The sequence below is a fragment of the Apus apus genome, chromosome 9 (assembly GCF_020740795.1).
Source record: "Apus apus isolate bApuApu2 chromosome 9, bApuApu2.pri.cur, whole genome shotgun sequence".
NCBI classification, from domain to species: Eukaryota; Metazoa; Chordata; class Aves; order Apodiformes; family Apodidae; genus Apus; species Apus apus.
Window position 1 is genome coordinate 8128504 of NC_067290.1, and position 285829 is coordinate 8414332.

At 42.3% G+C, this 285829-nt stretch overlaps 9 protein-coding genes and 1 long non-coding RNA gene across 16 annotated transcripts; 6 read left to right on the plus strand and 4 right to left on the minus strand.

Moving 5' to 3' along the window:
* Nucleotides 1-555: 555 nt before the first annotated feature.
* Nucleotides 556-3428, minus strand: LSM3 (LSM3 homolog, U6 small nuclear RNA and mRNA degradation associated). Its single transcript, XM_051627913.1, has 4 exons — nucleotides 3380-3428; nucleotides 2281-2391; nucleotides 1312-1407; nucleotides 556-957 (listed from the first exon to the last, which is right to left on the minus strand). Exons 1-4 carry the CDS (start codon nucleotides 3398-3400, stop codon nucleotides 877-879), a joined length of 309 nt encoding a protein of 102 aa, XP_051483873.1. The 5' UTR covers nucleotides 3401-3428; the 3' UTR covers nucleotides 556-876.
* A 45-nt stretch (nucleotides 3429-3473) lies between these two features.
* Nucleotides 3474-15948, plus strand: XPC (XPC complex subunit, DNA damage recognition and repair factor). Of its 4 annotated transcripts, XM_051627624.1 has the most exons (17): nucleotides 3474-3595; nucleotides 3795-3993; nucleotides 4895-4920; nucleotides 4975-5064; nucleotides 5880-6003; nucleotides 6967-7051; nucleotides 7537-7694; nucleotides 7903-8023; nucleotides 9334-9423; nucleotides 9867-10802; nucleotides 11220-11380; nucleotides 11638-11719; nucleotides 12184-12318; nucleotides 12818-12987; nucleotides 13216-13309; nucleotides 13859-13948; nucleotides 14616-15948. In XM_051627624.1, exons 1-17 carry the CDS (start codon nucleotides 3490-3492, stop codon nucleotides 14823-14825), a joined length of 2877 nt encoding a protein of 958 aa, XP_051483584.1. In that variant the 5' UTR covers nucleotides 3474-3489; the 3' UTR covers nucleotides 14826-15948. The 4 variants fall into 4 exon arrangements, with proteins under 4 accessions (XP_051483584.1, XP_051483583.1, XP_051483585.1 ...); XM_051627623.1 differs by having other exon boundaries at nucleotides 4895-5064; XM_051627625.1 differs by lacking the exon at nucleotides 6967-7051 and having other exon boundaries at nucleotides 4895-5064; nucleotides 7575-7694.
* Nucleotides 15949-17181: 1233 nt separating this feature from the next.
* TMEM43 (transmembrane protein 43) lies at nucleotides 17182-31498 on the minus strand. Its single transcript, XM_051627691.1, has 12 exons — nucleotides 31379-31498; nucleotides 30463-30612; nucleotides 29683-29817; nucleotides 28334-28428; nucleotides 26938-26987; nucleotides 25147-25216; nucleotides 22849-22919; nucleotides 22562-22683; nucleotides 21883-21957; nucleotides 21699-21800; nucleotides 20033-20150; nucleotides 17182-19061 (listed from the first exon to the last, which is right to left on the minus strand). The coding sequence occupies exons 1-12, from the start codon at nucleotides 31388-31390 to the stop codon at nucleotides 18859-18861; spliced, it is 1203 nt and encodes a 400-aa protein (XP_051483651.1). The 5' UTR covers nucleotides 31391-31498; the 3' UTR covers nucleotides 17182-18858.
* Nucleotides 31499-31707: 209 nt separating this feature from the next.
* CHCHD4 (coiled-coil-helix-coiled-coil-helix domain containing 4) lies at nucleotides 31708-39970 on the plus strand. The gene is made up of 3 exons (XM_051627933.1): nucleotides 31708-31834; nucleotides 33785-33883; nucleotides 38805-39970. The coding sequence occupies exons 1-3, from the start codon at nucleotides 31813-31815 to the stop codon at nucleotides 39098-39100; spliced, it is 417 nt and encodes a 138-aa protein (XP_051483893.1). The 5' UTR covers nucleotides 31708-31812; the 3' UTR covers nucleotides 39101-39970.
* Nucleotides 39971-44242: 4272 nt separating this feature from the next.
* LOC127388441 (netrin-4-like) lies at nucleotides 44243-97530 on the minus strand. Its single transcript, XM_051627932.1, has 10 exons — nucleotides 96029-97530; nucleotides 88557-89098; nucleotides 77219-77482; nucleotides 62731-62857; nucleotides 61988-62176; nucleotides 53543-53756; nucleotides 52633-52769; nucleotides 51546-51614; nucleotides 50244-50414; nucleotides 44243-47766 (listed from the first exon to the last, which is right to left on the minus strand). Exons 1-10 carry the CDS (start codon nucleotides 96093-96095, stop codon nucleotides 47630-47632), a joined length of 1917 nt encoding a protein of 638 aa, XP_051483892.1. The 5' UTR covers nucleotides 96096-97530; the 3' UTR covers nucleotides 44243-47629.
* A 2505-nt stretch (nucleotides 97531-100035) lies between these two features.
* UROC1 (urocanate hydratase 1) lies at nucleotides 100036-142853 on the plus strand. Its single transcript, XM_051627931.1, has 20 exons — nucleotides 100036-100304; nucleotides 107506-107636; nucleotides 110312-110405; nucleotides 111490-111549; nucleotides 114627-114755; nucleotides 115436-115497; nucleotides 116460-116526; nucleotides 117128-117271; nucleotides 120949-121037; nucleotides 121510-121572; nucleotides 122242-122421; nucleotides 123866-123963; nucleotides 124219-124291; nucleotides 125528-125649; nucleotides 129978-130048; nucleotides 131006-131104; nucleotides 132834-132933; nucleotides 135380-135461; nucleotides 140333-140432; nucleotides 142415-142853. Exons 1-20 carry the CDS (start codon nucleotides 100179-100181, stop codon nucleotides 142553-142555), a joined length of 2031 nt encoding a protein of 676 aa, XP_051483891.1. The 5' UTR covers nucleotides 100036-100178; the 3' UTR covers nucleotides 142556-142853.
* A 3865-nt stretch (nucleotides 142854-146718) lies between these two features.
* Nucleotides 146719-159839, plus strand: ZXDC (ZXD family zinc finger C). The gene is made up of 10 exons (XM_051627592.1): nucleotides 146719-147832; nucleotides 148684-148836; nucleotides 149795-149873; nucleotides 149983-150113; nucleotides 151071-151241; nucleotides 151791-152476; nucleotides 153181-153265; nucleotides 155075-155247; nucleotides 156511-156612; nucleotides 157637-159839. Exons 1-10 carry the CDS (start codon nucleotides 146719-146721, stop codon nucleotides 157721-157723), a joined length of 2781 nt encoding a protein of 926 aa, XP_051483552.1. The 3' UTR covers nucleotides 157724-159839.
* A 296-nt stretch (nucleotides 159840-160135) lies between these two features.
* Nucleotides 160136-173264, minus strand: CFAP100 (cilia and flagella associated protein 100). Its single transcript, XM_051627862.1, has 14 exons — nucleotides 173243-173264; nucleotides 172173-172270; nucleotides 170613-170799; nucleotides 169881-169948; nucleotides 169055-169218; nucleotides 168360-168440; nucleotides 167108-167289; nucleotides 166882-167029; nucleotides 165333-165381; nucleotides 164613-164764; nucleotides 163674-163806; nucleotides 163018-163220; nucleotides 161448-161562; nucleotides 160136-160489 (listed from the first exon to the last, which is right to left on the minus strand). The coding sequence occupies exons 1-14, from the start codon at nucleotides 173262-173264 to the stop codon at nucleotides 160430-160432; spliced, it is 1662 nt and encodes a 553-aa protein (XP_051483822.1). The 3' UTR covers nucleotides 160136-160429.
* Nucleotides 173265-184905: 11641 nt separating this feature from the next.
* LOC127388423 (uncharacterized) lies at nucleotides 184906-195645 on the plus strand. The gene is made up of 2 exons (XR_007890373.1): nucleotides 184906-193656; nucleotides 193817-195645. It is a non-coding gene; the product is annotated as an uncharacterized LOC127388423 (long non-coding RNA).
* Nucleotides 195646-196203: 558 nt separating this feature from the next.
* KLF15 (KLF transcription factor 15) lies at nucleotides 196204-210134 on the plus strand. Of its 4 annotated transcripts, none has more exons than XM_051627407.1 (3): nucleotides 196204-196553; nucleotides 201029-202136; nucleotides 208120-210134. In XM_051627407.1, exons 2-3 carry the CDS (start codon nucleotides 201094-201096, stop codon nucleotides 208286-208288), a joined length of 1212 nt encoding a protein of 403 aa, XP_051483367.1. In that variant the 5' UTR covers nucleotides 196204-196553; nucleotides 201029-201093; the 3' UTR covers nucleotides 208289-210134. The 4 variants fall into 4 exon arrangements, with proteins under 4 accessions (XP_051483367.1, XP_051483368.1, XP_051483369.1 ...); XM_051627408.1 differs by lacking the exon at nucleotides 196204-196553 and adding an exon at nucleotides 199119-199876; XM_051627409.1 differs by lacking the exon at nucleotides 196204-196553 and adding an exon at nucleotides 199119-199837.
* Nucleotides 210135-285829: the final 75695 nt, after the last annotated feature.

Genomic DNA, 285829 nt, shown 5'->3' on the forward strand with positions numbered 1-285829 from the left:
AGCTTTGTTCAGGGTTCTAGTGTACCTTCACTACAGATACCTAATGAGCATCTTAAGCATTCAGCAGAATTTAATGAACTGAAACAGGCACCAGACAGTGGGAAATGGAGGCACGCAGCAGGCAACTTAACAGAATGCAAGGCAACAAACTTGGTCTCTACTTCTGCCTTGCAAGTCACAGCTCTGTTAACAAAGCCACAAGAAAGGCATCTGAAAACATTGTAAAGAAGCCCATCTTCTTTACTTATCCTAAGTAGAAGATGGGTGTGTAAACATACACTATTTAGCTGCTACAAGGATGTGCATCAAGAATTTGAACACAGAAAAGCCATAAATTATAGCATAGTAGATTCATGTAGTATTGCTCTCCCAAACATCTATCTGCCAAACATGGGTATTAGTAAGGACAGAATTAACACAACATACACAAAAGTTACTATTGCCTCAGAAAGTGAGGGTACATACTGCAACTTAATATAGCACTGGCTCTATACAAGATCAAGCTCTATACAAGATCATAAGAATGTGTTCAACAAAAACATGACAAGTCAAATCTGAAAGATAAACCAAATTTATTTGAAACAAAAAATTAAGACAGCACTATTGTCAGGATGAAGATTCTTTTACTGATGTGACAAGACAGCCAATTTACAAGAGTTACATCAATTCTGAGAAAATCAGGTTGAGTTTACACTGCTTCAATTGACTACATGTACCTTCTGCAAGACAAACCGGTTCTCCTTCCCTCCCCTTCCCAAAAGAGTTGACAAAAACACCCTATAAAAAACACGTCCAGAATTTTGAGACACATGATTGAAATGTGAACCAATGTCCAAAAGCCTGAAACTTTCCAACAGGGTTAAATCCTTCACTGCTTCAACCAACCCTCAATGGGGGAGCTACAAGCACAACGCCGTCACCTCTGACAAACAGCATCGGAATATTCCTTTTGGTAGACTATGGAGAAGGAAAAAAAGTTTACATTTACAAAAGCATAGTTTACAAAACATGCCTGCTAAGCATATGAGCAAATTCAAGCATAACAAAGCACCAGAAACAACTCAAGAAATACCAAAACACTCAGAAAACAACAACAACATAAGCTCAGACATACAACCTTCTGGCTTGCTGAAGAGATCGACACAACTAACACCACATTTTTGGAGATCCCTTGTACTTTCCTAACACTTGGCCCAAAACTTTTTTTGGATCTTGGTTCAAAAAGTAGCCAGCAATAAACTACTTTAACAACACAATACAGTTTAGGTTTTAAAAAGTTTTCTATGGGGATAAACACACTGAAGTCCTTACTTTATAAATTTCTTCATAGGTTTCTTCATCAATCTCTATTGTAGTTACAGTTTCTTCCACATCACCCAAAATCATATTTAAGTGCTGATCATATGCCTGTAAGAATGAACTTAGTTTATTACTTCTTTAAAAATTTAAACACAAGCTCACTAAAATGAAAATTATAGCAAGACTTTCAGACATATAGTTTAACATGATTTTGACCAAAAATCTGCCACTAGTATCAGTTATAGTTATGATTTCAAACACAAATGCCAACAAATCAGTAGCCTGCAGCATTAAGAAAAAAAGGGAAGCCATTTTCATTCACTGAAATGCTCTTCCAGGAAATAACTCTGAAGCTTTCAGTAAGGACAGATGCAAGAACTCAGAGATAGAGACATTTCATTAACACAAAACCAGCTACACGTTGTCTGCTGCCAGTCCAGCCTCCTGGAATTGACTGCCTGAAGTTAACTTAATAATATGAAAAGCTATAATTCATACAATGCAACCAAAACTCAGTATTTTAGAAGTCTCATTCTTAATTCAGCCTTAAAGACACCTCAGGCTACATCACAAGAGGAGGCCTGCAGAATTACTGCTTATTTCACAGACACAGAAATAGAAAAAACCAGTAGAATTAATTGCTTGATATCATCCAGGAGACAGAAAAAACTAAATACACCTCTTAAATCTCTAGAGAGGCATTTAATAGCAAACAGAGTACTGAACAAATTAGATTTTTCCAGTGATCACATTACACTTCTGATAAGAGAAAGGGTTCTGCCCTTGTTACAAAGATGACTTTTAACCTACCTTGTCAACCATTTGCACACTTTTAACTGTGAGATACAACAACTTGTGTTTTTAAGCTAATTTTTTAAACAATTTATGGCATATTACAGGTAAGTCTGTGTAATACACTATTGTAAATGAAAAAAGGCTGCCCAGGGCTTAGCATGGTAGTGTTCTGAAAGTTTTACTTACATGTAGCCTGCCTCTAAGCTCTCTGTCATTCCTCATTTTGACATAGATTCGCTCATCTAGACTGAGTCTGATGAGATCGAGTGGCTCCTCTACAGTATTTGTTGTTTGTTGCTAAAAAATAAAATTTAAAAAGTTATTTGTACAGAAGCAGCATGTGAACTTCTCCATTCCTCAGTATTCGTGAGACACAGAAAACAGGTAAGAACATAGATGCTAATACACAAATAATTCCTTCACATCCTGCTGAACCCGAGTGCAGCTCATATTACCACTCTACAGATAATTCACCAACCTTAGCAAAATTCACTAAAAGCCTTCAGTTTAGTTTGCTGCAAATCACACCTCATGCATACTGTTACATAAATGGCACTCCTTACCAGCAGCCATTGTCTGTACTGCAGCAGAAAGCCTCATCTGCACAAACCAGCCAGGAGATGGACCAGCTCCACACCTGTGCCTTTAAATCACGGCCAGAAAAAAACCACACGCCGACACTTTTAGCAGCACACTCAGCTGGGTCACACACTGCCCCAAAGGCCCACCACTCCTTGAGGCCTCGCCCAACAACACAGCAGGCGCGCCAGGCCCCAGTGCAGCTTAGAAAACTGAATGCACATCGGGCTAAGATCTATTTTTTTGGGGTGATAACGCTAAGATACAGCTAAGATGTGCGAGCATCTCTGTGCACATCCCGCAGCGCGCTACTTCAGTGAGGCAGAGCTAAGAGAACCTTCCTCAGCAGCTTTCCTCTGGTTTCCCCCTCCGGCGGTTCCGGAGGGAAACGGGCCTGAAGCGAGCCCTGCCCACGCTCCCGACACACTCAGCGGCAGCACAGGGACCGAGGCCCTCGGTGGGGTTTCTTCATCTCACACAGAAACCGGCCCCTCGCGGGGGCTGCGCCTCAGGAACGCTGCCCAAGCGGGGGGCTCTGCCCGGCCTCAGCAGCCAAAAGCCGCCTCTACCCTGAGGCCCTCCAGCCGCGGAGCTTTCCTCAGGCCCGCGGAGGGAAAGCGGGAAGCGCCGGCAGGAGGGGAGGGGAAGCAGGGGAAGAAGCTTGGGCGCTGCCTCCCTCCCCTGAAAGAAGCGAAGAGGCACTCACCTGGTCAACCTCATCCGCCATCTTTCAAACCGCCTCCCGCGCTCTCCCGCGAGACTTTATGGCCCTTCCCCGGGGCGGGGCGGGGCCGGGCCCGTCCGCCGGGCAGCGCCATGGCCAGAAAGCGGAGGGGAGCGGCCCGGCCCGCGGCGGCCACGAAGAGGCGGTCCGGGGGGCTGGGGACACCGCGGGGCGAGCTGGAAGGGGAGCCGGAGGAGGGTGAGTGCGGGAGGCAGGGAGGCCGGCGTGGGCCGGGTGCTGCGCCATCGCCGGGGCTTGCGAGCGCTGCAGGCCGCCCGCGTGTGGCGGGAGGCGGCGGGGAGCGGCGGTGTCGGCTCACCCCGAGGTGGTGTTCCTGACCGTCGTGCGGGTGGAACGTCATCCTTCAGCATCTCTTCCCCTCTTCTGTCCCGCGCAGGTGATTTTGAAGAGGAAAAGGTCAGTGTAAAGAAAAATGGCTCGAAAGTTCCGACTAGAGAGGAGGAAGAGGATGGTGTTACTGGGGTTTCCGACCCAGCAAATGAGCCTTCAAAACAGAAAGGGGCAAAATCACTAATAAAAGAAAATAAAAAAAATACTAGAAATAAAAGGAATCGTAACAACGAAGAAATGTGCAGGTAAGCTTACTTACCATTCAAGCCTGTATGACCTTTCTCTTCATGTTTCTTCAAATTTTTGTTTAGGGCTCGGTGCTGCAGGTGTGCGTGTCAGCAGTTTAGTTTTGGTTGTCAGTTCAATGTAGTACATTGTGTCACACAGCTGAACAGAAGTACTGCCTTACTCATTGCAGAGTCACTTCTGAGAGAGATTGTCTGTATGGGAAACAAATATGTGAGCCTTTTCAAATTCGATGTTTTAAATATAACATTTTATTTCATTTGTCAATTTTTAAGTGAAACTAGGAAGACATTACAGAATCCAGCATTAATAGAAACTTTGGCCTGAGATTTGGGTTTAAAATGATGAGCAGAAATCTTTATAAACATATCATTCTCTGTTGGTTTTTGGAATATAATATCAGCACGGTTGACCATTGCTATAACAAATTAATACAAAGAAATTAAACTGACTGATCTCATTTTACTGGCCAGCCAGAGCCTTGGGTATTAGTGTAGTGAAACGGAAACAGTGTCAATTTCAGTACACTTTGAAGGTTCATTAAGAACAAATGATTCAGCAAACCAATACTCCAAGGAGTCATTCATACAAGCTCTTCTAAAGAATGGAGCCTTTTGTAATTTCAAGCATCTTCCTTCCTAGACATCCTTGCAGAACCAGACCCTAAGGAGGCACTGAAGAAGTGTTGTTCAAGTGAGCCCATGGTTATTTAGGGCAAAGACAGTTGGCTTTACAGAGGAGGTATCTGTGGTTTAACTGTCAAATACTTAATCTGCTCTTACTGATGCAGAGGTCATGCTTCATTTATTTCCCTATTTTATTTTGTTCTTTCTCTATTTTCCTTAACTAAACAAGCACCTACACTTCCTGATACTAAAGACATTTTGATAATTTGAACAGTGACCCGCTGATGCCCCCTCAGAAGGAGTTGAAGAAAGAATCTCCTGTTAAAAAAGAATCTCTCCCTCAGAAGGAGATAAAGTTGAAGAAAGAATCTCCTGTTAAAAAAGAGATGGATGAAGACAACGATGATGATAATGAAAGTGAAGATGAATGGGAGGATGTAGAAGGTAACGATTGCACGCGTATTTGTTTTAAGGAGTAAATATTCTTAACATTTTTTTTTGCAATTTGATTTTTGAACCATTACTCATTTAGATTCAGTTAAATGTATATACTCTCTATCCCTGAAATATGTTCCATGTCCAAATCTGTATCTTTCAAAGCTCCTATCTTAAAAGGCTTTTAGAATGGTTCCAAAGTAGAAAAATAAACAGACAACTACTGAACTGACAGTAGTGCCTTGAATTTGACTCTTTGTTGGCTTACATTAATATTATGCTGCCACATCTCAGCTGTTTGTGTTGTCTAATGGTGAACAGCTGAGAATGCGTCAGTTTGAAGGTTCAGGACTGTGACTTCCTAGTACAGGAGAGTGGAGATGAAAACAACTGAGCTGTTTGATTAGGTGGCCATCAATAAACTGTGATAAGAATCATGATTATCATAATCTTAATATTTTGCTGCTACAGATGCATGCCTTCTGTAGTGAGCAGTTGCCAGTTTCTTTCTTTGCTACTCTACAAATACTCTTCAAGTCACATCTGCTTCATTAACCTTTCTTCTGATGGAGTTTGCCTGTGACAGTCACTTTTCATTAGACTGTGCTGAGCTGATTACTCAACAGCAGGTGACTGATATCTCACAGTTACTGGAAATAACTTGAGCACACACAGTGATATGGAAGATCCAGGAGCTGGTAGTTACTGAGGTTGTTCTCTTTGTAGGTTTTTTGAACACTTGAGAAAGATTAGGTAGGTTCTTATCCCATTGAGGTATCTATTCCATGTCTACTTGCCATTTAGTCGTATTTTATTTTTTCCAGAACTCCAGGAACCTGCCACAGTTAAGTTAGAAGAAACTGCTTCTCTTCAAGCAGTGGTGCTGCCAAGCAATCCTGTTGAGATAGAGATTGAAACCCCAGAACAGCTGAAGAAAAGAGAAAGGAGGTAAGAACAGGAAAGGCAGTGGAGGGCTGTTAAAGGGTGAAGTTAAAAATACACTATGTCTTGACTCTCACTAACTTGTTGTGTTCTGGATAGAAATTCCCACTTTGTGCAGGCTGTTGAGTTGGAATGATGCAAAGTTATGGGATGGAGAACAGTTTACACACTGACAGTTTTACCAGAAATCTGCTGTGGATGTTGGTGGCAATGGAAGCTTTTGAGCTTCTGTGAAAATCAAGTGTGTAACTTCATTGTGCTTTAATATCTACATTTCCAAACCAAGAGCAGTAGTAGCTCTCTTCAAGGAGAGTTGTGAGTGAATGACATTGTTGTACTGTAAACATCTGAAGAGCTCAGGTGGAAGCCTCTGTGTGCCCATACCTGAGGTGTGCATAGGTGGAACAAATGAATGTCCTTGGCAGCTGGGGGCATTATACATTATACCAAGGAGAGCTTTCTTTGTGTGGCAGCTGGAAGGCTGATGATATCTCAGGCTGCTATGGGGTGGGCACAGTTCTGGGCCAGCCCTTAATAACAAAGCAACCAGGATATCTGTTGTCTCTAAGTTGGAAGACTACATCAATGAAGAGAAAATCATTTTTCAGGAATCTGAATGGAATGTTAGCAGTAATCTCGAAGTCAAACAATTCAGACAGTAAATTGTAAGATTAGTATGGAGCTGTCCAAAGATGTCTGGTAGGAAAACTGTAGGCACATAAAGTTAGGCAGAATTAAGGCTGTCTGAATACAGTCCAGCTTTCTGAACTTCAGTGCGTGGAGTTCACAGTTTATTAGTCATCTACAGCCTGCATGCCTGTTCACATAGCCACAAACTAAACCTTTGTTAAGTGTGCGCAGAAGATTCCCTGGGATGGATTGTCTTTTTGAGCTGATCCAGTTCAGGAATCTATAAAAACAGGTCCATACAAAATCTACAACATCCATTTCTTTTGTAATCTTACACAGAGAAAAAAGGAAGGCTGAGTTTGAGATCTATCTCCGGAGAATGATGAAACGTTTTAGCAAGGAGGTTCGTGAGGACACACATAAGGTATTAGTCACAGAGAAACTTGGCAGAGAAAAAATTGGGCATAAAGATGTCTGAACTGATTCTTAATGAAGAATAAACTCATTTTGATAAAATAATTTGGGGCATGTCTAGAAGTGGAAAAATCAAAAGGCTGTAGTCCAAATGCTCATGAAACGTCTCTTGAACTGTAAGTTAGAAACATCAGTGACTGCATTAGTAAAATTCTAATTCAAAGCAGATATGACTAGGTTGTATATTTCTCTCTTGAGTATGTATCTGCTCATTCTGGTGGGGTTAAACTTTCAGTCACGTAGAGCAGGAGATGCTGACAGGGCCTTCAAGGCTTTACTGTCTTCTGATGGTGATCTGAAGATAGCCCTGTATCCACCCTGCATATGCCTGAGAGGCTTAATTGTTGCCTGTCTCTGTTAAAGGGAGAAGTAAAGACAATAGTTCAAGCAAAGAAAATCTCTTGTGAACTCATAGTAGAAACTTTCTTCTCTTAGGTTCACCTCTTGTGTTTATTAGCAAATGGTTTCTATAGGAACAGGATCTGCAGCCAGCCAGAACTTCATGCCATTGGTCTATCTGTCATCCCCACCCACTTCACTAAAGTGCCTGCTGACCACGTGGACCTTCTCTACCTTTCCAACTTGGTGAAATGGTAAAACTCTCAAAATCATTCTCTCACATAGAATGTTAGAGCCAGGGTTCAGGGAGAGGGGTAAATGTAATTACCAATTTTCAGTGATTATTCTGGTTTTAAATACAGGGTTGGGAGACTGTCCTTTTTACAGAAGGAAAGGATAAACTATGAAGTTCAAGGATACAGTCACAAACAGTGGACAATAAGTCAGTGTCTCCTGTTTCAGGTTTGTGGGAACCTTCACTGTCAATGATGAGCTTTCCACTGAAAAAGGAGAGTCCCTTCAGTCGACCTTGGAGAGGCGCTTTGCCATCTATGCTGCACGAGATGATGAGGAGTTAGTTCATGTAAGTGACTGGGAAGTACAGGGTTGGTTGCCAAGCTAGGATGCTAGACCAGTGCTGCAGTGCTGTCAGCTCATACACAAAGTGGTGTTTGAGAGATGGATTTGGAGAAAAATTGGTGACTTAGATGATTCTTTGGCTTTTTGTTGTATTTTTATCTGGAGTCTGTGATTAAATTACTGAGTTTGAACTGTGCCTAACTGGAGCCTCTAGTTGTGGTTGGTGTTGCTGTGCACTCCATGTTCTGCTGTGGATAACTCTATGTACAGCTTTGGCTTCTTTAGGTTGCTTTAGCAGTGTAGATCAAAGAAAACCAGCTTAATAGGTTTCTTCTGAAATACTAATTGAAGTGAGGAAGTGATTTGGCTTACTTGCAGCCAGGGAAACTCTTTACAGATCTTTAGTTAGAAGGTTGGTTTGTTACTATGAGTCACCACCAAAGGCCAAAGGAGTTGAGCCTTGACTTAGAGCAGCCCGAGGCAAAGGCTTAAAAAGGACTTCAACTCTTCAGTCATTTTTTGGTGGAGTTGGATTAAGGGAACAAGTGGAGTCAGTTGCTTCAAGTCACAGATTTTGTAAAACAGCTGAGGTTGGGGAAACACAGGAGATCAAAGTGACACAGGGCATTTGAAAGAGCAGAAACCAGCTGCTGCTTTGCAGGTGCATGGCTTGCAGCTCTGCCCTTTTGCTAATAAAGTGGGATGCTGCTGCTTCTCTGCTGCAAAGCAGGACGCGGTTGTTGTGGTGGCTTTGCAACCGTGCAGAGATTTCACCTCCTGGGACAGGAGGAAAAGACGAAGCAAGCCATGCTTGCACAGCTTCAGTCAAGTTCCATGCAGGAAGGCAGTTGCCATTCAGCCACTAGCCACTTGTTTGTGACTGTCATGATATACTTTGGATGGTTGGTGTTTCTGCTGGGTTCAGCTGATGTGGTTGGCTTTGGCCACCTTTGGGAAGTAGGATTTAGGTCATCTTACTCAGTTTTCCTCAAGAATGAGAGAATGATTGGGTAGATGGGATTCTGCTCCAGCAGAATGGTTCATTTAGCCTCTTTAGGAGTTGGCTCTTCATCTGTGAGTAACAGCAGTACCCCTGTCACAGCAGTAACATAAATAAAAGCCAGAGAAGACTGAGGTGCTTTAATACTATAGTAACCAGTTTATCTACACATCTGTGTCAGTGTGTACAGCACTAGGTAAATGTAGGAATGAAAATTATTTGTAACAGGCCTGACCATGAAAGAGTTCCAATAGGGTTTTTTATATTATATACCATGGAAAAAGATTAAACATGCTTTACTTTTTCTTTTGCAGATATTTTTAATTATTCTGCGAGCATTACAGCTGCTGTGTCGCCTCGTGCTGTCTTTTCAGCCTCTTCCTCTCAAGGAAACAGGAGCAAAGGTAGTTTTTGTTGAGTGTGGGAAGGAATAGATCACTGGATTAGAGAGCAAGATTGAAAAAAAAATTCTAGCTGCTGCAGCTTAAAGTTAATAACTTACTGCATGAACTATGGTGATAGAATGTTCTGTCAGTAGTGCAGAAGACACAAACCCTTCATTTTTAGGTTTTCCTTTAAAAAGAACCCACACATTTTGTGTTTTTCAACAAAAAAGTCTAATGCTTCAGGGGCTTTAAATGTCTTTAAAATTTAGACAGCAAACACTTGCTGCTTGAGTACACTTCTCTTCTGCCATTTGCCTGAAGTTTTCAAGTGCCTAAGACATGCAGATTGACCATGCCTGCCAACCTTTGATCTGCATGCACCTCGTGCTGATTGCAGTCTTTTTTTTTTTTTAACATATTCTTAGCCACGGTGATAAGTGACCTCATCTGTTCCTTTGCAGGGAAAAAGCTCATCCAAGAGGCAGTCTCTCAGTGCTGCTTCCGAGGGGCAGGAGAGCTCAGCTGTAATGCCCAAAGCTGAGGCAAAAAAATGCCCCTGCAAAAAAGCCAAGCAGGATGAGAAATCCTCAGAGAGAGAAAAAGACAACAAGGAGCCAAAGAAACCCAAAACTGCTCAGACCAAAAGGTTGTGCAAGTCAAAGTTAACTACAGGCAGCCAAGAACAAAAAGAATCGGGTAATGAGGAGAGCAGTTTAGCAGAAAAAGATGTTCTGGTCAGACCCAAGAATGATCGCCGGCGGCGAGTGGCCTCCAAAGTGTCTTATAAAGAAGAGAGTGAAAGTGATGAGGGCAGTGCCTCGGACTTTGAGATTTCAGAGGAGGAGAGTGATCTCTCTGATGAGGATTTTGTACCTGTCTCTAAAAGGCGGAAGAGCTCACTGGACTCCCAGAATTCAAAGGTAACAGCTACAAAAAGCCCCAGAATTGAGGCTTCGGAATCAAGGCTGTCTAAAAATTCATATGGAGCTGAGCCTAGGCCAGCAAAAAGTGCAGCTTCAGCCTTGCCTCATGCACAGAGAAAGAGAAACAAAATAATTTCTAGTGATGAAGATGATGGACAGCAGGAGGTAAGGAAAGCGATGGGCACAGACCAGTGGCTGGAAGTTTTCCTTGAACATGAGGAAAATTGGGTGTGTGTAGACTGTGTTCATGGCAGCGTTGGCCAGCCCCAGCTGTGCTTCAGGAATGCCACGAAGCCACTTTCCTACATTGTGGGATTTGACAATGATGGGAGTGTCAGGGATGTGACACAAAGATATGACCCAGTGTGGATGACTGCAACAAGGAAGAGCCGCGTGGACCGTGAGTGGTGGGAAGACACACTTCAGCCATATAAAAGTCCCTATGTGGAAAGAGACATGAAAGAGGAAAATGAGGTAAATGGAAACAGGTTATTCAGGACAATTAGTCCAAGAGTCCAGTCCTTTGGTTCTCATTCAGGCAAAAATCATTAGGAATCTGCATGAGGAAGGAAGTTTGGATTTGAGCTTGAAATGATCATATTGAGCATGTTTTAAAATCTGGATAGCAAAAATACTGGACAGTCCAGGCTGGCAACTGACTGTGGTTTCTGTACAGTGTAGCATTACTCTGCTTGGAGAGAGTCTTCAAAATACATAGATCTGGGTACACATCTAAGTACCTATCTCCAACAAGAATGCTTTGTTGGCTCATCTGATTAAGTTTCTGGTGTTTTTTTTTTCCTCTGATCCATACTACAGTAATTCTTACTTTCTTACAAAGGGTAGTGCAAGAGAGTAGGGATAACACTCTTCTTTGTATAATTCCTACAGTTTCAGGTCAAGCTTCAAGATCAACCTCTACCAACAGCAATTGGGGAGTACAAAAACCACCCTCTTTATGCACTGAAGAGACACCTCTTGAAATATCAGGCCATTTATCCTGAGTCAGCTGCTATCCTAGGGTACTGCAGGGGGGAGGCTGTCTACTCCAGGTGAGTGGTGCACCTTGTTATGTGAGAGTGTGATCTTTGTAACAAATTGAAGAACTAATTTGTGTGAAGAGCATGGTGGTATCAGCAGTAGTCTCAGACCATGTGCATAGATAGAGTGAGGCATTTAGCTGCTCAGACAGCATTTGCTTATCACTTAGATACAGCTTTTTTACCATTCCTAACATGAATAATAGTTTGGAATTCTCTTATGGAGACACCTCAGAACTCTTACGGTTGCTTCTTTCTGGCCTTTTTAGAGACTGTGTACACACACTGCACTCTAAGGACACTTGGCTGAAGCAAGCTCGGGTGGTGAGGATTGGAGAAGTGCCTTACAAAGTAAGAGGGTTTGATTTCATCCTGTGCAACCTGTCTGCTCTGAAGTTCAAGCTCAGTTCTGTTTTGTTTTTTGCCTTCTCTCTGGCAGCAGGTGTAGATTTCTCCCTTGCTTGCATGGCTTGTGACAGCTGCATCATGAATCTGTTCCCCTACTATGCCTATAGTTCCTATATATTCTACCCCAAACCCAATTATTTCTTTATCCCACATGAACAGTATTTAGCAGAACTGCACCCTTTTCATCTTTTTCAAATGCATCCTAGTGTTTTATATGATCTGCAGGCTCTGGCTCCCTGTTGCACACCAGTGCTGTGGATTATCATTTATAACCAACAGGTACTGAAGCTAGGAAGTACGACATTTCTTGTCTTCCAGAGCCTTCTCTTTTGATGTCCTAGGAAAGTCTGAAATGACTGGCATCTTCTTACTGTGGTATTATAGGCTTGGTTGTTGTATTTGCACAGATGGTGAAAGGCTTTTCCAACCAGGCCAGGAAGGCACGCCTTGCAGAGCCCGCAAACCGGGACAAGGAGGACCTGGCTCTGTATGGTCGCTGGCAGACAGAGGAGTATCAGCCACCTGTAGCAGTGGATGGAAAGGTAACTAGGGAGGCAGAGGACTGGTGTTAAAGGATGTGTTTTGTATGGAGCTGAGGACTTTGTTTTTCCAGAAGTTGCATGTTTCAGAGGTGACATCAGTAATAACATCTGGATTCAGGATTAAAAGTTCTGAGGTAACTGTACCCAGGAGGAAATGGTCAAAACTTCACTGAGGACTTGGTTTCCTGTGTACAAGTAATGGGTGCTAGCAATGCAGACTGCTAACTATGATTTTGTTAATGTCATTTTCCCAGTCCATGTTTGTTTTGCTAATTCTCTGCATTACAGCCTAAGTAACAAGGCTTGGGCAGAGAACATAGCTAGGAGATAACCATGCAGCTAAAATGTAGGATTGTGCCTTGTAATGTGGATATTAATTCAATACTGGAGTGGAATGTAGCAGGTCAGGAGGAAGGCAAGAGTCCCTGACTTGCAGTAGGGATTTTCACCTCTTCAGAGAGCAGGAGGGCCACCATTTCTCTATTTTTTGCAATAACAGGTTCCTCGGAACGAATATGGAAACGTCTATCTCTTCCTGCCATCCATGTTACCCATTGGCTGTGTGCAGCTGAGACTCCCAAATCTGAACAGATTGGCACGGAAGCTGGACATTGACTGTGCTCAAGCCATCACTGGCTTTGATTTTCATGGTGGCTACTCACACCCAGTGTATGTGAAACTTTCTTGTAGCTTACAGATTTTGATGTCCTGCAGAAGCTGTTAAGAAGTTGTATACCCTGTGTTAAGGAGTACATGTGATGAGTTACCCACTTAGATCCTATGAAACAGACAGTTCTGTCAAGATTCAGTAGTTTTTGGTGTGGCTGGGTCAGCAGGCATTTGCTCCCTTTCTTTTTTCTTCTAGTAGATGACAGAGGATTATGTTCTCCTTCCTAGTACTGATGGCTACGTTGTCTGTGAGGAGTACAAAGAGATCCTCATTGCTGCCTGGGAGAATGAGCAAGCAGAAATAGAAAAGAAGGAGAAGGAGGTGAGAATTATTTTTGCAGCTTCCTTATTGTTACATTCATTAAGTAAATTTCTTTGGAACTGTGGACAGTCAAACAAGGGTAGGATGCGTAAGCAACAAAGATGGAGCTCCATGATTGTGAGGAGGTAGTTGCATCTCCCAAATGCTCCATTTTGGGCTTGCTGTACAGACTGCAGTGAGATGTGATACAAGTGTGTGGTGGTGTCTGACAGAGTGCATACTCTAGAATAGTTTTCCGTGGCTGCCAGGAAACAAAATGAGGAATACACATATGAGGCTGAAGTTTTGGAGGTGGTTCTGGTGTAATTTACGCAGTAATGGTGCACATTAGAAAGTGACAGTAATTCATGTATTTAGCAGATAATTGGACACGAGTACATTTTACTCTTGAGAGAGTAAAATGGCCTATAATCTTTGAATGAGACATACTGAAGTTGGTGTGGTTTTTAATGGCAGTTCAGCATCTTCAAACTTCCATTTTCTGAGGGTAGAAATACATTGAAACTGACAATATAACATTTTTCTCTTTTCAATAACAATCCCACACAGAAGCGTGAGAAAAGAGCTCAGGGGAATTGGAAGCTGCTGACAAAAGGACTTCTCATCAGAGAGAGACTGAAGCAACGCTACTCCATCAAAGTATTCTGCATTTCTATAAGTCATTTCTTTTTCAGGATGGTATTTTTCTGCTAAGATACTTTTTTCCATAATTTCCAAGGTGTTATGTGTTATGTCTAGCAATAGAGTGTAGAATTTCCAAAGTGTAGCTGCTCAGAAATCTTTCTCTTTCCTGTTGTTAGCATGTGACTAGCAACTAGTTAAAAAAACACCACCAGAAATTCATTGTGGTCATGTCCAGGAAAGATTCATTATTGTTTAACAAGAGATAGTTTTTCTCAAAGCATCACTTTTTTGGTATTATTTTCTGGTTTGACATACCCTATCCTAGATTTATTCCTCCAAGACACGCAAGGAGCTAACAGGGTGAGAGGGGGCTGCTTTTTTGTTACGAGGTCAGATATTTTCATTCTTAATCTTTCCCCATTGAGACAGGTGAAAGGCATGATCTATTTAAAGCATGTTTATTTTCATTCTTCCACAGCCAAAAATGTTTTGCTTGTGTTGAAAGAATGCTTGACATCCAGGAATAGAAACACAGTACTTTGGGTGAGAAGCTCAGACCAGAGCAGGCAATTTTTGTAGTGTCATTAAGTGTCACTGTGGCAGAAGACAAGCCCTTTCAGAAAGGGGTAGTTACCAGCGATTTCTACAGCAACTTTCTGATTTTCACACCTGTTTTTTCCAGACTGAGCCGTCAGCACCTGAGTCAGAGAAAGGAGCTGGATTCTCTTCTGATGAAGGAGGTCCAAGTTCAGAGACTGCAGTGGGGAACATGGCCATTTTTTGGCCCCAAAATCGCCAGTTAGAGAAAAAAAAAGAAGAGAAGACAACCAGAAAGAGCAAGCGAGAAAAGAAAGAAGAAGCAGCACAGTTGTTCCCTTTTGAGAAACTGTGATGGGAACAAGTGTTTCTTTGTCATTTTCCAGATGCAAGAACCCTAGTGACACCAGAAGTATCACTTGCCAGTTAAGGACGTAGTCTCCCTGTGCACTGGTGTTTCTGAGCTATCAAGGACCAGCCTAATTCAGTATCGAGTTTCTTTTGCTGTCACAGGTAATTAGGTTCATGCTTTTCTCCTTGGGCTTAGGAGAAGCAGATGTGCAGTTGTACCTTCTGAGAAGATCACTTTGAGCTGTTGAGATTTTTTGCTCTCTTTTGCATCATTCAGCATTAGAAATTCTGTTTTCTGAGGCATTCCTTTCATTAGCACTGTATTTTCCCATTTTCATCCTTTCCATTTTTTCTGCATGCCCAGAACTAAAGCATGAGGCTGCTATTTCACAGTCTGTGGTGAGCTGGCCAAGGTACTACTGACACCTTTGATTCATACTTTATCCAAATCAGTAAGACTTAGAACTTGACCTCACCACTATCTCATCATCACAGAAGGGAAAACACTTCCTCTAAGGTGTAAAGAACACAATCAAGCTGGGGAGGAATCTGAAAATGCACTTTAAAGAATACCTGCCTTTTTGAAAACTTAAATTTTGGCTTTTCAGCCTATAACCTTCCTTTACTTTCAGAAATCCTGTGCATTAGAAGGGAGAAGCCGTGTCCTCATTTCAAACTTAAGTTTAAATATGTCTTCTTAAGTCATTTGAACGTATTTCTATTTGTTTTGTTTTACTCAAGACCATGTGGATATGTTCTGGAGCAAAAACATGTAAAACTGTCTGTCAGAAGCAAAACTCATTGCAACCAGAGAGCTCTTGTAAATGTTATCCTGTAGCTAAACAATTTAAAAGCTGTTAAGAGAGGAATGTTAAATCTACACAAGCTTTTCATGCAGTTCTGTTATAGAAATGCTGATCTGTCTTTTGCAGTGTTTTTATAACTAAATTACACTGACGCTGTCTCTTCAAAAATAAAGGGGAATACAGTCTAGTCATTGCTGGACATTGTTACAGAGGAAAGACTGAAATGCTAGAAAGTGGCTTATGTTTAATCCTGGTCAGATTAAAAAAATATATCTATTTTTGTACTGCATTTATAGAACAAAATAAAGTATGAAAGAATAATGTTCTGTGTTAAACCTCCCCTCCTTCTGGCACATTCCTCTGTAAGCAGCTCTGGAAGAGCTCTCATGCAAGGATAAGGACACATCATGGTATTTCCAGAAGTCACAAATTGGATCCCAGGATGTCCTCTTGTTTTAAAGTTAATGGTATTCATGTTGAGTTTTTAGCTTTTGTCACCAAATTCTACATTTTTCAAAAAGCAACCTAAGTTAGATGTTTGAAGAACAGACATGGCCTGTATATAAGGCTTCAAGAAAAATTCTCCATCTTAGATGAACTTGTAACACTGTAGTGGGAACAGCAGCTGCAGTTCCTCCTGTGTTAGTCACTGTGCAGATAGGCAGGATACGCCCTCAGATGAGCATTTTGAATGTGAGGGCCCATGTCCAGCTCCTGCTGGGACTGGGAATTTTCTGTCTTCTTAAAATGGGAGCTGGTACCAGCTGTACCAAAGCAACTCAGTACTTCCTAATTTGGGACACTCAACACATACACAAAGTTGAGTCTAGGCACTATTTATAGTCGGTGGGAAAAAGAGACAATAACATCTTCAGAGAGCAGGATCCTATTCTGCTCTGTAGGGAACCAGCTCTAACCTAAGCATGCAAAAGATGAAAGAGTAAATATGCTTTAGTGGAGACAAAAGCAGAAGGGAAGATGAACAGATCAGGTACATATTCTGTCAAGATTTCAGTATGGAAGCAAGAGAAATACAGCTTCAGTCCTTCCTATGGAAAAGTTTGTGTACCTGCAATGAAAGCAAGCCTTGGCTCCACCAGCACGCCTGGCCTGGGAAACACGAAGCTCCTGTCTGGGAGAAGAGCCTTACTTTATTGTGCACCATTCCTGTGCACACTAGTGTGTCTGACAAAAGTATTTTAAGCTGTTGAATGCAAAAGTCAAACTTTCCATCTCATCCAGTCAGATTGAACCATCTTATTTTTCAAATAATCTTAAAGAGGCAAGGACATTAACTATTACTTCAGTAACGGAGTAAAACCACAGCAGGCTGGAATCGCCCTTTCATCCCATAACAAGTATATAGACCAGATAGCAGCTATGCTGGTATTAGGAATTTGCTTCCCAAAATGGGGAAGTATTTGCATGCTAAACAAACCCCAACTGCACCTTTATCTCAACCAGCAATAGAAAACTATTTCACGTGGAACTACAAACTGAACATGAAACATGCACTCAATGCTTAAAGGTAATAAAAAAGCCCACAGACCAACCTTTTGAAAACTGTACTTTATTAAATATACAAAAGCTCAGCACTTCTGTAGAAAATTGTATTTTCATCTCTAATACAGTAATGCTGGTTAGTTTCCTGCAGTACTGGTAAAATAGCAGTCCAACACTTTTTCTCAGTGGGGTGCAATTCTTAATGGATGCAGCAAAAGCTGGTGTTGGGGGCAGCAGGAAGATCACCCAGCATTGCCAACACACGTCGGCTGCGCACGCGAGACCACGAGCACTTCCTATAACCTCTGGCTCACTGCTGCCTTTACCAGCAGAAACGAGCCAGGAGACTGAATTCACAATGTTCAAATACTAGAAGAATTACGGCTAATTCTAATAAAGTAATTACCACTTCTTAAAAAATGTATTCATTATAACTCAGTTCTCTCTTTCAGTACCAAGTGTAGCTAACGTTTGCTCGTACGTACATTCAAGTGAAGTTCCTTTGTTACAAGGGAACACATTTCTCCTGATGGTCCTAACTGGATTTCACAAAGACATTATTTTTTAACTGAATCATGAATACTTACAGGAAAAACAACATATTGTAGTGTAGGGGCACATCTGGAAGCCAGACTAGCTAGGTGGAGAGAGACTTAAAAACAGAGCAAGCTAGTCTCTAATCTCAAGTACTGGTTACAGCATAAATATGTAAACATGAGCCATCACAACACTACAAGAAGACATTCCTCTAACAAAGCTCAAAATTTAGGCTACTAAAATATATGAAATCTATCAGGCAAAACTGGTTTCATTACTTGAACTTCATTGAGTGCGTTCATTGTCCTCACAGAGTGAAACTCAAAGTGACAGTATACACAGAAAAAAAAAATCCCAAATATTTCCAAGAATACATATTCAATTATAGAAGTTGATTTTGTTTCAAGGCAACAGGTTTCATTTTAAACCTCCCAGTTTCCCCCTAAACGCAATTTGAGGTTAAATTTCTGAAATTGTACAGTCCACGCTACCATTTTGGATGCTTAACCAAGAACAACTTCAGAGCCTTCCAAAAAGCTGAGGGAAATCCATGCTTTCTAAAAAATCTGTCCTACCTCAGAGCACTGCTAACCTGGCCACTCATTATTTCAAGTTACTTTGAAAATCCTCAGTCCAAAAGCATATATTTATAAAGGTTTTGTATGAAATTTGACTAAGGTGTGTTTTCCCTTTTGAACACATACACTTCCAAATGCCAAAGAAGTGTATACGATAGATGCCTGTGCATGTAAGAAAAGGCAGCAGAGACAGGATTTGTCAGACACATATTTCCTATGGATACCTAATCACTGCCCATATGCTGAAGGTGGCACTTATTCCATATTACACAAGGTGTCCCAGCTGGCACTGAGGACTTGCCAGTTTTTGAACTGGGGAATTAATAACTGGTAAGAGGTACAAATCTGCTTGTTCACTCAATTACAAGGACTACAGACACTCCAAAATGCTTCTTTCCCCAATGTCAATGCCACTGACTTCCCACAAACAGCATCCTATAGTCATATTTTCCATAGATAACATGTATCAACAACCACATCCAGATGCCCTCTCCAACTCGTGGTGCACATTGCTGAACTGTGATAGGCTGGAAGCATGCCGCAGTGCCTGGGACAGAAATGCACTTGAGAAGTTTCTGACAAGGACTCAACACAAAACCTCACCACCTCCTTCTCACTGCTGCTTCTTTGGTGGAACACGAGATCTTGCAACCACAATGGGAACGACAGAGAGCAACCCGATGAGCAAAGCCCAGAGAGGGCGGTAGAAGAGCCAGCCAATGGAGATGGTCAGCAGGGACAGTGAGCTGGCTACACAGAAGGCAAATGCTTTTAATCCAATGTTAACCAGGTCTCTGACCACAGGAAACCAGTCCACTGCAGAAAGAATGAAACAAGGAATAAAGTAGTTGACAAGATGACTGTTTAAAAAGAAGTCTTATTCACACCTAGGATTTGCACACTAAATATTGCAATCCAAAGGCAGACTCAAATTATTTATCAAGAGCACTGGATGAGGCATTTCAGCAAAGTATCCTCAAGGCTTTTGATAATTAAGCGACAACTAAATATAAGGCAATGGTATCCTGATCTCTTTAGACAGGAAGTAATCAAAAATTAAGTCTAAAGTCTTGTCCAAGGCTTAAGAGGCAGAGATAGCCTTGCAGCTATGGAATAAATCTAGGGCAACTGATACAATATGCTAGCACAAAAACTAATTTCTGGCAACAATACATCTTGCAGCAACATGTATGTAGATAAATATATATAAAAAAATGTTCACAGCTACAAAGCAGATGACAGCTTTGATGTCTGAAGTTCATACAAGTTTGAGGCACTGTCCTGCTTTTCTGTAAGTTTTTATTCCAGCATTTTTCTACTTTAAAAGGATAAATGAAAGGTTTCCTTGCTGTTTGTTCACTGCAATGTACAACAACCAAACACAAAGGCATGTTACTATCCAACTACTAATTAAGACCTGTTGGGGGGAAGACTGGTGGTGTAGAAAGCAGCACCTTGAGTTAGACTTGAAAGAATCAGCCCGTGTGCTTCAGCTTCCGAGTTTAGTAATAAGCACTGGGCTGGGATCTTCTGAGACTGGCAATAGATATTTGCATATTTTCTTTTAATGTTCACAAAGCAGCTATCCAGTTCTGGGATCCTGTTCACCTGCAATTGCCTACAGTAACTTTCAGATCAAATTCAATCCGAGTTCAAACCAAATTCCTCATGACCTCAACATTAATTAAATGCATATGGGAGCAAGAAAAGATCTCTCTAGGGATTATGATCCTATTTCTAAGTACTTTTTACACTTCCGTAAAAAAAAACAAACAACAAAAACTTACCCAAAGTGTGAAAGATTCGGGTCATTAGGCTGATGCCCACAAACATGGACAGCCAGCCTGCTGCACGGAGGGCCCAGGTCTTCATGGTGTTACTCTCATGCTCTTTCTGAAACACCTCCTGAAAGCAAACACCATTACATGCAGCCTGTTTCCCAGTTTCTTTTGGGATCCTCTTGATTCCAGTGTATTATGAGCAAATGAGACCCAAAAGCAGTTTAGGAGTACAAGTTCTCTTCTATAAGACACACTGCAGCTCATTCTGCAGGGCCTTTTATGCAGTACTGCAGCACACGACATGAGATTCCAAAGTGCAGCACAAGGGAAACCAGCATTTCTCTAAACTAAGACAGCCAGCCAAGCACCATTCAACACACTGTAGCAACTGGCAGAAAGCACACAGGTTTTTGCTGCAAATGGATACATTCAACATTACTGTGGAAAACAAGACATAATTAAGTAAATGTAATTAAAGGAGGAATGATCTGACTTCACTATGTTTGGAGGAAGAGGAAAAGGCAACACTACACACTGATGGCCGAAGAACAGGTACATGAAAGAAAGTGAGCAGCATTCAGGGGAAAAAAAAGATTAAAGCTATGTGTAGATTTTGCAAAGTAAAGCATCTATTTGCAAGAATTCTGAGTGAGAGTTTTTTCAGAATGGGTTGTGTCCCCCTCTGGCTCCATAAAACAGACACATGAAGAGGGCTAAGAGATAACAAAGCACTTAATGGGAAAAGATGTGTATGACTGATTGATTACTTGTACATACAAGTACTCTACAAATTACTCATTTGTAGTGAGTTAATTTCCAATGAACTGAAATTCAATCTAATGAAGATTCAGAGCTCACAGCAGAGAGCTAATTCTACTGCTACTCTGTTTCAACTCAAAACAAAGGCCTTTTTAACTGCTTTTAGGAGCTCCTTTAAATTCTAGACACCTGGGATTTTTGCAGCAGGGCATGAAAAAATCATTAATGAAAATAAACTTACTAAAAGGAATAAATGAATCATCAAATTGCTGGAGCATGTAGGATTTATTGGAGTATAATGCTCTGCCTGAAGGTTCTTTCCCAGCCAGAAGAGCAATAAACATTTCAAACAAGCCTAAACTCCTGTTCTTAGAAGCTGAAGAAAGGACTACTCTTACAGTTTAATTAAAGCCTAATTTTTACAATTTTTATATACAACCTTTCCAAAAGTGTGTGCTTGCTTATGTAAATGGAAAACTACCAAAGAGCAAATAAAAACAAAATGAGAAGGTACAGAAACAGCCTCTAAAGCAAGGGGTGTTCAGCAGTCACAAGCCACACAAGGGGATTTTAAAATAAAAATAATAATAAAAAAAATATATATACACACACACACTTAGCTTCTTTTTAAAAATAAACCAAAACCCATCAGGAATAACTCTAGCCAAATTGTGTCCTGCTATTGGGTGAAGGACAGAATTTTGCTGCAACACAAAGAACATGCAGAAACCTGGAAGGCAAACACAGGATATCACACATGGTCCCAGAAAAAGGAGAGAGAACAGCCAAAGCTTACCATCCACTACCTCCTCCTCCACAGCAGATCTGAAGGAGAATGACAGCTTATTTCCCTGCTGCTTCTGCACTACCATCTCCAGTTTTAACCCTCCACTAGTACAGTGTGATCTCTCACCTCCACAGAGAGATCTCCAAGGTAGAGAATCTGCAGGACATCTCCAGATTTGGTGTGATATGGAACCAGTTGATCACCTCGCTGACGAGCAATCACAGTCACCTTGGAAGAAAGGGAAAAAGGATTTACTGGTTACTGAGTTGGGAACAGAGTCTGCAAAACAAAGAAACAGCTAAAGACTCACCTTATCAGCAGAGCCCAAATGGGGGTCATCTCCACTCAGACCTGCATAGAAGAATGAGACACGAAGGTCGCCTACCTACAAACAAGAGAATACTGGAAGTCAAGAAATATTTATTTACTAAGGAAAAACAACTCTGCATGGGAACACCTTTTATGTATCAACACTTTCTGAATGTTTATGTCAAGCAAAAGGATATCCAGAAAGATTTCCAAGCTGTTCCTGTACTTCCTTCAGGCCGGATAGCCAAAATAGGGTAACTCAAATGCTGTTCTGCAGTACCCACTCTGATTTAGCTGAAGGAGCACATGAACACCAATGAGCTCCTACGTTCATCCCTTGTCATTTCAATCTTTTGGCAGATGAGGGCAGGCAGCACAAGCTGACAACAAGCTATTTCAATGTACTCTGTTCAGTAGAGCAAGACACAGGTAGAACCCAGCACTATCCCATGTCTTTCCATTTAAAAGCACAGCAGACTCAAGAAAATGGAAGACAAAGCTTGCAGGATCAGAAGCTCCCTGCAAGTGAAGCACTCTTGCTGAAGGACTGTATTAAGGTTCTCATCCTAAGTGATGGTCTGCACTCTAATTTCTACATATTTAAATAAAAATGGGACACACCCCAACTTTCTTTTTCACATAACAGTAATCACTGCCTGGGTTTATCTTTCTCATCTTACTTCTGGACGCCTGGGGTTATCGCTGTGGTAAAAGTAATCTCCTCCTCGGGTGACATCAGCATGTGGATCCTCCAGGTTTGACAAACTCAACTGCTTGAAGTCATCAATTTTCTCCACAAGACCTAAGCAGAATAAAGAATCAAGCTCAGGTCCAGTGTCTAACTTGGAACAGTCGATTTGCTGGCTGGCTTCCTGATCAACACCTGAAATGACTGCCATTGTGGAAAGCACCAAAGTCTGCTGCTGCTGCACCAGCAGGCACAGAGCCAGTACAAAACAGTCCTTACCCTTGGAGAGAACAAAGCTGCCAACCTGGACGACAGGTGAAACTGCAGTGAAAGACTCCACAGCCATGGCACTGGGGAACAGAGAGAGTTCCCAGTTAGTCTCAGAATTACAACCAAACTCTTGGAACTACATAACGTACAGGAAAATAACGGAAGGTGGACAGGATTATAAACATGCTCAAGTGACCTGCAGATGAGTTGTAGAAAACCACATATATCACACTAATTGCTGTTTAGCTTTGTGTGTTACACAAGTAGAACATCTGTGTTTAGATAAAACATAGGCCTGTAATAGAGTTAGAGACACTCTATCAAACATACTGGAGATTGTTGTCCTGCCATGAGTTAGATCAAAGCACCGTGGTAAACTCAATCCTGGAAATACAGATGGAAACAGCAGGTTCAATGATCCTCTAGCAAGGACTGAACTCATCTGTGTCCCCACCTGTGTGCCTCTTCCCGGGTGCTGCTTTGGGGATCCCCAGGCTGATGAGGTAACAAAAATAAATTTCCTCCTGGCATTTCATCTGTGGTTTTGTGGTTGTTCCTGCATCCTGCCTGTGCCAGCTCACACAAGCACATAAAAGGTGCTGTGTCAAACCTCAGGAGAAACTCGGGGCTAAATGGCTGTCATGCTGTGAAAACAAATCTATCAAGAAACTGTGTCCAGACTTCACAGTGCTGGAGCCATTAAAATAAATTAAGACAAGATATGACTGTCTGATCCCCTGGCCTGACCTTCCATTCACTAGAATTTCACTAGTTTTTTCTGTACCAAACTTATAATGGGTTGAAACAAAGTTCAACCCTTTGGAAGCTGTTCAGTGGTGATACAGAGGTTCTAGTGACAATGAATCAACTACGTTCCTAGATTAATTCCTGCAACATTTAACTATGCTCATAAGTGCACTTTATTTCTCACCTGAATTGATTTAGCGTCCGCTGTCAACTGCTACAACTTATCTGCCAAATTAAGAAACCTAGATCATAAACCTTCTCCATATAAAGGTACTTCTATATCATGTCCAAGTTAATTAAATCCCAAACTCAAGAATGCTTACAGACTTCATTCTCATAAGTAGTAGTCCTGGAATCTCCTTGGCACTAAAGAACAGATTCTGTTTTCACAAATGCCTAAGTTGCACGAAAAGGTAAGATGGATGGAGGGAGGAAGGCATATTGTACACACTTAAAATAGAGTCTCATCAATGCTAGGAATGAATTCTAAAGTTCAGCATGTCTGTATACACTGTGTTGTCTCAGGAAAGGATCCACCACAGTATGCTCAGTCTCCATGGTTTGTACCAACGCAACTCAGATGAAAAGTTCTCAGCCACAGCACTTTTTAAGTTATGTACTACAATAGCACTAAATCAAACATGTTTCTTGCTCTCAAGTGGAGATTTGCATTTACTGGAGAAGGCTTGGAGAATTTTCATTAACAAAATTTGCATGGAGAGGAGATAAAGCAGGTATGTTATCTGTGCATCCTTTTGTCTATTATCTCTCATCTAAACTAGTCTGCTAGCTGAGACTTATAATAAAAAAACACATAGATCCTTGCTCTCCCTCCTGAAGCAGTACTTCCAAATAAAGGACACTGTATTTGCATAGGCTCACAAAACCAAAACAAAGTTCTGGAGATTTTGCAAATTTCAAAGTTTTGTTGAAATCCTGTTCCTACTATCTCTCTGGCTCTACTTTTCACTCACACATTGTGGTTTTTGCCAGATGGCATCCTGCATCCTAAGGAACCCAGCAGGTGCTGTGAGAATGACACAAAAGCTAAAACTTAGCATTAAAAATGGCATGCTGTTGTGTAACTACAATGCTGCAGATGAGAGATACAAGAAACAAATTATTTCTGGGTGATTGCCACAAATAAGCCTGTGAGCTCATCCATGCTAGCTTAGAAAGCAGCAAGTGGTATGACAAGCTCATGGGATGGCTGCTATGCTAGCCCTGTACTTGGAATAGAGAAACGAATTAGTAATAGACTGCACTAACAGACAACAGAAGTCAGAAAGGAACCCATTCAAGTTCTCCTACATGAAGACCACATGGTCCAGAGATAATATAATAACAGCCTGACATCCAGCCATTACTAATGCATAACTTAATTCTAGTTCCACCAGGCAGCTTTGGACTGATCTTCAGTTTCTCTGTGCCTTAGTTCTCCCAAATACCAAAGACCAAGGTTCCATCTACTTCACTGCATCACAAAGATGAGTCCATTAGCCTCCCTCTTTGCTCATGTTCGGTCAGAATCTAGAGTGACTGTGCTAGATGGTAAATTACCTGGGGTTTTTGTGTCCAATTTCTCGATCAAAGTTTCTGCTGTTCACAATTTCTGATTTCCATTCCGTATCTAAAGAAAAGCATATGAAGGTTGAGAAGAAAACATGAAAAACTGCACCTCAGATTTTAGTTACAAAAGACACGTCTCAATCAATTAATCAGTTCTAAGTTACACTTCTAGCAATACTGTTTACATCAAGGTATGTATGTGATAGTCTGTACTGATACTTCAATTCATCCTTCTGGCATATTAATAAGGAATGGCAGGATTTAGGAAAAAAAAAATGGATTTCAAGGATAAAATTGTATCTGAACTTTGCACAGTGGGGGATTTGCTGTTGGCATCTTCCATGACCAGGCTTTGATTCCTCACTCCACTCTTTGGGAATAATCTGGTTTTGTGAGGAAAGGCTGCAAGCTTTGCTGGAACTAGCAGATTTCATTGCACTCAGGGAACAGATAGAAATGGTATCTGTATGTACCACTGTCAAAAACGCATAATGCTGCCTTTGTTCTGGCCACAGCAGCCTTCTTGAATCTCCAGAACAGACTCCAGTAGATTCCTTGTAACTCCTACAAAACTAGAGTCCCTTTTTTGAGCAGCTTCTATATTAAATATAGCTTGCTCTACTTCCATGAAGGAGAGGATCTGGAGTGAAGTTGTGCTTGGGAAAGGGTGAGAGCAAATATGTTTACTCAACACCTGAATCAGTAATCAAATATCTATTTTAATTGACAATAAATGAAGTTAATTTTCCCCGAGTCTGGTTAGCCCACAATGGTAAAATTGGTAAGCAATCTCTATCTTTATTTCAACCTACAGGTGCTCTCATTCCTCTTCTTCCAAATCTCTTCATTAGTCCCACCGAGGGAGAGTAAGCAAGCACCTGTGAGGGCCCTTGGCTGCCAGTCAAAGCTCACCCACCACATCCAGTGATAGACACTTTCACTGGACAGAATCCATCAGTCTTGAGAGGTCAGTTGTTTTTTGTTGGTGTTTTAAATGGCACTGTGTTTTGTTCCCTGCTACTATAAGTCTGTTTTTCACAGCTCACAACCATCAGCTTCACTCCTTATGCATCTGCCTGCTGCAGATGCTTCATGGAGCTGGGGTGCTTTTATGATCACACCCAGAAACTGCTGCACACCCACGTTTCACATCCATGTGCTTTAATCAGAGATAAATAACACACAGAGACTAATCTCCAGATATATACGATGACTCACAGTATTTTTCTGCCAGAATAATGCTCCTGCCAAAATAGCATTTGGCAAAAGCCACAGAGCACATCAGAAGGTGTTGGTGGTTTTCATTAGCTGGTATCAACACGTAAACAGACTCTCAACTGGCTGTCTTACAGACTGGAGCTACACTGTTCTTCCTTGTCTATTTTCTTCTGCTCATACCTGACAATGTCCAGTTATTCCAATTCTGAAAAGTAATCTCAGGTGTAGCTTTTAACACACTGCCACCTCTGCCCATCTCCTGAGGACCTTATCTCTGGAGCATCCTATCCTTGGATGCTGCTCTGAACCTTTGGCAGTTCTAAGACAAGACTTAGATTCTTCTGTAGTAGTTGTTAACAGCAAACCTGCTTTCACCTCAGTTATGCCAAGAAAAGGAGGCCCTGACATTTGTTTAGGAAACAGAATTTTTGCTTATTTCTTCACATTCCTTTGCTTCCTTTACCAACAAGAAAATACAGGATTTACAACAAAAATCAAAACACACACATGAAAGCCCAAAGTCACATGCATAAAAGAAAAGGGACTTTCTGTTGATCAACTTACTGTATGAATACTTTGTCTCTTTCTTAATCTCACCATTCTCTTCATATTCCCTGCAGAGAAAAGAGGTGGGATGAGAACCAAAACAGTACACGCACACCCTTGCTCAGGGCAGAATACACTTAACAAATGAAATGCACAGACAGCTCACTGGCAACACAAACATATCTTTACAAGTCAACTAACTCTTCTCTGAAGTACCTCTTCTGAAGACACAGATTCTCTGTAAAAGGAGAAAACTACACATGATGCTAAAAAGCCACAACCCTTTTATTCCCATGTTGCCAACAAGGTGTTGGCTAGATTGATGTAGAACATCAAGTATTAAAGATAGTGACACAAGCTGAGCTAAATCAGCAAGTCTCTTACAGATGCTGTACCACAAGCATGTTAAAACTGAGAAGTTATTTTTCACACCTTCACAATCTCTGACTTTTTTTTTTTCAGACACAAAAGACATTTGGAATGTCAGACTTACATAACAGCTAATAACTTTTATACTACTGTCAGGGGAATTATTATGATTAACAGAAACATTTTCCCTCTTGTGTTTGCAACTATTAGCAGAGTAGCTAACATCTCATTACAGTTTTGTAAATTCCCTTGAAAAGATACCTAGACTACAATATTGCCTATTATAAAGTATTCTGAGTGTCTCTCAAGCAACTAAAATTTGCACTTTACTTTGGCAGTTACAGATTAATGTTGGCTTTTGATTATTAAGGATAAGGGTAGCAGAGTCTATTAAAAATAAAGAAATTGTGTCTTGGTTTAATGAAGTGCTTTAATTCACACACCTATGAAGTACCAAAGAAATTAAGAGATTTAAGAGATTGCCAAAAGTCTCAAGTGTCCACAAGTCTGAGCAAATAATCTGCTTTCTACATTAAATTGGATATAACTGGTTTTTTTCAGTTGCTTTGAAATATTCTAATGTATGTCAGGCTGTAGGTATCAACAAACTAGTTTTTGGGTCAATGGGCTTATGAGAATTTACTCTATAATTCCTAATAGAAATTGTTGGGTTCACCTACTTTTCTAACAAAAGTCAAAACCCCTTTGGGAAATCTAAAAAAACCCCAACCAAGCTGCAGCAGGGAGGCCAAAAAACATTATATGAAGTTATACAAAATGAGGAAGTGGAAGCACTTGATAAAAGGCCTTGGCTGTTATTCAAATGTTGTCAGATGCAAATTCTGCAGCAGTGACCATCTACAAGACCTGACATCTCCAAGGAAATTAAAATGACTCTAAAAAAACCCAAGAGCTCTAGAATTCTCCTACCTTAAGGAGCTGGTTTTTTTTCTTTGGGGGTAGTGATAGGAAAGAAAAATTGGGCTCTTGTCAATGCAACAGCTTTATGAATAAATTACTTTATGAATAGATTACTTTCACTTACTTGGACTCTTCATATTCTACCCACTGATACATTTCCACATTACGTTTAAGTTTGACAGCGTGGATGGAGAGCCCATAGCTGGGATCAAACAAAGGCTATTTAAAAAATAAGGAAAACACAAGTCAGTATAAAAGCTATACCTCACAGACTCTAACACTATACTTTTGGTATCAAACCCATGTACACACTTGACCGTACATAGCTAGCATTATGTCACACACAGTTGACTATAGTATAAAAGTTACAAAAGATAAAAAAGAGCATCTCTTTGTATCTTTGATCAACCTGACCTAAAGAATCTCCATCAAAAATGATTGTCACAGTGAAGAATAAACCAGAACTGCTAGGTAATGGCACACAGGCTTAAGTGTTTGTCCTGGTTTAATCCAGCTGGCAACTAAGTACCACACAGCCACTCGCTCACTGTCCCCCTGCCTCAGTGGGATGGGGAAGAAAACTGGGCAAGAAAAAAAAAAAATAGTAAAACTCTTGGGTTGAGGTAAAGACAATTTAAAAGGACAGAAAATGAAATGAAAATAATAATTATTATAAAAGAGTATATGAAAAAAGTGATGCACAATGCAACTGCTCACCAGCAACTGACCAATGCCCAGCCAGTCCCTGAGCAGCTGGCTTCCCCCTTGGCCAGATCCCCCAGTTTAACTGCTCAGCATGTTGTTCTATGGTATGGAATATCCCTCTGGCACCCTGGGTCAGTTGTCCAGGCTGTGGCCCCTCCCAGCTTCTTGTGTGCCCCCATCTCCTCACTGGCAGGGTAATATGAGAAGCTGAAGTCATTGACTTGGTGTAATTCTAAATGTTATTCTAAATCCAAAAGACACTATTGTATCAGCTAGTAGGAGGAAAGTTAACTCTATCCCAGATGAAACTAGGAGTGTTTAAACCAGGGGAGATTTTATTTTGCTGGAAGGTACTGTGCTGTCTGTGCTGTGTACGTGCTTCTGCAATGCACAGGAAATGTCATCACTACTGAAAAGTCAGAACATGCAGAGCCTCTGTACTGCAAGAGCCTGAAGACTTTACAGTATCATGAACACACAACAGGTTCCCTCTACAAAGGGGAACTAAAATTATCCACCAAAGGCAGAGGAAAGGTAAACACAGCCAGAAGCAGCATATTGCCTGGGAGTAGGGAGACCAAAGCTGTACAGTATTTCCCGGATTCCAGGCCAAGAACAAAAATTTGGGTGGTAGCTGGCAATGCTTACAGAAAAGGAGAAAAGCTACAGGTCCTCTCCCTGGATATCAAACATAATTTCAACTGACAAAACCTTTTCCTTCCCTCTAAGCTTGAAATAGTCATATCTTCAATATACTATTTAATTTACCTTATGTGTACTCAGAGCACCAGCTAAGTGCACCAATCTCCCTTCATTCTGCTGAGACACACTGTGGATACTATCAAGAGGGATGACAAGAGAAAGTCCCTCATCAAGAGACTGGGCTGTTCTTAGAGCTCGTCCCTGCAATCAAGAAATGCAAAATTAAGTTGTGGAGAATCAATGGCACAGCAGTATTTTGTGAAAAAGGTTAGCAGACAAGTGATTTGAAGACCTCAAGGAATGCTTGTGTATTCAGCCTCAAGGCATATTCTCTTGAACAACCATGTACTTCTGCACTCCCTCCCCCTGTGTTTGACACAGTTTGGGCAGTACTTCTTACTCATGCAGCAGGACCATTAACGTTGAGTAAGCTCCTCAAATACACATAGATTATTCCTGCAAGGGTCCAAAGATATTGCTCTTCATCTCATCTTGTACATTGCTCAGGAATAGCTGAAAAAATTATGCCAGTTATGGTCCTTTTCCACAGACCTATAAAACTACTTGGCAGAAGTTTTCCCTACTTTACCATCATGTTATGGTGTGCTTCAACTCTCATCACACATTGCCACTATCTATACCACACTCAGTTCTACAGAAAGACTATCTATGGCTCAGTGATTTTACTCTGCTGGTAGAACACAAAGATAAGGTCTTCTTCTCATGCATGAAATAATACAGCTTTAACATGATCATTTTAGTAAGCCTATAAATGCAAATTAGTTGAATGTCACCTCAGCTGTGACTTTTTAAAACTGTGTGTAACACTGGTAGTATTTCACTTACTTCATTGGTAAAAAGAAGATAGAAAGACAGAAGAAATGTCACAAGTCCCATCAGCATGCCTCCAGAAGTCTCACTGAGCCTCTCCAGGAACCCTGGCTTGGACTCGCTTGTGATTTTAACATGTTCTCTTCTGCTGCCAGTTTCAGAGAACTGTTGGAGATAAACCAAAAATGCAATATTGGTGTGAAAGGGGAAGGCAGTCTGCTTAAAAATAAGCATTTTAGCTTTGTTAATACTGCTGCTCTACAGAGCAGCACCTCTTGCCTTGCACCAAAACTTTCTCACGCGTATTAAATGCCTCATCACACTTTTGACACCAGAAATAAGTCAGGAAATAAAACTCAAGCCTAATGGAAAAGAACAATTTCTATTACAGCGGTTTCACACGCTCCCTCACGCCTTCTTCAGCCCGTCTCTAGGTTCCCTCCTTGCTGTCCACACCCTGTATTCAGGCCACGGCAAATTGAGTAACACCAGAATTCCAGACCAGCTAAAACACAGCTATAAATAACGCGCTGCGTTTTACCTCACCGCGGAAAAGTGCCTGCATACTTCCAAATCATTGCAACAAGAAGAGACAGTTTACAACAAAATTGCTATTGCTGCCCTAGCCCACGCCACATTAAAGCACAAAAGCCCAAGGGCTTATCTACACCAGCACTCCTGGGGGGGGGAATAGGCAAGAAGTAACTTCAGATTCGCACACGCAGCCAAGGGAGGAGGTGAGGCTCCTCTGGCTCATCTAGAGATGCCGGGCGGGATGTGGCAGCGGCCCCTCCGCCGCACCGGGCGCTGCCCAGGGCCTCCCGCCTCGGACAGGCCGCCGTGCCGAGCGGCCGGAGCGGGAAAGGACCGGCCCGAGGGACCGCCACAAGCAGCGCGGAGCAACAGCAGCACCGGCCGGAACAGCACTTACGTTCCTCGACATCTTGAGCTTCCTGCCCTCCCCGGGTAGCACCGCGGAGAAGCCGCAGAAGAAGCCGGAGCCGCCCCGCACCGGGACCGGCCGCGCCCGCCTCCTCAGGGCTCCCCGGGCCGTCCCGCCCGGGGCTCCGCAATGCCTGCCGGGACATGTAGTCCGCTCGGGGCGCGGGGCATGCTGGGAGATGTAGTCTTAGCGCCGGGGCCGGCGGGGCTGGCGGCTCCTTCCCTGCGCCAGCTCCGACCGCCTCCGGCAGGAGGCGCGTCAGCGGCGCCGGCGGGCAGGGAAGGTGCTTCCGGAGGCTGGAGGTCACCGCGTGCAGCAGCGCCCGCTGCCCCTTGCTGCGGCGGGGACGGAGGAGGAGCGGAGAGGGCGGGGGGGTCACGTCTGCACGCGTGCTGCAGGGAAAGGCACCGGAGGGCTCCGCCATGTCCTACTGCAGGCAAGAAGGTGCGCCCGCGTGTCCTCGCAGTGTCACACCGCCGCGGGCTGAGCGGGCTGGTCCTGAGGGCGAGGCGGGCCGGCTGCCTGCTCGCCCCTGCCCGCGGAGGGAGGGCGCGGCCTGAGGGGAGGAGAGGCGGGAAGATCGCCCGCGGGCCGCGCCGTGAGGGCTGCCTCGCCTGCCGCTCCCGCCCGGCTCCTGGCCCTGGGCGGCAGCCGCCGCGGGCCGGCTGGCCGTGAGGCGGGACGGGCCGGCCTGGGCTGTGCGGGACGCGCGTCCCGGCAGCGGGAGGCGGAGGGTGCGGTGAGGAAATGCCGCCCTGCAGCGGGTTCTGCTGCCGTCCCCGCGGAGCGGCCGGCGCTCGCTGTGGAGGGGCTGCAGCGTGCGGGCCCAGCGCTGCCCTCCCTTAGGGCTTTCGGTTCTGTCAGCTCCGCGTAAGCGGCCAGGGCTGTAGGGTTTTGTCCTTTTTTCTTAAGGGAGACACCGTAGATGGGCGAGCTTTGTGTTTCTGTGTCTGTACAAGGTGTTAGGTTGCATGGGTTGTATCGATACGGCTCGAGCCCTTCATACTCCAGGGTTAATCTTTCCCCCCACACACACACTCCCTATAACTAATGTAAAGCGACTAAATGTGAAGCTTCAAGCTGGAAAGAAAGCGTGACGTTCTGTAGTTCTCGATGCCATTTAGAAGTTACAAAATCTTCGGCACACTGGACGCTGATCTTCAGCCGAGATGAGGTAGTCGTAACCTACGGACCTCATTGCTTTATGTTTTTAATTCATTTATTTTAAAAACATCGTGGATCTTTGCAAGATCTGCAAGTTGTCTCACGGCATCCTACCAAATAACAGGTACAGAGGTTAGAGTTTGTGTGTTTCTCTTATGTAAGAAATGACTGGGTATGCTACCATGTAAAGTTTGCTGGACTACAGTGCTGAGTTGACAGAAAACTTTCCCGTTGTTAAAAGGTTTGGATTTGTCAGTTTCTCAGCGATGTTTAAATTCATAGTGGTTACTGAGTGAAGTAAGGGAAGTTACTGAACGTCTGCTGCTTGAGGTCACACTAGGGGCAAGAAGATACTAATTTCTAATATGCTGAGTCACTATGGTGGCCTTTATGAATTTGGAGATTAAAAGGAAGTTCTTGGGGAACTTAAATTATTTTTTTTTCCACGCAAAGAGTACTCATTTGTGTGTTCAGAAGAGTTTGAGCTAGCTGTTCTTTTATGCATGTGTCTTCTTCTTGGAGTGTTTTTTTTATAGTTTTAGAAAACTTAAGAACTTTAGAACCACTATAGAAAAGCTGTTAGAAAACTCTATTCAGATTTCCAGCCAAGGCTCCCCCCACCCCGCTAGAGAACTTCTTTGTTAAATCAAGAGTAGCACAGGAGCAGGAGATATGTACGGTCTGTTGTTTTCTGTCCTCGGCCATGTTCACAGCACCTTTCAGTATAGTTGATTCTGCACTGTTAAGGTGCTCTTTAGTATTTAATTCAGGTAATTACTGTGTAACATATTACACCACTGTTTAATGAAGAGTACTGTTATTAATAAGTATCCTATTGAACTTTCCTGTAACCTAGTTTTTCGTTCACTTTTCCTTTTTTTGTCTAACCCCATCATCTGGTATAGTCCTTGTAATGGAGTTCGAGCTTGTTTTGAAACAGCTTTTCAGCTTCACAGTTCAATGAACTGTACTGTGATCTGCAGCCATTACAGTAGGTTGCTGTGAAAATTGGAACTGTAGAAGAGCAGAATTTCAGTTGTGTATGTGTTCCTCTGAACTAACAACTGTTTAAATTGAAGATGATTGATAAGTACAACAGAATTCATTTGCTATTAGCATTAATGCATCGTGTTGAATATCTCATTACCTTGTGGTGTTCATCAGCTTTGTAAGCAAGTCCTTAAGTCTCAGTTTTCTCTGAACTGATTCTTTTTGTCTCCTGTATGGTAGGAAAAGACAGAATTATATTTGCGACCAAGGAGGACCATGAGACACCAAGCAGTGCTGAGCTGGTTGCAGATGACCCAGATGACCCTTACGAAGAACACGGTCAGTAGTAAGCAGAAGAATGGAAGTAAGGAGTGACAGATCACATACATTGTATTCTAGTAATCTTAAAAAAAAAACAACAACACAAGAACAGCAGAAAATGAACCTTATATAAAGTAGGAACAAATAATTAATTCATTTGTAAAGACTAAGAATAGTAGTTATTCAGTATATAAGCACCCAAATTCTTAGCAGTTTTAACTCCCAAATAAGGAGCTCGCAAATGACACACTTTCCTTGTAGTGTTGTTTTTTTTTTCCTCCACATTTTTTGGTGATCTTTTAAAGTGGCCTGTTCAAAAACAAATCTCAGCTGAGATTGAAGTAAATGCTTCACCCTTTTTTGAAATTTTGTTTGAAAGTTATGCAAGTGGCTTCGTGGCCTTTAGAGGGCAGTGTTTAAGCACATTTTAGCAGCTGGAGGAAGCAGGTTGCTTTGTTAGCTGGGATGGTATGGAGTTTAATTTGAACCATATCTTCCTATATCATTAAAATAACTTTTATCATACATAGATTTGTGTTTAAGTTGTTTTCCATTTAGCTGCCAATCTTGGCTTCTTTACAACTGTCTGCAGTCAGAAGATGGATCTAAATGTTTTGCTTGCCAGCAGTGATGGGTCCCTTCAGTTTTGTAATGACCCAAATGAGAATAATGAGAGAATATACAAACTGCATAGGGCACAGCTTCAGTGTCATGTGCAGTGATCAGTGGATGTGTTTTTTTTTTCTTTCTGTAAGAACTTGTGCACACTGGCTATTTTGGTTCTGCCCTGGCTTTTTGAGTATAAGACAGAGTTTGTGATTGAGGTTAATCTTAAAACCTTCAAACTAGGATGAAAAGAAAAAAGTTTTTTCGCCCTGCTCTCCCTCAGGCCTTTGGTGTCTTATTTCAGAAAAGTGTTTAAGCTGCAGTTTAGTATCTGTCAGGAATTCTTCTACATATTATTTTCAGGTAGGTTGTTTTGCTGGATAAGACCCAATGGCCAAACTGCCTGTTTGGTAGAACAAATCTATGCTTTGGGATTTATCATCATCTTCACCATGGGAATGATGTTTCAGCCCCTGAAGATTTCAAACAGAAACACCTACAGGAAATAAAATATGTGGCAGTTAACAGGATAGAAGATGGAACCTACAAATGATCCATGTAAAGTAGTTCATCCTTAGATGGAAAACAGTGCCTGAGAAGGGCTGTTTTTAAGAGTATTTACTCCTGTCACTATGTTATGTGAAACTGAAACACAATCAGTATTTAACTCCTGTCTCAGGCAAATTTAAAATCCATTATTGGTCTGTTAAGTGAATAGTTAATAGTCTTTAGTGATCACATAGTGGAGTTAAGTTCCCTATTCCTTTCCTGTGGCCTATGGCTTTCTGTTGCTTTGAAAAGCTGGAGACTGCTTGCAAAATAAAGCAAAGAAACACACTTTTTTCTAGATATTGCATCTGAAGAACACACAACCCCTTGGAGATTTTAACATCTGCTGAACTGTTAGGTCACCCTGTCTGGTATACAGCTACACAAAGTGGCTTGCTGTTTAGCTAAGTAAATCCGTGCATGCAGTCTATGGTGATGTTACATGTGATTGCTTAAAGTTCACCTGTCTTTCCCCTTATAGTTCATAGTCTTTGGTGATAATGGAATATTCTTTTAGTAAAAGGGGTCCATCTAGCAACAGCATATGAATGCTTATTGATCCTATAACTAAGGATCTGTTTTTGACACTGGATTTTAAGAGGAAATGGAAGGTTGCCCATCTTAGATCTAGCATAATAGAGAAACAAACTACAAAGACTTGGAATGGGAACACTTAAAGCAACTCTCTTGGTATTTCTAGAGAAGAGGTTTTCTTCCTTCTGTCTCACACCTCATACCTCTGTCCCAAATTCTTCTTCTTCTGGTTGTACATGTACCACAAGTACATAGTCTTGTGCTAGAAATTTGAGTAATAAACTAGCCAAATGTAAGAGCCACTTGCTCCTTGCTTAAATGCCGTGTCTGTTGATTCCTCTTATATGTATTTTACTGGATATGGAAAAGCCATGCTGAGGAGGAGAGGTGGTGGGTTTTTTTTCCCTAGGAATCCTGTATTGACAGCATATTAGATTACCTGCTTCCTAAACTATAGAAAAGGGAAGAAAACAGCCAGAAGCTGGGTATGCCAGGGACACCCTACAGTGGAAATGTTTGTCTGTGTGATTCAAAATGAGAAACTGTTTAAATTCTGTTAATAACTTTGGGTTGAGTGATTTTTTTTTTGTTTTGATTTGGGTTTTGGGGTTTTTTTTGTGTGGATTTTTTTTTTGTTTGTTGATTTTTATTATTTTTCCTTAGCACATGGTAAGTTACTGCCATGTTTTAAGGCTTCTCTGAAAACTTCTCACTTCAACGATCTTGGGCTACAGTCCATCAGATCAAAACAGAAACAATTGACATCACAGAATGTAGCTGCATCTAATGGGAGTGAAATTTGTGGGCAGGAAGATGTATGGGCAAAATATTTTGAATATGTTGAAGTGCAGAAGCTCTGGCTTGTGTGGTTTTTATTTAAAAGAAAATTGGAAAGGGCTTTGTACATAAAGTTATATGCAGGCTTTTCTAATTTAGCTTCTGCTTTGAATAGAAGATTTGGTTTCCAGTGTTCATCTCTGTGGCATAATTAACTATAATGCCTCTTTTCATCTTTTCTGCTACGCTATACACAGACCAGTCATATCTGGGAAAGAATAGATTTTTTTTTTTAATATAGGTATGCCATAATCTGTATTGTTTTCTAATGCAGCTGAAACTTGTCTTTGAATGTTTTTGTAGGGACCATCTTCAAACTTAAGATGAACATGTAGTTTGGTATTTTTTGATAATTCTTTTTTTGCTTCAGATATTAACAGACGTTAATTTTTGAGAAGTCTGCTTTATTCAGTAGATCACTTGGGGAAGACTTATGCTCAATTTGTCTTGGGAGAAAATAAATGTGTATAGTATTTTTTATTTCTATCAATTATAAGGTTTTGGTAGGTGAAATGTTAATGGTTCACTTCAAGCCAAAACACTGAAAGGAATGAAGCCATGTGAAGTGCGAAGGCAGACAAATCAGGGTAGGTTCAAGCTAGCATTTCATATTACAGCATATCTCAGAGTTAGCTGTGTGTGCCTTTTAACAGCTGTGACTGATGGAAACAAATTACAAATTCACTTGCACCAGTTTTGAAATAGTATTCCCACAGTAAAGCTTATTTCTGGTCTTATGTGTTACAGATGGAATGATTTAAATGGGAAAGATCTCTAGTTTTCATTGAGATCTTTGCTCCCATCAGTTAGAATAATTTCTTATTAGGCTTAGATGAAAAAGGCAATGGTGAGTGTTATGTATGAAAAGTCATTTTTGCACTACAGCTGCAATAGGAGAGTTTGCTCAAAGTACTTATGAAGTTGCACCTCAGAAAGTGTTTGTTGCTGTCCTGTTCCTTCTCTGTTTCTCCAGACTTGTTCCTGTCATCTTATTTTAGAGACAGTGTTGAAATGCTTTCCACAAAGGACAGATGAAGAAAAAAACCCAGTTCTTTTAAGAAAGAACTTGATGAATGATCAGATATACAGAACTGTTTTTGTGGATGATGATGTCCCTTTCAATGCTGCTTCCAAGGTGTCTGTCATCTTGCATTATGAATCACTGGCAGATAAACTTGTCCTTGGAATATTTGTTGTACAACAAGGAAAAAACTTTTATCAGAACAACAGTAGGACTTCATCACAGCAAGTACAAAGACAAGGGCTGACATAAATACAAGATGAGCCTCAAGTAGATTATCAAGTAGATTATCACCCACTGGATCCATGAGGTTCAGGCTGCGTTAGAAAGAAGTTTAAATACAATTAATTAAAATTAGTAATCCTGTCTATTGCAGACTTGCAATTCAGGGAGAGTGATGGATGAAGTCTGTTTCCGTTTTAATTGTGTTCTAAGCCAGCTGATACATTTACTCATTGAGTTGTGCATCCTGCAGTAATTATCAGCAAGAAAATGCCCTCTTCATCTGTTTTGTTTGGGTTTTTTTAAAGCCTGTTTTCTGTTCAAATAACATCTAAAACTGATGCTATTTCAGTGATTGAATAGGTCAAGTTAATGCTCATGTGATAGCATTAAGTTAAAATGTATTGTTTGTGAGCTAACTCCTACATTGATGTTAAAATTTGCATACTTACAAGGCAGTTCTGGATCTAAAAGGAACAATTCAAGATAATTATTTTGCAGGTAATTTTGTAGCTGTAGTGTCTTCAGGGGTATTCCAGAACTCTTAATATATTTTTTCTTTTTGAAATATCAGAAAAATGACTGTTTAAAATGACCAGTTGATGTTAGTGAGAAGGAATATAAGACTTCAGAACCTAGCTTACAAAAGCAAGCCATATTTTTTCTGCGCTGTATGATCAACACCTTTCTGCTTTATGTCATCCTTGGCAATAAGGAATTTGGCATCAGCCATCCATTTCCTTGTCCCAGGAGTTCTGCTTTTCCTCCAGGCAGCTAGAGATGCACTGTATGATGCACTGTACTAGATATATCTTCATAGTACAGTGATTTTTGCAATAGTTGAGGCAACTTTCTTGCTGAATAAAGCATGATCGGTGAAAAAGGAGAGGATTACTGTAGTTGACTAAATCATGCTAAGGAGACATTTTCTGTAAAGGAAAGGAAACTGATCAACACTGAGATTTGACTGGATCAGTGTAATTTTCTGCTGCATTGACTGACAGCACATCATTGATGAATTGCAAATCAGGGTAAATTTCTCCTTTCATTCCTTTCAATATAGCAAGAAACATGATAGAAACATATTCATCGTATGGGCCTGTTGTCCAAGGAGTGGGAGTGAAACGTACATCTGGAACACTTACCTTTTCTTCTCTTTTGTTTGTTCAGGCTTGATATTGCCCAATGGAGATATCAATTGGAATTGCCCATGTCTGGGTGGAATGGCTAGTGGTCCCTGTGGGGAACAGTTCAAGTCAGCTTTTTCTTGTTTCCACTATAGTACAGAAGAAATAAAGGGATCAGACTGTGTGGACCAATTCCGTGCCATGCAGGAATGCATGCAGAAATACCCAGATCTTTACCCTCAAGAGGATGAAAATGAAGAAAAAGAGAAGTCAAGCAAAGATTTGGAAGCTACTCCTATGGAGGCTCCTGTTGCCAAAGAGGAGAATGGATCTAGCTAATGAAGATGCAAGGAGGCTGTTGTCTCCATTTCTCATTTTCAGAGACATGGACGTGTGTCTGTCTTTTGAGTCTCAACAAATGTTTCACCATTGTTCTATACACTGTATCATAGTAAATAATTTATTGCTGAAGGAGAAATCTCGTTGCAACCGCTTTGCAAATAAGTACTACAAAAGGAATGAGTATATGTATGTACTGTGCAACCTGTCAGACACAGTTAATACTTTAACAGCTGTTTTTTACCCTCAAGTTCTCCTTGAGTTTTGACTTGAATAATGCCTTTAAATGTCTATCTCTTTCAACTAAAATTCCAGTAGCACACCAGGTCTGTCTTCATTTCAGTGTGTTCTGATCAATAGTTGCTCTTCTTTAATGTATTCTGTTCTATTAATAGATTTTGCATTAAATGTTTGTTTTTCCTTAAAGATTTTTTTGTCAGAGTGAATGCAGGACATTGAAAATGGCCTAAATCTAGAATCTGTAAAATAATTTCAAATTGTCTGATTTGATTATGGCTGAATTGTAATACCAGCATCAGGTAAGGAGTGCCAGGAGAGTGTTGAGATAGGTATCTCCTTTGATGTCACTTGCTTGTTGTGATGGCTTTTGCATTTTTAAAAATGGTTAAAAATGTGTGCAACCATTGATTGAGGTGAATGCAAAGAACGTTGATCACTGGCTTTATTTTTGCTCTGAAACCACGGTTTTTGGATTACTTTTATTTAGTGCCTGCTCCTTCAGTATATAGACAGGCTCTTGTGAAATGCTTTGAGAGTACAATGAAAATGTTACCTGGTGTCATGATGTCAAAACAGATACTGTGACTTAACTGTGTATTAAAAAGCAAATACTTTTTACCTTAAATATAAGCTTCTGGTTCTGTGTCGTGTTTTCTTGTTAACACTGATTACCTTGAGACACTCCACTGCTTTGAATCAGTTTGTGGATTATGAAGATCAGTTTCTCCAGCTTGTCAGATTTTTATTCTTGTCTGGTTCCCTTCTCCCCAGCCCTAGGCAGGAAGGCATAAAAACTTATGGCATTTTCAGAAGCTGTAGTAGACTTTGGATCATGAACAAGCACTACAAAGACCTGAACAGCTATTAAAATATTTGAAAATTATAAGTGCAAATAATTTAATAAGCAATTCACTATAGTTTAATACCTGTAGATAAGGGAATGCTACATTTATCTTTACTAGCCAAATGTAGGCAGTGAGAGTCATATTGCAAAACCAATTGTACCTGTGACTGCAGAAACTACTGATTGCAGGGTTGTGGGTGTTTGTTTTTTTAGCTCTGCTTATGTGTTTGGTAACTTAACCAAAGCATAAAAAGTTGTAGTGGCAATAATGCAGCCCAGTAAGTCTAGTAATGTTTAAACACTTGCTTGTCTCTGTGTGTAGCAATCTTGCATGCGCAGCAACATTGTTTCCATGTAATGTTTTGCTGTCTTGTTGTTTGTGTTATTTCAGTGTTAGTGATGATGCTCTGAATGTTTGAGAGGAACTTCTGTTAAATCTTAGTGTGTTTGAACTGTTTGTATTTCAGAACAGGCAATGAAGTGGCCAAGAACAACTCAATTCTGAGGGCCTGGATAGCAGCTGCTCTCAGCATCTCTGTGCATTTAAAAGAAAAAGTGACAGAGCTTCTCAATGTGACTCTTTCACAGTAGGAAGACAAATGCCAAGTTAACCTGAGTAAATGGGCACAAAAGCAGCAGTGATAAACCTTGGCACTTAGACATTTGGACCATGAAAATGAAATCTTAGGTAATCAGATAAACACTGGGCCCAAATAAATTAAAAAAAAAAAAAAAATCACAGGCACCCAAGCTTTTGGTTGTTCAAATGGAAATCCAGTGCATTATTTGTGAAGAAGCAAGAGCTGTTTGTGAAGGGGTGCTCTGTTCTAAGAACACTTTGCCTCCTATTTTTTTTCTGCTGTGCTTTTCTTTCCCACATTGCCTTGATATTCTGCAGGTTTTGGATTTATCTTCTGTACCAGTTTTTACAGCATCTGTGTACAAAAACATGCAAGAATCCTGGTCCTACAGTAGCTAGGGACCTGAACCCAATACTAACAGAGGGAACTTGCAGCATATAATCTAACAGATCTCAAGGTGTGTTTAGGATGGAGTTGTTTCTTTCTAACTCTGCTGTGGCTTGGTAACCTGTTGTGCTAAATTCAATATAAATATGGAATATATGTAAGGGCCTTACCTCAGAAGCTGAAAACCACTATGTAAAGTATTTTGAAAAAGGAAGTCGTGACTCTAATCCTAATAGGTTTTTTTTGAAATTATCACTTTCTTTTCTTCCTGTCCTTTTCAGATTAGAAACTAGCTTAACTGTCATCACTTCACTGCATTTGTATTCTGGATGATCCCTTAAAAATGGAAGTAATGTAAGTGGAAGTAACTCAGACTAAAAAAAAAAAAAATCTGGAAGAAATTCTTTACCATGAGGTTAGTAAGGTGCTGGAATAGGTTGCCCAGGGAGTTTGTTGATGCCCTCTCCCTGGAGGCCAGGTTTGATGAGGCTTTGTGCAACCTGGTCTAGTGTGAGGTGTCCCTGCAGGAGGGGTTGGAACCTGATGATCTTTAAGGTCCCTTCCAAACTTAACCATTCTATGATTCTATTGTTTCCTGCTAAGGAATTTGTGTTTTGGCACATTAGGAGAAGCAAAATGCATTCAGACTTCCTTCTGGATTTTAAGTTTGTGACAACCATGTCGTGTAGGTTGCACTTCAGAGAGGTTAAGAATTAGAAGATAGATAAACAATAAATATTTATTGCCAGTTTCTTGGATCCATGGAAGTAAAGAAGCTTTTCAGTGTAGACTGAGCAGCTGATTTTGATGATGCAATTTTAGGGTCAAGTTGTCTTTCTTGATCTTTATATATCCCTTGAAAGTATTACAGAATCTACATGGAGACTTCCATCTTTAGTAACAGACTTGTTTTTAATTCCAGATAAATGGGGAAAAATAATTGTCTGGAATTATTTTTTTTTTTTTCTATGAAAATCAATGCAGTTGTCTATGTCTAGATAAAGTAACTCCTTTTTTCTGTTACATTTCCCAGCATTGTTTTGTTTACATGATTTTCCTATTATATCTGCATGTTCCCATTTGAAATAAAAAGAGGTTGTGTTAGTGTAAAATGATGATAAAATCATCCCTGGCAATATGTGGCAAGCTTGTGAAATGAGTTGCATTTTCATTGTCTGTATGTTGCTGTCTTGATCTAATGTATTTCTTGTTTTCTGCATAAATAATGTCTTGGTTCTCTTTCTGCCACCATGAGCTGCTGATTCTGGGGGGGCAGTAGTAGACTCAAATATTTTATGGAGTAATTTTGTAATTATTTTATTCATGGCGTATCTGATGCTTTTGTATGTCAAGTCAAAAGAAGCCATTAGTGGGAAGCAGGAAAGCCTTCATTATGAAATAATTGCTCTTTTTTATATGCCTTTTAGTTGGTCTCTGTCATGTAAAAAGGGACTTGCTGAGTATGACTGAATGTTTATTAAGAGTTTATCTAAAAGGAACTCTTCACAAGGCATGAAGCACTTCTAGATGTAATAGAATGTTTTTAACACAAATTGCTTACCCTGAACAGTTATGTGTGGCTATAACAGCATTTGAATTTTATCCACTTTATTTTTAGAAGAAAGAGGGGTGGGTTTAGTTGTATTTTTCTTACAGACTTTTATCATTGCTCCTAAAATGCTGCCTTGTACAATATCACTATGTAATACTTCAGCTTTCCAGTTTTAATCATTCTTCAGTTGTTGCACACCCTTGTATTACTCAGGTTCCTGCAGTGGTGAAACAAGCCATAGTTTGAAGGTGGGACTGGACTGTTACAAATTTGCTGGAACCCCTGCATGATGCAGGCCACAAATTCGTATGTAACTTGTGATAACTTGCTTGTTAGACTGGGGTTGTTCTTGCAATCAACTTAAAATTATTCAGTGGAGCAAGTATCATCTCCTGATGATGATAAAGATAGCCAATAAAACTTGTCTCTTACAGGTGAATGTTTAATATAAAATATAGTTGACTACTGAAAAGTTGTTACAATCAGGTAAAAATGCATTTTCAGGATGTGTTTAAAATTACTCAGGGTTTTTTTCTGCTTTTCTCTGCAGCACTGCCTCCCTGCATTTCAAAGACCTAACTTCAACTTCTGTTTAGTAACTTTCCTAGAAATGACCTTGCTTCGGGTGCAAAAATGACCTTTTTTTCTTTCTTCCCTGCAACAGGAATGATGTAAGCAGCAGTGTCTAGAGGGAGATGTTTATCTTAGATTTTATTCTAAGGATCATTAGGTCTGGGGATCTGGCAGGGCTGTGTTGGAAGCAAGATCTATATCCTATGCAGTTCTTGCTGAGAATGTCCTTGTTAAACCCTACAGCAATGTCTCTTGTTAATCTAGTTCACTTAATCTGATCACAAGTCAATGGATCTCTTTGAGGAAAGTTGTTACTTAAATAGGCAGAACCTACTTTCTCATTCCTAGGGAAGAAAATAGGATATTAGATGCTTTTTAGACTCTTGTTTTATTTCTCATTAAAATTTGAACAGTATTATCTTCCATGTACCTGTCATGCATTTCTGTTTTCATGCCTTGCATCAACTCTTTGTAAAGGAGCAGTTTTATGGCCTGTTAAATATTGGTAAAACTTCATGTGTATATTTCTTAGGAGAATTAAGCACCTGCAAGTGCCTACATGGAAGATTTTGCAGGATTGGGTTTTGATCAGTTGTTGAATTAACATGCATTTTACACAAGTTAACTGTACCTGGTTTATGTTTCTAATTTGTGAATGTTCTTATACCATATGTACTTCCTTTGTAGGCTGCTTAGTGGGAAAATAACGTTTCATGCTTGTCTTATTAGCCAAATGCTTTTCTCTAATTGCCTGACTCTGCTAACACCCTTGAAGCAAGAGCCTGATGCCTGAAATGTTTGTGGTTTATTAAATAAAAAGAAATTAATGTGCATATGGTTTGAGAATTGCATGGTTTAAAATTTTAAAAATAGATCCCAAACCTCACATCAGTATAAATGTCTGAGTATTTTTACTTGAAGTTTTAAGTACAAAAAAAAAAAAACAACAACACATAACACACTTAACTTTTCCAGGTCTGTGGGACTTGAGGGAGCACATCGTGTCAACTGTAGCAATTCAAGGAAAGCTTACATCAAGCAGCATGGAAAAATTATGAGAGGGGGTAAATGCTAGAGAAAACACTCCTTCTAGCAGTAAGCCACTCTCAGGAGAGCAGTGCTCAAAGCTTTGAGTATGGGTGCCTTTTCTTTCATAGCTGCTTGCCAAGCATAGGAGCTGGAAAAGCATGAGTAGCATTATCTCAGTACATTGGAGTTAGGGCTCAGCACTCTCAATGGCCATCTAATGAACTACTTTGATGCTTTAAGGGTCCATGTTGCCAGAATGATCCTGTATTCATGGATAAATGTGCTGCACAGCTGTTACAGAGTTTGCTGCTATCTGTGTAAAGTTATTTGTGCTTCTCCAAACTATCACCTGCCTGTCAAAAATTTTCCACAGCTTTCCAGACTTCATGTGGGTAAAGGCTTTTATTTCATCCTTCTTCAGGATTTCCAAGTGATACATAATTGCTACTGTTTTGGTATGTGGTTGGTGCTGCTTGTGAGGCATTTTGTCTGTTTGGGTGCTGTAGTGTTGTTCATGTGGCCATTTTAAAGACAGGTCCCATGTTAGACATACTAAAAAGCTGTCCAGCCATTTCTGTATTGGGCAAGTGCAGCCCTTTTTCCATGTTAATATTTGTATTACTGTGCCACCTGAGACACACTCGAGAGGATGACAAGGTATGTGATATTGTACACAAACCTACAAAACAACTCTTTCAGTACAGGAATACCATACCTTCTATGGCAGTTCTCTTGATTTACTGTGTATGACCTTGTTTGCTTGTTCTGAGGAATATGTAACAGCTTCTACTAGGAAGACAGTTGTCATCTTGTACTGTCTGATGCTCATTGTCATTTCAGGTATTGGTACAGAAGAAAATAACTTTTCCTTTCCAAAGACTCATAGTGATCCATTTAAACTTTCTCATCTCTTTAATCAAAAGCTGTTTCAACTTCATCTGTACCATTCACTTCTATTAGATAATTCTTTTCAGACAGGCTACCTGGCTTATAGCACTGCAGAACAGTGAGATTGCACATGGCAGCCCTGTGTGAGTGGAACTTGATTTTATTTTTCTACTCTGTGAACTCGGATACCTGATTAGCAGAATTGGTGACACCAATAAAGACAGCTTGCAGTATTAACTCATGCTAAAGTGGAATGTGAGAGTTTGCTTTAACACTGTTCTGCGTATGAACCAAAATGGAATATGATCATAATTAAATATGATCCCCTGAAGGTTAAATGGCCTGTGTTGAAAAGTGTGTTCCTTAACTTAATTCTAAACCTACACTTGATGTTCATTTATTCTGAGAGGCCCTTTGAGAACAGACTAAATTCATGTACACGTCTTTATTTACATTGATACTTGAAAGAGAACTAGTCAGTTTCTTTGTTGTGAGACATTTCTGGAGACAGTAAGGAAAGCAGTTTCCATGCTCTTTGATTTCTGTAAGCTGACATTTCAAATTAAGCCAAATTCCTTGATTAAAAGGTGTTTTATTGCATTAATTAAATGGCCTGTTGGGGATGCCACATTGTTGGATACCACTTTAGGTGACAACAAATAAATAATGCAGTGAAAGAGGGAAAGCAATGGCAATGGAGGAGGGGAGACTTTCTGAAAAGGGAGGAGGAGGAAACACTGTTTATGCACTGTTAGGAGAAAAGTAGGGCTTTTATTTTGTAAATATCTTGCCTGTCATCCATTTCCAAATGAGCTGAGGATTTTTCTGCTGTTGAACCAATGTGAAGTTAAATGGAAAACAGCAACAAATAGAATGAAAGAAGCTGGTTTTTCAGGTTCCCAGTGATACAGAGAGCAAATCAATGGCCTAAGTTCTAGACTGGGACTTCCATCCTTCTGTGTTAGCATTAGGTTTCTCTAAATAGTCCATATGCAAGTCAGACATTACGAAATGAAGATATCTGCTCCTTCCTGAGACCATTAAAAGTGTATAGACATGGACTAGAAGTAGCCTGTGTGCCTGCTTTTTTCTCTGTAACCCCCTGAAAGAATAGACTGACTAATTGCAATTTCTCCTTTATTCGATGAGGGTATGTGCTCCAACCAGCTTCATTTGATCTTGAGTCCTTAAACAGGAGACACAGTTCTGAAACTACTATTTCCTCAAAATACTGTGTTAGGCAGTGATTTAAATTGCTACCTCTTAATTACTATAGGGTAGGGTAAAATTGATTTAGAAAGACTGCTTTGCAGAATGGAACTATTTTTACATAGTGTGCAGATGTTACCACTCCTGTGCTTCTGTGGAGGGAAAAATAATGCCCAGGCACAATGGGAGGGAATCCTTGCTTCAGTATCTTGACCTGAAGTGTGACCAAGAGAAATGAAGCAGAATGAGAATGCTAAGTGCAGTCAAATGCCAGTGGTCTTGAACACAGTTTGAATAGCCAGGTTGTTCTCACAGTAACTATAGTTACCCCGTTTAACACACAGTCCAGCCAATCCATTTGCTTACTCCTGCTTCTGCCTTGTAGCTTTTGTGGTCTTACAATCTCAACATTAAAGCAGCTACTAATTCCTCACATGTTTGGGCTCTTTCCTAGCATAAGGCTTTTGAGTGGTAATCACTGTGAAACCTTTGTGCTGTTACAGACTGAACTACTACAGCAAAGACAAAATTACCTTGGAGAGCAGGGTTTGGATTTAGAATCAAGTTTGAGCCAAGGTTCTTTCTGCAGCAGACCTCAGCACTGATGCTAGCAACCTATGGCTATAAAGAACCTTATCCCAAGATGTCATATATTAGTTTTTTTTCTGTTCAGCAGTGGGATAATGTGGCCTTCTTGAAAGCAGCTCCCTGTATTGGCATAATTGCAGTCTGATGTTATATCAATATGAGCTCTTTTAAATCAGTGTTGACATGCTTGTTTAGTATTATGCTGCTTGTAAAGCTGGAAGAACCTGCTGCCTGTTAGTGGTCACTTATAAAGAAAACTACACATGCATGAATGCATGATGTAAGCAGCTTACATATTAATACCAGGATCTCACCTGAAGTATGGAAAAACTAATCCATATCTTTAGTTTTGCCTTGTAAAATTATTTTCTGGCTGCATGGCATCAGGCTCAAAACTGACTTGAAACCTACATATGATGCACCAGTTAATTTTGTATGATAAGGCAGTGCATTTTTTTTTTTTTTAAAGTAGTCATGTCCCAAGTTTCCTGTCTAAGCACATGGAAGGAGAAAGGATGGTAAGTCCGCTTTCATCGCTTCAGCAAGGAGCATGTTGAATGGGAATGCATGAACTAACTACACCTTCACTTCAGTATTACTAAAGGCAAAGTTCAGTACTGTAACTTCTGAAGCAGAAATTATTTGCACCCAGTTCGAAGAATGTCTGAAACTTGTTTTCCCAAATATGCTTTCCAGGGTTTCACCAGGCTGTTCATATTCACAAGGAGTCTGCTGGTCCTAGAGTCCTCCTGGCCTGCTATAAGATAGTCAGTACCTAGTTAAAAACAAAGAGAACAAAACAAACAAACAGAAAAAAAAAAAAAAAGATAAAAACTTCAGTCAACAAGTTGATGAAAACAGAACTAAAAAACTAAATGCAAATTTTCTGTATTTCATAAGCATCTGACATGTACCATCTTAGCCAGCTTCATCCTCTTTATGCATGTGCCATCTTATATATAAACATACTTTCATGTGCCTATTGTCAGTGCTGACTCCTGGACACATGGGTTCAGTGTTCTCAGATGATTATGCTCAGGAACTGCAACTACACATTGATTTAGCTCCAGGAGCCTTCCAGTTTACACATTCAACTCCTTGTGCAGACAGCCAGGTTTGAGTCTGATCTTCAGCTATTCTGACTCCATGTGTGTCAGTTGCCTTACCCCTGGCTTGTATGGGAGAGTAGCAGAATTTGATCTGAACAGATGTGGAAGGTGGTATTATATATGAAAACAGTAAGCTAGACTTTCTAGATGATAACCTTAAGGCACATCCATAGCAAGTTATGTGTGAGGTTTTGCACACAGATCTGTAGGGGTCTGGTGGCAGCTACTTATGCCTTTGTCCCCTCCTGCCACTATTGCCCTCCTTCTTGATAGTTGTGTGCTGGAAAGCAACTGCTAATGCAGTGATGGGCACCTGTCCATAGGTATGATTTATAACAATAGATAATGGCAAAACACATGTATTTCTAGCGTCTACATTTCTGAGCTATATGTCTTTAGTCCTGTGTTTGTAAAGAGGTCAAAAGTAGAGTTAGAGAGGTGCAAAGGAGAAGGAGGTCCTGCAATATTTTCCCTCATTTATTATCCACGTGGGATCAGATACACTCTCATTGTATTTAAGCAACATGCTTTATTCATAGCTGATTCAGAGCTCCCACAGTTTCACAGGTAGCACTGACAAATACTTAATTATGCATGACTGTGCCAGTGGAGTTTGAGGAAAACATCTTATTCATTTGGACTACATTAAGCCAAAAATGTTATGTGCAAATTCAAGAAGTACCCCCCCAAAAGAGAGTTCTGAGTCCAAATTACACTTCAGTGCACACTGAGATGCAGCCTTTCACTTGTTACAGATAACAGAAGACAAAATGTGTTTCTGAGACAGCACCACTCATTTTGTCATAACAGGAAAAATTCGTAGAGAGTTTGATTTGACACAGTCTTTCCAAAAACAGCTGTCTCATTTATGTGGCTAATCTCAGCTGCAAACTTGTCTGAAATGTTAGATCAAATCTTACATTTGAAGTGAAGCACAAGGAATTCCTTTCCTTTTGTCTATCAGGTGCTGCTTTTAGAGTGATGGCAAGTCAGCACTTTCTGTGCTGTAAGGCTGAATAGTGAATATAGTTTAGTGAAGGAATTGGAAGTGTTAGATTTACAGTTGGACTCTATGGTCTTAAAGGTCTTTTCCAACCTAAATGATTCTCTGATTCTACCTGAAAAAAAATAGAGTCCAGGCTCAAATTTGTAAATTCCAAGATTTACATAGAGATTTCAGCTGTTGTTCAAGTAAACATATTCATCTCTATGGTCCACTAAGTTGGAAAAACAGCAATAGGGAATGTTGAATTGAGGAATGTATCTGCTCAGCCACTGGCAACATTACTCAGCACTAGTGTGGAGCTTTGCAGTCTACAGTGTGATGTTTCTGCCTGCAGCAGAGCTGGGGTTGCTGCTTTCCACTACCCTGCTTCTCCACTGCACTGCTGCATGGAGATGTCTGTAATTAAAAATTAACAAACATGGCTCATTCTGATAGAATGTGATTAGGAGGCAAACCTAGAGACCTATCCTAAATTGGTTTAAAAAAGAGGAGCTTTTTTTTTTTTTTTCCTTAAAAAATATTTTTAATGATTTAACATTTTCTTGTCTTAGTTTGAAATTAAATTAATTTGGTTTTATGCTTTCACCCGTGACTGGTTTCCAATGGGCTGCAATTGACAGCTTGAGGCTCTGATGGAACAAACCATTACATTCACTAGAATTTACAGTAGAAGAAAGAAGGAGAATTTAATTTCATTATTTGAAACCATTACAAAGAGAAGTTCAGTTCCTCCCAATTTCCAAAATTTTCTGAAAAATTTCTAGTTTTTTTTCAAAAAAGAAGTACAGGGTGATGTGAGAATACAGAGTGAGAAAGAAAACTCTTTGAACATAAAAATACAGGGATTTTTCTTACAAACTTGCTTCTAGTCACAAATATTCTGGAAGATCAAATAAAGTCACAGAAAATAAAACATTTCCAGGATGTTTGGGCTTTTTGGTAAAACCTTGTTCTCTGGTAAGCAAATGCTTTTTACTGCAGCTGTCTATTGACTCCCTCTTTGGTGTGGATGAACCAAAGGACTCTGTCCTGAAAAAACTGATGGGAAGTGTTGAGTAGCCACAGCTAATGTTCATAATGAATTGTCACCGCTGTTTACAGGGGAACAAAAATACCCAGTAAGCATTTTGTCCTTACCTGGATTGAGAATGGGACAAGTACATCCCCTGTTGGTCCAAGATTCTGGGTAAATGCTTCTGTTGCTTCGAGCAATTTTCACTTTGCCTGCTTTCAGAACCTTCTTCACCTTCACAACAACTTCTGCGTGGGTCCCTTTGTCATGAGCTGATAGGATTCTTGCTTTTATCACTGCCAGAAAACATATCAAAATAGACAACTACAATTAATTTTGGTTGATGTTGCTAAAAGTTAGAATATTAACACCTTGAAAGAAGATATGAAAAAAACGCTGCAGTTGTACAGAAGGTGCATACCAGTGCTTATCCACTTCAGTCAGTTCTAAATATGGAGAAGAAAAACTAGATTTTTCTATTGAAGTAGTTAACTGATCTTTTCACCCTGTTGTTTAGCAACTCTTTTTAATGGCATGATGTCAAATGCTTGGAAATCATAGGAAAGCACTTGTACGTATACATGAGAAGGGTGGAAAAAACAGATCATCAGCTAACAGTCTGGTTTTAAGTGTACTAGTTCTAGGCTTTATATTTTACAGTTTGAAAACTTCTGTTTAGCTTTTACACTGGCCTCTCAACATTTTTGTCCTGTGGGAAGGGACTGTCTGCTCTACAGGAAGGAAGTCAGGAAGTTTCCCACCAGACTGCAGCCATGTCACACGGCTAAAATTCCATGATTGCAAAACAAACCAAAAAAGGCATTTTTGTTTTGTGGCCCAACATCTGGTTGCCATGATAAATTTCTGTTCCTTTAATTTAAAAAGATCCCATAACTTTTTGGCAGAGTAGTCTCATCTGGATTGGCTCCACATGCAGGCTTTGTTGTGTCATGACACAAGCACATCAAACCTTTGGATCCCAGAACTTTCCTTTCTTCCTTCAAGTAATGGCATGAACCAGGTGTTCATTAACTACATTATTAAATACATTCTTGGTAAACAAACATGGCCATTTGAACCTGCATAATGAGGGCAAAAACAATGACAGTTTAGATGCAAGGTTTATATCATTTGTTCTTGATGTAGAAGCCAGCCATTCTACTGAGTTACAATTCCAGCCTTCCTGCTGCTGTAAAGAGGGAAACTGACTGGGTGGAAAAGAGAACCACAGAGCCTTGCATGAAAAATGCTATTAAATTCTGACCAGAAGTTGGACATGTCATGAGACAAAAAAAGGCAGAAGAAATCTTATCTCTTATTTAATGACTTAGCCATTCCTGTCATTTTTCATAGCTATCAGCTAATAGAGTGCATAGAGAGAACATTGTGAAATGATGTCATACCTTGAGGGCACGTCACCCACTTACCATAAGCATATTTCATTTGGCAGAAGTCAGTGACACTTCCAAGCACCTTTTCTTTGCACACACACTTTTCTAGCAGGGGAACCGCAGAATACAAAGGGTTGAAGAAGGGCCAGGACATGAGAGAGAAAAGAAAAGCAAGTTAGATTCAGTTATAAAGTTATATATATACATAGTTTCCATAATCTGGATGGATCTAAAGAGTAAGTTTGAGAGTGAGCTCAGTTATTTGCAAACCTGTTTCTTGTTAGATGATACAATAATTGTTTTTAAGTCTGATCAGTACTGTCAAGCGAAATGCAGCCCTCATGTGGCCTGTTGTGCAGTTAATAAACTGATACCAATAAAGTGATTTGTAAGAATCAGATCCAGGTGTAAAACTTGTAAATGATAATATCTTCGTTTGATCCCATAAGCTAAGAAATGTTGATCCTTGCTGCTATTAAGGTAATATCCCTCTCAGAAAAGTAAAAATATGCAATAGGTTCCACTGTAATCTCTAGGTCTTACAAAACCATTGATGCTGATAGGTGCTGACCTTCATACGTGGCAAGCAGAACTGAGGCCTGTTTAAATATTAAAGGCTCCACCTCATTCTATAAGCCTGTTTTGTAACTTTAGCTAGATACAGTATACTTAACTTTCTCTCCTGAGCTGTTACATAGTGAGGACTATTTTACTCTTAAAATCACTTGCGTTCCACCCAGAGGTGACATATTTCAATGACATCTGAAGTGACATTTTTACAAATAGCATTTGAAATACTGAACATCAGCTGAGTGCTTGAGAAGGAGCTGTGTAAAATCACAAGCATCATGACTATAATTACAGCAACAAAAGGAGAGTGTTTTTTCCACACAATCTTATTGATGAATTACCAGTTTTCAAACCCGAAGTTGGATAGTACAATTGGTTTGGAAAACAACAGTGTGAGTGGAATGATAACCTATATAGTTCAGATTAGCAAATGTTGCCAGCAGGTGGGGGACAGACAAGCTAGAGATGAGTGGGGGGAATCAAGTCAGGGTGGAGAAAAGAAAGAATTGGCACTCAGTGAAGTTTCTGAATGTTCCCAGACTCTACATGGTACCTGGGTGCCTCAGTGCAGAAAATCCCTGCTCATGGTCATTCCATTTCCACTCCTCCTCACTCTCGTTGGTTGGCAGTTGCACAAGGTCAGGGATTCGTCCCCCAATGGGGATGTTAAAGAATGGCTCATTGTCATAGCTGGAGGGACACACAAAACAGAAGACTTGGTTAGGACACGAGATGGCTGGGAAGCAGGTGATTGTAGCATGTAACAAAAGAGCTTGCTTTCTTCAGTCTGGGAGTGCCTATAAGAGCAAGACTTCATGCTATATAGAGAGATCACAGGATCTAGATTTTTACTTAGGCCTTACTACTTTTAACCATTTTTTTGAAAGTAAATAGCTATTGGGCCTTTTTTGCTTTGTTTGTTTGTTTTTACTGAATTAAGTAACTTTAAGTTAGTGACCACTTGCTGAAAACACTAGGAGCTGAAGACACCTGCAGGACCCATAAAACTGCAGTCATGCAGCATACCTCAGAGTTTCTGTGCTGATGAATGCATGTTTGGGGTACAGACAGATGCCTGCCCTCTAGAAACAAGAGGGAAACCTTATAATTCATTTTACCCTGGGCACAGATGAGAAGCAAGCTCCCCAGCCTCTTCCATCTATTTCCAAGGCAGACAGATGTATTTAAAGATGCTGTACATGTTTCTATGGGTTTGTGGAGCTGCTTATTATCACTGCAAAAAGTCATCATTTCAAGATTGCCTTGAATAATACAATGCACTTGTGTGCCAGCCACCAAATGGTATCCAAGAAACATTTTATGATGTACAGCCGCCTCTTCAAATGATTGTGCACCCGCCAGCATCCTCCAATTACTGTAACTGCTGCAGTATATCAGTTAAAGTCCATTTCATTTCACAGCATCCCATCTCAAAGTGTACCCAAAAAGGAGGGCTTCTTTACCCAGTGAAACAGATTCCAGTATGCTGGTCGCAGTCTCTGGCACAGTCACAAGGGCGACAGCCGTTTTCTCCAAAACCCCAGTAGCCCATGAGACATCTGTCACAGCTGGGACCTGCCACACCTGGCTTGCAGTAGCAGAATCCAGTCTTGGGGTGGCATCGCCAGCTTCTGCTGAAAGTTGCATTGGCTGAACCCATCGGCTGGCAGGAGCAAGCTATGGAGATACATGAAGAGGTGACAGATTATGTGCCCAGGGTTCATGTGGTTAAGTAACACTTTTGCGAGGCTGATAAACTTATACCCTCTGCCTTATGCTTAGTAGTTTTAAGTCAGAACTGGTAAGCAATGCATGGTTAGCCTACATTTGCCATGTTGGTTTATGTTTCATGTTAACTCATTAAGCAGGGCAAAACAAGTACAACTGGGAGCCACGTATGCATGAAAGTCAGTTCTTCCCTACTAGCCAATTCTTGACGATGCAGGGGTTTGAAGTGGTGGCAGGAAGCCTGCATTATGTATTTATTTTTAAAAGGGCTTCCAGGTGATTTAAACCGTTTTGTAAAAAGATTTAGGAGCATGGATGAGGTAAAAAAATGATAGTTGCTGCCTGTGTTGTCTTCTTTGTGAACATAGAGATCACAAAACTACCATTTTCTCTGGGTCAGATGTGGCTTATACAGGTAGTTCAGGTGACCTGAAACATCTTTTCAATTTTTGTCTCCATAGAGTCCACAAATTTCCATCAGTGCCAGTTCTAAGGAGCACATGTCACCATGCAGTACTGTCTATGAGTAAGGAAGCTGAGTGAGCCAGCATCATGCCCAGGTGGCCAAGAAAGCCAACAGCATCCTTGCTTGTATCAGAAATAGTGTGGCCAGCAGGACTAGGGCAGTGATTGTCCCCCTATACTTGGCACTGGTGAGGCTGCACCTCAAATGCTGTGTTCAGTTTTGGGCCCCTCATGACAAAAAGGACATTGAGGGGCTGGAGCATGTCCAGAGAAGGACAACTAAACTGTTGAAGGTTCTAGAGCACAAGTCTTACAAGGAGTGGCTGAGGGAGCTGGGGTTGTTTAGCCTGGAGAAAAAGAGGCTAAGGGGAGACCTTCTCGCTCTCTACAACTGCCTGAAAGGAGGTTGGAGTTGCTGGTCTCTTCTTCCAAGTAACAAGTGACAGGAAAAGAAGGAATGGCCTTGAGTTGCACCAGGGGAAATTTAGATTGGATATTGGGAGAAATTTTTTCACTGAAAGAGTTTCAGACATTGGAACAGGCTGCCCATGGAGGTGATGGAGGCACTGCCCCTGGAGCTGTTTAAATGGTGTGTAGATGTGGTGCTAAGGGACATGGTTTAATGGTGAAATTGGCAGTTCTGGGTTAATGGTTGGACTTGATGATCTTACAGGTCTTTTGCAACCAAAATGATTCTATGATGAATTATTTTTTTTTTTTTGGTACAAATACATGAACAGATTTGTTATAAGGAAGACAAACAGAACGAGAGAAGAGCTCACCAGATGTATTTTACATGTAGCTGGAAACGAGCAAATAGAAGAAACTCAGATCTTTCTAATGCTATTACCAGTTTGGCAGCAGCCTGGCAACTCAAGGCAACTTGACAGTAAAACAGATAGTTACAGCTCCTGTGGGCAACTCTCTCTTCACAGACAGTAACTTGTCATAATCCTACACCACCAGTTAATTCCCAAGGTGACAGCATCAGGGAGTGAGGTGGAAAGTAATATACAGTGGTGCAAAACCAACACAGTTGACTCCTCTCCATCAGGGCAGAGGCTAGCTGAGATGGTCAAGCCTTCTGCCAACAGCTCTGCAGAAGTAAATTGTAACCAATAAACATACCCACTCTTTTCTGCTATTTAAACAATTTTGATTAAAATGAGAACTGAGCTGAACTCCAGGCCTTCATATTTCAGCTCCTTTTTACTATTAACAAAGCAGTGTGCCCTGGATTTTGCTTGTAGCAGGGACTGAAAAGGAAATGCATCACTATTTCATCCCTCTGGAAGAGAGCAGAAATAAAAATCTTGTGGCTAAGACTGGCTTTAACAAAGATTTTCAGTTAAATGTTGGACACCCAAGGTGTTTAGATAGCTTGGATCAGGGGCCAGCCTTTTGGATGCTTATCTGAACCAAACACTATCTCCAAGCTTTTGAAGTTTGCCCATCATTGCTTCTAATCAAACTACTTTTCTTCATGAGCTCACAGATAAGAGACCAAATGAACACACTGACTCCACACATCATTTTCCAAGGGGAAGGAGCCAGTATATGACTATAAAGAGTGTTAAGTGCAGCAGGGACAGATTCACTTTCATCTGCAACCTCGTATTTGATAGTCAAGATAAGAAAATATCTTTTGAAAACGCAAGATAAAGGGTGAGAAATTTTCTTTAAAGGGAATTTCTCTTATGATCTGCTTACTACATAGTTATTTTTTCACCATGCTCTGTGTTCTTTATGCCAATATTTTTAATAATATTATTACACTCTGCTGTAGACAGATCTTAGTCAGTTGTTTTCAAGGGACACTAGCACAATAGCCTAAGGACAGAAAATAAGCGTGCTGTCATGGGCAATGTACCCAACACAATAAGCTGGTTGGCGGATGGCAGCAGGCTTGCCTGTTTGCCACAAAGCAGTCTTGACTTTGGGAGCAAACCCAGGGATTTTGCTGTCAGTTCTGGAGAGCAGGTGTAACAATGACATGTTCATTAGCACAGACTGTTTCGAGGATAGTTACTGATTTATTGCTGCTCAACCTGACTGATTTTTGCCTAGATTTTTACAGAGCTAACTACAGCACTCTAAAAGAGGGAACATCTTAGTTCCATCCATCATAGAGAAAAATGGATGTCTCAGATTGGGGAATAAGGAGGGGAAATGTATGCTACCTTTATGGCAGCCACAAGAAGAGGTTGCCAACATCTGGGTTGGCTTGAATCCAGATTTATGATTTTATGGTAATATTTCTGTATGTAGAAATATTTCTGTATGTAGTATGTGGAGTTTTAGATAAAAAATTCCTTAAATTTCTGCAACTTCTGGGTCCATTTTTATTCCCATATTAGTTCCAGTTTTCAAGTTTCATCAGTTAGGGTCATACAACCATTAGACTACCAACTGAGACTAGACCCAATGCAAGAAGATCAAACCTTCTCCCATCCTATCCCTAAGGGAAAGTAGTACAGATCAGTGACTGGCAGCATTGGCAGAAGCTGATGAGGAAACAGGGGAAAAAAAAGTGATTTGTGGGTTTGTTGTTTTTTTTGTTTGTTTGTTTTTTTCCATTTTGGGGTGTTCAGGAAAACTGATGTTCCCAAATGAACTGTGGGGCATATTCCCCAATTAGAAACTGGGACAGCTTCTAGTGGGTCAGAAAGCAAGCTGTATCAATAAATGCTCAACACTCTCAGATGAGTTATACAAGTGGCTTGCAAACACTTTACTCAGTCTGTGTTTATTTAGCATTTCAGCTTGGGTGTGTACATTGTCTGGCTTCCAGAGTATTATGGCCAAAATCCCAGTTGTGCATCTAAGGTAACTCCCAAAATAAGAGCCCACTTGTCACATGCTGAAGGGGCAGCTGTTGATGACTGGGTTTGATCTGTTTAATAGTACCACAGATTTGCAGATAAACCTCACCATTAAGGAAAGATAAAGCAAGTTTCCAAAACCTCACCCTTCTACATTTCCCAATACTTGACAACACAGCATCTTTCCCTGCTGATTTTTACTTCTTTTCTCCTGGCAAACCCTAGTTTTCTCTCCATCCGCCTCCCTAACTAACAAAACACCAGCCAACATGACAATGGCCTTGTTTGTTAAAGGCATCATCAATTATGTTGGGGACAGTGTGCAGACAGTTCTGGTTAAGAGATGGCTGGTTTATTTGTGTTCTCTCTTGACAGAAGTGTAATGAAAAATTTCATCATTGTACTTTAGGATTGGCTATCAGTTACAAAGTGCCACAAAGCATCCTCTTGCCTTTTAGTCTCACTCTTATGCTCAGTTTATTTTGTCAGAAACTACTGTAAAAAGGAGGAGACAAGGAATAATGAAAATGAATAATTCATACAGCAGACTCCACTCAAGTCCTCAATACATTTATCTGCCCTCAGCACAGCTGTCTTTCCTGTGTAATTAGACACAGATGTAAAATGTAATATTGGCTCTAACAATATGGTTCAAACTTAAAGAAAAATAGCAACTGCTCCAAGTAATTCAGTGGACTTTGAGGTATCTTGCCTTCAATTTCTGTCTAATAATACAACATAAGATATGGCTATGAGCAGACTGGCTATTTGATGAAAAACAGGCAAAATGAAAAAAGGAAACAAGGCCTTTTGAATCTGAAATATATACATGTGCATCTTTGGAGCATATGACCAAATCAGGGCAATTTTTAAAGCATATCAGATGTTGGGATTGACTCAGGCAATCATGTTTCTTAAATGAAGGAAATAAGATAGACAGCTGTGTGTGTGGTCAGGGCTGATTAAGTCAGACTTTGAACCAAGATGTGATCAGGCTTTTGTGATACTACAATTAAAAAGTTCACTCCCTCTGCTCAGAAGTAAAAGGATGAGAAGCAGAGCTTTTCTGTGTGTGTGTGTGCATGTGCATCTGGGCACATTTTAATTTTCAACCCTTGTGCTTAGAGCAAAAAGGCTTGTTTTCCTGGAGACCTTTTTTAATGGGTCTACGTGCCTGCTTTATTTTTTAAGCTAAGCAAGGGTGAGTACAAAAGATGGTGCCATTTCAGAAGGATCCCTTAAGCCTCTGAATAAGCCACAGGAAAGAGCCAAGGATACAGGAGCTTTTCTAACCATTGGTTAGGAAACGATTAGGCTTCCGAGTCAAAGCTCCCATACAAGTCTATATCCAAACTACTTAATCCTGTGTTGTCACCCCCAATAACAGGCAGGTGTGTGCCTTGCTCTGGGGCTCTTTTAATGCCTTCCTTTTTTAATGTAGATCTAAGCAGTGTCAAAACAAGCACATGACCTGGCTCTCATTCATCCCCAGCTGCTAGGAACAGGAGAAACAAAGATTCAGGACACAGGCAAAAAGACACAAATTCACACTTGCATGTCAAATTTCAACTTTTTTTTTTTAAGGGAATGTCTTTACAGTCTCACATTAGAGGGTCAGCAAAGGGTGGTTTGGGTAGTGCCAGGATATCCAATTGTTATCCAACTTTTGGGGTTTTTTTCTTAGCAGTGATTAAGAGAGAATGCTGCTTATTATTATGACTAATGTTTTAAGACTCTCTCTGGGCCTGGGCAATGTCCTGTTAACTTTCTGGCAGCCTGAGGGGGATGTCACAGCTGAACCTAGACTTTGCTCTGGATGGCAGAACACTCTTCAAGCGTGCTTTCTCAAAGGGATTAGCACAGCATTTCATTCAGCTTTTTCATCAGATTTCCTTTCCCAGCTCAGTATCTACTGTACACAAGGGGCAAGTTTTGATCTCCCATTGAGGTGTTTGTTTTTTTTTTTCTCTGAGTTGAAAATAGGAAGCTGAGGACTAGGTTACTCTCACCAAAATCATCCATTCAGTCCACTGCTTGCAGATTATTACAACTTTTCAGCACTTGCCCAGTGGGTGGGTTTTTCGTTTAGTGTTGTCAGTTTTGCACTGCTTTCTTGGTTATCTCAAAGTGAGATGATGCCTTGGAATTTAAATCCTCACAAGCATGCTAATCTGGAAGTGGCTGCTCTTCAATTTACGATCAGCAGGCTGAGGTATGAGAGAAATGTACCTGGTAGTCTAATTGTCTTATTTCTTACGTATTAGCAATGCTCAAAAGAGTAACTTTTTCTTGTCTTTAGGGTCACAAAATCTGAATAATTTATTCAGACCAAACCAGATTCATGTTAATAGCAATACAAATTAAACAAACTGAAAGGATGGACTAGAAGAGGGCCTCTGTCTTGCGTCCAGCATGAGGCCTTTCAGTTTAATATCAGCTCTAGGCAAAAGGAGCTGAAGATGGTTCTGGAGGTGAAATCTTCCCTCTATCAGACAGTCTGTTCTAACCAAAACAGCTATGCCTGTCTGTGCTGGTGCTGCTGACACTGATAATAACCAAAGTAGTGAAATATTCCCTGAAAATTCTCTGCAGAGGTGCAGCATAACATGAAATTCACACACACTGCCTGCAAAGCACATGGCTAAGTGTTTGGGAAATCAGTTCTTTCACCATAAAAACCCACTAATCTATTAAAGTAATTTGTCAAATGTAGTTGTGATCAGTCTTCTCACCTTAAATAAAAGGCACAGACTAACCACCCCCTCTCAGGCTTCTCTTAACTCTGTAGCTATTTCTGCAGCATCCCTTCTGTTTCCATGTGGCTACAAACATCATGCACACACCAATCTGCTCTCAAAGCTGAGGCTCTCTAGAGTGAGCTGCAATAGCTTTATATCTTGGTATGGCAAGCATTCCTGCGTGCCTTCACATGCCTGGGAAACATCCCATTGACTTGAATCATGCACAGACAGGGTCTGTTTGCAATAATGCCAAATCAAACCCGTTAGATATATCTCACCCAACAGAAACTCTAGGTGATCCGGAATACTACAAGTCAAGGAAAAGAAATAGATATCATCTATAGGGCAATTCAGCTCATCTATCTCAGACATCTATGTTAGACTGCAATAAATTATCCCCACTGTTTCTGCACTGACTGTTCAGGGAGCCCTGAGAAAACTAGCCATCTGGATGTTGTATAAGCAGGATGGCAGCTATCTGGGCCTGAGCGTGCAAGTCAGTGTGGAAACAATTGCATTTGGGGGCCTTCTTGCTGGCAGCAGCATGTTCCCAGGTGAAAAGAACATTGTTGTGCTTGATTGGCAGGATAGGAATAAAGCTCTTTCAACAAGGTAAATTTCTGAACAGCTACTCTTTTGGTATGCAGAGTATTGGCAGGAGGTACTGAGAGGCCTGTAACCCAACCAGACAAAAGAGGCAGAGGTAGAGTCAAGGTTTGATTTCATACAGGCAGACTGTTCTAGGGTTTCCACACAGATAGGCTGTATTTTCAAACAATGTTTTCCCCCTTTGCTGCTCTCCAGTGCTCCTTGACCTGGGCGGTTATCTAGTATTACACATGATGTTGGTTACTGCACCATCACCCTGCTGTTTAATACAAGAGTTCATACATAGATTCTTTCAGGTACTGTGAGATCAAAAACTATCTCCTGGCACAATTAATTATCTTAACAATATTTCACTGTAGCAAACCTGCTCAGAGTAGAAGCAGGAATAGAAAGAGGTCACCAGGGAACACAGGGTGAGTTAGATAAGCTCACCCTCAGCCCAGCCTGCTGGTAGTGTTCTCTGATGAAGGTTATGAAACTGAAAATGGGGGGTGAAAGCTGTCTGTGCTGGCACTAAGATCCAGTGGAAAGAATACAAAAGAGCAGAACTGTAGGTTGTGTTGCAAACAAAGTTTAAACAATATCACAGGCCATACAGCTCTAGAGAGAGGACTGTTTGTAACCCAAGTTTTTAAGAGGAATCTTGAAGACCAAAGGATGAGGAAAGCTTCAAAAGCACATGATACCAAAGAGATGACAGACGGTGAAGTTCTCTGTGCTGGGATCTGATCTCTGAGCTATGGGGAAGGAAAACTGTCGAAAGGGGAAAATGAAATTATGTATATTGTTGGAAATAGCAACCTCCCAGATAGATGCCAGATGGAATCAGATGTGTGAAGCCTGGCAGGATACTTAGGAAATGTTTACACTAAGGGAAATTTGGGCTATATTCCAGACTGGATGGGTGCAAACTACCTTGTTCCAGAGGCTGTACACCCACATTAGTGCCTCTGTGACTGAATTTCTTCCTGACACATCCTGCTGAAGTGTTAATGAGCTATTGGGCAGAGCACCCCATAATACAGCTGTATAATCCAGAGATAACTCTGAGTGAGCTCTGATGTATTTGTTCCCAAGTGGATATGCATGTTCTCATGCTTCCTACACCTCCTACAGCCATTATTATATACATTTATGTGCACAGATGTTGCACAATCAAATGGAATTTAACACTAGTGTACACATAGGTGCAGTCTTGAGAAATGCAGAAAAAACCCAGCTAATTAAAATGTGCCTCAAGAAAAAACGAACTATGTTATTTTGAATGCAAACACAAGAAAATGTATCTTTCCTCAGAATGCAGAGCATTTGGAGAACTGAAGCAGCTATAGCAGAACAACCGTGTGATACCGGGGGAGAAATAGACACAGAAAATCAGGAAGGTGACCTTTGATCATGAAACTGTAGTTTAGGAACAGGATGCAAAGAAAGGATACTAATACTCATTAGCTACTTTTATAGGAGCCACTTATTCCTTTCATTTAATAATTATTTTAATGATTATTCTACCATTTGTCTTCACCTGATGTAACAAGTCACTTACGTTTGCAGACCTCAGGAGAAGACATGGGCTTCCCTTGGTCTCGGTAATACCCCGGTTTGCACCTCTGACACCGATGTCCCTCCGTGTTGTGCTTGCAGTTGTCACAGACTCCACCACTGCTCTTTCCTGATGCCAGCCAGACACTCAGGTCAAAATGGCAGCTGTCAGCATGGTTGTGACAGCGACACTCTGGTGGGAAATGGGAGAATGCATTTCAGGCTTATGTAATAGACACAACAGTGTTACTCAAATGGTCTCGTTTTCCTACCACAAACCATAGAGGAAACATCTGAAACACATTTTGTCTGCCCGAAATCCCTGGTTTTCATAAGAAACTAGAAATTGCAACAGAGTGAGAGTCCAAACAGGGTCTGGTAAGCTTGGGTGGCTGTGAGCTGTGTGGTGTCCTTACAGGGAGCCAAACCAACCTGACAGTATCATAAGCCTTGCACAAAACTGAAGGATACTAGAACACCTAAGGGGATGTAGGTGCATGAAGAACAGATTTCTGCCTTGTAAAGTCCACTTTCCAATAGCCCAAATGGGTCAGCTGCAGTGAAACAACACACATGCTGAAGTTTTCCATCAATGACCAGCAACTTTTCCTCAGTTTCTATAAATCAGTGCAATTAGTTTCTGTAAATTAGTGTAAATCCACAAAATTCTTTGTTAGGGAACTTTGCCTGCTGGCAGGGTTGGTGTTCATCCGGAAAGCCTGGATCAGTAAACTCCCTCTCACTTACTTCTGCATTCATTTGGTGCCCCTGTTTTCCCATCTCCTGGCTTCCAAGGCTGATCATTGTATAGGGGTGCACATTTTTCACAGTGGTCCCCTGCTGTGTTGTGTCTACATACACACTTCCCATAGACCTGTCAGGAAAAAGAGAACACATTCAAATAGCTACAAGCAAGAACATAGTGGAGCACCCACCAGCCTCACAAGAAGGTGGGACTTCTGCACAGCTCCCACGTAGCTGCCTGGCACTTTTAGGAAACCCACAGAGCTTGGAGCTGAAATAGATGGTTTCACCTCTTCACAGAGTCACTAGTGATGTAGATTGTCCCTCTATCTTCCAGTTTAAACATATGTGGCAAAAAATTATTTTTAACTCTCCAACTGGCTATTTTACTACTACATTGATGAACAGCCTCTAGACTATTTAAATTGGGTAAGCTACCACAGCTTCTTTTGATTTACAAGTTTAGGGCAAGAGCATGCAATGAGCCTGAGCAGGTAGTCACCTCCAGGCAACACCAAATTGCCTAGCAGAGTTGTGCCACAGGAGAACATGGCCTAGCAGAGGGTGTTGTACCCTGTCTTATCTGACATTAACAGTGCTCCAGAAATGTGATTAACTATAGGTCAATAAAATCACCAGTAATTACTAAATTATAAATTGTTAGAAGAATGACAAAGTAATCCTGGACCTCCTAGCACAGTTATAAATGTGGCACCAATATTAAACCTGAAAAAAATACCCCAAATATACCTGCAGAAAACCAACCCAAACCACATATTCCCTGAGGAATGCACTGATGTTTGAAGAGACACAGGTTCAGTGGGCACCAACCTACATAGGAATGTTCAAGGGATAGGTTAGCAAAAAAGTCCAGTAAATTTTTGGCTGCATAACTAAGAGCACTGTTACTCCAGGTGGATAGGAAATTGTACCTGAAGTACTGTAGTCAGTTTTGGACATCTTTTTACCAGATAAATGAGAAACTGGAAGATGTTCAACAAAAATGAATGAGAGCTGGCATGACTGAAGAATGGGGCTGATCTACAAGCATTAAGCATATAAACCCATCTAAGCTAGGAAACAACAGTTCACAAAATATTTGAAGGGGAAAAAAAAAAGGCACAAAAAGTCTCAACTAAAACTAGCTGAATAGTAGAATTATCTCTGTGGCTATTTGCTTGGAAAATTACTTGAAAATAGAGCTTGCTTCCTCTGTACTTAGCTGTCTTCACTGGAACACAAAAACGAATGTCAATAACAGGAATATTCTAATATATGTCAGTTTTGGAATCAAGTGTTCACACCAGAAAACTGAACTTGGAAACTGAGCTGGTCCAGCCTTCAAATGGAAAATTACTAATGAAACTGGTTTGTTGTCAAGTCACCTCATACACCAAGAATAATAGTCAGTTCCATTATGGATTATAATTCACTGCACTAGATTCTGTAGTATTGAGCTACATCAAATAAGTGCTTTAAAGGAGGCTTTTTGTTGCCTTTGGTTTTTTTGGGGGTTGGGTTTCTTTCTTTGAAATTAAGAAAAGGAATTCCAGTACCTGTTTGGAGTGTCTCACAGAAAGGATGCCCTGAGAAATCCTTTGAGAAAATATCCAGCTATGGAGTAGGAGAAAGGGAAAGGCTGGACCATAGGTCCCATTGTACACCCATCACAAGAGAAGCTGCTCATTAGTGATATTTCATATGCAAGATGACCCTTGTAGTAGAGGAGGAAATGTACAGAAGTGAGGGACTGGACCCCTCTCCCTCCGTGCACTGTTGAGGATGCCAAGATCTGTAACATCACTGTCACAGCTCTAGCCCACTGCACGTTCCACAGAAAGCAGAGGCTGAGATTTCATTTTGACTGGGGTGTGAATTGAATCTAATCCTTTAATCTCACCACTAATGTGAGTTTTGTTTCTCCACAGTCTTTCCTGAAAGTCAGGCTCTCCCTTTGCAGTCCCTCCTCCCCCATCTCATGTAGCAGGTAGCTTGGGATCAAGAGACCAACGTTCAAAAGAGCAGTTGCATGAATGCTCTCCCCTGCCCCCAAACCCAGCTCCCTGCAGCAATTTGCTCTCCGCTCCCCTGGTTTCTAATCCTCCCAGACCAGATATGTCATGTAGCTCACGGAGGGGACAGGCTGCAGCTGATGCCGTTGCCCCTCTCTGGCCAGCTGGCAGATTTGCTGCTGCACAGAGCGGTTGGCTGCCTCCTCATGGAAGACTGAGCACAGACTTCAGGGTATGCATTTCTGTCAGAGCTCAGCACCAGTAAACCTCAGGAGGATACAGCATGTGGCACCTTATGTGATGCTTCTCCAGACCTTTGTACAAGAAAGGCATCCATGTTCAAAGCCCTAAAGCAGATGACAAATTACAGAGGCAAAGATCACAATAAGCAACAGCGTCAAGCTTCTCCCTGTTTGGGTCGGGCTCTTCAGCTTTATAAATTCCCCCTGTGGACACACTGACTGCTTTTCAGAAGCCATAGAACAGAGAAAATAACCAGGAGAGAGGAAGATAACAAACTTGACCAAGAACCATAGATTTTGATGTCCCCAAACTTTAGGCTGTCTGAATTTTACAGCTCATTCCAAAATGGAGCCAATACAAAACCTTGGATTCAGTAACTTCCTAAGAAAATGCTGCTGTATTTCAATGTGCAATTTGTAAGTTGGCCCAGGGGGTTTTTTAGACAAATATATAAAAAACTGTGCATTCATTATATATATATAAATAAATATACATTAAAGAAATGCTATGATTGTACAGTTGAGAAAGAGCAGAATTAAACCATGCAACCTTGTTTCAACCTTGAATGACATGATCAAATATTCATTATTCCACAGGACCCTGTGCTTACAGTACACAGCACAGATGGTGTGAACACTCGTGAACAATTATTCAGAAAGTAAATAGGAAAATTCAGTGAGAAAAGGAGAGTCCAGTTCTTTGGAGATAAGTAGATGTGTTAGCTTGCTCACTGGTTTGTTGCAAACTGCAGTTTGTGGAGGCTACCTAGGAATGGCATGTTGTGAGTAGGATAGAGGCATAAAGGAAGCTTCCTGCCTGCCATCTCTGCTACTGAACAGTTTACCAAATATATGTGGAAAGATGACTGGCTTAGACAAAAGGGTTGGAAAGCCAAGCAGCCAACAGGCAGGAGAGCCACCAAGCAGGCAGAAATAAACAGTGGAGCTGACATTAAACTTCTTAGAAAGTGTTATGTCTGAGAACTAACTTATTTTTATAGAGATTTAAGAACAAAGAAAAGAGAATTGAAGGCTATTGGGACAAAGGTAAAAGATAAAGTAAGTCTACCATGTGTTGTCTGTGGATGGGTAGCTCATGGAAGATTTTTTCATGGAAAGTAATCTCAGACAGTATTCATAAGTGAAAAGAGCTAAGGAGGAGAGTGCATCATGAAGTACAGAAAGGAGTTAGGTAGGAGAAGAGAGCAGAGAAAAACAGATAAAGTAGGACACAGTCAAGGTGATTCATGGATATAAGTGGCCATTGCAGGAGCACTGGTTAGAGCAGGAGAAATTGAGCTGGGGGAGAGACCTGTTACACTTAAGTATGAGGTGAATAAAGGTAAGGGAGCTGGCTGCAAGTAACAAGACAATTTTTTTCTGTTAGAGAGGAAGAGATAGCAGAGGCAGGCAGAGACCAAAGTACAGGAAGGAAAAAGAAAGAAATACTGGAAGCTGTCAGATAAAATAGGAAATGGGATATCTACTTAGGGAAGAGAGAACATGAGAGTTGCACTCAACACCAACACAAAGAAAGCAAGCATGTCCCTGACCTGTCATTCACTGCTGAAGTCTACTCTCTCCCAAAAGTGGGTCCAAAAAACTGGAAAATTGTGCTCTCTACCAAATGCAAAACCTGAGGACACACTGGAACACAATTATCCTGTGAAGGCAGAGAACACAGTCAGAGAAGTAAAGATTATGGGGAACTACACTGATATTTTTCTATGCATTAGAAATCAGGGGCAGAGTTATGAGGAGATAATGGTAACTGTCAGGGAGCAGCAAGGAGCAGTTGCTCTTCAAGGGTTGAAGAACTATAAGCTGAGTATTACCTCAGCCCAGACTGTGCCCTTACTGAGACAGGCACCACCCTGAGCACAGTGGGCAGACCAAGGAGGGTACCACAGTCCTTTGACAGCTTGAAACAACAGGAGGATGGACCAGGGACAATTCAGGAGCCACAATAGACAGGCCCAGAAACAAACTCACAACATGCATTCAAATTCCATCCAGGAGGCAGGACGAGAAATAAGCTACAGCACATATGAGGGAGCCCACCAGCAGGGAAGCCACATACAGCAGAAGCCTAAAGTCCATCCAAGAGGCAGGCAGGCACATCTACAGCACAGCTCAAACAGGGCTGAGCTTAAATGGAGGCCTCTGGCCAATGGTCAGAGAGCATGGGTAGGAGTCCCAGGTGGGGCTGGTCAGAGCTGTTAAAGTCCTTTTATTGCTTTCTGGACCCTCATAATAGTACTTTGATTGCCACTAGATTGGTGTCATTGGAAGCTTTAAGATATCTGACTACTAGGAGGGATCTGAAGGAAAAAAACCAACAATAAATCTTCTTTCTAGATTTGGAGCTGGCAATACAGGTGGAGGGAGATTGAAAGCAAGGTGTGAGGAGCAGAGGCTTATATGAGAGTCATGCCATCAATTAGGAATCCTAGCCAGCTTTCAGCTAAAGCCCAATTAGTTTATGACACAGATTAATAGGAATACATATAAATGCACTGGTACAGCAGGAGAAAGATTGAGACCCAGGAGATTTCTGTCTCACATCTCTTGTATTTCACTTTATCCTCTATGTCCAACCTGTGACACTGCATCACTTTACGTGTACTGATCCTTAGATACAAAAGCATTTAGGCCTGTATGGGCCTTTCCACAGTGCTCTTGCTGCAGTAAGTGCTTCAGAAACATGATGGAATTTATTTCTATGACACCTCCCTTCATCTTCTCCTCATTACTGTGATAACTTTAATTGTCTCCAAGGACCTTTCCTGTCTATTGGACCATCATTGTATTGAGAGTTCAGTTGCTCTGACAAAATATTTTGAAACTGGATGGTACCTTCCAAAGTTGTTGTGGGAAATGGATCAGGGAAATAGATGCACTGGCAGACAGGCAAACTGTGTGATCATATAAACCTCCCTGTTTCATAAAACTAGTCTAAAGCACTGTGTGCATAACCTGTAATAGTTTGTATTCTTGCAGTTCTGCTTTCTGACTGTGTTCTGCCAGGGTTCCTGATGTCACTAATGCATGCTACGAGCCTTGAAAGATGAAAACTGCTGCTTTAAATACTGATATTCTGGCTACATCAAGCTTCCAGTTTGCTAATAAACTTTTGCAAAGTGTAGAAGTTTATATGCTGGCATATTTGCAGTTACAGGATATTATTAGTCCAGGAAAGGAACAAAAATATGATGCTATACTCTCAATCACCGTCATATTGGCTTTAATGGCCACTTGAAAGCCGGGTCTGTGTTTATGTTTCAGTATAGCAGCTGTGTTCTCAGGCTGTGCTTTCATGAGGTAAAGTCTTTGGGGGCAATCTCAATTTGAGACATTTCTGCTTTCCTTACTACTTCTTTCTATGCTATCACATTCTGCATCCTGCCCTGAGATGTGTAAATTGGGCTTTGAAACAAACCACGTTAAAAAAAAAATTAAAACTGCTTTTTTTTTCTCCTTGGCACTAGTATATTTAATCTGGATTAATTCCCTCATCTGCCTCACAGTACAGTCATGCTGCTACAAGTCTCATATGGCTGCCAAAGGCTTTGATTTGTGTATCTACCACCTGAGCAGCTTTGAATCAAGACATAGAGGAGGTTATTGCTTCATGGATTTCAGTACCAGGATGATCAGCTCCAGTCATTTAGCTTGATCTACTATACTGAGACGTGAGTTTAATCCAGTAGTTCCTGATGATTTATGGCAGAGTATAGAACCGTACCCTGTTTTCATACAACTGTTCCAAGAAATTACATGATACTTAATAACCTTTGACTTCACAAAGTTTCTTCACCTGAGTTCTGATCCACAGCCAAGAGAGGGAGTGAAAAATTTCCATCTGATTGTCTTGCAATTTTTTTGATTTTTTAAACTCTGTTCAGCTTCATATAATACCTGAAGCCTCTTGCTTTCTCTCTGCCTATTTAGTTTCTTACACCTTTTGTCCTTTCAGCATGTGATACCTTTGTTGCTCTTTTTCCTAGGCTATTCTCAGTCTATTTTGGAGCTTTTTTCCTAATGAATGAAGGTTAAATTTGGAAGCCTTCCAGAACTGAGCAACTGCTGCTGATTCGGAGAAAATGTTTGTCTTTGGGCTCTGTATTCACTTTGTGATGTTGCCAGAGAAATTTTGGATACAGCAGTTTGCAATGACATCAGAGGCTAGTCCCTTACCTGCTGTGAGTAAAAGGACTCTTTTCTAGGTCATTTTGAGTGGTTACACACAAAACAGGGTCTGTTATTCTGCTTTGTTTCTCTTACAGTTCAAAAGGGCTCTGTTGCCTCTCCAAAGGAAGAGATGTATCCATGCAGATTTATAATAAATCCTTCACCATCAGGTCCTGGGTAGAGCACATGTGTTAAGAAGCCAAATTAAAATTTTCCTTCAGCTTAAGAGGCCAAATTAAAATTTCCTCCAGCTTTTTCAAATTCACAAAGACCTAAAGGAATGGGTGGCTTGGGAGTAACTCCCAGAGTACAGTGCCTGCTATGGGTTTATTGACAGTTAAAATTCCTGCTCTAAACAGGAGTGGAAAAACCCATCATTTTCCTACGTCACTTGCTGGTTTCTGGCAAAAGTGTAAGTGTCTAACAACTAGTACACATATGGGTGTTTTCTGAGGGAAATGAATTTCTGGCTCATACTTGGTCACTTTGGTAAATTAGGTCTGAGGGAACTTGGCAGAGATAAGAAGAGCTGGGACAGCTGGGGCAAGGCCACCTGAGCCCATACAAGTTTTGATCTCCAAGAAAATCCACAATTTAGTTGTGCACAGCAAGAAAAGGATTCTAAATACCTAAAGGGTACAAAGCTAAACCTTCCAGCACAGTGGGTGAAGCAAGGCAAGGACATGCATGTAGGATTTCATAACTTTTGCACTAGGTAATATGAAACTCGTTTATAATCCTGTGCAAAATTTCTCCAGATTTTGTGTGCACCTGTTACCCAAGTATAAAATTACAAACTCCATGTACCCAGAAATTATTGGGAGGTTTATTTGGGATGAGTGAACTGGCTGAAAGGCCTTGAAAAGCCTTGGTAAAAGACTGAAAACTTTTGTTCTAGTAACACGTAGGTGAGCTGAGGACAACACAACACAGCAGTCTGTTCAGTCCCAAGGGAGCTTAAAATTGGGGCTTAATGTATGAGACCAACACAGCAGCTTCTGTGATTGTCACATACAGCATCTTCCTAGTGCTGGTGGCTGAGTCAGATTCCACTTAGAGGGTCAGAGCTGTAGGTATTGCATGGAGCTTAAACGAAACCTCAGAAATCTGCTGTAAAATGGCACATCAGAGAGGGTATTGAGAGCAAGTGGTGGCTGATAGCTGTGAGGTGATCAATTATTTCTCTCTCTGGCATTCATACACAGAACTCAAGGCATACTTTACCAGCCCTGAAATGTATCTACTTTTGTTTCCAATAAAGTGTTCCTACTAGCAGGGCTATTATGGCTCTTGCATAGAGATGAAAGTAGCAGAGAACATCTATTAAGTGATTAAAACAAGAAAAAAACACGATTAATGACAGCAATTAAGCAATAACATTAAAATGCATTAAAATAGCTCACCCATAGCCATTACTTTTAAGAAAAGCTGTGTTTAAAGGATAATTATGTGACATAGAAAATTGTTTGCCAGCCCATCCCACAAAATAAGAGACAGTTTCCTACAAGTAAGATGAGTGTCTCCATGGGAAGATCTACACAGAGTCCTGGTTCAGGAAAGCATGTGTTTAAACACCATTCCTGAATAGGCATGTTTTTCTGATTTGGACTTCAGTAGCAGGAAAAGACATTTCCACAACAATAATAAAATATATGAAAAACTTGTTGACTTTATAATTGCAGAATTCCTGCTGACTGGAACATTATATGGATCATACCATCAAAACTGTGGTTATTCACTAAACCATAGACACTCACAACTTCATGTTGATGGTATGAATGCCAGATGCTCTGGCTGAAAACCACAGGTTCTCAGTAGAGCTCATGGAGAACCTGTGTGGATATTAAGTTGAACACACGGATTGTGATCAGAAGGTAGAAACACTGCCCACACGCCCTGTGTGCAACAAGCAATTTAAAGATGCAGTATGCCAGGGTGTATTGTCAGGGTACACCAAAGCAGCCCAGTTAGTCATCTTTCATAAAATAAAGTAGCACTCACAGATTAATTAAATTTGAGAGCTCAACAGAAGTCAGGGTTTGTGCCTTCCAAAAGGGAGAGTGTCAGCCAGTGCAAGTGGATGAGGCTGCAGAGCAGCACAAAAATTCTCCTGCTCAGTGCTAAGTTGAAAGGCAGGGGGTGGGAAGAACTTGCTGCTAAAATCCCTAGGAATGGTTCCTAGAACTGTTTTAGAACTAACATTTCCTGAACGTTACCTGAATGCCAGTTCAGAACTGGGTGAACTACTGCTTACACGTATCCCTGATATTCCAGCTGAAATGGCTGTAATGCAAAGTGGTGCTGATTCTGTTGGGTGGGGTGTTTAACACAACTTCCTTGTCTTAAAATATGAGTCTAGTGTTCAAGAGCCAGTGTAATCAGAAATGTTCACAAACACTATGGAGAGGAACCCAGATGACAGAGCCTAAATCAGTACTGAACAGGACTCTGAAACCTTTAAGATCTTTTCATCTGAACTATTACTGCAAGTTTGCAGTAACTGGCAATTCTAGGAGATATCTGATGTAGCCTCTGAGTTGGAACCATAAGAAACTGTTAGAATTAATACATTTTTTGAAAGGAGACATCTCAGACACCAATCCAGAAGTATGCTTGAATTTGGAGGATACAACTTATAAAACTACTATGTGCCATATTTTTTGCTTGGATTAAAATTTTTAACAACTCAGAAGGATGGGGGTGTTGATTTTGGGGTTTGCCAAGAACCAGCTCATAGTAGTAATGGAGGCATTACATGATGTGCATTTGAGTATTTGATATTTGTGTGTTCCTCACAGTCACTCTGAAACAGCAAGAGAAGCATGGGATATATAGTAAAACCCTTCCTTAGATTTATGTAGGTAATCTTCAGTTAAGGTTTCTGGTGACTTTCACAACAATGAGATAAAATAGGAACTTCTGGATGTGACCTACAAGAAAAGTCTGAATATCTGTAATTAAGTAATTGAGTACTTAACTGTAATTTAGAGTCACAGTTTTGAAACTCATCTTGTCCTAGGAAACTAGGATCTCACTAAAACTATCCACTAAAATTATAGAGAACCTTTCCATGATGCTCCCCTGTCAGCTGCTTTATCATCTCTGAACATAATTATCTGAAACTTTCTCATCCACCTGCATGTTTACACAAGGATTTCTGTGAAATGCTTTGGTCCTCTGGGAGAAGCAAAGGTGTCAGCAACACCCCTTCCTTTTCATGTAGTTAATGTAATTAATTACTACCTTCTCCTCTTTAATTTGTATGATCTTCTATGTTTTCAGATCATTATGGGCAGAGGTGAAATCCATATTCAGTTTTATTTTTTGGAAAAAAAAAAACAGCACAGGAATCTATTTCTAGAATTTATTCTGACACGATCCAGAAGTTGGTTTGTTGCTTGTTTGGGTTTTCTTAACATTCTTGATGCTACTCAGATAGTTGATGTACACAGGGTGATTTTGCTTAAAAACCCCTACTCTTTGAGTTGCCAACTACAACAGTGAGCACCTCCTGCATCTCTGCATGCTGGACATCATACAGACTGGCACAGCTTGGATCAGATAATGTGAAAACCCAGCTGGGATTATCAGTAGAACTGCACAAGGTATTTGAAGAGGAGGTAGTATTTGCAAGGGATACAGCAGCCAAGTCACCTAGAAAACTGCTGTAGAAAAACAAGTTTTACCTTATGTAACCTCTATTATGCCAAACAAGGAATCTTACTTAGCACCAGATACTGCTCTCTTTGAAGTAAGTGGAAACCTTTCCATTTGGTTCATTGTGAAGGATCAGACCCACAGGGAGTCTAGTTTTTCTCTGTAAACAGGATGAAGAAGCAAAAGAAACATCCGAGGCAACTTGTAAGAATTTCCTGGCAGTGTAGGCACCAATAATTAACAAGTAAAAAAACCCTAATGTTTTGTACAAAAACATATTAATCCACATTTGTGTTTCTCTGTCCACACTTTCTTCTCATGGACTAGAAAGATAATTGTGAAATGTTTGGCAAACAGAAGGGACTTTGGTCTCATTTCTGTGTTCTGTCAATGTGCACTTTCTGCTTTGTAAACTTTGCTCTGGAAGCACTCCTGGGCTCATCTAAAATGTGTCATCAAAGCAGGTCCTAAACCTGACAGCTCTTACCAAGCTTCTTGGAGCTTAATAGAGAAATACTTTACTGCAGAGCAACATATAACTTTATATATCCTGCAACAGATAGGACATGATAAGGTTCCATCGCATCCAGTGGTAGAAGACTGGATGTATTCAGGTGGCCAGGTTCTGGTGGTTGCTTTCCTTTTAATGGCATATGAATGCCCTCTGTTTAAAAGAAAATGCCTCTCTGTAGTTTCTGTGGAAAAAACCAATCTCAATAAGAGAGGACAAAGGAGTTACTTTAAGAGTTTGAATAATAGAAGCCATGAAATTCAGAAAGGAGAGTTTTGTCCTTAGCTATCATAAGAAGCTATTTAAGTTGGGTATGACACTTCTGTGCCTCTTTTGTTTTGTTTTGTTTGTTTGTTGTTTTGTTTTGTTTTGTTTAAGGAAAGGAAATAGAAAACAAGAAAACTTCACTGTCAGTAGCAACAAACCCCAAAGTCAAGATACGTTTGTCCAGAAGTTTCTTGCCTACTGCTTACATCACCCGTCTTTGTTTCTCAAAGTTTTTGTTCTGTCTGATATGACATTCTCTGTAGTTAATAAGAGAAGTGTAATCTAGATAAATTGTGTTGAGGTGGGTACTACTGGTTTGCTGCCAAAATAAGAAGTCAAAGGACATTTCAGTTGGATCCCACAGATGCCTACTTTGAACCTTGTTGTACTCAGTATTTTCACAAGTGTCTTAGGACCAGAAAGAATATGAATGAAGCTATCTAGGATTCCAAGTTATGAGGAAAGATGTACCATTTGTAGGTTGGGTTTAGAATTTGCAATTTTCTTGTATCCATTTTTTTGACTGACACTGGTGTCTGTGACATGACTTCTCATAGAGCTGCACTGCTTATTGGCAGCCTCAGTGGAGAAGCCAGAAGCTGAATAGGTTGTCATGACTGAAATGACAGATCCACAGAGAAATTCATTATTGACAGATCATCTAATACTCATAGATCATCTAAGTCCCTCCAAAATGATGTTGGAAATTGTTCGTTCAAAAGTGTAGAGAAATTTGCTTTAATTTTCTCCATTATTTAGCCTCCACAGAGTACGAGTCTAGCAGTGTTAGAAGTATTACAAATGGAACAGATTTATTTCAAGAGTAAGAGCAGACTTACAACTTAGCACAATTATGTCACTTCCAAGACCTAAGTGCAGGATGATCTCAGTTTTTGGGCTTATCCCATGGCAAACCATTACAGTTGTTTTCTACACTTACTTTTGTTTTTGTTAGCTACAAAAAAATAAATAGATTGTAGGAGGACTCTGAACTCTCAAGAAACTGAAGTTCCTACTATTAAAACCTTTCTGTGTTTTTCCAGCATTTTATTTAACTACTTGACAGCAGCCCAGGAAACATGAAGAAGCTCTGCCTTCATGCTGTGGTATCACCCACATTAGCCACATTAAAACTGTGTCTCTTGAGACTTTTTTTGCCCATGTGTTCATTAAAAATTAGATGCAGTCAGTGGAATGAATCAGATTATTTCTGGACATGCAGTACTTGTTTCTAACATCCCTTTTCCTTATCTTGATTTAATCACCATGTGACTGAAAGTAGAGCACTTTCCCAGGCTCTGCACAGAAATTGCAGGATGACAAAGATTTTTGTAGCAAGGTATTTTGGCTGATATGAGATGTATTAATTGGTGTTCATCACCACCTTTTCCTTCTGCATGAAGGCAAGGAGAGTATCATATTGTAAGACTCAAAGTTATACACTTACATAAGCTCCCTCATGCTACCTATGTAAACCAAATCCTGAGATCTCTACCTATGTGAACTCTCCCTTCACCACTATGGTATCATTATTACTAAGTGATAGATAAAATGTAAGAGGATCCAGGAACCTGATTCTTCAAGGAGTGGATTTTCATTCTGTGTTTGAATGAGCTAAGAAGTAATGACTAAAGAACAGAAAAGTGGAGCAAAATAGCATCATCATCTTTACTCCAGATTTGTATGACCTGGGATTAGAATTTTAAATTTTGACCACCTGTGGTTTCACACTTCCCTGGTTAGTAAAAAAAAAAACACCCCAAAATTAAGGAAGGACACGGTAAGACCCTTCCAATCATATCTGCAGAATGATAACCAACTGCTCTCCATGATCACTGAGGGAGGGCAGACAAGAAGGAATCACCTTAATTTGCAGCACAGAATATTTAGGCAGGCACTAAAGAAGAGCTTTCAAAATGCCCAAATGGGAACAAGTTCTGAGTGTTACTATTGAATCTCCTGTGGCAGAGATTTCCAGAACCCTGTTCAACAAGCATTCACTAGCAAATGGCTTAAATATGCCTGATCATACCTTTATGCAAGGATGCAGAACAGGTCACTTTTATGGTCTTTTCCAGCCCTCACATAGGGTTCTAGAGGTAGATACAGCTTTTCTTACTTCTCTAACTGTTGTATTTGAATCCCTGCAAAAACTTGTTATTATCTGTGCCTGTGCAAATGATGTGATGCATCCACCCTCCTGTCTCCTGGGACATGAGTCACTCATGAAGTGCATTTCATCAAAACTATTTCACCTTCTGCCCCATGAAGTCACTGATGGCACGAGAAGATTCTATTCCCATGTGACTAGTGGGGGGGAAAAAAAGCCAGTCATAGTTTACAATGGTTATGCCAGTAATGTACACAATATTGTGTTTTCTTACTCTGATGGGCAGTGTTTATTCTTCTACCAGCTGTATTCATTTAGCATGTTATTCATCTATTTGGTTTCACTATGTGTCTGTTTAACAGCTTGCAATAGGGAGGACACACTCTTCAAACAGCTTTTCTCCACACAGTTAGTTATTAAACGAGTCTATATTTATAGTTGACTAAACCTGATTATATCACCTAGTGCTAGAATAGTATAACTGAATCTTAGATTTATAGCACAGATGGAACTGATTCAGAAATTATTTTTAAAATATTGTGAAACTCATACAGTCCTAATTATCTTACAATATCTACTCTGAACCTAGGCAACTTGAAAAGAAGAGAATCAATACACATTCCAAAAGAAAATAAACTGAAATGTAAGTGTACCATATATCTAAAGGGACAGAAAGTAGCTGAAGATTTATTTCTTGAGTCTATTATGTCAGAGAGCACCAGGGACTAAACTTCTAAGGGTTGTTTTGGTTTTCAAAACCCATTACAGAGACAAACAGCTTTTTGGAACCAGTGGAGCCATTGACTAGTTTAAAGTGGCTTGAATTTTGTGATGTGTGTGTTTAGATGATACCTGGATGTTTGGTTAGCATCATTTCCCTCTGACTGTGATTACAGTTTTTCTGTGTAATGCTTGCAGCTACAAGGCTTGGCTTTTAACAAAAAAATAGGTTCCAACTTATATTAAGATGAATGGATAAAAGAGCAGAAATTATTTTCACACCCTGAACACTGCTGTCTATGTGTCTATATAGTGAAAGTAACAAAAACAGAAAGCTGAAAACCTAAAAGTAAGGGCTGAAACCCTCAGAATGACAGAACTGCTCAGATCTGATAAACTCAGAAAATCTGAGATTCAAGATCAGATGCTGAAATTCTGGTCAGGGCAGCCTTTGCATTAAAAAGATGAGTTGAGTTATTTGCAGTTGTATAGGTAGGAGGTTTAATTCACTATATTTGGGGTTGTGTCTCTATTCCAGCGACAAAGCCCCTTCACAATTTATAGGTATTTGAGGCCCAGAGTTTTTGGAAGGACCTGTCTCTAGCAATGGAATTAATACACATGGAGTTGCAGCAAGGGTTATAAGAAAATGGTTTGTTTCACTACTGTGAATTGACTGCTTAGGGAGGCTTGGACAGGATCATACACCAAATGTACAGGTAGGCTGAGGAAGCACAAGCAGGTAACAAGTTTAGTAAATTAGTGAGTGTCTAGAACTCACCATGTTCTCGATGACTCCTGTCCTGTTGGCAAGCTCACATTCCTCTGCATGCCCATTGCAAAAGCAGCTGCCCCGGATGATCAGGTCATAAATAGCATAGTGGGCAAATCTCTGAGGCTTCTCTACCAATCCTGAACCATGGCATGGACATTCCTGTCTTTTTAACAAAAGGAGGCGGAGGTTGGTGAGTTTCAGGAGATCTTGAGCCTCAGGACTATAGGGGTCTTCGATCTTGTTAGCCGGACTTAAGGCACGATAAATCACCTGAAAGAGAGAAGATAAACTTCCAGGAATAGATAAAGGACCCTGTATCCTCAGCAAACTTCCCAAGGTAATGTTCAGGAAAACGTAATAGTTCCTGTTTAGAAGACTCTTCATAAACAGTTGTGGGGCTGTGACTGATCAAAGAACATCACAGCTGAGTTTCCACCAGCTGGCCAAGCCACAGCAAGTGACTATGTACCTGCTTTCATCCTGTCTCAGATGTAAGATAGGAAATGCCTTAGTTTAAACATCTCTCCCTGGCTTTACTATGCCCAGTCACTTGTTGCAGTTCTGCCAGTATGTGGTACCTTGTCAAGCACTGGTTACTTCCTTGTGTTTCTGAGCCAAGTGACAACAGCACCACTCAGAGAAACCCAAGGTATATTGGCATAAATGCTGTATTAATGCCGTCCAAATTTCTCAGAGCATTTTAGGAGCATGGCTTTAGCATGAATTCTAGAGTCAGGTAAACTCAGGCATAAGGGCATCTATAGAACAGTGGAAACTATGTTTGGACTTTTGGCTTGGTCACTTCAGCTATGTGCTAGAAAACATAGCTTGGCTTTAGGTGAGTGATCACTGAGAGAACCTTGTCTTCCAGGGGTTCTGCCTGTCAGCCAGGCAGTTTCTTCTTTGGGAAAAGAGAAGTAGTTCCACTGCAGTGAGCTCACAGGACTAAAGGCACTTTGTTCCTCCTGTCTGACTGTGGGTTGTTACCCTTGCCACAGCTTTTATGTTATTTGGTAGTTCTGCAGAGCAGCAGCAGTTTGGTTTTGAGTATCACAGTTCTAATTTTGTGTTTAACAGCGGCTAAAGGGAATAAAGGTATTTTAGCTCATGCACTGCTCTACCCTTCTGTATCTCTCAGGCTGTGTGTTTCTGCTGCTTTTGGGAGAAGGTGACAATGGAAGGCTTCCCCGCAGTCCATGCCTGTGAACTAGAAGCTGGTTGCATTTGATCCCAGGCTCAGATGTCCTCTATGGATATGTTAACTCTAATTTGAGAGATGTTTCTCCTCTGGTTGAGTTTTCCCGTCATGGCAGAGGGACTTCCCTTCAGGGTTCTTTGGTCCTGCTTTTTAAGTGGTGACAATGTCTGTCTGGCTAACTCTGTTAGCAGAGGGAAACCTTTGTTTCCATAGGGATTCCTTCCTTCTCTCTCTCTCTCTCTCTCTTTTTCTTTTTTTAATGTCTTTCTAGTGAACAAACCAATTTAAATACTTGCAGCATGTAAAATACTTTTGCTCCTTCTTGCTTACAGGAGCCAGAAAATTGCTTGTGATACATACCTGGAAGGTAATTCGGTTGTATTTTAATGGTACATGAGGAGGTTGGGCTCCCTGTGGGTTTATTGTTTTGCAAATATTTTAATTTCTGGCCTTGTATCACTTGAGCTACTTTGGCATTTTACATAACCTATTAGAACACTGAACATTACTAGTGAGTAGAGATATCAATAGCTTGGATGTTCCCTAGGGATTGTGGAATCCTTTTAAGAAAAAACAGTATTCCATTCCAGCTGAAGTACAAGAGTTTGCTTGTATGATTAATTCATGACACATTTCAGTCTGGAATAAGCTCAGTGGTCAGACTGGATTTGTTTGTCCTTATCTCTACCAAGGCAAGACTTGTTAAGTGTTAAAGATCTGATTTGGGTGACATAGCACTAGTGAAGTCTTTTGGGACTGGCATTCATATGTTCTTGGATTCCAGAACCACTAGGAATTAGGCTTCCTTAACTTTGTAAAAACCAGAGATATTGAGGATTTACTTAAACAAAGACATTTGGTACCAGCAGAGTTAGAGCAGGTATTTTGTGCCAATGTCAGTAAGTTTAGGTTAAGCTGCATTTTGCACAGAGGTGATACAATTTTATTTGGTATTTAAATAATTTTAGTACCATTATTTCATATATTCCTGGAAATACAACTGGAAAATGAAATCTTTCTCTCTCTTCTGGAGGACACATTCTCCTTGAAATACTGGTGGTTACAACCCTTGAGCACAAGGAATAGTGTAATGTAATCACTGTATCTTGGTTACTTTTTAATATTTGATTGGATGCTTCTTCTCACATTAAAGAGCCAGTCATCTGAGCTTCCTTAATATATGTGTTGCCCAACTGTCAAGAGCAGTATGTTACAATCCAGAAGTTATACTTATTAGTCCACTATGTGTATTGACTAAAATAATTGTAGAGTGGGATGAATTTTTAAAACGGATCTGAGATCTCACCTTACATGCCCTGAATAATGTTATCATAATGGCATAAATTACCTTAAAAAACACCTAAACCAAACAACTAAATTTTCTTCTGTACTAAATATATGTAATTATAGTTTAAATTGATGTATTTGGGTTTTTGTTTCCCTAAGATAAAAATAAAGGAGACAGATTGGTGGTGGTTGTATGTACGTGTTGGTGATTTTGTATGGTACAGGGAAGAATTTTTATTCTGTAAAAAAGGAAGAGCTGTCACTGTGACCAAGTTACAGAGTTGGAAATGTGACTATTTGTTCAAAGCCCCAGCACAACAATTCAGTATAACATTCAGCAAGTAACTTAAGCCTTGCACTGTTCTGGATTGCCAGTGAATCCAGTAACAACAGAAGCCTGTTTATGTCCTGCTTACTTGTATATAAGATACAGGTATTCAAGTACTTCACGGATGGGAGGAAGATTAATAAATTTGTATCTGTAAAATTCTCTGAGAATCCCTAGAGATGGATGTTCAATACAGACAATTTTAATACTATGTAAAAGGAAGAATTTAATTATCTCATCCATTTCTGCACAAATGTTTTAAAGATCTCCTGAAGTCATGAGCCATGGGAAGAAACACTTGGCCTTTTCTTTTTTGGTTTTTAACTCACAAGCTTTGTGTTTCTGAAACCTATGAACTAGATTCCTTCTATATAGATAGACATCAGACTTCTGCCTTTTGCAGAAAGGCAGAAATGTGATTCTTTTTCCGTTTCCCAGAGATATTATGCAAATTTGCAATTCCCTGTTATATTAATGTAAAAGACATGAGGAGTGTGTAATGAGAAAGAACTGTGTTCTTATAATGAAGATGCAAGCTCTGAAAAGATCTACCCATGATGTTCACTATAAAGCTATTTCTCATCTAATTTAATCTCTATCTGGTATCAAGCTCTGTGGAAGCTCTGTTCTCTGCTTTAACAGACTACTCTGAAATCTCCCAGTCATTTCTCTTAACATCAGTGTGCAGCTTCCAAAAAAGCAGCCTATGCACAGCTGCACAAGGAAACCTGCTGGTGATTGTCTGCTAAAGGACACCCTGGAAATCTTGCAGCTTACATTGAACTCTGTGGAAGGTGAGGGTATTCAGCACCTCTGTAGTCTCAATCCTTTGTGGAAATACATCCTAATATCCTGAGTTTCCCTCATAATCAGAAGCTGCCAGCTGGAGCTGAATGCTGAGTAGGACATTCATGCTTATCTGCATATCTGCCACCAAGCGCATATTTGTCATTCTCATTTTCAAAAGCCAATCAGCTGCGCCTCAAAAAGATGGTCACTACTCTGTCCTCTCCTGACCTTCCTAAGAGCAAGGAAGTTTGGAGAATACTGTAAGTGTGCAAAGCTAGGAAAGGTAGCTCCTGTTAGAGGACAGGTTTTGCTGCACACAAGTTGGCACAGCTGCACGGGGGGTGATGTTTTATCGCCAATCAAGAGATCATCTTCATTCTAGAGACAGTGTCTCAGATTTTTGATTTCTTGCCATATGTTTTGCTTCTCCATTCTTGATGCAGATAATTCTGTTTTCTTAACTTGATCTTCCAGCCAGTATTAGTCAGAAACAATGTGGACACAACAAAGGTTCCCCCTTGCAAGCTCATAGCCTAAGGTCAAGGAATATGAGTCATGATTGGAGGGCAGTGCCAATGCATGGTCTCCTACAAAAGAAGATCCTTCTGCAGAACAAGAATTTGATATTACAAATCATCCCTAAACTATGTTGATCATGTTGCACACAATCAGGTTAATGAGATCAGAAATGTCTGTGTGCTTATATTAGGCCCATCAGAAGGAAGCTGCAATAAAAACTCTCATCAGTCCTAAATCCTCTTCATTAAGAGGTTTTCATGTGAGTTGATTTTGTTCTTAAAGGAATAGTAAACAATTGTCTCAGAATTTTCCCTATCCAGTGGCAAATCTAATCTGATTTATTTGATGGAGCCCCTTGACTAAAATGAATTCTTCCATCTGGTGGTACAATAGACTTTACTAAGAAACAGTCTTTTTCCTGTTTTGAAATACAGTTCGGAGCTCAAAGAAAGTCTTGCTGTTCTCTTAGCTATTAGAAGACCCTTTCTGATGATTCAAGGAATAGTGGTTTTTAGTCAAGATATACTGGTTTTCTGGCCTAATGGAGAATATTCTAAGGTTTTAGAAGCTTAATTGGTGCATTTGATTTTTGAAATTTCTTTGATCTGGGTAAACTCAGCTACTACCGAGACAGGAGCATCTTGAATGCATTCTGTGTTTTCCAAAAGAGGAAAGGTCAATGTCCCTTCAATTTGCATTTGCTTTGAGGTTATTCCAGTAATCTAGTCAGTGTGGTATTAATATTAATATTTAAGAATTGCTGCCAATATGATGAAGAGGAAAGACTGTACAACTGAAGTTAGAAGCAGACAAATATGAAGAGTCTTGCAAACTTCTTCTCTTCCACAAACAAAATTACTTCTGTAGGTTCAGGTTATCTGCAGATGTAAATCTCTGCATCTGTGTGGAAAGGCAAAGTTTATGGGAGAAGCAGTGTCTTCTATCCAGCCAGGTATTGCAGTTGCAGTACTAAATCTAGATGATTGGGCACAAAAACCTTCAGCTTACAGGGAAAGGATAAAATTACATAATCACAGAATCACAGAATCTTAGGGGTTGGAAGGGACCTTGAAAGGCTATCTAGTCCAACCCCCCTGCCAAAGCAGGGTCACCTAGAGCACATCACACAGAAACGTGTCCAGGTGGGTTTTGAATGTCTCCAGTGAAGGAGACTCCACAGCCTCTCTGGGCAGCCTATTCCAGTGCTCTGTCACTCTCATAGTGAAGAAGTTTTTTCTGATGTTTATGTGGAAGCTCCTATGTTCCAGTTTGCACCCGTTGCCCTTTGTCCTATCACTAGACATCATTGAATTCATTCCATTTCATATATCACCACCTTATGTCGGGATGTGAGAACATCTAGTGACAACGAGCAGTGTCCTTTTTAATTGTGAGGAATGGTATTTGCTCTGAAGTAGCAAAGTGCAGCATGAGGAGTTCTGTGATGCAGACAGTCTGACTGGGAACCGGACTGAGAATGACGAGACTCATTTCGCTCTGTCTGCTGAATTGTCAGGAAAAGTTAAACCAACCCATCACTGTCAGTGTCAACTGATGTCAACCAAGCTGTGTACTCATGAGAGAGCATCCATTTCTTCAAAGTGGAGCCAATTACATGTCTGGGTCTTGGCTGAAATCTAAGACATGAACAGATTTAGCTAAGTGTATAGTCTCACCATCACAGTGAAGTGTGGACAACTGTAGAGCAAACAGTTAAGTATTCTTTTGCCTGGAGCTTGAAAATTAAAACAATAAATCTCTTACATTCACAGCATTTAGACAAGATTTTTTTCACATTTGAGATGTGAAAAAAAAGTCATGGCTGCAACTCCACTAAGGTTTTATCAAACAGGGTGAGAAGAAAAAACAATTTGCTATCTGCTCCTTTGTATGCTTAGGAAATGCAGAAGCAATTCTCAGAAAAAACCCCCAACCCCTACCATGTCTTTCTGGTTCGTTTATAAGGTTCCATGTCTCTGAAATGGCTCATTACAAACCAGGTCAGAGTAGGACACTGGGTGACCTCCTGAAGTTCACTTGCCAGGGATGGGAATGCTGGACTGGTCTCATGTCAGTTCAAATTCCCTTCAGAGACAAATCCTTGAGCCCCTTAATTCTTCCTCCAGGGAAGCAGGGCCTGGCAGCGTTATCTGCTTGTTTACGCTGCTGGTGTTAACTGCTTCCTCTCAACTTGCCTCTGCATTTTATCTCCTCTACAGTTCAAGTTAAATGAAATGCTGAACAGACGGTCCTAATCATAACATTTGGGCTCTTACCTTCACTAGTGACTAATCCCTCCTGGAATCCTTTCCAGCTGGAAGTCAGAATAACCCAGGCATCGTGCAAGAGGCCAGTCCTGATGACTGTTGGACAATTTGCTGCAGTGCAAGACCCTGCCCTTGCATCTTAGCTACCAGGAATTCAACCTTGTGATGTGCTGAGCATGTTTCTTTTCAGTCACCCCACTACCAATGAGATCAGACCTTTAAGAAGTCGTTGAAGCCTCAGTGGTGACCTCTTGAATTATTGATGTTGCCAGTTAATGAGGTGCGTGTGTGTGGAGGATCCTCCTTTGTTTATCAAAAGGTCTGGCACGAATACAGTAAAAGAAAACCCTGAGAAAAGACAGTAAAAAATGTAAGTCCTTGGAACAGGATCACATACATTCCACAGAGAACCCTGCCCCTGGCCTGGTTTGGTGTCTGTGCACAAGTGATCCCCCTCTGCCATAACTCTTGCCCAGAGAGTCCCTGTAGCTGGAGAAAGGCAGCAAAGATCTTCAGTGCCAGTGCAGAGGAAAAGGCCTTCCATAGGGTTTACTGTGGCTTCTGACTGAATAACCTGGTGGCTTTTAAAGCAGAGAGCACTGCATCCCATCACACCATGTCTTGATCTGGCATTCACAGAGTGCGGTTAGAGCAGTGATTAAAAGTCTTTTAGCCACAAAGCGAGTCCACTCATCTTTGACAAAAGGCACTGCTGGGGACTTCTGTCCCTAAAGAGGTCACCACAGGATACAAAATGGAGAATGAACAGGTCTTCTGCACAAGGCACACTTAACATGTTGCCATAGAAACCAGTTACTTAATTCAGGCATACATAATACTTCCAGCCCCCAGTGAATTCCAGTAATAGGTTTATTATATCACACTTCATTGGTGTCATCTGTCACACAGACACTCACATAAATGAACCAGCTTTGGATTCAAAACTCCCTTCCACTTGCTGGACCCAACAGGGGAATGGTCTCCTTTTGGGTCTGGTGGTTATAAGCAGGTCAGTGTTTGTGGAGGACCCTGCTTTGCATGCTAATGTCTTCCTTTCATGCACATTTCATCTTCGATGGAGGAGAACATTTGTTTTCATTTCCTGATATTCCAGTTTATTAAAAACGTGCTCTTAATCTCTCAGATCCTTGAGTTCATGTGCTGTCAGGATGCAGGTTGAAACATTTTGGTTGCTGTTTTCCCCAGACGATCTTTGAACTTGTAAGTCACACTAATGTCTGATGCAATATTGTGGTAATTTATATTAGCTGCTTGGAAGGCTCATTTTAGCCTCCGTAACTATCTAGTGCAGAGTTTTTAAATTGGAAAAGCAGATGGAAGGACAAGTAGGCAATAAAGTTCTTAGCTGATGCATAAGACTTCCTGCAAGCATTGCATGTAGATGCACTTACACAGGATGAACAGACCATAAAAAGGTGGGATTGGTTTTAGTTCATGATGTCATGCTGGAGGTTGGCACACTGAAACTGATGAGCACAGCAGCAACTGCTTTCCCTTCAGAATAGTTAAGAATGTTCAGCCTTAAGGGTAGGATAAAGATTAGAAGCAGAAGCAAAAAATATTAAATTGTTTTCCATTTATTATATAAATTGTATACATAATTTCTTAGTGATAGAAGTCAACAGACAAAACACAGGGTACTTAACAGGACAGTCAGGACTGAAGACATGCTAGTGGAGGATTTTCACTGAGAAGTGCTTATAATAATAGAAAGTTAGGTGTTGGTTTTGTGGTGCTTCATGTAAATCACATGATGTGTAGGTAAGTGGCAGTGAATAAATTGCTCTGCCCCCTAAACCAGAAATTATCAAGAGAACAAGTTTATAGGCAGAAGAATGAAGATGTGGGACCTACAATCTCAGATAGATTCTAGCTGCAGAGCTGCTCTGAACAGGAGTAAGAGATTTAGTAAATGCTGGAGTAAAAGAGAGCTGTGAAAGAGACATTAGGAAGTCATCTTGCATTTCAACAGGACTTGTTCCCCAATGCATGACACTTTCTGTCTCAGCTGTACCTTATCTGAGATGCAATGGAGGTTTGTGACCCTGTCAGGAGTGAAAGATAAGGGATAATCTATAAGAGACGAGGGATACACCTTAACTTACTGATACATTGTGTTCTGTTGTGACACTCTTACATTGGTCACCCAAATGTCTTTTGATTTCGTTCTAGTGTCCTAAAAGCTTCCCTTCTGCCAAATACCCTGTCATGCTCCCAGGAAAAGGCTCTTTCAGTGCTCTTGGAAGGCCACCAGAGTGTGGTGACTCAGAGACATGTATCTCAGTTTATAGAGGCATGTAAGTTCCTGCAGCTCTACCTCCTTCTCCTTTCACACCTACAGTCTCAGTTCTGGAAGCCAGTTGACCTGAAATTTTGCTTCATGATGTGTCCCATATGGGTTTTTAATCCCATACCTCCTCAGTAGTTAAAAATGGCATTTATCTCAGAGCATTCATTAACATTTAAGTGGAAACTGTTTTGATAATTTCAGAAATTTTGTCAGTTTGTGATGTGAGCTCCTCAGCCACTCAAGGCTTAGCCAGAACCAGTAATTGGACAGGTCAGCATGGAGGTGAAAAAGAAGCAGAGAACACTGTGAAAAGTAGTGGTGGGGATTCAATCAGCTTCCTTCCAAGTCAGTTGTGATTCAGTGCTTGAGGGGATGCCTTGATGACATTTGTGACATTTTTAAAGTAAGGTGTAAAATTGCAGTTCTGAGATGTGTGGGCAAAGCCCCTCTGAGACTTGTAGTAAGAGCAGCAGCATCACTCAAGCAAATCTGATTAGGTATCACTTTAAATAACTACACTGTGCCTTCCTTTATTTTCATTCACAAAAGAATCTGCTGTGTCACATTGCTGACCTAAAAACCTGATGCTTTTGCACCCTTGCCATAGTGGCATTTCATGGATTGATTAAGAGCTCTCTGTAAAGTCTGTCCAGAATTTCAGAATCCTCTTGGGTTAATATGTGCTGGAAAACAGTATTTGTCTTGTTCTCTGTTAAGTTGCTGTACAGATTCCTGTGTGCTGCTTTAAAGCTTCAGCTCTCCATCCTGTGGAGGAAATGACCTCTGTATGTATTCAATTTTCTGTAACAGCTCATGAAAGTGTTTGGGAGCTGTAAGTGTATGACTTGCAAATATACGTTTGTTCTTACTATTACTGTTGTTTTATAACATCTATAACCACAGCATAGATTGATTTATCACACACACACTCATTTTGGTGTAGTTGTTGCCTAAGTTGACAGAATCAGTTTGACACTTGTAATCACAAAGGCTTGTGTTGGATGAATGTTTTGTTATTTGATTTTCTGACATCAACTTCTCAGATTTGTTGTAGCAGCAACACATGGTCTTCATGATATTCCCCAAGGTTAAGTAAGCACAAAAGGCATCAGAGTGCAGGGCAACAGGGGATACTGTACTACAGAAGGAATAGTTGTTTTACATTTAAGGTCAAGGCTTTTGCCTCAGACCCTGTATTCTGTTCCTTACTCAACCAGAGTTGTCCTGTTTTACCACAAAGCACTTCACCTTTCTGTGCTGCTCTTTCCCCATCTGTGAAGCAGCAATAAGACCTTCGTATATGTGCTAAAGATCATTAAATGGATCTTGCAAAGTACTTCCAGATTTTTGATTGGAAGGCACACAAGAGTGGAAGACTATATTAGTTGCCCAGATTCTATACTGACGTGGCAAATCATAATCTCTCTATTGAAGACATTTGGATTTGTTTTATTTCATTGTATCATGATAACTGACCAGCAGAATTACTGCTCCAGGAACAAGACAGTTTAATAGTCAGACGATCTGCTCCAGGTTTCTAATATGCAGAGATGTTTCCCAGCCTGATGCACAAGGATGAACTCAGTCTCGCCTTACTGCTGTTTCCCTGTGTCAGGTACAGCACACTAGTTTCTTTTTTCTCAAGTGCATTTTGAAGTGCACTGCTGAAACCACTGTGTTTTTTTGAAGCCTATCTGGACCATCCACCTCACACCGAGCTTAAACTGTAGAAAAGTATTACTGCCAAAACTGCATGATCTCTTCCAGACAGGGAAACCAAGAGGATTGTGGCTTCTCTAAGAGAGAGGAGGAAGCAAAAGAACTCCAGCCTCTGTTGTGACTGTACGAATGTCTTATAATCTCCCTTCATGCCTTTATGCCATCTCTATTAAACAATGCCAATGATATTTAACGTCCTTCCCATCCAAACCATTTCAAAATCAATGAATGAGAAGGGTTATAACTAAACTAAGTATCTGATTGCTACAGTGATCAATGTTGCTCTTGTCAGAGGAATTTATCAGAGCAATTATACATTTATTTTAAAAGAAAGCCTTTTGCAGATGTTTATTCATACATCAGAATATTCATACCAAGAGAGGGCCCGTTCTCACTGCTGAATATTTGAAACCTGGCTGCTCACTTCAACTTCCTATTTCTAAATTGTTTCATTTCTGGAGCCTATGGCTTGATGCAATCAGAGAGGTCACCCCTAGCAGGAAAAGTATGTGAAACTTAGAAGGATGTATTTAAAAGTCATCCATCTTATATGGAGAAGAAGACCGTGCAGTTCATGTCATGCTAAAATAGGAAAACAGTTTGGATAAATCAATCTACAAATGTGTATTTCTCTACAGCTGCTTCGTCAGATTTCTAGTTCAGTTATTGGCATCTGTGATGTAAAACTAGGCAATGTTCATCTTATCCTCTGCAACTCTCATAAAAGAAATTTGTTAAAGTATTTCCATTCATTTTCACTGATACATAATGTCTCTTCTTTCCCTTTATTTCCTTACACAAAGCCTTTGGGGAGGTGCTACCTCCCTTGATTTATGTGCACAATATCTCTGAGCACATACTCTGGTATGCAGCCAGTCTTCAGCTCTTTGACATCAAACTTAGTTCAAAGCTCAGTTAGTGCTTACCTCTCCTCTGGTGCAGGGCACTGCATCTGAATACCTGGAAGTGCACATGGAGCCCTCCTCAATGAGATCATCCTGGAGCCCAAAAGTCGCTGTACAGTTGACAGAGAAATACTTGTAGGGCCTCCAAGTCTGCCCATAGTCCTGGGATCTTTCCAACACCATGGCAGCTGGGCGAGGTGACTTGAACACAGCAATGACATGGGTCAGGTAGAATTCTGTTTCAAAGTCCAGTCTGATTTCTTCCCTGTGTACCCCTTGGGCAGACTGCCACCAGGAGATGGGATTTGCAAAGAAATCGTCTGTCATGTCAGCAGGGAGATGGGAGTTATCAGGCTGGTTGGCATTGCATTTGGTGCAGCGAGGCTGCCCACAGCCAGGGGAGACCTGATGGAGGAGATTCTGGTCTGGGTAGAAGCAGTACAGTTCTGTACTGTTCTGGCCACACGTGGTGAGAGTGACTGGTATCCTCCCTCTTGCAAGGTTTCCCACTGGAGGGTTGCAAGAGCGGCCGTTGCAGCGGAAGGATCGTAGCCTCGTGGGCTCTGAAAGACAGACAAAAGAAACACAACTGAGTAGAATTTCTCAAAGAGTTCTCAGGCTGTAACACAGGTGACCATGCAAATGTTTGGAGTCCTCATCTGGGGGCTGATATCCAAGAGGACTCCTACGGAGGGCTAATTCATGTTTTCACACAGAGTTTGGAGGGAGTTTCTCAATAAATCTAGTCCCTGGTTTTGGTGCCTAACTCAGCAGCTGAGGTACTGAGGCTGCTTATGGTGCCTAAATTTTTGTTGAAAGTGCAGGTGTGTAGGTCAGTTGAATTTGATGTTTAACCACAGAAAGCTTGTTTTCTTTCTTTCACTCCAGTAAAGCTCTGTTTTGGAGTACTGAATCTATCCAATGCATTTCTTTTCATAAAATAAATTCATACATTTTCTTTCATCAGAAAGTGAAATCAAAGTGGACTAAACACTGCAGACAGATTAAGAAAAGAGATTATTCCTGCCCAACAAATTACAGACACTACTTACACATACGAACACATGAAGAAAGCATGTATTTCTATAATTGTGCATTACTGGCATAATTTTGAGGGGTGTTGAGTTTCTACTGCTCCTATTGAGATCAGCTGGAGTTGTTAATACTTATAAAGTGAAAATCAAATGTTTCTTTCATTTCAATACCTTAACATGAATGTAGGTGACTATATTCTGTTTGCCAAGTTTGCACAAACTGGCAAATTTTGGGTATGTTCAATGTATTTCAATGTATTTTCAATGTATATATCTACTTATTTCTAAATTAAGAAAAGATAGGGATACCTACAAAGTTTTAATGTTCTTTGGGAATCACTAGTGTCTTGTGACACTAGAGTTAAAGGTCATTCCAAAACCTTTTTACCATACTGGAGAAAACTGTTTTTTTAATGGCATACAATGTCCTCTTTGCAATTTAACAGTCTAGAAGGAGTTAAAGTCTGACCTTGTCAGGTCATAAATCCAAGCCAAGAGGTCACAAGTCAGATGACTGGGTGTAAGTCCTACAGGAAATGACCCTTCCAATGAAACATAGGATGACCATAAACCCTGGGTAGACTAGGAGCAGTTCAAAGGTCTGCTCTTAGTTCAACATTCTAGGGAAAATTTTAAAATCCTGACCCAGTTTATATTCAGTGTTTCTGCAGGCAAAATCAGTTTTAAAATCAAATTAGTTCAGATAAAAGACTCTCTAATTCAACCTTATAAAAATATTCAAATCATAAATTTAGTTGGATGGAACTGCTGTCCCTCTCTCCAAAATAAATGTTTAAGATGAAAAAACGTGTCCAGCATGCATGGTTTTGCCTCTGGGTGGCTTCTGTCCTTAATTCCTTAGTAATGTCTCTGCATAGGCCAGAAGAGAAAGGCCAGAGATGGACATTGTTTTGGAAAACACCTCATGTGTTTTGCTTCTTAGGATAAGAACACAAATCAAAGTTGCTGTGAGTTCACTGAATCCCACTGTGCAATGGTGAGTGCCATTTCAGCTTAGATACAGCATAATGTAGACTTAATCATCACATAGCAAGGAAACAGGTCATCCAAAAAGGCTCTTGACCACTTTTAGAAACAGCTGAAAGCCACATTTGAAGGAACTTGGACTTACTGTGTGTTTGTCTTACAGACATTGTTAGCAGCAGCCTCAAGGAAAGAGGGATTGTCTGGGGACATAGTAGGTTTCCTCCTGGTGCAGATTTTGTTCCACCAGTGGCTTGAATGGGCTGGCTAAGAGTTTTTTTAGTATCCCAGCAAAGTCGTAGGAGACTGGCAGAGAGTAGAGGGCAGTGCCTGAACTACGTGTCATCTAATAGTTTCTGGATGAAAGGAATGAAAGCTGTGATCCCTCAGTCCCATCACCCTCCCTGGGCCAGCACAGAGATGAATTTTAATGAGAGAAGAGGAGTTAAAGAAGTCATCTGGAGAGGAGAGAAGATGGAGATATTTGGCTCTATCATTTCTGTTCTTTGTTCCTCAGCTTCAACTGAGCAGGTGATTCTTAGCACTACTGGAGATCTTCCACCAAGTCCTCACAACATCCTGACTGCTTGATGATCATTTCAATGTATTTTCTTTCTGATTAGGAACTTCTTATTCCATCTGAGTACAGCTACAAGGAAACACCAGGAACTTCACAGATTTTATCTGGAAAATTCCTTGCAATCTCTCTGAGTGTTTTTGTCTTGAGAAAGGACTCAGGTTTCCACAAAAGTTGTTTAGACCTCCCTCCTTTTTGCAGAGCATCTGAAATTGCAGTTTTTTATCTGCTCTGTAGGGTGAATTTCACTGAGTCACACTGAATTCTTGCAATGGAGATAAATCTATCCTTGCAGGTCAGCAAAAACATAATGTGCTACAACTGCATGCCTCAAAAATGTTTTTTGCAAGTAGCATTTAGGTTTGTGTTAATGTCCAAGCACTTCGGTAGAAATTACTGGAAATAGGGAAAACAGAACAATTTCTGTGTGTAAAGTAGATTGGATATCAAGTGATCTTGCTCAGTGCTGCAGAAAGGGGTCATCTTTGCCTCCAGAGAATTGAAGTGGTACCAGCCTTACAACTGAGCTTTGAATAAGCATTAGCTCTGACCAAGAGTCAGGTTACTTAGTCTTGATTAAGAATGGGTCCATGTTACAGATGCTATTAGATTATGGATACATACACCATGTAATTGAAAGAAAGTCCATCTCTGTTGATGGATCACACCACTGAAGCTTTCATAGAAGAAACAGGATGCTGGAGTTCTATATTTAAGGAGATACACAGGAGAAGGTTTGCAGACAAGGATGTAAGAAAGTAGAAAAGGAAACATTTTTTGAAGGGAATGCTTGCTTTTTATATTTCTCATAAATGGGGTTTTAGTTTTGTATTGAGTTTTTCAGCTGTTTTTATCGGAACCTGGAAAAGGAAGAGAAACCCTGTTGTTCTCCTGAGCACAGTCACCAGGAGGTTTATCTGCTCTGCCTGCTAACGCAGCAACATCAATAAACAGTTCCTGCCTGAACTGCAGTGTCATTAGGAAAATGGGAGAAGAACAAAGTGCAAATTAGCAAAAGGGAGTTTAAGAGAAGGAGAGAGGTTGGAAAACAAAATCTGCAGTCTGTTAAAAGCTTTGCATTTAAAGAAATCAATTGGCAGAACATTGCTTGGCCACAAGGCCAGGACAGCCTGTCCATCACTCACTGATTCTGTGGTAACAAGATGAAATGTTGAATCTAGGTGGTGAGGGGGGACCACTGCAGAGGAGAAACAGCAGCCAGGCAAACAAACAATTTATCCCAACTGCCAGGAGGGCTCGTTGAATAATTTATAAACAACTAAACAGTTTGACTGTGCCTGGGCACTGCATGTTATTGAAGTTGATGAGCTTTTACTCCATGGAGGATGGCTTGGCTCCATAAATGGTATGATTGATTTATTTGTTTGTCTTCTGGTCCCTCCCTGTGTCACAAAGTGGCAGGTCAATGGCACATGCCCAGTATGTGTTATAACAATGGTGTTACCCAATGATTAGGGAATCATAAAGTTCAAGAGAGGTCATACTATCAATATTCCTGGGACACCATTTCAAACAGACACCTTTTACTTCAGAGCCTTGTAATGTGGCAGAGCACTGTAGACATTAATTAAAAGGAGGCTGAATTTCTTTTAGGGTGGTTTTTCACCCTCCCTTGGACACCTGACAGAAGAAAGGTCATATGGCAACTCAGTCAAAGCCTGCTGATGCGACTGGAAAGATGCCTAGTATTTTCTGAGCGATTTGAATTGGAATTTTCATTTCTTTTCCATATGCAAATTTAGGGTTTTGTGTGTTCAAGTCTCCTACAGTGAGACAGGAGAGCAAATTACAGCTCTGAGCAACATGTAAACCAACCTTTGGACATCTCCTGCTATACTTTTGATGGAACAGTTTCAGCATGTATGCCCAGTCTGGATGTAATTGTTCTATATCTGTTTGACTTTTTTCTTAATAATCCAAAGCTTTAAAATGTTCTTTTAATGTTCTTTTAAATGTTCTTTTAAAGCTAACCATCCTGGGGACATGAGTTGTTCCAGTTTTTCTCTAGCAAACCTAGAGCTTTACCTCTTAATGCTTATAACATCTTGGTTTGTCTGGAGCCAACATGCAATAAGTTTGGCAAATCTTCATCCATTCATGAGCAGCCCAATTTATTTCTGCATTAAAACAGCCCTCACAACTGGATCTAATGAGCCAGCCTTCATAAATAGCCCAGAGGTGAAGTTCTGAATATGCTACGAAACAAAGCTGCCTCCATGTCCTGAGGCATGGATGGAAGAATAAGATTCCACATCTGGGAAATATTCCATTGTGACCAGTTGGAGTCTGCCAGCCTGCATCCCTCCTGGAACAAGGGTGGGCTCCAACACCTACAGCTTCATTGGCAGATGAGCTGAATAACCCCAGACCAGAGGAAACTGAACCCTGCTGATAATCACATCCTGCAATTGATTTCAAGCTTGGTGCTAGAACTGGCCATTTTTTGCCCCACCACGCCCTCTTTTGGAAGGCTGCCACCAGGAGGAGAGCTGGCCCAGGCACTGCACCCTGGGGGGCTGCTCCCCTGGGGACTGCTGGGCTGGCTGGGGCTGAAGCGAGAGCCCAAGCTGTTGTCAGTGCCATTAACTGTGCCAATACACAAGAGTTTTCAAACCAGAGTTTATTTGAGGGGAATAATGCCCTGCACCTGCACCAGACTAGGGGAAGGATTACCCAAGTGGTCTAGATGATCCTTGAGGTCCCTTCCAACCTGGCATTCTGTGATTCTGTGATCTCACAATGTACAACCTAGGTGACTCCTCCAGCCTGATCACTAAGGTTTGTTTTTTTTTTTTCCCCTTGGCATTATGTGTGAGGATCTATTGTCAACCCTGTCTTCTCTGCACAGAGATGGCAGAAGGCAAAGATTGTACTCCCCACAAATACTGTACTCCATGTACACCCCACATCAATTTGTTTCATTTCTGACCAGGAGGGACCAACTAAAGGGTTGAAAAGAGAGTTTACTGTGTAGGATAATAAAGTATGTAAAAAACATACTTCCCTGTAAACCTCTCTGCTCAGGAAAAGGCTGAGACTTCCAAATAATTTTACACAGACTGTCTAAACACTGACTGGACTAACCTCAGCCTGAGCAGTACTGCCTGGCTGTGACAGGACCTGTAAGGATTCAAGGTTAATTCAAGATATTCTTATATTGCTCCTTAAAAAAATATAATTAAAAAAGAAATTAAAAATGAACAGGTAACCTTTGTGCTTCACAGGCTGATGGTTGTTGCACCCTTTTGACCAAGCAAGCAGCATTTAGTTATTTGAAGTCACCTTGAATCCTTAGCATCATCACCTTCAATATCCAATTATTTTGCTGTTATTCACTATGTCCTACAGCGTGTGGTTTGCTTCACACAGAGCACACTCCATCCCCTCAGAGTCACTTTCCAAACAGTCACCTGTGGGCTGCATTTCCTTGAAGATTTATTTTCACTTTGTGAGTTGGATGCTCAGCAAATTTCGGCTAGTTTGTAACAGGCTGCTTTTCACAACAGCATCAGCACCTTTATGAGACATCTCTGGAACCTGTCTGTGTTAACATATGTCTCTATAGGGACAGTCCTAGCCTGGGAAAGTAGTGAGTGCCCACAACCAGACACTAAGAGCACTAAGGTGCCCTGTCCTCCTTCCATGTGGCAATAGCCAGCCTTTTCCTCAGTCAGGTCACTGAGTAATATGACAGGATTGTAAATTCATAAGCTCCTCTCAGTTTTTAAGAAAACAAAACCTCTTGCAGTTATGGAGATCTGATGTCTGTGCTATCAGAAAGGTTCTAGCTGGGGAATAATCTGAGCTGAAGCCACCTGATCTGCCTGTGACTTCACTGGAGCCTGCAGGGTGGCTGAACACTTCAATCGCTCTCCGATCCCTGCAGGTAAGAGTGTTGTTCCTGTCCTGATGCTGTGAGCACACCAGTGAAATTTAAACCACTGGCAAGCTTTCCTGAACAGAAAGAGAGATCCCAAGCCAGTATCTCAAACAAAAAGTCACCAAGGATGTATTGTTGTTTTATCAATACTTATTTTTATTTTCCTGACTTGATCTGCATATTTAATCTCTTCACCTTAAATATGTATTAAACCACAGCAAGAAGAAAACAATGTAATGCTTTGCCTCCTTTCCCTTAAGGAATTTGTCTCCATCACAATCCAAGTATTTTTAGGACCCTATGTAAACATCATTACACCTGTATCGTTCCTGTATATATTTATTTGTACATCCGTATATACACACAAAACTAATCAACTTCTTCTGTCCTAAATCATTTTCCTTCTAATACTGATTTTATCTTTTACACTTCATGTGAGCTGTTAAGTCAGGGAATACACCGAATGAATGGATTGTCTTGGATAAACAGTAATTCCTACACAGCATCTCTGACTTCTAATGATGAAAAATGGAGTTAATAGAGAATGATTCAGAGTGATGCTGTACCCAAAGATGTTGTCATTTCACTCTTGCCCTGCCTAGGAAGGTAGTGTTTCACCTCAAAACAAACATCCAGCATATCTCAGTCCATCTACCTCTTTCTTCCTGTCTTAATTTTCTTTCATTCACAAAAATAATACACTATCTTCTATTAAGGATGTATGAAACTGTACATCCTCTTATAAGTCTTTGGAAGGAGACTGAGCTATGAAGCTGTATATTTCAGGGAATAAGAAGCATTTGTATACATTGACTAACCCAGATTCCTTATAAAAATCCAATCTGAAATAAAGTTGTCAAAGTACTATATTATTATTATTATTAATATTAATATTAATATTAATATCAAACAGACCCTTTTCTTTCTTTCCCTTTTCTCCTTGATAAACTTAGGATAAATTTTTTAATGAACCACAATAAGGATTTATTTTGCTTACCTGCTTCTGCATGACCAGAAAGAAAATATTCCAAGAAGAAAATCAGCATAATGCCTTTATGCTGCATGGCTGTCTGTAAAATATCTGTCCTCAGTGAAGCAAAAAAGAGCTGCTGCAGTAATCTACAGGTTTGGTGCTTGCATGGCTTTTCTGTATTTCCTTTCTTTCTTTCTTTCTGCTCACCTTCCTCTCAGTGTAGGGGTCAAAGCTGCTGCCTCATTCTTCTTCTCGTTTGGGTCCAGAGGTGGGTGGTTTGGTTGGGTTTTTTTGTTTGTTTGGGGGTTGATTTTTTAATTTTTTTTTTTTTTTTTCAGGACTCGGATGCCTTCTGGGTGTCAGCCGTACATTGCTTCCAATAAATAAATAAATAACGAGGGATTTCTGCCTCTTTCCCCCTCTCCATGCAGCGGGCCGGGGACGCTCACATCCCTGACGCAGCCCCTCGAACGCACCAGCGAGGGCTGATGCGAGGCGAGGAGCTCCCGGCGGTCCGGTCCTTTGCGGTTGTTCGGATGCTATTTCGAAACTTTCATTTCTGCTCCTCGCCTTTCGTGAAGCTTCCTTTTTGGCTTTGCCTGGATCCTTCCTGGCCACCTTCCCGACCCCCCGCCCCTCCCGCAGCCTGCGAGGTGGGCTCCGGGCCGCCCAGCCCGGCTTTGTTCGGGCTGCCCCGGTACCTTCCTTCCCTTCGCTCCCTGCAGCGCAGGGGCATAAGAAGAGCAGAGTTGGCGTTTCCTCCTTGAGAGATGATGAGAAGCAAGTGCGTTCTTGGCTCTTCCCTCTCTTTTTTTTTTTTTTTATTTTATTTTATTAATTTCGGTTTCTTTTTTTTTTTTAATTTGATTTCCCTCCTCCCTCCGCTGTCACGGCAGCCACTTCTCCCCCACCTCCAAGGGATTTGCTTCGCACAGCGAGCGCCAGGGGATAAGAGTAAATAACAAACCCAGGGCCAGCTCTCCGGTGCCGGTGCCTGGGAAATCCCTTTCTTGGCTCCGTCAGGACCGCGGATCCCGGCCGGACCGGGGAGGGGCGGGAGGGCAGGCGCGGGCAGGGGCTGTGCCCCCGGGGTGGGGGTGCCGTGCCCAGAGAGGGGTGGGGGGAAGGGGAGAGGGAAGGATCCTGCCTCCCTCCTGCCACAGCAGGGCTCAGGCCTGGGGGTGTCCTGTCCTCCCGAGGGCTGGTTTGTTATCTTCAAGTTTTGCCTCTGCCTCCCTGTCAGCCTCTAGCACATCCCTAACCGGGCAGCCGTCCTCTCTGGTCCTGTCCGGCTGCAAAGGGGATTGTTACAACATAGGAACTTCTTCCCGGTCTTTAGATGTGCCTTTTTTTTTCTTTTTTAGGGAGGAGGAGGAGGATGGGTGGGTCCCGCACCTCCTGCTCGGCCGGGCTGGTCCTCGTCGCGCTCAGATGCAGGCGTTGTTTTCCAGCCGCATCTTCTCCTCCGGGAGCCGGTGCGTGTTTGTGTGCGTGCGCGTTTATCTGTGCGCGTGTTTATGTGTGCGAGTGTGTTTGTGTGCGTCTGTGTGTGCCCTCCCGCTGCCTGCTGTCCCCTCCTGTCCCCGCTGTCCCTGCAGCACCCTCTGCCAGCCCGCCCAGCACATGACACCTGCCCTGCAGGGGGGCACTGCCCGGCCCCCCGAGGACACAGCCCCAGACCCACAAGGCAGCCCCAGGGTGCGGGAAGGAGAGGGATGGCTTCGGGGTCTGGTCGGTGTTCAAACGGGTACATGCATAATCATAATCACAGAAAGGAATTTCTCCCCAAGAAAGCTGAACTGCATAAATTAATAATTTAAGACAACACCCTCACCAGTCCCTTTTAGCAGGCTCTGCTGACCCGTGTTCATTATCGTATCTGCGAAGCTTATTCTAAAAAAGGAAAAACTAACTTAACAAAATAAACCCCAGTCATCAGTATGACAACATACTCTGCTCCTAATCTGCTGAAGTCTCTTTAAATGCAGGGTGTATGTAGTCAGTCCAAGAAATAGAGCTGTAGTAAGAATAAAGGCTTGCAAGATGATGGACACATCACAGAAACTCACTATAAACAGCAGCAGTCAACTGTCACTTAAAGAGCACTACGTATTTGCAGAGTTATCTTTTGAGGAAACAGAACTTTAAATTTTCACAGGCAGGAAAAAAAAAAAAAATCTTAGCTGTCAACAAAAGAAGTAAATTGTGCCTGATCTTGTCCAGAATGGCAGACATGAGCTGGGACAAGACAGGCAGCCAGGGGACTTGTGACTTCCCAGAGAAGCTGGGCTGTCTGCTGTGGCACCGCTGACACACCTGCCTGCCCCTGCCAGCACTGGGCATCACCCTGAAGTCGATCTGCTCAGGTAACTCCAACACAAAGCTCCCAGGGACCCAGAGAGGCTCCAGCATGCAGCAATAAGGGGGTGAATGTGCTCAGCCCTAGAAATCATTTTAACTCAGGGGGTGAGTTCTGCCTTCCCCTGCCCCCAGCCCCCACATCCTCCCCAGCTTCATTCTCTCTTCCTTTGGCTTTCACAGCAATATGATGCCATAAAGTTCTGCTTGATGTCACAGAGAGAAGCAGGTCTGATGTGATTTCAAATGTAGATGAGGTTATTCTTGTGCCCTTGTGTGTGCAGGATCAGACCTTAAGAGGGATTTGGAGAAATGTGGGTCATACGAGGAAGAATAAGGAGTTATTTATTTCTCTTTGGGGTGTTTATGTAAGGCAGGGTTATGTAGCTAGGTTCTGGGGTAGAATTTTCTGACTTCACCCTTAACTTTGTTTTGGCGTGTTTTAAATAAGAAAACCCAATTGAAAAATTTTAAAATACGAAGGAGCTTTTTCCTCTCATTTTTGTCCTTGCCTTTTGTTTGAAAACAGCTAAAATACTGTATAATTACAAAACAAATTCCTCCTGCCATAAATGACAGTTAGTATCCTTCAGAGGGTTTGACTCTGCTGTGTGCTCAGCTCTCCTGGGATGTTCTGAGTTCTTTCAACTCAAGCATCTTCAGTGGGAGCTGGGGATGTGCAGTATGTCCTAGAGCTAAAGCCAATGTGACATTAATGAGATGCTGTCATTTAATAATAGTTCTTTGCTGTCATTGCTTGTTGCTTGCTCCCATTGTAGGAAAATGCAGTATTTTTTCAGTTCCCAAGTTTAAGGCTCATTCCTAACTGAATTGTTTCTCCCAGTTAATTTCACCAGGCTTAAACTGTGGCACTTGTGAAAATTCCTTGGCCATGAGTTGTATTTCCCTGGATGTAATAAAGGTCAAGAACCTCCAGTATAGTTAAAACAACAACTCAAAAGGGAGAGCAAAGTTCATGTTGCACTCAAGTGGAGAGTCAAAGTTAAGTATACTCATTTACTCATGATGTCTGGATGGCAGATACCGGCAGACTTTCTAGCTGTTGTTGACCTTAAAATTGACTTAGAAGTGAAAGCCTTAATTCTTTGTCCCAGTTATGGCCTGTCTTCAGAAAGCCACGACCAGTGCTAATGAGTACATTTCCAGTTTCATACTAACAAAACCCATTCATGCCTGTGAGCTCAGAGGAGCTAACACATAAGGGGGGAATTTTCCTGTTATCATTGACAACCACTGTTGTCTAGGAGACAAATCGATGAGCTCTGAGGAACAGCCCATACCTAGAGGTGTCAAACAGAGAATGCCCATCTCAGTTGAACGATATGTAAGAAAAGTGACATGAATAACAATGATTCATTTGAATAACTTTCTAAACTATAGAAATGTAAATGCACAATCCTTGAGGTCTCAAGCAAGGTTCATGCAGCAGACCATGACTCTCACTAGGACATTGGGGGAATCAGATGATTTAGAAAGTGACTGCGTTTGCTCTGGTGGCTTAGCACAGCACCAGTTGACAAAGCATCAAGAGAATAAACAGCAAAACTGTGAATCATTCATTTTGGGGGAGGAGGGAAGAGCCAATGGCATGGCACAGCATGGGGAGGTGTGTCACCTGTGCTGCCTCCCCTCTCTGCTTTACTGGCCTGTTTGCAAAAGCCAGAGGACAGGCTGTCCTCTTCAGATCACCCCGCAGTGGTGGTACATCTCAATAGCCTGTCTACACTCTTCATTCCCTGTTTCTTGTACCTCTCCAGTTTGTCTCGCCTTTCCTCCTTGTATTTCTTCAGCAGCTATGACCAGCCTGAAGGAAATCTGTCGTGGCCTTCCTCTGTACCCTTTGCCTGAAAATAGGGGTCGGAGGAAAGGAATACCCCACGCGCCTGTGAGAACCCCTAATCTCACTGCTCAGGAGAAAAAGGTACCGGGGTTTTGCAGGACCTCACTGCTCTTACTTTCAGATAAATGCAGCTTGGGGCAGCAGACCTGATTACCTCAAATGCTTTTCTGAATGTGTGCCTGATCTTGGGACAACTTTATCTCCCTGGTATTTTCATTTTGGTGAATAATGGCACAAAATACTGGCAGCTCTTCTGCTTGCTTGCTTGCTTCCTTCCCCAGAGATAGGCAGATCAGTACGAGGGAGATTTGCTGCACAACAGCTTCTGACTTTAACTGGCTAAACAAGAGGCATGAGACTTCAATGCTGTCAATCCAGCATTGTTCCTTGGAGATGAAATTATGAATGCTGTTGCAAAAACATTGCATATGTATGGGAGTTAAAGTTAACCCCTCAAACACAATAAACATCAAATGTGGTTATTCAACATCATGGTGCAAGCTCTACATCTGTGTATTTGCATAAAAGATCCAAAGATAATTTATTTTAATCAGTAGTCTGAGCATCCTGGAATTTAGGCAAGTTTGTAGGGAATTGAGTTAATTATTAGTCTTTGGTTGTGTAATTCTTTTCCTGTCTTTTTGTTTGAATAATCTGCTCAAACAGTAAAGTAATCATTGCATTGCTTCATGTTAGAGATTTTTAAAAAATCATAATCAGAAAACAATGCTCAATGGGTGGAAATTCTTAGGAATTTGTGTGGCAGAGGTTAAGGTGAGTTCCTTAGTTTGAAAGTCTGTGCTTCGTGGCTTATAACATCACAACATGGCATTCTGGTCAGAGCATAGAAGTCCTTTCCCCACTAACACGTTGCACACAACTTCCCGAGTTTGTGGGAGCTGCCCACTGGCATCAGCAGCCAGATTCTTCTGAAGTCCGTTTTCACAAGCAGAGGAGGGTCTAGGCAAAAGGTAGAAAGAGGAACAGCTGTGAGATATCCAAATGAGATATGCCTTCCTGTCAGGAGCATTAGTGGCTGAGTTATCCTCTCTGTGCCTGGGACTGTGCAGACACAGGGAAGTGTGACTACTAGGTCTGCAGAAGGAGGCTGTGGTGATGGCTGGGAAGATAGAGAAGAAAGAGAGAGCTTAACTGCATGGTAGAACATTGCCAATCATCCCCATTTCATTCCTTGCCTCTGCTAACCCACTTTTCCCCAGGAGAAGTCTGTTATATCATGGAAGAGTCCATGTTGCAGGAGAGGAGATGGTATCTCTCAAAAGGATGCCAAAACTTACTCCCCAGCTGGGATGGAATGGTGATAACCAAGTCCTCACTCCTTATGTAGAAACTGGAATGGTTTTCTGTGTCCTTTCTGTGTTGCAGGGAGAAGGCAGTAGACTGATTTTCTGGTCCCAGTCTGCTGTCTAACATTCTACCCTCATCTCTCCTTCTTATCTATCACATCTGATAAGAAGTCAAGTTAGTTTGGTTTTTTATTAGACTGTTAAAGTTTTTGAAAGGTTCCTTTCTGATTTATTTTACTCTTACTTACCACCTTAAACTTTTAACAGTGTTGTAGGCTCAACTGGTACTTATTTTTTATCTGAAAAGTCAAATCTTTTTTTTGTTGCTGCTCAGAAAAGCATGCAGACAGACAACACTATATAACGTTGTCTGTCTACAAGGTGGTTTTTAAGCCTTGAGACAGGCTTCCAGATTTTGTTGGCAGTGTGTAGTGCTGAGCATATTGTGAAGCTTGTCTTTATGTATGACACTTAAATTCTAACTGAAGTAGTCAGGGGAAGCTTTGACAGAAGTGAAGTTTGTAGAATGAATCATAGAATCATAGAATGATTAAGGTTGGAAGGGACATTACAGACCATCAGGTTCGAACCTCCCTGCCAGGAGCAGGGACACCTCCCACCAGACCAGGCTGCACAAGCCTCATCCAACCTGCCCTTGAACACCTCCAGGGAGAGGGCTTTCACAGCCTCCCTAGGCAACCAATTCCAGCATCTTGCTACCCTCATGGCGAAGAAATTCTTCCTGATTTCTAACTTAAATCTACTCTTTTTCAGTTTAAAACCATTACCTCTTGCCCTATCACTGCCCTCTCTGGTGAAAAACCCCTCCCCATCTTTTCTGTAGCCCCTTCAATTATGGAAGGTGCTATAAGGTCTCCCTGGAGCCTTCTCTTCTCCAGGCTGAACAGCCCCACCTTCCTCAGCCTGTCTTCACAGAAGAGGTGCTCCAGCCCTTTGATCATCTTCGTGGCCCTTCTCTGGATCCCCTCCAACAGCTCCATGTCTTTCCTGTGCTGAGTTAATAATGCTCTGCTCATTTCCTCAGGATTTGTCCATTTCTTCATATGCCTTCATCCCAATATAAACCCTTTCTACAATAAGAAACCTTAGAACTGGCAATGTTTTATTTTCTTGGGTCTCCTTTTGTGGCTATAGAAAACCTTTAAGTGAGATTTATAAAGTTCTGTGTGTTTTGGGGCTTGCCAACTCAGAATCACAGAATGGTTTGGGTTGGAAGGAACCTTAAAGATCATCTCATTCCATCCCCTGCCATGGGTAGGGACATGAGGTATAGAATTCTTCCTCTCATACCAGCTTCAATCTTCTTGGGTAAATCAAGCCATTTCTCAGAACTGATTCTGTTTATGTTTCCTGAGTTCCCTTCCTTCAGCATTCTTTGCCTGAGGCCTGAAACAGCCACATCCTCTCTCTCCCTCCACAGCTCAGGAAACCTTAGCCTTCTGTTTCTCAGCATCTGTATCTTAATGTAAATATGCTACAAAGAAATTATCCCTAAAAATCTTACACATGGTGAGTCCCTTGCAGAACAAGGATGTTATATGCTCAGCACTCAAGAACATTCCAGGAAAGCTGGTGCAGCTTGGGAAGAAGGTGCACTTCTCAGTGCTGCTCTGAATCAGAAAAAACATGCTATTTCTTCAACCCTGCAGCAGTTGCCTTATTTTTACAGCCAAGTCATGTTACAGTCTTCCTGTTACCCCAGCACGATTATCTGTTACCTGAAGGCAGTTATCATTTGTGTTTCTGCAATAGAGCCCTTGGGGCACTAATGGACCTTAATGACCCTGATGAGCCTCACCTGAAATCTCCACCCACACCCTCTGCCCACAGATTTATGGGCTCCATTTAAGCTCAGGTTGTGTTTGTTACAGTATGTTTGTGTGCCCAGCCAGGGACCACACTGATCTGGTTTCCAGCCTGAGGGCTAACTTGCCACTATGGGCATTCTTGGTGGTTTCTGGGCTGCATCTCTCTGTTGTAGCTACCGTCAAACTTGGTCCTGACTTGTGTTCCTGGCTTGACTCAAGACCTGCACTTTGCCATGACCTGAACTCCTGATGGAACCTGGCTGCCATCCCTGGGCTGCCCTGCTCACCTCCCTCAGGTACTATGAGGCTGGACCCTGGCTGCTGAGCTGCCTGTCCTGCTGGCTGTGTCACTCTCTTTGACTCCCTAACCTTAATGGAGCAGCTGGGCATAGTTGTTTGTGGTGTCCTAGTATGGAGAGCTGAAAACCAGAGCCTGTGGAGTTTCACCTGAAGCTCTTGTTGAGCTTTCTGGAGTAGAAGCAGGACATTTCATCTTGTTAGTTGTTTTGCACATCCAGAAATGTGGCTGCTTTTAAAAGTTTATATATGGATTGGGAAGGCCAACCTTCTGGCTCCTGTTTTGGACCATCTAGATAATAAAGGGCTAGGTTAAACCTCCACAGCCCATGGGGCATTTATAGCAATGACCAGCCAGAAACTGCTGTGTTTACTTCCCAGCTGAACTGATCTAAACTGTGATCTATTAGGAAGGCTAATACATGGAACAACACTCTTGCTTTTCCAGTTGCTGTTTAGAGAATAGCGTCACAAAAGATTCTGGGCCTGGGTATCATCAGGCAGAAAGTGGGAGGTGAGCAACACCTCCACTGGGAAAAGCAGAGCTAAGAAATTAAACAGTTGTGGAGTTAAGCTAGTCACTTGCCCAGGGAGACTGCAAATCTTAGTGTGAGTGTGAGACCTTTAACCTGGAAGTCCTGATGATCTTGTCAGTAAAGGGAAATAAATGCTATTCCTTCTGAAGAGGCACTGGCTCTTCAAAAAAACACTAATTAACAAAGAGGCTGGTATACTCAATTTCTCAAGAGAATCCTACAACAAAGATATTTACATTGGAGCAGGATTTATTGGGTTCTTTTGACTACCTTTTGTTGGCATTGAGAAGTCTTCACCTTGATTAAATAGCAGCAGGGTTATGTTTTGCTGTATAAACACCAGAAAATACAAAAAGACAACCCTACTAGTGACTAGAGCTTAAACACAAGAAAAGAATGTTAGATCCACCTGGCAGGTCTCAGGAAGCTTTTGCTTCTGATGCTGGCCTTGCACTGAGCTGAACTGAATCAGCAACTCAGCAAATTCACAGTAGGTTTTTCAAAGCAAGTTCAGGAATGTAAGTGCAATTGATTTTGTTATTTTAAGACATGAGTGAACTCTGGACCTGGTTTTTTAGAGGTGTTGAACATATGCAGGTTAAGCTTTGTCAGTGAGAGCTATAAACAGGAAGAACATCTAAATACCAAATGCACTGTGTCTAATATTCAGAATGCAATATGTCAATTCTAAGTAAAATCAGTCCTACTTAAAGGTCAGAATAATACTTTGTGGTGCTTTAATGAAATGTAAGGAATAATGCCTTTGTATTGCCTTTCCTCAAAAGCATCATGATCAGCTTATTTGAATTTGCTCTTGAGTGCCTTTCTCAGGTTATTCAGTTTATGGCTTACTAATGAATATGCAAAATTCTCCCCCATGCACATGGCAATTGCCCTTTCATAAAGCAGCCAGGCTCCATCTGAGCAATTTTAGAGCCCCAGCTCTCCTATTGAGAGACTGTTATAGAATCTCTTCTATTTAAATTATTTTAATTTCAAGACTACATTTTATTTTTCTTTTTTTAATGGCTAATTCACAGCTATTTACTCCTCTTCCAGCATTTCCCTGGAGCTCCTTCTATTTTGACAATTATCCTGCAGTGAGACAGCAATCAAATGTCACCTTTGTTCAGTTAAGCTAAATGAGCCACAGTCATAGTTCTCTTTTATAGGATCAGTTGGCTATTGTCTGTGCAACCAAGGCATCATTTCCACCCTTCATGTAACACGCAAGTTCATGTTTCATTAATGTTTGCATCATAAAAATTCAGGCTTCTGCTAATGTGTAACATTAACAGGATAGAGGCTTAGTCTAAGTGAATTTATTTCAAAAACCAAACAGATTTTTTTTTTTGCTTGTATTTTTAGGATGAAGAAAAATATTAGCCCATCAGTTTAATTATAATACAAAAATAGATGGATCAAAGACTGATTCTTGCCAGACTGGAAGCAAAATGGTCATCCTGATAGTTCTCTACAGTTCTCATAGGCAGCCAAAATACCAAATGTAGTAATATTTTCGCCTTGATTTTGTTGTTGCAATGGGTGGGGGTGATTTTATTCTTTCTTTAGAAATTTTGTGGAGGAAGAACAGTGTGATGGCTGTTTGCCTCAGAGAATGACTTTGAAAATCCCTGCATATTTTTGTCTTGTTGTGGATGCAGCTGGGACTTTTATGTTTATTAATAACATGTCCTTGAAAAATGACTGCTTACCTAACTGAAGAAGAATAAGGTGGTATTTGAGCATGAATTTGCGTGTGCTCATCTGGTAAATAGATTTCCCCTCCTTGTCATTCTCTGTGTGGAGTTTTACTGGTCTGATCCTCAGCAGGTGTAAATCAGGATAGCTTCACTGATCTGAAAGGGTCTGGCTGTATGGCCCTTCAGCAGCAACTGTGGCAACAAAAATCTCTCTTAGTATGTGGCATTTCTAGATTTGGAGATATTGTTCTTTCAGTCCGCTCTAAGGTATGTGAGACCCACTAGCTCAGATGAGAGGGCTGGAGAGCTCTAGCCATAAGAGACAGACCATAGTCACATTGGATGAGAAGGTTTATTACTGAGCTAAGGACTTTATGGAGCTTTTCAATACTTCTTACCAGGATTAAGGTTGATGATACCTAGACATCTAGGTTCCAGATGCCTTTGTTCTTGATACCTATTTCCTGTACTACTCTTTAACTTCCTCCAGAAAACACTTGCTTCCATAACCCCTTGAGGTGCTGATGGCAGGTGTCACAAACATGGAGTGTCCTTGCTATACTCAGCCCTCTCCAGAACTGGGCTTCCCTGGTGGTTTTGCAGACTTACCAGATTTGGATACAAATTTGATCCCTTTCTATCATTTCTACAGACACTAAAAATCAGCATAAAGATATGAAATTTCATATGATTTGTGAATCTTCAACTAAAAGTAATTTGCATAGTGTCACCATTTGTCAGGGAACTTACAAGATCTGTCAGGACATTTGCATGAAATTGGCTTTTTAAAGATCACAAAATCTTTATTCTCATGATGGTTTTAATCAAATGGGACACGGAATACAGAGACATGATTTAACAGACTGTTACTAAAGATAGTGATTTATTTATGGCTTCTTTCATCCAAAAGGACATACTGTACTTTTCAAACCATGGGTAATGTCTTTGAAGGCAATAGGGAGTATAAGTCACGCAGTATCACATGCAGAATTTAATTCAGTGCCTAGTAATCACTTTAGCTAATTTGAAAGTGATACATGTAACATCAATTAAATTATGTAAACCACCACCCTCTGCAATACATTAGGATGCTCAATGTAATGAATCTTCAATAAAACTTAGTCCAAGAACATCTTCATCTGGAAGTATGTCACATAACTCGGGGCTAGGGTTCCTTTTTTTCTATGGAAAGTACAGTAGTGTCTTTGGTATCTTTAGGAATTCAGGGTCTCAATCTAAAGATTTCTGAACAATATTTTCCTTGGTAGTTCAGTGCCCCCTAGCACTGTGAAACGGAATATGTCCATGTCTGATATTGACAGGATTGAGCAAAATTTAGCAAATCTCCAAGGTCTCTCTGTGTAGATTTGGAGGTTGGGGCAGAAAGGGGAGGGTTACCTGTGTACAGCCATTGGCTCTACAAGAAAAGATGCAGGTGGAAGCACTTCAAGAGGAAAACAGGAGCTCCCTGTGGTGTGAGCTTGGCCTTTTAAATGATATCGTCCTTGTGATAGGTCAGGCAGGCTTCCAGCTGAGCCTGATTAATGTCCAGGGCCACACCTTCATTTTCCTTTTATCTCAATATTTGTCTCTTCTGGCTGTTTTGGCAGCTGGCTTTGCGCAATGCCTTGAGGTACTTCCCACCTGACATACAAAAGAAGCTGGCACTGGAATTTGCTGAAGAGCTCAGGCTGTATGGCCATATCTACATGTACAGGTTCTTTCCTGCCATTGAGATGAGGTAAGGACTGCATGGTTCTCATTGTATTTGGTTGCCATTTGCTTATCAGCTTTCACCTGTGAAACTGACCTTTAAATAGTGGCATTACTGGGCCCTAATTTATGGTCGTGTCATAACACAATAATGAAGTGCATCATCTAAATAAATTGGATCTTCAGTGTGTCATTAGCAGTGGTTACATTTCCAGCAAGGGGTACTGCACATTTTGTGATGCTCTTCTGTAAATCTGTGTAACTGTGATCATTCATCCCCCAGCTTTCATCCTCTGTCCTCATTCTGTCCTCATGAGAGTCCCATGGGACTAGCTGGCTGGCACCCTTTGGATAGTCTGTGGCAGGGCCAGGACAGCCTTGCTGCTGGAAAGCTCACCACCACCACTCAACACAAGGAAAAGGTGGTGCAAAGTTGTGTGCTTGGTAATGCCAACTTTACTGTACACAGAGATCCCAAATGCTCTGCCCTGTGGCCAGTCTTAGCTTCTAGGGGCCAGTCATTACTCAGACAAATGTGTTTGCAATCTGGACAGGAAACTTGCTGCTAGTCCTGAGATGCTGCAAGTCAAGTCTCAACTGAACCAAGATATAAGGTCATATAAGTGGATGGTTTGAGACCTGCTGCAAGTGGTTGGCTGTTTCCCAGTCCCACAGAGAAGGCTTTCTATGCTTAAAAGCAATACTGTATATTTTTTCATTATTACAGCCTGTATCTGACACTGGTTTGTAATGTGCTGTGCCTGTTGATTTTGGAGCATCACTTCATTCTAGGGCTATGTATGAAGCAGAACAGGTTTGGAGAGGGCTTCCAGGGGCTAGCTGCTTGCTTTTTCTTTTTACACTGATTGATTTTTTTTTTTTTTTTTGCATCCAGCAGGGGCCTGGGTAGTGTCTATACAGAAATCTGAATAAAGCAAGTGACAAGAAAGCACTTTGATTTCCACAGACATCTATATTTCTGTGCTGTCCACAGCAGTCTCGGGTCAGTCCTTGCAGGATTCAGCTAAGGGGAGGGCAACTGAAAGAGTGTCTGAAAGCTATTGCAGGGCTGGACTTGAGAGGACCTTGGTCCTGATCTACAGATATGTGCTTCTCCCAGGCAGGCTTGGATGAGATGGTCCACCAGTTTGTTTCCATCACTGACATCAGTGACTCTTTTACAACTTAAAATATATTTTTGTGACCATTTCACTGATCACTCTCTCTAATAGACTCTTACTGTCTCAGATCAAGAAAATGCCTTTTGTTCTTTGTGGTTTGGTAGTATTTGATTTCTGTTCTGTATGTTCCAGGCAGCACAGTCTGACTTGGTTCTGTTCTATCATCTTTCCATACCAGCTCATACTCAGCTGATATCTGAACTTGGGGTTTCTTATGTTCTGAGCAATATTATGTGCAAATACCTCCTCCTGATGAATTGCTACCATTCCACAGAAATCCTGTTGTTATATCACATCAAGCTTAGAAAAGAAGAATGCACTGATTTTAAAAGTATTGTGGAAAAATTCAAATACTTTCCCTCCTGATTTGGCATAAACTACTAGGCATTTGTTTTAGTATCTTGATGTGAAAAGCTAGGATAAAGTGTATATTATGATGGGAGGAGTCCATGTGCTAGATCTGTAGAACATACATACCAGATCTTGGCTCATGAGCTGGTCAGTGGATGTCTGATTTTATTTTGTAGTTGGCATCTTTTGCCTAACCTTTTCAGTGTAACTGGCTTCCCTGTACAAAGCAAGTCTCCAGCCCCTGAAGATCTACAGACCAATCAAAAGATAGTTTAGACATTAGGTCAAATGATTGTATCTACTTTCAGGAATTGTCAGCATCTGTAATATTTTCTTGCTTACAGAAAGGGAAAGAGCAAAACTCTTGATCTTTTTGGTATCATTACCTTACTGGCCTCAGCACAACTGTACTAAGACCTGTGCAAACACAGCAAAGGATCTGTCCCTGCCCTGAAGAGCTGCAGTACAAATCTAGGACTAGAACTTTTAGAGCAATTTAATATAACAAACAAGTGGTGGAGAAGATAACAATGAGATGATTGCAGCAGTTGGCACTGGAGCGTGCTAGTGCTAGGAAACCTGACTCAGAATACCTTTCTGAGGGTTTCCCACACTTCACCTCTCAACTTTCTGGATGAAATGCATCCTAATAAATAAAAAGACCCATATTTCTCTTAACTAGTTCACTATTTGAGAGCTTTTTTGGGACTGAAATTGAAACTGGGTGTTTTTGCTTAGATACAATCTTAAACAAGGACTGGTTGCCTGAAGGCAGCTTCCACTGCTGTAGTTTTCCTTGGCTTTGCAGGACTTAGTTGCCTGGCCCCTGGCAACTGTGTTACAGAGGCCAGTTCCAGCATCCTAAAAATAAACCAGTTAAACAGCAGTAAGAGCTCTTGGCTGCCATATTTATAACCAATTGTGATTAACTGATTCAGCAAATGATAAGCTGAAGACAGTTTGTTCCTTTGCTTAGATCTGGTAACAGAGCCTGATTTGCCCATTAAGGTACGTATGTAATTTCAGATCTCCAGTTTCTCCTTATTTTTCCTTCCCTCCTGAATAAATGCCTGCAACTCAAATGAATGTGTTGGCATGCAGGAATATTTCTGTGGGGTATGTTGTTGTGGCTATTCTAGTGAGTTCTAAACCTTTTTGACAACCATTTCAGAGCATACCCCATAGGAGACTATCCTTGCAAGACCAAATCAGCAGCTGCCATTATGTTGATGATCATGAATAATCTGGATCCCTCAGTGGCCCAGGTAAGGTACAGAGAAGATAAGGAAGCTGGATTCATGGGGCAGCAGCAAATCTACAAGTTACTTTCTATTTATGCTGTCAGAGAAAAAATGAATTTAGTCACATAGGTGAAATTAATCCTTATGAGATGATCATCTTTCCATGGAATAAGATTTTAGTTGTTTATCAGCCTTGTGCTGGTTTTGTGCTCCAAGGTACCTTTCAGGCCCTGTACATGTAGGGCTGGCTGCTGTGTGTTAGCCAAGCAGGCCAACCTCTGCAGTGCCGAGGCAGGCTCCTTGTGGGGTGCTGTGCTAGGATGCCCATTGCTGTGAGGCTGAGCCTGCAAGGGACTAAACATGATGCTTTACTTTTCTTGATTCCTGGGGTTTGAGGTCTTTGTATCAAGTTATTTAGTTTCCTGCTGTGTGCAGTTGTTAATCCAGCACAGTGACCTTACAGACCCCTGAGGGCTTCTACAGCACCAACAAGGCTCACTCCAGCTCCCACTCTATGCAGGAGCTTGGCTGATGCCTGTGAGATGACTAGAGTTCAGCTCCCAGGGCTTTGCTTCTACAGCATGTGTTGAAAAATTAGTGCTGATGCTTCCTGTGACTTGGAAAGCTCATCCCTCGAGGGCAGAGTTACTAGATGGTTAAGGACCAAAGTCCATCCTTACAAACCCTACCCAGTGTAATGCACCTTTTTTGGAAATGGTGGAGGAGAAGCCAAGTAACTGTGCCCTGCTGGTCATAGAAACTTCCAGCTTTAAGTGCCAGCAAGAACCAGGCTATAAGCTGAGGAAGTCCTGGTCTAAGGGAGTTTCCTGGGATGTCTGTTAGAGAAGCTGCAATCCAGGAGTCACTTTGTAGCATTCTGCATCCAAAACACCATTGCAGCCATAACAAGCACCTCATTTAGAAAGAGAATTGCCTTTTTATTCTTAAATTATCACTTTTATTATTATATTCTCTGATTTCAAGAAACTTAGAGTGTTGATGCAATAAGCTATAGAAAATGTTATTGCTGAGATTAAAAAAATAGCTTGGAGATACAGTGAAATGTTTAAAAAAAGTGCTTGCCTTATTGTTTAATTGTCTTTTTCAGTTTCCTCAGGAGCTTGTCACTTATGGAGGGAATGGGCAGGTCTTCAGCAACTGGGCACAGGTAGGAAGGAAACTGCTGCTTTTGCAGCTTGTTTCACAAAATCAGTTTCACCCTCGCCCACGCACATTCTGCTTAGGCAGTTTTGATAATTCTTGGCAGTCTCAAAATACTCCAAAACATCCTGTCTGGCTGGAGGAATGCTCAGTTGTGAGCTGCGTAGATGGGGAGAACTTTTTTTTTTAGTAAGGAGAGCACAGACAGGCCAACAGAAATACTAAACATAATACCATAAACACACTGAGCTGTGAATGATGTAAAGACCAGTTATTTTTCTTTCTCTGATGCATTTGTATGTTCCTGTGTATTTTGCATGCATAATTTTAGATTCAAAAGGAATTTTAGGAACTAAAAAGCGTATCTTTTCCTTGCTTGTTTTTGGTACTTCTGTAGCGTTTTTCACAAGTAGTGGAAGTAAAAAGGGAGTAGATTAGAGAAGTCCAATCCTGGGTCTTTTCCAAGCACATCAGATTAGCTGTAAATATTTACATGCTAGCTGGCCAGATCATAGTGCACTTTACAGTCAGGTCTAGCAACATTATTCCTGAGCTTCTAAGAATAATAGCAGGTAGGTAAAAAACCCTGTCCAAAACCAGAGTTGGGATGTTTAATGCGTGGTTGTGTAATCTCTGCTCTTCTCTATCAAAATAAATACACTTTAATCCAAGTGCTGCAAAATGCACGTGGGAAACATTTTCAGTAGATCTTTGGCATCAGGAGCATATTTAAACTTAGGTTTGGTATGAGCTCAGTTTACCTCAAGAAAATAAAAATGCTGTGGGTCTGAATGCTCTACAGGTGTGTGGGGGCAGGAAGGACATCCAATGAATCACCATCCTGAGCGTATGTGGATAGGCACAAATATGGTTATTGTGAATGCCAAATGTCATCCCTGAAGCCTTTGATGTGTCCCAGGGCCACCGAATAGGAATGGGTGGAGATGTGACATTGAGTTTTGTGGTGCAGAACAGAAACAGCACAGCTACCAAGCTCCATCACTCCAAAGGACAGCGTCACCCCCAAATGTTAAGAAGGTCTTGATTTCTGATCCTGTAGCTTTCATAAGAAAAAGCTGAATTAAGGAGCCAACTTCTGTCATAAAGGATCATGTATACACCTTGTGGTTTTATCTGAACCCAAGCAAAAATAATGGGTAAATAAAGTTCTTAATTAGGGGACAGAAACAGATTCCTTACTGTAGCATGAGACTGAGTGACCTGGGTTTGCTTCCCAGTTTGACTCTGATTTTTTCGTTTGTGGCTAAAGGAAAGCTCAGGCTTCAGTTTCTGAAGCTGATAAACAGGAGTTAAATGGAAGTCTTGGGCACCTTTTGAGGCAACAAGTGTTCAAAACTTTTAAAATAAAAGTACTATGGCCATGCACACTGTTTCTTTATTCTGTGTATTAATTAGTAAATGCCAGTTAAATAATGCCTATTAATTATGTAAGTTCAATATTTCTGATGTGGGCCGTGCCAGCAGTTGATACAGCAGGCTTCTCTGTGCTGACATTCCTTAGGCAGATGCTGGGCTGACATTCCTTAGGCAGATGCTGGGCTGCAAGGTGCAGTAGAAGTGCTGCCAAAGTCAAAAAGATTGTCTTTTCTCTTGTTCTCATCCAAGCCAGAGCTATGACCTGTGGTTGTTTCACAGCAGAACAAACAAAACCTTTTTGTTTTTGCTTACTTAGAGTAGGAGCCACATGATTGATTCAATTATGACAGAACATTTTGTTCTCTGTGTAGCTTGAAAACAGACTTTTTTTGGAAATCAATCATTGCAAAACTTCTAGTGAAAAGGTGTGGTTTGGTTTATATCATCCATGCAGACCTGTGCTTTCTTCTCAATAATTTTACAAGAAAGAACTCCAGAGCTAACTTTACAAGCCTGCAGACAACAGAATTGTTGTTAAAGCTAGGAAGGGGTTTTGCTTCTTTCTTATTAGTTGTGCCTTCCAATGCAAAAAGTTCAAATGATGTTTTTCCCAGCCTGCTAGAGTTTGAGAGTTCAGCTGGTTACCTGTTCTGTCCTGGGACCAGAATTCGATTAGTCACCATTTTTCATTGAACAAAACCGAAATGTAAAAAGCAAGATATTAATTTGAGCAACTTCTTCCTATTCAACTTAACTTAGTCTGAGGAATTAGCAGGGTTAAAAAAGACTGGCTTCAAATCTGTACTTATTTTTTTTCAGATCAAAACCACAACCACAAAGATTAAGTGCCCATCACAACTGGTTTTGTTTATTTCTTGCTGATACTTCGGTTCCATTTCTTTTCTCAAAACTTTGTATCCCTACAGAAACCCTAGTTTCAAGCTATTGTTGAATTCCAGTATTGCTTGGGAAAGCTCCTCTCAGGCCTAGTTGTCACACACTAAAAGTCCAGTGGAATGTAATAGGCTTTCTGACAGGCAGTGAGGGGTGAGTCAAATCTATAGCCAGCTTAGATGGTTCTTTTTGGCATAACTCAAGAGTAACTATTGAACTATGCAGATAAAGATGAGATTAATGAGGCACCCAGGAGAATATAAATAAATTACTTTCTTCACTGTATAATGAAAGCTGAATTTTTTTCTCTGTGAGGCAAAATTATTTCATTTTTAAGTGCACATTTGACTATCCATTTGTTGAAAGGCTGATAAGCACCAGAAGATGCTGAATTATCCATTTCAGGTTAAGATCAACAATACACGTGGGTATTTTAATGACTTTCACAGGGAAAATTTTGCTGTTTGGTTTTGGAAAGATTGCCAGAAAAGTGCTAGATCCAAATGGTTAACCTCAAGATAAAATTAGAACAGCTTTAAAAATGAAGTGTTTCTGGGGTTTGTAATGGAGAAATTATTCCGGAACTTATTCAGACTTTTGCAAGTTGATGATTGATTTTTCCTGCTGAGTGATACCTCTTAATGGCCTTTGTTTAAAGCAAAAATATGCTGAGAGCTCTGGCTGTTATTCCATATGTGAATACAGCTCATTATCTCTATAGCTGCCTTTGTACTCCAAGTTTAGCAGCTTCACAAAGAAATGTAAATGTAAGATGCAAACAGATTTCCTCATTCTCCTTCCTTTTCCTTTCAGTTCTGGTTAGTGATGCACTATTTATCAGAGATGACTGAAGAGCAAACTCTGGTGATGTACAGTGGACATCCTCTGGGACTCTTTCCCAGCCATCGATACGCTCCTCGATTAATCATTACTAACGGCATGGTAGGTATTAGCATCTTGTTTTCCCTTCTCTTCTGTTTACTTTTCAAGTGTTTGCTGAATTAAAACAAAATTGATGCCACCTGACCTTACAACAACACGCAGGAGAATCTGGGGTCCAAATTCTGCAGCATTTATTCCAGCACAGTTGCTCTCACCTCAGGTGTGCTGATGTGCAGTGATGGAGGGAACAATCCTCTCCTTAGCAGACAAATTCTGACCAAGCCTGAGCTGTACATCTTCTTGATGAACACACCCAGGCTCAGTTTAGAAGATTTAAAAGCCCTCAATGGGCAACCAGATGATTATTAATCAGATGCCTGGATATCTAGACAGCTTTTCTTGGAAGGAAAGCTGGACAAGTGAACAGAGTGGTTCATTGCCAGTCTTTTGAGCCATTCATTATCTGTCTCCCTGCAAGCTGGTTTTGTGGCTAGTGAACTGCTTTCCTTAAAACTTGCATGATAGTCACACTGCCAGAAAGACCAGACATCCTTTCCTAATACTAGAATGCATGGAATAAACCACCTCAATTACTCCTCCTGTTTTTCACTGTTTTTACTATATTTTCTATATGTAGGTTGTTAAAAAGATCTGCTTAAATTTGTAATTTTCTCAAAAAGATCTGCTTAAATCTCTGATGTTTGCTGATGTGTGTTGTTTTTTTTTAATTGTTTTCATAGGTTATTCCCAACTATTCCACCAGAGATGAATATGAGAAGATGTTTGCTTTAGGAGTAACAATGTAAGAAGATACTTCACTGTTAAAAATATATGCAATGCTCAACTAAAATTCAATTTGGACTTCAAGGAGTGGAAGGTCAAAATTTCTAATGCAGACAGATTTCAACTGTGCTGCATGAAGTCCTGCAAAGCATTAATGCACACTGAAGTGGAATCACTTAGGATTCTGAGTTAGGTTCAGCCACATATATAAGGATAAAATTGAGGTCGACTGGGAATTCATATTAGGTTTGTGTGGGATGTGGCTGAATTACAGCCTGAAGCCTTGATCTTAGCCTACTTATAGCATAGGCTAGTTCAACTTTCCAGTGGTTGTTTTGCAACCTGCAGAAAACACAAATTATGAAACATTCCTTCACACTAAGTGAAAACTTGGAAGCAACTAGTTATCTTTTTTTTTACTGTAGTTTACCTACTGCTTTTTTTCCTGCTGAACTAGTTAATCAGCACATAATAATTATTCTGTTTTGTTCCATGGAGAGAATAAATTAAAACCACTGAAGAGCTGGGTGTGTAAAGACAAGAAAGCTGGAAGAAATGAAAGGGCATGAATAGAGAATATCTGTTGCCATTTTCCTGGGAATTTCCTAGGAATGTGGAAAACTGTTTGAGGCTAAAAACTTCAAAAGTGACTGTGACTTAGAAGTGTCAGAGCCACTGAAAACCACGGGCCTAAAGATGTCAACAAGGTGAAAAGGAGTGTCCTGATCACTATGCTAAATGCCAAGGCAAGCTTACACTCAGTTTTTTGATCCATGTATCTTTCAACTCAATTCAACGAGATAAATTCTCCTCCAAAAACATCACTAATGAAGTCACTTAACTAAGCTGTGAATTTGGTAACAGCAGATCTTTAGTAACAGATTGAAGTACCCAGGGTTTTTTTGTTATACTGGAGACATGTAGACAGAATTAATGCCAGGCTGAGTAATGTGGTATCATGGTGTTTGTTGCTGCTGTTAGGTATGGTCAGATGACTGCAGGGAGCTACTGCTACATTGGGCCTCAGGGAATAGTCCATGGGACTGTGGTAAGAAACTGTCTTTGTTGATACATTTTGGGACAGGTCTGTTTGGTAATACCTTTTGGAAGAGGGTATTTCCTGCAGGGGCTGGTGACCAGAGTGGTTTGGATTGCGGGGAGAGGATGTTACGGCTGCCAAAGAAGTTCTTATTGCCCACTCCTTAAAAAAATGTCTCCTTCCATTCAGATTGTTCATGTGTCTTAACCAGAACACAGTCTTGAAGGAATCTGCAACCAAAGTCTCAGCTCATATCTAACTACAATAATTGAAGTGTGAACTGACAAAATGTCTTTGGAAAACAACAAAAAAAAATCTTAGCTATTTTCCTTAGCTGTCTTTTGCAGCTATTCTGAAAAAGTCTCTATACTCCAAATCAGCATGTTGGGGAACCAGTGAATGTTGTATTTCATGGTGAGAGAATAAAATAGAACCCATGGTTTCATAACATTTCTTTGTAACCTGCTTCCTTCTTAAAAGATTAAAACAGTTTCATGGTCCAAATGACCCCTGAGTTTCAAAATCTGTTGTAAAAGAGGCAGAGATCTTTAAATTTCAGGGACTGTAGGAAAAATAGTTCCTGCTAATCACTATACTGTGTTATGTGCAGCTCACAGTGCTCAATGCAGGCCGTCGTTACTTGAAGGCAGAAGACCTGTCTGGAAAGGTGTTTGTTACTTCTGGTCTAGGAGGGATGAGTGGGGCTCAAGCAAAGGCTGCAGTCATTGCTGGATGTGTGGGCATCATTGCAGAGGTGAGAGCAATGCTGCTTTCATTCTGTCTGCTTCATATGCTGAATCAGAACCCTTGTTCACCTGACCTGTTTCTCAAATAACTCTGACAAGCCCAACTCAAAAAAGGACACGTTTTTCTGAGATCTGTCCTTTTCATGGCTGAGCATTTTTCACTGCTGTTCCACTCTGCTGACTCACTGGATCAAACTATAGGTTCTTACAATTGCTTCACAAATACTGCAGAATGGTGCTGCCAGGTGAGCCGCTCTCTGTGCTTGAGCTACCCTTTCTTTGTGTGTGAAGGGTGTAACTTCCACAGGCAGTTCCCATGGGAACTGCCCTCTCTTTACTCCGAAAAAGTCTGTGTTAAAAAGGTGTTAGTCACATCACAATCTTTAATACCTCTGGCACCCTTATCAAATGCAATGGAAAGTACCCATTAAAAATGTTATGATTCACTCATCAGGGTTGTGGCTGATGAAGTTGCTTGATGCTGTGATTCTTGGAAGCCAGTGGGATTTTGTAAAACTGGGAATTTTAAAGTTGGCTTCAGTGTGAAAATGGCCCATCTTATTACAAACACAGATGAGAATCCCTTGTTTGTAGACAAGGAAGGTTAGTTCTGCTGAGGGAAAACACTCATGGGGCAGAAGTTCTGTAGTACCACTTTCACGCTTGCCCAAAGCTCACTCACAGCAGATGTTTTGTAGTGTCTTTCATCCTGATGTAACGTTTGTCTGTTCTAAATATGTTAAAATAGCCCATCTATTTCTTCCCATAAACAGAATCTAATAATGAGCTGTGATTCCAAGACTGCTCATGTCCAAGCCATCAGAACAGTATGTGATAGGATCCACTGGATCTGCAGATATCCTTAAGTATAATATATCATGCAGAACCCCAACATAATATTTTTTACAATTATGTATGTCTAAGTTTTGAGCAAAACATATTTTCATATAAAAAAGTAACACTAGTTTCTCCTAATACTTGCATTTTTCAGCTATAATGCTTGTTGTAGCGTTCTGTTCTTATAAAACAGATGGAAGGATGGACTACAGAAACACTGCAACAGTTTTCAATAGAAAATGTTGCTCTGCATTTCTGTGAAAATGACAGTGAATATCTTTAATGCTATTGACTGTTGAGAAACATTAATAATTTTCATCCATTGCTTTCCTCATGACTACCTTTAAGTTCAATACACTGGGGAAACATTCTTGGTGGAGCAGATATGGAACTGACAAAAATGAACTGAGCTATTTTGACTATCTGCCTGTGATAAGCTCTTGTTGCTGCCCCAGGAGAAGACAGATCTTTGAGAACGAAACTCCAGTCAGAGCTTACAGGAGTCGCAGTTCAGATTTCTTAGCCAAAGAAATTTATAACGACCTGGCAGACCTCTGCCGTGGGCATGTCACTTGCTACAATGAAAAGGGTAAGAATATTGCAATCTGAATGATGGGGATTGTAATTAAACTTCAAAACATAATGGGTCAGAGTGCCCACGTGGCTAGCTTGGGTCTCATTCATGGCAGATTAGGGTTGCATCTGTTTTGCAATGATGGTGCAAAAGTGGTTTTGTTAGCACATGAGTTTTTGATATCTCATCAAGTACCCCCTGCAGACAAAATAAATGTCTTCAGTTTAATATTCAATACATTTTTATTGAATTAATTATCTTTACTCAGACTTCTCCTCTGTCACTCGTTTTTCAAATGGTAGAACAGAAAGGAAAGGCTCCAGTGAATGCTCCTCACAGCAATGCTTTGTCCTTTTCATCTCTACAGGGGCAGATGATTTTGTTCAGTAGACTGAATATTGCCTGGTTTGTATCTCCTGTGAGATGATCCTTGTCTGAAATGAGCCTCAGGAGCATGTGTGGATATCTATCTGTGTGTACATATTATTTACTGAAAGGAACTGTTTATGCAAATGACATGGATGAATTGTGCAAGAGATGTCATTTTGTCAGCCAGGGCTCCCGAAGCTCAGACAAAAAGGATTAATGTGCAAGTCTTTTACCTCTTCTGTTTGACATGAAGCAGATTATAATTTTATGAAATAATTGTGTGCAGGGACAGACTATCTCCTCTGAGCTGCATTGGGCTCCCCAGGGCTACACTGGAGGTGACCTTAGCTCATCATATTTGTGCAATTTTTTAAATTGAAATGCTGATTAAGAAACGAGCAGTTTTTGGAAAAGTGTGCTTCAAAGGAAGGTAGAATTCTTGAAGTCAGTGAAGAGTCTAAGACTTTCAGAGAGGGCTGAAGTAAAATATATGGGATGTAATATCAGATTTAAATAGATCTGATCTGTGTTATGCTGTGCTTTTAATGAACTCAATTCCTGTAATTCATACAGACCATTTAATATCTTTCTTCCTGTGCTGATTTAAATAACTCCCAAAGAAGCTGTCCCCCATGGCACTTGATTTTATTGAATAATTTCATTAGCAGTGACACTGATATTGTCATAATCTGGGGTTTTGGAAGGATAATCTTTATTACTGATGTGGAAAATGGTGGAAGGTTTCTGATGCTAAGAATAATTAGGAAAGAAAGGTTTCCTGGTGTTCAGGCAACTCCAGAATACAGAATTTATGTAAATTACATATAAATACTGTGTTAATGAGAAATAACAGAATGGAAATGATGGGGGTGGATTATAGAGAAGTAAAAAAGCTTTAATGAAATACTGGAAGATATTCAGGTTGTGCTCTGATGCGCACACACACCACCGTGGGTGTTTCAATCCATTGCTAAAACAGAAAATTGGCTTGAATTAATTTTGCTACTTGCTTTATGCCACTGATGGCTCACTGTAAAAGTATTAATGACTGGCAAGTTCGTACACTGGACCATTAAAATAGAATCTGTGCCAAAGCCTCCACAGTTTATCTATCCATTTATATCTTTATCCAGCTGTCTTTTGTGCATATACACTCTGTCATGCACACAGAAGCTGAGCACAGAAGAAAGCACAGTTTTGAGATTGAGCTTGTTTGGAGCTTCAAAGTTCAAACAAGAGAGAATTAAAGATGTAGTTTTGTTTTGATCCAGTCTATGTCTCAGAGGCATTAGCCAGCTGGGACAAGAAAATGCTTTCCTCTTTTCTTTGCCATATTTGGTTGAGATTTGCAACCACCAGTCGAAGAACAGAAGTGAGGGTTAATTTTATTCAGCAAACCATTGCTTTGTCCTGGGCAGCCTGGTACAAATGTCTGCCTCTGAGCTGATCAAAGAAAAAAAATAATAATAAAAAAAAAATATATATAACTAAATAGTAATTTTATTTTCACAGAAAATAGCCAGAATTGAAAAAGAAATTGGAAATATTTGAGGTTTTCTTTTTTCAATATCATAATGTAAAAGAAACAATAAAAATTACAATTATTGGTAAATGTTACCTCTTGAATGGTCTTAATGATAATTTTTGGTTTGTAAAATATTTTGGGAAGTGATGGATTCAAAAGTCTGATTATCTTGCTTTGAGCCTGGAGTAAAAGAGAACAGAAGGTGTAAAAAAAAAAAAATCAGAGGTGAAAAGTAAGTATTTGAGCAATCCCTCTACATTTTTAAGGGCAATTTCCTTTACTAATGTACTACTCTTTCTTGCAGGCTAATTGAAAAACCAAAGGTAAAAATGACTGGATATGGGTAGCAGGAGATTCAGAATCCTTGGTATTTCTTTTAGGTTGATGAAGCAGCACTTTTGAAACGTCACAAGCAGGGCTGGCTGATGGAAATCTCTAACAACCTGGACCATTGCATTGCTCGCCTTAGGTATGACTTGCAGTATAACTCACTGGGTTTATCTCTGCTCCCTAATCCTCACTTCACATCTTCCTGCATTGTGCTGTTTTTTTGTGCATATAGAAGGGGTTGAAGGACACGTCTTCTTATTCCAGGTCTGCTTTGGAATGTGAATCCACTCTTCCAAAGAGCAGCAGCCATTAGTAGTGATTACCAACACTTTGCTGCAAGCCACCACCAATATTTCATATCATTTATATATATTAAATGTGTTTTCAGTTTCATGAATATGCATAAAGCAATTACAAACAATGTCACACTTGAAGCATCATTCAAGCTTTCTGGAATCAGTGACTAACAATTACATAAAGGTTGACAGGTTGCCTAGATGGGTGTTAGAAACCACATGTAGATTTTTTGCTGCATTTGACTCATTTATACATTGTAAGATGGAATTTCATAAGGTGTATTTTCTTCAATCAATCTTTTTATTCTATTCTAGAGAAGCAAGAAAGAATAAAATTGCCCTTAGTTTGGGTTATCATGGGAATGTGGTAGATCTGTGGTAAGTAGTATATGTGTGGATAATGGATATATTAATGCTCTTGTTAGTCAACTTGGAATTAGTTCCCAAACTTGGAAGAGATAAGAGGAATTAAACTTTGTGTTGAATTTATTACTCTAGATGCTCATGAAAAACTGTATTGGCACAAGAGGGGTCTTCATCCTTGTGTTCCTGTTCCCATTGCTTCACATGCACCATCTCCTTTTCTTATGGAATAATGACTTAGGGAAAGAAATCCCTGTGATTCTTCCTTGGTTGAAGAGCATTTATCCTTATCCTTTTAAACTTTCACTAATTGAATAGAAGTACTGATTCAATAAAAATAATTAGATGATGGATAGGAATCCTGGCAGTCTGGAGGCTTTATCCAGTGGTTAATCTTGCTGTCACACCATATACCAAGGGTGGAGACTGACCTATAAAATGGGTATGTCACACTGAGATCTGAATCATCTCTCAGCATTCCTGCACAGATAAATGTGAAGTATGAAAGTGGTACCTAAGTCATTGTCACCATTGTTTCCCACCTCCTGGCTGCTCAAAGACCTAGCCTGCCAAGGACATACCTTTAAAAACAACATCTGGAGATGGACGAAGGTCACCTGAAAGAGGGATTAGAATGGGGAATTACAGCTTCTCTTTGAACACTCCACTCATTGTCTTCTCCAGGGAGAGACTAGTCCATGAGCTGGACACAACAGGAGAGCTGCTGGTTGATTTGGGGTCTGACCAAACTTCGTGTCATAACCCATTCAGTGGGGGATACTACCCAGTACAACTGGGCTTTGAGGAAGCAAAGCAGCTCCTTTCCACCAATCCAGGGAAGTTCCGGACCCTGGTACAAGAGAGGTAAGTATTTTGGGCTACATGCTTTTAATCTTTGAGTTTAGTTGCTCTGCAAGGGATCAGATCTTTGTCTTTCTCACAAGAAGTTTGTTGATATTTCAGTAGAAATCTGGAGTAGAGCTACAGCACTAATAACTCCCAACTTTGTATTTATGCATCTGTCACTCAGAATCTGGCAGACATCACTTACCCAACAGTTTTGGAGTATTTTCTAGTGCATGAGATCAGAGATCTGTACACTATTTGTGTTCTATACATTCCTAAATTGCATTAGGTTTTTAAAACATGAGACAAAAAGTACAATTGCATGTGGTCTACCAGTTGGTTAAGAATCAGTGATTGTAACATAAAAAACCAATGGACAAGTTAGTCCATCTATCCTACTGTGCTTCTAGCTGTGGCCAGTAATTGTTTTTTGGGAAGCATACAAGGAGAGGACAATCTCACCTGATCACTTCTCCCAGCTTGCTGCAGCTGTAACTAAGTTCTGTTTAGCATCCTGATTTTGGGGAGCTACTCCTGATTTACAGGTTTGCAAGTCAAATTTGAAATTTACATTACGAAGGGAGCAATTTGGCATTACTTATATAGAAAAAGGAGTACTGTTGCTCTCAGTTGTTACTTTTGAGACTTTACAGCTCCTACTCTTGCTTTGTTCATCTTGAACATTCCTGTTCGAGACTTTTTTTCCAGCAGAAGGTAGAATTCAGGCATATAATCTAATTGATTTTGAATGAGGGACCTACAAGGACCTTCCCAGTTTCCTAATTCCATATCATCCTATTCTAAGACAAATGTATCAGAAACACAAATTTCTGGGAGGTTTAATTTGGAACAAACAAAATATGTTCAAAAAAAATCCAGTTTAATTTCTTAGGCACTGGTTTACCTCTCTAGAGTTCCAAGAGGTTGCACCTATGCATGTACAAGTCTATGTGCAACTATACATGGAGATTAAAACTAGATAATATTAAGTGGAAATGGTATCACAGAACAACCCTAGGGTCTGGTCCACTTTTAGAAACAAAGGGAAAATTGGGCTGTTTTGGCCAAGGGAGAGGCCAGAAAAATTATGTTTAGCCATTCCCAGTTTTTCTGTTTCTGTTCAATTTGTGAATTCTTGAACTATTCTGGGGTTTCATGTAGGCTGTTTTGTGTTGTTACCTGTCATCCTCAGAGCTGGCTGTGTTTCTTTCTGAAAGATGTGATCTCTCTGCTAATTAATGAAGTTCCTTTAATGACTGTAAATCACTTCACAATTTGGGTATAAAAGGTGCTACAGACACTGAAAGCATCTCAATTGTTATCTTATGGCTTTGTCTGAAATTCTCTAAGTCTTTCAGTTCCATCTGCCTCCCCCTACTCCCATGCCTTTAGTGTGTTCATGATATTATTATTTTTGATATTTTATTGACCTGAAGAGTAACTGTTTCTTTCTTTATTTCAGTCTGAAGAGACAAGTGGCTGCAATTAACAGACTAGCTGATAAGGGCATGTTTTTTTGGGATTATGGGAATGCTTTTCTCTTGGAAGCTCAAAGGGCTGGTGAGTAGATCTTGGTGGTGTTCAGTGGAAATAAGGGCAATCCTGTATGTGTCTTCCCAGCTGTATATTTTGGTAGGATAGGGTTGGCCACTGTTCTATGCTTTAGTTTTAGATGTTTTAGTCATCCCCTCATTCTGAGACCTCTGACCTTCTCTGTGGCTGAAGTAGAGCCCTTATGGGAACCCAGGTACAATCTGGTTTTACACTTTATAGTTTTTCTTCATCAAGTCACTTACTATTACAATTATTTTATAGGTGCTGATGTTGAGAAAAAAGGAGCCAATAAAACAGAGTTTCGATATCCTTCCTATGTTCAGCACATCATGGGGTATGTTGGGGAGAGTTTGGAATAAAGCATTCAGGAGCCTTGTGCTCCCTCTGTTTAAGGGAAGAGTGCTCCAGGGATTCCAGTCAGTGCAAATCTTGCAGCCTACTATTAATGATGAAGTAACAGTAGCAGTAGGAATATTGATCTCACAGGTGTTATGCCAAAGTTAATCTTATATTTCTCCACTCTGGAGTAATGCTCAGTGTGGTTTAGTAAGGTGTTCTGTTAGCTGTGTCATGCTTGTGCTTCCTATTGGTTTTCCTAGAGTTACTCCTTGCATTTTCCTTTGTGCAGGGGAAAGGAAGACCCAAATCTGGAGAGACATGTTGTATGTGATTAACATAAATAAATTTTGACACAGAGATTTTACTAATATTTCATCCTGAAAGGCATGGCGTGTTTTGATAATTTGGTGTAAAGCTTTATCTTTTTTCAAATTAAAAGGTCTTATGAAAGCAGACATCGGGTGTGTGAACAGTAAGCTAAAGCATTGCCAAATCAAAACTCTTCCCTCTTTTACATGAACAGCTGCACCTTCTCTTTTGTTGCATCAGGTTTTCCAAAGCAGCTCTACTCAGTAACCAAGTCACAGCCTCAAACTGTACCTCTTGCCCAAGCTGTGCACACTACTTGGAGGAAAAGCTGAGGTCAGGAGATTTGCTGAGGGAGAGGACTTTATAACACCTTTTGCCTGACTCAAGCTTAACTTTCCTATACCCTATGAATAAGTGCTTGCACATAGAGCAAGGCACCCACCAGACTAGATTTCTTCTGGAATTCAAATGAAGCGTGTCCTACCATTGTGTGTAAACAATGTGGGCAGCAAATGAGTCTGGACCCAGACACTTGTTCAGAACCTACACTTGTTTGATACTTACAGATGCAATCAGAGCTAGCCTGGGTTAAGGATGAAAAGACCAGGCAGCAGGGAGAGTATATTTGATAGAACAAAAGAAAAATTGCAATTCATCTGATGATGCACTTGTTTGATTGAACTGCCCAACATTCCTATCAAAATTCTGGTCTGACTATTTTTATACATCAGTTGATGGCTGCATGAAACAGCACTGTTTAATTTCTTAATTAATGGTTCTTGATGCTTCTGTTTAGATTAGTTCATTGAAAATGTTTCAAATTCTTCTGTCTCCAGCTAATGAAAGAAAAGCACTGCTAGCAGCCAGGATAAATAAGGAAAGAATTTCAACTATCTCTTAATGAAACATGTTCTCTTCCCAGGGACATTTTTTCCCTGGGATTTGGGCCATTCCGCTGGGTTTGTACCTCAGGTGACCCACAGGATCTTGCTACCACTGACTCCATTGCCATGTCTGTGCTGGAAGACACTATACATCAGGGAGGTAAGACACCATCCCATGGCCCCATCACTGGGGATGCTTTTGGGGAGAAAATGAAACTGAGAGTTGTGAAATGTGTCTTAGCTTTTGGCTGACACTATAAAAAACAGTCTCTTGCCTGTTCCAAGCAGGCAGGAAATCTTGCTGTCCTCCAAACTCCTGTTGAGGAGTGTAACCAGTGCATAAAATGGAAAAACACCGTAGAGAGGTTATTGATTCCAAAGCTATTGTGATAATTTTGGCTAAGAGTCTTTCTTTTCATTTGCTACAGATTTTCCTGCACTTTGTCACCTTGCAAGTTTTAGGCAAACAGTATATTTCATTAACAGGTCACCAAGAGTGTTTTAAAGGAGTCAAATTGCTTTGCCCCTGTCTCGCAGGTGGATGAGGCATGGGAATCCAGGGAGGTTTTTAGAGGCTAGTGAGCAGATCAGTGGCAGGAAACCCTGGCTTCATGGGTGTGGTGCTCCATCCAGTGTCATTTATTTGTGACTACAATTTTGAGGTCTCACTTCTTTGTCATCTGTTAAAAAGTTGGCAGCTGTTTCTGCTCACTGGTGGAACCAATTTGGAATATCTGCATGGCTCTGCGTGCTCTAATACCTAGGACTTACACTGTTTTTCACTCTTCCATATCCCTGAACATGGGCTTGTTACTGCTAGCCTCTGCTTATGAGTGGGAACTGGGGAAAAATCAGGAAAAATTGATCTTAATCTCCCAGCTTGCAGTGGAAGGTCCTAGCACTTTCCCCTTATTTGTCTACTTTTGCAGTAACAGAATATCTGACTCAAAGACTTAGATGTCATTGTCCTCTAGCACTCAAGTCCTTTGCTCTTCTGTTTTCAGAGAGTGGAACTTTGTGGTTCTCAGAATCAAGGAAATGGATCAAAAATCCAAAGCATGTTCTATGGGGAGGAGAGTATGATATTTTAATCTGGTAATACTGAAATATTTCTTCCTTCTTTCACAAAATATTAATAGAAGTGTGAAATTTTTGAAAGGTTTCCAATTTGTTCAGGAACAGTTAGCACTGGGAGGTTCTAACTGACATTTCTGAAAAGAAAATACCTCAGTCAGATATGTCTCATTTGAAACAAAACTACTCTTGTCTTCCTGTAATGTAAGGCTGATGTTCAGCCTCCTCCTCCCCCCAAAGATGAATTATTGATAGTGTAGGTCTGACCCTGCAAGATCATTAGTTCTATCTCCTAAAATTTCCTTAGGAGCCACCTTCACTTCCTCAGGAGCATGAGGTGCTTGTAATGCATCCTGTTCTATGAATACCAAAAATGTCATGTTTTTAATTTGGTTGTTTGGTTTAAGTGAAGGGAGAGTAAAATCCAATTCTGAAGTGCTGGGCCTGTCTTCAAAAATGTGCAGTGTTTTTTTCTGCCATGTACCACAATCTTCAGTAATCTTTTATCAAGATTGAACTGATGCATGACCTTTGGAGGGTCTGCATTGCAAGACTAGGGAATTAATCAGTTACTGTGTGTGCAATAGTATGTAGGTGTTTACGTATATATAATATAACATAAAGCTGGGGATAGAAGCCTCTTCCACAGACAAAATACATTGAACTCTTGCACGTATATTCTTAATTTACATGAAAAATTACATTTAAAAATCCCAACAGGTGAAAACAGGATCAAGGGTAAGGCTATTACTGGATTTCCTGTTGAATTTGGCAGGACTATGATAATAGGATTTCAAAGAGAAAATAAAATAGAATTTGGCCAGAAAAATAACCAGTCATTCATGGATTCATGTTCTTGAGTATTCCACTTGCTGTCCACTTCCTGTGGGACCTGGGCTTGGACCAAATTCCAGGATCTGGATATTCTCACACATAGAGCTCTAAAATCTGAACCTACCTTTGAATTTTATTAAATAATCTGCTATGTAGTGAGTGCAAACTCCACAGAGCTGAAGTCTGTTACATTCCATGTCTAAACTTTTGACCTGGCATCAAGTCCAATGTTAACATTCTTCTCAGGAATTAATCTCTGGAGTTGAATTTTTGTGCTTAAACCTCACAAACTCTGAAACAGGCCCTGTGCAGTTTTACACAGTGTTGGTGAGGACTGTTCCTCTGAGCATGCAATGCTTTCCAGTATCTTTAAAACACTAAGTATAAGAGCCTATGAAACATCAGAAGCAGCACAGTAACTTGTCTGACCTCAAAACATTCCTGTTAAGGTGGGGGCAACAGTTTAGCAAATTAAACACATGCAGCTACTCTAAAGTTAATGTCTCCCTAGAAAGAACTGTCAGATTTTTTCAATTGCAGGAAACAAAAATAAATAAAAGGGAAGATTCTTCACTTCCCCAGGGACAAGGGGTGAAATCCAACTTTGGACACATCACAATTTAGAACAGAGAAGACAACTTAATTGGAGCTGGCTGGGAGGGACAGATGTGCTGTGTTGAGATATTTTCTGTAGAATTAACAGTGGGATATTTTCTGTTGAATAAACAGTAAGATCTTTTCTGTAAGTGAGTGCACTGTGAAGTATAAAATATGGTAGGTACTCTCTGAGCTTATAAAGGTGATAGCAAGAAACTCATTCTCTGTTCAGTTTTCGAGAGTAACTCCTATAAACTCACTAAACATCTCTAATAACCTCAGTGAATACTACTCATTATCTTCTAGAAGATGCTTCCTTAAAGCTTTTGCTTAAGGCAGCACAATCCTGCACTGGGACAGCACTAGCAGATGTTTCATCTTCCACTCCCTGAGAAGCTAAGAGTTGACATGTTAATCTTCATTGCAGAGTTTAGAAGCTATCACTTGGAGCCAGCTCCTAATGCACTGACAAGTGCATTCAGGATCTTTAAAGCTCTCTGTGTGGAAGGCTTGTCTCTGCAGGTGTGAGCATATTTTATATTTCCCTTTAACATGGATTAAATAAGAGCATCTTGCCTTTTCCTTTTTTTCTATGCATATCTGCTTACATATTACCTAAGTGGAAAGGCAGTAGTCTAAACACTCAGTTACCAGCTACAAAATCAAGTTAGCAGTGTGCAGTTTCTCCAGTTTGACTGACTTGCAAACCTAAGTTATATGTACGTTATAATTTGACTTGAAAATGGGTTACAGCTGAGAAGTGATGGGGACCATGCTATCTTGGCATCTGCAGAAAAGATTATAACTTGAAGCTCCAATGCATGAGTAAGTCACTGTTGCTTAGCATGTTGCCAAATGCCAGCTGAGCCCTGGTAGCTGACTATGTCTCTCTGGACAAGGGAATGTGACATTGATTAGCCCACAGAGGAAGATCTTACAGGCAGTAACTTCTTCAGCCACTGTAACCTCATCTGAGCTCACACTCTGTCTGCATGGAAAAGGGTAACTGTAAAAGCCCCCCAAATTAGGACAGTAAGACAGTGCTTCTCTCCCATTCCATACCCCCTCTTCCTTCTGTTTCTCACTTGCTACAGATGGTGCCATGCCTTTGGAGGCAGGTGATTGCACTGAGGTCACCATGTATCTGCCTGATACATGCCATATTTCACTGTCTTTCACTTAAAATATCTTTATTGTTACTCCTCTGGTTTGGCTGACTTGGATGGGATGGCACAGGTATAAACGAGGGGAGAAGCTGGAGGATATAAAGCCATTATATATAATTTTCTTAGATAACATAAAGGTGTCAGGTGGATTTACACATGAAGTTGTTATGCCATAATAAGCTTTTCTGTGCAGTTTGTGCTCCAGAGTAATGGGAGGCAACACACCTCAGTTTGTGGGATAAGAGACCTCGGTTTTATCTTGGGATAAAAACATTCATGTGGGCCATTCAGTATAGAGCAGCTGCTGTGCTAGAAATCTATATCCCAGCATTGGTGTAACTTATCCTCAAGTATGTATTGCCAGCTGCTTCTGAGAATTCCTGCTAGCTCACCTTACTAGTTAGTAATTTACTAACTGATGCAAGACTGGGCTGTAGTACCCAAAGTCATGGATTTTCCTACTAATTTAGCAAAGGCTTGGAGAAGGATTGGGCATTTACCAGGCAGCAAGCCAGGTGACCAAAAATGAACAGTGCATGTAACCCATATTTCAAAGTTTTATTTAGTTTGCTAAAAATCTGTATGGGATTTATTGTTCCAGCTGTCTCCTGGGTGACATCTGGTACTTTCCCTCTAAATATACAGTACCAGTGAGTGCATCAGCTGCACAGAGGATCCTATATAACATTTCCTATATGCGTGCGTGTATCTGAGAGCAGAATTTGACTTTCTAGCTCTGTCAGATGAGTTTAATTAAATGTAGAGCATATTGCATTAATTTTCAAAACCTCTTCTCTTTCTTGCTTCCTCTTGCAAGTGAGCACATCTGTGAAGCAGCAGTACCATGACAACATCCGCTGGATTCGGGAAGCTGGCAGGCACAGCCTGGTAAGTGCACAACCTCCTTCGGCATATGCGGCTGCTCCTGGTCCAGAATGCAATTTCTGAGCGCTGGAGTGAAAAGCAGGAATGGCCATGTAGGAAAATACTGGTTTATAACTTAAACCTCACTCTATGGAAGGGTTTTAGGGTGAGCTGAAGCAGTTCTTTCCCTTCAGTTCCTCATCTGGATGTGTTCAAATACTCCAGCTATAACCAGTCTTATATCTGCAGTGAGACATGTCAATGATTCACCCTTCATCTCATTTGTAACTACCTTTCTTTCAGAGTACTATTCAAAATGTCCCTCTTGGCATGTCTTTGGTCCAACCTCCTCATGCCTGCAGTTCCCAGTACCCTTTTCAAACTGGTGATGAGGCCAAAGAACTGCCATCCTTTTGAACTGTGGGGAGCAGGATGCCAGTGAACCATCCTTTCTTTTTCTTTCAGGCCAGGCTCTCACTGCAAAGATAGCTGGTAACACTGTAGGACTCACACATGTTCTCCTCATCTGGAAGCCAGATTAGTCTGTGGGGTAAAAACTAGAGAGGAGGATAGCTGTGCAGGACAGATGTTCTTTTCCATTCTTTGCCTCCATATTTCTCTTCCCTTCCAGCCCACCACTGCCAGTTCCAAACCTCTGCTTCTCAGCTGTTGATAAGGAATTTGTTGATAGGGGGATTAGAGCCTAGCAATCAGGTTTGACTTAAAAAGTGGGATTTATTGGGCAGTAGCAGCTGAATACAGAAATACATTTCACTGATTGTGTGAGTGGAGATAAAACTCAGTTCAAAGAAGGATTTTAATTTCTTCTTTTCTGGAAGCTGGGTGTTGATGAAGAAATAATCTGCACTTTCTCCTTCAGAAGGGAAGGGGGGGGTCACTCCTGTGATTCCATTCATCTGGGGCCTGAAGATAAGCCAGATGCACAGCAAACCTTATCACTCTGACATTTTTGTTTTCCAGGTTGTTGGCTCCCAGGCCAGAATCTTATATTCTGATCAGAGGGGTCGTGTGTCTATAGCTGTGGCCATTAATCGAGCAATTTCTGAAGGAAGGATTAAGGTTTGTCTTGTTTGTCTTGATATGGTCTGGTAATCGTGTTCAATATCTGAGACTGGGGTGGCAGGTGGGAAGGAAGAAACTTCAACCAGTGAGAGCAGAAGAGCCTGCTATTTACATGGGAATGGTGTTCTGTTAGCATGTAGTAGAGATCAGTCCTCTTCTCTGCCTGTCATCAGTATTGCACTATGTGATAGAGGAGAGATGGGTTCAGAAAATTGCTGAAATAAGCTACCTTTAATTTCATGCTGGGAATTTGCCTTTCTATTTGGGCATCTACAATCCTGTGATTTGCTGAAAACACAAGGCAGGGACTGTAGCTCCTTAGCAGTGCCCCAGAGCTTAAAATTAGCAAGAGACTGTGCACTCCTCAGTGCTGCTTTACCCTCTGTGCTTCACTTTCAGCCATATTATGGCTACAGGCAGCTCTGCAGTCAGTATTCATTTGCATTGCAAATATGCATGGAGAAAATCATTAAGCCTGATGCTGCCGTTGTAGTGCATGTGTAGTATCTTGCCTGTATAAAATCCCACTGACCCACATGTATTGGTGGTAAAAGCACATACTATGGGCAAGATTGTATAGGTATTTTCTAAGTTCTTAATGGGTGTTGTAGGTAGATGTACAATGTGACATTGTGGGAGGACCCAAATCCTGAAAGCACCAGTCAGTAACTATACCTGTGCCTTGCTGTGTGTAGAGCAGCATCAGACCAAGGCATTGTTAGTCACTCATCTCCATCTCCTTCACAGCTGGATTACAATTACACTTGTTAAAGGGGCAAACTCAAGTAAAACTTAGAATGGATTTCAGCTAGGAGAAGTCTGGTTTTTAGTACTCAGAAAATGTTTGTCCAAGTATTTCAAATGCTGTTGCCCTTTTTGGGGTTCAAAATGAACATCACACTAATCTAGTCTCAAAAAATAAACTTGACCAGACAGAGTGGTCCCTTGGAACTATGGCTGACAAGGTCAGACTCCCAGGCCCTTTGGATTTTGTTGCATCCTTTGTTTTTTCTACAAATCCCCATTCCTTCTCTTGCAAGCTGGGTGCTCATGTCTATTTTCAATGATTTTCTAATTCACTGTCAGCATAAAACAGAGCCAGCTAATTCCAGAGCACAGCACACCAAGAGTGAATTCACAGAATCATAGAAAGCCAGGTTGGAAGGGACCTCAAGGAAATTATTCTTGTATAACTCCTGTGTGTGGCAAATGATACTGAAGACCTGCAAGCTGATCTAGATTCCTACTGTCAGTTAAATCCCAGATCAAGAATGGACTTGTTTGAGCAGTATGAAATCAGAGATTTCCATTGCTAACTTATTTTTAGTCTTGAAGTCTTCTAAAATAATGAAGTTACTTTTCATTGCCCACAGCAAACAAGAACTGTTTTTAAATTAAGATTTTTGCATACTGAAATGTCTCTGAAATTTCAGGAAAGAAATGCTCAGATGAAATAACCTCACTGCTGCTCCTCCCTGACCTCCTTTGAGGATGCCATTGGCATAAAAACAGGCTCTTGTTCTTAGGTATGAAAGGATGGTGGCTTTGAACAGCATGTGAACAACTGCTTTATAATAAATAATAGCAGGCAGAGACAGTGTTTCAGGGGGCTTAGAGAGGACAAAGCTGAGGTTTGAGATGACAGACATGAATTCAGCAAATTATGAATCTTGGTAGCATTGATGGTCTGTGAAGGATTTCATTTTCTTGTCCTTGGTTTTTCCAGGCCCCAGTTGTCCTCAGCAGAGACCACCATGATGTGAGTGGGACTGACAGTCCTTACAGAGAAACGTCAAATGTTTATGATGGATCAGCCTTTTGTGCAGGTCAGGAGAGCAGCTGAGGTTTTTCTGTCCAGGCAAGCAAGAAAACTGCTTGAAAAGCTAAATTGGGTTTTTATGCAAGGCCTAAAAAATGTTTCTGTTTAGCTCTTTAATGCCAATTAATCAGATTTCCTGAGAAGCTTTGTGGGATTGAATAGTGATACTGACATGAATGTAGAGCTAATTAAATAGGAGGGGTCAAGAACAATGCTGAAAATTCAATGAAGATGCACCTGATTTACTTGAATGTAAACGGAGAAAAATCTACCTCAGGATTTTATCTTCTGTTTGATTTTTAATTTTGCACCTCACTCTTTCAAAGAGGTGATCTGAGCAGAATTCCAGCTGCATTTCCTTGGGATCCACAAAATCAAAATCAGGTCTGTAATGTTTTGCTTAAAGCAAAAAGATTCACAGCTGCTTTCATTTCCTAGCTTGAGGACTCCAGCAAACAGTCTGGGGTTTCTGAAAGGAACTTTTCTGGTCATAAGGGAACATACTTTGATAGTGAAAGTATAAGAATGGAAGTCAGGTGTTCTGGATTAGACTCCAAGCCTTGTTGCTCCCTTACATTGTGACTGTGGGCAGCTCATGTAGGTTTGCTATACAAAAGGAGCCTTTAATTCTGCACATCTGACCTGAGCTAGCCAGACTCTGCTTTTAAATGTGTGAAATGTTGCTGTAGAAAAGTAAAACCAAGAAATATCAGATTGGAGACCTGGAAAAATGTGTGAAATACTAAGCAATTTTTAACCTAAGTCTTCCTCAATTTTCCATCCATAAAGTGGAAATCATGATAATAGCTTTTGCCCAGCAGTGTTTCCTCATGTTAGGAGCTGACAATCACAAAGTGGCTTGAGATTGAAGGATACAAGCTGCTGTAGAAGGAGAAATTATGATACAGGTAGCTAAGCATATTGAATTACTTCCATTATGGGAATTCATAATAGAACCAAATTATGGCTCAATTTTTAAGAATAAAAGTTCCCTGCTATCTTAACTGGATTTCCTGATGCAATTAGGCTTTTAGCTGTATCTATCAGTCCCACTTGAACACTTCTTGAGTATGTTGGCTAGTTCTAACAGGCCAGATGGATAGATGCCTTAAATACTGTCCGGTTCTGACAAACTGTGAGAAAATACTGCAGCTGCACTAAGAAGAGGAATCCAATGTAATGTCTCCACCAAAGGGCTTGGCAACACAAGTAAACCTCAGGCAATGCCCTCAGAATCGGGCAACAGCAAGAAGGCTTGCTAAAACCCTATTGCTTATCATGCTGTGTCTTTTTCTTTGCATTTTGTGGTTGACATGAACCATTTACTTTCTCCAAAGGCTTATCTAAAGCCTGTTGACCATTGATTTCACTGGTCTTTGAAACCAGGCCTAATTCTGTTTTACCAGATGAGCCACTGGAGGTCTTCCTCTCTCCCTTCTTTCCTGTTGTTTTGAGATCCCATTTCAGCTGGTTCAGGTGAAATTGGCTCTTCTCTAGCACACAAGAATTTTCCAGAGTGTTTGCCCACCTTATTTTGTTTTACAATGAGTACCTCAGCCTGATGCTTGGCAAACATGGGTCATCACTGCTCTGCAAAGTGGATTTCAGCACAGATATTTGCAGAGATAGTGACTTTTATTGAAGGCAAGGAGCAGCACGTTATTCTGTCATTAGTCCACTTGCCATGCTTCTTGTCCAACCTCCACTCTGATCATGCTAGGGACTGAGGAGCAAAACTCCACATTTTAGCATATGGGGGATTCTGATCTCTCCCATTTCCTCTTGACAGCCCTGTAATTATGATAATTGGGTTATTACAGTGACATAATGCCAGATAAAAGATGGCATAATGGGGCTTCTGACAGGATTTAACATAAATTAGTGCTCAAGTAAACTCATTTTTCTGTCAGACAAGTAACTACTGTGGGTCTGAAATGTGGCTGGTGGGGATATTGTTGTTTGTCTCATTTTTTGTTGTTAAAAGCATAGCAAATGATCTATTAAATCTGTCTTGAATTCATTGTGGACAAGTGTTTTAAGTAGATTTTACCCTCTTACCTCTGCACGTACCTCTTTCCACCTGAAGCATCCCAGAGGAGAGGTTTGTTTTTCTCTCCACCATGAGGAAGTATCTCCCAGTTGAGGAGTGGTAGGTTCTCCAGCTGCTTGGATTGGATCACAAATGCAGAAAGCACCAGGCTACTCACAGACCATTGTGGCGTTGTCACTTGCTCTCTCCAGAGTAGGGGCAGAGATTGGGAAGAAAATCTCTCTTACCTGTTTCTCCCAAGAGTGAGATGTTTGGTGTGTATCTATGACAGAAACTGTGAGCAAGCTCTGCCTCCAGCACTGTCTTCACACAACCGAAGTCAAGGTGTTAGTGGAAAGGGTGAACAGTACAACAAAACCATGACTGCAGCATGTCAGCCCTAACCCCTTTCCTCTCCTTCTAGACATGGCAGTGCAAAACTTTGTAGGAGATGCCTTCAGAGGAGCCACCTGGGTTGCACTGCACAACGGTGGTGGAGTTGGCTGGTAAGGACTTGTTTGTTTCTAAAGGTGGACTCTGAATCCTGTTATCACCACTGTGTGTGTGTGGGGGAGGAGAGACAGGAGGGGAACTGCAGAAGAGACTTATTACTGGAGTAATACAGTGTTGTGGTCATGGGAAGGATGGGTTTGGAGACAAGGATTTGTCACAATGTAAAAAGTGTGGTGTTGTAGGAGGCTTTTGAAATGAATGCCTATATGTCTAGAAAAAAGTGTTTTGGATATTGGCCATACCACAGGCTGAAGAAGTTAATTTGCTGAACCAGGAGAGTCTGCTGTAGTCTTTTGGAAAAGATCCTGCTTTCAAAGTTGTCTTCACACGTGCACAGCCAGAGTGTTAGTGGATGGATTATGTTTAGGTTTCCTCCTAAGCTGTATTTAAATCTGTGACCTTAGGACCCCAATATAAATGCTCGTGTGCTAAAGTGCAACAAGGGGTTATTGATACAAAACAGCTCAGGTGCCAGCAAACCCCCCAGGCCTTTCTTCCCTTGCATGTGCTTGGTAGGATAAAAGACCACAGCCAAATAAGGACTGGATTAAACACCATCTTTACATAAGATGCAGAACTAAGAGAAATGCCTAAACTGAGAAGCAGAATGAAAGGAATATTACACATGGAGAGGGAAACTGATCTCCATCATGTACCACTAAAGGGTTACTCTGGATTGGCAGAGATATAGAGACTTTCCAGCAAAGCCTCTCCCATTTACAGTCCTATCTTCATCTGGTGGTGTCACCAGCCAAAAGGGACACAACCCTCTATTAAACACTGCAGTGAACCCTCCTGCTGCCCTGTTCCACCCAGCTCTGGTACATGCCAACAACAGCGAGCCAAAGAACTTGTAGCAGATGTTATCCTCAGAGACATTTGATGATACTTGTTACTCAACTGGATGAACTGCATCTAGAAAATATTCCCTCAAGTCAGATGGAGAATTCCCTTTCCCAGACAGTAATTCCTTTGATTTCAGAGAAGTAACTACTGAATAGAAGGCACATGAGAGCAGTGGGGTAAGAAAGCTTTCTGAGGGCTCTCATACATGGAGTGGAAATTTTACCTTTTTTCAGTTACAACAAGCACCATGGCCAGGGTTTTATTCACAGCTTCCATAACTCTGAATGGAAAATACACACCAGAATATCTTCTTACACTGGTCATCTCAGTCTCAGGTTCTAAAGATAGCAGCAGACTAGTTCTGTCTGAATTGCCTTAGCTGAGTTTAGACTTTTAAAATATTTGTTTAGGAAATACAAGCAAAGAAAATAACTTTCCACTACATGTTGTGCAAAGTATTCAGAATATTTTAATGATAATTATAATTTAGAATTGCTAAAATAATTGCTTGTGCTGTGAATGCTCTGTGCATTGATGATGCTTAAATCAAAGGGTACAACCAATCTTATTCCCTATCTGTCTCTTGCCCCTGTAAGGCAAATCCCTCCTGCATGTTTCTAGCCCTCTGAGCAATTCAGGGAAAGGTCAGTGGAATGATGAGACTGACCTTTCTTCTGGAAAACTGGCACTGGCCATGCTGCAATTTCAGTTATGTTGTTTCTTAAGTGGAGTTAGGTCATTAGAAAGAAGCTTTTCCCCAAGGCAAAGCAGAGGTGGTGTCATTAAAGTAATGCATCAGAAAATTAGCATGTGGCTATTCACTGAAATTAAACTATTGATGGGAAACCAGGGCTTAGTTGTCCTTTTTGACATTTTCTATGGCTGCTGAGTGCCTTGGCATTGTGGAAGAGTATTTGCTCACCTTGTTCTTGGGAGCAGTCATAGCCCTCTGTGACTAAATTACTGTGCTTCAGTGAAGAATGTGGAGCCTGAAAATTAGTCCTGTCTCTGCATGAGCTTTAATAAGCCACCATGCTGAGATTCAGATGTGGTAACAACGTCATGTCATTAGATGCAGTGGCCTGGAGAGGCCCCAAACCAGGGCACACAGGTAGCTTTGCTCGGCTTAACTAATTATGGCACCATCCTGGCTAGTTAAAGGGCTGCACCCCTTTGCCTTCTAAAGAGAAAGAGGAATAATTTAAAGGTGTAAAAGAAGCAAAACACCCCCCCCAACCATAGCAAACTACTTTTTTTGCCTGGAAGCGATAGATGCCTTTAGATTTTAGCTCTAGAGAGCTAAAAATTTAGCTGACTTTGCAATAAAGACATGTCCATGTGCTTGATAAAATCTTCTTGTCATCAGCCAATTTGGAAACATGAGAGTGCACATGGAGGCTTCTATTTATAAACAAATACATGTAATAAGAGAGAAATCAAGTTGTCACTTGATTTGCAAGTTTCTGCTTAGGGAGTTCAGAAATGGCAATTACACTGTGTTCAGCTTCCATCCCTCCCTGCATTACTGGGCTTGCCTGGAACTGTCACATCTTCCCTCCAACACTACAGAAATGCCATTTACCTGCTGTGACTTTTCTGTGCCACAGCCTTGTGGGGCAAACAGAAAAAGTAGGATTAATATTTATTTAGCTGGAATCTGCATCACATGTGCTGTTAGAGAGACTTAAGATTAACATAGTCTTGACTATAATTACAGCAAATGAATGTTATTCATTTCTTGCTGCCTATTTACTTGCACGGGAATGTATGTTAGCACGAAGCCTGGGTAACCTGTAATAACAAAAAAGGCAGAAGCAATTTAAGAATAGAACTGGACTGTTGACAGTGTGACATCTTGATTGTGAGAGAGGCCTTGTTTTCTTTGATCACCTTAGGAGACGACATCTGGAAATTATAGGAGGTAGCTTAGGTCAAAATGTCACATGTTTCTTTAATTACCTGAAAATGTGACCCAATGGTAATGAAGGCAGAGAGCTCCCCTTTAAAAGTGAGAGGCTTTTGCTAGAAAATCCGTCCTAACCAACATTGGCATTTAATTTATGAGTGATTTTTAGACAGTAGAACAGATTCTGATGAGTGATTCTGATTTACACTGGAGTAATGCCAAGGGAATAGATGGAGAGGCTCTAAATTTATGGAGTGCAAGTGAGATCAGATGCTTGCTGTTCATGCCTAAGCTTCAAAGGTTGCTCTTTGGGATGCTGTGCACAAGGGGAATCTTTGCCACTGAAAGGACATCATCTTCCTGCGTGGAATATCTTTATTAAGCACTAGTCCAGAGGTCTGATTTTCTTACTGTCTGGTATTGCCCATAGACTGTCTTGAAGTGTGTTTGTATTGTGATCCTAATTGCACTGCAATGACATCATTGATGTTCCTAAGTGTATTCTACCTTGGTACTACTTGGATTTCACACAATAAAAGGATTCTGGGAATTAAATTCCATGCTAAAAAGTCTTTACAGTGGCAATCAAAAAGAAACATTTAATTTGAAGAGTCAGACCTTACAATAGTCAAATATCTCAACTGAAAACATGACTCCTTCAAATTTTCCTGCTAAAGATGATAAACTGATTAATTTGCCAACATTCTGCTGTGAGAACTGTCAGTTTCAAGAAACCTACAGAGAATGTATTTGTAATAATGATTTATCTAATAATGAAGTGGAGGGAATTCACAGAATGGTACCGTGATGGTGAGGTCCAGAGCTCTTAAGTTCCTGGTCAGGTAGGTGACAGGGTCCCACTTAGCACACAGGCAGTGCATATAATTAATGAAAGGGAATTAACATAATGTAACATCATTGAATTGAAAATGAGAAAATGTGAGTTCTGGTTTCAGAAAGTAGATCTCAGGCCTGTGAGGCTCCAGTATATCTTTATTTCCCCATTTCCTGAAAATCTCAAGTTACTGCTGGAAAATACACAGTAAGAAACTCTATTCCTGGACTGGAAATCACCCAGCTCCTGTCTGATTTGTGGGTATGTCTGCTGTTATTCTATGTAAATTTTTTAAACTTATTAACTATAAAACACAGAGGACAAAATCCTGCCTCCAGGGATCTCCATTAGTTGTCTTTCGTAGCATGTGGTGGTGTATGATCTGCCTGTCCCTCAGGTACTGCTGATGCTGAGTTCTATGTCATGTCACAACTCTCATAGATCTATAGCAACAGATAATTATCCAACTGCATTCACCATTATTCACCATATGCAATGAAACAGAAACTTGAGCAGGGCAGACACAGCAAGTCAGACAAGATGTTTTCCCTGCATGTTTTTCCTTTCCTTTTAAAACCAGGCTGGTATTTCTCCTAAGTTAGTTTGAACATATTTCTGCTCTTCTTCTGCCAATAAGTCTGCTTCCTGAAAGGTTGGCACTGATGCCTTTAAACATGGATGTTTCTCATACAAAATGAATGAGTGTTTCTGAAATGATGGAGGCAGATGTGCATTAAGTGGTGGTTAACACTTTTTAAATAAAATACTTATGCTCTCTCATTTGTCCTCAGAGAATATAAATAGATCCATCTGTCTGCTTCAATAAGCACACATTCTCCTCATGATCCTCTCTATACAGCAGGCTTTAATGTAGCAAACATGAATAGCTTAACCTTTCAAAATACCCTGAGATAGGGAAGTTCCCAGCCCATCAGGAGTGCTGGCCTTTCTTAACTTGTTTCTAGAGCTAATATAGTTTGCAGTCCTCAGGACATGTAGCCCAAGCTTAATTTTTGGCACTCCTGCTTGGAACAGATACCGACTGTTAGCTGAGCATTACAGGAAAGATGGAATAGGTTTGTTGCAGGTCAGGAAACAAGACTTTTGCCACGAGAATTTTTTTTGTTGTAAGTATAAAAGGTCAGTGATAGTGTCTCTATTCAGCACTATTTCTATGTTCTCATCCTTTTTTCCAGTGCAACTGAACAAACTCACTCTTGTGAATTTTATGGCATTGGTTTGAATTATTTTAATTCTCTTCCATTTGTATTTTTTAGGGGTGAAGTGATCAATGGGGGATTTGGCCTTGTTTTGGATGGGTCTAAAGAGGCTGAAGAACGGGCGAAGATGATGCTCAGCTGGGATGTTTCCAATGGAGTAAGCAAAACTCATTATATTTGTTCCCTTTAATATCTTCCTCTGGGACTATGCATGTTTAGGTACCCAGGTTCCAGTGCTCAGTGCTCAGACAGGAGTTTTGGGGATCTGACTTTTTGTACCCCAGAAATAGTCCTAATGGGCTGAGTGACTCATTCTGTTCACTTCTTCTAGTATGGGTGATTGTGAGTGTGATTTCTCTAGCGTCAACAAGTTGGTTGTTTTTCCTCCAACAAAATTCAAAGGACTTTAAATCCATACGAAAGGCTGAATAATTCTTTGGGTAATGTGTGGGGATCACCTTGCCTGACCTTACTCAGTGTAAGCCAAATATTTTCCTCATCTCAGTGCAAGTTTCATTTTTTAAGCAGAAAGGGAAGCATGCTTATGATAACTTTTAGATATGTTGGCATTGTTGCTTGCCTACATAACAAAATTGACAACTATATGAACTTTATCTTGTCAATTTCTATTCCTAACTACTAGATCTAGCTATCTTGAAGGACATGTAATTTCTGTGCCAGGTTGTCCAGCCCTTGCTACCATTAGGGTTCTTGCATGCTATTAGTGTCTGTTAGATCCTGTCTGGGTTTAAGACTAGGATCTCACCTCTGAAGTGGCAGAGCTTATGATTCAGTACTTGCAGGGAACTAAATCAACAGGACATAGTGATGCACAGTCCAATTAAAGGACAGAACCTGTTGTGTTTCTGTCACACAACTTCACAAGGACCTGATGTGTTGAGAGAGCTCCTTGCCAATGCTGACATGATCTCTTCTGTTTTACTTCTCAAGAGATTTGCAGAATTCCTCCTTGCCTTATGCCTAAACATTTTTTTTCCTCCCCATGGAATGACTGAGGATAGAAGAGGAACAATTTGCATATCCTAGATTTGCCTGTCCCAGATCTGAAATAATACATTAGTAAAATGTGAAGGAAGAAGGAGGAGCACAGCTATATTCATTTGTAGATTAGAATAATGAAGCCAAACCCTTAAAAAGCACTGCATATCAGAGACAGCCTATTAAAAATACAATTAATATTTGCTGCTGATTTATTGCAAGCAAAATTTCCACTCCTCCACACACATGTTGAAAAAGGACAGTCTGAAAATGCTACCCATATCATATACAAGACTGGAAAGAAACTGAAGTGCACCCTTGAAAGTATACTGCCAGGAACAGTCACAGATGAGTGGCAGGGAAACTGAGTTTTTTATTTGAAAGGTCATTCTTAGCTGTTATTGCTATAGATCAGCTTTTTATTAGCCTTACATTAATCATATGCTTCAATCTTTTGTTAAATTGAAACCTAAGTCATTTCTTTCTCAAGCAATTTTGAGTCTGAATATTTCAGACACTGATTTGCAATTCATAATACAGATTTTTAAGGCATTGAATACAGGGAAGGATTTATTTCCTGTATGCCAAACCTTGACCTTTTTTCATGTGGGAATCTTGGTTGTACACAGATCAAAAAGCAGAGCTTTGCTGTTGAAAGAGGGGTTTACCAGTTCCTTGTCTGTCCCTGGAGTTTCAGCCTTATGTCCTGGCAGAGAATTTGGCTCCTCGATTTCAGTTTAAGAATGCATTGAGTGACATTCCTTTTAAAAATATTTATCCCACTACAAAAACATCAATTGCTTAAATCATGCTGTTATCTAAAGCAAGTGCTAGTTTTATAGAGTGCACCATTATTTTTACTGAGGGCATGTTGCAAAGTTTGTAAGGTACCTGGTTCTGCCAGTGTCACCTGCCCGACACTACATTTCTGCATGGAAATGTACCAAGTCCATCCAAACGTTACTCATAAAAACAAATCAGGTATTATAAAAGTTACCATAAGGAAACAAGGAATTGGCAGAGGGTTGGAAGACTTATTATAATTAAATTGGGTGCCAGTGTTTGCACAAATGTTGTGTAAGATGGATGTGGCAAGAGAAATGTACGGTTTTTACACCCTTTGGTTTTCTGGTCTGACAGGTCGCCAGACGCTGCTGGTCGGGTAATGACTATGCTTATGAAACAATCTGCCAAGCAATGAAAGAGAATGCCACCCTGAAGGTGACTCTGCCTCACAAGGTGGTGGATGAGAACATATTGGAGCAAGCCCTGAAACATTAGTGGTATTCCAAATGCAATATTGTCCTTGCGGAGCTATTTGAAGTTCCTTTCTTTATCCTAATTTTGCTCTCTGGCCAAATGATAAAGCCTTGCAAATGTCTCTTCCATGTGAGTTCTTTTTTTTTCATCGTTAACTTGCTCATGGGGAAAGTCTGTGTCTATGTCACGTCCACTGATGTCAGGAACAGTCTTTTCACTAGCATATTTGGAACAATCTTTGGGGTAAGAAACTATTCATTGCAAGGAAAGGGACTGGAATTTTTTGTTCATGAAAAGTCAAATAAAAAAAAGTAATCCACTTATTTGTGGTAATTTGTAAATTAAGGAGGATCTTAGGTCTGGCAGATCAAATGTGGAATGGGAATTGAAACTCTTTATTCTAGTTCAGAGTCTGCTGCCACCAGCAGACAGCCATGAAATCCAGTAGCCAAATGCGTGAGTGTGCAAAGAAACGTTTCCACTGGTGGAAGATGAACTGATACCACATGTGCTAGTCTCTGGCTTTTCTATATTGCCACAAAAGTGTTTGGTGATCACAGTAGGAAGAAAGATCCACTGTGCCCGGCTGGCACAGCTAGTCTGCATGTGTTTTTCTCTGACAAGTTTCTCCCACTCTCCCACTTCTCCCACTCTCACAAGTGGGAACAGAATGTGGTGCCAGGAAATGGGTGGAAAAGCTTGAGGGCATCAAGTACTAGACCATTTCCAAACATCTTACAGCAAGGCCGGGAAGAAATGGAACAACTTGTGATCAGTTAGTGTGAGCCAAATTCTGCATTAGCTCGAGATGGTGCCATTCTGCTGATCCAGGTATGTGTATTTTGCTGCCTCACGACAAGGACTTTGTTCTTTTGTAGAAGCCCATTGTACTTGAGCAGCTTCTAAATGGATGGAAACCTCCAGAAAACCTAGGTCCTTAGTGCTGGTTAGTGGTTTTTAATGAAAAAAGAAAATAACCAACAACAAACCAACCATGGGCTACTCACCCTTTGGATGTGAGAGGTCCAATTAGTAAAGAACTATAACAATGATCATGTAGACTTTCCTTCTGGAAGAAAACACAGCTGAAGTGAAACAAACTAAAGCACCAAAGACAGGACAGTGTGGGCTTCCTTCACACAGAACTTGATTATAAAGAAAAAGAGAGATAGAAAGGTCTTTTTAGTCTCCCTTCCTATTCCTGGGAAGAGTGAGGAAAGCCCAGAAGGCTGTGTCCAGATGCAACTGAAAGGATGCATATTTTGCAACTGAACTTACCAATATATTTGTATTAACAGTAACTGAAGTATTTTGTTATTTTACATGCACATCTCTATATATGTGTATAAAAATTATTCTGAGCTATCATGTCTTATGTAAAGCCTCTCACTCAGAGATGACCACAGAGCAGCAGCAATCCCTGCCCTGGTGTGCACGGGGTATTACTGGACTTGATCCGTCCTGTTCCTTGGTCTCCTTGGCACTGTATGCATTACCTTTGGGAAGGGAAAGGGTAAACCTGTGTTGGCTGCTGCAGATGAGGTGTGATGAGCTGCAGTCCTCAGGGCTGGGTGGACTCAAAGGATACAGCTGCTAGATTGGTCCTTGCCAGGTAAGCACATTCTGCAATGCTGTGTTTTTCCTGGTGCTGAGTAAAGGAAACCATTCATTCTGAATCACAAATCAGTTCTTTACCCTGTTCACGTACTGTGTATGTCTCCAGATGAATAGTGAGAGTCTGGCATCTGCTCGTAACTGAACCTTCTGTGAAGTGCAATCTGCAGTTGATTGGAATTGCTTTATGTTGTGGAAAAAACTGCCAACATCACCAAGTTACATGACTGAGATGTGAGGAGTTGTCAGCCAGATTTGACAACTCTTACTTTAACATATGTTATGCATTACCTATCATTAATAACCACACTGCTCTGGGTCCAGAATTAGTATCTTGGTGTTATACAAAACCACTCTAGTCTTCATAGCTCAGCAACACTGGGATACTGTTTTGTCAAGAGGAACAACCAGAAAATACACACTGGCTTTTCTTTACTAAAGAACATAGAGCTGCTCAGTAGATTTAATCCTGAGTTGAAAATCAGCCAAAGACAAAAGGTTGAAGAAATATTCATTTATTAATTCTTCGTCTTTGTGTTGTTTAGCACTGTGGCAGCTGTCAGCATGTTCACTTTGTTTTCATCCTTGTAGCTTTACAGACCAGAGGACATAACCTTGAAAGTATGTCTGGATGTAATGCCACTCAGGTCCCTGGGATTTTATAATGCTGGACTGCCTGCAGGGAGACATAGAACTTGCATGTATGAGCACTACACAAGAGCTACTGGTTGAATTTCAAATTATAAAGTCTTTATTAATGAAGTAGCATGAGTAAGGTAAAAGGAGTGACAGGCAGTGAATTGATGAACAGTTGGTCATATTTGTGACTATTCACTGTTGTTTATTTTAATTATGTAGTATATATAGGTATGTATATACATTTAAATCTACTTTAGTCTTTTAGCAGTGTTTCTCAAGTGTTTAATAAACGTGAACTGGCTGAGGTTTACAATATTTTTGGGAGGCTACAGTAACCTGTTACTGCCTGGGATAAATATTTGGTGGTTTCCAGCACATAGAACTAAGAAACAAGCCCAATGAGAAGATTGCCCTTTCTGAGCTCTGCTGAGCCTCTGTTGTATCTGTTCCCTGCTTCTTTGCAGAGAAGCTGGGACTGTGAATGGGCTGTTGTTCTGTGAGGATGCTGATTTCTGTTTTAGGTAGCTGACTGCACTGCTGGACAAACCCAATACAGGGAGAGCAGCCTTCAAGCTATCCACCTGTAGGTATTGCATCAGTCAGGTTGAGGCAGTGGGTATAGAGGGAGTGAATTTCTGTAGAGAAGTCTCAAGTTTGCCACAGGCTGAAGCATGTTTCTTGGGACTCTTGGTACCTTGATGCTTTCCTCAAAATGTAAAAATTTATTCCCAAAAGCTTTTGCCTGGTTGCAGACAGAGGCAAGACCTTGGTGATGAAGGGTAATTAATGCAGAACACTTGTATGTCTGTAACTACAGTGCTTTTCAAAGGTATGAAGCTGGTGACATGAGACAGTAGCTCTCCTGGTCAGGGCTTTGTTGAACCTCTCCAGGATGTGTCAAACCTAAGGCATTTGTGCCTTGATTTTATTTTCTTTTTTCTCCAAGTTTGACATGCTTCAGCTAGGGATGCACCTAAGGTCCTCAGCAGAACTTACTTTTCCCAGGAACATGAAGGAAGGTACTGCAAAGACCTCCCTAGGGAGACCAGGATGGCTGGGGGTTGCCAAGAACAGGAATGATCCACCCTCAGTGACAGCAGCGGGGTAAGGGGGATTTCAGAGGCAGCTGAGCTCAAGCACCCAGAGGCTTCAGACCCAGTGCAGGTGGCTGTGAAGGTGCACAGTGGAGCTCTGGATGTACCTGCAGCTCTGTGGCAATCACGGAGCTCTGGATGTACCTGCAGCTCTATGGCGATCATGGAGCTCTGGAGGTACCTGCAGCTCTATGGCGATCAGTACCAGCTGTCCCTGAGCTGAGGGTGCCCGGCCAGCAGTTTCCCATCCTTGCTGTTACAGATTTGATGCAAAATTTCTCAGAGGAAAGGGGGAATAATTTGCTGAATGGAAGGATGGCAGCACCCTCTGCTGGGGCTGCTCATCGGGTCTCCCAGGAGGAGCAGGAGAAAGTCAACGGGATCATTTTCCCTTTTCCTGAAGTACCGCAGTGCCGGAAGGCAGCTGAACGTTCTCCCAAAGAAACTTTGGACCAAGAATGGGAAAACTCTCATGCACGAGATGATTTTGCAGGGGGTGTTGCCTGGGTTCAACTGCCTGCTCTGGCGCAGCTGCTCCCTCGATATGAACAGGACAAAGCAACCCTGGAAAAATGCCCCGATACTGAACTTCTTCGTCTTCTGGCCCTCTCCCCTCGGAGCGCAGGTAAAGGTGCAAGCTGGGCTGCCGCAGCCTCCCCCAGGAGCGGGGAAGCAGCCGGGGCAGCTCCGCCCCGTCCGCGGCTCCGCGTTCCGGGTTTCCCCGGCCCCTCCCGGGCCGCTCCCGCTCCGCAGCGCCAGGCTCCGGGTTTCCTCGCCGGCCCGAGCCAGCCCCGCCCCGCGGCTCCGGTTTCAGCCGCTGCTACAGGGACCCCCAAGATGGAAACGCAGGGGCTGCCCGCCGCGGAGGCGGCCCGGGCCCGGCCCGGCGCCCAACATGGCGGCCCCGCCGCGCCGGCCGCCGCCCAGGGCCGCCCGCCGCCGCCGCCCGACTGGGAACCGGCCGCCGCCGCCTCCTCCGCCGCCAGCACCGCCGCGTCGGGCCTCTACGTGAGCTTCCCGGTGCTGCTGGTGGAGGAGAAGCCGGAGTCCGGCGGCAGCCCGGCGCCTAGCCCCTGCGCGCCGCCCGCGGGGCCCGCGCCCGACAACGACGGACTCCTGCTCGTTTTCAACGTGGTGCGCGGCGCGGCCGAGGCCGGCCCGGGCGGCGGCGAAGCGGGGCGCGCCCAGCCCGGCCCGCCGCCCGCCGAGCCGCCGGAGGAGGCCTCTAGCTCGGCGCCGCCGCCGCCTCCTCCTCCTCCCCCGCCGCCGCCGCCCTCGCTGCCCCCCGCCGATGGCGAGGGCGGCGGCGGGGCGGAGGACGGCTCCTTCTCGGGGACCATCACCATCAACAACCAGAGCCTGGTGGTGCGCATCGAGAACGGCGTCCTGACGCTGGGGCCGGGCGCCGAGCAGGCCGCGGGAGCCACGCCGCCGCCGCCGCCGCCCGCCCCGCTGCCGCCCCCCGCTGCCGCCAGCCCCGCCGAGCCGCCGGGCGGGCCGCGGCCGCGCTCGCCGCCGGCTTTCCCCTGCCCGGAGCCGCGTTGCGGTGAGGCTTTTCCCCGCAAGCAGCAGCTGCGGCTGCACCGCCTTTCGGCGCACGGCGGTGGCGGGGAGGACGGGCGGGGCTCGGCGGGAGCGGCGGCGGCGGGGGCGGCTCGGCCTTTCGGCTGCCCGGTGCCGGGCTGCGCTTGGTCTTTCGCCACGGCCTACAAGTTGCGGCGGCACCTGCACTCGCACGACAAGCTGCGGCCCTTCGCCTGCGCGGCGCCCGGCTGCACCAAGCGCTTCACCACCGTCTACAACCTGCGGGCCCACAGCCGCGCCCACGAGCAGGAGGCGGCGCACAAGTGCGAGGCGTGTGGGCAACGCTTCCCCAGCGCCGCCCGCCTCGCCGCCCACCGCCGCCGCAGCCACCTGGAGCCCGAGCGGCCCTACCGCTGCGACTTCCCCGGTAAGCCTCCGGGGCTTGCTGCCCGCCCATCCCTTTCCCCAAGTATCGCTCTCCCGGGTCAGGGTGGCGTCGCTGCCGTGGGATGTGCTCAGCTCGCTCTCCATCCTTCCTGGCCCTCCTGAGCCTTTGTGTTGCCCCCCCCGGGGTTTGGGGAAGGCGCCCGCCCCAGGTCACCTCAGGTCTCTAGGGGGAAGGTTTGTGAGCTGGAGGATGCCGTGTCTTCACTGGTCACCTTTCGTGTGGCTTTGTGCTGGTGTGGTGAAGCGAAGTCATAGCTCGAGTCTTCAGTGGTAGGCCTTAAATTGGGCTCTATGTGTTTTGCTGCCCAGCTTGTCTAAATAATTGTTATCCCTGAGAGTAGTGACCTCATCAGTGTTTACAAATTTGTAAAGGGTGAGTGTCAGGAGGACAGAGCCAGGCTTTTTTCAGTGATGTCCAGTGATAGGACAAGGGGCAGTGGATGCAAACTGGAGCATAGGAGGTTCCATGCGAATATCAGGAAGAACTTCTTTCCTGTGAGAGTGACAGAGCCCTGGGACAGGCTGCCCAGAGAGGTTGTGGAGTCTCCTTCTCTGGAGACATTCCAAACCCACCTGTGTGATGTGCTCTAGGGGATCCTGCTCTGGCAGGGGGGTTGGACTAGATGATCTTTCCAGGTCCCTTCCAACCCCTGGGATTCTGTGATTCTGTAATTTAGGATTTCACGGTTGCATTTTTCTGTGTGCCAGGATGCAATATCATGGAAAAGGGATCGTAAAAGTCCCTCACTGAAGGTTGGGAGGGAGAAAGAATGTAGTTTTCCTACTTCAGTTTTGTGTCAAGCTGGTGCACCGCTTCCGTCTCCCCCCCAGGGTGCGAGAGAACGTTCATCACCGTGAGTGCGTTGTTCTCCCATAATCGAGCCCACTTCAGAGAGCAAGAGCAGTTCTCCTGTTCGTTCCCTGGCTGTAACAAGCAGTATGACAAAGCCTGCCGGCTGAAAATCCACATGAGGAGTCACACAGGTATTCACGAGGGTGACTTGTATCGGGGGAAGTACATGGAAGGTAATATCTGGAGAGTGGGCTTCAGTTCACTGGAAAAACTGGAAGTCTAGAAGGGAGAAAGGGTGCCGTGGGTTATCTGAAGTCAGTAAAAATGCTTTATTCCTGGCCTTTTTAGGTTCAGACTGCTGAATGAACTTGACAGATAAAAAGTAGCTACAGATGTGGAAAGCTGTGGCTTTTAGCGTGTGAACTCTGTTCAGAAAAATTATCCCAGCTCTGTTCCCAAATTCATCGACATTCACAATATTGTGTGAATTCTAGTCTTGGTTGAAACAAACAGCTTAAAATCTCTCAAAACTTGTGGGATGTGCATACCAAAGCTTGGAACAGCAAGATGAATTGCAACTTAGACAAGCACTTCTGATGTGCAAGGACCACTACAATCTAGCCTTTTAATGTTTTAAGGGCAATTGTGTGTGCTCTGTACTGCCCTCTGTACTGCCCTTTGTTATCGTGGGTTTATGGCTTTACAGTGTGGAGGTTTTATTTTTGGTTGTTTTTTTAAAAGCAATTTTTTAAAGTGAAAACTCATAAACTTAATGGAAACCAACTTTACGTGCTACATATTGTAATCAACGTGTATCACATGTCATGTAAATGGGAAATAACATTTCAGTTGTGCTTCTGTTTTGAATAATGCTCTTACTGATGATTGAAGCACCTGCAAGATATCTCAGATTAGCAGGAGATGGATTGATAATTACCTGTGCTCCCTAATGCATAGTGGAAGATGCAATGGCTTTGAGTAGAAGAAGGCTCTGTCTGAGAGGGAAGGAGCACAGGACCGTGCAGTGAATTGCAGGAGGGGGTGGCTGAATCTTCTTGTCTTTAATTCAATTTAACCAGCCTTTGAGATTTTGTAGTAGCAGTCTCTATTTTTGTATTAGTTTATTAACAAAACCTTTCTTTGCTTAAGGTGAAAGGCCTTTTATCTGTGACTTTGAAGGTTGTGGCTGGTCTTTCACCAGTATGTCCAAGCTGCTGAGACATAAAAGGTAGCCTTTTCTGGTTATACTGTTCCGAGTCACTTGCTCTTTGTTTGTGTTCCTTCCAGTAATTAAAGCAGCAGTTAATCATGCCAATGGCAATTTCCTTCCCTTGTAGGAAACATGAAGATGACAGGAGATTTATGTGCCCAGTAGAAGGCTGTGGGAAGTCCTTCACAAGAGCAGAACACTTGAAAGGCCACAGTATAACTCATCTGGGTACAAAACCATTTGAGTGTCCAGTAGAAGGTATTACTCCACTTCTTCTATGTGTTAACTGGTAATTTATGTGTATGTTACCAAACGCTTGCTTGTGTCTTTCCTAAACATAAACTTGTTACAGAATTGCAACAGTTTAGAGTAAGTTTACTTGCAGAGTTTGAAGAAGCAAAACTAAACAGAAGACTTTGTAACTGAATGAGTGATCATTCTCAAATTTATGTATTGCAGAGAAGATACTGGTTCATGCTCTAGGAGGATTTTTCTTTTTTAGCTTATTTTTTCTTTCTGATGGACAGGACTGCCTTGTTCTGGAAAATCCTACTTCTGATGGTCAGTTTCTGTAGCTCAGCTTTTTCACTTGATTCATCAAAAGAGGTGAAAAGTGGTCCTATGCAACACCTTCAACGCCACGTTTTGTTGTTGTGACACATCATCTGGAGTGTTCAGTGGTTGTGCTGTGGTAGCCTCTGCTGATGGATGGGGGATGGCTGTGTGAGTGGGGTCTGTTGTGGGCATAAGGGGTCCATGCTGGTGCTCTGTGGGATTCTTACCCCTACCTCCATCACTTTAGTAGGACTCCAGGAACAAAGATTTTTATGTCTGATCCAGAATATTCTGCTTCATAAGGTAAAATAGCTCTACTAGGTGATTGTTTCTCCTTGTAATGGTTTTGCCAGCAGTTGTCATGAAGAGTTTACATATAAGATGCCACAGTGGGGAGAGGCTGTGCATTACATTGAATGACTTCAGAGTTTCTTCGTGTCAGAAAGAAGTTGTTGAACTGCCCTACCCACTGAGAAGTCCTAGATAAATGAAGAAATATATATTTAGCTTTTTTTGGATTCATCTAAATGTTTGTACAGGCACTGCAAAATAGGAAAGAGAATTATCCAGAGCCACTGTGATTTGTTTTGCTAAGACATTAAATGTGAACTTCAAACCAAAATTAGATGTAATTTCAAAGACTTGTGTATCTTCTTGCAGGCTGTTGTGCAAAATTTTCAGCTCGGAGTAGTCTGTATATTCACTCCAAAAAACATCTTCAGGATGTGGACTCGTTAAAGACTCGTTGCCCTGTATCCAGCTGTAATAAGTTATTCACATCCAAGCACAGTATGAAGACTCACATGGTCAAACAGCATAACTTCAGCCCAGGTACAGTATTTGTTTCAAACTACAGGAGGGTGCAATGGAAAAGCTAAATGCTTTAATAAGGAAAATGTGTATTTAATGATGTTGGAAGTCCCAGCCCCTTTGATACGCGTGGCAAAATCTTTACTGAGATGAGTTGTTTCCACCCCTTCTAAAATTTTCAGTGAGATTTGCAATTGACTATCAGAAAATGAGAGACTGCAGCTTTTTAAAATGCAGTAGAGCTTGTCCTTCCCCATGTTGTCTGTAAAATATGAACAAGGACTAAAAGCACTTCTTTTTGCACTCCTTTCTCCACTCCTTTACAACCTAACTTAGTCTGGACTCGCCGTAGTGTGATCTTTTGGCAAGTGCTTTTGTAACTGAAATTTTTCGTTAAAGGAGTGAACTTATTTCAGTAATGTCTTCCTTAAATCTGCTTTCGGGGAAGTTGGGAAGTGTTCTGAAAGGCTGGGAATCTAGAGTTTTAAGCTTTTTTCTCTGACCGTTCATATTTTTCCTCCCCATTGTCTGATGAAAGGTCTGTCTTATAACCAAACCTTTCTCTTCCAGATCTCCTAACTCAGCTTGAAGCGACCAGCTCCCTTACACCCAGCAGTGAACTCACCAGTCCAGGACAGAGCGATCTCAGCAACATAGACCTCGTATCCCTGTTCTCCAATGTGTCTAGTAATAATTCTGGAATTGCAACAGACATGGCACTAGTGAACTCTGGAATTGTCACCATTGATGTTGCTTCGGTGGGTTCAACACTTGGAGGAAACCTGCCTGTCAGTAGCAGTTCCTTAAGCCAGGCAGTTGATCCCTTGATACTGGTGGCTAGCAGCGATATGCCACAGAGCCTGGACAGTTCTCTCTTGCTGGGAACCAGTACAACAGTTCTACAGCAAAGCACTTTAAATTTGGATGATGTACAGACTGTCAATGCAGAAGCCTTGGGTTCGCTGGCATCTCTGTCGGTGAGGAATTCCAGTCAAGATGTGCACAGTTTGACATCCAGCAATAATTTAACCATTGACACAACCACTTTGACTCCTTCTAGTAGCCTCGGTGGTACCAATGTGCCTGAGTTACTAACACCAACTAAAGTTGAAAGGAATTTGCTTCCTAGCTCGGACGTTGTTGGGCAGCAAGAGGGCAGCAAAGTAGTGACGCAGTTTGTCTTCTCCAACCCTCCAGGGAGCTACAGTGCACAGAAGGAAATGGATCTCGGCCCAGTGACTGGCAGCTCATTTTTGGTATACAATAGCTGTATTGATTTTACTCACAGATGACTGAGGCATCCTGACTTTGGGGATATTCATTGATACTTGTACCTTATGGGGAGACTTTACTCTCATATTCTGCAAATCATGTGTTTTGGCTGGTTTTGATGAAGGATGTAGAATGTTATGCTGAATGGTGTGTAGTCAGAAGTAGATTCAGTGTGGGGATAAGTTCTCTTAAGAAAGACTGGAATTATGGTGGGGAGAGTTAAGGGTGAACCTTTCAAAATAAGGAATTAGACAGCTGCTGATTTTCCATCTGAGGATTAAGTGAAATTCACAGGAATACCCAAGAATACGTGGTGTATTTTGTTCCAGTGAAAGATTTGGGCTGAGAGAATAAAGGGAACATTTTCATCTCAGCCTTCATTCCCTTTTTAAGTACTCTTCCCTTTCTGCAGACTTAACTTTTTATTTACGTCACAAAGTGAATGTTGACACTGTTAATATCTGAACACCTATAAATGTGGAGCTAACTTCTTTTTGTGCTGAACTACAAGTATTAAGTACATACAGGGAATTTATTGACACTAATTAGAAGAGCATGGAAAACTAGGATTCAATCTTGGCAATGTAAAAGTTAACTGCACCTGAAAACTCCTTAGTCTGTGTTCATTGTCTTGGTTTGTTGTTGCATTCAAAAAACTTGGCATCTCTTGGCTTTTTTTTTTTAATAGGAGAGCAGTGGGTCTGCAAGAACAGACTACAGAGCCATTCAGCTAGCCAAGAAAAGAAAACAAAAAGGGAATGGGAGCAGCACAGGTGAGAAGCCATTAATTTTGTTACGTTTACTACATACAATTATTTAGGGGTTTTGGCAGTGAAATGGGAGCAGGTATCTGAATGCATCCTTAAATACCCCATCCAGTTATTGCTAGTTAAAATAATAATGCATGTGGTGTACCATCTGTTACTCAGGGTAATCACACTCCGGAATATACTGTGTTCACAGTAAGTTTACAAAGGAATCTGCACCATATGTTTCTTGATTGTTAACAAGATGCTGTCTGTTCATCTGCTTTTTATTTTTTTATTAAAAAAATAATAAGGTCACTTTGCTTTTATGTGATTTATGCTTTGGGTCTTATGTAGTGGGTTCTTTTTTACTCAGTACAGACAATGCAAACATCAGCTGGATTTGTTTAGTTTCTGTGTTTCACGTAGTAACAGCATGTGTGCAGTGGTAAGACTTATTTCTTAGTTATCTAGAAATACTCAAACCACTCTTAGGTTTTAGCCACGTGGAGAGTTCTGCTGCAGGGTGAGGTTTAGGTCATCAATTTCAGATGTGTTCTCTTTCTCTTAAACTGTAGTTTGACTCAGAGGTGTCTCATGTGAATTATATGCCATTAATTTGTCAGATCAAACATGGCTTGTGGCTCACTAGACTTGCATGAGCTCTGATGTTTGGGTTTGCCCTTGGGGCTGGGGTTGAATATCATATATGTGTGTGCATATATATATATGTGTGTGTGTGTGTGTGTATAGTTTAGTTCTTCCTTTCTTTCCTTTAGTTTCTTTCCTCTGAAAATCAAGATGATAATTTTTAAGGTGCAGCTTTAAGACACTAGTTCTGAATTGAACACTTGTGTTTCTTTGTTGGTTAAAGGCATCCCTGCATAAATTCTGCCTGGTTAGTGAATCATCACAGGGAAGGATAACTGCTTTATGAAGCTAGTTCTAAGTGTGCTGTGTTACCAAACATCTGCATGTTCATCAAGCATGCCTTTTGGACATTAGTTTAAAAATGACTGCATGAATCTGTGTGACTTGAAAATGACGTCAGAAAATTCCTCTTTCTGTTCCTACTCGAGACTTCCAGTGGTCCACTTCTCACCAGCTGTTGCCTTAATGCTACTGTGTGTGTCTCAAAGTAATCTAAATTAGTCTTGTGTTTCTAATTGGTTTAACTAGGTTGAATGAGCACTGTAGAGGGAAGTTCAGTGTTTAAAAAGAAGTTCTTGAAGCTTTTTGTTTACTAAACATTTTAAAACCAAACCAAAATCTTGAAACAGCTGACAGGATTGTATCTTTAAGTTTATTTTTATTAGGTTTTTGGTTTTCACCTTGTGATACAAACAGCTTGTTTTAAACTGAAAAAATGCTTAAGGCTGTGGTAGTTATACTTCTGTAGTCTGTTCTACCTAAAAGTCCTTTAAATCTTTCTGGAAAATAGATGAGCATCACTGTACTCCTTTTACAGTTGGAAAAAACTGATATACATGCCTTCTCAGGAAATGAGTTGCAAAATTAAAAATAGAAAATGCAATTCTACTTCCTAATCCCTTTCTGTAACTTCACAAATACACTAGTACTTCTGTGCTACCACAGGGGTGAGCCCTAAGTGTAGCAGTTTGTGATGTGATTTTAATGGCATTCATGTAAGAAGATGCTCTCATCAGCAGTTGGAGTGCATCAGCTGATTGTTGTTTGGCCTTTTAGCAGTTATCAGATGGTGCTTTAATTGTATTCCACTGTTCCAGGCATTTGCTGTGTAGGGTAAATAACTGTATAAAACTTCTGCAAATGGCTTTGAAGCATTTAATTATTAGAATTGCCTTTTTTTTTTAGGGGCATCCGGCTCTGGTCAGAGGAAAAGCAAGGGTGGTAAAGTAAGCCCTACCAACTTCTCATCATCCACTCCTGGCAGTCGACTGGGTGGTAACATAGTTCTGCCAAACGGAGGGCTGACAATAAGGGACCCTGCCACTGGAGCCCAGTATGTGCAAATTCAGCTTCTTCAGGTAAGAGCTGAGAGGGAAAAACACTCTCACCTCCTCTGTCACCCAAACTGGCACATTTGTGGAAGAGACTGACTAACTGTAAGCTTGGGTACTGCTGCCCCTAGATGGGATCCTGAGATCTGCAGGATGTACCATGTTCATGAGGGCATTCGCCTGCAAGAAGCACTTTCCTGGGAGGTTTATGTGAAACTGGCTTTAGAGAGATCTAGAAATACCTGGAAACAGAGCTGGTTTCATCATTCAACTGCTTAGGGGCCCAAAGAGATGCATTGTGGAAATGGGTAAGATGTTTTTGTTTGGTTTAGTGTAGTAGTAGTCAGTCCAGCCTGGAACACGTGAGCACTGAAACTGTAGGGAAGGTCCTGTTCAGCTTCTTAGGCTGGATACACATGATGCAGGGAACTAAGGGTTGTAGCAAACTTAGTTGTACATGTGTGAGTCATAATCCTTCAGGGCTTAGGAATTCCCTAGTTTGGACAGGCAGGTGTGAGGGCAGCAAAACAAATGCTACATTTCTGTCCCTAAGTATGGGAGAGTTTTTCTTGAACAAGGAAGGGATTGCTGTCATGCAAGTGGCTCTGGGGATGCACAGGAGCATGACCTTTTCCTCCAGTCTTCTGGTTTTGCCACCCCCCACAAATTCTTAAATTTTTGCACTTCTCTGTCATTTAAAAGGTAAATGAAACTGACATGCAGAGCTTCCTGCAAAATGAAGTTTCAGCTGAAACTGTTGAAGTAAAGCAGTTTTTTCCTAAAAATACCTAGTAATTGATGTGAGATAATTAGTTGGAGCATGGCAGGCAATATGTTTTTGCATGGTATCCAGAGAGAGAGTTAAGTTCCTTACATTTTCTTCCTAACAACATTCAGCATGGAGGGAGCTATGGGCAGAATTCTCCATCTAGTTTTCTCATGGGTGTGTATGTTTGAAACTTTTTTGTTAAATATGAGCTTCATACAACAAGATGAAACTTGCTGCAGATTTCTGAGTGTTAGGTTTGTTGAAAGATGAACTGTTCCTTCCTTTCGGATCTTGCCCATTTTCCAAGTTGAGTATGACAGGATCATACAGGTCATACACTGAGCTAGGTTCAGATTTAAGTGGCAGTTGGCTTTCTGCATGCCTTTGTGGATCTAGGCCTTACCAGTCCAGTGCACTGGCTTTATCAGGTTCTTTTAAGATGTGAGGTTGAGTGAAATTTCCCATACAGGGCTGAGATGCTTGGAGGATCTTGTAATCTCATCATGCTTCTTCATTCACAGGATGATTCCCCAGGAGAGGGAGACTTGCCCTTTCAACTGAGCTCTCAGTCTTCCTCGTCACATTCTCAGCTTACAGTGGATTTACCTGTTCACATACTTCAGGTACAACATGTCAGAGTCATTGGGTTTTATTGCTTAGCTTGAAAGTGAAGACAGTTTGCTATGATGACTGGTGTTCTGCCCGATGAAAATACCTTGTTTTCCTTTGGGAGTTTAATTTCACTTACCAGAAATCATAAGCAGAAAGCTGCACTGCAAGGTTGATCTTGAACATGTTACCAGCCTTTGACACGTCGTAGGCAGTTATTTTTCTTTCTGTTACTCAGTAATGAATAAGTAAATGTTACTCATTTGCTACTGAAGTGCCCCATCTGTGTTTTCCATATCCCATGCTGCATGTATTGAGTCAAGAAAAAAGATCAGAATGGATATGTACAGGCTACGGGAAGGGTAGCAAGGGGGAATACAGTCTTGGTCTTACATTTCAAAGCAGTGTCTGTATGGGAGTGGCAGATTAAAAAGTCTACAGTCTCTGGTTTCACTGCTTGCCCTTGGTAACTACTCAGTGTCAGTGTTGTTTGAATGCAGAAAGCTTTGTATAGCTTCTTGCAGAATGTTTGGTTATCTGCTGTTCCAGTAAACTGCATGTTAGTGAGGAGGAGCAGCTGAGAACTGAGCAGCAGTAAGTGATTAGCATGTGCATAAATCACATTTTCTACTTGACATTGTGGGGCTTTTGTTCTTTGGTTTTGATAAACTCTGCAGTGCAGTTTTTCTTACCAGGTGAGCTTCTCCTGGATGGAAAATAAAGCTTTTTCATTTGAGAGCATCACCTTACTATGCTAAATCTGGAAGTACTGGGGTCGTTGGCCATGGTAGAGAGTTAATGAAGGAGAAGCAAATAGTGATTCTAAATTTATTACTGTTAGTACTGCTGCTCTGAAGTGTTCCAAAGGAAAACAGTGGCACTGTCTGAGTTGGTCCAAAAAGTAAGAAAGCTTTGAATTTCCTCTAAGCCATTCAAAGCATTTCTCTGTTCTTGGATAAATATCAAGGTAATCTTACTGATAAGATTAAAGGCTTAGAGGTGAAAGCACTGAACTCTTTATGCTGTTTGTTTTAACAGGAACCACACAATTCCACTGAAGATGATGCAGGTTCTGATAACTCTCAATTCACTGGAAGCACAATAAACTTACAGGATCTGGAATGACCATTGTTTAGAACAGTTACTCGAAAACAAATTGGGCAATCGTGTCTCGACAGAGTGAAAGAACTGTGTGGGTCTTTTTCCAAGGAAAATCTGAAAACTAGGAGTACTGGATTGTGGTTGCACTCTTTGCAATTTGCTAAGGACAGCTGCAACTGAAAGATTTTCTAAAAAAATATAAATCCCACTTGATGTGCCTGTGTAAGATACCCTGTCTGCCTTGTGGTTGGCCAGACTGAGGCAGACTGCTGTACAGTGTTGTTTCAGGGAGAAGTATTGTATTAAACTTCAAACTGAGGTAATATTTACTGTTTTCACAGAAAGCAAGTATTCTACAGCTAACAAGTACAAACTTATAATCCTGCCTACAACAGTTTAAACTTTCTTTCTGTTGGTCTCCTGCTGGAGCCAGTGGCATTGAGGAATTAAGAGCTAAAATTTGCAGGTGTTTTTCACCCACAAAAAATTATTGTTTTGGCCCTTCTGTTTTGGCAGAAAACTGGAATAAAGTGTCACATGTAACGAAATTAATGTCCTATGCCATGACAACGAGATACTCTTAAAATCTTTGTTTTAGAAAGTTAGATTCTAAATGTTAACTTAGCTGTGAATCAGTTGGTAGCTCATGTTGAGTTTCTCCCTTTCCTTGCTCCTGCATCCTAAATACTTTGCTGAATTCTTCCAGCAAAACTTGAAAACTGCAATAGAACTGTACTCCCTGTAAGTGATTAGCCAAAAGTCCAACAGCAGCTGAGAGAGGTTCATCTTGTCTTTGTGTTCCTTTTTCTGGGAGGAATGTTGACTGTCCCATCAATCTAAGCACCTTTATTTTATCTCATCTATAAACTGCTGCCAAGTTACCTGTGAACTGGCCACTATCTTTTTATATTAGGTTTTTGTTTTTTTCTTTTTTTCAATTGAGCACTGATAACACTTGTTCTTTCCTGATATCCCAGAGTGTCACGTGCACATGGAGCTTCTGGCTGGTTTACAGAATATGCAGTTTTCTGAGTATTTTATGAGGGGAAAAAGAATTGTTACCTAGGAAGATTTGCCCCACTGAAAAACTACAGTTTCTCTTTGGGGCAGGGGGAGAGGTTGTATGTACTGTATTTACCTGGATTGCAGACACCTAAGTAAGTATAGGCTTGTATAGGAAAAAAAATACAACACTGTTTGGTTACATTTTAAGGTAGTAATTTAAATGTTTCTTAAGGTGGTGTACTGAATGCCTATAAAATTATGTACAGGAGTTTGATAAAAGGGTGTATGTATTGTTTTTTATTCTCAATGAGGTGTGTGTATGCACGTATGTGTATTATTATTATTTTTTTTTTACAAAATAAGAATGTTGTGATCTTTCTAATCTTGCACATATTTATTTTACAGTTATACTGGTGTTGAATTCACACGAGGTCATTCAGAAATGCTTTTACTTCCTGTGCCTTTTGAACTATGTATGTGTCCAGATAAATGCTGTTTTGGTTGAAAACTTGGGGAGGAAAAAAAAAAGTATACAGGTTACATTCAACTTCAGATCCTAATTTGTAGGCAGTTTTATCCTCTGGTTGAACCGTTTTTATTTTTCTATCTTTAGCTTAACTGAGCATAGAGCTCTCTCTGATCCTCTCATCCTGAGTTTACAGCTTATGTCTGGAGAATCCCTTAACCGTCTCAGATTTGGTTTCCAAACCAAACTGATTGATAGATGAGATCTTCTACCTGGTGGCTGTTGACATGGAGTCAACTCCTGAGAGAGGTAGAAGGGCTGAAGAAGAATCATGCTGAAGGGACTACTGGGTCTTGCTCTAGTGGTCACCATCCTCTCCCTGGAACCTGAGACACCTCGTGCTCCCAATGCCTGCATTGTTCTGTTCTCAAGGACCATACCAGTTCTTGATCTACTAAAATGGCCAAGGAACACTCCAACTTTTTATGGGACTTCTAACCACATCTTTCTACTTCTGAAAATGTACCTCACTCAGCTTTGTAAGTGAATGTAAAGTGCTAACCTCTTGGGGCCGAAAATGGGATCACTTGGCTTGAACTCCATTGCTGGCAATGGATACCTGAAGAACTGCTGGTGCAAAAGGGTTAATAAAGCTTTTTTTTATGGTCAGTTTGTCACTGGGTGTTGTTCTTTGGATTGATGCATCTGACATAAAGCTACTTGTTAGCAGCTTGTGTTTTCCCTTTGCTTGTGTCTTCTCCACAGTAGTAGAGTGGAGTCTAAAATGAAACCCATCCTTTGGATGAAAGCATGGCTTTTGTTTTTTATAGTCCTTCTATTGATTTGTGATTGTAATACATGTCTTTCAGGTACCTGGCTTAGTTGTACCATCACAAAGATTGTTATGTAGGACTGTGATGAATCTCACTAGCCAGGTTTGTAGGGATAGTGCTACTTGTGTCAAAACTGAGTGTTGTTGCTAGCAGGAGCCTGAGAAGCAGAAGGAGATAAAATTGTTATTTATTTTCTTAGGCAGAAGATCAATAGGGAGGAAAAAAATGATTGTTTGGCACAGCAACTTCCCCTGGGATCTTGGGGTAGGAATTTTGTGGGATCATGAAGTTCATCAACTGAGCAAGTGGCTTAGGTTATTCACAGGCTGCAGTTCTGTGAAAAACTGAGCTGTATTAGTCCTCCATGCTGTGGTTAAGGCTGTGCTGTCAAGTGAAATAGTAAGAGGAGTCCTTGCTTCTCCTTATCTATTCTTGGTTGTGCTTTTTCTTCTGCTTCCTGGCAGGTTTGGGACGAAACACATTCTTCTGCAGAGGAAGAAGAGGTGTGTGCATCAGTGCTGTGCTGGAGCAGCCTGTCTGAACCACGCAGCTCAAGCTGCCATGTGCTGCCAGGCTCTCCTGCTGCCAGGGGCCTTGGCCTCTTGCTCTCTTTTTTTTCTAGCCAGGCTACAGTGTGTCTCCTAAGGGTGGGCTTTTCTAATAGAAAGTGTCAAGCACCTGAAGGCCGTATGTACTCGTGCTTCAGCTTCTACAAAGTACTATTGCACCTGCAGCTTTTCTGACTAAAGCGTTTTTTGGTAAGATCTCAAGAGCATGGGAAGCTGGAAATCTGAAGAAATACCTGTGGGAACCTGCCAAAACCCTCTTCAGTTATCTTGGGTAAAGGGACAGGGATTCCTGGGGCTTGCTCTCATGCTGTCGTCAGCTTGGTGTGTGACTGAGGACTGGGAGGTCCTCACCATTGTGTTGACCTGTGAAATGTGCAGCAGGAGCCATGGCCTGAAGCTCCACGCTGTGCCTTCTGAGAGGGCAAAGCTCAGGTGTCATGTGGGAGCTGCCAAGAAAGCTATGATTTGATGGTGTGGCTGAGCTGATGTAGGGACTTGTTGCTTGGGAGGGTGTCTTGCTGCTGCTGCCTGCTTCCTCATTTGCTCATTATCATGCTTTTTTAAAATATGGCCAAGTTAACAAGTTGAAAAAAGCTTAATGAGAAAGTTGGCAAGTAATGGAGAGGGCCATGTGGTCAGGACACAAGGATAGGAAGGAGGTCAGTAGAAGGACACTGAGCTGGAATAACTGGCAGCAGTTGCTTAAGTTGCATCAGTCCTGTACATTGGGCTACCCCTGAGGATGAGTGCCATGCCCACCCAGCCATGGAAGCCCCTAGCAACACTCTTCCCTTAAATGCTTGGTGTTCAAATACCCCCAGCTCCTCTGGAGGGGTTTGTGGAGACACTAGAGTCCTATGGATTACTGCACCCACCTGTTTGTTCATAGCTGATGATGGTGTTTCCAGGGCCCGCATTGTTCTTTCCAGGGCCCGTTGTCGCCTTTCCTCCTCCTGCTGCTGCTGTTGTCTGAGCTTTTCCTCTCTTCGCCTTTTAAAGGGAGCAAATACCAGCTGGGTTGAATGTGCTCTGCAGCTACATCAACATGCTTTTGGTGTCCAGCTTGTCTAACAGTGTAAGGCTACCAGAGCACAGGGGTTTGGCTATAGCCCAAAGCTGGAATTTGGTGCCATGAAGGTTGTAAGAGGAAAACACTTGGCACAGTTGATCCTACTCTTTTTGGAGTGAAGGGAGGAAAAAGCACATCGGGCTTTGCAAATGGAGATGTCAGACATGCTCTGTACCACCTTCAGCAGGTGACTTGTGCTCTACGGTTGTCTAGGATGCTTGTGGGTGGACAATGCTTATTGCATCTGAAATTCTCAGCAGTGTAACTAAGTCTGTGACATACAGATGTGAGTAGGAGGGTTTTCCAGCTGCGGAGCTATACTTTGCCTAGAAGGGCACAGGGAATACTGATAACTGGCTCCTGTGGAAATGCAGCAGTGGAACAGAAATGTTCTTAAGCTATTGAACACTGTGGCAGAGAGGAAATTAATTTTTAAGCATGTGATCTTCAGAAAATTTTTGAAGGCTTTTTGAAGGTGTTGGCTGGTTTTGCTTTTTATTAGGCAGGGTGTCAGATTCCTTCCTGAACTCTCCATCCCCAGAGTAGAATAAAGGTATCTCTTATTTCTTTTGTAAATTAAGAGTGCAAAACAGTTCACAGAACATAAGGTGGATGCATCACACTCCTACTACAAAGGTAAAGAAAGAGGCAGAGAGAAAATAAATAGAAGGGAAATGTCACTGTTCTGGCTTTAAATCCTCCCACTATTTTTTTTATTTTCTCTGCTGGATCTGATCCACCTGGGGGTGGCCAGGTACAATCAGCTGTCCAGTTACATCTTTGCTGTTTGTGAGGGGAAATGCTATGTGTGCAACTGAGACAAAAGCAAAAGCAATACATCTTGGAACCTAAATTTATTGTGTTAATTTGCTGCAATTTAATTAAATCATGCAAGTTTCAGGTAGGCATTTTGCAGAAATGTTTGAAAGCTGGTATTACTGACAAGTGCCTTTAGGTACCTGTTGAAGTCTGACAAAATATCAGGGAGTCAGACTGAGTGTGTTAAATACCTACAGAGCAAAAATTTCAATTTATTCAGGTCAACTATTGTTATTGCAAATTGTCTTCTTAAAATTATTATTTTCATCATAGAATCTGCTCAGAGATTTTTTTTTTTTTCTTTCTCCTTCTAGGTTTTGCTCTTTTCTGATGTAGCTTCCAGGTCTTTTCTAATGTAGCTGTGGGCTGCTGCTCACTGGTTGGGAAATGCAAGCTCTGTGAGCGTGAAACCATTGGGGAAGTAAAATGGGATGTATTGGTAGCACAGGCTTTCACTCTTGGGAAATCTGATCTGAGAAATTTGGTTCTTTCAGTGGCTTTGATTTTGACTATCAACATTTAAAAACAGAGGCCCCATTACCAGAAGAGAGTCTTACCTTTTCCTCAGTTCCTTTCTTCTGGCTTTCTCAGCCTGTTTTAACGTTTCTGGTGGGATTATCTCCAGGTTGTCCAGTAAATCATTGAGCTGTTTTTCTATCACCATGAGCATCTCTGTTGTCTGCAGGTTTGTCTTATTTTCCCCAGTGCAGTGCCAGTAGACTTCCAGCACCTTCTTGTTCAGGCTTGCAAGCATTTTGTCCTAGAGATGAGAGGAGATACGGAAAGAGATACAGCTGGGTTCTTCCTAGTAGAACCATCATCCCACCAAAAGCAATCAGTACACTTTTAATTCCTTCAACAAGACCCAGTTGCTTGTTTCCTAGTTTGCATAGCACCAGTGTCTGGGCTAGAGGGCTGTGTTGAGCCATTATTGTGCTGGTCTCCCCAGCTTTGCTGTGACCTGGGACAGGTTGCAGCCGCAAGGTTGGCTCTGTGAGCCTTCCTCCCATCTTGTAGCAACTGGGTGGAGTGACGCCTTTACCCCAGTTTGCTGCCTCAGCAGTGCCCCAAACCTGCCTTTATTATAATTCCATTGCTGAGAAACAGTCCTGATCCCTCCCCAGTGCAACCTGCTGCGTGTTTTTTTCCCGGGATGGATACAGCTTGTGGAGAAGGAACCATTTATGCCCATGCTAACCATTGCACTACGTACTTGGTCATCAGCTTTGTCTCCTTCCAAGGAAAATAAATTAACTTTGAGCTTCAGATCTGCTACTCTCTTTTCTTCCTTGGCGACAGAGGATTTGAGGGTGTCTACTTGCTGTTTCAGCTCTTCTAACTTCTCCCTAGGCCAGAAGAGAAAGGTTATTTTGAAATGGGTATCTCTGAAACACGACTCCTCTGCTGCTTTCCAGCCTGGACCATCCCCCCTGCTGCCGGCAGATGGAGGTAACACTTCGTGTCATTTCTGGGGAACTTGCACCCGCATCTCTGAGAGCAGAGAGAACTCGTGATTTTTCTGGAGTAACAGTTACTGTGCTGGTCTGGGGGAGAAGCAGCACAGCTAAACAGTCAAGATTTTTTAAATTAGTCAATGGGGGTAGTATAATCCATTTAGAAACTGTCTCGAGGGTATACGATGTACTTTAAATGGGAATATGTGTGACTACCTGCTACTGAAATGCTATGTTGCAATTACACCTGAGTTCCTGCTGGCTTCCTTTTGGAAAGGTTTGCATTGGGTCAGAATAGGTGCTGGTCTGGATCACTCCAGGACATGCCTCGTTTCCTCCTTTGGTCTTTCTTTATTACAGGGTACTTCTGCCTTATGGCTACTCCAGGATGCTGAATGCGTCAGTTCCCCAGCCTGTGCCTTGAGGACTAAGGGCCTAGTCCCAAGCTGAAGTTCTTTCTTCTCAATTACATCGAGGAGGTGCTTTCCAAGGAGCTCACAAGATGGTGAGCTGGATGGGCTGAAGCTGGGCTTGCAGGTATGAGAAAGAGACTCTTTGTTGTGTGCTTCATGAACAGCATTGCCTGTGGTCTGCAGCATGCAGCCTGATGGTGAGGAGCTACTGAGAGAAGAGGGGGTCACTTGTGTTTGAAAGCTGGGGCACAGGGGCCCCTTCCCACCACACGCAGGCACACTTACATGCTTTCACGTGTGGTGATGAAATTGTGTTGGACCTTGCCTAAATTTTCCTCAGCCTCCTGGAAACTTTGGAGTAAGGACAAGATCTCTTCCTTTCTCTCCATGAAAGCAGACAGCAGTTGTTGGGGATCCGTAAAATACAACTCAGGCTCCTGGAGTGGAAAACACGTACAGTGAGTTTTTGTCCTCTAAGGTCTTTTCCATGGAACTACGTGGAGGTTGGTCTGCACCAGCCCTCGTTGTTCAAATGTTCTCCATGGTCCATGACTGCCCATGTACAAATGTCTCCCACCTTTCTGCCATGTATGGAGCTTGACATTGCCTGAGTAGCTCACCCACAAAAGGAGTGGCATTTTAGAGAGTGAAAAGTGATGCAAACATCTGTGAGTGGGAGAATTTCAATTTCAGGCATAAAACAATAACTTCACCAATTTAGAAATCTCCCATTATGTGATGTCATTTCTCACTGGGGGATGGCAAACTTTGAGATAAGGTGGGAGATTTTTGGAAAGTGGAGAAGGAAGTTCAACTAAGGTTATTTATAATAAATTTTGCTAAAATATGATAATTTATGAATTTATAAATGTACATTTATTATTAGAGGCTACTGTAACTACTTAATACCATAATGAATGGTTAAAAGGTAATAGAAATTAGTAACATCAATAAATGACACATAACAAACAGAAAATGTACATATTTCAACACAAAACTTCTCACCTCATCTTCGTCCGAGGAGGTTTCACTTTCTGCATCCTCCAGAAAACTTCTGAAAATCATTTTTTTTGTGTCAGGCCCTTAGAGAAATTATAGCTCAGGGGAGACCTTGTTATTGACTTATGAACACTGTTGTTGTTTGCTGCTCTTGTTTGTTCCTGAATAGTCTTTTGCACATTGACATGTTTGGCCCCCTGTGGCTGTGGGCTCCTTGAGGGTCAGTAGGAGCTGGGGGTCACACAAACATGCAGCATGGGAGCTACAGCTGTCCCCAAACAAGCTGCCTTCTGGGCTCTGCTGGCCAGCAGGGTCAGGACATGACACATGAGCCTGAACTGAGGGTTCAGGCTTTCAACAAACAGTCTTTAAAGCAGATGGGAGGCTGGGCTCCTGGGCAATGAGAAGGCAGAGGCAGGAGCCTTGTTTAAAAGGCTCAGGCTGCAGCACAAAAAGCATAGAGAAAGCCTTGTGGTCCCTGTGGAATGTGGTACTGCTCCCACACAGCCTGGTGTAGCCACCATGGGAGTCTGCAGTTTTTACCTGTCCTAGGAAAAGATTTTTCAACTGCTTCCTCTGCACAGCCTACCAGCAGCAGTACAGTCTCAATCCCTGCTCAACCCCAGGGACAAGCCAGCACAGGAGCTGGAAGAGCTAGGCAAGGGGTGCCTGACTGATGTTGGGAGCAGGGTCTGCTCATCACCTTCACTTGCACCTGTCACCATGTGCCAGGGAGGGGTGAAAAACCTCCCTTTGCATCACGTGAATGTCAGCCCCACATTATTCCTGCCTGTGGCAGCACCCCAGGAAAAAAGGTGGCACATGGCAGCCTTGCTTGGGAGGACTTGGCACTTGTAATGCTCTGAGTGAAGGCAGAGGAAGTGGCCCTGCAAACCATGACTTAGTTCAAACTCTATTGATAGCCATGGGATTTTTTTGCCTTAGGAGACTCACCAGCCACCCACACTTTGCTTTTCCAAGCAATTTCTTTCTTTGCCTCAAGAGGCTGGGGCTGGCCATACTTGTCTCATGCCCCCACCTCCCCCCATCTCCTCAGGCTGGCCCTGCCTGCCTTACAGCAGAGTGACTCTGCCTTGTCCCAGCACATACTGCTCTCACTGAAAGCAGACAGTCATTGCACTGTGGGTCTGCTGTGACCTTGGACCTTCATTAATGGCAAAACAACTGGCAGCTGTTTGCACGGCAGCTGTGACCAACAGAGTGAACCAGTAACTCAGCCACAAATAGGCCACAAAGAAGCTTTGCTCCAGGACAAACGTCCAAGGTCTGTAATTCCTCTTGGGGTCAAGGCCCAAGCTCTTTGGGCAGGCTCTCAGCAGGAGATTTGAGGATGGAGCTCTGTTGGAGTAAGTACACAGGTACTGGCTTGCACACCTGATGGCTTTCTACTGGTATTTGGGCTGGCTCCAGTAAGGCTGAGATCTTGGTATGCTCACAGTGAAGGTGGAGAGCAGGTTTCCTCTATACTGACTCCCAGTCATTTGAGTGGTCTCTACATTACTTATGTCTGTTGCTTGCATTGTCTTGTACTTACAGTTTTCCTGTTGATAGAGGCTCCGGGAAGTTTTGGCGCTGTGGCCTGATCTCACGTGCTGAGCTGAATTCCAAACTTTCTGAAGGCAGCAGGGAACTTGGCACATCTATAGGACTGTCAGCATTTGTCCTGGCTGTCGGACCCTGGCCTGGCGACAAGAAGGGGTGTGTGCTTAGAGCATGGGGCTGTCCCAAGGAGGAGTGGGCAGCTCTTCCCTGGCACTCACCCTGCTCTGCCATGGTGGGAGGTGAGGCACTTTCTTCATTATCTGTGGATGACGTTTTCAAATCCTTTTTCTTTCTGTGCTTTTTTCCATGTTCCTTCTGCCACTCCTTTGGAGACAGTTCATAGAGGAAGTCCCTGTACATCTTGTACTCCTGCAGAGTAAACTGAAGTCTGGATATATCACTGGGGTGAGAGAAACAGACAAAGTTGGTTATCAGGGAGGAAGCCATCTGTTTGAACACATTCTTTCTAACTCTGAATGTTCAGCTTCACACAGAAAAAGTACAAGAGGGTACAAGTCTTCATGGACATGCAAAGACAAATAGGAACCTGCCCTGTGTGCTCTCTGTAGTTCCTCATGTGGAAGCTGTCTGGTCACACCTCTGTGACCCGGCCCTTGCCATGGCAGTGGCCTTGCTAATTTGAAAATTTTTACTTGAAAAATCACAGAATGGTTGGAATTGAAAGGGATATTAAAGCCTTAAAGATTATCTTCTTCCAACCCCCCTCCCATGAGCAGGGACACCTTCCACTAGACCAGGTTGTTTCAAGCCCCATCCAGTCTGGGGTGTCCACAGCATCTCTAGACAACCTGTTCCAGAGTCTTACCACCCTCAGAGTAAAGAATTTCTTCCTAATAGCTAATATAAATCTACCCTCTTTCAGTTTGAAACTATTCCCTCTTGTCCTACCCCTTGCAGAAAGTCATTCTCCAGCTTTCCTGTAGCCCCTTCAGGTACTGGAAGATACTCTAAGGTCTCCCTGGAGCCTTCTCTCAGCCTGTCTCCACAGGAGAGTTGCTCCAGCCCTCTGATAATTTTTGTGTTCCTCCTCTGGACTCACTTCAAGAGTTTCAGGTCCTTTCTGTGTTGGGGGCCTCAGAACTGGGCACTGTACTGAATGAGAAATCTTGCCAGCTCAACTCATCATGAGAATTAGAATATTTTTTATTCTTTTCTCCTCATCATCCTTAAAACACACTACTTAGTTTTGTTTGGTTTTTAATGTAAGACTGGGCATTGACTTTTACTTTTGGAATATTTATACTTCAGAAAAATATAATTTAAAAAACTAGTTGAGATGTTTCAGAAACAAAGCCAGCAGCTGGAAAACAAAGGCTAAAATGTTTTGTCTCTTCAAATTGAACATGATTAGAAAGATTTTTCCCCAATTCCCTTTTTCCCCAAGGGCTGTGAAGGTGTAGTGCTCTAGGGGCTGCTAAAAGCCAGGCAGGAGCAATGCCCAACCCTTACCTTTGGAGGTTCTCTATTTCAGAAGTGATTGCCTGGACCTCTGTTGCTTTCTTTGTCTTTGCTGTTCTTTCTATTTTGGCACTAGGGAAGAATGAATGAACAAGCCATAAAACAACTGAGCAGTAAGTAGGTAGTGAACTGAGATGCATATAAAACAGAGAAAAAGATGTGGGGGCAACACTGGAAGTCTGTTCTATAGATGTACCCCACGTGGTGATTGGCTGCTACCTGAAGGCCCTGCTTGCTGTGGCAAAGAGAGTATGAAGTCCCAGTGACACTACCTGGTTAGGGACTTGCTAGTTTGGCTGCTGAGCATCAATTGTTGCTCTGCCCTTACGATTCCTGTAATGAGCCAAAGTGCTCGACTTCACTAAGGAGACTGTTCCTGTTGTGAGAGGTTGGGCAGAAGCATCTCCCTCTTGTAAAGGGAGTTGTGAGAAGAACAGAAGTGGTGGGGTCACCAGCAGGTTCACCAGCCAAATCAAGGGCTTCTGCAGTGAGGGGATTCCCCAGGTATTCATTTCCTTCCTCTCTTTCAGTGAAATGGGGAGAAAGAGCCACCAGGACTGTAATTCTGGGAAAACTGGGACCATTAGAGGATAGATGCTGGCCAAAACCCTGCAGGGACATCAAGCAAAAGACCTGCTGTGTCCAGCACAAGAGAGCACAGAGATGGTTCCCTCAACTTCCATTACATTTTCAGGGCTTCAACAGTTTTTTTTTGGTTCTCCTTCAGGAACTCATCAAATGCAGCAACATCCTTCTTCAGGGAGTATTCAGACTTTTCCAGTTTTCTTTCCTCCTTCTTTGCTATGTTCTCGATCCTTTGAATCTCATCTTGCTTTACTGCCTTGGCATACTGAAATGAACCCAAAAGGCAACACATCACACTGGTTGGTTTGGTTTAAGGGTGTGTTGATTTAGCTTTGTTCTTGGTTACCTGATTGTTGTTGGCAAAAAAGGGTGAGGATTTCAAACCAAGGTATGTGTCTTAGTGCAAACCAGGTCCATAGAGACCAGGAGATGTTTCAGAAGTGACATAGCAAATATGCAGTGAACCTAAAGACAGAGCCTAGAAATCCCAAACACTCCTGGCTGACAAAGATAGATTCAATTGTGCCACAGCACAACAGTAGAGACAAATAATGGGCATATTCCAGCACAGCTCCCTAATTTTGAGTTCAGAATGGCTCCCAGCTGTGATCCATGTATGGGACAGTAAGACCCAGAAGGTTAGTGGATTTGTGCATCTTGGGAATGAAATAGTTTCCTGGCTGCTACTGGTGGTGCAAATGACCTCTGTTCATATCTTTCTTGGTTGAGGATTCCTGAGCTATAGACTATGAGTGTCTAACACAGGACAATCAGTTCCTGAGGGCTGATGTGTGCCTCCTTGGTGTGATCTCTAGGCAATGGATCTCAGGGAAAAAAACAACAACAAAAGAAACCACAAAAAACCCCAAAGCAATATAGGGAATAATAATTAAATGAACATAAAGTAACATTCTTAAAGCCAAGTACCTCAAGTAAAAATAGCTCTCTTCTGAAATTTCTGTAGTCATGGGCAGTCTCCTTTTCTAATGGATAATCTGAAATTTAGATATAAAGTTGATCAGACTAGAAGGGGAAATACAACCAAGGTAAAACACAGTGAATATCTAGGCTGTGAAACACAGTGAATACATAGGCTGCCATGAACATTGAGGTGGTTGGCATTGGAGCCAACAATACTGATTATTATAGTTTTGACCTTGTTTAGGATCAGTTTCTTATAGGTTCTCATGGATTATAACCAGCTTAGAATGAAGTGGAGAGTATGGTGCTTACAAAGGTCAACTTCCTCTTGAATGGCAAAACTTATTCTTCACATCAGAAACAGAAAATTTAGGCCCACGTCCACTAAAATCCAACTTTAGGTCAGCTTAGTAGTGATGTCTCTATGACACAAGGTTCTGTAAACTCTCAACTGACTCCCAGCTGATTCCCAGAGCTCCCAGCTACTGTGAAGGCCACAGGGGATGACAGAACCCAGGCCGTTGTAGTGGGATTGACACATGCTCTGTATGGAAATGCATGAGATGGAGATGGCCCAGCCATAGAGGTTGGCAAGATGCAGCATGTAACTCGTGTCTGCAAGAGCTCACCAAAGCCAGCTAGAGCTGCTGACTGCTACTCCCACCCCCTCTTTGATTTTTGCTTTAGGGTGTTACTCAGCTGAGCAGCACCTCTACAAAGATGGTCACTGTTCCCTACCATTTTTACCAACTATCTTACATGAACAACCCCCCTGCTGAGTTTTCAGTTTCTCTTCATCTGTTGCCTGTTTTCTGGCCTCTTCCTCCTCTTGCAGAGCTTTCCTGAGCCCTTTTTGCTTTGCTTTCATTTTGGTGGACTGAGTCATTTTCTCATGGATTTTCATGGTCTTCATCCTCTCACGTTCCTATGAGGAGAAGTCAGTTATGTGGACAGAGTGATTATATGCTTTTTTTCCCCCCTGTATTTTTTAAAGACATGAGTGGTTATTCACAGCCTAGAAATTTGCAGGCTACTGATATCCTGCTGGTGCATGTTTGCCTGATGATATTCTCTCTCTTGAGGCAACTGAGACAATTTCTTATCACTTGTTCTCATTAGTTTGTTGATTTGTATTCTGCATCCAGCCACCAGCTGTGCCAGTTTGTACCTACTCAGTGTCCTCATTTTTCCTTCCTGGATTATTCCTGGGAGAGAATGGAAGTTTTCAGAGATTCATCCTTTGTCAAGCCCTCTAGTAAAAGGGAAGAACAGGAGAACCCATGCTCAATACCAACTCAGTCCAGCTTTCACAAAGTCATGTAAACCTTCAAGTTTGGATTGAGAAGATCTTTTCAAACCCACTCCAGAACTTTCTGGAGGGTAAAAGGTTGTTCATGCTCAGTGTTTTCACATAGGCTGAGGTGCAATTCATTACTGTCTGCACAGTTTGGACATGGGTTCAGCTGAGGACATCCATCAGCAGACATCCTTACTTCACTTCTTCCTAAGCCCTACCCCATGCTTACATAGTGACCTTCAACCCAAATGAAAACCAGACTATCAGTCATCAGTGTCAGGTGAGGAGGCTTGCTTAAGCTTGTTTGGAGCTCTCCCTTTGTGAGTTGGAAACAAAGACCTCTTGCTTCCACAGTACTGCCTGGCTTCTCCAGCTACTTGCAACAATCAGACCTCTCAGAGATGCGACAACCTCTCCATAACTTCCCACCCCCTTTGGACTGCATGCCCTAAGGATGCCACTGCAGAAATAAGAGGGACTCAGCTTTCTCATCTGGTGGGTTGCAATTCCCTGTCTTATGGAAAGAAACCTAAGGCATGAAACACATGTTGTCCTTCTTCCAAGGCATTCATTTTGCTGGTGTTTCAGATGAAGGTCACATCAAACAATGGAGTACAGCTTCCCAAGCAAAAAGCCAAGCTTGTTGAAGTGCAAAGCAAGAGATCTTGCACCAAAGTTTTATGTAGAAATCAATGCCAACAGTACTGGCAGATCTCTTCTCCACGAACAAGAATGAGAGGTAAATCTACCTTGAAGTAAGCAAACAAAGTGGCAATATCCAGATTTTGCCCTAGCAACCAGTGCTCAGCTCTTGGTAAAATTAGTCTCTCATCATGGACTTCAGAGGACTTGAAGCTGATCTAGGGAACTCTCAGCTGAATTTGGCAGCTATAATTTCTCTCATGCACTAAATCTTGGTAATATATTGGTTGGTTGCCTGCCCTAGTGAATTGCTTGTATCTACACTGGCCTAAAGTATACATACATACATACATACATACCTCCTTGGCCTTTTTTCTTTCCTTGTCCAATATTGAGAAAATATCCATAATTGGAGGAAGTATAAATGGATTTTTCATGGTGTTTTCTTCTGGGTTTTCTGAAAAAAAAATGATGAGGCTGTAGAAGACGTGAGGCAGAATATCAGGACCCCATGTCAAGGGACTCTGATCTGCTGTGTCATGCCTGATGGGTGGGCAGCAGCTGAGACCTCTGCATAGTTTATGTCACTTGACCATATCTGCTGATCAACTTGAGATTTCAGATATGGGTATTTGTAAGTCTGGAGCTGTTTTACCCATCTCACCTGATTGTGGGCAAAAGAACCTGAATACAGGCTTCTCCTTCAATGAAACAATTAAAAGCTGTTGGAGCATTGTGGCCTTACCTGGCAGCCTAAGCTGGGCTTCCATTCCAGAACTGGATGATAGACTTTCAGCTGTTGACTCTGTATGGAGACATGGCATCTGTGACTCTGGCCCAAGGAAAACCATAAACATTCAATCAGTTGGGACCTGCCAGTAACTGATGCAGGTTTTACAGCAGTGAAGGGCCTTGGGGCTTTCTGAATCTTAACCACTGAGCCCTTTGTGCCTGTAGGTATTAACAAAAATTTTCAGGAAACTAGAAAATATTTGTGCTCTGACCCCAAAAAGGAGATGTTCATGCCTGGGTTATGTGAAAGCAGTGTAAAACACAGTCTTCCTCACACACATGTGGATTGGAAAGCAAAGACAAAGCAGTTTGTAGATAACAAGCAAGTCAAGTCCCTTGCCTTTTGTTCCCTCTCCAGTTCTGATCCACATCTATATTTTTTCATCCTCCTATCACTGGCTCACAAGCAACATTTTTACTCCCTGAAGCTCTTACCAGTAATTGCTTCAGCACTGTGTGCTCCTTCTGATAAGGCTGAAGGACTGTTGGACAACACAGACATGCTGCAGGGAACTCTGTCGTGTTGAATTTTAGGCTGGCAAAACCTTGGTTAGGTTTTTGCTTCTCTGAATCCAGTCTCTTCTTGTAGTCTCTGCTATGGGTGCTAGGGGAAAAGGCATAATTGTGATGTTCTCACTTTCAAAGAGCAGGTAGACCATTGTTATGCTTTAATCAATAGAGGCAGCAAGCTGTGTCTAGTGAGGTATTAGTTCAATTAATGCAATTCTGCTGCTGGGACCGTTCCTGATCTGCTCTGTTTTAAGTTACAGCAGAAAAGATCCTCTTCCTCTTGCACAACTTTTAAGGCTATTTTAGAGCATCATTTTCTGCTCTGAACAGCCTCCAGTTTTATGTATTTTGAGCTAAACTCACACGACCTAATTTCCATGTATGTCCTTGGTGCTTTGTGTTTCCTATTGGCTGTGTTTCTGCAGCTGCCCAATTAGCATCTTATTCTTTGGAAGTGTCAGACTTTCACTGTTGATGAGACAGGGAGGCTATGGGAGAATTTAGGCTGGTTCAATACATCCCAAATGTTTTCCCTCTGCTTTTCAGTTCTTGAAGTATCTTTTCCAAAAGCCTTCTTGCTTACACTTCATGTTTCTCTGAACTTTACATAACTGAATAGGATATTTTTCTGTAGAGGCCCCTCATCTACATCCTGGAACAACATAACTCCTACTGATGGTGTGAGTTTTGGAGAAAGGCCAATCAGGGGAAGGAAGGCAGGCAAATCCCTGCAGCATTTAGTTGAATACGCTTTGTGAAATAAGCAGAGCAGTCGCATTAAACACCTGGATGCTCACCTTGATATCTGTCATCTCAAACCCTTCTCATAAAAATCCTCTTGTTCATGAGGTTGATTTAAATTCCTGCTATAGGGAATGGGACTGAAAAGCAGGACTAGACAGAGGATACTGACATATGGAAAATAATTGTAAGTGCAACCTGCTGAGATAAAAAGTGCTTTAAAATATAATTTTAGCGAAGTATAGGAATCTGTTTCTAAGATTAACTTAGAAATATTCATCTTATCGAGGTGTTTTTGTTTCAGGTTGTTGGGTGGTTTTAATAGATTGTTTACACATCACTTTGGAAATAATGCCAAATGCTACAGAAGTGGTGGCTGTGCTAATTATAATTAATAAGCCAAATAATGCAAATATAAAATTGCTTTGTTACTAGAATAATTTGGCATATATTTCACTGCCTCTGACATTTTTATGTTGCAGTAGCTACATACCAATAGCCAGTAGAATGGGAATCAATAGATAAGGCATTCAGGGTTTTAATTTGCTGAAACATTTATTCAGTGCTTTTCCCTACTATAAAGCTGCTGCACAGAAAAGAAATATGCCAGAGTTAACATGCAAACAGTTCTAAAGAATAATACAACAAAATCCATCCCCGTGCTCCCAGAGCAATGGGCTTCATATCCTCAAATGATTTAAATGATACCATCACTTGCAGAGAAGGCTCGTTGGGAATTCACTCCAAGTTTGGAGCTGGAAAGGGATGTTCCAGGGATGTTTCTTTTCCCAATGCATCCCCCCCGAGGAGAAGGAGATGGTGAGTGGGGGTGATTGCCAGGGAAAACCCGCCAGCACCTCCACTTGGCTGGGAGAGACACCGGCTCTGATGCCGAAAACAGAAAAGAAAGGGCTGTGGTTGCCCTCACCCCTTTGTGTTTTTTTTTTGGTTTCTCACCCAAAAAGAGAGCTCCTCCAGGCTCCTCTCCGTGGGGGGCTGTGATCAGAGGTGGCGGTGGCCGTGGCTGTGGTGGGGCCGGGCTCTGCTCCGGGCTTTTCCCCGCCTCTTGTTTGCGGTGCCGTGGAAACCGCGCTCGGGTTGCGGGGCCGTTACCGAGCGCCGCGCCGGGGCTGCCCCGCTCCCTTCGGGCCGGTAACGGGCCTGGCCCCCAGAGCCGGGACAAATCCTCCCCCGGCTGATGGGGCAGCTGAGCCAGTTAGGTCCTCCTGGAGCCACCAGGGGTGGCTTCACCCGCTCAGCTACCTGGCTGCGGTGTGGGCACAGGGACAGGCCCCCTGAGCAGGCAGGTCACTGAAGTCCAAACCAGATGTTGGGATGGAAAAGGAAGAAAAGTTCTGTGGTGTAGAAGGTGTCCCTGGTCTGCTGGGTTCTTTATTCGTTATTTCAGTCTACACGGCCATGGAATAAGGTGTTTAACCCTGTCTCTGCAAGGAAAGTGGGCTGAGGAAGTAGGAGCTGAAGCCCCTGCTTGTGGACATGACTGCAATTTATCATTTCAGAGCCTCTGCCTCAGTCTTGCTGTTTGTGAAGTCTGAACAGACATAGTTTGGAGACTATGTGTGATATGGGTGAGCAAGCTTAATATACTGGAGGTTCCCCAAGTCAATAGTTCTATAGAACTTCAAATATCACCTTCCAAAATATCATACAATTCTAAAGATGGTTTGATAAAATATCAGTGGAAAAATGTAATACATTTTAATGGAGGAAAAGATCCTTAAATCCCCATATTTACTCTTTCCTGTTTCTGAGAAGATCAAATCAGTTCCAAATGTACCATGTTCTTTTCTAGACTCTTTAGACTCTCTACGAATACAATTTCAGCTTTCTGAAATAGCAGTTTCTTTCACTTACCAATAGGTTTCCAAACAGCTTTCTCAGCTGAATAGCTCTTGCAATAAATAGCATGATTTTCTGTAAGTGCAAACTCCCATTTGATTGTTATAGTTCTTTTCTGTAATTACTGATTATCAAAAGACTGGATTCAGGCACCAGAAGGAAAATGCTTATACACAAAGAAATTTCTCTTTATTCTGTGCATGAATGCTTTGATTTTTAGCAGTGATGCAGAAAACTGTGGTGCTATCTTTAGTATGTTTTGGGAAATTTCCCAAATATATTGAGGAGTATGTATTAAGAATGAGACTATAGAATAATTTCCATTACCAAAAAGATAATTAACGAGTAAATTGTACTTTAGATGCATTTTTCTACAAGCATAATATCAAATGGTCTTTGTTCAGAAATACCAGTTTATTACAGAGTTGTGAATTTGCAGCAGTGGTAACATCACAGAAACAGAGAATAGAAAAGGAAGACATTTGAACAGCTGTTGCTCTGTCTGGCATGATCTCCAGATCAGTAAATGATACATTTATATATCCATTGCTCTGCTCTGTGCTATCCTTGCTAAACACTTATTTCCCCAAACTAGAACAGAGACTATTTAAAAGCAAAGATGTATTTTGTGAATTCTTGAAAATGTGCAAGACCTTCATGGCTTTGCTTCATGCCATAAGACACTCAGGCTTTGCTTTTCCTTGAGGGCAAAGAAGTTTTTAGGGCCAGAAGAACATCTGGGGTCTATTCTTAGCCACCATTAACTTGGTTACTGAATGGAATAAGTAGCCTGTACAGCATCATGGGACAATCTGCCTGGTGACAGAGGCTGTGCAGCTGACCAGTGCTGCAGCTCCTGGGGCATCTCTGGGTTGTGTAATGTCACTTCAGGGCACTGTGGTTTGGGGGCTTGTTAGATGTTTAGACAGTGCTTCCTCAGTGTGCAGCTCAGAAAGAGTTTGCAGGGTAAGAGTGGCAGGTTGCTGCTTACATTTCCAACAGGATGTCTGCAGGTTTGGGGGCTTGTAGGAGGGCATTTTGTTAGGGCATGGGCTTGGGATTTCAAAGTACTGTTATTTCTTTGCTCCATTCATCTCCTTCTTGATAGGGTTGCTTGTCTTCTCCACCCCTTGGTCACCCAGTTTGTGATGTGAAAAGGTTACTTGTCATCTCTGCTCAGTCACCCCACTGGTGGCAGCGGGATGCTGGTCCCTACCACAGAGGTGCTGTGAGGGTTAGTTAGTGTTGGCAAAACATTTTGAAATTGTTGACTGAGAAATGTTGCCAAAGATGGAAGCTGAATAAGTATCTAGATAAATGAATAGATAAATATTCTTTTGTAGTCTTATCATTATGGGAAATTCCCTGTGTAGCCAGGATGCTGCCCAGGTCACTGAGCAATCATTTCCTTGTTGCCTGGAGTCTTCTCAAGGGGACTCATTATTTCACTTTGGTTTCTGCCACATGAGCCCCACACACAGAGAAAAGCCTGGAAGTAACATGCAAACATCACAGAAACACTGACTTGGTGGAGTTTTTTTTTGTTTTTCTGGAGCCCTTGTTCCTTTGTTTCACAGTGAATCCTGTGGCTGCACAACCTGGGACATTCCAGAAAGGAGAAAGGGAAGTCAGAGCCTATTCGCAAGGTTTAGACACAAGGAAGGAGGAGAAGGGATCTGCAAGCAAGTGTCCACAAGACAGTGCCTGCAAGAGCTCCTCTGAAAGCAGTGCAGGCAGCTTTCTGCTTCAGTGTGGTCTCTGGTGATCTGTCAGAAGTTTTTCTGCTGGTGAGTCTCCTTGGAACACTGTTCTTCTGCCTTTCTCCTGCCTGGATGGGAAGCAGCTTCAAGTTGGTTATGGAGATCCCATGGGGAGTATATGGCTCCTCATGCACTTCTTGCAAGGTCTGTACATGCTGCTGAGCTCTGTAGAGAGGAGGAGAAACAGTGATCATGTGGTTCTCTTCCATTTATCCTTTATTCACAGCACAAATTTCTGCATCAGCACCACAGCTCAATGAAATGTACCAAAAGAAACAGTATTGGAGGCCGTATCCATCTTATCTGACCAAGCAAAAGGCCTTAACATGTCTCTGTTTCCCTGCAGGTCTTCTGCCCACTACCAGACTGTCCTGAAGGCCAGACTGAATGGTCACATACATTGACTGTTGCATGTACACAGCACATCATGGGCCTCAAGACAGTAACATGGATGGCTACTGTCTCTTTAGGTTATGGAACACATGGAAGTGATGACCTGACAGAAAAGAGGTTACTACAGCTTGGAGTGGAGCCATCCCATACTGGGGTGAGCAGCTAGTGCTGAAGGAAAGCTGGACACCTCCTGTGAAAGGCAAAGCTGTGATATTCAGGTGTCCCATGGTGTCTGATCACTGGCACTGTTGTTTACACACTACTCCCTGCAGCTGAAGCTCACTTCCAGGAGAGATTTTATCTCAATGGAATTTTTTCTGCTGGAAGAGTATCCCCTGTAACCTTTGTCCGGCCAGAGTCAGCCACGAGATGGCAGCACCTTTGTACGGCCAGGGCTGGGGATTTGGCTCAGTGATCTACATTTCCCATTCTTGCTTCTCCATGCCCCTTTCACCTCATAGATGAAGTCTCCAGTCGATGAAGTCTCCAGTCTTGAAGAGCACGGAGAAAAAACCCGGCCCATCCTCTGGGTGTTGAAGAAGTGTCCCCAGATGAGTCTCTGCAAGAAGACCTGTGAACTCAACTATCCTCCTTGCAACCAGGCTGACGGAGCAGGACTCACTCAGGTCTCTGTGTCCTTTCACTTATCCTCAGTGTCACATCAGGCTGCTCAAGGCCTTGCCCAGCTGTTTTGAAAGCCTCTAAGGATGGAGATTTCACAAACTCTCTGGAAGATGGAGGATGAGATCTGGGAGGCTGAGCTGTGGCCCCACTCGCTTGCTTTGCTGACAATATAAATAAATGATATGGTCATGATTTCAAGGCCAGTTTTGAATAACCATGTAGACCTGAACCCAAACTGAAAGCTGTAACTAGTTCCAGACTTTCCTCAGAGCCCAGTACTTTTGGGACCCACGGGTTTGCATTTGGCCCATTGTAGACAGCCACAAAGCTGCAGCCAAGGAGACTTTCCTAATCAGGGCTATAAATCCATGCTATTTGCAGGGACAAATGACCCAGGAACCTGAGGCTGCAACTCCACGATGTTGCATTAAGCTCCTAAGGCACAGTTCCAGCCTTTTTCCTGGCCCTTGCTTTGTGGCAAAACTTCAGCTGCTGTGACTGCATAGGAAATAATCCAGCTGAATAATACCCTGCCTGACAAAAAGATCCTTTTTATTATGATCACCATGATGGCTTAAGGAAGAGGGACACATGGGCTGGGGGAAGGTGGAAGTGGCCCTTTAAGTGACACTGTGCTCTGGTCGGCTTAGGGAGATAATGAAACTGCAGCTTCATGATGGAAAAGCAGGCTGGTCCTGCAATCCTTGCACACAAATGTCCTTCAACATGGATGTATGGAGCATATGAAAAAAGATTCATTAAGTAAAGTTATGGGTTATGCTGATTTCTAAGAACTGCTCATGTAGCATGGATTAAAGATAAAAACAAAGTGTTATTCACTTTCCTTCTGAGCTGTTTCAGTCCTGTTTACCTTTTTTCTCAGGAGAAGCTCATACAGGAACTATTGTCTGTGATCCAAAATTGTGGCTCATATCCCCAGGGTAGCTCATGGGATCAACTTCCCCTTGCCAAAGAAGGAGGCATCGCTGGATACCAGCTGCGATGACTGTTGAATGTTTGGTGCCGGCCTGGCTGTTTTCATGCAGGATTTGCATCTCTATTTTAAGTATGGAGAACTGGGGCACAGAGAATCAAAGCTGGGTCTCTGGTGGGACTAACCTCAAATCCACAACTTCTCATAGCTGTTTAGCTGGGATCACAGACAGCACAAACATGCTCTTCATGCAACAACAGCTTTATTACTTGGAACTACTAGAAAGTTCCTACATCCTGTCCCTATTCCTTTGCCTACACCTGTGTGAATGTCCGCTGTTCTTTCCACCAGGATATCAGCAGATCCTGTAGCTTGTTTTCCATTGAAATATCTCCTCTTAGGTAAATATTACATCTGAGGTTGCTTTGCCAGTGGTTTTCCTACCTGGAGTTTGTACAGCAGGTCAATGCCCTGCTCAGAGATAACAGGAATACTTGCTGTGAGTGCTGTTTGCTTCTGTGATGTGCCACCCTGCTCTTCCCTCACCAGCTTCCCTTTTAAAGGTTTTTTTAATGCTGCTTAAGTCGTGGGGTTTTTATCAAGGTGAGGCAAATTTAAGACAAGCCATTGTCTTTGAATATTTGGCCATAGCAGAAGGAATTGTTTATTGCAACAGCCGTGGCTTGTAAATTATTCATCTATGTGTAATCGAAACACTCAGAGCCTCAAAGGTCTTGTTGCAAAGGGTGAGGTGAAGGATCAGTGAGCTTTGAGCAAAACAGAGGGGTTAACAGGTCCTGGGGAACCCTTCTCCATCCACCTGCCTCTACTTTGTGATAGTGCCTGTTTGCAGAAGAAAACTGAGCTGCTGCTAACTGAAGCAATGCACAGTCATGTATGTGTCTGTAAGGCAGAAAGGGCATCTGTCAGGCATCTTCCTGTGTCGGTTTTCCCACTAGTGGGAAACAGAGATTTGAAGCTATTTGCAGCAAAACGTAACCTAGCCTATGGGCATGTACTGACTATCAATGCACAAAAGGCTCTGGCCTCTGTGAAATGGGGAAGAAGTCTCTAAAGGGCAAGAGAGATCAGAATAGCTGCCTAAGCAGAAAAGAAGTCAGCACACTTCTGCTCAGCAGCTCTGTCTCCAGAAAAAACTGGACTTCAACTAATTAAAAAGAGCAGATGCTAGCTGAAACATTAATAGCAACAACTATCATCTTTTGTCTGTGCTTAAATCTGTATTCTAGCTCTCTTGTAGAAGGCTTGGAGAGAGAAAGAGTTAACCCTTTAGCTGGCTCATTATTTTGTTAGGTACAGCATGTCCTCCAAAGAGAGCATAGTGAAACACCTATGAATAGGTTTGGATCCTTTTTTTTTTTTTCTTTTCAGGAGCAAACAATTATCTGTCTAATAATGCAGAACTATCAATACAACCAGCATTATCAACCCTTTCTTCTCACAGTGTTGTTAGTAAAGTGATCTTCCTCAACTTTCAGAGGCCTTGTAAGTAGTGCTGGGCACAGGGCCATCTACTGTTCTTCCCCGTATGTATTGTATTAAGAGGATATCTCTTCTTTAACCTGTGCTCCTCTGTTCCCCTCAGCCTCTGAGCCTTCTCATTAGACTTGATGTATAATGTATAGAAAGTACACAGAGTTCAGCAGATATCAGATATCCTTATAAATAGCCTGTCTGCCCTGCTACAAATCTGTAGCTATCCCAACGTGAGCAAAACACTTCATGTATTGCATTCTTCCTGGGACTAGGATGCTATCGAAGATTTTCCTCTAAAGCATCCAAATTTGGCCTCTGCTGGAAGCTGGGTACTTGACTGCAGGCATCACTGGTCTGTTCCACATTGGCAGCTCCTCAGTCTTGTCCTAGTCTCCAGTTCCTCCCTTAGAGATGAGGGAAAAGCAATTGTTTGAGTGATGAGGCTCTTCCACAGCTCCCTGCCCGCCCTGCTCCAGTCACTTGTGGCAGGCAGAGGCTCCCTCGGCACAACTACCCACCCTGGTCCTTCCCTACCACTTCACTCACACACCACCCTCAGGCTCCTGCTACTTCTTTCATTCTTGCACCCCCAGTTTCCTTCCTTTCCATCAGGGCCAGATCCTGTTTCCTCGATGGGATCACTTAGTCCATCTCGAGTCTGGCAATCCTTGCTGAGGTTTCTTCTGTGATGCTCTCCTGAGCACCAGCACTCCCATCTAACCACAGTATGCTCTGGCTTCCAGTGGACCAAGAGCAGCAAAGACAGCAATCCCTGGTGCAAACTCCTCCCTGCTTCCTCAGTACATATCTCTTAACTCCTTTTCTGTTTGCTAACTTCCTCAACTGATTTCTCACTCCCTACTTGCACTGAATGAGCCTCAAGTTTGGCTCCCAAAGAGATTGCCAGAGAGAGACCAATTTAGGCAGATCTATGGAGGCTTAGGGGGCTGATAATGATATTTTAGATTATCCCTGACTCACTTTCTTGCAGATCTGATGCAAGAAGTGAGTCAGATCCCTCCAATGCAGTTTGACCTGGTGGTTGTGGTCAGCAGACAGCTGAGCAGCAGCTTGTGGAGCTCATGTTATTTTGCAAACAGAATAAAGTTCACACAACACAGAGGGCAGCTGCCTATACCTGCTGTTAACTCAAAGGCCTCTCACCTGAAAACAACCTGCGCATCACTTACCCCATCAGTGCTCACAGGTGGAATTAGCTCCTGCGGGCTGCCCACGATGGAGCAGGCAGGTAATTCTCAGAGGTAACCTTCTTTCCCAAGACAGGGCAAAGGTCCCTGCCCTGAGATGAGGGTTCATCATACTTGAAACACTCACAGCTCCCATCCCCTTCTGGGTGGCCAGGATCCTGCCCCCAAGAATCTCTCCTTCCTCTGGGCTTTCTGTTTTACCAATTCTGTCAATACCAGTCTTAATGTAATTTTGCTTTTTTTTGGCTTGCTTTTCCTAGGTGTGAAAGCTGTCATTACTAAATGACACCCACTTCCCAGGGATTCTGTCAGCCTGCAGGAAGACGCTTTTTTCCCCCAGCTCAGCTTCAGACAGGTGTCTCCAGAGGCCGGTGGCTTAGGTAAGTCTCTCCAGACTCAGTTCTTGTTGCACTGAGCTCTTAATGCCTGTCTTCCCTCTGGATGTGCCTTGTTGGCAACTGACAGTCACAAGTGAATGGCTCACACACTGATAGATGTCAATTTTTTAAATATTTAGAGGTTAGGAGATGAAGTTCATGTAAATTTGTCTCCTAATATTTACCTCCCGTGTTCTGCCAGCACCTCCCCTTACCTGCACCCACCTCAGATTCACTGCCCTCCAAATCTCTGTAGTGGGCTGCTGCCTGCCTTGGTTTTCCTCTCAGCTGGGTTCTGGTTCAGACTCTGCCCATTTTCTTCCAGCAGGAGATGAACTCTTATTACAGCATCTGCAGCCTGCATCCCTGCAGCCCACCCCCACTTCTGCAGAGCAGCCCCACCTATATCAGGCATGGTGTTCCCCTGGGGCAGTCGGTCCCTTGTGGTCCCCTGAGGGTGGAGTTTGCATCTGAGCTGTCTGGAGAGAGCATCAATGTTGCTACACTTGGGTTTGGGACAGGTTTTATGATTGCTTCTTAGGTTGTTCTTTGTGGTTGCTAAATCTGCCTGTAAGGCCTGGAGATGTGAGGTGTATCCAAACTCCAGACCTTTCCCTGCCAAGAATGGGGGCAGTGATGCTCTGAGCCTCTGATGAGAGTTTCTTTTGGGCACAGCAGCAATCTCACTCTGTTGAATGCAGACTTGTGCCAGGTTAAGCCATTGCCCTTGAATACTTTCTCTGTTCTTGTTCCACTGCAGCTTCTAAATTAGAAACCCTACTACCTGCATGCGATACGAGCAGGGACTTTGCAATACTTGGAGGCTGAGTCAGGCACAGGGACAAGAGCCATTTCTACTGCTGAAAGGCTCCGTTGCACTCAGGTGCCCATTGCAATGATTTCCTTTCTCACACCATCTCCCCAGGGGTTGTGCAATACCAGCAAGCCCACTGGTCAGCCCAGTGTTGGAGGAGCAGCTGTCCCAGCACCAGCAGCTCTGTAGGGCCCCAAGTGCTGCCCAGCTCAGCAGGGACTCTGCTCACTGCCTGCCTGTGGCTTTTTCCTCTGTCAGCAACAGCACGTCCAAGGCAAACTACCTCTTTTTGGAACACCTTTGATTTGAGCTCAGATTGGCAGCCTCTGTTTTACTGTGAACTTTTTTGATACAGCAGCAGGACACCATCTGGGTATGGAAGACAGGCTGAAATCACTTGCCATGCTGCACCTTTTCCCATGGCCCACCACACATCTGTGTTTGCTATGTGGGCTAAAATTTACTACTCCCATTTTTCCTCAGCTGTACCCTGAAGGGAAAGCAGTGTGGTGCCTGTCCTTCAGATGCAGCCCCTTGTGCCAGTTCCTGCTTTTGAAGCTTCCCAGATAAAACAGATCTTGTTAAGGTTGTTCAGATTGCTGGTAGCTATGGGAAAGGGTCTTCTAAAATAAGAGTGTCTAGGTTTCTGTTATCCTTGTATTTAGTTTCCTGTAGACCTGAGTGCTTTCTGAGCCTGGCCTATGGCTAAATCATTCTCAAGGACTAGTTGAAATACTTTTGTTTATTTTCTTGATACTTCCTGTAGCATTTTGTAAATAAACTTCTGTCTTTGGCATTATTAGATAGTGAAGCAAGGAGTTTTACCACTACAATATCTATATTTTGTTACAGCAGAAGTAACCGAGCTCAGTCCCTAACTGAAGGTCTCTTAAGTTGTTCTAAGTTTCCCTGTTTGAATACATAGCATTGCTTTGGGATAAGCCCAGTGAAACCTCCAGCAGTTTGCTTGATTTACCCTGCACTCCCCATACACTGTGTTAGACCCAGGACTTTGTGCTATGCTCATCCTGTGACACAGCTTGATTTCTTTTCAGATGGTAAATCCTGCAGCTCTGTTAGTGTATGGCTGCTCAAGATGGCCCCTTGAGGCAGCCTGTGTGGCTCCTCAGCAGGAATGTGGACTTGAAGACAGCCAAAGAAGGCTGTTTTCCTCTCAAAAAGGAGGAGGAGGCTGCAGTAATTGAGCTGACAAAATTTTTCATCTCCTGTCTGGGACTCAGTGGACTCCAAAAGAGGGTTGAGAGGGGCCAGGTCCTCAGGCTGGCCCTGTCCCATGTGGAGTCTGGCTTCAAGAGTGGCTCAGGAGTCTCTGCTCAAACTGATTTCTTCAGCATTTTTATTCCTTTCTGCACCTCTTGTTCTGGGTTGCTGACCATTTTCTACTGGCTTGCATTTTTATGAGGATCCATCTCACCCATTGGGCTCTGATGGCTGGGCCACCTTCCCACCTCCTGTTTCCAGAAAAGCTATGCTGCAGCTAAGTCTCACCTGGGGTGCCTGGACATGATCTGGCTCTACCCTTGCAAGCTGCAGCTCCACCAGCAGCTCAGCTCAGCCCTTTCTGGGCAAACTTTTGCAGAATCTCATCCCCTTTCTGCAAAGCTTCCATTCCTTGGTCCGTCTTCGAGCACAGGGGCCCCTCCATTGCTCATCTTCCCTTGTCTTGACAGAAATCTCCCAGCACTCTCCTTGGAGATGACATCTGACCCCTGAGTCCAGCATTGAACCAGTTGCCCCAGGCAGCCAGCCAAGCTGCCTGGGAGCCCTTGGAGCATTCCTGCCTTTGTCCCATTCCTTTGGTTGCCTCAGCGCCTTTTTGCATTGTGTGCTCTGATTTCTCTTCCTTCCATCGCCCCCCAAAACTCCACCATCTTTTGCCTTCTCCATGAATCTTTCTTGATTCTCTTAACCCAGAGAAGATCTAAACATCTCTATGTACTTATGCTGACCAATGGGTTCCTGGTTTTTTTGTAGCCTTTATTTCTGTCACCCAAGCCCACTGGTACTAGACAGTGCCCAAACAAAATTTACAAATTCAAGGACTGTTCAAATTCTCTTTTTCACTCCACACAAGCAGTCCCAGCCTGTGAGGACATACAGGTCTTCTGCCCACCATTTTGCTACTGCACAGCGATGCCCTCTCTATTTTAAAATGTTTCTGCCTGAGGACAAGTTATTGCACAGCTTTTTAAACAGACTTGCAGTGCTTTAATCGCCAGACTCTTGCTGTTTCTACACACTGAAGGCCAGATCCTGGGGGTGCTGAGCCGGTTTGCTGAGAGCCACGGCTCTGCCCGATTCCTCAGTGAGGCCCGTTTCGACATTGCACAACGTGTCTGTCCTCCGGGAGCCGTGCGCAATCTCCGATTGGGACAGACGTCTGAGCTTGATCCCACTGGAATGACGTCAAAGGTTGCAATATTGTCCCTCTTGTCGGCGCTGGCAGAGCCCGGCCTGGCCGTGTGCCTCCCGGCCTGGCCACTGCTGCTCCCACCCGCACAGCTCCATTCACAGGTTGCCACATGGCAGTGCAGGTGGCCCGTGTGGTTTTACACCGGTGGAGATCTGCTCACACACGTCTGGCTCTTCTCTGCAAATTCCTGCTGCTCCAGAAGCCTCTGACTGAAAGGAAATGGAGGTTGCTTTTAGAAGGAGCATCTTCCGACGCTGACCTGTGAGCTGATAAAAGCCCAGCGAACTCGCAGCCTTTCCTGTGCTTGGAACTCAGGCTGGCACAAGCAAACGGTGCTTGGCACCAAGAGGGTGCCAGTAAGTCACTGGCTGTGGTCTGGCACTCATCTCCACGGCACGGGTTAAGAGAATAAGAGTACAGCATCTATAAGCAGCTGTTTTGAACACTTGCTGCTGAGGTCAGCTGAAATCAACAGGAACAGTTAAGGCAGCCGCCTCAGCTTGCACCCAACTGGCCGTGGGGAAACAAGGCTGACAGACAGGCAGCTGCACCTGTCTGCTGCAACAGGGAAGCTTCCCCAGTGCTGCAGGGAAGGAAGGGCCGACACATCCTCGGGGCAGTGCAGGCTGACTTCCCTGGCCCCAGGCACCCCTGCCTGCTGCCCGCCCCCGAGGCTACGGCCAGGCAGGGGAGTTGTGAAATGCCAGCAGGATGTGATTCTTTGTGACCTGTTGGCATCATGACAAGACTTGCCTGCTCCTCTCCAGCCCTTTGCTGGCCCTAGCAGCTGGTAAGGCAGCTGCTGACATCTCACATCTGCCAGAGCCTGTTTGAAGGGGGCTGATTCCAGCCCCAGGTGCGTGAAATGATGTTTCTGACTCGGTCAGCTGTGCCCTGGCCCACGCCACGGTCCCTTTTGACAGCCCTGCACACAGGTTGGGGGGGAAGGAAAGAGTGTTTGACAATTTCAATTTTTATATGATTGCCCAGGCAGTTCTTAGATTCTTCTTAAAAAGGTGCTGACAGATGCAGAACAGCTCCCAGGTTTTGATTTTCGAAATACTGGGGTTTCCAGGCAGTAAATCCAGCAGGAGGAGGCGCAGTGTAACTGTGGCTGTGTGTGGTGCCCTCTCATTCTGGCAGCTCAGCCCTGGTCAGGGGGAGCTGCTCCCCGGGTGCTGCCCCAGCTGGTGAATGCCTCGGGGAAAGAGGAAAAAGGGACAATCTATAACCTTAGCAGGAACATTTTTGATGGCTCGTTAAGTGAAGAGAGTGTAAGACGTAGGAACCTGTATTAAAAAAAAATTGCTAGGTTTACAAAAACGGGAGAGATTGGTTTTTAACATGAAGGAGCAGAGGTAAGGTATCTTTTAAAAATTTGTAGTTTTGGGCTGGAAATAGGACTGGGACAAGTCTTGGAAATAAATATTTAATTACCAAATCAATTTTGATAAAGACTCAGTTTACAATTAATTTCTTTAGCCTCTGCTGAGCTGACCAGTGAAACTCCTGGCTAGTACTGGTGTTGCTGTGGGTCCCAGCAGCAAATAACTTACACTAGTGATTATAATTAATTTTGCACACTAAAAGTGAAAAACTTGACAACTCAGAACCAACATCCTTTCTGTCTTCTCCAACAGTGATAAGTATCTTATTTTTGAGTGCAAAAGCAAAATTAGCTTTCTTCACTAATGGTGCTAGTGAGGCTGTGAGCAGAAGGGCTGGCTTGGCAACACTTTGCTCTTTGCAGGGCAGAAGTCAGCCAGTATTTACCTTAAGGGCTGTGATATTTAGACAAGAATTTCAAAGAGAGTTACAATAGTGAACTTCAGTTAACTGGCAAGTTTGCATGGTCAATGCTGAGCTATAATAGAGAGTTGATACTTGTTGATTGACAAGAGCCATAGTGCTAGCTAGAGAAGCCCTCCTTCTTGCATTAGTTCACAGGATGGTCACAATTAAATGCAATCTTATGAAAAGAAAAAGAAATCCAGATCTAAATGTTGCTCAAGTGTTGGGATAAATCAGCTTTAGAGCCAAGGGTGGGTGCTGCGTGGTGCCTCTGAGGCAGACAGATCCCGGGTTTCCTTGGTCAAATACAGGGTGATGTGCAGTGGTTAGAGACACCTTTCTCTAGAAAAAATAAAACAACCAACCAAATTAGCATGTCATTAAGTAGAGGTTATGGTAGAATGAAATAATTAAATATGTTTTCTCTCATTCAGTGATTATAGGCTCTTTTATAGGAGCTGCCATATGCCCTGTGCCTTTGGCACAATCCAGGGGTCTTGCAAAAAAGGCTTTGTTGTCATCTTTTTTCCTAAATATTCTTCATCAGATGATCATAGTGAAATATTATGAACATCACTTTGTTCACTATTGTAAAATGTCAAGATTATAATCCTTAGGAACAGATGGTGAAACTGAAGAACAAGGAGATGAGGGGAGACACTTCTAGCCATAAAGACAATGAAATAGTAGCAGAATCAGGTAAGGACACGGTTTCCTCTCAAGCAGTGTTTATGGGAAAAAATATATGCCTATAATCTGAATTTAGCTCTCCGTTATTTCTTGTGACACCATTGGGGGTGGATATTTTGCTCCCAAACACCTACAGAATAAGAAAATGAGCATCTTTAGATCACAGGATGTATTACTAAATTTTCCCCAAACATTTTGACAAGTTCAAAGTTGATGTGAATGAAAACACTTGCTATGATCCCATCTGTATTTTGAGGAAGAATGATCTAGGTCTGAATCAGTGTCTTCTTCATTGCTTACATTGCTACTAAGGATTCATTAGATGACAAAATAGAAGATTACATCACAATGGGTAATTTTTTAAATGAGAGATCCATTTGTTTGGGTTTTTTTTGTTTGTTTATTTGTTTTAATTATTCTGCTGAGAATATCTGCCCTGTGACAAGCAAAGCAGTGAGCTCTCAACAGCAGTGAAATAAATCTCAGTCCAGGGCAATGCAAATTGGGAAGAAGCTCCAGAGAGTGGTGCTATTTGAAATAAATTGAGGAATTATTTTGAAAGCTTGCATGGAAGAACAGAGTTTTGCCAGCTATTACAGTTGGACTTCAGAGTAACTGCTGAGTGGGTAATTAGTCCCTCAGGAACAAGGGAGTCTGGACAAATGTAAAACAGAACAAGAGGGGGGAAAAAAGTGTACGAAGAATTAACTTTAGAAAACAAGCTAGAACATTAGTCACAGGAGGGATATAACTCAACTTTCATTTAATGTTTGTTTCTGTCATGAACAGAAATGTTGTTCTTAACCCCTGTACTGATGCAGGAAATAAGAAACCTCTCTTTTTAAGGAAGCTGAAAATGTTTTGTTGCAGTTCATCTCTTTGATAAGAGGGTGAAGGGGAGGGTAAAGAAATTTGCTGATCATACTGCAAACCCAACAGAAGGGACTTGTACTCACGTGAGGCATGGAAAGAAACCAGTTCTGGAAATTGTCAAGATACTATGTAGTGTCTCTTGTGGTCTTCAGCAACTCCCCCATCATCATCCCCCAGAAACTCCCCTTGGCAATTAGCCAAGGTTTAAAAGATAATGCCTCCCCAATGTTTTCTCACAGCCTAAGACACAGAGTCTCATGTTCTCCTGTGTTGAGCAGCATTCCAGCTTCAAGGAGGTGATTCACTTACCTAGCATGTTAGAAGATGTTGGCATGCCTCTTTGCTGGGTTCACAAAGACTTGATGAAACACAACTGCAAAGAAAACTCAAAGCATGTGAGACAGCTTTGAGGTGACTTAGTGCAAATGTGGTTGGTCCTGCCCTTCCAGAGCTCCTGATTCAGTCCTATGCTGTTAACTATTGAACTATAGACTTATTTGTAGAGTTTCTACACTTGTTTTTTGTGGTTCATTGCTCCCATTATTATCTCAACAGCAGCAATTTGCTAATCAGTCCTCTTTGTAAAACAGGACTAATATTGCTTTGGATGTTTGGTGTTTGGAAAAAAAGAAGAATGGAATTCATGTGTCTTTGGAGAAAAGGGAAGCTTTGCAAAACCAAGCAGTTTATTCAGGTGTGATTCTATGTAACTGGGCAATATTCAGTGAACTGTGTGTCTGGAGGGTTAAAAGTAAGCCTTCAGGAAGAGGCTGCCTGGGGAGGTTGTGGAGTCTCCGTCTCTGGAGATATTCAAAACCCACCTGGATGCAGTTCTCTGTAAAGTGCTCTAGGTGATCCTACTTCAGTGGGAGAGCTGAACTAGATAGTCTCTAGAGGTCCCTTCCAGCTCCAACAATTCTGTGATTCTGTGATCACAGCTGAAGGTTCAGGATCAGACTCCCAGACCTACATCCTCCCAATTTTGAGGACTTTGGCACTTTCTGTGCTCTGCAAGCTCCAAAGAGGTTAAATAAATCTTGCTGAGCTCTCACCATGTATTTGGCCAAGTGATGGGGTCCCACTTGCCTGTTCTGCACTGGTACCCTCAGGAGTGCTGCCTGTTGGTGCATTTCTGACCTGGATGCTCTGCTGTGACCTGAGCAAAGGTTACTGGTGTTTTCATGCAGGCTCTGTTTACTGTATAAGGTGAGAGAGAGCCTCTGGATTCCATCGTTTAGCTCATCCTCTCTGTTTCCCAATTCACTGCAAATGACCAGACAGGCAGGCAGCTCCTTCTTGAAAACATTCAACTTCTCCAGACATGTGCCAGTTTCTGACAGACATGGTGATGGCAACTCATGATGGACACAACACGGTCACAGCTGTTAGTAAACATTGTCTTCAAAATCACCATCTCCTCTCACCACCTTAAGCCATTTCCCTGGAGTTCTCATCACAAGGATCCTGCACAAACACACCCAGCTCTGGCGTATTCCTTCCAGGAGAGGGCAGGGGAATACAGTTTATTGCAGATCCACTCCTGAACCAGAGGCAACATTCATCGTGTCCCAGATCTTCCTGTACCTCTTCCAGTCTCTTTTACTTTCCTCAACTTGGATGAGCAGAGGTAGGTGCTGTATCTCCCCAAAGTGAGTCAATGGGTTTTGTCACATTTACAGACCTACCTGTCCTTGAGTCATCATCGGAAGGGGCAGTTTGGACTAGGCTGTTCCTGTTGCTCTTGAACCTCTCGCAATGAGCCTCAGGTGTCATGTTGAAGGCATTGGCTTTAGGACCAAGGTTTAAACAGCTGAGTCCCAGCTCTTCTGCTTCACTTCACCATCAAGCTAGGGAAGGCAGTAGTGATGGGACAACTTGTCTGTCACACACTCAACACTCCCATATCCCTGCCAAAGGTGGTTTGATTCCCTTGGTTGTTCATAAAGTTAGCAGGTGCAGCTCTGCTTGTGGGTGCTTTTGCCAATAGATTAAAATGCAGGGATTGTGCATGGAAACCCCAAGTTGGAGCTGGACCTGGTGTAAGATGGTCTAGAGAAATCCTAGCCAGAAAGTCAGCTGATGTTTTCTCTGTGTGTCTTAATGAATAGAAACTTTGGGAGAAAATCAGAAACTCTCCTTGGCTCCTCAGTGTCTTTAACAGTCCAAAGGGTATTAATATTTAAAAAATCCTAAAATTAGTTTCTTCCAACTTATCTCCCCTTAGACCTATGACTCTGACTTGAAAACACAACGTTATTTCCAAACTAGAGAAGGAAAGAAAAAGAAATAAAATCAATAAACTGCTGGTGCTGCAGCATAGATGCCCTTTCAAGGCCAAAGAAATCAAGTCCTGAGGTTGCTGTTGCCACCTTGCTCTGCAGAACTCCGGGCAGGGATAAACATATTCTTTGTGTCAATATTTCTGTAGTACCGAGGGAACTTGCAGTCCTTATCTGCGAGTGTCAAGGGCTGCTAAGTTAAAGTGATGGTAACGCAACTGGAGAGTCTGAGAGGGTTTTTCCTTGGTGCTGGTCTAACCGCTGTGGTGCTAAAAGCCCCAGCACAGCTCGGCCGGACAGGGCCACCAGCTTTGTGGTGCACGGGAGGGATCCAGCTGCTGAACGGTAATTAAAAGAGGAATAAATCCCCAAAAATAGAATTTGAACTTCCTTCTATTTTTTTTTTTTCTTTGCCCGATTATTTTTGCTTCTTTCATTGGAAAAGAGCGGCCTTGATTTGTAAATCACATGGAAATGTGCAAGCAATCAATTCAGCCTGAGTAACCCTTGTTTTGCCAAGTAGCTGCTTGGTTCATCAGATGACTAATACTTTGCTGCTGCCTTCATGAGGAACAGCAGCGGCTGGGGCAGAAATACCAGAGGTGACCTCTAAAGATGACAAAACACCCTGTACAGCACAATCCCTCTTTTTGCCCATCCATGAAATTCAAACACTTTCCCTTGAGTCCCCTCAAAAATGGGAAGTGATTTGTATCACAAAGCTGTTCAAACAACATAGAGAAATGGGAAAACGCGAGGCAGGAAAAATCAGCCTCTTTACAGACACGTACTGAAAGGCAAAGTGTGGGCAGAGCCAAACAATTCTCAGGTGTAAACTGTTGAGCACAGAGTGAAGGAGCCTTTTGCTGCCTTTCCCACCTCTAATGGGTCTGTGCTACGTGGCATAACAACCCAGGAACAACTTCAGTCTACGGTTGCTTTTTAACTTTACAATGCAGTGCTATTATTATCTCCAGGGAAAGTTTTAAAGGCTTGAATGCCAAGGTTTATTTGCCTTTCCTGACTGGATCTCTAACACACAGCCTTCAGACAAAAGCCAATAAAAGGGACCTTAACTTTATGTTGGCCCTGGTGTTTGACTGGGCTCTGGGAATGTGAAAAAGGTTGTCTGAGCAGGGGAACCAGTTGGACTGAAGTTCTCTTCCAAAAGGTGGCAAAAGAGAGAATGGAAAATCCCCAAGCAGGACCAAGGGACAGAGGAAATAGTAGATTTTAAAAGGACTTGGTGAAGAGATGAATAAAGGGAAAGAAATCTCTTCGCGATGCACAAGAAGGATGGGGCAGGGGTAAAGACAAATATATTTTATAGCAGGGAGTGGGGGCTCTTTTTTGCTGATTTTACCAATGAAGTATGTACCCTGATGTCAGTCACAACTGCACAAAATTTCATCCCCAAAAGCCTGTCTCAGCTCAACAGTCATTCCTGGTTCACATAAAAAGTTGGCAGTGAAAAGTGATCAGGACTCATTATATTTGTCTAAATCTGTGCGTTTCTCCTGATGTTAATAAAGGCTTGTAGTGTTTCCAAAACCTTGAGCAAAACTTAGATGTGTGTCAATTTGCTTTCACTGTCAAGGGGCTTCAAAGAATTAATCAGAAAATCAGCTCACAGCTTGAGAAGTGTATTCAGATCTGATGGAGGTTTGGAGTGGCTGAGTCAGCCCAGCAGCTGGCACCTGCCTCTGTAGCTGGTAATTCTGGATTTGGGGTTTTAGCTTCAAAGTGTTCCTGTGGATTCCAAAACCAGGTCTGTGGTTGGAGGCCCTCAGAGCAGAGTCGTGGGGAAAACAATGTGAGCATCCTGAGAAATAACATTTTGCAGATAAAGTCTCTGCTCAGAAAGGGTGCTGTAGAGGATGAACCTGTGGACATGTTTCACCAAGGATGACCCCAGATCTGGGCTTCAAGTGACAGTGACTTCTGTGTGTTTTCTTATTTTCTGTTGTACAATGATGGGTTGGTGCAGAGGTGAAACTATTTTACACTAAAGTGAAATATAAGAACTTGTGCTACTGTATATCCTGTTTGTTTTTAATGTGTCCTTTGTTTCTGTCTAGAAGTTTTGCCTGGGCAGAAGAAGAGGACTTCAATATTTGTCCAGGGTGTCCTGATATGCAATAGCTGGTCAGGGCATTAATTTCTACAAGAGTGCTGGACACCCAGAAATGCCTCAGGCTCACTGAGCAGGAACACAAGGGCTTTGCTGAAATTCCAAGGTGCAGCTGATCCTGTGTGCACAGGAAAGGTGATCTGGACATATGCAAAAATTTTGGTGCATCTAGAGCTTGTCACATAGTGCCTGAGTAAACTCAGGTCAGGGGTTTATCCCAAGTGCTCTGGACTTGCCTCCCAGGCACTGTGTACTAAATTTTTAATTTTTAATTTTTTTTTTTTTTTTCTCCTAGGGAGATCTCAGGGAGAAATACAGAAGCCCTACCTACACTTTTCTGCATATTTCCATGGCATTTCACCTCCCAGTGATTGCTGTTGCCTTGTGTTGAATGGGTGAGATGTTCTGTAGGGTTCTGCAGTGTAGTGCAAGTGACTCATCCATGAGCTGACCAAAATGCCCACGAATTGAAGTGCTTTTTCATGCCACAGGTGTCCTTGGGTTCAGACTAGAAAGCTCTTTACCTGATTTCACAACTTACTACCTGTTTGTGGGAGTGACTGGTCCATTGCAAACAGGAAAAAGCATTGGATCTCTCCTCCACCACAGCATGCAGCAGCACAAGGGCTGGCACTGGCACAGGAGAAGGTGGCTGGACATGTCCTCCTGCAGCATCACATGCTTGGATTTGCTTGAGCCCACTGAAAACATCACAGCTTCGTATCACAGCTTCAGGAACAGCTAGTGGTGCAGCCCTGGAGCTGTGTGGTGGCCAATGCACCCAGCCTTGAGTGGTACTTCTAGGGAAGGGGAGAGGTTGTGGGCCGAGGATGGATGACACTTGAGACACACACCATTTTATTCCCACATAGGGTAAATATGGGGTTTCACTGCCTCTCCAGCAATTTAGAGAGAGTCAGGAACTACTGTAACTAGAATATAAAGAAATAGTCTTTTGCACGTACTTTAGAGAAGCCTTTAATGTGTCCCAGTGCATGTGTAGATCAAACTAATGATAAAATTAAGATTTTAACTTTTGATTATTTTCATTGTAATAAAAATCATTAGGGAATTTCAAATCTGTATAGCCACCAATTCAAATTCCATTAAAGCTCAGTCTTGAAGGCTTAGGATTTTAGCTGTATCTAAAGGCCCTTTGCATTGTACCAAGCTGAACTTCAGCTACTCGGGGAACAGGATTTTAGTGAGAGAAAACAGTAAAGGAAGGTTTGCCAAAAATCTATTTTCAGTAAAATTATTTCATGGCAGAGTTTTTCCCAATGTAATGTTTTTTATATCAGTGAAGTTACTCTAATGCAGAATTTGCCCTGGTGATTTTGTTTAAGTATGACATCTAGGAGTTTGATGAGTGTGTATTTATGCGTTATTCGCTGAGGTGATGTGGAGAGGAAGAGCAAGGTCTGTGCCTGAGAGCAGAGCCCCAAGCACCCCTGGCTCCTTCAGTGATACCCACCGGGGTGAGGCAGCACCTCTGGGCTCACCTCTGTGCTGCTGCTGGGCCGTGTCTGCTGTGACTTGTCAAGGCTGAACGTCCTGTTGGGAGAAGACTGGCTTGTGCTGGCTGAACTGCAACATGTTACTGGCAATCCTGAAGTGATGCAGATGGAGGATATTCTTGTCAGTTTAAGGCCCTGGCTGGAGCCGAAAGAAGAGAATATGGCTGGATTATTCTCAGATGCTTTGTGCCTCTGTTTGCCCATGAAATCATAAAATGAGGATAATCCCTCCTTTTTTCCTGTAGGATAGTGAGGCCCACAGTCCTGCTGTGGGAGAGCGGGGATGGTGCTCTGTCCCATGTAGCCCTGTGCACAGACCAGCTGTCACCAGACTGTTCTGACATCCCAGACTGCATCTTCCCAAGGGTCTGAAAACTGAAAACCTGAATTTGAAAACCCACTGATTGAACGGAAAAACTCAGCTCTGCTGCAGCTTGCACCACTGCAGGCTTCCTCAGCTGGGCTTCACTGCAGGAGTTAAACATGGATCCTGATCCATGCCAAACATTGCTTAACTATAGTTTATATATGTATGTATATATATAAGTACATGTATGCATAAAAATAATATATGTATTTATATTAAAAATAGTTATGATTGTAATAACACCGGGAGGTCCCCCAAAACTCAACACTTCCCTCATACTCTCATGAAATTCCAGCAGACGAGCAGGAAAGGAGCAGGTGTGAGAGCCTGGAACATGGACACCTCCAGGGTCCTCATGATTCCAGGGGGGCTTGCACCTCTCTGGGATCCTATACACGGCCGGGGCTTGTGCACTTCCAGGGACTTGTGCACTTCCAGGGACTTGTGCACTTCCAGGACTGTGCAGCCCTCCAGCGACCTGCACACTTTAGAGGAGCTTGCACTCTTCGAGGGACTTGCACGCTTCCAGGGGCTTGCACCCCTCCGGGGCTTTACACACTCCCAGAAGCGTGCACACCTCCGGCGACTCGCACGCTCCCAAGCCCCGCACCGGCCCCGCAGCTCCCGCCATGTGCCACCCTCCGGCACCGCCCCGGGGGCCGGGCGGGCGCTGCGGCGGCTCCATTGAGGCCGGTGCGGGGCCGGCCCCCGCCGCGGCGGGGCCAATGGGGGCGGCGGACGCGGTCGAGCCTCTCCCCGGCCTCCCCCGCCGCCGCCGGGCCCGTCCTGTTCGGGGATATAGTACTACGGGAGCGGGGCCGCGCTCCGCAGCCGCGCACCCGCCTCCCGGGGGAGCTGCGCCCGCCTTCCTCCGCTCCGCGCTCCCTGCGCGCCGCTCCTTCTGGTTGTTGTGGGGTCTTCTGCGTGTTGTTGTCGTTCTTTAATTTTTATTGGTTTGTTGGTTGCTTTTTTTTTTTTTGTATTTTTATCGTTACTTTTGCATTTTTATTATTTTTTAAATTTTTATTCTTATTTTTGTGGTCTGTTTTTTGGCTTTTTTTTTTTTTAATTATTCTTGTTGGTTTTTTGCATTCTTCTGCTCGCTCTCGGCATTTTCTGCCCCCTCCCCAGCTTGCAGAGGAGTTCAGGTAAGGGTGTGCGAGGGGCGCGGAGGGTTGCGCGGGTGCGCGTCCCGCCAGCGGTGCCCCCGCACCCCGTTATGGCAGCAACAGTAGCCAAGGAGGGGGGGGGGGGGGGTAAGGATGAGGAGGAGGCTGGTGGTGTTTGTGGCACTGCTGCCTGGTCCCGGGGGGGTGTGGGAGGTTAATGCCCCCCCCGGCGGTGCAGCAGGGGGTGCCTGGCTGCCACCAGGGCTGGGGGACAGTTTTCAGGTTAGAGCTGTGCCATGGTGTGACAGACCGGGGGGGGTGGGGGGGTGGGTTACTCCCGGTCATAGCGGCTAGGGGACTAGAGCGCTGGGGGTGTGGGGGGTAGGGTGCAGGGGGGGGGCAAAGCCTCCTGAAAAAGGATGAAGAGAGTAGGAAAACAACAAAAATCCCGAACCAACGACAGCAAAATCCCAAAGCAAACAAAAGCAAACGCTCTGCAGCCGTGGAAACCTGGCTGTGCTTGTGCTGGGGGAGGAATTGTGTCCGTCCGTGCCCCCAACCTCCTGCTTTCCTGCTGCTGCGCGTTATTTCGGGGCAGGGTTGGTTGCCGCGGGGCTGGCCCCGGGGTACGGGGCGCAGCGGGGGCTGCTCCACCAGTGCCTGCTGCGGATAAAGTGGTTCCTCTTGTTTCTTTTGTGGAAGCCAAAGTTTGGGGGTGGAGGGACAGTAGTTTCCAGAAATGAAGGCTTTGGGAATGGTTCTGCAGTTTCTCAGAGGTGGTGGGGTTGGAGAGAAACTGGGAGACCTTAGACCACAGCCCCCCTCTCCATGTCAGGGGAGCAGCACGAGCACCTTGCAGAAAGGATGAGAGCAAATGGGTTTCCTGGCTCTTGGCTCTTTTTTTTTTTTTTAAGTGATGTTTTTTAGGTTTTTCCCCCACGCTTTTCTAGTGTAATTTCTTAGAAATGCTGGGCCTGGTTTGCTGCCTGGTCTATGGCTCTGTCTGTGAAGCAGGGGTCAGCTTGAACAGGTTTAAAACCTTCGAGGGAAAAAGGGAAAACCCTGAAGAGATTTGTCCCAAACTAGAAGGAGCTGTAGCAGTAACCATAGGAAATGACTGTCAGCATATCAGCCCATATATTGCTGTGTGACCAGTCATGCTGGACTGACTGTCCAGACATGACAGGCTGGAAAATAAGTCCCTGTGTTTCAGCGAGTTCCCAGGACTTAACATTTTAATGTTAGTCTGAGTCAGAATATGCCTTCTCTGTTCTTTGGGGGTTTTTTGGTAGTTTGTTTTTGTTTGGTTTTTTTTTTTTTTTTTTAGCTGGCAATTAAATGGACAGGTTTTAAAGAGAACAACATGTTTCTGGCAGAAAGGACATCATAACAACCCAGGGAACTCTTAAAAGTTGGAGCCCGTGGTGCTGCCGTGTGCTCTTGAACAGCTGCTGTATTTCACTCCAGAAGTGGCTGTTTTTCAGTGGCTCAGGCACTGAGGTCCCTCTGTAGGTGCTTACATTTCTAACATGTTTTCAGGGCTCCTAAAGATGAAAGTGCTTTATGTAAACAACATCATTAGTTTTCATAGCTTGCGTAGCCCTGCCTTATTTTTCCTTCTGTTTTGGTTTTTTTTAATCTTCTGGTTTTGGCTGTATCTTCAGGCAAAGTAGGGCTGAAAGCCTTTTCGTTCCTAGTTTGGCCTTTAGGATAAAATATAGCCTGGGCCTGATCCTGCATTCCAGGCATTCCCCAAAATCTTTTTGGCTGCTCTGCAAGTTTTGAGACTGTGCAGAAAGCAGATCTGGGCAGTAATGTGCCTGCATCTATTTGCCCCTGCCAGTCCCCTCTCTTCTTGAAATTACTCTGGTTACAGCAAGTGACATTGCTCCTTGACAGAGGAGATGAGGAAATGAGGGTGCTGGCTCTTTTCTGCTGGGGGATGTTGCTCCCAGCAGTTGCCAGGAGTTTGTTGGGTTTTCACCTCCCTCCCCCTCCTTTCAGCCCTTATTCAAATTAGGGTTTAGCTCTATTCCCAGTGGAATATATGGATGTTTTGGTATGTGCCTTCCTAGTTCTCGCAGTCATTTAAAGAAAACTTGGAACTTTTTTTTTAAGGAAAAAAAAAAAAAAGAACCTTACTAACTGCTTTTGGTGCAGGCTCTTTCCCCCCACACTCAGAGCATGCCAGCTTTTCTTAGAAAAAACCCACGTTGCAGTCCAGATTTCACTCACGGCACCATTCTTCAGAAGTTCAAGCTGGAACAATGCAGACATAGAAGGGAGGATCAGAAACCATCTGAGGGCAAGTCCTCCTTTCTGCCCCACATTTCACAAGGCAGTCACCAGTTTTTGGTGCAAGATAGAAACAAGCTGCTTGGGTGAATTCTTACTGGAAGCCAGTACAAGCTTCTCGGAAACAGATTGTGCTTTCTGTTTCAAAACCTGGAATAGCTCAGGTCTGGGACTTGTGCTGGAGGAACTTTCCATTAATGCAGAAATTTACAAAAAAAAAAAAAAAAAGGTTCAGCATGTTACAAGCAGTTCAGCTCTTTTGAGTCTTCACTTTTACTATAAGAAATGATTAAAGTCTAAGGTCACAAAACAGAGCCACTAACCTCTGTTTGAACTTCCTCGTGTTCAACACACGTGGGTATTTCATTATCAGTTCAGAGGCATTGCTGACTGACAGGCTATGCATACCAGCAAAATATGCAACCTTACTTTTAAGTCTTTCTTTCAACCTTCCCTTTCTCCCTCCATGTGCAGATGGAGGAAGCTGTATCTTTAAGAAATATGTTGTTTTTGTTTTCTTTCCCTCCCGTTTCCTGTGAAATACTAATAGGTGCTGCCAATGGGATGGAGCTCTTTAAGGGTTTTGTGTAAAATGTCTCTTGCAGTGCTTGCTGCAGCACTGAGCACACAGACACCTCTTGATTTTTCTTCAGAGAAAGGAAAGAGGGGGCAAATTTTGGAGACCAGGCGAGCAAGGATGCTCTGCAACAGCAGTAACAACCATCCCTTTCCCTGCACAAAACTGAGAGCTATTGACTATTCATGGCAAAGCGTCCAAAGCGCGCAGCAGCAGAGCCTGTGGAAAATGACAGCGTGTAACAAGATTGACTGGCATTTCCTTCGCGCTGGGTCACATGCCTCCTAATTCACACACACACAAAACCTCATAGGCTGATCAAATGACTTCTATCTCTGCAGTCCACATACCTTCCACAGAAAGAGTTGTTTTATTATGCACATGTAGAGCTCTGTTTTCAATCAGTCACCTTGAGCGAATGACTGAGGGCCAGTGTTTGCTCCGTCCAGAGGTCTCTGCATTTGCTCTCTGACAGGCATAGTCTCCCTCCGTAAGCAATTTATTTTTTTTCCTCTGGGGGGAGGAAAAAAAAAAAAAAGAAAAAAAATATGCAGATGTCCCTCCCGCCTTCCCCTCCCCAGAAACCCTTCTAGGAAGTTGGCTTGGTTTAACTGGGAAAGTGCAGGATGGTGGGTGAGTGTTGCAATGGGCTGTGCTAGGAAGGATGGATTTTGTCCTTGTGCTTCTGTGGGGTTGCAGTGGGATTATGGCTCATGTAAGCAGGGGCTTGTGGGATTCTGCCTGCTCGCTGCCTTGACACGGGGTGTGTGTGTGTGGGGGGGGGGTGGGGGTGGGAAATGGGAGTCTGGTTGCCTGCCAAGAGTCACAGTGGGTTGAGATTGCAGGGATCTGTAGGAGTCCACCCCCTTTAGCAGCTGGCATGAGGTTCAGATCGCCTTGACCCCTGTACCTGGAGAGAGAGAAGTAGGGACTGATGGGGTGAAACCAGCCAGCTTGCCAGGATGTGGTAATTAGCTCAGCGCAGCACCGGCCTTATTAAGGGTAGTGCAGGTGATGATGACGTTGGCACACTGATTCATTACATCTGGAGGGGAAAATCCGCCTAGTAAATGCTGAAGCACAGTAAATATTTTTGGCTCCTGACAGATTGATCCTTGCATTATGCTGATTAGTCTATATTTGTGGAACTGAGGATGTTAAAAATAAGGTTGGTGGAAAGCTACAAGATAAGAAAAGGATTTGTGTTTTATAGCCACCAGCAAGAAACTTTTTTTACTAGGATTTTTTTTTTTTGAGTGGTAAAAATTTCAACACTTTCTTTTTTTTCTCCCCATTCCCTACTTTGGCTCTAGGTTTCACTGTTAGGTGAAAGCCCATAATTTATTTTCTCTTGCCAGTAATATTCTGGAAGGGAACTGTAAATCCAGAGCACACACAGTTGGGAAATGATTTCTGAAAGAATTCTTTTGCAAATACGTGGTGCAATCCTGCAAAACTCTTCGGCCCTGACAGTCCTTAGGGGGTGGTACAGACGTATCAAAGCATGTAGCAGCATGTGTACTCAGTGAGGCTGGATGCTTAGGACTTTCCTGTGAGCTAGAGGGCTTTATAAGCTTTAGTTAATGGAGATAAATGATTAAACCGACTTCTGACTGTTGCTGTTTTGTTTTCCTACACTCAGGCTCTCACCTGAACTTTCACCGCCTGGTATATGCTGTTGGGATATCCATAAAAGATCGCCCAGGAATGGTGGATCACTTGCTGCCTACTGATGAATCCTTTTCATCTACAAGATCTTCTCTTGGATACTTTGGGGACATGACAGCAGGGGTGAGGTCCTACCAAATGCTGCCCTCTCCCCTGTCAGAAGATGACAGCGACTCGTCTAGCTTTTGTTCTTGTTCTAGCCCTGACTCCCAGGTTCTCAGCTCCAGCTATGGAAGCACATCTAGTGCAGAAAGTCAGGACAGTATCTTAGACTACTTATTGTCCCAGGCATCTTTGGGGAACACCGCTGCATCATGGTGGGACAAAAGGAGACTTCAGCCAATGGTGAAAGAGGAGTACTTTAGGTTGCCTGAATTTGCAGTGGATATGGAAGAGTCTGGACCATTTCAGCCCACGCTTGAGGAAATTGAGGAATTTCTGGAGGAGAACATGGAGTTGGAGCTCAAAGAAAGACCTAAAAGTGAGACCAAGGACTTGAGAGCTTGCAGCCAAGTTTCTGTTGCTTCGCTACAGCAAAAAGACCATATGTTACCCAGCGCTAGTTTAAAAGAGAATAAAAATGAACAGTTGAGCAGCTTAACAGAAGGTGGCCAAGCTTCCAATGGTGGAATGTCCCTGGAGAATGGGATACCAGTTATGCTCCAAATTCAGCCTGTACAGATCAAACAGGAGTCCAACACGACCCCCAGCTCCCAAGGACCAGCACAAGAGAACATTAAAATTGCACAGCTCCTAGTCAACATCCAAGGACAGACATTTGCCCTTGTGCCTCAGATAGTTCAGTCGTCCAATTTGAACTTGTCCTCTAAATTTGTCCGCATTGCTCCCGTCCCCATCGCTGCCAAGCCAATTGGGCCAGGAGGCATGATCCAGGGTCAGACAGGAATCATCATGGGTCAGAAATTTCAAAAGAACCCTGCAGCAGAACTCATTAAAATGCACAAATGTTCTTTTCCTGGTTGTACCAAGATGTACACGAAAAGCAGCCATTTGAAAGCCCACCTGAGGAGGCATACGGGAGAAAAGCCTTTTGCTTGCACGTGGCCGGGTTGTGGATGGAGGTTAGTATTGGGGTGCAGCACTGCCCTATCCCCCTTCCCCTTTTTAGCTCACTTGACCTAACCTGCTGAGCAAGTAGGCTTGCACTCTGATTTATAAACTGTTTCTGTTCCCAAAAACTTGGTTGGTTTGAGAATTAAGACCTTTTTCTTCCTGTTGGGTAATCCAGGGGCTTTGATAAATTAAATACCAAAGCATCACCTGCTGGCATCAGCTGTTGAAGTGTCTTAAAAATATATAAGTAGTCCATTGTAATTTGTACTTTGTTCTGAAGACGGTCAGATTAAGCTTGTTACCACAGCAATGCCTTGTGTTCACACTGGTCTGGTTGCAACACACCAGCTGCAGCAGATGCCTGGGTGGTACCAGCTGCAAGAGAACTGGGTGGTTTAGGGCAGAATCTCCGTGGCTGTGCATGGCTTCAACTGCACGGGGCTAAACGTGATCCCTGAAGGTCTGTGACAAGCAAGTGTGGTTAAGTGCAGTGGTATTCTGTGTAGTTTCATAGAAAATGTACTCCATCCCACTCCTTCTGGAAATGCTGGCAATGACACTTCAGCATGCTCTGGGTTTTATTCTCTGCATCCATTCAAAAAAATGCGTGGGTGCCACTCAAAGTTTCAAAAAGCTGTCAGATGCAACAATGTAACCAGAAGGCTGAGTTAAGCATTGCTTGAATGGAAGATTGCAGGTTTGATTGAGCAAAATGTTTTGCAGAAGGTATCTCTGGATTTTTTGTTTGTTTGGTTTTTGTTTTTAATACTAGTTGAAAAATTAAAACTGTTAAAAAATCAACCTTATGTTTTAAGGAAACTTTGGTAGAAGCCTTCCTCCTTCTTTCCAATTAGCTGGATTACCAGCCTGCCTGCTAGCAAGTGTTAACATACAGCACCACAAATCATGACAGGAGAAAACAAAATCTGAAGTCCCTTGTATTAAATTAAACTTGATTTCTTTCAAAGGCTGAGCTGCCGAGCTGCTGCGAGCAATGTCTAATGAGGAAATGGGTTGTGATCATGGGCAACAGGCGGGGTAAAAAGTAACAGGAGAGAGTTGTGTAAAAATGCAAGTATGTGAGACATGCAGCGATTAGAGATGGCTGGATTGGTTTGAGGGAAAAGGTCAGAATGGGGCTGAATCCTCTGCTCCCCAGCTGGACCCATTTGAAATTTGTTTCTTGGCAGAATTTCAGAGATCAATGCAGTTAATGTCTTTAGTGATTTTTGTTTCCCGTTTCAGTTTATGGTGGCTTTACAAACTGGCGGTCATTTTCTTTCCTTTTGTGCTGGTGTCACTTCTCCTGAGTGGGGTTCAGTGGCTTGCAGCTCAGGATGCACTGAAGTTAAAGCCATGTTATTTAGTTGCTTGGTCCCGTGAGCTTTGGTTGCCAGAGCAGGTAAACACTGGCAGCAGATGTGCCTCCTGCCTGTGAACATGCCTGTGGGTGTTGTGTTGATTTTCCTTGTGCTGGGATGTGAGCAAAACTCTTTTTTTAATGTGACAAATGCACGTGGCATGTGAGGGTTTCTCTGATCCGTGCTGAGATTTATACGAATGCTCCCAGAGGTTTTTGTGGCTCAAGATCAGGAGCCTGAAGTGCTGCCTGTGGGTGACCTTCTCCACGTCCGTCTTATTAAAGAGCTGGTGCTTCCCAGGCTAAAAAGCCAAGGGTTACATTTAGGAAAAGTATTAAGTGGTAAGGGATGGAGATTGAATTTATGCTGTGGTGCCTGGTTTCTCCCAGAAAGGATGTGGACAAAAAGCAGGTTGCAGGAGTACAGAGGGCCGGGAGAAGCGCAGGTCCTGCAACCTGGAGTACCCTGAACTTTCACTTTCAGCCTTTTTAAAAATGAGAAGCCCAACAGGGATGAGAAATTAATAACTGTATCTATGAGGAACATGTGTCCTGTCCATAAACAGCTGATGAAGGGTCTTTTCAAACTCTCTGTTGCTGTTTGTCTTGTTGTATTTCACAGCCCAGACTGCTACTCCAATCCCCAGCACGCCAAACTTTGGAAGGGCTCTGCTGGGAGGGGGATGTTTCATAGCTAGCAGTCCTCAGCACCAGCCTGGGATTCCTGCACATCCCTTACGCTCTGCTCCCACATCAAAGGCAAAACCCAATTGAGCACTGAATTACTCAGTCCCCTTTCATCAATAAACCATGTTTACCTTTTCCAGAAGTTCAGCGAAAGCTGTGATCTCACATGAGTTGAGTCAAATGCATCTGGACTCTGTTTGCCCCCAGGTTTATACGATCTCAAATGAATTTAAGCACTAAACCACTGCTGGGCTCTGCTTGCCCCCCTCTCCCTGCGTTCTTGTGCTTGTGTATTTATTTTTTCACAGAAGACACTTAAGATTTGAGCTCACGGAAGATAGCAATTTAAAAAACAAAACAAAGTGTTGCCTAGCACAAAGTGGCTGAGCTGCGGGGGGAGCTAAAGCTTTCTGTGCTCTTGGGCAGCCTTGCTATGGTGATGGTGCATGCTTTAAATGCACCAAGGTGGGGGTGCGCACACAGCAAACCCTTTTGCCAGCTCCTAGAATATCCAGAGAGCCTCAAGGACCTCCTGGGAGGAGGCTGAACTCTGCTAGTTTGTGCCCTTTCTCAGCACGGGGCAAGAGCTGTTTTCAGCAGGCTGCAGAGGTGTTCACAAGTGGCTGGTGACCCGTGGCGTTCCCTAGCCCGTTGTACCGGTGGGTGCGCTGAGCCGTGTCGTGCCAACTTATACCTTTGGCACAGCAGCCTCTGGGTAGTGCTGCTCCTGAAACAGCCCTGACCAAACAGCTGAGCTGCAGCACAGGATGGTCCCCAGCAGCTCATGGCATGGAGCAGGAGAAGCTCCCTCTTCCCCACTGCTGGCACAGCAGCAAACAAAGCTGTGGTTGTTGTAGGGCCCAGGGGATGAGGCAATTATGTTTGAATCCTTGCGGCATCCTCGGGCTAGAGATGCCTCCCGCAGCCAGTGCTGCAAGTGACAAGGTGTAATGCAGCCTCTGGTTTGGTAGGGATGGTTCAAAGACTTGCAATGTGTATGGCTGGGAGCCTGTATGGGACTGGATGAGTGTGGGGAGGACCATGCTTGGGGCAGGTCAGGACAAGTGTCCCACACTGGCTTTCTTTGATGGTGCTATGCAAAGGGGTTTGCAGGTGAGCAGAAGTGCAGCTGTAACATAGCGGTGCTTTGGGGATGGGCAGGATGAATCCAGAGCCTCCTCTCCACTGCAGAGGAGAGGTACAGCCTGGGACAATGTCAAGAGCTGGTGGCCATGGTAGGGACCATGGAGTACTAGGTTGAAGCCATTCACCTTTCTTGTTCTGTGAGCAACATAGCAATGTCCTCATATGGCCAGGAACCACAGGACACATTCTTACACATCAGGGAGCTCTAGGGTTTGTTTCCAAGGGAGATGTAGTTACAGGTCCTTTGGGATCCCACCAGATGGGTGGAGACTTTTCTAGTTGCTGTGAGATTGCCCACATCCCTCATCCTTCTTTTGAAGCAGGAATCCTTTTGGAGATGGCAGTGACTTGGGATAGTGAGGTGTTCCTTGGGAGTACCTTATTTTTGTTTGAATTTGGCATTCCGCTGTAGATGATTTGCATTTTTCTTGGGGTGATCTTAGTGCTAGAACGTGCTGCAAATATCTTGCTGCAGAGCCAGGCCACCAGATCCTCCCAGCTTCCTTGTCCTAACCTTTGTGTTGTTTTTTTGTAAACACACTGACAGCCTGAGGTTTATTTCTGTGGGCTCTGTAAGTTGATCTTTCCGTGACTGTTGGGGAACAGTATTGCAACATTCCTGCCTCTTCAACTAAGGACATCGTTATGAGGCAGAATGTATTTTTATCGGATGAACTCATCCAAGCTCCTGGGGTATGAGCAGAACTGCTCATTCCTGATATGCGCCTCTTTCTCCTCCACCATCCATGCAGTCCCCATCAAAATACACTTGTGCAGCTCTTGTGCAGGATTAGCTGTGTGCATGGCCAAGGACCTGGGACAATGCAATCTGGTCACAGCTGGTTTTACTCCTCTGGGCAATAAACCCATATATGAGAGGACAGCTCTTTGCAAAGGTGCTTTTTCCTCTGCTCCCTCTTTTCCCTGCTTGTGGTTGCTACCACTGTCAACAGGTCCATTCCATGTCCACTGCTGAGTCTCACTGGGGCAGTCTGCACAGGCAACATCCCATCCTCTCCAGAAAGATGCTTAGTCCCACTAATCTGTAGCTCTACAAGAGCATTCCTCCAGGAATGCAGCTCTGGGACTAGCTCACTGCTAAGGACTCAGGAGAAATCCCTGGCCCTGCTGCTCCCAGGTCTAAACTGTGGGTTTTGGGAAGCCATGGCTGGGAGGAGCACAGGTGCTAGAGAAAGCAAATGTACAAGTAGTAGGGGTGAAGGGAAACCTCTGTCATAGCCTTTATGAGGAAGATGTGTCCCAGACAATGAAACAGATTGATGACTTCATTAGGGCATCTGTGTAGGGTTCTTCATAGTGAATTTGACTCTTTCACTTTGGGAATACCAAAGCAAGGACAGGGAGAAAAGCAAGAGAATGGGTGAGGGAACCTCCCCTAGAAATACCCCTGGGAGAGATGTGTCCATACACCTTACCCATGGCGAGCATCTGCGCCTGCTTTGCACTTGCTGCAGAGGCCTCTCTGGGTAGCATCACTGAGCTGAAAAGCTGGAGGAACTGAGGAAACCATTCCCAGCTTTCCCAGTGCCTGCACCCTCTTCCTCAACTGACAGTGGAAGACCAGAGCTAATTAAAACCTTTATATGGAAACTTCTTTTTCTTGCATGAAGGACTTATTCATAGCAGCCCAGTGGTCCTGTTTTCCCTCTTTCATAAAAATAGTGTGTTCACTCTGTTGGTGATGTGATATTTTGCTCCAGAAGGGCACATTTTCCTACATGTTCTTTCCCCCATTTATTCAGCTAGTGCCCATGACTTCATTTATTTATTGTAAATAAACAGCTGATACCATTTCTTGCAAGCTCTCTTTCTGTGCCTCTCTTTGTTAGTGGTCTGGCAACAAAACACTTAATTGCCCTTTGTCAGGCAGCATATTTTTTTGTACCCATCTGGACAGGGCTGTTTCAGTGTGACATTATTAATTAACCCTGTGGCTCCTAGTCATGTCCAAGCTGGAAACAGAGCCAGCCCTGCTGTTAAGACCAAAGGATTAGCTGATTTGAGTTCAGTAAAGCCTATGGGATTCACAGTGGCTATTTGGGGATTTTTCTGTGGAGGTGGAAGGTGGGAAATGCCTAAAATTGAAATGACTCTGGGAGACAATTTTGGTAATTAAAGGCTCAATCTGTATTTCAATTTACCCATGAGCTATGCTAATGGCCATTGGGATGCACCTGGATTTCAGCTATTATGGAGATGAGCATCTCTGGTACTGAGATGTTGATGAGCATCTCTGGTACTGAGATGTTAATGAGCATGAACAAACACCCATTTTTCAGCTGGATCTGGTAAGCCATGTGCCTTCTGGGTAGCTATGTCTGGCTGTTGTCTGGGGTCCATCTCAAACAAGATGCAATTACTGGATGTCTGTTGTGCTCATGTCGGTGGGAGCTTGGAGCAGAGCTCACATTTTGGTTGTCACCTCTACTTATGAAGGGTCTGTGCTTGGATTTGCAGGAGAGATGTAGGATGGGCTTTTGAGGGGAGTGTCTGTGCTGGTTTTGTTGAGCTGTTGGGTATAAGGCAAGGTTGGTATGAACGTTGCCTCCACACATTGCTCAGAGTCCATGTGGGTTGAGGTCAATAACTGTGCTTTCCCATCACTGCTGCCGACTGCCTGTGGGGAGCAGACTGGTCCTGTTGTGTGTCCCTTTCAATTTGTGTGTTTGGATTTTGCCAGAGGTAGAGTATCCCAGTGGCCTGAGGAGAGAATTCACTGTGAGAGAATTAGCAGTGTAAAAAACCAGTTATCTGAAAAGGCTTCTCTTCTCTTGCAGGTTCTCCAGGTCAGATGAGCTGTCCCGGCACAGGCGCTCCCACTCGGGGGTGAAACCCTATCAGTGTCCTGTCTGTGAGAAGAAGTTTGCTCGAAGTGACCACTTGTCCAAACACGTCAAGGTGCATCGGTTCCCACGAAGCAACCGCTCCGTCCGCTCCGTGAACTGATGGGTCCTGCTTTCCCCTTCCCGCCCAACCATCCCACAACAGCCGAAGACAGCACTTTGCTCACTGTATTTCTAGTGATAATTTATTTGCCTCCACAGAACCGTCAAAGCTGTTACTTGATACCATCATGTCTGAGTGTCCCATGTCCTTTAAAGATGATTGGAGAATGACGTTCTCTTTGGGTCAGGGGAGGGGGCTGCTTCTTCCTTGTCATCTTTTTTTTTTTTTTAATGTTATTTTCCTTTCCTTCTATCTTTCCCTCCTTTGCTGCCACTTCTTTTGGAAACTACAGTGTTTTATTTTTAGCTGTTTTCTGCTGCACAGGAAAATGTAAGAGTTGCTTGCTGCTAGTTAATTATAGCCCTGGCATTCCTGAGGGCTTTGCTCATGTACAGGCCATTCATTGTGAGTTTTTATTAAGCTGCTCTATTTGTCCAGTTTGGAAACAGCAAATTCCTTTTGAAATGAAAACAACTCCTTTGTTTTTGGGTCGCCTGAGCCAAGGATTTGTAGGGGCTGGCCATAGGAGGAGGAATAGTGGGAGTCGGGGACAGGGGGAGGCAAAGCATGGAGAGCACTGGAATGTGCCTCCGCACCTCTCTGACTTCTCCAGCTCAAATTTACCTTTTCCTTGGTTAGGGCTATGTATAAATATTTATGTATATATATTCACACATACATATATATATATTTAAGCAAAGACATATCCCAGGCAAGTCCAGAAGCTCAGGCTGGGTGAAATGGCTTGAAGTGGAGCCTTTTGGTGTGGCTGAGCACATACCATGTGCATGCTTCTCCTTTTCCGTGCTGCTGTGGGGGCGAAAGGATGCCCACGTGTCAAAGGAAATGCTGTTTTCCTTTGACTCTGGTTTGCAGCATCCACTGTCTTTAGCAGAAGAGCTGTTGTTTAGTGTGTAAAGCAGCAGGAAGCCATTGGTGAGAATGGCTGAGCTCTGCTCCTGTCCTTTTTTTGTGTGATCTTGGGGGAGAAACCAGAGCGCCAGCCCTGGAGGTGTCCGTGGTGCTGCTGAGCATCCCGAGAATCCAGTGCTGCTCAACACCTCGCTGTCTGGAGCTGAGTCTCCATTTGTCAGCTGGCCAGGAGGGTCTTGTAGGATGTACCTGTACCCAGGGGAGGGTGGGAGGCATCATGACCTGGTGGGACAGCACGCTGAGATCTTCTGTTCAAGGGTGATCGTCAGTGCTAATCCTCTCCTTACCGACAGCCATGTCAGAGCTCCACGCAGCTGGGGTGGGCGAATGGGTGAGAACAGTAGCCAAACGAAACAAATTTGTGTGGTATCTGGCTAAGAAGGGAATTTAAACAAATAATCGGCTGGTAGCAGGCGGGTGATTTTGTTTGCGTTTCTTCTTCTTGCTTTGTTTTTCCTTTGGAACTCTGGCGATTGTAAGAAGCTTTAGAAGAAAATAGAGTTCAGTAATTAGGAATGATTTTATAATGTGTTGCGTTTCCTCTCCATTTGCAGACAGTGTCTGTTTGTCTTTTTGTTGGCAAAATGGGAACTAGGAGACTGCGATTCTAGCGCTAGGCAGAGCAGGGGCCCGCGCTGAAGCCAATGCATTCCTTTTGTCCTCTAGAAATTAATATAAATGAACTATCTTCTATTGACTGGTTTATATCACATCCTATGAATGTATGTAAATAAAACTGTACATAGATGCATATCTATATAAAATATCTTTTAATAACATATCAAAATTTGTGTAAATTGGAAACAAAAATACCTATAAAGCCAGTGTACATAAGTTACAATTCTGTATATTTTCTTTTGTTCTTCATAAAAATATATTTACTTTGACAATAAAATGAAAATGGAAATTTTAATTCCCTTCTTGGAATTATTTTTAATTAATTTCCTTTGTAGCCAGCTCTGTAACCAGGACATTAGTGCTTTAAATTTTTATTTACCTGGATGTAACTTTTCAGGTGCTGAGTAACAGGGAGATGATGCAACAGATCTAAAGTTGCCTTCAGAAGCTTTTCTCATCTGAGAAAGTTCTTGGGAGGTGCAAGATGGTTCAGCCCTCCCTTCAGTGGAGCCCTCTTGCCTCACCTAGCAGCCACACAAGGACCCGAATGCCTTCTGTGGTTTCTGACCAGCATGGAACAGATCTGCAGCTGCAGTAAAACTGTGGTTAATAACTTAGAGCAAGCAGGTTTGAGGAAATTCAAGCTCTAGTGGTTAGTGTGAAGAAGGAAGGGCTTCAGAGGCTGCTTGAGACTGGCAGTGACTCACTGTGTGACCCAGGACAAAGGACTCAATTGCCATGAGCCACAGTTTCCTTTTTTTGTAAAATGGGGTTAATAATGCATTGTGGTGATGCTGTAGAACTTAATTTATGTTTGTGCCTTGCATGGAAGGAGCAAGCAATAAAACCAGTAGTCACAGGATTAGATTGTGAAAGAAAGGCTCAGCATGGCAGAGGTCTTGGTGCTAAGGTGTTTTAGTTGGCTCTCCTCCAAATCCCTTGTCTGAAAGAGTGATGTGAACAACCTGTGGCATGAAGCATGTCTCAGGACAAGACAATAACCATTGCTTCCCATTCGCAACAACGAGGGCATGAAGATGTTCTTGTGACCTGCAAGCCGGGACATCTCTTGCACTGTGCTTTTGATTGCTTGGCCTCCACTGGGAAAATAAACCAGCAATGTTACTGGTGTCTCCACAGGAGAGTCTGAGTCTCCATGGGAGCAATGGTGCAGTTGGTCCAGATCTTCTCCCAGCAAGAATCACTCTGAGACTAATGGGCACTTGGAGATAAAAGTCTCTCCCTGCTGAACAGCCACCAAAACCTGCCAGCTGATGAGCCGGGGACCTCCAGACCTCTGATTATTTTTCCTAGAGAACACCTATGAGTCTGGCAAGAGGACCAAGGGATGTGGCAGAGTAAGTTGTGTTCACTCTAGGTTGTTGCTACCTCCTGAGGTGTAGCCTGAAGACCAGAGTCCTAAGGACAGATGTTTAAAGAGTGCTAGTAGCAGCTTTCAAGCTGTAATTAGCAAGCCTGCACCAAGAGGATCTCCGATTCCCTTCTGTTCTCACCCTATCGACATCATGTATTAAACCAGCTGCTTTATTTTAACCAGCATCTCAGTCTCCTCCCCATCTCATCTGGAGTTCTGATATTGCTGTAAGACTGGGCAATTCACCCTGCAAGACACTCGGGACAGAAGCTGTTATTTTTCTGCAAGAAGCAATACTTAAAGCTGAAGTGGAGTAATGCAAAATACCTGCTGTGGGAGCACAGCAGGATCTAAGCTGTTTTAGCCTGGAATATGTTCCATGACATACTTATTTGCACTTTTTTTTTTTTCCCTGTTTGTTTAAAATATGGTTTCTGAGTGTGGTTTGTGTGGGTTTTTCCAGTTAATATCAGTAAGGAAATTTAAGTTTATGTGAAAGTTGCAAAATTTTGCTCAAGAGAGAAGGGCCTTGTTTGCTGTGAAAGGAGAGTTAGTTCTGCATGAAAATTAATGACATTTTCAGAGTTTTTTCACAAAAAAGGTAGAAATTTCCAAAATAAGATGTTGGTATTTGTTTTATTTAGAATTACTAGCCTGCCATAGGCCCTGCTGATTCATGAGAAAAAATGTGGCCTTGTCTTAAGCCTGATTATTCTTTATCCACCTGAAGACAAACATATATCTCTAAGTGTTCTGAAGCCACAACTGTAGATGTTTATAGTGTCCCTGCTTCAGCAACTCTGCAAGGCAAAGCACAGCATGGCATCATTATCTGTATAAATCTCATTGACTAAAAACACCTACAACTGAGTTTCTGAGGTATGAATGGACATATGTGCAGTGTTAAAACCTTCACATAATGATTGTGATCTGATTCCTAACACTTGCAAGATCTCTTTCAATATTAAGAGTTTTTACTGGCAATTTTTGGTGGTTTATAATCTCTTCCTCACAGATAGGGGTGAAGGAACGATGCTATGAAAGGTGAGAAAGCATCAGCTGGGGAGATTGTACTCAAGGTATGGATTAAGTGTGAATAATGAGAGTAAAGTGGTATTTCTGTAAAGTGATGTTTCTGTAAGGTGACCTGACTTCTGTGACCTGTGGCTAAAGACAGAGCAGGGGAGTGATGTGTCTGAGACCACAGAGCTATGCAGAGGGGAAACAGGCACAGAACCAAGAAGTCCCAGATCTCCTATGCCCCTAGACAGTGGCACAGAGCACACATCAATAACACACAGTGGGTTATAGAAGGTCAAGAGTAATCGGACACGTGAGACATCAGATAAGCAGAGAAAGGTAAAGACGGGGCATGAGATAAAGTCAGGCTGCACTGATAACATCTGCCTTTGGAAAGGATGCCAAGGAGAGAGGACTGAGACCTCACTTGCTGGTGTGTTGCATTTGGGAGTCACCGAGGTGAAACACTAAAAAAGGGCTCTGCTCCCCTGACCTGTGTTCCATGGGGGCTTTTTCCTCTGGCAGTTTGTGAGGGAGCTCAGGGAGCAGCTGCACTCCTGTAGAAAGCAAACCAGCCCATCGAGCAGGGGGGTATGATGGAAGGTGGCAAATCTGGCTCCCGGGAGGAGTGTTGGGGTTTAGACCCTGCAATGTTTGCAACAGTCCCCTTCTTTCTGCCCTCCCCGGCAGGTTGTTTCCACTTAAATCCTTCTGCCAGGAGCCTTCTCCTTGAATGGCCACTGTACATTTAATCCAAACAACCAGGTGACTCCAGCACAAAGCCAGTGGGAATAAGCCAGCGTTAATTATTACCCCAGGCCCCTTGAGTTACGTAAGCCTGGATGTGCTGTACCATGGGCTATGGGCTCAGACGTGCCCTCCCTGTCTGGCAAAAATACCAAAGACCTGCCAACACACATAGAAAGCTGTTCAAAGCCAGCTGGGATTTTCCTTCTCCCCTTTTGACAGCACCTATGAAACCCGTTATTCACTCTGTTCAGCGACTGCCATGCTTTGCTTCCTTGTTATTCAGAGATGTTACTTTTAAAGAATGTGTTGTGCTAAGCTTCCACTGACTTCAGCACAAGCCAAGGACACTGACTGCCATGGTTTACCCAGGGAAAAAAATTCCTACCTAAGGCAAGGACCACAGATTCTGGTGGGTCCTTGACTTCCCTTGCTCATTTCTTCTGGGACATCTGTGTTTTTGTGGCTTTCTGTCTCTTATCCTACATATTTTAGTTTTGTTCTTGCTTTTTTTTTTTGGGGGGGGTGGGGTTGTTTGAAGGTGTGTGGTGTGTGAAAAATAGATATTGTGAAGAATCTTCCAGCTATAACATCTAGTGTGTGTATGCATACAGCTAGAGAGATGGGACTTATGATTCTTCTGGTCAAATGATCCTCTGTCATGAGTTTTGTAGCTCCTCAGTGGTCAGCCTTTTACAGGTCTGAGCTTCTGTCTGCTCTGCCAGCTCAGTGCAGGTCTTCCTCCAGCTGGAGCTGAAGCACATCCTTCATCTCTTATCATGTTCCCTACCTGAGTATCACTTTTCTAATGGTTTTGTGATGAGGCTAACTCAAAACTCAAGTATGTACTTCATCTGAGGCTGGATGAACCTCTTAGCCCTTGGAGAACTCTGCTGTCGAGAGATTTCATCAGCTCACCTATCCCACCCCATGGCCTTGGTCAGCATCTTGCTGAACCCCAGCTCGCTATTTAAGTGTTCTGTGGTTTAGAGCAACGTGTGACAAGGCTCTGGACATCATGAGCAGAGGGCAGTGTCTGCATCTCTGCTGAGTGCAGCAAGCTGAGACGTTAGGTAAAATGGGACTGAAATACATGAATGGCGAGTAAACTACTGGGAAAGCCAGCTCTGCTCCTGCTCGTAGTGGCACATCTGGTGACTCTTCACCTGCTTATGTTGAAGTTATAGCTATTTCAAAAGGGAGAGAAAACTGAGGTGAAATTGGCCTATAGTTTTCTGGAAAGGAGCAGAGGAAGGAACCCTGCTTGCTGGGCAGGAGGAGAGTGGTCAGAACCAGCATGACAGCAGCTGGTGTGTACTGCTCTGTGGCGACAGCAGCTTTATGGCAGGGGGCTTAGTGATTGATAATCATATGTTGTGCCTTGAACAGTTGGCAGACGTGAGAGAAGGGGTTGGAATTGCTCACTCTCAGTCCTTTGGGTCCCCTTCCTTGTATAAGGATACTGCCTTTCTTCTGCTGACTCTGTAGCTGATTCTTGGAGTGACCTCAAATGAGTCTTAGTACTTTCCAAAGCAGAAACGTTATTTATCCATTTGATCCAGATACCAGGAAATTTAATAATTACAAGGCACTCTGAGATCTTCAGTGGAAACATCTATCCAGGAATTGTTTCAGATGTGACTGAGGGTGGAGTCCAGCAACCCACAAAAAAAAAAAAAAGGTACAAAGAATTACTGTTCTGTATCTAAAAAAGCCTCTGGCATCTGCCTCTCCTATTGAGTCTGACGGGCACCAGCTTAAGCCCTGCTAGTTATTCCAACATTATGGTTGCAAATACAGGGATTGAGCTATTGGCCTGAAAAGCCTCCAAGCATTTAGTAAACTCGTCTTCCATAAGTGAAGGAGTGACATGAACGTTTGAGTTTGGCTGTTGACTGCTGACTTTTTCTGAGAAGTCTATAAACAGCAGCCAGGTAGTCTCTCACTTTTTGTTTCTCTGGTGTGTGTTGTTTTTCCATGGACAACATGTCCTGGACCTGAACGAGTTGGCTGGAGCTGGATTCATTCAGACCCAGTGTCCCTAGTGGCAGATAATGCATCAGGGAGGGCAAAGGGCTTGGAAATTTTGTTATGTCAGAAGGGCTGTCCTGCAGCTTGAGCCACTGGAAAAACACCCGCCTGCGCCAACGGGTGCAAGTGGGATCATGGGCCAGTGCCTGTGCTGGACCCTGGCTTTGCTGTGCTGGTTCTCGGGTCTGACCAGGACACAGTGACACCGCTGAGCAGAGACATGGATCTGGGCATCCCAGGGTAGGGCTGAGGCCAGGGGCCCCTTGCTGTAAATGTGATCTCTCTGTTTCAGCCGATGTGGAAATGGCCTCTGGTACGGGCTTGTCCCTTCTAGAAGTGTGAGCTGTTATTAGGGAAGCTCAGCTTTGGCTGGAAGGGGAGCGTGGGTGACGAGCAAGCTGTCCTCTTCTTAGAAAACTGAGTTAGTTACAGCTGACAAGTTTGCTGGTAAACTCTTCCTCTTGCTCCCTAAGAATTAATGGCACAACTGGAGGGTGTTCATTTACCCCCACCCAGGACCTTTAGTCTCCTCACAGTCTATTCCAACAACCAATAAACAAACACCCATTAGTAACACATTTCCCTTCAAAAGAGCATGGATTTTCTTTGTCACTGAATCTCCTTCTCAAGCCTGAGCACTTACCCCTCGCTCAGTACCACTGCCTTGGACATAACCCAGGTTTGTGTATGAGATCAGTGACACCCATGAAAGTTTAATGTGAATCAATCCATGTCATGCCTAAAGGAAAGATTAGCAAATTAGAATTGGTCCTGATGACTTCATGTGAGTTACCTGATACCCTGTTACAGATCCCTGGTGGGTGGAGGACTGTGAAACCAGGGTGAGCTGGAGCCACCTTCTTCACTTTTCTCCTGAATTTTCTTGCTAGCATTAGTGAAATGAATTAGCTCTGCTAAATTAATAATAATATTTGGCACTTCTCTAGCATTTTCCAGCTGAGGAGCAGAACATGCTCCCCAGCGGGGAAATAAGCTTTTCAAGTCCCCTGAAGTGTAGTTGTCACCTTTATTGTGCAAATTCAGTAAAAGGATTTAAATGATTTGACCAATGGTTCTTGGGGGGCTTGTGGCAGAGCTGTAGAGCAAATTCAAATGCACCAGTTTCTTCTCAGACCCTGGCCTCAGTCACAGCCTTTTCACTTGATGTGATTTTGGGATGTGTACACAGTGATGTATAGATGCAATTAATTGAAGTAAATATGGGGAGAGAAGTGTGGATGCTTTCTAGTTGTCTGGAAAGGCTTAACACTGGTCAAGCATGAGGAATGATGTGTTCATTTTGCTGATGCAGCAGGAGTGATGTTAGTGCAGGTGTGCTGTGGCCCTTGCAGCTGCTGCAGGACCTGGGGAGCAGTAGGGGAACAACTTGGCTGTATCTGCTTGTGACTTTGAGTCCTTGCAATGGACCTCAGTGATCTCTGCAGATGGGTTCATGTTCTTCATATTCTGTGGGGACCATGTTGGCTCCCACAGTAAGCAGCAAGAAGTTTGGTTTGATTGTTTTTTTCTCTCTGACTTTATTGCCCCATAAAACACTCCCACACTGCTTAAGACTTCACCCTAATGGTGTGCTCAAAAGGAGGCTGATGAGCAACCTCAGAGCTTTACTTACACTAAAAGCCAACTTGCACTTTGAGGTACCTTCCTGTACATCTACCTACAATCTGTCCTTCATTAACTTAGATACTTTCTGCTTAGACACTTTCTCTTCTCAAAAACATCTGTTTTAAAGAAAATTATCAGCTGCTGATGCACTGTATGTGAGCTCTCTATCTAGCTGTTATCTATTAACACAAACAGATTGCATAAGAATGTCTGTTCTGAAAGTTAGTCCAGAAGATCTAATCCAATGTAATCTCTGCTGTTTATTATCTTTTATTCATCTTCTTCAACTTGATAATTTGCACTTGATTTAATAAATGCTATTCTTTGTCGTGATAAGTTCTAATTATTACTTTCAAGGCAGTTTAGTGGTTCAGCAAATAACTAGTCACTAACTAGAGTGATGTTCTGCTGAGAGAGAGTTTTCTACCTCTCTCATTCATAGTGCCTGGGCAGGTATATAGGATGGACAGAGAAACCTCACAAGTGGAGTCTGTGTGTCACAGATGCAGGATATCTGCAGACCAAGAGCTGGCAGGCTAACAAGATGCACAGGACAAACAAAAGCACATTTGGGGCTACCCAGAAAAAGAAAACCCTTTTCATTAGAATATTGAAATATGGAAAAGTTCACCAGAAGATGTGAGAGAGCAAGAGAGACAGCCGAATGGCTGATGCAGTGGCAGGCAGGCACCAGGGATGCAGCTGTGATGGTTCAGTTCCCAGGGCTGCTGGATTTTGGCTAAGCCATGCCTGGACCTGCCAGTGTTGGGTGTTCTGAAGTGATGCTCCTTCCTCGCTTTCTTTCCACCGAGGCTCTCCCTATGAACTGAGGATGTTGGAATTTAACTAGAAAGACTCTGCCGATGAGCTAAAGACAAATAAAGTTTCTAGTGCAAAACGTCACAGCTGGATGGGGTTTTATTTAAGTGAGGTGCTGATTGGTGACATGTGGTTGGCACTCAGCTATGCAGAAAGTGAGGAGTAGAACCTTCTCTTAGTTTGTCATTGAGGGATCCCTTATGAGGCCACATCTGCATCTACGTTAAACCCCAGGACAATGGGCTGTGAAGGCAATGGAGGGCTCTCTATGACCCACGTGTCTCTGCTGTTGGCTCATCCTCTCTCTTTCTTGTTCAACATCTTCCACCACTCAAAACTTTTCTGTCAAATGCATTTCAGGGTTGTTTTTTTTTCAGTTTTCTAAAAAAAATTTGTACTTTTCTTTTTGTCAAGTAGGAGTTTCAAGGAGAATTGTGTGGTTTTGTTCAAACCTCAGCAATTCTCTGTCAAGTTGACTTTGTGTTGACTTTTCAGTTACCCCAGAAACATCATGGCCACAGGGACCAAGGTGAACCTGTTTAGCAGAGGTAGAAATATGACCTGCCACTTTTGACATCCTACCTCATGTTTAATCTGTGAGGTTGATCAGCAGCACATGGATTTAGAGACTCTCTTGTTCGAGCTGTGGGCATGGAGACCAAAATAAAGAACACTTGCCCAAGGGAAAACTCAATTCTATCCATGAAGGCTAAAACTGTACTGAATTTTTCAGAGCCATGGTGTCACCCTCAGTTTGTACTCAAGCAGCTTTTCCCACTCAGGGTTAATGACTTTGCTGGCTGGGTTGATCTGGAACTTAAATTAGCTGGGCCTGGGTCTAATCAGAGGTTTCAGCTGAGACTTCTCCAGGCTCCCATCAGGGGAGGAGCTTGGGTGGGTGGAGTGTTAAGGGGATGTGTAGGTTTTGGGTGCAGACCCCTCCAGGGAGCAACAGAGAAAGGAGACTGCAGCAAGGAGCAGCTGGCCTGTGCAGTGAGATGCTTGGAGGAAGAAATCTTCAGCAGGTACTGTCTTAAGGAGGCTTTGATTGATGTGGTTGAACTTCTTTTTGTTGGGGGAAGTTTGTCTTTTTTGAGGAAAGGTTGTCCCTGCAGAGGTGAAAGAGACTTGATGTTGGTGGTTAAAGACAGTTTGCTGGTGCTTGAGCTCAGGCAGTGATGAGCTGTGCTTGGCTGGGAGGAAGCTGAGGTGCTCCCTAACCAAGACATCTGAGTTTGGAGTCCTGGTTGTGTTTGGTCTTTCTTAGGGGGATGTAAGATCAAGCCCTGGTTCAGTTCAGGTGGCTGAGCCTAGACTGTGCCATGAAGCGTGACTCAGGTGACTGTGCTCCTTCTGGACCTGTTCTTTTTTTTTCCTTTTTCTGGCACAGAAGAGAGGGCTGCCTGCTGCTCCAGTGTCCTAGTGTAAAAAATAAATTTCTTATCACTTCTTTATTTTTCTCCTCTCTGGATAAAAGAGGCTGTGCTCTGAACCATAAAGGGAAGCATACAGGCTGTTCTTTGCGAGGCAAGGAAGAGCAAAACAGTTTAGCCTCTGAGCTAGAGAGTTTCCTAGTCCAGCTTTTTCCACGTGTGGGCTTGAGCCCAGACATCACCCTGACAACATGTGGGAACATAAATAAAAACAAAAATAACTTCCAGATGAGGGATGTATGCAATGTTTTCTCTTACTGGCATTTATGCTTGCTTATTTGGCTGAAGTTGACCATCAACTCTGCTTATTGCAACAGTGTAGCAGGAGGATGCTAGGAACAGCAAAAGTGCCTGTTCAGCTGTGTCTGCATCCCGAGAGGGGTATGAAACCCATGGCAGCCACCTTGGGGAGGCCCTGTGCAATTTTCAGAGGTGGACAGGGCTCAGGAACCAGCAGGAACAGTCTTGTTGGAGCAAAACTTTTTGGGAGACCCTGACTGACCCATAGCTGTTTAGGAGCTTTTGCTTTGTGGCCCATCTTGTGAGCCTCCTCTTGTCTGGCTGTGCTGCTTTAGGTCCCTTCTGTGTTGTGCCCCCAGCAAATGACAGCTGTCCCCTGAGGACAAGATTTTGCATTTCAACTGGGCTAAGAAAGCAGTTTCTCAAACTAATTTTTTTTTTTAATACTAGAAGATAAAAACATGATTTCTTGTGTGTGTGTATACAAATACACACACCCTTCCTATAGATAGTATTGCTTAGAGCAGCATATTTGTGTGCTACCAGGATGCTTGTATGTCATTCTATACTGCATCCCTTGGAGGAGGTCCTGTGCTACCTGGCCACTGAATTTCTTGCTGATTTATCCCCAGGGCAACATCACAGAAGGCAATAATGGCACTAATTTAAAATTGGTGAGATCAAAAAAGGGCTGTCTGATGCTGGGTGCCCTTGTAGCTGGGTATCTTTTTCAGAGAGCCAAAAAAAAAAAAAATCAGTCTATGAATGTAGCTTGATTATATTACAATAGGCAGTCCCTGATGTTGCTGCTTTGACTCTGTATGTCTAACGTGTCTAAAAATAACTAAATAAATCACTGAAATGAGGTAGTAAGCAAATAGATTTGCCCAACTGTTTATTAATAAACACATGCACATGAACCTATATTTCTATATTAGAACATGGTTCTGCATCTCCTGTGGGTATAAAAAGAAAAGCACCTGGCAAAGAGCAAGGGCAGTAAGGCAAGTACAAAGTTTCCACAGTAAATATGTTTGTGTTTGCTGAGCAAGTGTTGCCTTAGGAAGGCAGGCAAGGCAAGCAGCTACCACTTGCTTGCAGAGCCTCAGATTACCAGAGTGAGCAGACTCTCTGACAGCTGCAGATCTGTGGATTGCAGTTGGATTGAAGAGGGGGAGAAGATTTGAGAGAAGGGACACGCAAGCATCCTTCCCAGCCTCTCTCCGTGCTGACCGTGTGCATGTAAAGTCCAAGTGCACTTCCTTTTTGGAGTTTGGCTTCAGAAAGCAGCCAGGAGATAGTACAGCAACAAAACAGCCTTGGTGTGCTTTGTGTGTTTTGTTTTGTGGTTTGTTTGTTTTGTTTTTTTTTTTTAATTATTATTTTTGTGCAGGGTTTTTTGTGTTGTTGTTTTTGTTTGTTTGTTTGTTTTTTCCTGGAGTTTAATTCTTGGAGGCTCTACTCCTCACCCTTGCAGACATCTCTCTGCTGACTTGCAGAGCAGCCCTCTCACAGCATCAGTGTAGTGGTGATTGAATGTAAAGCTTTCCTGGTTGGCCTCATGGTCATTTACTGGCAGAGCTGTGATGTCAGGATAAAGGACAACGGAGGTGTCCATGGGAAGAGTGTGCCCAGGTCATACCAAGGCCTGGCAGAGGTTCCTTGGAAAGGGAAGATCAGGGTGTCCCGGTGATTAGTGTCATGTGTGTGCTGAGAGGTGGAGGTAGCTAAAAAAACCCAAGTGGATGCATCCATCCTGTTGGCTCCTCTTCTTGCCTTTCCATTCCTGTTTGCAAGCTGTGACGTGCAGCTTCCCAGCCACACTACTACTGCTGCTCCCTCACTGGATCAGCTGACACGTGCTGAACTAAGGGAAAAAGGAATAAAAAATAAAACCCAAGGAAGGTACTGTCTAACTGGGACATGTCAAGATGTGTGGCCAAATCTGGGGCTGTGTGGGTGGTTGTCTCAGATCTTTGTGTGCTGTTTCCTAGCTCTGCAAGAGACCCAACAGTTCAACTAAGGATGATACATCTTGATAATTAAATTAGGTCTTGCACTGAGTTAAGACCAAGCCTCCTATCTAATTGCCTTCAGTTATAGTGGCCCAAAGGAAGCATCAGGTTCATACTAAAAATTATCTGAGCCCATGACAGGCGGTTGAACCTAGGCCTGGCTCCTCTAACATAGTTATAAAGCTGTGGGTCCACCTAGTCTCATCAGGAGAGGCAAGGAAGATTGTTTTTATGAAGCTGCTGGATAACATAATCATGCTTTATTTTACATACCGGTGCTGCTGACTGTCAGTGTGCAAAACCTGAATGTTTGAATTACTGATGTGGTCTTAACTCTGGGTTTGGAGAAAGAGGATCAGAAGTATTGGAAAGTGCTGTGGTTTGGTGATGTGTGTGTTACTTCTTTTGGCTGCATGAACTGCATTTTCTGCCTGGGACCTGCAGATGTCCAATCAGAATCACAAAATGACATTTAATTAGGTCACAAATGGCAGCAAACTGTAGCCTCTTACTTGTATTAAAAGCCTTGAATAACCTGGAAAAAAATTATGAGATAGACTTGTCACCCCCTGTCCCTCCCAGAGATACTCTGCCTTTGTGTTAGAACAGGACAGGCTTGAGAAATTATGATCTTAGTAGTTTCTGGTTGCATCCAAATATTTTGTGTTGGCAGCTACTACCTGCAATGATATCTTCCAGAAAGAAACTGTAGGTAGAGGAATATGTCCAGGGCTAGGATTGGTAGTAGGAAATAGAAAAACATTTTTCCTTCTAATATTTTCATAAAAAGCTATGTTCAGTTGGGATGGGTGTTGTCAGAGACACATCTGGCAATATCAAAGCCACAAGAAATTACTGAAGGCAACAGTCTACTGAGGTCCTTTGGCATCCATGTACTGATGCTGTGTTGGTTTATGTTAGTGAAGTAGGAGCTGATCAAATGAGATCCTTAAAGTATTCTTGTTCTACTGATGGACAAGCATAAAGTAGCCCCAGTTAATAAGTCCCTCCTGGATGTCCATAGATGCTGTTTCATTGATGAAAAGACAGTAGTTAATCTTGAAATCTGTGGAAAGAGTGTCCTGCCAGACATCTGAAACAGCAGTGAGGCAGGCTAGACGTGCTGAAGCAATAGTAGGGGATGGGTCACTTTGTTTTGCTGCAGCAATATATTTCAACTTTTTTCTGCCTGCTGGGTCCAGGGCAAAACATAAGTCACCCCTGGAACTGTTGTCCAAAGGACAGAATTCAATGAGGCAAAAAATGTATCGTTCATTCTCCTTAGCTCCTAAAATAAAACAACATAAATTGCGGTTAGATTGTGGAAATCATTAAAAATAGCAACAACACAGACATATGAAGTGATTGTCAAAAGAGCACAGGAATAAGCTCTCCACCAAAGTATGTTGTTGCATGAATTCTGGTAGGAGGCAGCTGTCAGACCCTGCACCACTGAGGAACTGGGCATCATGTGGGACATGTATGAGAATTTCAGTGGTTGCCTGGTTCCACAGCTATTTCTGAAGCTAGTTCACAAGGCAACTGCTAATACAAAGAGAGCTGCATTTTTTTAAACAAATAAGAGGATTTAGGTTAAATATTAACTTTTGGTCATTTCAACTCTGATAGCTTTGGCCTTCAGGTTGATAATTTAATGAGTTCCTACCTGTTGCTACAGCAACTGCAGCCCTGGAAGACCTTGATGTTCGAGTCGGGGTGGGGGGGAAAGCTTGTCCTGAAATTTGCTTAGGCTTCTATTGATAAGTGTCTGTGCTCTGAGTCAATTGCTCAGACAAACAAGGCTTGGAAATGTACCCTAGAATTGAATGCAATCCTTGCACAACCCCGTCCCAATCCATCAGCTCCTGCACATTGTTAAAAAAATAAAAACCCCAACAAAGTTTATGTTTAGTGCCCTCCTGTGCCATGCACTATGCCACTCAGTGCTGCTGTTTCGAGAAAGCAAACAGCCTCGTTTGCTCTTCTTGCTGAGTTGTTATTGTATGTGATGTGATTCTGGCCCGTGAACACGTGTGCCCTCTGTGCCGTGTGGCAGCAGAGCATTCGAGGTGTGAGAGAAGCTGGTTGTTGGAAGGACAGTGTTCAGCAGTGCCCCCCTTCCCACATCTGCTGGTACACAGCATTGTGCCAGATCTCAGCTGCTTCTTTTCTGGCCCTTCCAAATACAACTTCTGGCCAGAAGGTCCTTTCTTCTTGGACGTCTCCCAGACTTAAAGCATTTGAAATTTCCCCTGAATGCTGGTCCTATTTTACAGACTCTTTCTGGGGTTACTTCTTAGCTGGTGTAAATCAATATCACCTTGTTGAATTCACTGCAGGCATGTTATTTAATGTCAGATGGGGTTTTGGGTTGTTTTTGCAACAGCAGCAACCTTCTCAGTTCTCTCCACTTCTTTGCAAGATAATCTTAATTGTTAGAGTTCTCTCTCTCTCCTTTTCAAGGACAATAATTCTTTCTATGTCTAGGCAATTGCATCTCCATCTCTGATACAATCAGGGGTCCAGAATGAGAGAGACATTTTTCTTTCTAGCTGGAATGCTCCCTCTCTCTCTTATAGAGGTATAAATATATTAATCAAATGTAGGGCTACAGATGTACAGCTGAGTGCTCATCAAAGCTGATAGCAAAGCTGCTGTTGTCTTTAGTGTACAGCCCTGAGGACATTTGTTTGAGTCACGTTTCACAATTGTTTTTAAACATAAAGTCTTATAGCCCAATTTAAAGTGCAGCTGGCAGGAAGTGTTTTTTTTTCCTATCCTGAGGAATGCTTGAAACATTCAAAAATAGGTCCTGCTCTGTGCTGAGATTGACTGACAGCTCCCAAACTGGAGAGCAGAAGCAGCTCATTGAAAGTAACTGAAGCACCACTAGTTGGGATTCTCTGGGAGAAGGTGAGACACGTTTAAATCCACAGTCTGAACCTGACTCTGAGTCTCCTGTATCAGGGTGGATGGCCTTGCCAACAGTACTTTGCTACTTCATGTTTTCTCTTCCTGGTCTCATTCTGAAAAGTACATTGTGGACCTGAGATAACAGCATTTTTACTGAGCTATCACTGTGAAAGCTATTCCCAGAAACTGTTTCAATTTCAGTGAGTCTGCATTTTCCATAAAAATAATATTTTGTTAAAACCTTCCAGACTGTTTCTCATCCAAAGCCTGCTGAAGTCAATGAAAAACATTCCTCTTCATGAGAATGTTAATTACTATTAAGAATACCAGAAGAAAAGCATAATCACATGAAGAATTTGCTGTCCCGATGAAGGTCTGTATTGATTTTTACATTTTCTGCATTAATGAAAAAAGAGGAATGGGGCCATTGGATAAAGGTCTGAATTTCTTTCGTTTAAAAGCTGGGGTAGGGGACTAGTTAGTGTCTGCCAGAAAGCACATGTTTCTTTGATTGCTGGAATAGTCTAGCAAGGGTTAGGCTGTCACAAAGGTCAGCCATGACCACAGAGAGATGTGCCAGTCAGATGTGTGTTAATACAAGTTTGCTCTGATGCTTTTTAAACAAACAAAACAACAACAACACAACAAACAAAAAGCCCCTCAGCAAAACTCTTCAACCAGCAACACAGCCCTTTTCTCCTCCCTTGAAACTCTTGGCTGATAAAGCATCATAGATTTTAAGGATGGCTGGAAGAAATTCAAGAAGCAACAGTTGCAACATGATTTTTTTTCTTATTATTTTAAAAAAGTAAATAGTTAAGAATGAATGACAACAAAGAGAAATGAAATCAGCTCTCCAACTAAATTCATCCATAGGAATGTGTGGGCATGCACACACACAAGTATCATGGTGAGCTATTAGCCTGGAAGTGACCCAGGCTTTAGAGTGATCCAGTTCTCTCGGGAAGAAGAAGAAAGTAAAGCTGCCAACTTCATGCATCAAGTGGAACAATAATCCTGAACTAAGAGAAAAGCTTCCAAGTCTTCAGATGGTGAATTATTTATCTGCTGACATAGAACAATAAGCACTTTGTAGTTGATGTATGAGATTCCCTGTGTGTGTTGAGTTAGAAATCAAGGGGGTGTGGAGTTCTACAGTTACACTTTTTTTTTTAATAGGGGAAACGCCCACTCCCTCCACAGCTTTAAAATCTATAATTAGCCACAAGGGAATCCAAATGTCTCCGGCAGCTTCTTTTGAGGTGTTAGATTTTTCTGTTACTAGGACCAAAGGATGCTGTTGGCAAAAGTTGTTGGAGTCAAAGCCCTGGGATTATCTATCTTTCCCCAGGACAACTCCAGCAGAATATCCCAAAGGGCCTAAATCAGTGCACTCGTTACTTTATATTTTTTCCCCCTCTTCTTTCTTTCTTGAAACTCTTATTTCTCTGGCTTTTTATTTTGACTGCAAGCCCTCATCATGGGGATCTTGTCTTGAAAACTGACTGTAAAACACTTTTTACCACTTTGCTGCTAGGAGGATAGGAGAAACATGGTTTGCTTCTCAGCAGGGAAGAGTCATCTTGGAAAGCGAGTCTTTGCCCCAGGCTTGCCAAGCTGTGGCCTAAAGCTGAGATCCCAGTCTGAAGGTCTGGCTGAAGGCAGCTGCTTTTGGGCTTCCATTGCCTGAATCTCTGTATGAGGAGAACTGGTCTCATTTCACCTTGAAACTACTTGAGCTATCATGACTTTGCAACATCATCATAATATAAACTCTAAATAATTAGCAACAGTTATCTAGAGGCAAAAAGACTTTGTATTTCATTACCAAACTGTTGAGTCAGCTTTTAATTTCTTTACCTTTTATTGAAGGTTTTCTGTGGACTAGTTACATCATTGTCTGTGATCAGAAAGCTGGTATAGCTCTTCCCAGCATCCCTGGAACAGGCAAGATGCTGCTGCAGGAATTGCCAGAGGCAGACACCAATACCACCCTTCTATGAAAAGCAATGACTCTGCAGATTGCTTCTGTAGGATGTAATGCTGGGTTATGAGCCATAAAAATACTTCAGAGATGTTTAATGGTGTTAAGTGCAACCATCTCCTGATGGGAGTAAGTGCACATACCCAGCAGACAAGTGTCCTCTCCCTGGTCATCAGACCAGTGATGTTCACTGCCCTCTGTGCTGGCTTTCTCAATGGAGAAGTCAACTGCTCCAGAGAGAGTGGCTACCCCTGCAGCCAATCATGCAGGTCAAGGCCAGGGCACATTGCATTGCAATTGCCTGTGTGGGAAATCAATGTAATACTTCAGTCCCCACTATTTCAGCACCTTTCTTTGGAGCAATCCTCTCGTGCATTTAACATGTGAAAAATATCCAGGTGCATCCCAGGTTCCCATTCAGGGCATCATGCACTTTTTTGCCCAGGTTGCCTGTGTGTAGTGATTCCTGTCTGGATGCATTATCTCTGCTCCTGGATGTTCTGGCTTCTGTTGTATAACCCTCAAAGTAGAAGAGCAGCATGAAAAACACATGCATGGGGGAATGAAAGGACTATCAAGGATGTGATGACCCCATCTTGCATTCAAATGTGAAATAACTTAATGCACCAGTTTCCAGGGAGCTCAGTAAGAAACACAAGGCATTTTAAAACTGAAATACTGTGGACAGGGGGAAGCCACTTTTTGGCCTTGCGGGTGTCCTTCAGAGAAGGAGAAAACTGTGTGGAAGTTCAAGAGAAATGTGGTTCGGTGGTGATTATTTTATTTTATTTTTTGTACCTTCTTCATGATCAGTCTAGGGGTTTACTGCTGGTGAGTTAGCAAGAATTTCTTGTGTTAAACAAAATAGGAGACCAGTTCCAGTTATACTACTTGGGCCAAAAGTCAGTGAAGCTGATTAAATCCATGCCCTCAGGCTCAGCTCCCTTCCCTGGTTGCTGTTTTGTAAAGAAGCATTGATTACAATTAGTGCTGATCACCATGTTTTTTGATAAAGGTATTATAAACCACAGTTTTATCTTGTGGTATCAGCCCTAGCAAAGAAAGAAACCACAGACATGAAACTTTATGCTGTTTGCTGCATTCAGTTAACCAGCTTGGTGTAATAAAAACCCTCACATTTCCCTTTCCAGAGCCTTTGCTTCCTTGTCTCAGGATTGTAAACACCTGTAAAACTCTCTAACAAATATGTAATCACCACCTGAACTGTGACTGCATGGCAGGACCATTCTCAAGCCTTCATCACTTTTGCTGTCCTGGGCAGGGATTGCCAAAGTTGCTCTTTGCCTTCACTTTCTTTGAGCTTACACAATTTTGCTGTTAAGCACGTTGCAGAACAGCCTGGTGACTGATGAAATACTTTGCAGGGATGACGGGACACGGTGTCGATCTTCACACTGTGCTCTTGCAGGAGAGAGCCACGCATTGCAGAAGGCCAGGGTCTGTTTGAAAGCCTCAGACTTTTTGACTGACACATCCATGCTACAAACTTGGTCATATTCTGAAATTTTTAATGAGAAGAACTCCGACTTTACACCAAATTCAGGTTTGCATCCGGAACAGTTGTTTGTCCAGGCCTTAGAATTTTTTACATTAGGACCTTTCTATCCAATACATTTGGGATCCCACTACTATAAAGGAATTTTGTGGTGTATGTTCAAAGTATTGATTAGTGTGCCAAGTGTAAATTAGAACTGGAGACAATGTGAGGGCTTTTGGCTTGGTGGCACCATGGAAGACCTCTTGCCCTTGTAGAGCTGTGTATGCCCAGGTCTCCTTTGTTCCAAGTGGGGGAGTTTGGCACATGCCCATGCTTGTGTTGCACTCGTATTACTGGCTCTGCAGCAAGAGAACTGTATGCAGGAACTTAGCTGACTGTGGCATTCTGTGATCATGCTACTTGCATCCTGCCCCACCTGAGCCCTTTCATAAATGAGTGAGATCTCCATTTCACCCCCTTGAAGAGATTTTTCTTGGGGACAGCCTCAGGAACAGGGGTTTGTAGGAAGGGAGGAGTTGCTTTTCTGGGTATGCTTCAACCTCATCTGGTTGGTGACATTTCCACACAGGGAAAGTGGGCACAGAAGTAGCTGAACCTGATATTTTTATGTTGTGTTGGTATTACCATTGCTGTGGATCACTGTTTTATAAACACTTCATCTCCAGGAGAAGGGTTTTGTTCTCCTCCCAGCTGCAGTTTACAGCTTGCTGAAAGATGATTGTGCTGGAGCTTTGCCCTCAATAAAAAGAGGGACAAGGGTTGCCTAGGTTGGCCCAGGTGCTTGTTTCAAACACTTCTAAAGAGATACTCTGTTCTGTATTCCCTTAAAATATGGTTACATTGTTGGCACTGGAACAGTTCAGTGCTTGCTTGCTGCAAGGTATCTGTGTGTGTGTGTAAAGCAACACCAGTAACTGCCTGATGCACACACTAAGTTGCCTCATTTATATTCTAGTGGTATGAGCGTGTAGGTGCCCAACTCCTAAAAGGTCATAAGGACCGAAAGAGAGAGGAAAGCTTTTCCCTTTGCCTTGGATTCTTTCTTTCATCACTTTCTTTTCCAATAATCTCAGTCCCTAACCCTAACATGGGGCACCAATGTGGGGGCTGCCTCTGCTGACTCTGTGCTGGGAGCAGCTCTGGGCAGACCTTGCACCTCTCCCAGCAGCCACACGGGCTGTGATGTCAAGTGGATTTGTTGGAGGTGCCCTGGCAATGCCAGACATTGTCAAATCCAGATAACCTCACTTCTCCAAGATTGCAGGACAGTGCTTACCTCCCTAGGCTGAGGTTTGGTAGGAATCTGGTTCCTAAATAAGCACAAAAGCAAACAGATTTTCACCTCTGAGGCCCCAAGCTTTGGAAATCTCAGCATTCAATTCTTGTTGGAGTGTGTGGATAGCAAGCCTGTTCTTTCTGAGCGAGGCTGTGCCCTGGGACAGCTGACAGGGTTCAGTGAGCTGGAAACTTGACCCTCTGTAGCTCTTTGTGGACCCTGTAACTGCTTAGCAAGTCTTCCATTTTAACCAGTGCACTCACGTGGCACAGTTTTAATCCTTCAGTGCTTTTGAAGAACAGTCATTTAGAATGAAATCCTGGCCTTGGAGGAGATACTGGAGATTTCAAATTGACTCTTCAGCCTGGGCCAACTTTCATGTCCCCACAAGGGCACTGAGCAGGTGGTGGGGAGAGCGCTCACGTGTGTCAAGGGCAGAATAAAGCTGGCAGGCCAGGAGGAGGAAGTCAGGGTGCTGAACTGTGCATTAAGCTGCTGCTGCTGCCAAGGGACTCCTGGCAAGGAGGGGAATGTGTACTTTACATGTTCCATACGGTCTCGCCTTGCTTAACTTCAAGGCCACAGCATACCAAGCACTCCTGTGAGAATGCAAAACGCACAGGTAAATAGCAAAGGACCTTTAGCTCCAAACATGTCTCAGTTGGTTGCTCCTGTTTTCTTGTTGGAGGAGTGGTTCAGCTAAAGGAGAGGTGATTGAACCATTACCAGAGGGTGAAAAACACCTATTAAAAGTGAAATACTTCAAAATACTGGAAATGGCTCCCTTGTGTGGGAACAATAGTTTGCCTTGGCTGCTGATCTGTCCTTAATAGTCCTTTCTCTTCTCCTGCTGGCAACCCCATGTTCAAGAGCTCTAGGTTGACTCTTGACCTGGAGGGAAGCAGAGCTGAAGAAGTGTCCTGGTCCATAACAATACGTGGGCTAGCTGGGAGAAATGGTGAGCAATGCTGGGATTTTTGAACCAGCTGCAAATATCTGGAGTCTGTGAACAGGGAAGGAAGGGAAGGGACTGGGATGCTAACTCAAGTTTGAGCATTAGGAATAAAAAGCTTAAACTGAGCGATGGAAACTGTAGGTTTAAATGTCAGGATATATTTCCTAAGAGTGATTTTTGTCAAGTTGTTAGATAATCCCAAAGAGAAATGGTGGAAATCTCATACATGGAGATATTTCTTCAATCATGTTTGGATGAAGGCAGCAGAGAATACGTATTTGCAAAAAAGAGTTGAGCTAGAAAATCTGGGGCTATTTTCCCACCTCTAAAGTGTGATTTATGCTCTAAACACTGCCAGATCCTGCAAACTAATCTGTTGTACTAAAAGTGACTCAAACATGATTGCTTATATTTTTATACCCCTCATGATGTTAAACATTTGGTTTGCCAGGAAGAGTTAGAATATCCAGGACACACTTTACAGTGAATGGATTTCATGACCAATAATTGCTAGGCAATAAATCCATACAAGTGGGAAATGTTTCAGGTCTTGTGCTGGATAGTAGGAAAGGACAGGAACTGGCTGGTTTTGGGGGTTACATTTTTGTGTGAACTTGGAAGGAATTAAAACACCAATGCTACTTTTGACAGGCCACTTAGGGCAGAGGCCACAAAATCATTCTTTACATTAACAGTAAAAAATGTATTTGCACAGCTATTTCTTGGATGGAAGCTAGCACAGAAACAGCTGGTTTTAATTATGCAAACAGATGCAATAGCTGAGCAATTACAACTTGATCATGAGCCCATGCAAGGCAAGGGGATCTTTAGCTGTCTGCTTAAAGTGTTTGTATTGGGCAGGATCAGCCCAATGAGAAATCTTGCTCTCAGCACAGCAGTCCTAGGAAGCTGCAGGGATCAGGACTTTTTCCTGTGGTGTGCTCTATTTGTGCACTAGCACACGTTGGTCTGATTTGGTGGCGGGTACAGGTCTTGGGGAACCACCAACTTGACTGTAGTACATCGGTTTAGTTGGTGTTTCTTCCTGCTCCCAATGAGATAAATGACAGAAGAAGGACTAGATGGATCTCTGGGCAATTCCCTGCCAACATTCTGGGGGAGACCACAGCTGCTACTTGTGTGTTGCCAGAGGAGTTTGCTGCTGATCATTACACTAATTGCTATCAGTGGTAATGTATTTATTATAATGCTCAGAAGGAGTTTCATATTACTACAGACATTCTGAAAAGAGACTTTCCTGCCCAAAAGAGTTTAAAATCCAAACTTGCATGTGACTATTGATCTGTGACTGTTTTAGGCACAGATTACCACAGTACCAGAGAACGAGCAGGTTTACCACCCCACTGAAGTCAAACAGAACTTTGGTTGTTGGTGGCAACATGAGCAGGGTTAAGTCCCTGTAGTCTGACCCTCTCTTTTCAGTGTCTTTAAGCATTGCTCTCCTCTCCCTGGTAGTTATATAGGATGCACAGGGTATCAAGAAGTAAGCCACAGCTTCATCCACATATATACACATGTACATGTATACACACACATATACAGTACAGACTTAAAAAAGCTAATTATAAGCTTCCAGCTGTCCAGACTTAGAATTACATTGTTATCAGCAGTCATGGGGCTGCAGTGGAACAAAGACCTAGCACTGTTGAGCTGGACAAATACAAACTCATCAGAGGGAAGACATGAACTTCTGCATTCAAGGAATTGTGCAAAACCCCAGCCTTTAATTGCTTGTCATAAAAAGCCATGGGTTCTGCAGGGAGTTCCTGACACCTCCTCCTCTCCTCTGCCCTGGGACAGAACCTGTTCACTGTGCCCAACTGAATCAAGGGGAAAATCTTCTAAGCCAGAGTCCAGCTGTCAGGCTCTTGATTTGACCCTGAAAATAGCAACTCCTACCCATATGAGGTTGGATCTTCTTGTTTCTCACTCTGTTTAATGTCACTGACAACTCTATGTAGGAGAGTTGTTTCTGGCATGTACATGAGTACTCATGAAGCAGTGCTCTGCTGATTCAAATATGTGCCAAACCATGTCAGGTCCTGCCCCCTTCCTCTCTCAAGGAAGTCTGTCCAGCAAGGGTAGCCAGCTGAGACCCTCTGTGAGCCTTTACTAGAGAAGTGAGAGTGGGAGATTCCAGAAAGCAGCCACTGTCCTTTGTCTTTTAAGGCCACTCTGTAACAGACTGACTCAAACCACTTCCCCATCAACAGGAGTGTGACTGTGCAGCCACCCCAAAGCTCCCTGCTCTGGCAGTGTCTGGCTTGGTTTCCCTGTGCCTCCATGGCAGCAAATTATGCTGAAGCAGAGCTTGGCATTGCAGGGTGAGAAACAAAAAGGTGACCTAGCTGTTGGAGGAAAACATACAGGCTCCTGCCCTGGGGCTGGGCATCCAGCCTGCCATCTGGTTGTTAAAATTACAGCTGGGTCCCACGTTGGCTAGGTTCCCTCCTTGCCCCAGCTGGATCTGACTCTGGGGGGCATGCCTGCATCTGGCTTGCAAGTGTCTCTGTTTTCTTCTCCTTTGCCTGTCCTCTCTTTTTCAGATCCCGAAATCCCTCCCTGTGTGGCAAAGAAGGGGTGTGGGGATCTCCCAGGACTCTCCTTCAGAGATGTTTGATATTGTTTTCACAGCCCTGCTCATTCCAGTCTTGTCTCATTCTTCATCTACAGCTCTGTGCTTCTCTTAGGCTGCTCCCTCTACTTCTCCCATGAGCAAAACACAGCAGATACTCAGTTATATACTTTTCCTTGATGTATTTCTGTTTAAAATCTTCCTCTTATCACAAGTTTTTCCTCTGCTTGTGTCCTCACAAATTACATTAGGACTACTGTCCTAAGTGTCCTTATATTCTTGACTTCTGGCCATCGCAGACCAGCTCCAAGAACTTTCTCAAAGAACCTGAGGATACTCAAAAGCGTGTAAACAGGAAGCACTGAACACCATATAGGATCAAATCTGGTAGGAAATGTTATGATATGGAGGAATGACTAAGCTCCAGATTTGTCCTCTGCCATATGGTGTTGAGCACACCCTTAACCTTCATTTCTACCTTTGTGATGGGAACAGTATGCAGCCCACTTCACATCAGAGTGGGCACCTCTTGATTCCTTCCAGAATTACACCCTTACTATGCAAAGTTTGAGTCTTATTGCAGATCCTAGACCAACCTTTATCATAACTTTTGATCACTGATTTTTTAATTTGACTAGAGGCTTTTTCATTGCAACTCCTGCTGTGACTTACCCAACAATGCCCTTTTTTGTCAGTCTATATATTTTTCTGGTTGGAACCATAGATCTCTGGATAAGCAGTATCAAGTATTGCTTTGAATATTGAGCAATATGATGATAGAAAGTTCTTCCACAAAAGCCAGTGAAATTGTCTCTGGTGCACTTACAGTTATCAGCAGCGCTTTGGTGCTCTGCTCCCTTTTGCTTTATTAACCCTGGCCCTGTGGGCATTGAGCAATGATCCAAACGATATCTCTGCTGCACGTACAGTGCATTCTGCTGGCAGCTTCTACACAGCAAGACAACAGATTTCTGAAGCTGAGTACTTGACTTGCAAACACATTTGCAGCATTAGCATAAGCTGCCTTACGCTTGGAAGCATCCATAGTGTATGCATGACTATTTGGCCAAGAAATGGACATGCACTTATGCTAACCTAAATAGGGAAAACTTGCCCCTCTACAGAGGCTGTAGCTACAGCAGGAATACTCTGCACCCTCCCTAATAACTTTTATCTGCAATTAGGTTTTTAATCATTCATAAAGTGACTCTGAGTGAGACGTGATGCTTCCTTCAAGTGAACTCTAGGGGATTTGCTCTTTCCTTTTGCGCAAGTGAGCGGGATGTTTTCCAAAGAGGGGCTGAGAGAACGACACAGAGAAGAGCTGTCTGACAGGGCAGGGCACACACTCTCATGCAGAAAAGCTTATTTCAGTATCTTGCAATGGGCTTTATTTTTACTTCTGCTGGTGTCCTTGGGGCTTTGTTGGCTACATGACAGCAACATATGAACAATTTGTTACTTGTCAAAGTTACCTGGCACAACCACCTCAAAAAAAGAATAGAACTGCAAATAAATGCAGCACAGATGGAAGTGACGACAGCAGCCACATTTCAAATAGGTTAATCTTTGTTTAAATGGTGTTTTGATGAGGAAAGATTAAATGATGTGCTGGAAGTGGTGCAGTATGACTAATGCAAGGATTCATAGAATCATAGAATTCACAGTTATAAGTGATCAGAGAGGAAATATCAGAAGGGATATAAAACATCAGGCATTCACACACTCGTGGATTGTCAGGAAAAAAAATTGCTGATTGGCAAAAGATTATCACTGTTGCCTGTTTTATAAAATCTTCCTCTGAACTGTTTCAGCCCACAAAAACTATGCCCAGAAGATACAGAGATTAAAACTTGGGTCCAGAATTGTCTTGCTGCAGCTCCAGGCTATGGCTAGTTTGCCTGACATAAACTGGGGCTGATTTCTTGCTTGTCTGTTTCTCCCCAGTTACAGCCCAGCTGCCCACTGTGACACTGCAGAGGGTAGAAAGAAACATGCTGTGTCTTCATGAAGCACACTGAGATGAATTCAGGTGTACATCCAGTTGCAGAGAGGCTGCTCTTTGCAGGATGGCAAATTTGCAGTGAGGTTTTTTGTGTAACTCTACTCAAGGAGGAGAGAAGAGCAGGAATGTCCTAGCCCCATTGATTTGCTGGGGTAACCAGTTTTCAATTAAATTATGAGTGTTAACAATGTATTGCAACTCTGTGTATTTCCTAATGATTTTTTCAGTATTTATTAGGCATCTTAGGCTGGGTACAATAATTAGTTCTACTTTACAGAAAGTAACACCACAGCAGAAAAATGATCTGGCAGGTGCTTGGTTCAGGATTAGAACAAAATGAGTTCCCAGCACCTCTCTAACCAAGAATGTCTAGTCCCTGAGATGTGTGAAGTTTCAGTATTGAAGTCACTCTTTTGGTCTTGACGCTTTCTGGGCTAAACCAGTGTATAGCAATGGAGAAGACTGAGGACAAATTCTGTGTATGGCTCTGGGCAGTGGCTCCACATTAGAAATCAGTTTTGTTCTGAGAAGTTTTTCAGCTAAATACGGAGGTTGCTGTCTGTATTGAGCAGTAAAGCTCAGCCTATTTCAGTGGGATATGGCAAAATTTACAGTAAGGCTCCTTCCTTACTGTGTGAGCTTGTGCTACAACCATGTCACCGTGCAGTGCTGTTAGTCACAGCTGTGTTGATATTGCAAGACCTTGGAAATACCACAACACTAAGAAGACAAGGAGACAGCACCCAGCAGCTCCAACCAAGGCTTCAGAGACCAGCACAAAAAACAAACCACCTTTTCTTTCTGGTAATGATTGTAATCATTGATCCCTGTGGCATTGGACACACAAAGGAAAAAGCCAATAACAAGAAAAACTCAGCAAGACAGGGAAGAGGGTTTTGTGAGCTTTTCAGTTCAATCTCTGTGTTTCAAGCCTTATCCAAAATCTAATGGATCAATGGGAATCCTTCCAGTAACTTCAACTGGGCTTTTCTAAGGCTTTAATTAATGGCCTGGTTGCTATGATTGTGCATGTTCCTCTCACAGTACCACTGAGGGTTGTGCCTCCAAAAAAGAATTAGGCAAACAGAGCTCCTTGATCAAGATTTTACAAATGACAACAAATTAATTCCCTTGGGAAAGATTTGATAGCTAAGGTTTGTCTCCAAGTGTCTAAAAGTTTTCTACTATAAATGGAGGGAGAGAGCCATTTTTGACCCTATGTATGGCTGAGTTCCAGCTGTATTTGGTTTAAGGCTAATTTTCTGATAAGAGGTAAATATTTAACTTTACGACTAAAAATGTCTGGGATTAAGAAGCTCTTTGGAGTCAATGTGAGTGTTTGGCATAGGACTGCAAATTGCGTCTGACTTGGAGGAGAAAGAATATGCTGTAGTGTAAAGGTTCAGTCTTCTCCTGTGGTTCTTTTTCCCTTTGGGCAAGTGTCTCAATGGTGTGGTGTATCAATCCACTGCTACCCCTGATTCTCCATGGTCCTTTTTTCTCCTTGTGCCTTTTGAGAAATCTGTCCCATCTTTTTTTAACCATGCTGCTCATTTGCTCACAAAATCCTCCCTTTGCACTCCAGCACCCACCCCATGTTTCATCCCCAGCAGCCACAAAATCGGTTACATTCCTTAAAAGCCAGAGAGGATTTTAATAACTAGCCAGTCAAGAGAGGATGGTATTGAGTGGCAACTTGTGGGTGCTCATGTACCTGCTTGCACCCACAAACAAGGCCTTGTAATCTCTGCCTTGTGCCAGAAAATAACTGGGTTTGAAACCACAGAGCTGCAGGCACAAAGACAGGGCTGTGGTCCAGACTGGGCTGCAAGAGCAGTGCCTGTCCTGAAGAACCTCACTTTGCTTATGACTGGCTCTCTCTGGGCTGCCTTAGCAATATGGGATAAAAAATGATAGTATGTACTCTGTAGGGAGAATATGTGTACACCCAGAGAGAGGCACATTTATAAACAAACCACGGAACACATTGAAATGCTTGAACACACTCCAGTGTGCGCATGGACATCTTGTTCTCTCTCCTTCTGTCCTTGAGGTGTCAGGTTTCCTTGTTTACAGTCTGCCTCATTCAGGATCTGGAATTCCTAAAGAGCAGCAAAACACTATCATGTGACTGAAGATTTATTTCCAGGAAAAGCGGAAGAGGTTCTAGGAAAGGTCAGTCCTCTCATTCTCACTTGCTTCTGTTAAGAAAACAGAATGAAGGAGATTAAGCTAATCTGAAGTTCTCAATCCTTTGTCTCTGAGCCTGTGATGAGATCTAAATGAAAAATCTAATCCTTGATGCAGAATTCCTTACACTCCTCATATGTTTTTCCCTCTGTACAGCTTTATTCACATGGCACATGTCACACAGATGCAGGATTCTTGCCTCTTAGTATGTCAGTCTTTCCACCTTCTGAAGGTTTATCTCTGCATGTGCTGTCATAAGTGGTCATAACTCTGCCTGTGACATCACTAACAAGACCATGAGACAGATCCAGGCAACAGTGCAAGTAGGAAGGGCTACCTTAACATAGTAACAGGAAAGACAGGGTAAAACACAAAACCAACAGCTCCCAGGTCCCATATGCTACAAGCATCAATAAGAGCATTTTTAAAGCTTTGCTCACTGGGCAAGAGCAGAACTAGTGAATCTCAATTATATGGGGTTATCTGGACAAGTGGCATCTGAGTCCCTGACCCTGTGCTAAAACTTTCAAGGATCCTGAACTATAACAAGCCTGCAGTGCCACTTCTGGCTGTGTCCCACATGTCCCAGAAGCCTTGTGATCTTTCTCCTTGTGATGGGGTCATTCTGGCTGATTCAAGGAGGAGTTGTCCTCAAGGGCTTTGCCTTTTCAGATGCTGCAGTCATGGTTCCTGGCACTCTCAAGGTTATTCCTGGTCCTGGATGAGATGAAGTATAAAGGATGAGCAAGGCTGAAGCCTGCTGCTGACATGACTTGTTCAGCAAAGAAGATGTATATGGTGGAAAAAAATGATAGAAAATATAATGGAAATCCCTAGTTACCTGCCCAAGGGAAGACTGGGAAACAGTGTTCAGAGAGCTGACTTTTGGTAGGAGCAAGGTAGACAGTTTCCTACAATGGCTGTCTCATCATTGCCCTGTCCTGTAAGGCCATGTTGGCTATTGCTGCTATGAGAGGGACATGGTATGAGGGACACTGCTCCTCAGGACCTGCTGCTGAATCTCTCCTAGAGGCTGCAAGCTACTGCTTCCATCCCTCTGATCCTACTGGCAGCAGCTTGATATAACCCTTAGATGATGACAGATATTGAATCTTGTTCTGATAACACCGTGGTCAACAGATAAAATTCCCATTGTCTACATTTTGGCCCTGCAGCTGTGTCTTTGTGCTTTGAGGTGCTGAGTTTTCTGGTCGAGCTCCAACAAGGACATGTATGAGCGTACTTAAGCTTTAGCAAGAATCCTGTGGAAAGACTCAGGCTTCAGCTTTTTCTTAGATCCAGGCTCAAACTCTAGCCCCAGACAGGACCAAACTCATAATGATTCTCTATTTCTGCACAAATGTACTGGAAAATACATTTGTCTGGAGACCTGCAGCAGGCAAAGGATATTGAGCATTCTCCAGGCATCCTCCACTCATGCAACCCACTCCCACATCTACACAGGCAACCTGCACAAAGTCCTGTTGTGCTGTGTCACTGTTGCAAGGCTTGTTGGTGAAGCTGAAGGGGAAAAAAAAGTATCAGCAAATATGCAGCAAAAACATGGCAGCTCTCTTGCTGTGAAGTGAGAGCAGTAGGTGCTCTAGGCTCCACTGACTGTTCCAACAAAAATCACTGTTGGATTAAGGAGCAAAATACAAAATTTGGGAAGCAATAAGGAGAATTAGTTAAGTCTGCAGAGTCTTTGTTCCTGAGACAAGCTGACACAGGTGCCTATAAAATTTGGCATGTTGTGAAAATACAATTCATGGCTGCAGCATGGTAAATACCTACAGAACCTGGTGTGAAAGCCCAGTCATGTCAGGAAATTGTGATTCACTGGCTAAAGCCCAGACTGTGGCTTAAAAATTGCCATACTGCTTGAGATCAGAGCCTTAGCTCCTCTCACTGATAGTGGCCAGTCATGGTTATAGCTGAAGTCTGTCCTTCCAGCTAAAGCCAACAGTAACTTGAGCATCTTTTAAGCCAGAAGTTCTTTGTGGGTCTTCCGGTTAATACCAGATATCAGCCATAGGCTGATCCTCTTTTTGAACACAGTTATGCCCTTGAACTCCATGACATCCTGCAGCAACCAGATTCAGGGTTCCATGAGGCTTAGTGTAAGATATTTTTGTGTGCTTCTTTTGCATCCATGTACTAGTGTGCTGTAGTATGTAGCTTTTCTGCATGTTGTCCCTTGCCTGTGCAACCACCTCAGGCAATTTTTCTCCAGGTTCAAGTCCTCTACACCAGGCAGTGCAGAAATTTGCTCTGGTTCTTCTCAACATGCCATCATCTGGCCACTGGACTCTCAATTGCTCCGAGTGGAGGTGTGACTTCGAAGAGAAAATCCTGGACCAGAAAAGCCTTACCCCAGAGGTGCCTGCCTTACTGTACTGTGACAGAATTTGTTCTGAGTGAAGTCTTGAGCTGTGCAATCTGTTCACTAACAGGAAGGCTTATGTGCTGCCAGGCTGCAATTCCATGTCTGTTTGAATCAACAAGTCTGGCTTATTTTCCTGAGATCTCATCTGAGCTGCTATCAGCTTGGATCCAACCTGGTGGATCAATGAAAGTTATGACGCTGTACAGATTTGTTTTTCAGTGGCATTGATAAACCAGTGTTGCAAGATCCTCAGCTCAGTCTCAGGGTCTGACTAACTGAAGGTTGTGAAATTCCACAAAGGCGACAAGGAGGAAAAAAAAAAGCAAACAAGCGAAAAAACCACTCTCCTCTGTGTTGCAACTCAGAGTGCAAACAGTTGCAAACAATATTTCTCTCACTGGACACTCAGATTCATTTCAGTTGGGTCCACAGAAAGTAATTTCTATATATATCAGATGTCTGACCTGAGGGTTAAACCAAAGAAATCTGCTTGCAGCAAAGTTGCAAATGCAAAATTCTGGCACGGGAGTCCAGGATCTGCCCTCAACTACTGCAGTTTGTCTCAAAATTACGACCATGTTGAGCGATTGTACAGGGGAAGGGAAGGACTTAACCATCCTGAAGAACATCTGTAAGCTAAAAACCAAGCAATGAGAACCACCAGAAATGGAAACACTTGGTTAATGAAGATATTTGCTGTGAAACAGCTCCCAGGGCTGCACTGGTGCTTCAAAATGTTCTTCCTCACTTTCTTGGGCAGCTATGGTTTTAGCTGTGCCATAGATAAATGAGAGGACCCAATTTCTCTTGCTCAGCATTTCAGTTATGTTCTTTGACTCAAAGTATGAGCTAGTGGCTGGAACATGAAGGTAGTGTGTTTAATTTGATCTGGTTTCCCTGGCAACCTACTGAAGCATCTCTGGTGTTAGTGGGCATGTCAACACCTGAACATGACACAAGGTCAGAAAGAGTCTAAGGAGTTGGTTGGTCGGTCATGGCAGTCTGGTGAGGTTCCTGCTGATTGGAAAAAAGGGAATGTAGCCCCTATTTTTAAAAAGGGGAAAGGAAGACCCAGGGAGCTACAGGCCTGTCAGTCCCGCCTCTGTGCCTGGCAAGGTCATGGAGCAGATCCTCCTGAAAAGTCTGCTAAGGCACATTGAAAATAAAGAGGTGATTGGTGACAGCCAACAAGACTTCACTAAGGGCAAGTCATGCCTGACAAATCTGGTGGCCTTCTACAACAAGGCTATAGAGGTGGTGGATGGTGGCAGAGCAACTGACATCCTCTGTCTGGATTTGTGCAAGGCCTTTGACACTGTCCCATATGACATCCTGGTCTCCAAACTGACAAGGCATGGATTTGACAGACGGACCACTTGGTGGATAAGAGATTGGCTGCACCCAAAGAGTTGTGATCAATGGGTCAATGTCCAAATGGAGGCAGGTGACGAGTGGTGTCCCTCAGGGGTCAGTATTGGGACCAGAGTTATTTAACATCTTTTTTGGAGATGTGGACAGTGAGACTGAGTTTATCCTCAGCAAATTGTTGATGATACCAAACTGTGTGGTGTGATTGACACTCAAGAGGGACGGGATGCCATCCAGAGGGACACTGACAGGCTGGAGAAGTGGGCTAGTGCCAACCTCATGAAGTTCAACAAGTTCATCAACACAGTTTGCACCTGTGAGTTTAGGAAAGTGGCAGAAAAGCTCCAGGAAATTCTGCTCCAGTTCTTTCCATTTGGAAGAATGGATTCACAATGTGATTTCAAGCTCCCACAAATCCCCAAGAATATAGGACAGAACAAAAATAATCTAATACAATCCAATCCAATCTAATTTTATTTCTCACTACTGGGAAAGGGCTATAAAATAATCTAAGGCTTTTTAACTTTTTTTAAATATTGACCACCTGCAGGATCATGTCATCACAGAATCACAGAATCTTAGGGGTTGTAAGGGACTTCCAAAGATCATCCAGTCCAACAGCCTGCACAAGCAGGATCCCCTGGAGTAGGTTACACAGGAATGTGTCCAGACAATTTTTTAATGTCTCCAGAGAAGGAGACTCCACCACCTCTCTGGGTAGCCTGTCCCAGGGCTCTGTCACTCTCACAGCAAAGAAGTTTTTCTGATGTTTATGTGGAACCTCCTATGCTCCAGTTTGCATCCATTGCTCCTTGTCCTATCACTGAAGAAAGCCTGGCTCCATCCTCCAGACACTCGCCCTTAACATATTTGTAAACATTGAGGTCACCCCTCAGCCTCCTCTTCTCCAAGCTAAAGAGACCCAGCCCCCTCAGCCTTTTCTCATAAGGGAGATGTTCCACTCCCTTCATCATCTTTGTGGCTCTGTGCTGGACTCTTTCAAGCAGTTCCCTGTCCTTCTTGAACTGAGGAGCCCAGAACTGGACACAATATTCCAGATGCAGCCTCACAAAGGCAGAATAGAGGGGGAGAAGAACCTCCCTTGATCTACTAACCACACCCTTTCTAATACACCCCAGAATGCTATTAGCCTTCTTGGCCATAAGGGCACATTGCTGGCTCACATTGCTGGTCATCCACCTGTCCACCAGGACCCCTAGGTCCCTTTCTCCTACACTGCTCTCCAGCAGGTCAGCCCGCAACCTATACTGGTCCATGGGGTTGTTCTTCCCCAGATGCAAGACTCTGCACTTGCCCTTGTTGAATTTCATCAAGTTTCTCCCCACCCAACTCTCCAGCCTGGCTTGGTCTTGCTGAATGGCAGCACAGCCTTCTGGTGTGTCAGCCACTTTTCCCAGTTTAGTGTCATCAGCAAACCTGCTGAGGGCACACTCTGTTCCCTCATCCAGGTCATTGATAAAAATATCAAACAGCACCGGTCCCAGTACCGACCCCTGAGGGACTCCACTAGTCACAGACCTCCAACTAGATTTTGTCCTGTTGACCACAACTCTCTGACTTCTTCCTTTCAACCAGTTTGTGATCTGCTTCACTACCTGATCATCAAGACCACACTTCCTCAGTTTATGTATGAGGATGCTGTGGGAGACAGTGCCAAATGCTATATTGAAATCAACATAAACCACATCTACCACCCTACCATCATCTGTCCATCTAGTTACTTCTTCATAGAAGGCTATAAGGTTGGTCAAACATGACTTCCCCTTGGTAAAACCATACTGACTGCTCTTAATGACTCCCTCATCCTTAATATGCTTAAAGATAGTGCCAAGAACAAGTTGTTCCATCACCTTTTCAGGGATGGAGGTGATGCTGACTGGTCTATAGTTACCCGGGTCCTCCTTCTTGCCCTTCTTGTAGACTGGAGTGATTTTTGCTATCCTCCAGTCCTTAGGCACCTCTCCTGTTGCCCATGTGTCATGCATATCATTTCTCTATGGGCACTGTTCCTTAGGGGAATTATCCTGTAGCTGAAGCACAATCTGTTGCAAGAGGAAATTCCTGTTAATGACCTCTGCAGCCAGGAGAAACCTTGTGAACATTTTTACTAGGATCACTGTAACAATAGAATTATGTTACACTCTGGTGATCATTACATTCTACCCTCTGTGGAATTGCCATTGTGGGTGACCTTTCAGCAAGGGCAAAATGTAGCAGAGAACAGGCTCCTGATTCAGCTTATCAGTGCCTCAGTGGACTGGTCTGCAGGGACCTTTCACATGCATGCAAGGAGAGGCTAGGATGATCCCCTGTCTGAACCTGAAAGAGTAGGAGTAAGAGCAGGCCAAAGCTCTTCCTATATTTTGATGTAGCTGCACTGGATGTTGCATATGCAGTGTAGCAACTACTGAGAGCAGTTATTAAGTTTTTCACTTTTTCTTGATTAGTATCTTGATCATCAGACTTTTGTATTTGTAGCTTGTTACATTGGGCTCTGCACATAGAGACTGATAGCAAGTGAAAGTGGCAGTAACTTCTGACTCAATCCTTTCATCAATAAAAAATGAATATGAAAATGACTGGCAGTGCATCATCTAGAGCAAGAGTCTGATCTCTTTGGACTTAAGACACTGCTTTGAACCATAAAGTCAAATGGGGTCAAGCTTACTGCAAGGGGCATGAGTAAAGGCATCCCAATCTGACATGCGTCTTTGGTGAAGTGCATTGAAGTCCTCAAAAGGGAGGTGCAATTGAAGGGTGACTTGTTAATAGTTCCTTTGGCTTTTTATGACTCCTGCATTGCAAGTAGTACTGATGTGCTGTTGTTTTGAACTTCACTCATGTTTGTTCTGTTTCCTCGATCTGCCTTTGTGATGGCCACTCCCAGAGAAACTCTGAAGAAATTCATGTCTGGGCTAATGAAACTCAGTTTTGTTCTCAGCTTTTCCCTGAGAATATGGAAGTTTTTCTTCTACTTTTTTTTTTTTTTTTTTTTTTTTTTTCCCCTAAAGCCTTCCTAATTTAAAGAGCAGTGAATGAGTTCTGGTTGCTTTGCTGTCAACTCTTCCATGTCATCTGCACATACTCATTATTTCTAGGATCCTAAAACCACATTTGAAATGTCAGGTAGACTTCCTGTTGCCTGGCATTCTGTGTATGAGGGTGCACAGGATCTGTGTTAAAATTCTGAGCCAGGTGTACAGAGCCTAGATTTTCAATGGATGAAGGAGCTGTGATGATACCATAGATATGGACTATAACAAAAATATTAAAGCCAGCATGAGCTGAAGCTTCTGAAGCACTTGATGGTGTTGAGACAAAGGCACAAATCCCTGACACCGTATTGGCTTTTTTACTGGGTTAGTTTTTTTTTAAGTGGGTGTGTACCAGGTCTGTGTTAGGTTATTGCAGATGGCTTGTGTGCACTCAGTGTCATTACCTCAGTACTATTCCTCCTCACATCTCCCATTTTGTGTGCAAAAATATCTTTTCTGCTTGTTGAGGGATACCCAAGTAATTTTGCTGAGTTTGGTCTGGTTTCACTTCTCTGTTCCTTAATGAATGGTTAGTGAATGATATTCTAGTTTAGAAAGAGAATCCTTTAAACTCCATGTGGCAGCCATAGACTGTACCCTTCACAGAGCAAACAGTATCAGGCAGACAGGGAACACCAGTGTTCTGAAAATGGCCACTCAGCACCATGGACCTCATGAGGGTTCTGCTTTCCTACCGAGACAGAGCTAACTTGCTCCAAACCAAAGCACTGAAGACTGGCAGGGGCAAAAGAAGCCCGCGTGTGGGTGCATAAAGATCCTGCATTATGAAAACCTCCCAAAAACAATAAAGAGAGAGAAATAGTGTTTCAAAATTTGAGCCCAAAGGAAAAGCAAGCTGATGTCTAACAAATGACTGATTTTCTTCTACCGTACAGGGGTGTCTGCCACTTACTGGAGCTGGCAAGGCAGGGTCTCAAAGGGCAATTTAACCAAGTTGCACAAGGCCTTGGCTGGGTTGCTCTAGAAATATAGGGCCTCTTATCTGAATGCTAGCCATAGCTGTCAGAGATCTTGAAGGAATTATTTTTGTGCCTGTCAAACATCTGCTTTGTAAGCAAACAAAGAGGTTGAAACGCTAGTGGTGTGTATGACACACTGCAGCTTATGGGACAGAGCCAGGAGGCAGCAAAGGGGAGCTTTTTTCCCCTGGCATCAGAAACTGATATCCCATGAGTAACTTCTATGGATGGGTAGTCCCTAATCTCCCTCGTGTTACATGCCTTGTCACAGAAAAACAGCTAGTGTGGTCTAAAGGACTGATCTCAGTGTCTTTGCTAAGCTATAAATCATCTACAGCTCTCATGAATATTCTGGCATGTAACCTACAGAAGCACATTCATTTTCTCTCTCACCACCTAGGAATTGTTCCATGTAAATGTGGGTAGACCCAAAAGGGCTGATGCTGAAAATCAGGATGTGCATTGGAGTTCTTTGACATTAAATATCCTCCTCATCTTCTATCTTCCCTCCTTTAGTCATCACTATATTTTTCCTCCACAATACAAACCCAGTGATTCCTTTGTGAACCAAGCTAGCTGCCTTTCTATACCTTTGATGGTTTCTCTATTACCACCATCCCTACAACACATAATAAATACTCCTTGAGAACTTGGTAACAGGGAGTGTGGGATGCCTATATATTGGGTAACTAGACTACTTTGTGTTCTTTTGTGTGTGTTTATATTCTAGCTACCACCAGTTCCAAAAAAACCCTTGATAAATGCCCATTGCTGTGACTCTGCATTTGTGCATGTGTGTTCAGATCTGGTTCTTGTGCAATGTGAACCTTTGCTCTTCTGACATGTAGAAGCTGTGGGAGAATCTAGTCTGAGGATTGGTCACCGTATGGGGATCTGGGTTTTGCTTTTTGTCCTTTCAAGACCTTCCTTCTTTTTGCTCTATCAAAAACCATTGGTACGGAAAAAGAGGATGGTGACAATATGAATGGATGAACAATCGGGTGAATGAATGTAAAGGGTTGTCCTTGAGTCCCTCTCATATGTTTATTCCCCTGGCAGCAACCTCTAAGTGTTCCTACAGTGTGTTCCTGAGCTGTTTATCCATGTCTTTTTGAAAATATCTTGGTACAAAGTGACGCAGCTTCGCATTTTCTTTATATGTATAATCAAATGTAAACAATTGAGATTGCTTAACTGAACTCTGTGCCAACAGGTAACTACAGTTCAAAGGACCTTTTGCTCAGTTAACAGGTTAGACAGCATTTCCTCCACACCCTTCAAACAAAGTTATGGTGTAACATCTAACAGAACTTTCCTATCAAAATCTCCAGCTCTGGGGTGAGCTCTCAGGCAAACTGCCTGAGGTCCCAGGTTGCTAAGGACACCTCTGGGCTGAGTAGAAAATTAATGTATGATATTCAATGTTCCACTGAAAAAGTGGGAATGCAGTTTCTGTGCAAGACCACAAGGCTATTGCTAGTTCTGTGTGTGTCAGCTGGAAGCTAATAAAGCAATATCACCTTGCAATTAAGACAGTCTTACCAACGACTGCAAACTAATTTCCATTCCAGTTATGTTGCTGCAATTTTTATCTCATTATTCTTAATGACACGGGGGAGAGGAGATGTTAATATAAAGGAAGATTGTGTTTCTAGTTACAGCTTAACATTATAAAGCAGAGAGAGTAGTTATTGTTCCAAACTTTGCCATAGATCTGGGTTGCTTGATGTATCTTTGCCTCAGGGCTTTTAATCTGCAGATTGGTGTGAGCAGTTACACTTAGCTATGCATCTAAAATCATTACTATATTTAGAGTGTGGGGTTTTTTTTGTTTTTTTTTTTTTTCTTTAGACAGCACAGGTACATAAATATCATTGCAGTGCAGTGGCTATATTTGTCATAGGAGAGATCACCTCGAAGTGCCTGTTTAGAGTCTTCATTTTAGAGATTTACATAATAAAGTTTGTGCTCATCATCCATATGGATTGCTGGATTTAGTTTAGCTGGGGCTGGAGGTGTTATTTGGCTGGGCAGGTATCTCATTGTCTGAATGAAATCTGAATCTTCAAAGAAAGGAGAGCAGCAGGGAATGGACTCAGCCAAAGGCTGGCTTTGAGATATGTGGCTCTTCAACTCTCAAGTTCAAGTCCAATAAAGTTAATAGAAATTACATGGCTTTCTTGTAATTTGGCAGCCAGTTGAGAGCTCCTGTATGTTGTTTAAATGAATTTTACTGTCAAGTTACAAGACAAGTGACTTCATCAGCTCTAAGCACAAGCTGGGAACAGTGAAGAAAACAGAAGAAATTATATCAACCTAAGGCAGTGGTTTGGTACTTTAAAGGAGTGATGTGTGTGAGAGCAATGAATTAAGTCTTAGTCTTAAGGATCCCTTTTTTGATACCAGAGGATAGACTTGACAGTAGATGAGCACCAAAGCTTCCTGGGAAACTGAGTAGGTCAAATTCTTCTATCAGCTTTGAGGTCCTTTCCAAGAAACTGGATGACATCCAGTTCTGATGCACCAGAAAAACCATATTTTATTTGGTTTGTTTGAGAAGACAGGTCAACCTTTATTTAAAAAAAAAGTTTCTTTTGTCTTCATACTCACAGAAAAGATGGATGCGAATACAAGGGAGAGGTGAAGGGATAGTTTGCCAGCATAGCCAGGGCACCTGCAGGATGTAAAAATGTCCAGTGACTCATGGGCACACAGAGTTATTAAAAAACCTGCACTAAGTGTGCAGCCTTTAGAAGGGCTTTTTCCCCTGAAGAACTGAGCTGGAATCCTGACACCATTTGCCTTCAGCCTTGTATTACCTCATGGTTTTCAAACTGTTGTTACACGTTAGCTGGTGGCCGTTTTACAGCTGCCTAGGGCTTCTTGTGTACTGTAAAAGAGAAAGCCCTCTGATTTCTGAAATACTCTGCTAATTTGAAAACAGATCCCAGATTTGAAACCGAAAACAGTTTCCAAATTTCTGTCCATCCCAGCCTCGTCCCTGGGGAGAGCTCTCGTTTCTCCATGGGATACAGAGCCTGCTTGTAAAAAGTGATGAGGGACCCGTGTGCTTCTCAGTGGGGAGTTAATTACCAGCCCTGGGTGAAACACTGGGAGGAAGCTGGCTATTTTAAAAGAGATTTAATCTTCCTCTTCCCTGAAGGATGCGCCAGGCAGGGAGGCCGCAGTGGTCAGGGCCTGTGAGAGGCTGAAACTGCCTCAGGCGCCCGGGGAAGCTCTTTCAGCTGGTGAGCCTTGAGGTGAGCTGGAGGTTTGCATGTCCTGTGGTCAGCAGTGATGCATGGGCTTGGTGTGCAGCTGGGCATGTTAAGAGCAGCTAAATTGTATTCACTGTAGGAACAAGCTGCTCTGGCTGCTCTGGAGGTAGGAGGGGGCTGGAGGAGAGTTCTGTCCTGATGGAGCCAACAGGGCCTGGTGGGGAAACGCCCATGGCAGTAGGAAAGGCTCTGACTGCCTTTTTGGGTTTGTTAAAGTGTTGACTCGTTTATGCAAAAACTGGTCATGGATGTGGGAGCATATACTTACTTCACTCTTGAGGTGATGATTTGGCCATCTGCATTTGGAGCTCTTGACATTTACTTCTGTGATATTTACTTGCTTGTTTCTGACTATTCTGGCTTCTTAATTTCCTGTATCTTCACTTACTGAAAACTTTTAGTACCTCTTTTTTTGTAGTTGCAACAACTCATTTTAGGCAGAAGGGTTTGGTTGTGATGTTGTCTGACTGGAATGGAATTATCAAGTAGTTGACTAATATAAACAATGTCAAGAGGAAGGACTAACTACCTTGTGTTTCCTAATGTGTAGGCAGCCCTGCCTAGGCTCATTGGGGTTTTGTGTCTCTACATTTCCCTTTGAGTTTGTGGTTAGAGAAGCAGAACTTGGCAGATGCAGCTGGCACAATTCTTCCATATGAAATTTCAGGGTGGGAAAACAATTTCTGAGTATTTTCAGGTAGAACTGGATGTCCTAAGCCAAGGTCTAAACTCCTGAATTGTGAAAAACTGTCAGAGCTTTTGCACGAAACTAAGGAGTAAATATGGGCAGTATGTCAGGTTAAAACAAGAAAATACTGTTATCCACATTCCTTCAGTGTTAACAAATAAAAATTCAACTCGTGATCGTGTAACTGGGGAAACTGAGGCAGGGAGTGACCAAGACCATACATGAAATCATTGATCTTGGCATGTCATCTAAGGATTCTGGGTGTGTGTCTTCTGGTTAGAACTGATGATTTTGGGTGTCTCAAAATTTCAATAGAACCCAGTGTGTTTTTGTGGTTAGTTTGTTGGTGTGTTGTCTGTGTCATTCCTGCCAGGATTTACACTCCTAGCTATAAGATATAAGGTACCTTTTCATTGCTGTAGAAGTGAATTGTCTAGAATAATATGTGGTTTTGAAAAATCCTTGTCTTGTCTCCACCTTCTTCCTTGAGTAAGAAAGACCATCTGTGGGAAATTGTTCCACCTACATGTACCCCAAAGCTGGAGTCTAATGTAGAGAAACCTCCTTTGCTTATGTCTGCTGTAGTGCACAGGTGAGAATGGGACTGTCAAGAAATGACTTACCATTTCTAAAATATGGAAGTCTTATGCAAGGAAAAGCAGATATAGCTGCAAAACTGCCAGAATGTGTCTTTCTCTGTGTAGCTGGTGCATGTTGTTGATTGAAACTGGGGTCTCACTTTAAGGAAATAACAGATGGAACTGTGAGGGGGACAAAGAAGTTAAACCTTAGTATGTTTGGCGTGCTATTGAAGGCTCTGAGAGCTCCCAGAGGCGTGTGTTGGTTAGCAGTTTTGGCTCAGCACAGGTAGTAGGAGGATGCACTCATGAAGAACTAAATGTACAAGTTTATTAAAACACCAGTAGCTTGTTGTCTTTCTCCAGGATAGATTTGTTGTCGTCTTTCATCACAGTTTATAGAGCATGTTGAGACACAGCTGAGAACACTCTGCTCTTCTTTTTTTGAAGCAGGGAGTGTTCCTGTGAATGGGAAAGCTCAATTTGGATTAACCATGGGTGATTAAGCATCTAATGGCCTCTGCAGTTCTTTAGATCTGAGGTCCACAGCAGCACCCAATGCAAAAACAGTCTGTGTGTGACAGTAAGAACTAACATACAAGGGCATGTGTACAGCCCTGCCTCTAGACATGTACATGAGTTCTGTTTTTGCAGCCTTGCCATTTCATACTATGGCTAGATTGTGTCTCACTGCTGCCTGCATGATCACTTATTCTTGTCCTCAAAAACAGGGTTACTCAGCATTTTCTGAGCTTTTTTTGGGATTTGCAAGAAGCTACAGAATTGTCAGGAGTGTGTGTGTAGGAGTAATACCAGCAAAACTCACCCAAAAGGGAAGACTGAAACTCAGATAATTTTTTTTGTTTTTGCTTGGCTTTGTGAGCAAAAAATGGATGCATTTTAAAAAATTTGACTATGAGAAGTTAAATCTTTTTTTGCCTTGTGTGTGTATGTATTTTTGTGGGTGATTTTAAGTGATGGGAGGAGAGAACACCCTGAAACATCCCATTTTAGAAATGTCCCAATGACAGTTTCAGATCTAGACCTGCTACTGATCTGTTCAGTCCTTCTTCTGGAGAGTTTCATGGAAGGTCTTAGTTTCTGCAGGCCATCTACCTTTATGCTACTCCATGTGCTTGTTGTGAGGTAGAAGGATCTTGTTTTCAGATGTCTAAAAATCTGTTTCAAAGTGGAGTAAAAATCATAGGGTGTCTTGTTGTTCTGCATTTGTACAGGTCCTGCTCAGCAGGACTGCTCATGACTGAGGTGCTTGATCTCTACATCAGTACAGAAAAAGAGTAAAATAAGCTGCTACCTGTGGCAGGCCAAATTCCTAAATCTGACCAGTGTGAAAAAGCAAAGCTCTTTAAATAAAAATAAAGCATCTGTCAACACTTTATGCCAGGTTTCTGGAAGACCAGCAATACAACTCAAATTGAGAAACTGTATAAAACATTGCATAGATAATAGTTTGTGATGTGAAACTTTTAAGTCATGATGAAGCTGCAAAAAATCTTGCCAAGTAAGTCCCACTGTCTGGGAAGGCAGCAATCAGACAACAGCAGTTCTGTGGGGAGTCAGCTGCAGACTCCCCAAACCAGCCTCCTAATGCTGCTTGACTTACCACAGGGCCAGGTACTTGGTTTCAAAAGACTACAAAGGCTGGTTTCTTGCAGTCAACTGCTTTACTCATATTCTTGGAAGGTGCCTCTCACCACAGTATCTCTACTGCAGCTGACTTTAACATGATGAGGCCCTGTTGTGATGATTCATATAAAGCAAGGTGTAGGTCCTCGATCTCCTTTGAATGCTTATTTGCATCCTGATGACTTTCAAGAATGAATAGACTATGGGGTGATCAAAGCTTAGCCCAGGTTGAGTGGCTTGGAGGAAAGAGATATTGCTAAATCAATGCTGTGCTGTTAATTGCTGAGTAGATGAGATCCCAGATTGTACAACCAGCCTCTTTGCAAGGCTGCCTCTGGGAGGCAAGATGCAGCTGAACAGATTCCAGCCCAACAACAGTGAGAAGGTAACTACAGCTCTCACTTGGAGTTTCTGCTCTGTATCTGAGTTGAGATTAGGTATTCTCTAGGTTTATGTTCTCTTAACCTGTTGTTGTTGTTGTTGTTGTTTTCTGCAATATGTACTATTTTATAGCAACACTTTTTCAAGTGGCCCATGTAGACACTGGTAGAAATGTACAGCTCTTCAGAGAGTAGTTTTTTTTTTCCCCTCAAGTAGAGAATCAAACTAAACTGACATTGCAGATCCATCCACTGTGACGCTGACCTTCACCAGCAGTTTTTTCCCCTGCAGTTTGTTACTCCAATTATGTGACCTTATTCTCCTGATTTTCATCTTGTGGGGTTAGATACATCCCAGCCTATGCTCCAGTGAGAGGCCCCAGCCTTGGGCCCTGATTCTGCAGATGGGAGTGTCCTTACCTAGTTTCCATGAGTGTGCTACAGAAACCTGCTGGTTTCTCTACTAAAATAAAATGCTGGTGTGTGTTTGTGGAATTGGGGCCTGAGGGAACAGAAGCAGAATGTCTGAGAGAGTGTGTAGTTTTTACTTGTAATCCTCTGATATGTATGTGCTTTGAATTTGTTTTTGAAATGCATTTGCCTTGTATCTGCTTGGGAGTCCTTATGCAAGGAGGCAAAAAAGTGTTTTTCTCTTAGGCTGTGATAGTTGCTTTTGACAGGGACTGGGATCAGTTCCTCATTTGATAAGGTAATAATCTCTACTTTTTACAGGGTCTTGCCCAAGCATATTTTGGTGTATAGGAATTTATGGGCACAGATCTTCGAAGTCAGCAAAATACTGGGTCTCTTGGGGGAACCTTGAATGGTTCATGAAGGGGCCTCCCAAGTCCTGCTTGAAGGAAATTTCTGAAGGAATGGAGCCCATGTCATTCTGCAGTGAGAGGCTTTGAAAAATATATGTGTGGCTGTCTTGAGTAGGTGACAAATGGTTTTCATGGATGCAGAGACACTGTTTGCTTAGAGTCAACACTTCAAGTTGTTACTGGAGCTGAGAAAATGACTAAAGAAAAGCTTAGGGATCTGGGATGAAGCTCTGAAATAGAAGACTGGCTTTCAGTAGAGCTTTGTAGATTAGGCAGTGTACAGGATTGTGCTGATGGTGCCCTAGTTTTTTTAATACCATGTGTTTTTATTTAAAGCTATTTCTTATAGAGTCATAAATCACTGAGAACCATACCTCAAGACAAAAAAAAAAAAGTTTTATTGGTTTTATGCATTCTCATTCTTTTCTCTCATCTCATGATTTCCAAGTGACTGAAGTCTGTATTACTACAGTTGCAGGGTGCTAATCATCACCACTAGCTACAGAAATCAGGTATCTGTTGCTCATCAGGTCTTACTTGAGTCATTGGTGAGAGCTGTGTACCTGCAGGGTGATTCAGCCTGTGCTAAGACCTTTGGTGAAATAACATCTGGATGTGTCTGGCTATGTCCGTAGGCAATGGGGAACAGCTATCACAGTTCCTGAGCTAGGAGCATGTGGTAGAGATCGGACCATACCTCATGAAAATCCATCCTCTTGTCAGTGCTTGTTGCCAGTGAGCATCTTTTCAGCAGGAACATCCTGGTTTAGCAACATCCTGGTGTAGCAGCATCCAAACATTCTTCAGAAATGCTGCTTTCCAGCAGTTTCTTTCCCTGCTCTGATCTTTGACTTGGTCTTGTGTTGAGCAAGGTTTCTTGAGACTGACAACTGTACCCTGTGCTGGATAATATGCAGACAGGTGATTATAGACTTAAACTGACAGTGTGCCCAAGCTGTGGAAAATCCTCTTTAATGCACTGGCATGCTGAAACGTGATGCTTCTTTGATAGAATATGACATTACTCTTTTTGATGCATCCCTGGATTATTCTTCTGCTTGCTTCCAGTAATACTGGGCAAATTATGTTGTCTTGTATTTTAGAGGAAATAAGCGCCTATGGAAGGTTTTGGTGCTATGGACACTTAAAGACCAGCTTGTTTTGTGAAGTTCAGCTCTCTCTGGCTGTCAAAAAGGTGACAAAGTTAGCCCAGACTGCTCTGGTGAAGGGGAGTGGCTGTGGTGCTTACATCTGCTTGCAAATATTTCTTTCCCTAAATTTGGGGGTTTAGATCCAGTTCAGATTGAGCTGTAGCAGCTCACAGAAGAGAGGCAGCAGGGTTACCTGCACCAGAAGAATCTGTCACCCCTCCTTAGAGCCTGGCAGAAAGGGTCACTATGCTGCATCAATCCCAGGCATCAACGCTGAGGACAAGGAGACAAATACCAAGAGCTTCCAGTTACTTTCTTGTTAACTTGTTTCCAGTGGAGTTTTTGAGGTATGGTGTTTATTGCAGAAACCTGTGACTGAGAGACAGGAGACACCTAACTTGGAGCCCCCATTGTATCACTGCTGTTCAGGATGCAGCAGGGTCAACTGTCTGGGCAGGAACATGTGCTGAGCTCGTCTCCTTGTCTCCTGCAGTTACATGCAAGTGTGCCTGTGTGTTCTCATGCTGCAGAACCAGCCAGAGGTCCTGCTCACTGCAGAGCTTTGCTCGTCGTGTGTTTAAAATAATCTGAAGCTAAACCAGGAGCATTCACATTCCCTTCCTCTCCAGCCAGAGCCCAGGACAGGCAGCAGAGTCTGCCTTCAAGACTTGCAAGTGAATTGTGCAAGATGTTGGCAATGAAAGCATGTGGTGCCTGTCTGCACAGCTGGGGAGCTGTTGCCAGGAAGGGGTCAGGGGGACCCTATGCAGGACTGTGAAAGATGCCAATGTAAAAGCCCAGCCTGCATTGCAAAATTACAGCTGCTGGGGTGATGGAAGGAAATACTTGTAGGAGCACTGACCTTTGAATCTGCTTTCCTTACAATGTGTTATGTCCAACCGCAAGTCTTCAGATTATGTAGACAAGTAATTTTCCCTAACAATACACTTCTGTTTCCCAGTGCTGCACAAAGGTGAGGGGAATGGTGAGAAATAAAATGTTTCAATTAATGGGGACAGCAGCAAGACAGATGGCTGACGGTGGATCACTTCTGAGAATGCCAGCTCCTGGATGGAGCTGAGCACTGAGAAAGTGCTCAATTAATCCCACTGGAGCTGCTGTGGGATCTCAACTGCATTTGTGAATGCGTGTTGTCTCTGAGGATGCTTGTACAACAGTGATTGTTCTTTGTATAAACACCTTCCCTCTCATGAAAACAAAGCAATTTGTGCTTAGACAAGTATTCGAAATTCTCACATTTCAGAATTAATTTTCAAAAAAACATTGTCGTTCAGCTGTGGAGAAGAAATCACACCGTCCACCCACAAATAAAGGGGAGCAAACAGTCCATGATGTCTTTGGACTAAAAACTGTTTGTTCAAAAGTACTGGCAGCTACTTTCAAATAGCAAAGACCTTCACAAAAGCATGGACTAGGTGATGACTAGTGTTTGGTTTTTTTCTTCAGCCTGTTTTCCTTGGATGCCTTAACTTGCATGCTCACTGTACCCTGCCTTTATATGCATGTCTATAAAACACAGGGCTATTGCACATTAATAGCATGTACTTAAGTGACTGAGACAAGTAAAGGTAATAATTTCTTTTAGGGTAAGGAGAGAGCTGGTAGGAGTCACCTTTTAGCTGTTGCCCATTCTTCCCAATCACCTCATCCATACAATCAAACAGCTTGTCTCTTACTGCTTTTTTCTCTAAATTAGTAAATTTCCTGTTAATCGTAACAAAGTCCAGCAAGACCTTCACAAATCTGTCTTTCTTCTTGGTTTTTATCTCTAGCATTTTTAAATCATCTACAGAAAATTGTTAACTGTGTTGGATCCTAATTCATTAGGTGCAGCTCTTTGTATTGCTACTGAATTCCTTGCACTTCTTGAAAATCTAGGCCAATTTTAAACGATGGAACATTTTGATCTGGGCTTACCATAGGAGCAAATTTCACATGCAGATGGGAGTGAGATATGTTTTATGGTTCTTGTGTACTTCAGAAGCAAAATGACCACATGCAATACTTAACCTGGTTTGCAATAACTGTATTTGTTTAGGTGGGAGCCAGGATTTCTACAAGGAGCAGAAAAGACTGTAGCTGTTCAGCTCACCTAAGAGGTGTTGCAGGAATTTGTTTTTGGTTGGTGAAGCTCTAGTCCAAATGGTGCTTGTTCCTCTCCTGTAGCACTCCTGTCTGATTGTGCCAATGTGACAGTTTGTAGGTCCTTAGGGTAAATCTGATTATTGAAATGAACCAGGCAAAGAAAGCCCAGCTAGGGAGTTAAAAAGGCATTAGGTATGAAGGGCAAGACTGTCCTTGGCAGCAAATACAATTTGCAGAACTTAGTGGTACCTGAAGTGGTGGCGCTTGACCTAATTTTGAATATTTAGGGTGTTTATTCCATACAGTGAGGTAATAAAGCTAATTCTTGTAGAGTCTAGGAAAACAATGAAAGCACCTCAGGGTCTGGCAGCACCAATGACTCCAGATTTTTGTTTGAAGACCCTGCATTTTTAATATATTTTTAAAAAGTAGCAGTTTATTCTCTGTTGTAGTCTGCTGTAAGGGACAGATTGATAGCTATAAGTTGTGAGATTTGAATTTGGAAGTGGATTCAGCCCAGACCAATCTCTTAAAGGTGACAGACATGAACTGATAGATAAAAGTCTGTCCTGGATGGGCTTGTATCCTTGCTCTGTCCCAAGGCAGATGTGATGTGCTACCCACTTCCTACTTAGCACAATTGATGTGACCTTATGCAGGGGTTTCTGCTAATTTCACTTAGCTAAAGACCTTCCTACTCTTCTGCAAATGAAGAGTGGATTGGTGACAAGAGCACAGGTCTCATTGCTGAATCTGAGTCAGCTAAGGAATAACAGCTCCATGGCCAGATGAGAGGCAGGATTCCTCCTAGTGTTCTGGTTATCTGCTCAGAGCAAAGGATTTCCCTTAGAGCTAGGGCAAGCAGACAAGTTTATGCAGGACTTCAGCATGCATCACCAGGTATAATTCACTTTCAGGTGATCTGTTTTCTTAGTGAGTTCTTCTGGACTTTTCCTTAAGCTGTTGCACTCACTGACTGTGTAAAGGATGATGTTACAGCCTCTAGTACCTGCAAAATGCCACAACAGTAAAGCTTTGGCTTGTCTGAAGCACAGGAAGGATGATTTATTTCTTCTACCCCAGTACAAGGAATCAGCCAAGGGGGAATGAGATATGAGACTCTTTCAAAAACCAAAAGAAGACAGCTGAAATAGGAAGAATTATGACCCATGTATCTTTTCCTTGTTTTCTCCCCCACTTCTTGAGGTTGAAGATCTGACCTCCTTGAAGGCAAGAAATCTTTAACACCAGAAATGAATTCTTAATCTGATGGTTGTACTCTGAGAAATATTTTGTGTGCACAATTACAAGACCAAATATTTGCTGGTATAAATTAGCACAACTCCACTAAGTGACTGAGACCCAGTTTATACTTGCATGCATCTCTCCTGTTCTCCTATTGCACATAGCTGTATCTCAGTCTTATCAGATCTGTCACTGTCCAGTGACAGAGGGAAAAGCCAAATGATAGAGGGATGGTTATGTACTGGCCATTTGAGTGCTCAACATCAGAAGCTTCTCTGAGTGTTTCAGAAACAAAGTAACTTATAGCATCTGTCATTGATTATGCAGTGCATTCTTTGTAGCCCTAAATGAAAAATGTACAGGACACAGTAAGTTATTTTCTCTGTCAATAATTACATACCAAACTGCTGGAATTAAGGGTGTAATTCTATGTATTGTGTAGTACTACAAAGTACTATGTACTATACAACAGATTACTTAACATTTCTGTTTAGCAATACCTGGTTGAGCAATAAGATACAAAGCAGCACATAATGAAATCAGACTGCGTATGGCTTAAAAACCTCTACAGTTACAAGGCAGTGTAGGTATCTTGTACTTAGTGACCTGAGTCATCATAAATAATGCTGACTACCCACATATCAGAACTGTAGTCATGTTATAGGGGTTACTGAATCAGGATTTGCCTGTGGATACCCTTGTCTGCGTGTGTAATTGTGCTGAAGTTAATAACACTTGTTAATAAAGTACAGCTTCTGGGAACTGGGTCAGATCAGACCTTAGTGTCTTATTGTAGGGTGTATTGTACCATAACATACTGTTCCATTAAACAGAAGCTTGTAGTCTTAGTTTTCAGTGCTGTAATAGCTGTGATTAGCAGCAACTCTCTTCCTGTATAAACATCTATCTTTCCCATGTAGAATTTTTTTATAATTCTCCTGTTGGCTGTTCCCAGAGCATCTCCTGTGGGATTTTTTCTGCCACTTCTAAGCTGGGAAGATGTGGAAAAACATGTTGAAAAGCACCTTTATGTTAACATAGTAGGAAAGTTTCTGCATATGGCACAAAAGTGAAAACTTTCAATTTTTAGACTTAATGAACTGAGATGTTAATAAGCAACTAAAAGGTAATACAGTTTGATAGAGAGTACGGCACAGATGAGATCAGAAGCAAATAAAATGTTGGTTTATACTCACAAAGCTCTGCTCTTAAGCTTTTAATTCTGCAGTCCTTAGCAGCAGAATGAAGTTGCATAACTAGCACAGTCCTGCTCAGGTATGCATGCCTTGAACGAGGTGCCAACCACCCTTATGTCACCCTGACTTCAGGGTGTCCTGGCTCAGAACCCTCCATTCCTCATTATGTTTGGTGAAGGCTCAGCCCTGCAAAAAGAGACACCAAAGTGCCTCTTCAGTGCAGAGAAGTTTGGGGTCCTCAAAGTTAAGAAATGTTTGTGCCAGGGGGTGAAATAAGAAGGTTCTTGTTATACTGTTTTGCCATGTATTAGTTAACTTGTGACAACATTTACACAATTGTAACCCTGCTGGATTTCTGCAGAAGTGTGTGGTTGCATCTCAGTTTGCCTCATGTTTCTCTGCATGTTCCAGCTCTCCCTGATGCAAGTAGGCTCCAACAGTGCTCATTGCCTGAGTCTTGCATTTAGTCACCTGCAGGTGTGTTTTAAAAGCCCGAGATTCTGCTTCCATGTGAAGTTCCGTAGCTCAGAATAGCTCAGTTGATTACCCAAGTGGCTGAGACCAAAGCTGTTGTGCATAGCGCAGTGAACAACACGGTAGAGAAGCAATCACTTAGAGGGCCAGATGTCAGTGTGACCTTGCTTGATCATTGTTGTATACAAGTGGCTTTTGTCAGGCAAATTAATTCAAACACTGACATATAATCAACAGCTGAGAAATGGCACTCAGTGTTTGCTTAACCTGTTACTTTGAGGGTCTGCCCCAGAGTTGACTCAGTTTTCTGACGTGAACACTGCTAAGATCAAATTGTGTAGCACTGGTTTCTGCTAGGTACTTTTGATCTGTTGGCAGTTGTCATGAGGCTTACTTCCGTGCTCCCTTGAATTTCTTGGTAACCAAAGCGAGGTGTCTGCATCACAGGCAGAAGAGGCAGAGAAACTATAAAGATTCTAGAAACTGATGCTTTAAAAGAGGAAAAGGATGATTTTCTGTTGCATATGCAATTTCCTGAGGTTACTGTGCCTAGCACAGTGCAAGGGAGAGGGGAACAACTGCTGAACTGGGTCATGAAGTCAGCTTCGTTCATGAGCCTGCTTTCTGGCTGACTGGCGTTCAGATTCTTGCAGTGTGTAGAGCCTTTGTAGGACTGAGAAGTAGGGCTTGCCCTACTGAACTACTGTGTGCAAAGCACTTCAGAGACACTAAATTTTCTATAATTGTTTGTAGCAGTAGCTTGTTTGCTGCTTCTCCTTCTGATTTTTTCCTTTGATTCTTGGTCTGTAGTTTAGTAAACTCAGCAAACTTGCCTTTTTATCATTTTCTAATTCGACTATGGCGAGGCAAAATTACTCCCAAGAAGTAAAACTGCCTTACACAAATCTGGTCTTCATACTGCATACTCCATTCCCATGTCTTGACCCCTTCGACTAAACCTATTCCTCTGTTTCTCTGTAGAGCCTTGATGCCTTCTACCCTGCTTTTCTCCTTAGCAGGTACTGAACAGACAAAGCTAGAATCTTGCCTTAATCTGATCAGGGAGAGGGTGAAATGTTTAATAAACATCTACGGATTTTCTGAAAGGCATTAGCATCCAGACAGAGAACAAGGATTACAAAAGGAACAGCCAACATCAAGGCTATAACTTGTCCAAGTTAGTTAAAAATAAATTGAGCAATGGAAAATGAAGAATGTATATCCAGAAAAAAGTTTCCTGGCAGTTATCTCCTTGAGGTTTTTGCATTGCCCAAGGGGTGAAATGGACTTGAATAAACTAGATGCGTACCCAGGGCCAGGCTTTAAAGCTGGAATCCCAGAATCAAGTTTCCAGAGTCTAAGTCCTTGAGTCGAGGAGATTGCTTAGCTCTTTGTCTTTAAGACTGGACATTATTTTTTTCCTAAGCAGCATGTTCCCAGCACTATGCTACTGCTGTAGTGGGCTGAATGACAGAGGGAGGAGGCTGTATTGTTGAATTTCTACCTTCTCTCTCATTTCCCACACCTGATGCAGCCATAAAATGAGAGATCTCAAAGGGCAGGGCTCCTCTGTAAGCTTGAGACTATTGTTGATATTATTTCTTTCTTGAGTAGCAAAGACACATAATCTTTTCCAAGCTGGAAATATGATCAAAACTTTCCAGCAAAACTAACTCAATGATAAACCACTACCTGCTCCTTGCTGTATTTTTATATTTGCAATTGGTAATGTAACAGCATGCCAGTTGCCCAAAAGGAGTAAAAATGATTCCCCCAGAAGATTCTGGTAAGTGGAGGGGACAAGTGTGGTAGAGGGAAGCTCTGGTAGAAGTGTCTGTGGAACCACAGCTTGAGTCTAACCTCTCATTTTGAAGTTCCTGATAATACGAACCCAAAGCTGAATAAAACCAAAACCTCATTACATGTTTTTCATACAATTTTACTAAAACCTGATGTTCTTTGGGAAGGACTGCTGGTTCCTGAGGAGGGGCTCATATTCTACTTTCCAGGAAACTGTCTGGGAGTCACAGAATCCCTAAGCAGATGCCTTTTTAAACTGCATCTTAGCACTAAAACAATTGTTATACCAAAACAAAACAGGATAATTGGAACTGAAACTGAATCAGAACTCTGCAGAAAGGGCAACCATTCATCTTCTTGTTGTGGATTTATTCTGTGACTAAACCTAAAAGCACCTTCATAGGCCAAGGCTATTGCAGAGAAGTGTTGGGTCTTGCTATAGTTGCTAAGTTCAACTGTTCAGGCTTTCAAGGTGGGAATTATTTGACTGTCACCATCCCTTCAGAAGATTCAACTTGCCCATCCCCCTTACAGAAACAAGTTCAGTGCTTCTGGCAGACAAGGACTTTGGAGATGACTGCATGAAACGAGAATCAATTCTGTTAATTCCACTGCAGATGGTTGAAAGTTCTACTTCAAGGAAGGTGGAGGTGCAGCAACATTGAACTTGGGGGAAGGCCTGCAGATGGAAGATTTTGATGGTGGGTGATTTGGGGACATTCAGTGTAGCCTGTAGGGCTAGAGTGCTCTCTGCTGTTGCATTGTAGTTCAGAAGAGCTATAAAGAAGGATCTGGTTGAGTTTCTGTCCTGCCAGCTTTATGGTACCCTGGACAGTACATGTAATTCAAAGGAGGTGGTGGAGCTTAAAAGAAGAGTTATCTGGTGCAAAACCAAACAACACCATTAGGATGTCAGACAACTGTATTCCTTACACACTAAACTATGAATAAGAAAAAAATTTACAATGACCATATCGTTCTGAATAGTAGAGATGCTCACCCCTCACCTTTCACCACAGCTGCATTTCTTTAGAGATGGTTTTGGGTTACTTTTAAAGTGACAGTGACACTGTTCTGAACCCCCCTTTCCCTTTCTCCTCTTCCTTCATGTTCAAGGGGCCTTGTCCCCACCTCTTGAATTACTGCTGAAGCCAGGTTGGTTACCTTTGGAGCTTCCCTGTCTCTGAAACAAAGTGCTTGTTCTCAAGGATTTGGAATTGATTATTTTGGCTACTTCACAATACCTTCTTACTTGGCTGTTCAATCATTATAGGATGTGGAAAGAAACATAGATCTGTCCTGAGGAGAAATTTGGGGAAAAAATTTTGAATGCCTTGGAAGTTGCTGGATGTGATACTGGAGAGTCCAATACTGGCATTTTCTTCCTTGTAAGAATGGAATTTCCAGTGGTCTTTATAGGAACTGTTAACATAAAGGTTGTATTTAGAGTTTGGAATAAATAAGCATTTTGGTTATTATCTCATTTATTTATTGGCTTATTTTAGGGCTGGATCTTAAGGGAGGAGAGAGGAATTGCAATGATGAGATCAGTAGTACAGAGTTGGAGATTTGGAGCTCTTTCCTCATGTCTAATTCCAGACCCCTGGTCAAACTGTAATTTTCATAATCCCATTTTTACTTCCTTTCTGTGTTTTCGGGTGGTTGGAGTACTCCTTGCTTTCTCATAATGAGCTCCTCTTTATTGCTTTAAAGGTAGAAGAGGAAATTCTGCATGGGGGAGGCTTGGAAAAGCACCTGAAAAAGAGTGTCAGGGCATAAAAGCGTGCAAATACTATTGTAAACATAAAGCTTTTCAACTGATCTGTGCAGTAGAAATCTCACAGTTTCATACAATGTTTAAGTGAGTCTTCCCCTGAACTAGTTTGGACACAAGACCACTCATTGCTATCATCTAATATCTAATTTACTTAATGTAAGTAGTTTTATCAGGCCTGGAATTCTAGGTTTATCTGGACCTATATAGAATTTGATTATTTTTTTTTTTCCAGTCTAGTTTAGTACAGTACTGTTAAAAATAAGTTCATTGTTCTCTTTATACACTGTTAATGTTTTCATGTATCACTTAAACTGAATCTGAATTACTGAGCTTTACAAGATGGATGTTCAACTGCAAACAGCTGGAGGGAATTCTCTTCATTCTGTCAGTTTGGAATTTTTTAAAGGGAAAGAAGAATTAATTTTATCCTTTCTGCCACTTAAGCTTCAAACAGTGACAATTTTGAACATGTGGTAAGTGTAAGGCTCTAGTCTCTTGCTGAAGTGTTGCAGACAGAATTGTATGAAATACAAGGGTGAATCATGCAAAGAATCAGAAGTCAGATTTTTGTGTTTGTCTGTTTGTTTGCTCGAAGGGTATTGGATCTCCAAAACCATGGGCATAAATGAAAATGTAATTTCCAAGTCTATAATCTCAAGGCAGAGGAAGCCTAATTATGATGCAGTTCAAGGCTGTGCCTGTCATTCCTGGTCAGTGAAATCCATAGTGATAAATTTGCTCTATTAGGAGTAAGTCCATTACAATAACTGTAAGTACAGTTTACAATAATTTTATGAGTTTGAATCCTCAGAAAAGGAAAGGAAATAGATGCAAATGGACACATCAGTCCCTCTTTTTAACCTACTGGCTCTTCTTTTTCATAAAGGAACTCACTTTCTAAGAACTACAGTTTCTAGGTACTGTGAGATATTAAGATTTCCTTGTAAACTAGTGACACAAAACTGAGCTGTTGCAAAATTTAAAATGCATTGATCATTTATTCTCCTCTAGATGAGACAGCAGTAGTTAAAATTTTTAAATATAATTTTAAGTCTTTCTTAAATGCTGCTGGGTGTGACTATGGGGACACTTAAGTAATGAGTAACCATGGAGGAACTGTAAGTAAAAACCGAAGTTAGCTTTTGGAATCCAGAAGTGCTTTTGATACTTCAAAGTAAGTTTTCTAACATCAATTTTTTGTTATATTTTCCACAAAGCAAGAAAAGCAATAATAAAGGATTTTAACTCCAAAGTACGGTGAAAAGAAATCTTTTTACCCACGAAGAGTTAAATGTTGCATCTTGTGGTTTAGTCTTTGAACCATTGGGGATTTAAAGGTGCCATAGGATTATGTTGTTCTCCATGGACAGTGAAACTAGACACTGACATTTTAAAGTGGAAGCTGGAACTTTTTGGTAATCACAAGACTTGAGAGCTGATCACAAGCTCCAAGATGAAATAATGAGATTTGCAATGCTGTGAAGGCAGGCTTTTTTTTTTAATTTGACAGTAAGATTCAAGTGTTTGATCTGCATTCATAGGAGAACAGGGACTTTCCAGAATGTAGCACAGCTTTATGTGATTCATCATCTGTGGTTAAGATCCATTTTATTGTAATCTCTGAAAGGGACAAAATTATAAATAGCTGAATGAGTCTTCCTCATGGGCACAGCCTTCTAAAATCGAAAGGCAGTATGTGAAACACTCAGCTTGTGCCAACCTTTGCTGCATATGTCAGTCTCTCATGATGTGTACAATGCTTGATCTTGATGTAATGCCAAGGACAATGCAGAAAATCTGAAGTTAATGTTGTGTATAATAAATGCAAGACTTAGAAATCATAAAGTTCACAGACTGGCTAAAGAATAGCATAGCAACCCAAGAAGAGATTTAAATATTACTGATGGTGGTTAAGATGTGAGTGTGAATGCAAGATAGTGTTCTTTTGGTGGGAGCAGTTTAGGAGGGGAAGGAGATACTGCTCCTGGTACACAGAGGGGTGTCTCCATTCAGTCTCTTAATGCCATTCTACTTCCTTGGTAATTATTCTGCCTGACAAGTCAGCAGTTACGGGAAGGAACTGCACATAAAGAAGCTCTGAACAGGGATAATTGTGTCACTGATCAAGCTAGTCATATTTGAGCCTCTCTTGTCTTTCCTGTATTGAAAATGTTAAATGTGTCTCACTTGTTGGGAAGCTAATTTGATTTCCTTCAGCAGTATTTCTCTCCTTCCTTAAGCAATATATGGAAAATACCACTATATAAAAGAAACCTGCCACCTTTTTTTTTTTTTTTTTAATAGATGTAAGGGGGACGCTCTGTGTTGTACAATTCAATTGTTTCCTTTCTAACTAGAATTTCTCATTTTGTTCTAAACATCTCATCCTCTGAGAAAAGTATTTCCAGGGAAATAAGATCTGTCTCCATCCAGAGTTAAGATATTATTGCTGCAATGAGTTTTGAAATTTTTTCCATTGGGGGGAGGAAACTCTGTCTTCTGTCAAAAAATGAAAAATTATGACTTTTTTTCCTTGGATCCAGAAGCTTCCTTTTTTAAATGAGCAACTCTTTCACACAAAAGTTGATTTAAAGACCCTGTTTCTTATTGAAAACAGTTGGGAGAAGAAAGAGGCAACTTGCCTTAATCATAGGATGAACAAGGTTGTTGTGAAATATCAGACTGCTTTCTTAAAAATAAAGCAGAAATTAACTGGAAAAATAGAAATTAAACCAATTGGTTGAATTAGTTCAGGAATGAAAATTTTTGCATCTAGAAGATTTTTCCCAATTCTTAGATATGCAAAATGTTTACACTCTTCCTAGTACACAGTTTTGGAAAGATGCTCTGCGGTATTTAGAGCAAACAGATACAGAAATCCGTTCCTAGAGGACATGAGAGTCTGTTTAGCAGATGCCAGTGCTACTATATTTACTTGTTAAATATTCTGTAAACCATAACGCTGGTAATTGTTTTGTTTAGTAGCTTCCTCCTTGCCAGGGTATCAAGTTGTTAGCAACTTTTCTAAAACTGATTTTTATATTTAAACCCACTGATAGGATGCATTGTGGCAGCTTCTACCAAGCATTGTGAATATTTCACATATGGAAATGGTATGTTTCTTCTCTTGGAAGGGTGGATGAAGCCTGACTTTCTGTGTCTTTTCTTGGACTAATTTTGGTGGCCTTAAATGAAAATGTTAAGGTTTATTGAGGGAGGAACATAGAAAACATTGGGAATGGAGGGGAATGTAAAGTCCAGTGTGAATACTTACAAATACCAGTTAAAGTCAAAGAGTTTTGTTTGATGAGAAAACACTTATGTCTGCCTACAAAGAGTCTAACATCTTGGCTTGTACCTTGGCTGCTCTGTAGTCAGAAAGGAGATGCAAAGAACTAGCTACAAAGCAAGAACAATTAGATAATTATTTGCATAATAAATAGGAGGAATTAACCCAGCTGACAACAAAATAAAAAGCTTTCTGACAACTTGAAAACTGAAAGCCTGTAGCAATTGTTGAGTAAACTGCCGTAGCCACTGTTGACCAAAGAAACAAGGAGCCTTAATGATAAGTAAATACATTGTACTTGATGCAAGCAGACACAGTTTCTTTGACTCCATTATTTTTTTTTTGCCTATTCAGTCTAGTCACTAATCTGATGCAGCGACTCAGTTATGGTTTGGTTTTATGATTTACAGTTCTCTGCATTTGAGAGTTCTCTGGATCCTGCTCATGTGGGTGCACATGGATATAAACATTGACCTAAAAAGGAAAAATCGCTTGATAATGGTTCTACATCTGAGTTCAGTCTAGAAGACACCCCCACACAAGAAATCTCTGGTTCAGTTTTCACTAAAGCTGGTTAGAAGCAAGAGTCAAAATTATGACCATGTGCTGTGGTACTTTTGAGATTATTATAGCAGCAAGCTTAATGCTGTGCTTCACTATCTAGTGAAGTCACCTGCTCCTTGAGGACTGAAAGAGTCGCTGCCCTGTGTAGATAACCAAAGTGATCACTTTTTCACATTACAGTAAAAAAGCAAGTTGGATAGTTCCTAGTTTGTAGGTTTGTTTGGTGTTTTTTGTTAGGTTGTGTTGTTTTTTTGGTTTGTTTGTTTGGGTTTTTTTTGCTTTTGTGCGTTTTTTTGTTCTTGTGTTTGTGGGTTTTGGTTTTTTTTGTGGTGGAAAAAAAGTGCTTATGAATCAAATCTGTTTGTGTTCAGTCTCTTATTTTCAATGGGCAGCAGTTTGAACCAGTTCTTTGTTTATTGGAAAATGTTTGTGTGCTTTCAGAGGCCACTGAGTCAGAGAGCCATACGGAGCAATTGAAATTAGAAGTAAATATTTTCTTCTTTCATGCAGTTAAGTGCCTAACAAATCCTCATAAACATGAGCTTTGCTAAATGAGACAGCATAAATAGGCTTTATTAAGCCCAGACTTATTTTAGTCCACAGCCACTTTGAGAACATCTGGCAGTGAGGACCAGCCTTAAAATGAATGTAAAAGTCTTTAGTGCTGACTTTGAGGCTACAGCTGTGCAAATGCTCCTCAGTCTGAACAAGAGCTTGGCTAAACAGTTTCAAGCATAACAGGGCTGACTGTTGGCTTCAGTGATACAAATGGTTCAGGAGGTGCATTGAACAGCAGATGACTTCTTTGCCTAACCTAAGGAAAAAATACAGTACACTTCTGCAAATAGTCCAACTCTTTCTGCAGCTCCTGTGGCTGAAGAATGGTTGATGGGTTGGTGGCTCTGTCACTCATTTCCTCCACACTTGGAAGGTGTCAGTCTGTACCCGTGCTCCATGGTACTCAGGCACAGATAGAGTTCCTGTCTTGGGCAGACTTGAATGCCTCCTCTTTCCCAATTCAATAGCTTAGCAGGTCCAGACAGGGAGCTAATGATGGGAAAGGGGATATTTGGAGATGCATGGTAGAAGGTGGAGAGGAGTAGGAGAGTAGTCCACAGCTATTGGATGGCAGAGTATGGATAGAGGGAGGGCATATGAGTGTCCTGGGAGTGTAGGTCCTGAGAGTGTATGCATAAGGAGGGCTATTCAATTGAGCTAATAGAAAAAACTGAAGGAACAGAGCAGAAAAGGCAAACTGAAAGAATCTTATTCTTCTGAAGGTTCCTCAGAAAGCTGCTTCAGCTGACATTCCTGTAGGTCCCAATCACCCCCTTGAGAATTTGCTGCACCACGAAGAGAAAATGAAATGTGTTCTCATTCATTCTTGGAGAGGCAAGTTGAACAATTTTCTTCCTACTGAGAAAACTGTGTGCTGGCTCTGGGAGCTGAATTCTGATTTTAGTTGCTGTTGTCTGAATCTAAAATACCTGTCTGGTGTAGCTCTTAGTGCTTCAAAGTGTAGTCAAAGCTTGACAGTGACATGTTGTACACGGATAGGTGATGGTAAAGGTTGAAGAAATCCTTCCCCTTCCACCATGGCTTTTTGTGCTCCATTTGGTGCAGTCATAGCTGTACTGAGTATGGCCCCTTCCCCTTGCTTCCTTTGGATTCAGAGCTGTGCCCAGATTTTTTACAGTCCATGTTCATGAGTATGGACCAAGACTGGTTAGCAAAGAACTTGTTTATGTGGAGGCAGAACTTGGCAAGTTTTTAACTTCATCTCTTGAAAGAAGCCCAAAGAGGCACACAGATAACTACTTTATTTCATTCAGTGCTTTGACACTCAGTGGGCTGGGAAAGTATTTAATTTATAACAGTGAAAGATGGCAGGGAGAAAGGTTTTCACACCGGACTGAGAGTGTGCCCAGAATCTTTTGATCTCTTTTCTGTCTTTCATTTCATTTGTTTACCTTGATTCAGTTGCTTTCATTTAGGCACTAAAGGAAATGTCCAAGTTGATAAAAATAATTGGTTTTGCTGAGATCTTTACAGAAGCTTTTTATGTGGGAGAAAAGTTTCCTTCTTCTTGCTTCTCAGAAAGGTGTTTCCTACAGCTCTGAGCCAAGGCACACTGGATGAGAAAATGCATGCATTTCTACACCCATTTCCAAGCAAAATATTATTAAATCTGTGGAGCTTCTTTACGTCAGTTGGCATTTTTGTTACAATTACAGAATGTACTTTCAGACTGGCTGAAATGTGCACTTAAGGAAAAAAAACAAAACACCAAAACAACAAACCCAAAAACGTGCTCTTTAATATGCAGACATGTAGGGAAAGAGTGTGGTAATGAATTTGGCTTAGTTTGTTGAGTCTGGGCCAAATACTGATCTCAGTTATGCTGGCCTCAGCTGAGTTGCTCCAGATTTTCACCAGTCTGACTGAAGCCAAACTGTTCTTTTATCCATCAGCATTTGACTGTTGGTATTAATAGTTTGGGGGCAGAAAAGAGGGACAATTTTTAAGTGGAAGGATTTGCTAGAGTCCTGTCCTAAACACACAGTTTGAGAATATTTTAAAATATACAATACATATTTTCAGTCACTGGTTACCTGGTGTCACAGGTGAGATATTCCAAGGCTTTCTATGTATCCTACTTTTGTATAGTGCAAAAAGCTGACTTCAACATCTGTGTATCCATATCAGCTCAGTCCCATGTAAGCTCTGAAAGTTCTTTCTGAACTCTGTCAGTAGCTGCTTCATTACAGAGCGTGGACTAACACATCACTGAGCAATGTATGCTTCTCTATATTTAATAGCTTTAATTTTCCTAGCCAGGTACAGCTCTTAGGACTCTGCTTTTCAAAAGTTTTGTCTTTAAAGTAAAAAAATTTACATAAACTACTCAAATATAATGATTGAGCCTATAGAACTGAAGACTTTGTAAGGTAGACAATCTATAAAGTTTTGTGTGTATGTTTGCATACGTGCACACCCATGCTGTGCATGAAAGCAGGGGCTAAGCTGTTAGTCCAGAAGGGGTATTATCTCTCTGTAATTTTGCATGGGTACTGACACAGTGGAAGCTGGAGAAAATCACTTAAGTCCTTAAGCCTATGTCTATGCTTAAAGCTTGTTAGAAACATTCTCAGAGATGGGAACTCAGTCATTTGTACCTTTTTATTATTGACATTGTCCCTGGCATGCTGTTGGTCATTGAGCACTCTCCCAGACAATTCCTCAGAACGGTTTGGGAGCTGGTGCTGTTTGGCATCAATCTGCATAGGTGTGGCCAGCCTGCTCCAAAGAGTAAATGAGTTAATGATATGTCTGTCACTAGGCAGAGACTGTGCATCCTATGAATAGGTTATATATGCCAAAATGATGCCATCTGAAATAAGACCACCATAGTCCTGGTGGCCTGATCAGATTAAGATATCTGTTATGCAGCTTAACTCACATAACTGAGGTGCAGACTTGGCTTCCTATTTGGACAGAGCTAGGAGATGCTATTGAATGTGAAGGATTCTGATTTCTAATAATAAGCTGTATGAACATTGAATCCAATTTGGCAGTCTTTTCACCCAGCTCTCTTCCTTATGTCTTGATGGTCAGCTGCATCTTCTGGGTCTTCCTTGTACTGGGGATAAAGCATAGGGTCTATGGACACTCAGGTGTAGCAGACCTCGTATGGTAGGACCACGCATACATCTTTCTCCCTGATATTTGGCTAGAACTGGCATGTTTAAGTCCATCTTGCAACATACTGGGTTAGAGAAACCTGACACAATCTTCTAGAGGCAGGTGAGATTTGGCTGCAGTGACGGTGCCCACTACAGATACTGCCTGGGATGACAGCAAAATTGCAAGTATTTGTAGACATCAGTGTAAAAACCTTGCATTGTATTTGGAATAATTTGGAGCTGAGGCCATTCCACATTGACCTTAAGGTATCAAAGGCATAGTTTGTGTTTCTTTAATGCTAGTCATGACTCCCTGTCCCTCTTCTGGACATCCTCATTCAGATGTGCTCAAGCTTCATCTGTTGTGTCAGAGGACAGCTACATTGCTTGCTTGTTTGCAGCAGACCTCTAATTTACTCTGTTTATATAACCTGCAGGACTGGTAATAAACTGTGACTTGCAGTTACCCTGGAATAAAAGTGGAGTGGTTCTGGTGGAGCAGTTGTTACTTTTCTTCAGCCATTCAAGTCAGAAAGGACCCCTTCCTCTGTATTAAACTGAAAGCACAAGGCAGGGAACTGATTTCTAGCTGAATTCCTGAGGATACTGCAAAACCTCTTAGAGTAAAACCAGCCAATAAAGAAGGAAATTCATGTGCAAAGACACAATTCTTATAAGAAAGCTAGGGGACCGTGTTTCAAATATAAAGCTCACTAGATGAATTCTCAGGCTAGAGTAGCATCTCCTTGTCTAGACTGATCTAACTTGTACAGTTTCACAAAGGAATAATCTTGTAGCCCACATTTTGACCTCACACTTGAGTGGTGTAGATACAAAATGATAGCTGTGCTATTCCACTGTTGTTCGTGAAACCTGAATCAGGTCAGGTGCTTGAGAACAACTCCTGAAAAGGAAGCTGCTTTTCCAGTGTCTCTGTCTGCCTGTCCTTTCCTTTCACCCACATGAGCAGCTGTGATAGTTTAAGAGCCTGGAATGTAAACACTAAGAAACTCTTTACTTTGGCATAATGCATATACATACAAGTGCAGGAAAATCATAGTGAACTTGCCTATCCAAAGAAAACAGTGGTTTATTTTTTTCTTGATGCTGACCCTGCCTTCTTCCTGACTGTTTGTGTGGCAGATCCTAAGAAATAAGCCCCCACCAAAAAAAAGGGAATGTAGATAAATTTTGTAGTACAATATTTGGACTGCTGGCTGTGTGTCTGCTTGGGAAAACTCCCTGGGTAAAGTTACTGCTGACTGGGCATGGAACAGCTTAAAGATGTTAATTACAAAACAGTGGAGGCCTCCAATAAAACTAATGCCTCACAAAGACATGATGCTGAACTTAATTATAGCCAAACTAACAAACAAGATGTAACTTTGTTCACTAATTGGTTTATATTTATTGTATGTGTTTGTGTGTGATTACTTTTATGTGTATTTTAGCACCAGTAGCTGAATCTGAACAAGTGTTTCATTGACTTTGGTTTAAAATATTTCTGCAGTGTCCAGGTTCTCTCCTCACCAGCTCCTGATGAAGCAGGCACACAAGCAGAGCAGTCTTTCCTATCACAAAACTGTTATGACCCTCCCAATGCTTTTGCTTATGAGTTTAACAGAGGAACCCAGGTAAATGACCTGATTTATTTAATAGGAAATGAGGTAGTACTGCAGGCAGCTCAGACCATTATGGAGCACTAATTCCCACAAATTTGAGAGGCAGGGTGGGTTGAATGGGTGAGAACTAAAGCCATCTCCCACAGCTGACCTAATTCCCAGACTGGGGTGGAGAATGTTCTGAACTTTCATTGCAGGTGTTTTTCATTGCATGGCTGCTGCTGAGAACACAATTTAGTTGTGTAATTAAATGAGGAAGTTACTTCTCTCAATCTGAATGACATGCAAGGTATGCTTAGGACCTTTCCCACTCTTCTAACTGAGTATCTGACACAATTGGATCATTCTTTTTCCGAGGAGCTGCTGCTGTGATAACAGCCAGGCACTTAAACGGGAATCTGCACTGAGACTCTGCAGGATCAGAAGCCAGCCAGGCAGCTGCATGTTGCAGAATAGCACCAGATTGTCAAAACAAACCATAAAAAAATTCTAAAGTGCTGCACACGCTTGTTGGGAGGGTTACTTGAGAAGTTCTGGTATGCAGGGTTATGGCAAATGTCACTGAATTACTGGTGAAAGAGCTATAGATGTACCTGTATGAAAAAGGTGTCATGTTTGGGTTTTTTTTTTTTGCACAGGTATTTAGCTGTGGAGCCACTGATCTCTGTACTTCTGTGCAGTAATCATGGGGTGACAGGTGTCTGAACATTCCTTGGGGCCTCTCGTCATGGGCTGTGCATCCAAATGCTGCCTACTCATAGTGGCTTACTGCTGCTGGGGAGGAGAAGCAATCTAGGGGCAGGTTGTGTTAGATTTTGTGTTAAGGACTATGCTCTGGTCCTTCTTCTCTGGCTAACTTCCATTATTGAAGTTGCTTGCACTTTGCACTCAGGACCCTAAGTTTATGGATTTGTTTCTTTTTTTGCCAAACTAGCTGAATATTATCCACTCATTTCTATGTCAATATCCCAGACGTGGTGTCACGTAGTTTAGCAGAATTTGCTGTTGTACCATGGTGGTCTGAAGCCCAGGAAGCAAAGTCTGGAGTTCTGGTTGTCTTCCCTCTTGCAGCTGATCTGCTCTGATTTTGACCTTAATCTCTGTCTGTTCCTCTTTTTCTACTCCCTCCTTTACTGTTTGTACTTATTTAGATAAAAATATAGGGCAGGGATAGCCTGTTGCTCTTGGAGAAACCCTGCCTCTGCTGATATGAGTAACAAAATTGTACTTAATTTGATTCTGGAGTCTAGATTTCACCCTACATCCCTATATGGTGTTCAGCAACATGAGACCTTTGTTGGAGAGTTAAGGTATTATTGAATTGATAATGATAAAGGAGACAATTGTATGGGAAAGCAATTTCCTTTTGTTTTTATACTGTGCTGGATGCCTGTCTATTTCTCCTGTTATGGATCTGCCTTACCCTTCTGCTCAGTACTTCCTCTTGAGCCCTTTCCAAAGGCACTGATTTCAGCTTTGGTTGTGCCAACATAAACGTGGAGATGAGTGAAGTCATTTGCAGGTTACACCTTTCTAGCTGAGTCTGCATTTGAGAGCAGAGTCTTATCTGCAGGGTACCAGTTCAGGCTGATGGCAGTAAAACACTGACTCTGTGACAACCGGTGCCTGGAGGAGTCAGAGCTGCTTCTACTGCACAACACAACTCTTCCCATCAGGTATTGGGTTCCATATGAAGGACATGATATCAAGGACCCCACTTAATTGGGAAAACGAACAGGGTAGCTCTGTTTCTGCAGCTCAGCTTTCAATGCATTCTCAAGAAACTTACCATTCTCATTATCAGAAAGTTTTCTTATGTTACAGGTCTAATTCTTAAGGGTACTTCAGTGAATTCTCAATCTTAGCTGAGCCTTGGGTTTGATGAGCATAGCTCCTGTAAGAACCAGAGTTACACTGATCAAATTCGGCCTAATTGGTGTTATAAAGATCATTTGCAATCTTGGGCAGTGCTTCTTACATAGCAGATCAGAATGACATTAATGGTGATGCATTTTTACAGTCATTACTGTTAATCACAGTTGTTTTCCTTTCTCAGACTCTTTCTGGAAGTAGTGCCTTAGGTGAATTTGCAACAATACACATACTGGAAAAGGCAAGTTCTCTGGATGCTGGCCTCAAGTTATCTCCAGCTGGGTGGTGTTATAAATAAACAGTGCTGTCTCAGGGGTGCCTTGGAATAGAAAATGTGGTGCCCAGGGTATTTCTGCTCTGGCTGAGCTATGTTCCTCTAAATGTCCTCTTGCTGCAGTAGCTGATGGGTGATGTTTCTGCCAAATGTGTCTGTTTTCCAGAGCATCTCAGATTCATTTTTATTGGCTCTAGTTTGAAGTTGTTCTCAAGCTATCATCATGCTGACTCCTACAGGCAAACAGTTATGGCACTTGTTTCTAAAAAACAAAGTACAATAAAGTACTCTAGGTGAGCACAAAAGGGCAGAACTAGCCTAGCTGGTGAATCCTGGTTATTCCATTCCTGGTATTTGTTCATCCATTCCCAGATTAGTAACAGGAGCTTTGAGGTTATGGATTCAATCTCTGTGGCTCTTTTCAATTAATTTATTTTTTTAAAAAAATTAATTCTTCTGACTGCTTCATCATGTATTTCTGGTCATTCCATTTCATTCATTAGGGCCTTAGATAGAAATACCTGTTTACAACATTTAGATGTTTTTCAAATACTATTTTTAGCATATGTATTTTTTGCAAGTAAACCTCTCAAGTTGACATGCACTATGTTTCATTCATAAGCCTATCCAAATTTTTCATATTTGTTTGTTAGTCAACTGATGACATTTGGAAAATTGACTTGAGTTGCTGGTTGGCTGGGATGCTGATTTGACATCAGACAGGTTTTCATGGAGCCATTCCAAACTTTCCCAATGTTAAAATGATCATGTTTGATAGAATACTGACAACAGGTGTCTAGGTTTTTGCCAGCAGTGGTCTCAGACTGGCTGCCAACATGTAGTGTTTGCCAGCATGCCACAGGTCTTATGCTGGGTTATTTTAAGGCTGTATTCTGTAAAAGAGTTGAGAGGCTTTTAAAATACCTATTGCTGTTTAATGGAAACTGCACATGACTAGAATACGCAAAGCTGTAAAGTGTGGTTGGTATAGACTTTATGAGTTGCATGTTGCTACTTTGTAGGGAACAATGAGTATTTCCATCTCTCAACATTGGTCTAGCTGGGTGCTATATCCAGAACAATACTTTAACAGATGCTTCAGAGCAAGGTGTAAAATCCTATTAAATAATTATATGGTATCATTACTTAGAGACATTTCCCTCTGAATTCCTGGTGGTTATTGTTTGGTTGGCATTCTGGAGCCTGAAGGTAGATAACTCATATCCTACTTAGTGTCACTGTGAATGTTTTCTCATTATTTGTGTAATCATTGAATACTACTCCATTGTGCTTCACTGTATCTCACACTGCTTGTTTTACTTTTATCTTGTACTGAGTGTTGGGGGGAGGGAGATTATCTCACCAGTTGGAAGGAGAGGATATATTTGGTGTGCACACAAAAAAATCTCCTCCATTTCAGATCTCCTGACTTGTGAACTCGCTTTGTGTCTCCTTCTGTAGCAACAGAAGGAAGTCAAAAGTAACCGGATGGCAATTGGCTAATTTACGTATTTGGCTAAAAAGCCACCACCATGAACATTCATAATACAGAGCTGATTGTAAAAGCCTTCTTTATATCTTTAATGGGTTTCAGAGAATCCCATTGTTGAAGGGGAAACTATCCATTTGTATGGGTGGCTGCAGGAAAAGCATTGAAAAAACTGGGAAGCAGATACATCTTCTGGCTACATATTCTGATCTCTAGTAAAGATATGGAGAGTTCTGTAACCTTTTCAGCAATAACTCATTTCCACAGGGAAAAAAAAAACAAAAACAAAAACAAACCACAAAAAAACCCCAACCAAACAAAAAAACCCACAAACCCAAAAAACAAAAAAACTTGAAAATGTTGCAGAACTTTTTTCCCTGCTAAAATGTTTCAGCATAGAGTTTAGGTCACAATCAGGATATAAAAGGGATTATCAACAAGAACCAATGTACTTCCCATTCAATGTGTAATTATTTAATATATGTTTTAGAACAGGTCTTAATAGCTGTCTTGAACTGAGATTTTTCCATTGATAAATGATGAAGTTTTTATCAAACTGTCACCTTTCTTGTCCTCCTTAACTACCTTCTATAATTCACACCATAGTGAGTACAAATTAAAAGATGTGTCCTTGCTGATGGAGGAAGGAAAAGAACTATGAACACTGGAATCTAGTACAAATGCAATGAAACAGAATGTAACTTACTAATGAACCTTCCTTGTTAGAATAACAGATTTTTATGGTGAGTTTGCAAGGTCTGAAGTTTTGTACTTCTAGTTCTGAACTTGCATCAGTGGAGAAAACTGGAAAATCTGTGCATTTTAGCCCAGAGAACCTGAGAAATGCAGCGTTTCTGTCTTTTTAAGGAGTTTTTATAGGTCAGGCTTTCATTAATACTGTTAAGTTTTCTAATCTCATTTTAGCTGAGCATTTGTTGTAAAGTGTAGTAATGCCAGAGGATTAGCCAAGTTGGGGTTAGTGCTACAGGCTTTAACTTCTTCAGTGCCAATTTCAGCAGAAGTAGGACAAATGCCACCGAGTGCCTGGTGTGAGCTCATGTAATGCAACAGTGTGCAGTGCTCTGTGGTGGTTCACAAATGCTAATGTGTTGCTCCACAGAGAACATTAAAGCTATATCTGGAAAGAAACATCTTTCTGCTTATTTCTCATTGCTAGCTAGTTGATTTTTTTTAGTATTTTTTTGGTTTTGTTACAGATAATTTTTTACTGTTCCCAGAATGGCATCTCAGCATTTTGAATACATCTTGTAATACAACTTAGCTTCAGAAATGTTTAGTCCTCTTTATCCAGCCCGATCAGTTGCCTATAGAGGACAGTTTCTTTAAAAGAAACTGGGCACATGCTTTAGGTTTTCAAGTAGCTCAAATAGTAATTTTGCCTTGGGTTATTGTTAGAATTACAGTGACAGAGACTAATTAAAAAGAATGCTATTGCCTTTTAGGAAGAAAAACAAGTTTAATTGGTAACATCCCAGACATGTTCTGCCAGAGTCTTCCTCTCATCTTTTCCTAACTGGTTTTGATTAATGTAATTTTAACCATAATTTCTCTGTGTAACTTGGCTTCTAAGATTCTTTCTGTCAAATTGCATTATTATTTTCTACTTGATAGAACTGTTTACAAGTGTCATTTTCAGAATACTGTTGTGGGAAGGCCCTGTACTGTTGCTGCTACTTAGTGTTCTTTCTTATTAGCAAGCAGATAAACTGATTTAAAAAAAAAAAAAAACGGTAAGGAGAAAAATGCCCCTTTTCTGTGCATCCGGCAGTGTTTACATTGTACAGGAAGCAAGTAGTTACAGAGTAACTGTTTGCGCTCTACATTTGTTTTGGTAGAACCCATCGATCTTCAGTTTAGCAAAACTTTGTAACTGAGTAGCTGTAACTATAGTGTAACTGAGTAACAAGGTTTGTTTGGGCATTTACCCCATAAAAGGAGTTCACCTCCGTTTTTCAGCCGCTTTCAACTAGCTGCCTTTGTTCTGATCCTGCAGCCCACACTGAGCTGTTTCAGGACCCAAGGTCCTCAGGTCCATCCTCTGTCCCTTTTTCCTGGTCCTTATCTTGAGATGTGGTTATCTAGCACCTGGAAAAACAGTTAGTTTTAAAGGAGAACAGATATTTGTAGTGCTGAGTATAGGCATAGAAATCTGGGGGTACCTGATGCTGCTTATAGGGACATAAGGATTTAAAGAGCAGTGGTATTTGGGGATACTGTGTTTTGATTTCTAGAGTTAGAAGGGTCTTACCTGTGCTCTAGGAAATACAGTTCTCTCACTGTAACCTGTAGACTTTGTTTTGCACCAACTCAGCTTCAGGAACATATCATTAGGGTACTGTGGCTAAAACACAAGTTTTACTTAGTCTTAATCCATGATAACATCTTCATCAGTTTAACCAACATTCTAGGGGAAATGAATGGCCTTGATTCAGTGACTTTGTGTGTTGTAGATGCAGTCTTTAGATGTAAGGTGAGGAAAACCTGAATGTGGAATCATCCCAAAGCTTGTGACAGAGGTCTGTGTTCATGGAATGCTACTTGCTGGGGTTTTGAAGGAAACCTGAGATTTATTTTTTTCTTTTGGCTTGCAAAACTCCCACCAGAGTTTGTATGGAACATAATCACAGAGCTGGGCTCTGCTAAGCTGGACGTAAGGTCTTGTGTTGCTATAGCTTAGTCCACTGAATACATTGGTTAGCAACTGGCTCACTTTCCAAGTGTCCAGTGCATAGAGGGTATGACCTCTTGGCACCTTAGCTGGACAGCACTCAAGTGAATGAGGCCTCTCCATATGTCTTGGCCCTGGTGGTGACCTTCACCCATGCAATTTCTGCCTTGTGACACCCTGAAAACTTCAGTGGGTTTTAACGAATAACAAGTCTTTGGTAGGCCTGAACTCTATGATAGTTGTTACAAGAGAAGCTGAAAGAGGTGTCAAAGGTGTTGTGCTTATTAAAAGCACTTAAAGCTTTGCCAGTGAGAAACAGTGCTTTGCAGGAGATGTCTGTCAGACAAAACAGGGCCCAGATAAGCTTGGTTGCTGTGTGCCAAGGGAGCTCAAAGAAGTATTTAAGTAGCATGGTGCTTCCTGGAGCTACCACAAAGGCCAGAGAATAGCAGCTGCTGCATCAGCCTTCAGTGAGACTGTGGTGTGCTTTTTCTCCACAGCTTGTTACACTTTGAAGAGGGTCCAGATAGGGCCAAAGGTTGCTATTGTGCCTGCCTTTTTAGCCCTGCATTACATTAGAAAAGGTACCTGGGGCTTTCTCTCTTCAATATCCATCAGGAGCTGGGCTTTAAGCCTCTGAACATCAGTTCTGAAACCTCTTGGATGAAGTGCATATACCTCTGTGTGCCCTGAGGCAACCAACTTTTTGTTTTGAAGCCTGCCTCAGCAAAGGCAAGGTCTGTGCTTCCAGTCATGAGAGCGCAGTAGCTCCAAGTGAGTCCCTTGCGTAACTGACAGGTGGGTGCAGAGCAGAGCTTGATTCAGCCTCTGAAAAGAAATAATAAACCTAAAAAAAAAAAAATTAAAAAAAAATCCTCAAAGTTCCAACCATTTCAAACTCCAAATAAAGTACTTGTTAACCACCAGGAAAAAAAAATAAATATATATATATATATGGCATTTATATATATATATATATATATAAAAAACTGTGTGCCAGCTGCAGCAGAACTTCTCCTAGTGGAGTCATTCTTTTGCCTCAGCCTAATTCCCTTACCAATGGAGATTAACCTACTGTGGTCAGTGTATGTGCTTCAGAATTACCTCTGTTGGCAGCCTATGAGATAACGTTAGTCCTTTCCTAATCTGAGTTCACAACTGAACCATGTTCATAGATCCAAACCCTTATGAACTTGAGGGGTGGGGGGAAAGGAGTTGCATACAAATGCAGAATTTTTTGGCTTGTGGGTGCCACTAAAGATTATTGGGGAAAAAAAAAACACAAAAACAACAACAAAAAAAACCCACAACAAACCAAAACAATCCTGTCTTCGTTTATGGAAACAACATTTATATTCAGTTTTTGGGCCTGTTCCACTGTTGCATAACCCCCCAGGTAACCTCCCAGGGCTTTACCAGCTGGGAATTTGGCATTTTTTCTTTATAGTGTGGGGTTTAAAATTTTCTTCTACACAGCTCAGAGTAGTTTGAGGGCATTAAACAATTTGGGGCGTGTTGGCTCCATTCTCAGCAGCATGGTGGAGATGTGTGCATATCTGGGCACTACTCAGCACTCACGTTTGTCTGTAAAATTTCCCTGTATTACTTAAATTGGGATCTGGAAGGAAGCAAAGTGGAATAGCAGGAATAGTTATTACTATGATATGCTGAGATAATTGCCCCTCTCTCTCTCCATCATTGTATAGGCACACAAGTGGAAAGCTATGTATGCATGAATGGCACCAAACATGCATGAGAGTGGTGTAGCTCATTGCTTGATAAAGGTTTCTGTAGGGAAAATAGCACTGCCACATGGTTTTGTGCCCAAGTCTCCATCTTTTTATCATTCTTGTTCCCCTATCATCCAGTATCCTCTAGGATGTTCTCTAAGAGACCTTCTTGTATTTCAGCACTACTCAGAACAACAGAGATCAGGCTCTGAGAAAGACTTACAATGAACATTTTCTCAGCTCACTGGGGATGTTTTTAGCTTCTCCTCCCCATGTCTCTAAAAACAGAGAGCCAAAAACAACAATGAGTCACTCCAGGCTTGCTCTTCCCCAAAGTACAAGCTTGTTCCTACCCCACCCACATCCAGAGATGTGTTGCTGCAAAGAGCTGTGAGAAGGGGTGTGAGCTGGATGCTGAGCCCATTCCTAAGGACACTTGCATGTAGCTGCATTGTTGATGGCTTTTTTTAGCTGTGGCACAACATCTGTGCAGGTGCTCCATCATGCATTGCAGAAGGGATGGATGGAAAGGGAAGGGGTTGTAGAGAACTTGTGTTAAAATTGATTTGACTCAGTTTTGCCTGGACTGAGGAGTGCTCATATGAGCTGGCTGGATGTTATGAGCAGCTGTGGTACATTCAGAGCCACATTACAGCTTCAGAAGGTTGTTTCTGAAGTGCCTTGCTTAGCAGAACTGGGCAGTTTGCTGACTGTTTGCTTTCTGTGTGGACATAGAGAAAAATGGAAGGAAACCATAATGTCACTGAAAGCAGGAGATGTAAACCACAGAAGTCTGAATGTTTTATGGAATCCTTTTGCCTCACTCAGAATTCTTACAAACTGGATTAAAGGGACATGGTGGAAAGGGGACATGGCTAATTCAGTTACATGGCATGGGAGTAGATATGGGCTTGAAATGGACCAAGGAGAAGGAGCAGTCTGGGTCACAGCCCAGCTGCCCTGCAGACAGCTTGGCTGAGGCACCCTACCAGGGGATATTTACTACTGAAGACAACTGTGGTTTTGCCTATCCCTGTGTATTCAGGGGATACCCTGGTTGCCCCATGCCCCTTAAAGTCCTGTAGCTCTTACCAAGTGGAGCCTTTGCCTGGTTGCTTTAGTTTGATTCAGTATTCAGTGACACATGATTTATGAGCTGTGCTTGCTGATTTAAGATCTGTATGGCTGGCAAGGAAATCAGGATCAGGCACTTGGCTATTGTGCAAACAGGGATGACACATACTATCCAAAGAAGAACACAGGAAGATAAAATTACACAGATTGTTGAAATACTCTCCTCAGCTGTGTTGCTCATGCGGATGAGTAAATTAAGAATAAGGGTTGTTGGGGTTTGTGTTCAAGTCGTTTAACTCCATTTTTTCCCCTTCATTTGTGCTTCATTAAGCCAAGCCAGCCATGCTGGACTCTGTAGTGTAGTTTGCAATTCTGAATTTGGGTATTAACATAAAACTGTTCTTTTGGGTTTCTACCAACCAATGGAATTGTTTTATATTTTCCTTTCCCAAGCTCCAAATATAATTTGCTTTTCTGACACACCACAAAACTTGTGCTTCTGACTTATTGGATATTTTATGACTTTCTTAACATTTTCTTGAACATTTGAAGAATTGTCTTTTTCATTCGGTACTTGTTAAGCCTCTCAGCAGTGGAGTTTCAGCCATCAAGTACGTGAGAGGAACTACACTGGGGATGGGGAAGAATTACAGATTTGAGGTGTGTGTTGTCCTGTGACAGCACTGCAAAGTCAAAAATATTTCACTGAAACCTGTGGTGTAATTGAGAGTAGAATCCTTTCTAATTGCATCAAAGCAAATGCCAAGTGGTTATAATCAATACACTACTGGTCAGAGTTCAATCACATTTGATCAGTATCTTTGCTGCTGAGCAGTGTGGCAATCACTGGTTTTGTTTAATCTTTTGTTTGAATAATGAGTTTCTCTTTCTTTATTCTTAAGTAGGGATTTCTGCTGAAGCAAAACACTTTTAGTCAATGGAATTACTCTGCTGTTAAAGTGAAGTGTTTTCCTCTGAATACCAGACTGTGCATCTGAGAATTAACTTGGAGGTGTGTTTTCTGAGATGATGGGGGATGTATAGTGTATTTAGTGATCCAGCCCTGGTGTAGCGAGACCTGTCCAAACTGTGATCACCAGGTGTTTGAAACCAGCAGTCCTCCTTCTGTGGAAGGTGCACTTTCATATTGTAGCTTGGTAGGAGGAAAGTTAGCATTTGAGAACGTCTCATGGGTTTGAAGACAGAGAGACACAAGCACATAATTCTCATCTAGAAAAATGTTTAGGCTGGTAAACTGAGGAACTCATGAACTTGAGGGAGTGTCAGAAGAGTTGGGACATCCAAAGGTCTGAGGCATAAAGAGGGATCTGAGAAATCTAGGTCTAGATTTTTCGAAGGATGCAACTCACCTTAAAATTAAAGAAGTCTAAATGCCTAACTATCCTTGGGGTTGTGGGCAGATCTGGCACTATTCTCCCTGGGTCAAGGGTGGAGTAGGAAACTAGCATCCAAACAGGGTCAGACTGTTCTGGCTATGAGAAAGATATGAGGAATACATGGCATTTAGACAGGAGTAGGAGACCTGAGACTGAGGGCACAAAGTGCTTTTCTGCAAGAAGCTGCCCTCTCATTGTCTGCTATCAGTGCTGCTTGCTCTAGGTGCCTTATGTCCTCTCCAGTAACCACCACTGTGGATTTCTAGGGCTATGACACAGGGAAAACAAATGCTTGGACCAGGAAGGTTTTACCATGCCTGTTGTCCTTGCAATTACGCCTACGTCGGGCTTCCTATCCCAAGATGACACAAACAACCATTGTGGGACAAACCCTTAAGTTCCCTCAGTGCCAGAGATCCTTGCTGACTGAGAGACCCACCCTTCATTTTCTTCCCCACCACACATGCAAGACAAAAACAGTGCAAATGAAGACAGTAGAATAGAGTCTGCCCTTAGCCATAAAGGTAAAAAATAAAAATAAAATACTGCTTATTCTATGTTGTAACACTTGGTATCACCAAGAGGTATGATGTGGCCTGAAACAAACTGCAGAAATACACACAAATTGGAAGAAAAGTCTTTTTAATTTGAAAAATTCTGCAATGTGAAGGATGCTTTGCAATAGCCTGCAAAGAAGTGATAGGGAGTGTAATTCAATGACTACTTACAATGGAGACTGTGTTGGAGATGGCAGTGGGTAGATGTTGAGTGGCAACAGAAAGGGTGGAGCAGGCTTGGAAAATGAGAGGTCCCAGACTTTGGTGAGATCCAAAAGTAACAGGATCTTGCAGCTGCCACCTTATCTGGTAGTAATGTGTTGCCTCCATGAAAGGCTCATACTTTCAGCTCTCAAATGCTCTCTGCCAGCATGCCTGGCGCTTGTCTATCAGCATCCCCACCCTCTAATTTTGGAAAGAATATTGAATTTTTTCATGATGTCCATGAAAAGTCACTGACCTGAGGTTTTAGTCTCTGCTGTGTCATTGGCTGGCATTTAGTTGGTAACATTTGTTCTATTAGTATATTAAAAGCATAGTTAAGAAAAGTGTAGTAAAAGTGGATTAAATACTTTAAGACAGCAGCTTAAATGTTTCCGTTTGCCCTTCAGACGAAGATTAGGTATCGAACTAAGAAAAGAACGAAAGGTGTGAAAATCTCCACTTTGCTTAGAAATCCTTTATATATATATATTTTTTTTTTCCCTTGGTGATAGAACACCCACCCCCTTTACCCATTCTCACTGTTTCTCAACTGGTAGATGAAAACTGAACTTTTTCTTCCAGGCTTGTGGAGCCTTAAACCCTAAACTTGGAGGGATTTTTCTAAACCATGTGATTTCTAAGATAATTTACTCTTCAGGAACTAGTACTTTTCTCCCCTGGGCTTCCAGCTCCCTGGTTATATTGAGAACAGTATATAGTGTAGCTAAGGTCTGTGGTGACAGTATTTTAGACTTGTGCAATTATCTTGCCAGAGGCAAAGGATATTCTGGGAAATCAGCCAGGAGAAACTTACAGTGAGAAGGGCAAGTGGTGTAAATGTAAGAATAGGGTGGGATGCTTGGATGAGGGACCTGTTGGGATTGTATTCAAACTGCATGGTAGCCTCAGAAAATGAAGCTTGATTGACGGCATTTATAAATGCTGGAGCTTTGTGTAGGCCCATTCTATTAATATTAAGAAGCTTGAGGGGACAAAAAAAGATAAACATGTTACTCTTGTGCCATAAAGACAGTTGGATCAACACTTGGGTACATACATAATGATTTCCAAGTAAAAATGATCTGGCTTTCTTTGGTACCGCTCACATGACAGAGAACAGCAAGGCAAAGCACTGTAAAGCATATGAGGAGAGAACACACATGCCAAATCAGCCAGGATTGATTCATTTACCTACTAGTGTTCCTGTATTTCTGTTTTCTGTACTAGAACAGAATGGAAGGGGCAGAACCCCTGGCTCCAGCCAAGTGTCCTATTGTTGTGGAACTTAAGCTTTATTACTTTTTTCATGCATGCAAAGGAGATCCAGTTCTCTAGCAAGGATAAGTTGCTCTCTGATTCAAGCATATAAGTGCACAGAACAAGTGATTGCAACAAAGAAAGGTTAGAAGAGTAATAGGTTTAGTTGTTCTAATGCAAGTATGGGTGTTGGAGGGAGCATGCATTTCTTCTAAACAGGATGCCAGTAGGTACATTTACTCACACAGAAAACAAGGCACATGCAAATAAAGTTGTTCTGCAAAATCTTCTGGTGAAGAAAGCAGCTGAGGGAGAAAGTCCAAGGGAATAGGAAAGAGAAGAAAACAAATTAATGGAATACGTACATTCCAGTCATAACACCCCCAAAAGGAAAAAAAAAAAAAAAATTGCTAAGGTATTTGATGAAATAAGGCTGTATGTGTTCCTCTAAAACCACCAAACGCCTTCAAATCCAGTTCTCATGCCAAGTATGTTGAGGTAACCACACTGTGCTGTTGGAAAGCAAGCTTTCTCATTTAAGAACTGCACACTGTTGAGGATTCATGACTGCTCAAGACCAGCATTTGCTGGTTGAGTAGAGGCCTTACTGCATGAAGCTCAGGATGGGATGGGAAACATCCTGCAGCCCAGAGAACAGTCATCAGATCAGGCAAGACCTTTGTCTACAGGTTGAGTTTGTATTCTTAGCACTCCACCCAGTGTGGCCTCTTTGCTCTGCATCCAAGTAGTTAAGTTCCTCTAAAGTGTAAATGTCAAGCCCATCATCCCACACAATGCCAAAGGACTCCTGCTCTCACCTTTATCACTTTCCCTTCCAGCTTCTCCCTTCCATCACAGTATGCATGGGAGAAGTATCCATCTGATGGTCACAGCTTCACCCTCACCAAAGCCAAAAGCCACAAAGAAACGTCAGTGGTAACCCCTGCTTAGAGCAGCTTCTAGGGGATTGTTTGCTGGATCTAGCCATGACTTGCATCTGTCTAACTGTAGAGTTGTCACTGTCTCTGCTGTTCCTTGGTTGCTTTTGACTTGCTGCTACTAGTGTCAGACCCTAGATGGACAGCTAGTGCCCAGGGCTGCATTGTCAGGAGCTGCTGCCCCTTCTGTGGTTGCTGCTGCTCAGATGCAGTACTGGTGGGAGGTGTTCCTTTTTTTTTTTTTTTTTTTCCCCGATGTGTACTAGGCTACTGAAGTGAACACAGATTTGGCAGGGATTTGGGAGCTTAAGAAACCTAAGTGTTGCTTTCTTTCTGTGCCCCAGTTCCTCTGTGAAAGTCGTGGGATGTACAAAAAGCATAAAAGTTCCATCAGGAGTGGTGATGTATTCAAACAAGCAAGGTGCAAATGAGAAATGAATAATGAGGGGGGGAAAAATAACATGTGTGTTACTACTTGTTTTATCCTTCTTGGGAGCTGTGCTTTTCCTGCTCTTCAGTCTGGGTTGATTGTGAAGTTAAATCACACTATGCCATGGAACAGTCCTCATTACATATTCTACTTAGAAGGAAGAACTAGTTGCAGGGACATTTTAATGAAGAACTTGGTTTCATTCTCCTGTGTTACTTTAGGACAATTTCCTTTGCAGCCTTTTCAAAAGTGAACATATGAGACCTGTGAACTTCAAGGGTTGTGCTATGGTGGGGATATTGGCCATCTTGTAAAATTGTTCCTCTTTATTGCTTTACTCTAAATGTTTCTCAAAGTGAAGAGAGGGTTGTCTCTGCTCAGCCATGCTGTGCAAATTATCCAAGTATTTGGAAACTGGAAATACTGTAGCCTGGAACATTGGTTTCAGCTGCTGAGTAGATTCTTTCCCAATCTGTGTCCTGCCAGCCTTGCAGCTGATGTCTAATGTAGGTTAACAGTCTCTCTTTTTGATGGTGCAGACAGATGCAAGATAAACGTCTAACATTTCTGCTATTTCCTTTTCTTCTGACTCTAGTTCTACTTGTTCATTCTTCAGAGGACAGATCACTTCCTTCAACAGTTGTCTATTATATACCATGCATGCCAACGTAAGAAGAATGTTTAAGCATTCAAGATGTTCTGTAGCTGCTTTGTTTGCCTCTGACAAGCTGGATTAATTTTTCCCCACTAGTTTTTAATTTTTTTATATAGTGGCTGATGAAGTGTGTGGAAATTCTTGGGGATGAGTGAAGGGAGCTATCATCTCCTGTTTGTTGCACATGAAAGAGAAACAGCCATGAGAAGCTAGATGAAAAAAAGTGAAAACACTAGAACTACATTCTCTACTCATGACACAGCAAGTTCCTCTTTGTTTTGACCCACATTACAACTTTACTTGGTGATAGGAAGTAGGTAATCAAAATAATAGCAGATGCAATTAGGACACTTCTGAAATCCTCAGTTTTCTAAATCCTTCTCAGCTGGGCAAAACAGGTATGTCACTGATGATACTAGGACATATGATTTCTCTTGGGAATAAATTAAGATACTGCTTCTGCTCCTTTGATTTCATCTGTTAACTTTGATATGTTTCCAAAAAGTGTTGTCCAGGACACCACAGTAGAAATGAATGAAGTTGTGTTTGGGAGTTTGCTTTTCTTAGTGAGTTCTTAAAGGTGACTTG

Bases quoted from the DNA above. Each gene is read 5' to 3' on its own strand.
- ZXDC (XM_051627592.1), top strand. From the start codon at position 146,719: ATGGAAACGCAGGGGCTGCCCGCCGCGGAGGCGGCCCGGGCCCGGCCC. The intron at 152,477-153,180 runs GTATACAATAGC...TTTTTTTAATAG, and splicing joins TGACTGGCAGCTCATTTTTG to GAGAGCAGTGGGTCTGCAAG. The intron at 155,248-156,510 runs GTAAGAGCTGAG...CTTCATTCACAG, and splicing joins TGCAAATTCAGCTTCTTCAG to GATGATTCCCCAGGAGAGGG.
- TMEM43 (XM_051627691.1), bottom strand. The intron at 29,818-30,462 runs GTAAGTGAAATA...TCTTGATTGCAG, and splicing joins ATCTTCTTTTTACCAATGAA to GGACGAGCTCTAAGAACAGC. The intron at 28,429-29,682 runs GTAAATTAAATA...TTTTTTAAATAG, and splicing joins GTGCTCTGAGTACACATAAG to CCTTTGTTTGATCCCAGCTA.
- KLF15 (XM_051627406.1), top strand. The intron at 202,137-208,119 runs GTTAGTATTGGG...CTTCTCTTGCAG, and splicing joins TGGCCGGGTTGTGGATGGAG to GTTCTCCAGGTCAGATGAGC.
- LSM3 (XM_051627913.1), bottom strand. From the start codon at position 3,400: ATGGCGGATGAGGTTGACCAG. The intron at 1,408-2,280 runs GTAAGTAAAACT...TCATTCTTACAG, and splicing joins AGCTTAGAGGCAGGCTACAT to GCATATGATCAGCACTTAAA. The intron at 958-1,311 runs GTAAGGACTTCA...CCTTCTCCATAG, and splicing joins CCTATGAAGAAATTTATAAA to TCTACCAAAAGGAATATTCC.
- CFAP100 (XM_051627862.1), bottom strand. From the start codon at position 173,264: ATGGTCTACCTGCTCTTTGAAA. The intron at 164,765-165,332 runs GTGAGAAGTTTT...TTTCCACTCCAG, and splicing joins CCTCCTCGGACGAAGATGAG to GAGCCTGAGTTGTATTTTAC. The intron at 163,807-164,612 runs GTAAGTGTGCCT...CTTCTGGCCTAG, and splicing joins ATCACCACACGTGAAAGCAT to GGAGAAGTTAGAAGAGCTGA.
- UROC1 (XM_051627931.1), top strand. From the start codon at position 100,179: ATGACCAGCCTGAAGGAAATCTGTCGTGGCCTTCCTCTGTACCCTTTG. The intron at 130,049-131,005 runs GTAAGTGCACAA...TTTGTTTTCCAG, and splicing joins AAGCTGGCAGGCACAGCCTG to GTTGTTGGCTCCCAGGCCAG. The intron at 131,105-132,833 runs GTTTGTCTTGTT...TGGTTTTTCCAG, and splicing joins TTTCTGAAGGAAGGATTAAG to GCCCCAGTTGTCCTCAGCAG.
- XPC (XM_051627623.1), top strand. From the start codon at position 3,490: ATGGCCAGAAAGCGGAGGGGAGCGGCCCGGCCCGCGGCGGCCACGAAG. The intron at 11,720-12,183 runs GTAAGAGGGTTT...GTATTTGCACAG, and splicing joins TTGGAGAAGTGCCTTACAAA to ATGGTGAAAGGCTTTTCCAA. The intron at 13,949-14,615 runs GTATTCTGCATT...TGTTTTTTCCAG, and splicing joins AGCAACGCTACTCCATCAAA to ACTGAGCCGTCAGCACCTGA.
- LOC127388441 (XM_051627932.1), bottom strand. From the start codon at position 96,095: ATGCAGCATAAAGGCATTATGCTGATTTTCTTCTTGGAATATTTTCTT. The intron at 89,099-96,028 runs GTAAGCAAAATA...TCTGTCTTTCAG, and splicing joins TTCTGGTCATGCAGAAGCAG to AGCCCACGAGGCTACGATCC. The intron at 62,177-62,730 runs GTAAGTGAGAGG...ATTTCCCACCAG, and splicing joins GGCACCAAATGAATGCAGAA to AGTGTCGCTGTCACAACCAT.
- CHCHD4 (XM_051627933.1), top strand. From the start codon at position 31,813: ATGTCCTACTGCAGGCAAGAAG. The intron at 31,835-33,784 runs GTGCGCCCGCGT...CCTGTATGGTAG, and splicing joins GTCCTACTGCAGGCAAGAAG to GAAAAGACAGAATTATATTT. The intron at 33,884-38,804 runs GTCAGTAGTAAG...TTGTTTGTTCAG, and splicing joins TGACCCTTACGAAGAACACG to GCTTGATATTGCCCAATGGA.